This window comes from Pinus tabuliformis, chromosome J, assembly GCF_031772625.1.
Source record: "Pinus tabuliformis cultivar Carrire ecotype Pingquan chromosome J, CPIR1, whole genome shotgun sequence".
Classification (NCBI taxonomy): Eukaryota; Viridiplantae; Streptophyta; class Pinopsida; order Pinales; family Pinaceae; genus Pinus; species Pinus tabuliformis.
In genome coordinates this window covers 148,483,649-148,772,006 of record NC_142295.1, presented here as the reverse complement: position 1 = coordinate 148,772,006, position 288,358 = coordinate 148,483,649, and the positions used below count along the sequence as shown (strand labels likewise).

General features: G+C 36.6%; 1 long non-coding RNA gene and 1 pseudogene across 1 annotated transcript; both read right to left on the bottom strand.

Moving 5' to 3' along the window:
* Positions 1-218,576: 218,576 nt before the first annotated feature.
* LOC149226071 (putative clathrin assembly protein At2g25430 pseudogene) lies at positions 218,577-219,044 on the bottom strand (annotated as a pseudogene).
* A 66-nt stretch (positions 219,045-219,110) lies between these two features.
* On the bottom strand, positions 219,111-220,264 carry LOC149226070 (uncharacterized). The gene is made up of 2 exons (XR_016247001.1): positions 219,750-220,264; positions 219,111-219,297 (listed from the first exon to the last, which is right to left on the bottom strand). It is a non-coding gene; the product is annotated as an uncharacterized LOC149226070 (long non-coding RNA).
* Between the last annotated feature and the right edge of the window lie 68,094 nt (positions 220,265-288,358).

Sequence of the window (288,358 nt, the reverse complement as noted above, 5' to 3'; positions counted from 1 at the left end):
ACAATTATTTTAGTAATTTTTGTAACATGAATAAAATGGTTTGACTATATTATTTTCCATTGTGTTGCAGCCAAAATAACTGAAAAGAAACTAGTTATTTTTGAACTAAAGGACATTTTTTTATCATAGCATCGATGATGAAGCAACAAACAACGAGCATATTGAGAAATGGGAGCTGATGCTGATTACAAAATAGAGAAAAAATCATTTTTTGAAATGTGTTTCAAAAATGAATCTCTTGACATTGCAATTTGGACGACAGCTTTGAAACAAAGCACAACAAGATTTCTAAAAAAATTGGTTTCAGAGACATTACAAGAAACTTGTGTTTAAGTGGATTGCTTCAGACTGTAAGCCACAAAAGGGACATAAGGTCATTGATAATCCAATGAAAGTTATACACATTATATCATTGAAAAAAGTGTGGGAAATGCATACCCAATATGATGCAACCAATACTATTATAGTTGTTTGTTTAATTGAGAGAGTGAAAGAGAATCCAAAAGAAAATGTGATTCTTGCCCCTCCATTCATTGGAGCAAATCAAGGGGATAATTGGTTGATCAATGAGCTATGGAGAATATTGCATAAACTCAAAAGGCTATGGATGTGCGAGTTATTTTGAAGGATGTTCAATTACATTTAGAAGTACCTTAAGATTACAGATGTTTATATCATGCTATTATATGTATGACATCATGAATTATTACTTTTATTTAACAACACTAATAAAAGAATTGTTGATTTGGTTTGTCATTACTGAAAATAAAATATTTTGATTTTCTTTATTTTTGGTGAGATGAATGGTCATTTAATGTTTTCATATCAAAATTTCCCATGCTATATATATATATTTTACAATAGATTACATTATATGTAAAATTAATAGATAACTGGTCTATTTGTTTTAATTAGATCATTACAATTATTTGCTTTAAATGTGGTTTAAGTTATCGTTATACCTCTTAGAAATTAGTAATGTGAAGGATGACCCATTGCATTCTTATAACCCTTTTTATTCCATATAAGTTGAAAAATTATATTAAGGTGTATGTAGCACCAACAATAAACATACAATTTGTACTAAAAGAAGCAACAAAAAAAACTAAGGTAGAAACTCTATAAATTAACATATAATTAATTAGGTTTGAAATTTAAAAATTGTATTATATTGTATGTGAAAATTAATATATAATTAGTTTGTTTACTTGCACTAGACCATTGTAATTATTTTTTTCAGTTGCAATTAAATAAATTGTTACAGATCTTAAAATCAATGATTTAAATGGTGGGTCAATGCATCTTATAAGACTTTTATTCCATACAAAATAAATAAAGGTATTAGGCTCTATGTATAAAGTAAACATATTATTTGTTTGTTCATTTTAATGTGGCAATTGTATTTGTATTTTGTGATACTTTGAACTCATTGTAAAATTACGTTTGCATACAAATGGAAATAGTTCATAATAAATATTAACATCATTTTAAAATGATAGGTTTTTATGTCCTTAAACAATGAAGTGTTGAAGTGGAGATATATTAATATCATACATGTGGTTGCAGTTGCGAATTACTACAAGTCAAAAGATGTTGTTGATATTTGAAGTGGAAGAGTATTCTTCCAATCATACACAAAAGATGAACAAAATTTTCATATTCAAAGAGAACCAAATTGGTAGATTGGTGATAAGTCCTATTTTTTAAGGCCTTTTCAGTAAGAAGCATTAAAATATTGCTTAAGAAATTATGATGTCGCAATATGGACATTAAATGTCATTGACAAGTACATTTGAAAAGTACTTGAAAAATCAAATATTGATATAGAGGACTTTAAATTTGCATGGGACGGGTCTCATTGTCATTTGCAAACAAAATTGGAAGTAGGGAAAGCAAGATAATTTTACGAGAACATGTTGATTGATGTGTGGTCCCAATATGGAGATAATTATGAAGAATCAAATGTATTGCTAATAGATACAATAAACATACTTCTCATTTCATTAGACATCGATCAAACCACATCTTGATAAAATCATATACAGGAAAAGAGCAAGATACGTGGCTTATGCAAGTTTTATTCCCCTTTCTTAAGACACTTCATCGTATCAAACAAAAACATGAGTACATTTGAATGTTCAATAGAACATGTACTTCATTGTAGTTCATGGAGATAAGTTCTTTTATAAATTTGTTGAAAAGTACATTCTATTTTTTCAATACATTTTGGACATAGTTTTTGTTGAATCAATTTGTATGATTTAATATTTTTTGAAATATATGGGAATTGCCAATTATATTAATATGTATATTTCTTATTATTTATAAATGTTTTTGCAATGATTTTGTTGTATCGATTTTTTTTCTAAGATATGTGTGCGCGCGCACGTGTTCTTAAATGAATTGTTTGCCATTCAAATTATTTTACATGAACCATCGAGGCGTGTTATTTTTAATGAATTATATTTATTTATATGTATCAATAATCATATATAAATGTGAAATATAAGTTTTGAAATAGAACTCTTGCAAACAAAGGTGCTATTCTTACTAAAGAAATTATAATAATTTACTTGATAAATGTTATGTGCATTATTCACTATTCACAATGCATTATTCACTATTAAAGCTAATGATAAATGTGTCATAGGTAAATGATTTGATCTTTTTGAAGCATAAGATATGTGATTTCTCAATTTATAGTTTTCATAAATTTATATGCTAAAATCAATTAATGGTTGTAACTGCAATCATATCATATTGAAAATCAACAAGGCACAAAGTTAGTTATTCATTGTTTACATATAAAATGCACTAATATGAATGCATAGATGAGGTATGTAATTTTTTAGATAAAAATATATTGTAAATAATTTTGCATTTCTTAAAAAAACATATATATGATGATAATGATTGATAAGTGGATTATCAAGGTTTGGTTACATACTATCATGGATGAATTATGTCATTGAACTTTTTGAATCGTAAGGCATCTAATTTCATTATTTAAAGTTGTTTTTTTGTAAATTTATATTTTAAATAAACTGAAATCATATCACTTGAGCTATAATTATATTATTGACTTGTACTTAGTTATGTCCATTAATATGAGTGTATAATAGTGATTTATAAGAGCCATATACTATGATGCATTTTTTCAAAAAATAAGTCTTTTAATTTCTTGATAATAAGTATTAAGTGGACTATTTAGGATAACAGGTGATGGCTCATAAGTGAATACTACTCGTTAAATTGTAGGGCATTCAATTTTTAACCCATATTTTTTTTCCATATATTCTTGAATCAACTATTTGTATATGTAATCATCTCATCTCATTTAATTTAATAAGGAATCCATTTATTGACTTTTATTTGTCTATTACATAATCTATTAAGAGTGTATTAATCTCATATTGTATTGTTTTGAAACAAAACTACATGAAAAACAAAATTCTTTTCTTAATAAAACATGGAATAATTAATTAACAATGTGTTAAGTGGACCATCTAGACTCATTAAAGAGATGGGTAAAAAATGGTTGTATTTAAACTTTTTGCACCACAAGACATTGATTTTCCAATCCATATTAGCATTTTGTCATTTTCAATTCCTAAATAGTTTATTTGTGGTTTAAATAATTTCATAGAATTCAATATGACTTGAAGAATTCTATTTGGTTATATGCATTGATAGAAGTTCATAAATGTGATGCAATTTTTAAATGTAACCCTTAATGTAAGTAAATATATATATTTTACAAAACACATTATAATTAATTGATAATGAGTTTTAAGTGGTCTATATAAATCCATTTATCGACTTTTATTTTCATATCATGAAGTTTAATCTAAGTGTGTAAATGTGGCACTTTAAAAAAAAAAAAAAAACTCCATGTAATATGAAATGTTTTTCCTAACAACACATGGAATAATTAATTGGTAATGAATGTTAAGTAGATTGCTAAAGTTATTTCAAGGTATGGGTCATAAATAAGTGTACTTAAACTTTATGTAACATATGACATTAGATTTTCCCACCTTTATTAACATTTGGTAAATTTCAATTCTTAAATAAATTATTTGTAATTGAAATAATCTCATAGAAACCAACAAGAAAAGTATGTCTTAAATTATGTTTAGAATGTATGTATGTATAAATGGAATTTGTTTTTGAAATAAAGATCTCAAAGTAAGTAAAAAAATATTTTTTAGAAAATTAATAATTTAAAATCAATTATTTATGAGTTCTAACTAGTTTATTCTATTTTGAATTGACAACTTTTTCTAACTATGCATTATTAAATCAATTGTTCATATATGTAATCATGTCATATAATTCAATAAGTCAAGAAAGCATTAATTGATTTTTATTTAACTATCATGTGGTTTAATATGAATGTATAAATGTGAAATTGTTATTTCTAGAATAAAAAACCATGTAAAGAAAATGAATTTTCTAATAAAACATGGATTAATAAATTCACCACGAGCATTAAGTAGATTGTTTAAGCTCATTCAAGAGATGGGCCATAAATGGATGCCTTTAAACTTTTTACACCATATGACATGCTTTTCCCATCAATATTAACATTTTGTAAATTTGAATTCTTAAATAAATTATTTGTACTTAAAATAATCTCATAGAATCCAACAAGACTCAAAAGTTATTTATTGAATTTCATTTAGTTATATGTATTCATATAAGTTTATAAATGTAATTTATTTTTGAAATAAAGCTATTAATGCAAGTAAAGATTTATCTTATATAAAACTATTTAAGATTAATTGATAATCAGCTTTAAGTGGTTTATTCAGGCTACATGAAAAATCAAGTGTCATAGGTGAATGCCTTTTAATACATATTTAATCTTCAAAATCAATATCTTAATGATAATTTATTTGTATTTACATTAAGTATTTAATAATTAAAGAACACAGGGACTTATATAAATTTCAACTAAAATACATGAGTTATGTTTCACATTTATTTCTTCCCCATTAAAAATGCTTATCATTTTCTCTTCTTAGTGAAAGTAATGGTCAATCATGATTTTCCGTACAATTGGTTGACACTAAATTTACATCGAGACTGTTATTGGTTTTGACAATGTTTACAAAGAGAGATAAATATCCACACTACCATCAACTGTGCTAATATTTGAAAACCCTTGCCTCCACTACTTACAAGAATTCACCACTAAAGTTTCTTGTTTACTTCAATTTGTGACTCTATCCATCATAATGGAATGACTTGAATACCCATTTAAGAAATATCATTAAATGTACTTGGATTTGAGTGGAGATAGATCAATGGTACCTAACCTTCTTGAAATACCTAGATCAACAATGTATAACTTTTATAGTGGATGCCTGCATGCTATGAAGATGAATGATGACCCCCTCATTAGTGCTTCATAAAGGCACAAAGGGACCGTAGGAAATTGAGCACAAGAACATTTTACTAAGGTTTTAGTAGACTAGTCTAAATGCAAGGGACACCTATCCTTGTCATTTACAATAACATCCTCACATCACCGTCATTCCATCAACAAATCCCTCGTAGGTTGGGGGAAAGGGGGTTAGAGTTGCCAAACATAAAATTTAAACATCGAGGAATCTAGCATGTTATCCATAACTATAATATCTTTATTTTATGTTTGACATACTAATATGATTTATCTTAAATCAATTTCTTCTAAGAGTTTGATTTCACACTCTATTGTGTATTGATACTATTGTACATAACAACCCCATGTTTGACCTATTCATGATCTCTAATTGGTTTGAAATTACTTGCAAATTATTTTAATGTTGAATCAAGTTAATATGGCGATTTACAAAAGAATGAATGTTGTTGAAGGCCTTGTAATAAAATACTTGCAAACAAAGGTGCTATTCTTACTAAAGAAATTATAATAATTTACTTGATAAATGTTATGTGCAATATTCACTATTCACAATGCATAATTCACTAGTAAGGCTAATGAGAAATGTGTCATAGGTAAATGATTTGATATTTTTGAAGCATAAGATATGTGATTTCTCAATTGATAGTTTTCATAAATTTATATGCTTGAATCAATTAATGGTTGTAACTGCAATCATATCATATTGAAAATCAACAAGGTACAAAGTGAGTTATTCATTGTTTACATATAAAATGCACTAATATGAGCGCATAAATGTGATATGTAATTTTTGAGATAAAAATGTATTCTAAATAATTTTGCATTTCTTGAAAAAACATATATATGATGATAATAATTGATAAGTGGATTATCAAGGTTTGATTAGACACAATCATGGATGAATTATGTCATTGAACTTTTTGAATTGTAAGGCATCTAATTTCATTATTTAAAGTCATTTTTTTGTAAATTCGTATTTTAAATAAACTGAAATCATCACTTGAGCTAGAATTATATTATTGAATTGTACTTAGTTGTGTCCATTAATATGAGTATATAAATGTGATTTATAATATCCATATATTATGATGCATTTTTTTTTCGAAAAATAAGTCTTTTAATTTCTTGATAATAAGTATTAAGTTGACTATTTAGGCTAGTGGGTGATGGCTCATAAGTGAATACTACTCGTTAAGTTGTAGGGTATTCAATTTTTAACGCATAGTTTTTTTTTCATATATTCTTAGATCAACTATTTGTATATGCAATCATCTCATCTCATTTAATTTAATAAGGAATCCATTTATTGACTTTTATTTGTCTATCACGTAATTTATTAAGACTGTATTAATCTCATATTGTATTGTTTTGAAACAAAACTCTATGCAAAACAAAATTCTCTTCTTAATAAAACATGGAATAATTAATTAACAAATTATGTGTTAAGTGGACCATCTAGATTCATTAAAGAGATGGGTAAAAAATGGTTGTATTTAAACTTTTTGCACCATAGGACATTGATTTTCCAATCCATATTAGCGTTTTGTCATTTTCAATTCTTAAATAGTTTATTTGTGGTTTAAATAATTTCATTATTAGAATCCAATATGACTTGAAGACAAAATCACTGCTGATACTGGACATGAATGGGAAGTTATTTATTGAATTTCATTTAGTTATTTGTATTCATATAAGTTTATAAATGTAATTTATTTTTGATTTCACACTCCTATTGTGTACTGATATTATTGCACATAACAACCCCATGTTTGACCCATTCACGATTTCTAATTGGTTTGAGATTACTAAAATTATTTTAATGTTGAATCAAGTTAATATGGCAATTTACAAAAGAATGAATGTTGTTGAAGGCCTTGTAATAAAAAACTTCCAAATTTAATGAAATATGTGTTCTAAATTTTATGGAGAGATGAAGAAATCATAGGATGCATAGGCATGGTTGCTTAGTATGAAGAATTTCTTAAAGTTACATGATTACTCATAGAATATGAAAGCTAAAATAGCTACATTCTGTCTCAAAGGTAATGTAGATATTTGGTGGGAAAATGTGAAGAATGCTAGAGGTATTCATGAGGAGGACATGAATTGGAATGAGTTCGAGACACTGTTCAAGAAGAAGTACCTATCAGGGATATACTTTTATGACAAGGAAAAATAATTCTATGAGCTAAAGATGGGATCGATGATAGATGAAGAGTACACTAGCAGATTCTTGGAGCTACTAAGGTATGTGCCTCACCTCAAGAAGGACTAGAAGGCCAAGATTAAGAGATCCATTAGTGGATCACAGATTGCATTCAAAGAAGAGATTACCTTTGATGAGCCTAGATCATTGGAGGAGGCCATATGAAATCTAAAGCATTCTTATGAGGAATTGAAGCGTAGATATGAGACTAAGTTGGACTAGAAAGGTAATGCGAAGAACAAAGGACAATGGGACAAGAAACAAGGAAGACCTTAGGATACAAGTAATAAAGAGAATGCACCATCATCTAAGAATTTAATGCATTTGACAGAGGACATGGACTCCGATCTGAGGAGAATAATAAGGATGAAGTTTTTAAGCCTTTGTAGTGTTGGACTTGTCGTGAAGATCATTGCAGGAGAGATTGTCCACAACATCAAGGTGGTAGACTGCAGATGTAACAACCCTGGTGAAAATTCCATGTAATAAAAGTTAAAAATAGTAACCACATTTGATGGGACACTTATTCCAAGCTGAATGTTGGGCAAGACATCCTAAGGGGTGTTCATCAGGTTTTCTATGGCTAAGGAAATTGGCAAAGGCAATGGCTAAGGATTTGGAAAAGAAAAATGGCATTTTTGGCACATTTATTTATGAAAATAATGGAAATTAGGAGAAAAGTAAGGTGAAACATCACAGGTTGCATATGATAAGGAAAATGAAGGAAAATAATGGAAAATGAAGAAAATAGAAGCCTCATTCATAAAAAGTCTTCTGAGAATCAGTGGGTAACCATTTGTCAGTTTAGTTTTCGAGCTCTCTCATTATTCTTTCTCTCTCTCTCTCTCTCTCTCTCTCTCTCTCTCTCTCTCACTCTTGGACACTTAGATTTTTCTTGGATTAGTTTGGCATTGGAGCAAGAAAGGAAAAGAAGGCAAGAAGAAGAAAAGATCAAGTAGGGAAAGGCAGGATCAAGCACTAAGAACAAGATTCTTTGCAAGTATCAATTTGCATGTGTATTTTCCTTGCTATATTTGGCATGCATGGTGTTGCATGTGGTTGTTTTATATCATGGCATGGGTTTTTTCTAGGCGTGGAAATGTTTTTAGCCTATCCTTGCCATTTCCTGATTACCCTACCTGGGTTTTCTTTTTGAAATAGATTCTATTGTGGAAATTTTGGTTTCCCCCTCTACGACTATCGCTTTCTAGCATATTATTTATATAGAATCACAATGTTAAATATAATCCATTATCTTGAATTCAGAGGTCAACTTCCTCTTAAGCTAAAACAAGGCTCTTTGACTACTCTCTCAGTTACAGGAAAAAGTATTTCAACTGTAGTTGCTCTCTCTGACACATGAGTCCCTTTTCTTCTGTTACAAATAAATCATATAGGATCAACCTCGATCCATCAATCCAAATCTTATTTAGGATACTTCTTCATGGCCCTAAAATCCTTGAGGTGATTCCATGTACACTTCTTTCTCAAATTATTGATGGAGAAAAATGGCCTCCACATCCATTTGATATAATTCTATAGAAAAACAAAAATAATTCTAATAAAAGTGTACCTAGCAACTAGATCAATTGAATTTTCATGATCCTCTCCCTCTCTTTGGGATAAAATTCTCAAATATTGCTCTGTTGATGCCCCGAAAATCATTGTATCAACATTGGGGGATAACCAACCGGTCCGGACCTTAATACAACTCCTTCTCCATTTGGAATGGTGGCTCTGACTGGGTATAATGGGACCAGTTTCCCAATAATGGATAAAAGGGGTGGATGAACGATTGATTATCTAATCTAAAGATAGGTGAATAACATAATCTATCAGCAAAAATAAAAGAACTACTACTAATCCCGGGAACTATTATTCTTTGAAATGTAGTGCTTAATGATCTTTGTTTATTGACAGGCATATAGATGACTCTATATAATAAACATAGACATTTATTCATTCAATGATTACCTTGTTTAAATAGTTAAACAAAGTGATTAACACAATATTGCTACACTTATCATTTATATTATCGATACATATATGATCAAAAGAAAAGCATACTGTAAACATCCAATAGTGGAAGGAATAAAGAATGTTGTTAAAAACACATGCATATATCCGATAATAGCAAAAGCGATCAAATGACAATTCATATAAAAAGAATGAACTCAGACACAGATAATAGTACCATATGAGCTGATAATCACTCCCAATATCAATCGCTATTTGAAATTCTTCTTCCGACTCTGAAATACTTTCAAACAAAGACAGTAGTGCACATCCGCATAAAATATTCTTTGTCAAAATCAGAATGAATGGCCCAGTTTTATAAAAGAATATGCCTAAAGTACAATAGTGCAACTTCAGGTTTTAAGTCATATACAAAACTTACGACCCTTTCTAAATACATGAAAGGGTCTATAAATACTTGATTAAGCTAACTACCTATGAAACGAAAATCCCACTTAATTGGTATAACTTGATTCTGAATATCTCCTTCACGTAAATCTGGTAGTCGGCGGCATGAATCATCACTTAGGCTGTTTGCCTTTAAACCTGAGCTGGCATATCGCAAGCATTGGTTCCACTTCTGGTGGTCTGTCGAGACGAGAATTGAGTTGGGCAGCATAGGTGGCATCTTCTATATCGGGAATGATATACCCAATTGCATCTGTGAGGCATTTAAGGGCATCTCTCTGGCTGTATGGTTTGACTAAGAAGAACCAATAGGTGTCCCATGCCAAACTGTTAATTCCTGCGATTAATCTCCCATTTTTCTCTAGTTCCGGATAACATGACTGCTCCAATGTTTTGGCCGCTGTCAATTTACCTCGGGTACATTGAGAAATCATGTTAGACAAGTAGAGAGTATCATTAACCAATTCAACCAAATTACTTGTGGTTAATTTGCATCTTGAAATTGCTCTCTCTGCTTTCATTAACTGGGATTGCCATTCCGTAAATAATATCTCCTTATGTGATTCTAGGATTTTTGGAAAATTAGCTGCCTGTCCCTCATCGGTGTCTTGCCACTCAAGAAAATTAGTTAGTGTTTCGTCGGCTTGATCCAAGTCTGTTCTAGATTTTTCTGATTTTTCACCTATTGATGTCGTCAAATCGCATAAAGGTTCCGACTGGGCGATTTGTTGACATAAAAGCTTTATCTGTGTTATCAATGCCTTGTTTATCTGTCATGCCTCTGCTCTGAATTCAGCTAGCTGTGGAAGATTCTTTGTTTTCTCTAGCTGGGCTGATAGTTGAGCAATTTGCTCATCTTTCGACTTCAGCATTTGTTCATTCACTGCTTTTAGTTGTGCCAATGCCTTAGACAACTCTTTCTGCTTTTGAACTGCACTGTAATCAATCCTCTGTTTCTCTTCCTGCAATTGTTTAGTCAGTTGATTATTTATTTGTTGTTGTGTAAACAATTGTCGTTCTGCTTGCTCTGCCTTCTGCTGTGCCTCCGATAGTTGTGCTTGTAGTGAAAATATCTCCTGGTCTTTTCCTTTTAATAAATTACTCACCTCTGATGCCTTGTCTATTGTAGCTGCCGAATAGGCTCCAGCATATTGGGATAGTTTTGTTAGGTCATCAGAGGGATCAAATTCCTCTTTCCAAACCACGTTGCCCGTCACTGTTTGTTCAGGGAATAGGGAAGGTTGATCAGTCCTTCTCCTTTTCCGCTGTCGTTTTACCACAACCTTGTGTCTTGGGCTGTAAAAGACATCTAAGGGAGGAATTTCTTCTACTTGCAAAATAATCTGATCGGAGGGATCCTTAGGGATTATCTCTACTTCTTTAGAACTGGGTAGGCCGCTGGTTCCACTTGGAACGTGTTTTGAAGTTGTCTCCTGTGTGTCAGCCACTTTTGATGTTTCGGCTTCCTTCGAGAACTCGAGATTGCTGATGATTGAGTCGAATTGCTGCCATTCCTGGAGCAATTTTAGGTCAATCTGGGAATCTACATTCACCTCTGTGCTGCTCTGTTCCTGCTCTTTTGTCTGGGCTTCCTCTTGTTTTTTCATATGCACTTCCTCCTGTTCTTTTGATGTAACAGGAGGTTCCTTAGTGAGTCGCTGCTCAGGCTCGCTTGATTCTATCATTGGGGTTGTTGCTAACAGATCTAGAGGCAGAGTTTGCAACCTCTGTTCTCTAAGTCTGTTGAATTCAACTAACCCGTCATCTTTATATTCCATTCTGGCCAGCGATTTAACTTGGGACATTGACTCAGCTGAGGAGAACAGGTCATCGAACTTATCTTCTTTATGATCAAACTTTGTCAATTTTGCCTGTTCAAGTGCATTATAGGCGACTTTGTTTGGATCAAATCGCCTATTAGGAAGAGTTGCTAGACTTAATGCCTTCATTTTTTCAACTTCTTTCTCTACATGTTTAAAGTCATGCAAAGCGTAGACACCGCATCTTAGAGGAAAAGAGGGCCAAACCTTCTTCTTTTTGTTCTTTAGAGTTTGTGTAACTCCTTCGGACATAATCTGATAGGCTATCTCCCTAGCCAACAGTTTATCAGGTACGTACAAAGGGAGCACATGAGGTTTGGCTTGGCTGCCGAAAATTCTTATATAAGTAAATTTTTCCTCTCTAAACCATCTTCCTATGGATGTCAAATCAACCCCTGCTTGGTACGAAATCTTAGGAGCAGGTTTATCAAAACTAGAGTAGTGAATGGGTAACATAAAACCATTGTAGACTTGATATAAATGGTGCTTATAGTAAGTTTTCCACAACTTCTGATGGTATATATGAATGGGCATGGGGTCTTGTGGAGTCCACCTTGATCCAAGCACAGGAAATTCAGAATTAAAACACAGGGTGTCCAAGATATAAGCACTATAGTAGAATGGGGGAATAAACCTTTCAGTGATGTGGGTTTTGCTTCTAAAATCAAGAACTGCGGTTGCTAGCTTATCTGACAGTACAGTTGCCCAATCCATTATTTCACTATTACATGCTGCCTCAATCAAAGGAACCATTTCTATAGTGAAATTTGCAGAATCATGTAACCCTCACAATCTACACATCATTATCCCAGCATAACAATAAGGAGAACACAGAGAATCAACAGAGTACTTACCCGAAGACTCATGCTTGTGTTTTGCTGGATTTTGCCTCCAATCCCGAATGGGTTCGTATTCAATTTCGCTCTCTTCTCTGAATTTCTCCAGGAATGCCTTGTTGTACTTCTTCTCCGGTACAGGAAAATGATACATTTGCCTCAAATCATTAGGTTGAAATGAACCGAAGATTCTTGCATCCATGGTGCAAAAGGTTCTGTCTGTAATTGGGATTTCTTTAATTGCCCACCTCACTACATCCGTATATGGGAGAATTTGTTCCCGGGCTGCTATCCGATGAAGGAAAGAGTCGGCTAAATCCTTTAGAGTAGCATCAAATTTTCGAGTCATATCTGTTGTGGCTTGTACTGCTGTCACCTCGGGTTCTTCGGCCTCAATCAAATTATAGGTACTTTGCCAAGTAGTTTTGTCGAGTCCTAGACATGTAGTGTCGGATATCAATCCTTTTCTTTTAGTTCCTGGATCAGTGATGAGTTGTCCTGTGGCTGGCGAAGCGGAGGCTATTGTAGTTTTCTTAGACTTCTTCCCATTCTGCTTGAATCTACTGCGTCGGAAGAGCTCTGCACAGGAGTGAAAATGAACGTAATACAGAGAATTGGTAGCACAAACCAAATATGAGCGAGATATATTAATCAATGCATGGTGAAGGATTAACTTAAAGTGGCTGTGGATACAATCTGTGAAAAGATTTTTTAGACTTACTATTCCATTAAATGGTCGTTAAAACCTGTCAATCCTTTAAATGCCCATCATATAGTTTATTGGCCGAATGATTCGTTTAAGTGTTTCTTGGATGTTTTGGCGGTTGAGTGAAAGTGAATCGCTATTGGGAAGATAAGGCCTTTAATACGAATTAACCGTAATATCCCTGCTTTATCAAATTTTTGAACTTCGTGCTTTTAGCTTTATCGCAATCGGCCGTCGGGGAAAACTTAAACCATTATATTGGTTTCTTTAGGAATCCCCGATTGCCGATAGCGATATCGCCAATTCGCATCGGGAGTATTAACTAAGAACTTTGAAAAGCATGCATGGTACATCTCCGATCGCCGATAGCGATATCGCATCGCATCGGAGCGAAAGGGACTTTTGTTATAATAACTCGTTATTGCCGATATCCAATAGCCTTTTGCGTGTTGTCGCGTCGGAGAAAACCAATGGGTCTTTAAGTTATGCCTCCTTTGTCATTGCGACATGCGATCGCTTTATCGCAATGATAAAAGATTACTCATTTATATATTATAAGACCAATTAATTGGTTTATCAAAAAGGTTTTGTAATGTTTTTATTTTGTTTTTCGGATCTTTTTGAATAATACTAAGTTGATACCAATTAAAATAAAAAGGGGCCCATTTCATATTATAGTTTTGAGAATAAATTTGATATGAAATGGGGGGTTGTTGTAGAGCACAACAATTGGCGATTCGCTGGAAGAAACAGTTATCTCTGAAAAGTACGGAAATACTTAAACTTTTTCAAAATAGGAATCTCATCAAAGGGGAAAATTCTAATATAACTAGGTATATATGCATTCCAAATAAAATGAAACTATCTTTGCTAATTTCCTCTCTTGTTTAAAATTAGATACATTCTAAGTTTTAAATTGGCCTCTATTGGTTGATAATGATAAAACAGAAAACCTTTCCAAATCAGCTTTTAGAATTGACTCCTTTGTCATAGGTAGAGCCTCTGCTGCCAGCAAACGTTCATAGTTTCGACAGGGATACCTTTTAACCATATTATTGTCCATTATCCCATCCATTTCAGAGTATGATTAACAGAATGAATTCAAAACATGCTTTCATATTTTGCATTTCTTTTCTACTTTTTTGTTCTTTTGTAAGATAAAAAGCCATTGTCCTGGTTTGGTGACCAGCTGAGTGACAATGCCATTCACTGGTAGTAATTTAACCGAACAAGTTGGCTCGTGATGAGACCCCTTGTCTTATAATCCTAAGCCATTACCCTGTTTTGGTATGCAGTATTGGAAATGTCCGTTAAACTATTTCCCTATGATCATGGTAAGCAGGCTTGTAATAAGACCTCTTATCTTTTATATCAAATATTTTAGAATTACACTCTGAGTAATCATAAGCTTTGGTGAGTGGGATGGACAATTTCCTCCTTAAGAGTAAATGGATGACAAGGTAAGAGTTAAAGATGCTGAAGTTGGATTAGTTCCTGTTTTGATATTGATAACCTTTTTGTGACCAATTTGAAAACATAAAATGATTTACAATAGTTCTAAACTTTGAGAAGGGTTCACAAAAATTGAAGTGTGGTTTCAGAATGCAATTATTCCTAGTTTCCTAGAAATTATCCCTTTTGTTTAAGACTTCTTTTATTTTAAAAACAAATATCAACACTACTTCTTTTGAACAAATTTTAAATACAGCAAAGGTCAATGGAAGATACCTTACAACTTTATTTTCTAATGGTCCTACAAACTACAAAATTCCACTAAACTAAAAAGGAGAAGGGGTTACCTCCTCAATTGAAGAATTTTTTTAAGATAAGGCCATTAACAGGGAGAGAATCTCTCAAACCTAATAAATCTTATAATATGAAGGTTGAATGGCCTATCTTCTCACAGATCTTAAATGGCCCAAGCCACATCTTCTGGAACTTCGTGTGTTTTCCCTTATCTTCATGGGCTTTGTCCCATTTTAGAACTAAATCACCGACTTGAAATTGTTTTGAACCAGATGAGGCTGAATCAAAGGATGACTTGATAATTTGCTGATGTTTTGCATGAATAACCTTGGCTTTTTCTCTTTCCTCTTCTAATTTTAGAATTTGGTCATGTCTAAGTTGAATAGAAGAAGAAGGGCTTTCCTCAATAAATTGAACTAGGCTAGAGAAGGAAGGACAAGATTTGTTGGTAGCACCGCTTCTTTTCCATACATGAGATTGAACGAAGAAGAACCTATGGAAGCCTTCTGCGTTATCCTATCAGCCCATAGTGAAAATATTAAGGATTTGTGACATTTTTTATGATTCTGTTCGATAGTCCGCTTAATAATTTTAATCATATTTTTATTTGTGGATTCTGCTAAACCATTACCCTGGGGATAGTAATTAGCAGAATATTTCAATTTAAATCCTCTTTTAATAGCGAAATCAAACATAGCATTGCCTGAGAAGTAAGATGCATTATCAAAAACAAGAGCATTTGGGACACCAAACCTGGTAATGACGAATTGATCTATGAATTCTATAATTACCTCAGAATTTGTTGTCTTTAAAGGAATTGCTTCAACCCACTTAGTAAAATAATCAGTGGCGGTAAGGATATACTTATGCTGTTTGGAAGAATGTGGAGTAATTTCTCCAATGATTTCCAATCCCCATTGCTCAAATGGTTGTTCAATATTGACTGGTTGCAAAGGGAAAGCTGGCTTTCTTTGTCTTCCACTAGAAGTTTGACAATTTCGGCATTTCCTTACATATTCATGAGCATCTCTAAATAGAGTGGGCCAATAATATCTAGCATGAATGATTTTGTGGGCTGTTGTGTCAGCTCCAAAATGTCCTCCTACTGGTCCATCATGTAATTCCTGCAAAACCTTTTGTGCTTCAGGCTTTTCTAGGCATCTTAATAAGATTGAATCATAATTTTGCCTAAAAAGCACATCATCAATAACTATGAAATTTTTTGCTTTTAATCTAATGGCCTTTTTGTTTTTGTAAGACAGGTTAGGAGGTGCATATCCATTTTTCAAATAAAAGATTAAGTCAGCATATTGTGATTTAGAATCAGTAATACTTATCTAGTTGATCGCTTCAGTTTGATATGTATCACCTGATTCTTGAATGTTGGATGCTCCTACCAATAACCTGCAAAAACCTTGGCCTCTAACAATCTTTGCTGGTTTAATTTCCAAGTCATATTCTTGAAGTGTTGTAACCCAATTTGCCCTTTTTTCACCTAATTCCATTTGGATTAATAGTTGTCTTACTACAGGGAAAGGAACTATAACTTTTGTATGGGATTTTAAAAGGAAGGGTCTGTAATGTTTGACAACTTTATATACAGCAAAGGCTTGTTTTTCTACTTTGGAGTAATTCAATTCAGCACCTTGAAGATTTGAACTATAGAATGAAATGGGTGCTTCCAAGTTGTGATTATTAATCTGTGTGAGTACTGCAGCGTAAGACAAATCGGATGCGATAGTATACAACGTGAAATGATTAGAAAAATTAGGAGTATTTAAAGCGGGGGCATTGATTATTGATTATTTGATTAAATCAAACGCTTCCTTTTCTGCTGATCCCCATCTAAAGACTGAATTTTTCATAATCATAGTTTGAAGTGGCAAAATGATTTGAGAAAAGTCTGGAATGAATCTTTTGACAAAATTGATTTGGCTTAGAAATGACTGCATGGATTTTTTATTATGAGGGAAAGGGATTTCAGAGATTTCTTTAATCCTATCTGGATCAATATAAATGCCATCTTTAGAAACAATAAATCCTAAGAGCTTTCCTTGGTCAACAACGAAGAAGGATTTTTTGGGATTAAGTGAAATACCGTACCTTTTGCAGCGTTGAAAGATTTGATTTAAATCATGCAAATGATTGGATTTCTTTTTGGAAAATACAGCAATATCGTCTAAGTAGACAACTACTGTTTTGCTAATCAATCCTTTGAAAGCTATATCCATCGCTCTTTGGAACGTGGCTCCTGCATTAATAAGTTCGAAAGGCATTTTCTGATAAGCATAAGTTCCCCATTTTGTTTTGAATGTGGTTTTGAGTCGGTCATCAGGATGGACCAAAACTTGGTTATATCCTGAAAAACCATCTAAAAAGGACATTAACTCAGAGCCTACCACTGATTGGAGTATCTGCTCCATAGTAGGTAATGGGAAATTATCTTTTAGGCTTGCCTTATTCAGATTTCTGAAATCTATAAAAATCCTGATGTCACCATTTTTCTTTCTGACATGCACCATATTGGAGACCCAGTTTGAGTGCCGAACGGGAAAAATAATCTTAGCTTTCAAGAGTTTATTGAGTTCTGATTTTATTTGACTCTCTAAGTTTGGATGTATTTTCCTCAACTTCTGTTGAATTGGTTTTTGTTCGGGAAGCATTGGAATGGTATGCTGGATGATAGATGTATCGTATGTCTTTAAATCGTCATATTTCCAAGCGAAAACATGTTTATTTTTCCATAACAGTCTAATAAATGCTTCCTTTTCTTCCACGGAAAGTCCTAATCCTAAATTAATGTTTTGAGGATTTTGCTCAGTGCCAAGTTTTATCAATTCAAACCTTAAGGTGGAACTTTGGAGCTTTGTATTGGTCACAGGTTTAAACCTATCTTTAATATCATAAAGATCCTCAAGCTTCACCACAAGCTTTGGTATTGAGTTTTCCTCGTGTTTTCCTCTCATTTGAAGGTCATGCTCATTTTCCTCAATGATTTGATCATCATAGGACTTTTCGGAAGTTAAAAATTGTAAAATGTCTTCATCGTGATTGAATACTCTCCAATTAGTGACATTGTCAGGAATTGATGGCCTAAAAAGTAATTCTACTGAAAATCTATCTGGGCTATAATCTTCGGAAGGTAGGAGCATGGAAGCAACATTGGCTAGGAAGTCGGATGCTGAATTTTGAGACCTGGGGATGGAAGAAATATTGAATTCCGAAAAGTGGGAGGTGAGTTCCTGCACCAGCGACTGATAATGTTTGAGATGGCTAGAAAGACAATGAATTGTATTCCTTACCTGTTTAATAATAATTTCGGAATCTCCAAACACTTTCAAATATTGAACCTTGAGGCCAATCGCTTTATATAGTCCTTGGACTAAGGCTTCATACTTAGTTGTATTATTCGTGCATTCAAACTCCAACCTACAGGACAGCATTGTTTTTTCTCCTTGAGGGCTAACCAAAATACATCCTACTCCCGAGCCCTCGCTAGACTTAGACCCATTGAAATATAGTGACCAAAATAAAGAAGTATTAAAATTTTATTTACAGTTTCCTCAGTATCATTAAAACATCTTGACCTATCTATTTGTGAATAATTTTTGATCTGAGATGTAGAATTTTTTACTGAGAAAGGAGATGGTTGGGCAGTGAAGTTGCCAAAGAATGACTCAGATGAATAATTCCCCAAAATGTTGTTATTAAATGCTATTGGTTGGTTTTCTTGTTCAAATTCTGTAACTGTATGGGTCATGTGTTTCTCCCGATCGATTTTTATTTGATTTGGCTTTCCCTTGTAGGGAAGCCACATATGGGACCAATGGGTAGAAATATACCCATGGAGATTTTCAGACCAATCCCTACTCAAGATCAAACCATAAAATTCAGGTATATCGGCGATTAAGATATCAATTCTTTGAACTACTCTAGGATCAGCTGATAGCCTGATAGTTACTGAGTTGATTTCTCCTAAAACCTGGACTTTAGTCCTGTCTAACTGCACAATATGAATAGCAGACTTTTGGGGTTCAATGTTCAATTTGGAACAAACTGAAGCTGGCATTATATTAGAGTATGCCCCTGAGTCAATCAAACAGTTGTGCAGGTTTCTATTGTAGATCTCATAGGTTAGAAGGAAAGGTGGAGTATGAGAATTTGATCTATCTCCAATCAGAACTGCATCAGTAGCTTCGACCATACCAGAAGGTGGTTGACCTGCATCATTTGCAGCTTTAGCACTGGGAAGGGGTGAAGTAGGAACAACATTCAATTCTTTGAGAAGCAATTTTTGCTGATGTTTCAATTTACTAATTTCAAACATGGTAATGTTTGCCTTAGTTTTTTTCATGTCATCAATAATATTGTAATCCATTGAATCGGATACTACCAATGTCTTAGATGTTGATAGAATATTTGAGGTTGAAGGTTGGTTTTGTGGAACTGTTACAGGTGGCTTCTTTGGGGGTACCTTTTCCTTTGTTGTAGTAGCACCTGCACTCCTTTTCTTTGAAGTTTTCTGAACAGGTTCGGAGGTACTTTTACTCCTAGTAGTGATAGGAAACGCTTCTTCTTCATTTTCTGTATCAGAGTTAGGCAATATAAAATCCCACATTCCATGACATTCAACAACTTCCTCTTCTTCATCAGTTGGTGAGACTGTTTCTTCTTCTCCTTCTTCAGGATCTAAATCTGCATTAGATATAACATTTGGTGGTTTTGATTCAGTTTTCTTGTAATTCTTAAAGGGCCTTTTGGTTGAGGTTTCATCTACTTGTTTTTTGATTTCAACCATTTCATTTGACATAGTCTTGAGGACCTTTTGTAGACCCCCCATGTCATATGGATCTTTAGGGGTTTTCTTCTTTGAATCATCTTTAAAAGAAACTTTTTTGGTTTTTCTATCTTCAAGAGCAGCTTTCTTCTCTAGAGCATTAATACGTTTCTCCACAGCAAGTGCTTCTTTCATGTTTTTAGCTAAAGTTGGTTTTCCAGCCCTGTCTACAAAAATAGCTATATTGGCAGGTAGGGCAGTTATATACCACTCGCTTCTGATTTGCTCACTTGGCTTGGAGGCCGTTGGGATTTTATCAAGAGTTTATTGAATCGCGCATTAAATTCTTTAATCGGTTCCCTATGCTCTATCCTAAGATTGGAGAGATCATTTATTAGTGTAGCTAAAGACCTATCATCACCATACTTAGTAAGAAACTGTTCTTGGCAAGTGGTCCAACTGGTAATGGAACCAGAAGGCAAGGAAAAATACCAGGATCCTGCTGATCCTTACAAAGTATAAGGGAAAAGCCTAACGACAACATCTTGCTCTGTTACTCCCTTCAAATTAACTGCTAACATGAAGTTATTAATATGTTCCTCAGCTTGTGTTCCATCATCTGGATTAAACTTAGGTAGCCATTTCTCAGGAGCATCAGGTAATGCATGCAATGGTGCAGGCATGTTGACTGCACCAGGCCTGGTCCATGGATCTGCCATTATAACCGCAGCAGTGGATGATACTACTGTTGAAATTCCAGATCTCTGGGAAGGAGTTGATATTGAGGATTGCGCAAGTTGGGATGTTGAAGTTGCTAATCCCTGATGAACAACAATGTGTGATGAGGGAGTGGATGGTTGACTTTGCACTGGGGAAGATGAGATGGAGGATGTGGATGAAAGTGCTTCACTGTCAGATCCTTCAGTGTTTTTCTTCGCCTTTTTCCTTTTGGGTAAAGGGAACTCAATAGGTTCAATACCAAGATTTCCACTCTGAAGTCTGGTGAGAGGGTGAGGTAAATTGAATTTCAAAGTCACACTGCTTTGAGATATCTCGGATTTCTGTGGTGATATCGAGAAGCTATGAAGTTTATGGATGAGAGACTGAACTTCAGGAGATTCAAGACTTAATTTTTCTGGAGTATTGTGGGTTTGAGCAGTGGTAGTTGATTCCTCTTCTTCTTGTTTGGATACTGGAGAACCAGCATGCAATTGGGAAGTACGAGGTGATGTGGAGGGAGAATTACTCTTAGAATGGTCTGTAGATTTGGGTTTGCTTGCCATTCACAGTTGAGGCCCTCCTTCTAGCGCCAAAAATGTTGATGCCCTGAAAATCGTTGTATCAACATTGGGGGATAACCACCCAGTCCGGACCTTAATACAACTCCTTCTCCGTTTGGAATGGTGGCTCCGACTGGGTATAATGGGACCAGTTTCCCAATAATGGATAAAAGGGGTGGATGAATGATTGATTATCTAATCTAACGATAGGTGAATAACTTAATCTATCAGCAAAAATAAAAGAACTACTACTAATCCCGGGAACTATTATTCTTTGAAATGTAGCGCTTGATGATCTTTGTTTATTGACAAGAATATAGATGACTCTATCTAATACACATAGACATTTATTCATTCAATGATTACTTTGTTTAAATAGTTAAACAAAGTGATTAACACAATATTGCTACACTTATCATTTATATTATCGATACATATATGATCAAAAGAAAAGCATACTGTAAACATCCAATAGTGGAAGGAATAAAGAATGTTGTTAAAAACACATGCATAAATCCGATAATAGCAAAAGCGATCAAATGACAATTCATATAAAAAGAATGAACTCAGACATAGATAATAGTACCATATGAGCTGATAATCACTCCCAATGTCAATCACTATTTGAAATTATTCTTTGGACTCAGAAATACTTTCAAACAAAGACAGTAGTGCACATCCGCATAAAAGCTTCTTTGTCAAAATCAGAATGATTGGCCCAGTTTTATAAAAGAATATGCCTGAAGTACAGTAGTGCAACTTTAGGTTTTAAGTCATATACAAAACTTACGACCCTTTCTAAATACATGAAAGGGTCTATAAATACTTGATTAAGCTAACTACCTATGAAACGAAAAATCCTACTTAATTGGTATAACTTGATTCTGAATATCTCCTTCACGACAATCTGGCAGTCAGTGGCATGAATCATCACTTAGGCTATTTGCCTTTAAACTTGAGCTGGCATATCGCAAGCATTGGTTCCACTTCTGGTGGTCTGTTGAGACGAGAGTTGAGTTGGGTAGCATAGGTGGCATCCTGTATATCGGGAATGATATACCCGATTACATCTGTGAGGCATTTGAGGGTGGATCTCTAGCTGTATGGTTTGACTAAGAAGAACCAATAGGTGTCCCATGTCAAACTGTTAATTCCTACGATTAATCTCCCATTTTTCTCTAGTTCTGGATAACATGACTGCTCCAATGTTTTGGCCACTGTCAATTTACCTGGGGTACATTGAGAAATCATGTTAGACAAGTAGAGAGTATCATTAACCAATTCAACCAAATTACTTGTGGTTAATTTTCATCTTGAAATTGCTCTCTCTGCTTTCATTAACTAAGACTGCCATTCCGTAAATAATATCTCCTTATGTGATTCTAGGATTTTTTGCAAATTAGCCGCCTGTCCCTCATCGGTGTCTTGCCTCTCAAGAAAATTAGTTAGTGTTTCATCGGCTTGATCCAAGTCTGTTCTAGCTTTTTCCGATTTTTCACCTATTGATGTCGTCAAATCGCATAAAGGTTCCGCCTGGGCGATTTGTTGACATAAAAGATTTATCTGTGTTATCAATGCCTTGTTTATCTGTAATGCCTCTGCTCTGAATTCAGCTAGCTGTGGAAGATTCTTTGTTTTCTCTAGCTGGGCTGATAGTTGAGCAATTTGCTCATCTTTCGACTTCAGCATTTGTTCATTCACTGCTTTTAGTTGTGCCAATGCCCCAGACAGCTCTTTCTGCTGTTGAACTGCACTGTAATCAATCCTCTGTTTCTCTTCCTGCAATTGTTTAGTCAGTTGATTATTTATTTGTTGTTGTGTAAACAATTGTTGTTCTACTTGCTTTGCCTTCTGATGTGCCACCGATAGTTGTGCTTGTAGTGAAAAGATCTCCTGGTCTTTTCCTTTTAATAAATTACTCACCTCTGATGCCTTGTCTATTGTAGCTGCCGAATAGGCTCCAACATATTGGGATAGTTTTGTTAGGTCATCAGAGGGATCAAATTCCTCTTTCCAAACCACGTTGCCCGTCACTGTTTGTTCAAGGAATAGGGAAGGTTGATCAATCCTTCTCCTTTTCCGCTGTCGTTTTACCATAGCCTTGTGTCTTGGGCTGTAAAAGACATCTAAGGGAGATATTTCTTCTACTTGCAAAATAATCTGATCGGAGGAATCCTTAGGGATTATCTCTACTTATTTAGAACTAGGTAGGCCGCTAGTTCCACTTGGAACCTGTTTTGAAGTTGTCTCCTGTGTGTCAGCCGCTTTTGATGTTTCGGCTTCCTTCAAGAACTCAAGATTGTTGATGATTGAGTCGAATTGTTGCCATTCCTGGAGAAATTTCAGGTCAATCTGGGCATCTACATTCACCTCTGTGCTGCTCTGTTCCTGCTCTTTTTTCTGGGCTTCCTCTTTTTTTTTTCATATGCACTTCCTCCTGTTCTTTTGATGTAACAAGAGGTTCCTTAGTGAGTCACTGCTTAGGCTCGCTTGATTCTTTCGTTGGGGTTGTTGCTAACAGATCTAGAGGCAGAGTTTGCAACCTCTGTTCTCTAAGTCTGTTGAATTCAACTAACCCGTCATCTTTATATTCCATTCTGGCCAGCGATTTAACTTGGGACATTGACTCGGCTGAGGAGAACAGGTCATCGAACTTATCTTCTTTATGATCAAACTTTGTCAATTTTGCCTGTTCAAGTGCATTATAGGCGACTTTGTTTGGATCAAATTCCCTATTAGGAAGAGTTGCTAGACTTAATGCCTTCATTTTTTCAGTTTCTTTCTCTGCACATTTAAGGTCATGCAAAGCGTAAACACTGCATCTTAGAGGAAAAGAGGACCAAACCTGCTTCTTTTTGTTCTTTAGAGTTTTTGTAACTCCTTCGGACATAATCTGATAGGCTATCTCCCTAGCCAACAGTTTATCAGGTACGTACAAAGGGAGGACATGAGGTTTGGCTTGGCTGCCGAAAATTCTTATATAAGTAAATTTTTCCTCTCCGAACCATCTTCCTATGGATGTCAAATCAACCCCTGGTTGGTAGGAAATCTTAGGAGAAGGTTTATCAAAAATAGAGTAGTGAATGGGTAACATAAAACCATTGCAGACTTGATATAAATGGTGCTTATAGTAAGTTTTCCACTACTTCTGATGGTATATATGAATGGGCATGGGGTCTTGTGGAGTCCACCTTGATCCAAGAACAGGAAATTCAGAATTAAAACACAGGGTGTCCAAGATATAAGCACTATAGTAGAATGGGGGAATAAACCTTTCAGTGATGCGGGTTTTGCTTCTAAAATCAAGAACTGCGGTTGCTAGCTTATCTGACAGTATAGTTGCCCAATCCATTATTTCACTATTACATGCCACCTCCATCAAAGGAACCATTTCTATAGTGAAATTTGTGGAATCATGTAACCCCCACAATCTACACATCATTATCCCAGCATAACAATAAGGAGAACACAGAGAATCAACATAGTACTTACCCGAAGACTCATGCTTGTGTTTTGCTAGATTTTGCCTCCAATCCCGAATGGGTTCGGATTCAATTCCGTTCTCTTCTCTGAATTTTTCCAGGAATGCCTTGTTGTACTTCTTCTCCGATACAGGCAAATGATACATTTGCCTCAAATCATTAGGTTGAAATGAACCGAAGATTCTCCCATCCATGGTGCAAAAGGTTCTATCTGTAATTGGGATTTCTTCAATTACCCACCTCACTACATCTGTATATGGGAGAATTTGTTCCCGGGCTGCTATCTGATGAAGGAAAGAGTCGGCTAAATCCTTTAGAGTAGCATCAGATTTTTGAGTCATATCTGCTGTGGCTTGTACTGCTGTCACCTCGGGTTCTTCGGCCTTAATCAAATTATAGGTACTTTGCCAAGTATTTTTTCCGAGTCCTAGACATGTAGTGTCGGATATCAATCCTTTTCTTTTAGTTCCTGGATCAGTGATGAGTTGTCCTGTGGCTGGCGAAGCGGAGGCTATTGCAGTTTTCTTAGACTTCTTCCCCATTCTACTTGAATCTACTGCTTCAGAAGAGCTCTGCACAGGAGTGAAAATGAACGTAATACAGAGAATTGGTAGTGCAAACGAAATATGAGCGAGATATATTAATCAATGCACGATGAAGGATTAACTTAAAGTGGCCGCGGATACAATCTGTGAAAAGATTTTTTAGACTTACTATTCCATTAAATGGTCGTTAAAACCTGTCAATCCTTTAAATGCCCATCATATCGTTTATTGGCCGAATGATTCATTTAAGCGTGTCTTGGATGTTTTGGCGGTTGAGCGCAAGTGAATCGCTGTTGGGAAGATAAGGCCTTTAATACGAATTAACCGTAATATCCCTGCTTTATCGAATTTTTTAAATTCACGCTTTTAGCTTTATCGCAATCGGCCGTCGGGGAAAACTTAAATCGTTATATTGGTTTCTTTAGGAATCCCCGATTTCCGATAGCGATATTGCCAATTCGCATCGGGAGTATTAACTGAGAACTTTGAGAAGCATGCATGGTACATCTCCAATCGCCGATAGCGATATCGCATCGCATCGGAGCGAAAGGGACTTTTGTTATGATAACTCGTTATTGCCGATATCCAATAGCCTTTTGCGTGTTGTCGCATCGGAGAAAACCAATGGGTCTTTAAGTTATGCCTCCTTTGTCATTGCGACATGCGATCTTGCGATCGCTTTATCGCAATGATAAAAGATTACTCATTTATATATTATAAGACCAATTAATTGGTTTATCAAAAAGGTTTTGTAATGTTTTTATTTTGTTTTTCGAATCTTTTTGAATAATACTAGGTTGATACCAATTAAAATAAAAAGGGGCCCATTTTATATTATAGTTTTGAGAATAAATTTGATATGAAATGGGAGGTTGTTGTAGAGCACAACATGCTCCTAAGTTTCCATTTTTTGCACACTAGGTCTTGATGATCTATTTAAAAGTCACCATTGACTTCTATTTGGCACAATCAAGATATACTTCAAACTTGTTGATCTATGTGATCCCTCCAAGCTTGGGTCTCATCTAGTATAATATCTCTAAACAAAAATCACCAATTACTAGAGAGTCCTCTTGATACAAGATTGAATTCGTTCTTCCATTACTTGCATTTGCTACCAGATCCTTGGCATCCTTTACTATGTACCTACAATTCTCACTAGGATGTCATGGAGGAACAATTATAACCATGCAAATGATACAAAGACAACATACTAACTTAGTAAAATAATAATAATAATAATTAAGGAAGAGAGATTTAAGTTACTTGTCTTTTGAGGAAAATGTTAGCTCCCTCTTAATCTTAGCCTTCTCTACAAAATTTATCAACCTCATCCCCATCGTGAATATGATTTCATTCCTTCTTTGTTAGGGTTTATTCTTTTAGTGGAAACATTATCTTGGTCCATCTCTAGGTTTTTATCCACAAACCCTAGGGTTCTCATATCCAACACTTCCAATCTTCTAGGATTTACAAACCCTCATTTTTTATTATACACCTTTTGCAAGTCCAACAAACTTTGCAATACCCATATCCAAATGTCCAAAAACCATAGAGTTCCAATTCCTTAGCAAAAAATCAAGGATATTTCATCTTCATATTAGATAAAAAAGTGTGTCAAGATCAGGGATCTTCCTTTTGTAGCTTAGATTAACATATAGGGAAAGGTGTGAAAATGAATTGAATTGAATCTGCTTGGGTGCCATGAATCAGCCATTATTTGTGGTCAAGGTTAGTGCAAAGGAAAAGGAACACAACCTGACGAAATTGAATGCAATCTAAAACAAGTGGTGCTACAAAGTAGTAAGTACTTTCTTTTACATGAGAATGACATAGGGAAACAAAGTGTAACATTTGTATAAACCCATAGCATTGAACCTTGAATATGACTCACATGTCTCTCCTACTTCACTAGCTTCGCACATACTAAGTCACCTATGTGATCCAAGTGGCTCTAGAGAGGCTAAAAAATCAAAGTCTTTGGATTTCATCGAAACTAGGACCAGCAAGAAGAGCTCCTCATCTTGATCCTAACAATGTAAACAACACTTAACTAACTTTGTATGTGAAATTTGTTACCATTCAAAGTTTAAGTCAAAGGGAGCAATAGTTTTGTTGTCAGCAAAATTTGCAGCACAACTAAATCTGGCAGTTCGGCTAAATCTAGTAGAACCATTAAATTTGGTAGTAGCTAATCGAGCAACACTTAGGCACTTATCAGTTTTCAGAACTGGTCAATTTTTTGCTTGTTTAATTTTACCAGTGACCCCTAAAATCCAGTTGATGTTTTTTATTCGTTGTTTTTAAAATAAACAAATATATATATATATATATATATATATATATATATATATATATATATATATATATATATATATATATATATATAGATATATATATATATATTTATTATATGGCCTAGCCCCCACTGTTACATTGGCCACATTATATTAAAAGGGTGTGTGGGTATTGAACCCATGTCGTTCGTTGGCTTCCCCGCCCAACAACGGCTAATGTTTTTTACTAGTTGTTTTTAAAATAAATAAATATATATATATATCTATATATATATATATATATATATATATATATATATATATATATATATATATATATTGCCTGGCCCCCACTATTACATTGGCCACATTATATTAAAAGGGTGTGTGGGTATCGAACCCATGTCATTCATTGGCTTCCCCGCCCAACAATGGCTCTAAAAGATATTACCACCAAAATGGTTAATAACAGATCCCCAACGGAGTTCGTTGACTAGCACATAAAACAAATGATTATGTTATTTGTGGAGGTTGCGTGGTTGGAAATTGAGCTTGCCCCACTAAATTTGTATGTCCAACCAATCTGCCTAACGATGACCTTGTAACTTCACCCATAGATTTTTTATTTAAACTGGAAGCTTTCCATTCGGCGAAGGGGAGGTCAAACAGAGCCATGAGGAAACAAGAGAAGAACCTAGCACGATTTGGGTATGTAGACTGAGGTTGATGATGTAGCGGAAGCCTGAGAAGGAACATAGTTCTAGGAGGTGGAATTATGGGTAGAGGAATCTTAGAGGAATCTTTTATATTCATTCCCTAGGGCCAGATTCTGATGGTTTCATAAATATGCCAAGTTTATACTCACCTAAAACAAAATTTCACCAAGCATTTGATGGTGTAGATGGTTTTCTGATCTTAGCAGTCAAAATTCCTTAGCCAGGACGTTGAGCAGTGGAAACTTGACGCAAGAATCTACAAGGAATCTTTAGATTCCCTAGAGGCCCAAATTTGACAGTTTCAGAACAGGGTCAATTTTGATACTCAAATTTCACAATTTTTTGTAAGGATCGCGATCACGTGGCCCGTTTTGGAATCTGAGTAGCCGATTTTCAGGCCATCGCTAGATTGGGAGGTATATTGATCCATTTGTGCCACTTTATGTGAGAGGTCCATTTTATTCCATCTTGTGTGAGAATACCATTTTATGCCACTGATGAGTGAGAGTCCATTTATGACACTTTTGTGAGAGATTATTCCTTTGTCATGTTGAAGGAGAATGTATCTTTGGAAATATATGCCACTCGAGATAAGAGTTTCATCTTTGTGTTTGCAAATATTTTTCCATGTACTGATCTTTCATTTGTAGAGACTAATGAATCAACATCCTCTCTTGACCCAGGGCCCAGAGACGTAGTCCACACTAGACAAACTCCATTATCAAATTTTGTTGTGCGCATTGTCTTATGATCTCCTTTCTATTTCCTCTTCTTTACGTGTTTTGTACATGTAGTTTTTTATACTCTTTTCCATGCAATTCTAAATACATCATAAAAGAAAATATTTTGGTTAATTCTGGTAAGTGAGAGAACCTGGATCAAGTTTGGTATCGGAGAAGTCTTCTTACATATGTGAGTTGTGAGTGTGAATAATAAATGGAGATTAGACATGCAACAAGAAGGAAAATGGAGAATAACAAGTATATCTACAAGGTCTTCTACATGATGGAAAACCTTATAGATATATTGTTTGTAGATTATGATGAGAAAGTGGCAAAAGAGAAACATGAGAAAGAGAGAGTAGCAGATGATGCTCCATCTCCATCTTCTGGTGAATATTCTTCTTCTTCATCTTCTTATGATCATTAAAATAGAGCCTTCAAGTTGAGAACATTGAACTGAAGAGACTTGTAACATCCCTAGTGAAAAGTTCATGTAATAAAAAGTTAATAAAGGAAAATAAGACCACGATTAAGGGATGCTTATTCCAAGATGAATGTAGGGCAAAGATATCCTAGTGGGCATAATTGGATGAGTGTTTTGGCTAAGGAAATTGGAAAATTCTAAGGAAAAGGAATTAAAAGGACAAAAGGAATTTTTAGCAACTTTATTTATGAAAATAAAGGAAATTAGGAGAAAAGTAAGATGAAAGGTCACAGGTTTCATGTGAGGAGGAAAATGAAGAAAATAGAGGCCTAATTAACAAAAAGACTCATGAGGATCAGTCTGTAACCTTTTTTTAGTTCAAGTTTGGAGCTCTCTCATTATTATATCTCTCTCTCTCTCTCTCTCTCACTCACTCTTGGTCACTTAGAGTTTTTGTGGAGCACTCTAGATTTGGAGAAAGGAAGGAAAATCAAGCAAAGGGAAAGAAATGAAAGAAAGAATCAAGGAAAGGAAAGCACGATAAAGAAACTTCAATAGGAATACTTGCAAGTAACCTTTTTCATGTGTGATTTCCTAGCAGTTTTTGAAATTCATAGCTTTGCATGTTGGTGTATGGTTCTCTTATTGTCGGTGGCATGGTTTTGCTGGGTTATGGCAGTGGTTATCAGCCTAGCCCTACCTTTCTTGGATGCCATGGTATGTTGGTATGCTTATCTCGGTTTGGAGCTTTGGAATGGCGGATGGCTTTCAGAATCTAGGGCGGAGTGGGTCTCAAGTTTCATTCCCAAAGGCCTAGGAATCCCTTTACCGGTTTTGGCGAGATACATGGTAAACCCTGAGGGATAAGTCTCAGTTTAGGGCCTAGCGATCTAGGTTTGGATTGCGGTAAAGCCTAAGAAACTGGTCTTAGTTTAGGGCCTAGTGATTTGGGATTGGATTGCGGTAAAGCTTGAGAGACAAGGAGGCAAAAAATTCCTCAAGGATAGTGATGGATTCCATATGGAATTCCAAGTTTGGTTTGGCTATGATCGGAGCACCGATTTTGGTGTGATCACGGTTTGATGAAGGTGGAGGTGTTTTAACCTATGGATTCCCTTGGTTGGTTTTGGATTGGCTGTTCTATGAGATTGCACATTCATTCTTGGAATATGACACGGGGGTGACTGTGTTATAGACATATTTGGGCACTACAACCCCAATCACATATGTCCCTAAACCAAGGGCTTCTAAACACATAAAAGTGTTGTTTCATACCCTAAAGGAACAAGGTCAGCTTATTACATCATCTCCCAGAAGTTCTCCATGAAAAACTACTCAGAACTGGTCAAAACAGGACCATACAGACTGCTCCATGCATAGGGTGTGATGCATCTCACCTATTACACACGGGGGTTGTGACGCATACTGGAAATCCCTTCTATAGGGTGCGATGAGAAATAATAGACAAGTGGCAGAAGCAGTGTGCTAGGTGGAAAACTAGAGAATCTTCTAGAAACTGCTCATATGACACTTGCCTCTCTGAATTCACCCAGGGATGAGTAAGAGATCTAAAATCTCCAAGTGGAACCAAGAAATATTAGTGAAATGACACTAATCAAAATCCCAGAAGCTGACTCACTCTCCTATAAACATCTATATATGGATCCCTCATCCAAGAGATCCCGGAGGCTGGAATTTTGTAATTTGCAAGGAAGTGCTATTGGTTTCTCTTTGAAGACATTGTTGGGTGATCTTGCTTTGTATGAGGTGAAGAGGGCTTTCATGCTGGGAGGATGATGCTGGATCAAACAACCTGGTTGTAATCCTCTCTTCTACTACTTCTATCAATAAATCTATTTGAGTTTTCATCCATATGCTTGTATATCTTTGATTCTTGTTTGTGTATGCATTTATATGGTTAATGTATATCTGATCCTACATTATTTATGGTTATAGATCTCTATGCTTTGATGGTATTATGCTGCTTTGACTCTACAGGTGTTCTTTGAAGCAGGACAAGTAAGGAAGGAGTGGTGAATCTCTGTCAAAGGAAGGAGGAAACAAGCAAGGAGCCAAGTGAAATACTGAGGTTGGTACTCTCTGCTTCTCTCTCATCTATCTCTCATAAAGGAAAACACAAGTAACTTTAATCTGTTTGTTTAAGATATCTACTCGTCTTAGTGGGACTAGCAGCTCTGAATAAACACTAGTTTTCCCGATAATAAAATGGTGACTCTGCTGGGGAGTGAATAGTTTGATTGCTTATCTCTATTTGTTTGCTTCATAAACTACAGATGGAGCCTGAAGTTAAGCTAGCTAGCCTTCGAACTACATTTGCTATGCAAGTGCAAAGTAGATCAATGCTGCTTCAGTCAATATTTGGGCTTGTTTATGAACTGAACAACTGAATTGCAAACATCCTAACTTCCCTGGTGGTAGCTCAAATAACCTCATTAGATCAGCCCCTATACTTTGTGTTTACTGACAATCATTAGCTCAACCTAAATTCCTGAACTTAGCTACAAACTGTGAGCAAAAACCAAGCTCAGTCTCATCCCTGGACCATGGCACTATCTCTTCTTGATAGACTGGATGCATCACACCTCCTGTGTGTTGTAGGTGAGATGCATCCCTGTTTCCCGATGTTATAGGTGCGATGATCAGATGAGACTGTTTCTGCCTCCAGATTTTGGTTTTTTCTTCATTGTCTTCAGCTTTATTCAGTAGTTTTTCATTTGTGATCAGTATATCTCTGTTGAAACCATCTTCCTTTGCATTATTTAGCCTCCATCAGAAGGAATTGTGAATGTTTTTAATGTATTTTTTCATCATTTATAGTACTCCTCTGCAAATAGTAGCTTAATTGAACTATCGTCTTTTGATTTGAAAGTGTTGCAAGTGTCGTTTTCAGTCAAGAAAAAGAGTATTACAAAAAATTTCTCTTTTAGATAGTCAATTACAATTTTGCCATTGTATTTTATTTGAATCATTAGTATTTCAAGTGTCGAAAGTAGTTTGAATTCAAAATCACAAAGTGTCATCTTGGCTTTACTTTCTTTTTTTGAAAAGAAAATTGTTAGTACTGTCGCTTCGAAAGAGAATAGTTGAGATCTATACTTTGTTTTCTTTTTGTCATTCTCACATTAAGGAAAACTGAAAAACAATACATGCATGTTCATTTGCATTAAGACTGCATGCTGAAATTGATTTAGGAAAAGTGCATCTAGTGTGTGCTCTTTGCTCTATGTTGAAGGAATTTCATTTCTCTTTCCTTAGTAACTAGGATTTTCATTACAAAAAGAAAGTAAACAACTGTTTATCATCTTAGATTTCATGTTTAGGAATTGTATATCTACATCGCGTGGTGAACCTTAAAGGAAAACTTCTTAAGAAAGATCAACTGTAAAATAAACTTCAATGAACATAAAAACGCTTTGGAACCTAACACACAACATCTAGAAGTATAGGCTAGATATGTATTCCGGCGTTGTAAAGCCTGGTAACTATCACTTTCACCATAGGTTGGGTGATTCCTCCTCTTTGAGACGACAAGTGCTAGTATGGACTTGTGCTCCCACGTACCGTCGAGTATATATTGGGAGACCACAATAGGTTACATCCTTTATCCTTAGGAAGCCGTGCCTACCGCCCTAACGATCGCAATGCACTGAACACAACATTCAGGAAGATTGACTACCATACCATAAAAAGTATTCTGCAGTTTTGCGATTGGTTTGATAATCCCTCTGTCTAGATTTCCAGAGTAGTCACTTTCATTCCTTTTCAGAATCCTTAAAAGAAAAGGTCCATCTGAGCACTTGTCACTTCAAGCTCATTAAAAATCGAAGGCGACTCCAGTCATCTTTAGCTTTTTCTTGACTCTTAAAAATTGAAAAAGCAAGTTGTGTCAAAGCATCATAAAATTCATTTAATTCAGAATTACATTTTCCTCTTTTTATTTTGAGTTGATCAAGTAATCTGTAATCGTGGAAGAAAGTCAATCAAAACCCCGTCATTCGTGGAGACTAACAAGTTAATCGTCTTTGACTCCAAAAATGAAACCATTCCGGACCAAGCGATCTCGTTTAATTGGATCAAAGTCTCCTGGTTTGTTTGAACCTTGTGTTTCAACATCCTTAGAAACTCAAATCACTCCAACTATTTCTGGTATCCCTGCCTCTACAGAAGAAGTTCCACAGTTACAAGAGGGCACTAGAACTGATCCTACTGTAATGGTAAACACATCTATTCCTGAACCAACTCCATCTAGGACTAATTCGAAAGGTTTTAACCCTCCAACATCTATCGCTGCAAAGTGTGTACCTTCTTCGGCACCAGAAACATTTTACGGACCTAATGGTCTGCCTCTTCCACCTGGACTGATTACAATAGAAGAGATTGTGGAGGATATTCCAACCAGTACCCCATTACATTTTGGAATTGGGATCACCTATATCCTTCTAATTCAGAAGATAGTCAAAATTCATCGCAAGTTCCTGTAGAATCGCTAGGAAGTATTTTGGATAGACTCAATATGTCTGAACAACGATCGACATCTAGGACTGTGTCATCGAATACAGTAGTAGCAGAACTTCCTGCCACTACTACGACAATGTTCGCTGGTGTACCGTCTGTCCCAACTAGCTCTCAACTATTAAATGGAGTCCACCCAGGGGTTGTTTTGACAATATGGTCTGTTCCCATTTGTTCGTCCGGAATAATATCTGGAATTTCTTATGTTGAGTCTCAACAAATTGATCCTCCACAACAGTATCAATTTGGGCAGTCCAATCTACGAGGACCAATTTTTCCTTTGAACACTAGATTGCCGCCATATGGGGGGCAGTATGCATTTTCATTGTTCCCTCCTGGAGAACAACCATATGAGAGTTCACAACAAAATTCGGGTCAAGCTGGAATTGCATCCAGTGGGTGGGTGCCAATACTGCCTCAAAAACCAAGAGTTGTATATTCAATGCAACCAAATCTACCCGTGTTAAATATTCCCACTACACCAGCTATTGTAATGGTGTCGAACGTACAAGTGCTGCCTTTTTTATGTCAACCTCAAGTCTCTCAGGTCATAATACAACAGCCTCTTGTCTCAACGACTCAACCACAATCACCAATTAGTGGCTCCTTAACTGAAGCGACTCAGGCTCAAACAAGTACTATCACCCCTCATCTTGGTCAAACATCTAGTATTGGACAATAGCAAATGGCTTCACAACCATGGCTGGTGCAATATCAACAACCGAAATTCCAGCAAGCTTACCAAGGACCTGAGCAACAAAGCTTTGTGGGTCATGGGCAACCGTATATTCAAAATGGTCACCATCAATCATATCATAATGGTTATGCCCATCAACCTTATCAAATTTATCAGCATCAAATACATTATGCTGGTATGCAAAGACCCACTGCTCAGGCGATTCCATCTTATCCTGGGTACGCTTCGCCAAACCTAAATCAACAGTTGCCTTACGTCGCAATGTTGGAATTACCAGATCTGAATCGGCTAACAAATGATCCAATTGCTTACATCCCTTGGTGGTTGGCGATTCCTCATAAACTTCTGTCAGATATTCCTAAATTCAATGGAAATCCGGGAGAAGATACGTCAAATCATGTGATGACCTTTCATCTGTGGTGTTCGTCCAACACTCTCAATGATGATTCGATTAGACTTCACCTCTTTCAGTGAATGTTAACTAGTCCGACAGCAAAATGGTACATTGAATTGCTTAGAGCTTCATTCGATAACTTCAGCAGCCTTGCCACAACCTTTTTAACCCATTTTCAGTTACCCATAAGGTACGAAACAGGAACGGAGCTTCTTACCAATTTTAAGCAAACAATAGCCACTCATATATCAGATCATATTCATGAGTGGTGACGTCATCGCCAAATGGCAAAAACATATGTTCCTGATCAGCTGCTAGCTGAATGGTTTATTAAGTCATTGTTACCTTCTATTACAGAAGATGTGGCTAAAGGGGGGGTTGTCACTGAAGTCATTGCTCATGCACAATATCTAGACTTGATTTATACTAGGTCTGGCACGCTCTACGACAAAATCCCTGATGCTCCTAGACCAGAGTTTTCCGTTCCTCCTCCTCCTAAATCAAACAAATACTATAATGTCGGCAATGGTGTGATAGGCACAAACAGTGTGAAAACCGTGAAGGCTGCATCTAAGAAGGCCCATACGGTTTTCGGTCAAAATTCAAATGACAAACTTCTTGCCTCAGAAGTTAATGCTGTGTTGACTAACAAAGGAAAAGAACCAAAGCAACCAGGGGGCAAGAAGAAAGGGAAAAACAAAAAGAAGAAACAGGACGATTCATCTCCTGAAAAATCTTCTACAAACCTGTCTGGGCAAAAAAAACCTAATCAGCCATGTCTCATATGCGATGAGGACCATTGGACGAGAGATTGTCCATATAAAGCTGAATTTAAGACAATCTTTAAGAGTTCAAGAACTTCAGTGGTATTGACTGACCCATTTCCAAACTCAGAAACCAATCTGGTTGCTAGTGACAATGCTTCCCCTTCCCAAGTGCTTATGTTTTCCATTTCGAAACAGAAAAATTATGCTTTAATATCGACAATGAATAAGGATTACGGGAATCCACGGCTGTCAAACAACAAGGCTGCAGATCAACCTAGTAGTTCGACAACAACTTCAACCGAAGTTGTGCCACCCATCGTTCATGAGCTAACAATAAATCCGCCAAAGGGAATAGTACACAAATCGACATTTAATCCTCGTGCCTGAGCAGCACAGAATGATAATGTAGTAGAGGATCTGGCCTAATCACTGTCCGCTATGTCGACACTTGAAGTACTGCAAAATTGCCCCTCCCAAAAGCAGGCTCTATTATCAGCAATAGGTGGGATTGACCCAATGGATTCCAATCTTGTGGCCTTTAATCAAAAAGGATTTGAACCTTAGTTACCAACTCAACTCGCTTTCCTCATTCAAGTGAAAGCCCTCAACAAAACTGTTCATCGAACAATTATTGATGAGGGGGCATCTACCTGCATTATGTCAATGAGTTGCTGGAAAACTTTAGGATCACCACCCTTTTCAAGATCATAAACAACATTAAAAGTATTCGATGGATGAACATACACCTCGTACGGGATTTTAAGTAACTTACAAGTTGAACTAGGGGGAAAAACAGTAGAAATTGACATCAAAGTTATCAATGGAAACCTATATTACAATATCTTATTAGGAAGGTCCTGGATTTATGCCATGGCTGCTATTGTATCAACTTACTTTAGGAAGATTTCGCTTCCTTTCCAAGGAGGAATTACAATTGTTGATTAGCAAACCTTTCTCCCCAACAGTTCACAAGTTATAGGAAGCATTCCAATGATCCATGGAAGCTCTCATTTGCTCCAAAATGTCAGAGTAGGCCTACTGAAATACCCTACCTTGATGGGTATGTTTTCCCTACCGCGTTCGAATAATCTGGCGGAAGTGGCAACAGTAGGAACCTGCAATATGATATCTTCCATTCAGAAGATTTCCAAACATTTTGTCAGCATGGATCATTAATAGGTTTTGCCTCCAAGCCCAATAGAGATTTTCTAGCAATCAATTTTCTCAGCCTGGGCAGCAAACCCAAATCAATGCTCATCGAGTGTTTGGGTGGATAGGACAAAGGAATATGACACCACTTCAGATCCTTGATCACATGTACATTCTACAAACGAAGGAATTATTCATTTGATGACGATAGAAGAGGCACCATGGGAAGATTACCACCATCATTCCCATCTTCTGGATTACAACGAAGATTATTCCAACGACCTTGATCATCCTTCAGTTTTTTATTTTCTATCAAATACTATAAACACGATGGATTCCGAGCGAAATCTATCCAATATTGAAGAAATTATTGCCATAAATATCTCCATCAAACCTAATGTTGTAGAGAATATTCATGTCGGTAAATCTTGTTCTTCTTCAGAACTGGAAATATATTGTGCTCTTTTTCACAAATTCAGAGATGTCTTTGCATGGTCATACGAATAAATTCTAGGCATTGACTCGAGTATAGTTGAACACGAAATCAATATGTATCTAGATGTTAAACCGGTATGACAACGGCTTCGGTAGGTGCACCCGAAGAATGCCACCGCCATCAAGGCAGAAGTTGAAAAACTTTTACATGTTGGTTTCATTTACCCGGTTCCTCTAACTGATTGGGTATCGAATATTGTTCCTATGATGAAAAAGCAAGGAACGATTAGAGTGTGTGTTGATTACAGGGATGTAAATCAAGCTTGTCCAAAGGATAACTACCCTACACCCTTCATCGACTAGATAATTGATGAATGCGTCGGATGCGAAATATTTTCATTTATGGATGGATTTTCTGGCTATAATCAAATAAATATCCGCCCACAGGACCAGTCGAAGACTGCATTTATATGTCTGTGGGGCACATTCACCTACCGCAAATTACCTTTCGGTTTAAAGAACGAAGGGGCAACTTTTCAAAGGGCTATGAATTATGCCTTCCATGACATCAAAAACATCGTTCAACCATATCTCGATGATCTTCCGTCTCATTCGCGAAAGCAGACTTATCATCCGCGGCATTTGAGAGCTATATTTCTACGTTGCCGACACTACAAGATACGACTCAATCCACACAAGTGTGTGTTTTGTGTCGGTTCTGGTCATTTACTTGGCTTCATAGTTTCTAAGGATGGAATTCGACTCGACCCATGTAAGGTTCAGGAAATCATCAATATGCCTCCACCTCCAAATTTGCTTCAGATTCAGAAACTCCAAGGGAAAGTGAACTTTTTGAGGAGGTTCATTCCAAATTACGTTGAACTTGCTAAAGGTTATACGCGTCTTTTGAAAAAAGAAGTACCCTTCAACTGGGATCAGGTTGCGCAAGCTTCCTTTGATGCTCTAAAAGAATCCCTAATAAAAGCATCATTAATGTACACTCCTAATTATCAAAAAGACTTTAACCTGTATCTAGCTGCAGCAGATACAACCATCGCAATGGTTTTAGTTCAAGAAGAAAATGGAATCGAACATCCTATCTATTATTTAAGCCGAAACTTAAATGATACAGAAAGAATACTCCTATGTTGAAAAGCTGGCTCTCGCAGCAGTTCAAACAGTACAGAGATTTCGACATTATATCCTCTTTCGCAAAACTATCATTTTATCAGATTCCAACCCAATGACTTAAATTCTATTGTGTCAGTTACTGGGGGCAAATATTCAAAATGGATAGCTATTTTGCAAGAGTTTGATCTGGAATTCGCAAAATCCAAATCAAAGAAATCGTTAGTTTTTGCAGAGTTATTATGTGATTTCCCATCATCGTCCAACGATTCAACATCCAAAGCAACAATCGTGGATGAATATTTGTTTCTGATATCATCAAGCGATCCGTGGTATGGAGATATAATCATCTATCTCCGAACCCAAACATATAGGCCTAATACCTCTCGCTATTAACAACGACGTACTCAATACCAAGCAAAAGACTACATGATCGTCGGTGATACGCTTTACCGTCATGGTATCGATACAGTTCTGCGAAGGTGCCTCACCCATGAGGAGGCCGAAAAAGTCCTGAATGATTGTCATTCAAGTGTGTGTGGGGGGCATCAATCTGGTTATGCCATGGCACAAAAGATCTTACGAGCAGGCTACTTTTGGCCAACAATGTTCAAAGATTGCATAACCGCAGTCAGAAGTTGCCATGCTTGTCAAATCTTCGACCACAAAACCAGAATACCACCCGCACCTTTGCAACCAGTAGTTGTTGTTGGGCCATTCGCCAAATGGGGCATAGATTTCATGACATGTAACCCCACCTCGGCTGAGGGGCATGGGTATATCATAGTTGCAGTTGACTATTTTACGAAATGGGCTGAGGCGATGCCTACATTAAACAACAGCGACGAAACAACTGCTCTTTTATTTTTCAATCATGTAGTCTCTAGGTTCGGTGTTCCACAGGCTATAGTCACAGATCATGGATCACATTTTCGCAATCACATGATGGTTGAATTGGCTGCCAAACTAGGATTGTCCCACAATAGTTCTACTCCGTATTATCCGCAAGCTAACGGACAAGTTGAGGCCATCAACAAAGTCCTAAAGCACATGCTACAAAGGATGATCAGAGTCCACAAACAGAGTTGGAACCTGATCCTATACTTAGCCTTGTGAGCATACAGAACCTCGATAAGAAATGTGACCGGTTTTACACCCTTTCAGCTGGTGTATGGCCTGGAAGCTGTTCTACCCATTCAATGTGAGATTTCATCTCTCAAGCTCGCAATCGACCTTCTCCCCAGAACTTCAGAGGAAGAGGCTTGTTTCTTGGAACTAATCCAATTGGATGAAACCCATCGTGATGTTGCCTTGGCTAATGAAGCCCATAAGAAACGAGTTAAGGCACAGTTTGACAAAAATTTCAAACCCCGTGTGTTCTCAGAAGGTGACCTGGTCTTGCTTTACGATCAAGAATCTGATAAATTGGGAGCAGGTAAGTTCCAATATTTGTGGATAGGTCCTTACATTGTTAAACGAGTGTTAGCAAAAGTAGCCTAAGATCTGTAGATTACGATGGAATTCCACTGGCGCAACCCTGAAACAGGTTGTACCTTAAGCGTTACTATGCTTGAGTAAGTGTAGTGACCTCTTCATATGCTTTTGTTACATTTTTGTTTTCGTCAAGAGTGATCATTTGGTTAGGTAATTCGTCTTTTGCATTTGTTACAGATGTCGAACCTATTGGAATTGTTCGTTGGATATGCCGACAGAGCTAGTCGTAGTATGTGGAACCTATCTTCTGCGGCCTGGGCCATTTTTTATCCAAGCGGTGAGTTAGTGAGTTTCAGAGGAGTATGTATTGGTCGATCAACGAACAACATCGCTGAGTATAGTGCATTGATAGAACTTCTCTCTAATGCCATTGCACGTGGCATACGCTGAATTTTTGTCAGGCTAAACTCACAACTTGTCATCTTACAGCTTACTGGCATATATTCTGTTCGGAATCCAGCTATCTATCGTATGTTCCTAAGGGTTAGGATTTTGGAAAGGCAGTTTGATTCTATTCAATATCAACACATTTCCAAAAACTTAAACACATTAACTAATTCATTAGCAAATTATGTGTTAGATAGACATTTGCAGCATTTATAAAAGAAAGCATTTCAGTCAACATTTGCATCAGGATCATATAACTTAACCAAAATAAAGCTCCAAAAATAAAAAATATATATAACTGTCGCAGTTGACAATTTTATGAAATGAACCGAGGCGATGCCTACATTAAACAACAACGGCGAAATGGTTGCTCTTTTCTTTTTCAATCATGTAGTCTCTAGGTTCGGTGTTCCACAGGCTATAGTCATAGATTATGGATCGCATTTTTGCAATCATATGATGGTTGAATTGGCTGCCAAACTAGGATTGTCCCACGACAGTTCTACTCTGTATTATCCGCAAGCTAACAGACAAGTTGAGGCCATCAACAAATTCCTAAAGTGCATGCTGAAAAGGATGATCGGAGTCCACAAACGGAGTTGGAACCTAATCCTGTACTCAGCCTTGTGGGCATACAGAACCTCAGTAAGAAATGTGACCGGGTTTACACCCTTTCAGCTGGTGTATGGTCTGGAAGTCGTTCTACCCATTCAATGTGAGATTTCATCTCTCAACCTCGCAATTGACCTTCTCCCCGGAACTTCGGAGGAAGAGGCTCGTTTCTTGGAACTAATCCAATTGGACGAAACTCGTTCTAACGCCACCTTAGCTAACGAAGCCCATAAGAAACGAGTTAAGGCACAGTTTGACAAAAATGTCAAACCCCGTGTCTTCTCAGAAGGTGATCTAGTCTTGCTTTACGATCAAGAATCCAATAAATTGGGAGCAGGTAAGTTCCAATCTTTGTGGATGGGTCCTTACATTGTTAAACAACTGTTAGCAAAAGAAGCCTACGATCTAGTAGATTATGAAGGAATTCCACTGGCACAACCCCGAAACGGGTTGTACCTTAAGTGTTACTATGCTTGACTAAGTGTAGTGACCTCTTCATATGCTTTTGTTACATTTTTGTTTTCTTCAAGAGTGATAATTTTGGTTAGGTAATCCGTCTTTTGCATTTGTTGCAGATTTTGAACCTATTGGAACCATTCGTTGGATATTCCTACGGAGCTAGTCGTAGTATGCGGAACCTATCTTCTGCGGCCTAGGCCATGATCCAAGCGGTGAGTTAGTGAGTTTCAGAGGAGTATGTATTGGTCGATCAACGAAAAACATCGCTGAGTATAGCGCGTTGATATAAATTCTCTCTGATTCCATCGCATGTGGCATACGCCGACCTTTTGTCAGGCTAGACTCACAACTTGTCATCCTACAGCTTACTGGCATATATTATGTTCGGAATCTAGATATCTATCATATGTTCCTAAGGGTTAGGATTTAGAAAGGCAGTTTGATTCTATTCAATATCAACACATTTCCAAAAACTTAAACACATTAATTGATTCATTAGCAAATTATATGTTAGATAGACATTTGCAGCATTTATAAAAGAAAGCATTTCAATCAACATTTGCATCAGGATCATATAACTTAACCAAAATAAAGCTCCGAAAATCAAAAATATATATAACTGTTTATAGTTTGTCAAAATGTTCTGTGTCCAAGACAAAATCGGTCACACAACCCAAAAACTCAAAAAATGCAGAAAAGCACCCTATACTAATGGTGTTAGTGATAAAAAGTCACCACCTGTGCGATCATACGTAAGAGCCTAGTCCATCGACTCGGCACGCCAATAGTATGGCGCTGTAAACTCAGAGGTAACTCATCAGTCCTCACATCCTGGATACCAAGGGTGAGACCCTGGATATGATCCTGCAATACTGCAAGGGTCTCATCTACGTCTAGATCATGGAGCCCTCCCTACAGCCTCTCCTATTGGAACAACAGCTGCTACCCTCGGGCGCACTGCTGGTCACATGGGTCCAATATCTGCATGAATATATGAGTTTTATTAGTCTTGATAGCACTAAAATACATAAGAACATTATAAAAACAATCAACAGGGATATGGTCAGAACATTTACCTATAACACCCCACTGCTCGCCGGTCGGTAGCACCAAATTTGGGTCCCCCCAGAAATCCATCCCAGCATATGGATACTCAGCAAATACCATCTCCTAACAGTCTAACCACTCAAAGAAGGCATCAGAGAATGAAATCTGTGACTGACCAACATGTTTGGCCATAAGATCAACCCATCTCTACATCCGTGGTTCCATTGGTACTGATGGTCCAAGTGAAATGTACTATGGCTGCATCAGTGGGATCTTCTCCAAGGCGAAGGCAGTGAGAATAGAACCATAACCAAAGTTCTTAGATCTTACATTCTTCACCTTGGTGAGCTGTTCTTTTATAACTGCAAGTACTACATCACACCAGTTGAATACCTTCCGTTCAAGGCATTCCAAAGCATACTACATATAGGACCTGTTGGCCAAGTGAAGAGCCGCACTACCAGCCAATCTAGTAAAGGTGAATAACATAGTTCTCAAGTACCGGTCAATGACATCATGAATACTGATCTTTCTTTCCTGCTCGGCTGAGATCCATCTCTACAGAATCGTCTAATATAATCCCTCACAGATTCACCTCCACTGGCGGATCCTAATAGTGAGAGAGGGGCACCACACCTCGATAAACCAAACAAGAAATAGATATCCTCAATTGTCAAAGGGATGGATTTACCTCAAATATGGAATACTTGGTTGCTAGGATCCCATGCATCGAGAAAATATTGCAACAAATTGATTTCTTGCCTCATGCTGGATATGCGAAAGAATTTGAGCAAACCATAGTTCTGTAATGCAGTCACCGTACCTGGATCATGTAAAGCAACCATGTCCTCTTCTTCATGCTCATGTTCACGCCATGTAATGACCATCTTGATCCAATGAATCTATGAAAAACAAACAAGAGAAGATTTAGGATCCCGATTCAAGCAAAAACATGCAAAACTTTCCATGAAAAACAATGCATAAACTTGTCCTTTTGCACCCATCGCACCCTAGCTATGTACTGGGTGAGATGCATCCTGACTGGCCAATTGGAAGCTCAGTATGCATCTCACCTTTCGATACACATTGGGTGCGATGGGGAGAGAACGAATTATTCAAACCCAGAGGCCCAGAAAAATAGGAAAGCATGCTCAAAATCAGAAAAGGAAAGAATGCAATTGAAGAGCTCAAGGTTAGCTCCTACCTGGTCCAGACGGCGCTGAAAATAGTCCATAGAATCTCCTAGAATCAGCTGGTGAAAAATCAAGGGGAAAAACACCTCTAGAGCTCCAAGAATCCCAAATTTGAATGAAATGGTAAAAATGAGAGGTAAAAACTAGTTTTATGTTACTATTTACGTAGTTCGAGTAAAATATGGTTGTTTAACTCATTTTTCAATCATGTATTCATATTTCTAATCAATTTGATGGAGTAATTGAACAGGCAGCATGACCGTCAAAAGAACATAGTGTTAATGGTGAAATCAATGTCTCTAACTATTATCATGAGCAATTTTATGCAAAATTCAAGCTCTTTAAAATATAAACCTTGCCATGAGCAGTTTTACGCGAAGTTCAAGCTCATCAAAAAATAAACTTAGCAATGAACAAATGTTTCCATAGAGTTCAAGCTCATTAAAAAATGAACCCCACCTTCGGTAAATAACCATTCGCATGACTATCAGCTTTTGAACCTTGGTTGTGTTCTTACCATCACCTCCACTCTTTTTTAGCCGATCATATGCCTCCATTTGATTGTTTACCCTTTTGAGGAAAAACTACGACGAGTGATTTTATTAGCCACCTTCTTTCCACTACCGTGATTGGAAAGTTCCAAGCCTTTCCTGGAAAAATTTGTTATCCAAAAACATCACTCGTTCCTCAAAAAACAAGTCTCCTTTAAGCTCTTTTCATTTGACTTGTAAAATATGAAAAGATTGTCGAGCAATTGGCCTCTCCAGCTCATTAAAACGACCCAAAGTGTTATCCCTCCTCTAGATTTTAATCTTTTTGGACCTGACGGATTATTACATAAAACAATTGAGCGCTTGTCTTGTTCGGCTCGTTAAAACTATCGAAAAGTCATAGCTTTCGTATTATTTTACACTTTTTCGGACTTAAGGGATTACATTACAAAAAAGGACCACTGGAGCTTCCTTTACGTCCCTTTTTAGACTCTCCAAAATTGAAAATGACTGAGTTATCTTTGTCGTTAAACTCGTTAAAACAATAGCGACAAACTTGTCCATGCAGACAAAATCGAGTTTCACTATCGCTAGGCTCGTTAAAACATAGCAACAAGTTTGCCCGAAGGGAAAATTATAGAACAAGCATATGGTATCCTCCTCAAGCTTGACAAAAATAAAGAGGTACTGGTCAGAAATGACTAGGGAGAAAGGGAAGAAAACTTGAATAGCTTCATTGGTAGTAGGTCGCTCTTGAACATGACACTTTCACTCTGTCACCATGATTGAGTAGGGTTGGGTTATTCCGTTCACCAGTCATATCACCATTGGTCCACCGTACCATCCACCTTGGGGTTAATGCTACCAATCCATTTCAGTGTTGCCAGTATGTTCAAGAGAAGTCGCTCAGAGAATTCACCAACCTAGCCAACGTCTCATCCGTTGTAATACCTTCACTCTCCATTTTTCATGACTGCCACCCTGAACCTTGTATCATCAGATCATTTTCACCTCCGCAAAATCATTTGCTCTATTCTGTGTCATAGATGTGGGATTCATTAAATCCCTCCTACGACGGGTCACTTCTTGTCGACATCAGCTCATTATCCAAGAAGTTGACTTAGGGACAACCCTTTCAGTACTTTGAAGCTTGCATGCCTCAATGGCAAGTTTCTCACTTTTGGCGACAGGTTTACATCAATGGCCTTCAACCGAAATATTTTACGTGGTGTTCGACATCAGCTCATGTATTCACACCACATGAATTGAACTACAGTACCTTGAGGGTCATCATCATTATCAGTGATTCCTCTCTTGCCTATTAACAGCTTACATCATTGGCTGGTAATCAGGCAATGTCTTTCCGTGTTTGACATCAGAACATCTTTTCACATGGATTGACTTGTACTCCGGGCAAAGATTGAACGAGTTTGAAGAACCCGGATCTAGTTTCATCCATCCAGGCCGCAATATATTCAAGAAAATAAAGACATCAAATGTACATCACAACTACACAGATAATCATCCAAACTAAAGGATGATGGCTCTACCAGAATCATCAATCTGCCACATAGACGATTGTCTGTCTTATGTAAATTAATATGAATTTATAAAGTTGAGCATGGGAATGCCCCCCTCAGCTAGATCATGAAAATATTGTGAAGATAATGTATTGTATTGTATCTTATTACAGGTCACCTTCCAGTTCGAAAAACCTTGAATCCTCATTATAAAGCATTTCACCCAACATCAAAAGGATTTATGACCTCATGCTTTAGGGGGCAACTGTTATAGACATATTTTGACACTGCAACCCCGATCACATATGTCCCTAAACCAAGGGCTTATAAACCCCTAAAAGTGTTGTTTCGTACCCTAAAGGAACAAGGTCAGGTGATTACATCATCTCCCAGAAGTTCTCCATGAAAAACTACTCAGAACTAGTCAAAACAGGACCATACATACTGCTCCATGCATAGGGTGCGATGCATCTCACCTATTACACATGGGGGGTGTGATGCATACTGTAAAGCCCTTCTGTAGGGTCCGATGAGCGAGAGCAGACAAATGGTAGAAGCAGTGTGCTAGGTGGAAACCTAGAGAATCTTCTAGAAACTGCTCATGTGACAGCTGCCTCTTTGAATTCGCCCAGGGATGACTAAGAGATCTGAAATATCCAAGTGGAACCAAGAAATATCAGTGAAATGACACTAATCAAAATCCCAGAAGTTGACTCACTCTCCTGTAAACATCTATATATGGATCCCTCATCCAAGAGATCCAGGAGGCTGGAATTTTGTAATTTACAAGGAAGTGTTGTTGGTTTCTCTTTGAAGACATTGTTCGGTGATCTTGCTTTGTATGAGGTGAAGAGTGTTGAGATTGCAACAATATGATGGATCTTATTGAAAAGAGTCTCCTTCACTAAGTGGGCCCGTAGGCAAATTATGGCGCAAGTTCTATTTTTGATCACAGTGTGGGTGATCACAGTGTGGGTGATCACAGTGTGAGTGATCACAGTGTGGGTGACCAAAGTGTGGGTGACCACGGTGTGGGTGATCAAAGTCTATTTTTAGACTGGCTGTCAAAAATAGAAAAGTCAAATATTATTGTCTCATAATAATATTTGGACTATAAACTTGATCTTATTCTCTTGGAGCACTTTAGTTTGAGCTACAGATGTGGCCCATGCAGCTGTCAGAAGGAAGTACGCTTTTCTTATGAGTCAGTTGAGTTGTTTCATGAATGACTTCAGTTAGAACTCAATCAGTTGATTTTGGTGGAGTTGATTGTGGAGTTGATGGAGTTGTGTTCAGTTTGACTTGGTTAAACTAGTTGTAGTTAGTCTAACTGCAAATAGACTAATGATGAGTTGTTAAACTAATTATTAACTCATAATACAGCTATAGAATACATCAGTTAACTCAGTTTCATGTCAGTGCATGTTCATTTCAGCAGGGACAGGTGTTAGAGAATCAGATTGCTATCAGTTGTGACTATAGTTGTGCATCAGATCTTGCACAATCAAAGGATTGAATATGCCAATGAGTTTTCTCATGTATTTGCCCAGTTTGTAGCTTCTGATCACGTCTTACACATTGTGAGTGATTCTTTGGAGGTGAAATACGAGTTTGGTAGACCATTCTCATTCATTCTTGAGTAGGTATTGAGCAGTGGAGGCAGGCAAGCAGTGGAATAGACTTGGAGATCAGATCTTAGCTGTATTGTGTGTAATAGGTGGAGCTGGTACTAGATTGCTTGTGATAAGCATTGTACTTTGTAATGTTACATGGTCTCAATCATTAATATACAGATAGTGTGGGGTTTTTAGCGAGATGATTTCCCCGGGTTACATACTGTGTTAATGTGTGAATGATCTTGATGTTTTATTGTTATTGATGATGCTATATTGGTGATCAACATAGAGGAGGTTATGTATTGTGTATGCATTCCGCAATAGTACATGATCAGGATAATCTCCGTTGAATATGTGTTAAATTATTCAAAATTTCTACATGGTATCAGAGCGAGCTAGATAATTGTAGAAAAAATTTCTACATGGTATCAGAGCAGCTTGATTTGTAGAACAGATTTTTACAGGATATCAAGTGAGGATTGATCATCAGATCTACTATTTAGGAAGTGTTTACATTCTATTTCTTCAGGCAGAGTCTGTAATCGGGCCAGGTAGCCTCTGGATTCATCCTTCCTTTGGAAGGTGAGATATCTGGTGAATTCCCATACAGTCAATCTCTGTACGAGAAATATTGTGTTCTCACGAATTTTAGATCGGAGGCAATTGAGTTGGAGCTGGTGGAAATGGAATTTGCAGCAGTGTTTTTGAAATGTCTTTCAACGGATTGCAAATGTTATTCCAAAGCAAGAGCGACCTGGCGCTCAAGGATAAACTTAGTAACAATAAAGGTGAGAATGGATCTTCATCAAAGGTATCTGATGAAGAGAATTGCGCTTTGGCTGCCAAAGAAAAGAAGGGGAAGAACAAGAAAGCTTCTCATTCCGGTGCGAAAGGCAAGAAGCAGGACATGTCCAAGGTGAAGTGTTTTCACTATCACCAGCACGGACACTATGCCACTAATTTTCCGCAGAAGAAGAAGAACAAGCAGGTTGCTGGATCTTCAGCAGGAGAGGCTTTAGCCTCACAGTTTGAGCTTGATTTTTCATTGATCACATGCTTGGTTTCAAGTGTGATGGGATCAGTGTGGTTCTTGGATAGTGGTGCGTCTTTTCACATGACGGGAGATAGAGATTTGTTCTCTGATCTGGAGGACAAAGATCTTGGAGTGCACATTGAGATGGGCAATGATGGTAGATACAGTGCGACCGGTATCGATACCATTTCCTTTGAGAGGGAGTCTGGTAAACCCTTCATATTGAAGGAAGTCATGCATGTTCCAGGATTGACGAAGAATCTCATCTCAGTGGCGATGTTAGAAGATAAGGGGTATGATGTTGTTTTCAGCGAGGGAAAGGCTTTCCTGCACAGCAAGACAACTGGTGAGACCCAGAAGATAGGGGTTCGAGTGAGGAACCTTTATCAGTTGCATGTAGATGGATGCGCAACAATGGCAGGCAAGGCAGAAGGATTGGTGAGCTGGGATGATGGCGAGTTGTGGCACAGGAGATTGGGTCACCTTCACCATGGAGCCTTGAAGATACTGCAGCAGATCACTACAGGGCTTCCTAAAGGCACACTTGCGCAGTCAGATTAGTGCAAGGGGTGTACTTTGGGGAAGTTTGTGAAAGCCACCTTTCACAAGAAGGATAGTCGCGCCACGACGATCCTTGAGAGAATTCACACAGATGTGTGTGGACCTTTCTCAGTTGCTTCGACAGCAAAACACAGGTATTATGTGATTTTTGTTCATGATTTCTCTCGTAAGTGCTGGATCTTCTTCATGCAGAAGAAGAGCGAGACATATTCAAAGTTCTGCGAATTCAAAGCACTGGTCGAGAAGGAGTTAGGGAAGAAGGTGGAGGCTCTTAGGAGCGATAATTGTGGTGAATACATCTCGGACGAGTTCAAGGATTTCTGCAAGGCAGAAGGGATTCATAGAGAGCTCATATCTCCCCATAACCCACAGCAGAACGAGGTAGCTGAGCGGAAGAACAGAACGATTGTGGGTGTTGCATGGGCAATGTTGCATGATCAGGGCCTACCTCTTAACTTGTGGGTGGAAGCATGCAATACAGTAGTTTATGTGCAGAACCGTTGTCCTCATAGGATACTTGGCATGAGTACACTTGAGGAGACTTATTCTGGTAAGAAGCCTGATCTTTCTCATTTGAGGATTTTTGGTGCTAACGTTTACATGCATGTGACGAAGGATGCCAGGAAGAAGTTGGAGACGACCGCATAGGTTGGGATATTTGTGGGGTACACTGATACGCCCCACAACTATCGTGTGTATTTGCCAGACAGTGGTAAAACTGTTGTGCGATGGGATATAAAATTTCAGGAGGAGAAAGCCATGAAGTGTTCGCTTGAGAGGGAGCTACACTTGCATGTAGATGAGGAGCTATTAGTTCCTAAGGATGAGCTTCAGGACGTGGATCAGCCACAGGACGAGGTTCATGGAGTGGAAGATACCACTCACGCAGAGCCAACCATCAGAGGGAAAAAGCGCTTGACAGAAGCTGAGCGACTGGCTCAAGATGCAGAGAAAGTTGTAGGACCACCTACAGCCCAACGCAGGCATATACAGTCACTTGATCGGTACACTGGATACATGGCTCTGATGAGGAAGTGTGTTGTGACTGAGCCATCCTCTTTCGAGGAAGCTGTGGAGGATCCCGCATGGGTAGACGCCATGGTGGAAGAGTATGATTCTATTGTCAGAAACAGTGCATGGGATGTTTTTCCTAGACCAGAAGGGAAATCAGTGGTGGGTTCAAGATGGATCTACAAGGTCAAGCAGGAAGCTGACGGGAGTGTGGAGAAGTACAAGGCAAGATTTGTTGCCCAAGGCCTTTCACAAATAGAGGGGATCGATTATGAGGAGACCTTTGCACCTGTCGCAAGGTAACGATTCTTGCTCTCTCAGCGCAGATGGGATGGCACATTCATCAGATGGATGTGAAGACTGTGTTCCTCAATGGAGTCATTGAGGAGGAAGTGTACATTGAACAACCCGAAGGCTTTGAGGTCTTCAGCAACGATTCACATGTGTGTAGGCTCGAGAGAGCGTTGTATGGGTTGAAGCAAGCACCACGTGCTTGGTACACACGGATAGACAGCTATTTCACAGGACTTGGATTCTCCAAGAGCGAGGCGGATCCTAACCTATACTAGATTGTGGTGGAGGGTAAGTTGCTTATCATTGTACTGTATGTTGATGATTTGATTCTAACGGGTGATGAGTTGTTGATACTGTCATGCAAGAAGGATCTTGCTACAGAGTTTGAGTTGAAGGACTTGGGCCTCCTTCACTATTTCCTAGGATTGGAAATATGGCAGCACAGTGGTGGACTGTTTGTTTCTCAGGGCAAGTATGCTCGGGAGATACTGGAGAAGTTCAACATGCATGGTTGTAAGCCTGTTGATACTCCTCTTCCTGGAGGCTGGAGGAAGGAGGATGCCACTTCGGGAGAAGAAGTGGATGCCACTGTTTATCGACAGTTGGTGGGGTCGCTAATGTATTTGGTCAATACACTATCTTATATATGCTATGCAGTTAACCATCTTTCACAAGCTATGGTTAAGCCTACCAAGCTCTTCTGGAAGGCGGGCAAGCATGTATTGCGCTACTTGAGAGGCACATCGGGATATGGTTTGTGGTACAGAAAGGAGGATGAGGTGAAGCTATGTGGCTTCACGGATGCAGATTGGGCAGGGAGCCCAACGGACAGAAAGAGCACATCAGGAGGGGTCTTTAGTATTGGATCGACAGCAGTTTCTTGGTACAACAGGAAGCAGAGATCCGTGGCACTCAGCTCAGCGGAGGCCGAGTATATGGCAGCAAGTTTGGCTGCATGCGAGGCTATATGGATGAGGAAGATCCTGGTTCGTTCGTTCGGTTCTCATTTGGATCCTACTGTGATTTACTGTGATAACCAGAGTTGCATTAAACTCTCGGCTAATCATGTATTTCATTATAGATCTAAGCATATTGACATCAGGTACCATCATATCAGAGATTGTGTGCAGCGGAGGATCATGTTGCTTTCATACATTCCAACGGAGGATCAGGATGTTGATATTCTCACAAAGGCACTCACCAAGAGAAAATTCGAGTAACATCGAGGCAGGATAGGGGTTGCTGATAATCCATATCTTGTAGAGAGGGAGTGTTGAGATTGCAACAAGATGATGGAGCTTAGTGAAAAGAGTCGCCTTCACTAAGTGGGTCCGCAGGCAAATTATGGCGCAAGTTCTATTTTTGATCACAGTGTGGGTGATCACAGTGTGAGTGATCACAGTGTGAGTGATCACAGTGTGGGTGATCACAGTGTGGGTGATCACAATGTGGGTGACCAAAGTGTGGGTGACCACAGTGTGGGTGATCAAAGTCTATTTTTAGACTGGCTGTCAAAAATAGAAAAGTCAAATATTATTGTCTCATAATAATATTTGGACTATAAACTTGATCTTATTCTCTTGGAGCACTTCAGTTTGAGCTACAGATGTGGCCCATGCAGCTATCAGAAGGAAGAACGCTTTTCTTATGAGTCAGTTGAGTTGTTGCATGCATGACTTTAGTTAGAACTCAATCAGTTGAGTTTGGTGGAGTTGATTGTGGAGTTGATGGAGTTCTGTTCAGTTTGACTTGGTTAAACTAGTTGTAGTTAGTCTAACTGCAAATAGACTAATGATGAGTTGTTAAACTAATTATTAACTCATAATACAACTATAGAATACATCAGTTAACTCAGTTGCATGTCAGTGCATGTTCAATTCAGCAGGGACAGGTGTTAGAGAATCAGATTGCTATCAGTTGTGACTATAGTTGTGCATCAGATCTTGCACAATCAAAGGATCGAGTATGCGAATGAGTTTGCTCATGTATTTTCCCAGTTTGTAGCTTCTGTTCACGTCTTACACATTGTGAGTGATTCTTTGGAGGTGAAATACGAGTTTGGTAGACCATTCTCATTCATTCTTGAGCAGGTATTGAGCAATGGAGGCAGGCAAGCAGTGGAATAGATTTGGAGATCAGATCTTAGCTGTGTTGTGTGTAACAGGTGGAGCTGGTACTGGATTGCTTGTGATAAGCATTGTACTTTGTAATGTTACATGGTCTCAATCATTAATATACAGATAGTGTGGGGTTTTTAGTGAGATGATTTCCCCGGGTTACATACTGTGTTAATGTGTGAATGCTCTTGATGTTTTATTGTTATTGATGCTGCTATATTGGTGATCAACGTAGAGGAGCTTATGTATTGTGTATGCATTCCGCAATAGTACATGATCAGGATAATCTATGTTGAATATGTGTTAAATTATTCAAAATTTCAGTGAAATGACACTAAGCAAAATCCTAGAAGTTGACTCACTCTCCTGTAAATATCTATATATGGATCCCTCATCCAAGAGATCCAAGAGGCTGGAATTTTGTAATTTACAAGGAAGTGTTGTTGGTTTCTCTTTGAAGACATTGTTGGGTGATCTTGCTTTGTATGAGGTGAAGAGGGCTTTCATGCTGGGAGGATGATGTTGGATCAGGCAGCCTGGTTGTAATCCTCTCTTCTACTACTTCTATCAATAAAGCTATTTGAGTTTTCCTCCATATGCTTGTATATCTCTGAATCTTGTTTGTGTGTGCATTTATATGGTTAATGTAAATCTAATCCTACATTATTTATGGTTATAGATCTCTATGCTTTGATGTTATTATGCTTCTTTGACTCTACAGGTGTTCTTTGAAGTGGGATAAGTAAGGAAGGAGTGGTGAATCTCTGTCAAAGGAGGGAGGAAACAAGCAAGGAGCCAAGCGAAAGACTGAGGTTGGTACTCTCTACTTCTCTCTCATCTATCTCTCATAAAGGAAAACACAAGTAAATTTAATCTGTTTGTTTCTAAGATAGCTACCCGTCTTAGTGGGACTAGCAGCTCTGAATAAACACTAGTTTCCCGATAACAGATTGGCTGAAAGAGAGATTTGGTTCAGCCATGTCTATGGTCGGGTGCTAAGTGGAAGTCCCGAACCTAGTAAAATTTGCCTATGATTAATAAAAGCTAAGTTATCTTACTTTTCCACTGGCTTATATGTGGATTTAATGATTATCATATTTCTGATATTTATATGGTTTTATTCTAGTTATAAGCATGGTTATATGGCTCGTTCATGTCATGGTTATTTCATGTATTTACTTTTAATTGTCAAATGGTTGGATGCAAGACCTAATTGATGTTATAAAAGTTCAATAAAGAAGGTGGTGATCCTTCTATTTATGCTTCATAAGTTCTTTTAGTCATTTATGCTCTGTCTTGTATCCTAAACATGTAGGTTGCATTGATGCCAAGTGTTTGATAGAATGTCAGTCTTGGGTGGGAATGCTCAGGCCTAGTCCTGAGGTTGAATTTTGATTTTTTTATCCTGTCATCATGTCTTTGATGCATTTTGAAGGTTATGACAAGTTCTGGGCAAAGGCCTAAATTCTGGGCTAGAAAAGTGGTTCAAATCCAGAGGACGCTGACACAGGTTTTCTAAAAAGAGTCTAGGAATGTTGCACATAGGCCTATGAGAGCAAATTTCACTTCTAGACACTTTCTTGCCTATACCATGAGAGAAACCAGGGGTTAGAAGGCTTAAAACATTAGTAGGACTTAGGGACAAAATGTCTGAGTGGCTGACATGTCTCCTAAGTGTGTTGTTGTTGATGTGGATGGGTTTGTTTAAGGTGTTCCATCATTTACATTTCCTTAAGGTCACCAAGGAGGTTGAATCCCTTATAGTAACCTCTCTCATCGAATGTTTACCCGGTTGGTCAGTTTCTTGGGTCGAAAAGGGAGGAGGAAGTGTTACAGATTGGTATCAAAGCATGGTTGTTCTCTCCTTGGGTGAAGGTGCTTGGTCATGTGTGCATGTCAGTTGCATGTGTCTCTTACACTTGCATTCCATGTGGTTGTTGCATTGCATCATGTTGATCATAGTTGTAGTAAGGTTGCAATGAAGAACTTGATGTTGATTTTGTGGTATGTATCGTGAGAAGTATTTGACTGGTTACATGATTATATGTAGCTTGATTACATGCTTGTATTTTAGGTTTCATTCTTGGTTGTTTGATTGCATGTATCAGTCTTGTAGGTTTGTTAAAAGAATTGATCGATTATACTTGACTACATGTGTCCATATGTGTGTGTAGTTGATTAGGAATTTCTTATGCATGTTGATAGTTGCATGTAGAAATGTGTACATTGGAGTAATGGTTGTTGTCATGCATGAAGTCATAGCATGCATTGTTGACATGGCCTTGCATTAATGATGGGACCCTAACTAGAATGATGTTTATGTGTTGATACGCTTATTCGATATATGTCTATATGTTGTTGTGATTATGTTATACATGTCTCACGCTGATTTGATGATCTTGCAGACGAGGCATCCTCCCCGAATTATGCTAAGGTGCATTGGTTTATTGTGATTTGGTTTAGCTGACATAGTATGTCTTGTAGGAAATAAATCAAATGGCTAGCAAGGTGGTAGACTACATAGAATATCCCTATGCATCAGATGGGCAGTGTGGTGTGGGGCACTCTTCTTACTTGGCAGACACATTAAGAAGCCTAAAGGAAGAAATAAGGAGTTGCAAAGAAGACAATGACAAAAACATGTAGGCAGAAGAGAAACAAGCAGAGGTGAATGCAATACTACTTCAGAGTTTGTCATATTTGCAACGACAGGGACCACTTCATATCAGCCATGGATATGAGGACAAAAGTAATGGGGCATATGGCAGTAGCTCTCCTAGTAGACATAGGTCGGATAGATCTAACATGATCAAAGATGGAAGGTTGTTGGACACTTCAGATAGGAGAGGTGATCGACACAGGTAATATTCCAGTTCTGGTTCTGACAGGGATCATGATCATCATCGTTATCATCCTTACAGGAAGAGTGATAGGGGATACGTGTTCAATGAGTTTAAGAAATAAAAGACACCTACCTTTGATGGAGAGATGAAGAAATCATAAGATGCAGAGGCATGGTTTCTTGGTATGAATAAATTCCTCCAATTACATGATTATTCAAAGAACATGAAAGAAAAGTTAACCACTTTTAGTCTCAAAGGTAACACAAATATTTGGTGGGAAGACGTGAAGAATGTAAAAGGTATACATGAGGATTTGATTTGGCATGCATTTGAAAGGCTCTTCAAGAAGAAGTACTTGTCTGAGAGGTACTACGATGACATAGCTAAGGATTTTTATGAGTTGTGGATAGGTTCTATGATAGATGATGTGTATACTAGTAGGTTTTTGGAGTTGTTGAGATATGTGCCTTACCTGAAGGAGGAGAAGGCCAAGGTTCAAAGATTCAATAGTGTATTTCTAGTTTCATATAGGGACCGGATTGAGTTCGATGAGCCTAGATCATTGGAGGAGGCCATCTGAAAGTTGAAACATTGTTTTGAGCAGTCGAAGCACAAAGTTGAGCCTAAGAGTGACTTGAAAAGAAATAATAAAGCTAAAGAAAAATGGCCACCAAAGAGAGAAAGACCTCAAGATGCAAGTGATAAATAAAATGTAGTTCCTTACAAGAGATTCAATATAGTTGGGAAAGGATGTGGAGAGTAGAAAGCTAGAGGCGGTGGTGGGCAACCATGGTAGTATTGGATATGTGGAGAGCAACAAGCTAGAGGCGGTGGTAGGGAACCATTATAGTGTTGGATATGTGGAGAGAAGCAAGCTAGAGTGGTTGTAGACCCAAGATCTATAGTGCGAAGGAGGTGCATATGGTGATGTTGGTCATAGCATTCCTCAGATTTATGCAGTTGTGGACAACAGGCAGGTGGATCATTGGGAATCGATCATTGAGATGGATGGTAAGCTTTGTGATCAAGTTGTTTCTATTTTGATTGATCCTAGATCTAAATATAGCTATATTAATCTTGACTTGGTCGATAAGTGTGGTTTGAGAAAAGAAGTGCATGTAGAATCTTAGTTGGTACAGTTGGATACATGTACAAAGAAAAGAATTCATCATTAGTTGAGAAGTTATGCATTTGAGCTAAATGGTATTCTTACAGCAACACATTTGAATGTATTCCCATTGGGATTGTATAGTATGCTTTTTGGTATGGATTGGCTATACCTTCAAAGAACTAAAGTGGATTGCTTCGACAAGGCCATTGAGTGTGTGGATGATAGTGGGGAAAAAATGATTTTGCAGAGAAAGAAGAAGCCTACATCAGTGAGGATGGTTACTGTTATGCAGGTTAAGTGTGCTTAAGGTTGTGTGATGTTTGCAGTAACAATTTCTAGTGACAAGGGTAAGGAGGTTGAGGATGCAGATGTGTTAAGCAAGTACCCATTTTTGTAGCAATTTCAGGATGTATTTCCTGAGGACACTACAGAGTTTCCACCTCACAGGGAGGTAGGCTTTTCTATTGAGTTGGTGCCAGGGGAAACTCCAACAGCAAAGGAACCATACATGATGAGCACCCCTGAGTTGGTTGAGTTAAAGTTGCATCTGAAGGAAATGTTGGACAAGGGGTAAATTAGCTCAAGTGTATCACCTTGAGGCGCACCAGTGTCATTCATAAAGAAGAAATATGGCACTCTTAGATTGTGCATTGACTATAGGCAGCTGAACAAAGTAACAATCAAGAATATGCACCCTTTGTTGAGGATCGATGATTTGTTTGATCAATTGAAGGGAGCAACAATGTTCTCTAAGATCAAATTGAGATCGAGATACCATCAGGTAAGCATAAAGGAAGAGGATATCTTCAAGACTTTGTTCAAGACTAGGTATGGGCATTATGAGTTTGTTGTTGTTCCATTTAGTTTGACTAATGCTCCAACTGCATTCATGTGTTTGATGAATAGTGTGTTGCGTCCTTATCTAGACAAGCTTGTTATTGTATTCATTGATGACAAATTAGTATATTCTGAGAATGAGGAAGAGCATGTTGAGCATTTAGTAACAATGTTGAGATTGCTAGGAGAGAATGAGTTGTATGCTAAACTTAGCAAGTACATCTTCTTTCAAACTGAGGTGCATTACTTGGGGCATGTTGTCTCCAAGGACAACATAACAGTAGATCCAGAAAATATAAGGGCTATCATGGAGTGGGAAACTCCTAGAATGTGGATGAGATGATATCATTCATGGGATTGGTAGGTTACTGCAGGAGGTTCATTAGGAACTTCTCACGCATTACATATCCTATCACATCATTGCAGAGGAAAAGTAAGAAGTTCGAATGGACAGAAGAATGTGAGGTTAGCTTTGAGCATCTTAAGTAGTTGTTGACACATGCACCATTACTAAAGATTGTAGCTCCAGACAAGGAGTTTGTAGTGTGTACAAATTCTTTCAAGAGAGGAATTGGAGGAGTTCTCATGCAAGAAGGATAGGTAGTGTGCTATGAGTCATGAAAACTGAATGGGCACGAGCAAAACTATCCAACACATGATTTGTAGCTAGCAACGACTATACATGCATTGAATATTTGGAGGCACTATATTCTTGGAAGGAGGTTTACATTGTTGAGCGATCACAATGGGTTGAGATATTTGTTTGATCAACCAAATAAAAATGTCAGGAAAGCTAGGTGGTTGGCAACCCTTAGTGGGTTTGACTTCGAGATCAGATACATCAAATGGAAGGAGAACCAGGTTGCAGATGCTCTTAGCAGGAAGGTAGAGGTAAATAATATAGTAGTTATGAGCTCTTACGGGACAAAGTTATAGGATAGGATCTTGTAGGTAGGACAACGGGATGAAAAATACATGGAGATTATGCACAGGTTATAGCAGAGCATAGGTATAGGTGAACAAGGTGCAGATTATTGTCTCATGACATATGGTTTGGTGAGGTTTAGAGAGAGGATCTATGTGCCGAATTGCAGTGAGCTCAAGAAGCTTATCTTGAGGGAGTTTCACGTCAAGCCATATTCGGGTCATTCAGGATATCAGAAGACATTGACAACAATAAATAAGTTCTACTATTGGTCAAATATGAAGAAGGAAGTGGCAAATATCGTGGGTAGATGTTTAGATTGTTAGTAGGTAAAGGCAGAATGTAACCATCTAGGTGGGTTACTGCAGCCAATAGCAATTTCGAAATGGAAATGGGAGGTCATTTCCATGGATTTCATTATAGGTCTTTTGAGGACAGTGAGGCAACATGATTCTATTATGGTCGTGGTCGACAGGTTGAGCAAGGTAGCTCACGTCATTCCCGTAAAGACTACATATTTAGCCAGTGAGGTAGCATAGGTGTTCATTAGAGAGATAGCGTGATTGCATGGTGTTCCAAAGAAGATTGTGTCGGACAGGGATGCCAAGTTCACTTCCAATTTTTGGAAGGAGATGTTTGTAGGTTTGGGTACAGAGTTGGCCTTCCATACAACCTATCATATATAGACATATGGAATCATAGAGAGGTTCAATAGGATCTTAAAGGATATATTGAGGATGTACATGATGCACCAGTAGAGGAAATGGGAGGAGTATGTTCCATTGGTTGATTTAGCATACAACAATGGTTATCAGAGTCACTGAGGATGAGTCCTTTCAAGGCATTGCATGGGCGGAGTTTTAACACTCCCATCACCTAGAGTGATCCAGTGAATAGGGTACTTATTGGACTGGATACGTTGGAAGACATGGAGCATGAAATGGAGGTATAAAGAATAATCTAAAGGCAACACAGGATAGACAAAATAGTTATGCGGATCATTACAGGGTAGTCAAGGAGTTTTAGGTTAGGGAGCATGTGCATTTATGCATTAAGCCTGAGAAAATATCTTTGAGGATTGGCTCATGTGCCAAGATGGAACCATGATATTACGAGCCTTTTGAGATCCTTGAGAGGATTGGACTAGTGGCATATCGACTTGCGCTTCCTCCAATAGTGAAAGTCCATGATGCTTTCCATATTTCATTGCTTAAGAAGTATATAAAGGATGTCGATCATGTTATTGATTGGTCTGTATTATAGGTGGAGCAAGAATGAGAGTTCCAGCCAGAGCCTCAGTGCATATTACAGCAGAAACATCTCATGCTCTGGAACATAGCCATATAGCAAGTTAAAGTGTAGTGGAAGCACTTTGGATTTGGAAGCACTTTGGACTTGAAGAATCTACATGGAAGATGGAGGATCAAATGTGAGCCCTATATCCTTCATTGTTTGTCGGTTGAGGCAAAGAAATTTTGGTTTGATGCTGGTATAAGTTTCCCATATGTTTTGTTGATGTTTTGGTATATGTATGTATATAGGGATGTAAATACAACCATGAGCTAAGTTATAAAGATCCAATAAGTGATATGGGTGTCATGTTATTATGGTTGTTATATTGTCATGTTGTCATGATGTTTTGCTTTTGAGTAGGTCTTTCATTGTAAATATTGCAACGAGCTAAGTTATAAAGCTCCATGGACAATATGTTTTCTTTTCAGCAGTTTTGTTGAAGTCATCGTGTGGTTTAACACCAAGGATGGTGTTCCCCAAGGGGGAGGGTTCTGTAACAACCTTCATGAAAAATTCATGTAATAAAAAGTTAATAAAGGAAAAATAAGACCACAGTTATGGGACACTTATTTCAAGTTGAATGTTGGGCAAAGATATTCTAGTGGGCATCATTCGATGTGTGTTTTGGCTAAGAAAATTGGCAAAGACAAAGGGAAAGACATCCAAAGGAAAAAAGGAATTTTCGACACATTTATTTATGAAAATAAAGGAAATTAGGAGAAAAGTAAGATGAAAGGTCATAGGTTGCATATGAGGAGAAAAACAATGGAAAATGAAAAAAATAGTGGCCTTATTAATAAAAATGTTTATGAGGATTAGTTGGTAACCTTTTGTCAGCTCAAGTTTTAAGCTCTCTCATTATTCTCTCTCTCTCACACACTCTTGGTCACTTAGAGTTTTCTAGGAGCACTCTAGATTTGGAGCAAGGAAGGAAAAGAAAGCAAAGGGAAGGAAGGAAAGCAAGGAAGGAAAATTAAGCAAAGGGAAGGAAGGAAAGCACACATTGTTATTCCATTAATGTGTTCTTTCTAATTTAGTATATGAGGGAGATTTACTAATTCCTTCAATGTTTCATATGGAGTTTACAAGTAACATTTAAAACAAAATTATTTAATGTAAATAGAAATAGAATATGTAAAGTAAATGAAAATAATAATAATAAAAAATTATGGCTAAAATATTTTATTAGTGTGTTGTTGAAGATGAATGAGATTTGTAATTCCTTCCATTGCTAAGTATTTTTTAATGAATTTAAATGTAACATTTGAAAAAAATTATTAATAACTAAAAAAAATCATGTAAATATCACTTTACTTATGAAGAGATTGTATATATTGTATAAAGAAAATGAAAGAAAAATTGTAGTTAAAACATTTTATTAGTTTGTTGCTCAAGATGAAGCCTATGTGTAATTCCTTTCATGATTAGCATGGAGTTGACACATGGCATCTCTACAGCGCAGGTTAACATGGCTCTATGCTAGTAATATTTGTTATTACACATTATTTATATCAATATTAAAGAGAAATAAAGTATTTCAAAGTATAAAAAAAAAAGAAAGTAAACTCAAGAGGTTAACATGGATCTATGTAGTAACAAAATATTAAAAAAAAGGAAAAGAAAAGAAAGTTAAATTTTCACTTTAATAGACTACTAAAAATTCATGTTAACACACACACACACACATATATATATATATATGAGAAAACATATTTGAATATTATTCATAATAAAATATTTTAGTAGTGAAAGAGAAAAAATAATTGAAAGTACAAATATTAATGATTTTGAGATGTATGTAATTCATATATATGTTTTATTTAAAAAATATTAATAATAATAAAAAACTTCAATATGAATTAGAAGTAACATATTTCAATGTGTATGTTAAATAAAATATTTTAATTTAAATAAAATATTTAAATATGAATTATGTATATATTATATACAATTTAAAAAAATAACTACATATGTTATATAAAACAATTGAAAAAATTTAAAAAAAAAAAAATAGTTAAAATATTTCTAGTGTTAAGACTACATTTTAGTCAGTTTTTAATTTTTTTGGTTAATTTTAACTAGTCGAATAAATATTTGTTGATAATTTACACATTCAATATATTCACAAAAAATTTTAAAACGATATATCATTTTATATATTCAAAAATATAATTTAAACAATAAAAATATTATATATATATATATGTAAATAGATATATATATATATATATATATAATATTTTATTTATTTATTTTATATTAAAAAAAACAAAAACCAAAAAAAACAAAACCTTAAACTTCAAACGATTTGATTCCTCTCCATAATTTACTAAATCCCTAATTAAAATAAATTCATACACATTTATACTAAAAAAAAAATATCCTTAAATAAAATATCACAAGCTTTTTGAAAGTTAAATGCAAATTATATTTACTGTAAGTGGAAAAGGAATGCGATTGTAAAATAGTGCAAAGGAAAGTTAAAAGCCATCATATAAATGTCAAAGATATAAAAGGGTTTCTTCTTTACATAATCAATTTGTTTTAAAGCATTTTAAACAGAGAAATTCAAAAAAGCTTCGAAGAATCTTCTGAAAAATGACTGGACCATCGTTAATTTTCCAGATGGAAAATTCAAAGAAACTTCAGTGAAGATGATAAGAAATAATACCATAATTTTCTTGAATGACTATTACGAATTTCCTATGGTTCTTGGACTTCTGGCAAAACGTGAACAACAGAAATAATACCATAACTTCCTTGGATGACTATTACCAATTTTCTATGCTTCTTGGACTTGTGGCAAAAGGTGAAATGTTGTTGAGGAAATGAAAAAATAGATGGTACCAAGAAACTTCAATGAAGAACTAGACGAGGAAATGACAGAATAGAAAATGCAGAGAAGTTTCAGTGAACATAATGAGGAAACGATGTGATAATTTTTTTCGAGGAACGATCGAAGGATGTATTGACAATTTTAATTTGGCGAAGATGGCATTATGTTATCAGGTTATTTGGTGCAAGCCTTGGAAGTGATGATTGACACTATGTGATTTATTTCACCAGTTTCAATTCCATTTCTTCACCCCTGTGAGCATCACCTGATGCAATGAGTGCAAAGTGAACTATTCAAATCATGAGAAATTAGTCACTTACAACTACCTCTCATGGAAATGGTCATACGTGAATGACTTACTTAACGCAGTTGAATACCAAAAATGATATATAATATAATGCACTGCATAAACCCCCTATACTCAAATTCAAAAAGAGTGAAGGGATCTCTACTTGAATGGTTCATGAGGCACAATACTTGATAAGGTTTTGCAAATGGGGTAGCAAGCTAAGTGGGCTTGATTGTAGGGAAAACTCCATAGTTAAGCGCGCTTAAGCCAGAGGCGATCTGGGATGGGTGACCTCCCGAAAAGTCCTAGTTACCGGGTGCAAGCCCCGGAAGTGATGATTGACACTATGTGATTATTTCACCAATTTCAATCCCACTTCTTCACCCTTGTGAGCATCACCCAATGCAATGAGTGCTAAGTGAACTATTAAAATCATGCGAAATTAGTCACTTACAACTACCTCTCATGGAAATGGTCATACGTGAATGACTTACTTAGTGAATCCCAAAAATGATATCTAATATAATGCACTGCGTAAACACCCTATACTTAAAATGGCATTATGTTCTCCTCTCTTTATGTAACAACCTTGCACCTCACTATGGTGGTTGTGAAAGTCTCTGAGGATGGCCAAGATTACTCGTCTTATCTTGTCTAAGAGTATTAATGTGTGCGCTCTGCCTGAATCCTTTATATGCGCCATATTTGGAGTCGTGGTAGTTCTAGCGATGGTAGCCATGACTGTTCTTTCATGCGCTGGCCATGGCCATGGTGATGGTGATGAGAAGAAGAGGAAGCGCTATGGGAAGGCACGTTAGTGGAGGAGTTGCGCAACAGAAGAAATGGAGTGGAAATGGCCGCACAGATGCCTGGTTTGTGGCGAGAGGTGCTGGAGACGAGGTAACTATGGCAGCCATCGCTGTAGTAGTGGCCAATGCCCCTTCTGGTGGCTGCAACCGCAGTGGGATGAGGAGGTGGGTGTGGGGTGGATCACTTTAGTGTATGAGATCCTCTTGTTTGTGGGATAAGGTACCTATATGAGATCCCCTTGTTTGTGTGATAAGGTACCTATTTCTGGGGTAGTGAGGCATACATACTCTACCCTCTCTCATTTTGAACTTGTGACCTCTTAAGAGGAAATACATGCTCTTAACCCCTCTATGGTTTTGAACCTATGATCTCTTAGGAGGAAACACATACTCTTAATACTCTTAGCCATTAAGCCCACTCAAGCTGGTATATATATATATATAGAAAAATAAGGATGAATTAATTTAAAAAGAAAATCTATAATGTGTTTATATGTTTTTATATTAAATTTATATTAATTAAAAATAGAGGTGTATAAATTTGAGGAGAATGATGATAAACAAATAACAGTTATTAATTAAATGATTTTATTGAAAAATTATTATTTAGAAAAGTTATTTTAAAATATATTTAGTAGCCCTGTCTTTATAGCATTTTTGTCCTCATGAAAGTTCCTTTATTGTGGATTAGTTTGTGAACTTTTTTTTATTTTAACTAAAGTTTCCGAAAAAACACTGCTTATTTACATTTTTTCATCAATTAAAAAATACATTTCTAATTTTCCATTTGCTGAGCAAGGATTGATGTGATTTAATTTCAGTATTTGTCAGACATTGGAAAATAATTTTAAAATAGAACAAAGGAAAAATGGTTTTTGTAGAGACTCTAATACTCATTATCATGGTTGTTGTGATTGATTTGCAATGGACACTGTAGTCTATGTTAATGCTCCGACAACAAAGATCGAGGTGTAGGTTTCACTGCACAAAAATAATAGCTAGCAGGGCACTTAGTCCCTAATGTAAGTAACAAGGGAGGGAGGGGGAGGAAATGAGGGGAAGGGGCTTCCGTAGTCATGGTTCTAACATACATGAAAGGCTTCGCATGTAGTTAGTTGTCTAAATCAATAGTGGAAAATCTATATTGGTTGTGAAATAAAGGAAAATTAATTGTGCAGAACGACTCGATGGGTACCTTGATAGCCACCACTATGTTGATGTGGGCTCACTCTATTTCATATCAAATCCCTATGTCAACACAACATTTTTATAGTAAAAATTGTCTACACATACCCAAGAAGATAGTGTACTATCATATTTCCCAGTGAGAAAATGAATCTCATCATAAAAAATTCTACGTAATATTTTTATTTTATAAATATTTGATTAAAAGTCATTATTTTCTCCTTCTAAAAGTACCACACCTTAACTCTTTCCTTATTTTGTTTTGTGATCATATTAATTTAATGATGTGTATCATCACACTTTTGATAGGTTATATATTAATTTTGCATACTTTGTTCTTGTTTTTTCTTTTCCTATATAATAGGATGAATTTAAAGAAGATCAACATAACTATGACTAGCATATAATTCATTAGCTTATCAACATAACTATGACTAGTATATAATTCATTGGCTTTGAATAACTTTTGGGCTGTAGTTCAAAATGTTGGACTTAATGCATCAAAGCTTTGGAATTCCGGCTTCATGAAAGATTTTATGTGTATGAAATTGTTAACCTATCAATTTGTTTTTATTATCTCATTGAACCCACAACACATACGAATAGAGGGCAACAACTTTAATGGTTTGCCATCCAAACTAAAATATTAATACTATTTGTAAATGATTATTACATCCAATATTGCATTAATGGTTATATGAACAACTATATGAAACATCGATGAACTTCCAGAGGATTCCACTTATGGGCTAGAATAACTAGCCACTAGCCATGTATACACGTTTTTTGTAACACTAATACTAAGGGTTATTGATTTCCGCAAAATCGACGGTTTGAAGTGAGTAAGGATTTCAAAAAAGGTTTAATGACCTGCGGAATTCGGTAACACACTTTACATTTTATTTCTCAAAACCTCTCGGTAATAGTGCTCACCACTCTCGTAGAAAAATGGTAACACATAAAGCTCCCATCTGGTTTCGAATGAGATTGTTCCAAATTCACCTCCAACGTATAAAGAGTTCACATACATTATTGTTTTTTTTTTCCCCTAGGAAAAGTCGTAATTTTATTCATAAATTGATAAAATTACATTTTGTAGATGCCGATGGCATATGCATATGGCTGTTCCTGTAATAACAGGCAGCATAACAAAAGAAAATAACACTGAATAGCAGATGAATAATCCTGTAAGGACAGGTTCAACAGAGTAACAAAAAAGTAAAAAAATAAAAAAATGTTGCCAGCAAGCCTATTCTTTTCTTCCTTTCTTCTTCTCTACCCGGCGCCATCCTCCCGAATCGACTGTGGGTGTAGTTGTAGCCAGCTGGTTTCCCATGGTGTTCATTTGTTGTTCTTTGTCTGATTCTGAGCCCTCCGAGCTATGGGTTCTCTTTATGCCACTAACTTCCATTTGCAGCTCTTGATGTAGATCTGTAATGATCAGCCCCGTATGAGTAGAGAGGTTTTTTGCTTCCTGTGATTGATTCTGTCCCATTTGAGGTTCTGGTTCCATGTGGTTTGCTGGTGGGTCCTCCTTGTTGTCCTCTTCTTCCAATGGCTCTGTGTGTTGCCAGCCTTTGGGTTTTTTTTGTTGTTTCTTAGTATTCTTAGAGTCCTTTCGAGCTGATGGACACCCATTTTGGAGATGCCCTGTCTGCAAACAGTTCCTGCATCGGAATGCTGTGTTTTCATAGTCGAGCTGTTGTTTCCATTGGGTATTGTTGAAGTTTAGCGTGATGTGGTCTGGTAGCCCCTGACTCAGATCCACTTCTACGCATATTCTGGCGAATGTGAAGATACCCCTGACTGCTCTGTCTTCATCCATTTTTAGGAATTTCCCTAGAGAATTCCCAATGGCGATTAGCACTTTATGATGCCAGAAATGCAATGGGAGCCCGTGAAGCCTCACCCAAACAGGCATGGTTGAAACTTTCATTGTATTTGCATCAAATCCCGGGAACCAGGGGGTAGTAAAGAGGCCAGCATTGCCCCAGAACCATGGCCCCTGTTTGATAATACTGTCTCGTTCGTGTTCTGTATCAAAACTGACTATAAAAAACCCCTTAGGGCAGAGGTAAATTTCGCAGTTAGGTGACCATGTTGTGTAGATCCATTGATGCAGGGCATCTGATTTTGGCCAAAATCCATTGAATCTGCATATGACTGCAGTATTTGATAAATCAGTATATAGGTTAATTACCTCTGGTATAGATACCTGAAGAGTTGGTGTTTCTGGTTTTTGCTCGACGATGTAGGGTCCTGGCAGTTCTGAAGCTGGTGCTGCTTTGTTTCCCCTTTTTTCTTCCTTTCCTTTTACTGCGTCCCGAAAGGAACCTGTGTTTTTAAAGCTGGTTCCAGAGCTTCCGCCACGCAGTCGGAGGGTTAGATTAATGGTTGAATCATTGGCTATGCCATAATGTTGCAAGGTTTTGTTGTCTTGCAGATCGAACCTTGAATAAATGAGATTTTGTAAGCGTTCTGGTATTCCATGGCGGCCCTGTATTTCCTTTTTTAAATCCTGTATGCTTGTTGCCTTCCTGAGCCGCATGCAGTAGTGCTTTCCTTCAAGCGATTTGACAAAGATCTGAATCAGATCTGCATTTGTATGGGCTAGCTCGGTGCTGTGGAGCCTTTGTTGAGCCAGATCTATACCCCTGCGCAGTGGATCGCTCCTGTGTTCTTTATCTTGGAGCATGTTCGAAACATGGTGGATTTGCCAATCTGATCGGGGACAAGTTGTCCTGGGAACGCCCCAGATCTGGTTACCCTTACACTGTTTGGCTCCATCACATACGGCCGTCTCCATTGATACAGATCGCCATGAGTATTGATAGAGGGAACCCAGATCCGTCCTGGGTAATGCATCCTGTACCAATAATCGGATATAAAATTCCATTCTCTGTTTGTAATGTTCCAGATCTTGGGTCTGTTTACTGGTGGGAGATCCGGCCCAAGCCCGAATGGAGAGGCTGTGCCCTGCGCATCTGTTTGGTGCAAGAAACCCAGAGCAATGATAATACGTCCCCAGATCCGTTACGTAATAGGCAGCCAGTGCCGAGAAAGGGCAGTTAAACTCCTGTTTTTGTTCGCATTGTTCCAGATCCTGTTGTTGTTTTCTGTTGGCAGTTCCGGGTCCAATCCAAAGGGCGAGATCCTGCTCGGCACGTCCCTCGGCCAGGCTTCCCTTCGGATCGGCGTATTGCTGGTCTTTTTGGCCTGCGGCGGCAATCTGATCTTCGAAAACCCTTGTCTCCTGAGAAATCGCCATCGCTCTGAATCCTCTTTCTCCACATACATTATTGTTATCTCAATGCTGACCTTTTTTCCTTGTTCGTATACTAATTATTTGATTGTTTCTGAATCTAAGTTGCAGGGTACTTATGATGGATCACTGTAATCCTGTGTAAAGGGTACTTAAGATGGATCACTGTAACCCTGTGTAAATAGAATCGGCTACAACCATAGTAGACATTACTTAGCCTTTTTGGTAAGTGTCTTAACTCGCATTATTATTTTCTTTTTTTTTCTCAATTTTGGAAGTTGTATGATGGTTTTATTCTCCATTACTTTTTCTTTGCCATATAAGAATTTTTAATTAAATCTTAGTTCATCCACTCTATTAACTAATCTTTTGGGATTGTTATTGTATATTGTATAATATGAATTAGTTTTACATCATGTTTTTACGTTAATAAGTTACCGAGACACCACTATCTCGTACCTAAATTTCACATGTATAAATAAATAATTTGTTATTTCATTGTGGAGTTTATTTGGGTTTGTACAGTGATATTGGAGCCTTGCATGAATTGTTCCTAAACTCCATGTATTTGAAGCCTATGGCATAAAAGAGACGCGGAGCATGAAGACTGTGAAGATAAAGTTTAGTGGAAGGTTAATCCATTGGATAAATGCAGTGGGATGCCCAAACTATTGACTCTCTGTAAGTTTCATATCTTTCAGTCATAATAAAAGACTATTGGAGAGTCTCTATAAGTTTCATATCTTCCAGTTATAATGAAAGATGATTGGAGAAATTGAGACAAGATTTTAATAACAGTAAAATTTATGAAGGATACTTAAAATGAAGTATATATATTTTGGTGGCTTGAATTTTTTAAGAGGCTATGGGTAAATAAAATTTATTTTTGGAGGCTAATAAGATTTGAACCTAGCTCTTTGTTAGGCTATTTTTGAAACTTACCACTAAACCATAAAGCCCACATTGTTAAAACAAGAGGAGAAATGAATTTATATCTTTTTGAAAGTATTGCATATATTTTGAATTTGAAAGGATTTGAAGAATATTTGGCTACATAACAATTATGACTCCAATAGTTTCCATAGTTCAAGTTGTTCTTAATGGAAAGGAAAATTATCAAAAGTGGTTTAGAAAGCTTAAAAGTGCCCTTGTTTTTAATGATTTTTGGGAAGTTTTTCAAGACAAGAAGGATAGTGATGGAAAAGAAATTGCACGAGAGCCGCTTGATAATGAGAACCAACAAGTAATTTGGGAGACAAAAGACAACAACACATATGCATTAATAACTGCATCGATGATGGAAGAGGTAAGAATATATATCGTTTCTTGTGGTACTACATTCGAAGCACTAAAGAAGTTGAAAGAATTATATGATTCACACTCAGAACTCGAAATTATTTAGTTATTGTTAAAGTTGTTTAATTTGGAGATGAAGGATAATGATCCTTTGAAGAGTGCCTCTCAAATAAAAGCCATTTTTCATGATATAGAAGCTACTCGAATTAAATTATATTTACAACTTACAGGTACTATAAAAATCCTTCACGCTGTCTATTCAAACTATTTGGAATCTCTCCAAGCTAGTGGGCAGCGAAAAGGCATTACATTTGATAAATTAGTAAGAAAAGTAGATGAGAGAGAAAAATCCTTTGGGAAGAAAGAGGGTCCACCTAACTCTAATGTAGAAACTTTGTGCCTTGCACAAAAGGATCAGAAGTCTCATGCTGAAACTTCTAGAGGTGATAAAAGTAGTAGAGGTCGTGGTAGGAGAAATTATAGAGGCAGGGGGGGAAAATAATCAGGGACACAAACAAAAAAATGATAGACAACAAAGAAATTTTAATGATAGATTAGTTATCAAATGTTTTAGATATGGTAAAATTGGTCATACTTCTACTAACTATAAAATCCCTTGGGAGAAATTCAGTGAAAGGAGAAAACAATTAAATGAAAAGAAAGATCAACCACCACCAGATAAGGGAAAATAATTAGACTCTACACATTACATTGTTGCTCACTGTAATTTTAATATGAATGATGTTTTCAACACTGCATTTTCTTCATGGTGAGACAGTTAGATTTTGGATTCACAAGCCACTTGTCATATATAGGCGAGATTTTTTTGAAACGTTCAGTGATGATATTGATGGTGTTATTTACTTTGCTGACAAGTCTCAAATTAAACCATCTAGAATTGGGTCTATTCGTTTGAAGATACCAAATTTTGCATATTATATTCTACAAGACGTACTTTATATTCCATAGTTTCAACGAAATTTGATGTTTCTTATCCATATTCGATAGTAGGGGAATTCTATTCATATATTTGATGGCATCATCAAGATAAGAAGAGCATTTGATCATGCAGTTGTTATGACCACTGTGGAAGAAGGTACACTTTTAAAATTAAATCGTACTTCATATACTAATTCTTGTGAAAATTTTGTTATTTTCGCATAGCGAAGTAATATCCTATCTCCATCTTGTTGTGGCATGCTCGATTTTGTCACATCAATTATGACAACATCAAAATTATGAAAAAGCAAGGTATTAAAGGTCTTCCAACAGTTCCAAGAAATATTATACCTTGTGATGCTTGTATTATAGGAAAGCATTGTAAATAGCCTTTTCATAGTTCTTCTTTCAGATCTTCATGAAAATTAGGTCTCATACATTTAGATTTATGTGGACCTATCCCTGTTGCAACTACAAATGGAAATAAACATGTGCTGACATTTATTAATGATTACTCATGTTGGGTGTGGAGCCTGATTATCTTCTTTATTTAGAGGTATCGTTGCATTGGAGCCTAGTTCATAATGTGGCGGCAACACCGCCCATAAATGTGCGTCGTAAGGGGGGTTCAGGGGGTGGGGGGGGCAATGACGATTATTTGGAGCCCCCCTTGGCAGGGGATCGGGGGCAGCGCCCCCGAAGCTAAAAATAGATGTAAAAGTGCCTTGTAAAATTTTGTAATTTCGTAGTCAATCTGGGTCATTCATTAGGCGGAGATCTAATGGTAGAAGTTATGTTTAATTTAGGGTTTTTTACCCTAGAAGGCAACCCATCACTATATATGAGAGAATTGTATTGCGTCTATGTAGATATATATTCTGAGTGAGAAAGAGAGAGGAGATTGTGTGATAGCAAAGAAGGAATTACAGTGGATCTGTTGTAGGTTGTATCTCTTCAGTTTGTTGGATAATATAAAAGGAAGAATTGGTTGTTTCTCCATGGACATAGCCCAAATTGGGTGAACCACATATATCTATGTCTCTTTTGTTTTATGCATTTTCTATGTTTATATTTCTACAATATATTTTATGTGCTCCATTGCTTTCTAATATATATTTTGTAACAACTGGTATTAGAGCTGAAGATCTATTTGGCTGGTAAAATCACAGGATAGAAGGGTTCCTAGTTCGAGTGGGAGCAATGGCGGAAGATGGTAGATTTAGCATCGAAAAAATTAATGGCCAAAACTATTAATTGTGGAAGATGTAGATGGAATATTATATGTATCAGAAAGATCTGTACCTACCATTGAGTCGAAAGACAAAGAAGCCGACGATTATGATAAACATGGAATGGGATATTCTCGACAAAAAGGCACTTGGAACAATACAGTTGTGCCTAGCAGCATCGGTCGCCTTTAATATTTCAAAGGAAACAACAACAGAGGGTTTAATGTCGGCATTGGCCAAACTATGTGAAAAGCCCTCGGCCTGAAATAAGGTATTTCTTATGAAGCATTTATTTAACATGAAAATGTCAAAAGGTGAATCTATTGTTGATAATTTAAATGAATTGAATACGGTTACCAGTTAGTTAAGTTTTGTAGGGGTAACTTTTGATGATAAAGTTAGGGCTTTGTTAATTCTATGCTAATTGCCAGAAAGTTTGAATGATTTAGTTATGTCCATTAGTAACTTTGTCTTTGGATCTAGTACTTTAAAGTTTGATGATGTTGGCGGTGCAATCCTTAGCGAGGAAATGCGACGGAAAAGCTTTGGTGAGACATTAAGTAATGCTTTGACTACAGAGACTAGGGGAAGAAAATGGAAAGAGGAAAGAGCCCAGGATATCGCAGTAAGTCAAAGAAAGGAAAATCCAAGTGCAGGGCAGGGATAGTGTGTTGGGAATGCGTGAAGAAAGGACACCTGAAGAAAGACTTCAAGTCTCGAAAGGGAAAAGAAGGAGACGCATAACAATAAAACAATCATGAAGCAAATGTAACATGTGATGTGTTGCAAGATGATTTAATTCTTTCATTAGAAAATATTATTGATGCCTAGGTGGTAGATTCAGGGGCCTCATTCCATGACACACCTGATAGGAAACATTTTCATGATTATGTTCAAGGAGATTTTGGATAGGTTCGATTGGGTGATGATAAACCTTGTAAAATCATTGGAATGGGTACAGTTTTCATAAAAAAAACTGAATGGAGATAAATGGATTTTGAAGGAGGTAAGGCATGTTCCAGATCTAAAGAAAAATATGATTTTAACAAAGTAGTTGGGAGGTGAAGGTTGTGTAACAAATTTTATAGATAAACCCTGGAAGGTCACTAAAGGAGCCCTTGTAATAGCAAAAGGAGAAAAGGTTGGTACATTGTATTTATGCAATGGTATTTCTAATTCTTTTAATGATTTAACCTCTACAGGAGTAGATACGGCATTATGGCATAATAGGCTTGGGCACATGAGTGAGAAGGGGATGCAGAGTCTTCACTCAAGAAATTTTTTGCCAGATTTGAAGCATGTTGATTTAAAGTTCTGTGAGAATTGTGTTTATGGAAAACAAAAGAAAGTCAGATTCCTCAGAGTTGGGAAAGAAAAGAAGAGCGAAAAATTAGAGCTTGTGCATACAAATGTATGGGGATCTACTCAGGTATCATATATCGGTGGCTCTCATTATTATGTTACTTTTATTTATGATGCAACCAGAAAAACCTGGATTTATTGTATTCAAAATAAATATGATGTATTTGATACTTTCAAGAAATGGAAAGCTTTGGTTGAAAATGAGATAGAAAAAATGTTGAAGTGTCTCAGATAAGACAATGGAGGTGAATATTGCAGCAAAGAGTTTGATAGGTATTGTTCAGAGAATGGAATTTGCAAAGAGAAAATAATTCCAGGAACACCACAAGAAAATGGTGTGTCAGAAAGGATGAACAGGATGTAATCATGGAGCATGCAAGGTACATGAGATTTCATATAGGATTGCCTTTAAAATTTTGGGCAGATGTTGTAGATAATGTTGTTTATCTAATAAATAGAGGGCCTTCAAGTTCCTTGGATGGTGGTATTCCAGAGGAGGCATGGATAGGTAAAAAGGTAAACTACTCATTTTTAAAGACTTTTGGTTGTGAAGCCTTTGTCCACATTAATAAATAAATTAGAACAAAGCTTGAGGAAAAATCAAATAAATGTACATTATTTGGATATGGTGTTAATGATTTTGGTTATCGCTTTTATGATTATGAAAAACACAAAATCATTAGAAGCAGAGATATCATATTCAATGAAAATGTTTTGTATAAGGATCAGATGCAGGAAAAAAAAATAGAGAATACATAGTGCTTAATGATATCACATAAAAAGTGAAGGTGCCTGAAAATCATAATGATCAACATCCAGAACAACAACAACAAGCACCTCAAACACTTGAAAGTGGTGTTAGAAGATCTACCAGGATAAGTAGACCCCCTGAACGATACTCTCCCTCATTATATTATGTATTGTTAATTGATTCTAGTGAACCAGATTGTTATAAAGAAGTAATGCAGGTAGAAACTAGGAAGAAGTGGGAGCAAGCCATGAAAGAAGAGATGGACTCTTTAGCACATTACTAGGCTTGGAACTTAGTCAGGTTGCCTGCAGGTAAAACAAAATTGCAAAATTAATGGATTTACAGGTTGAAGGAAGAAGATGGAGGTAGAAAAAGGTATAAATATAGACTTGCAGTGAAGGGGTTTGCACAAAAAAAGGGTATAGACTTTGATGAGATATTTTCTCCTATTGTTAAAATGACTTCAATCAAAACTATTTTAAGTTTAGTAGCAACTGAAGATTTGCATCTTGAGCAATTAGATGTAAATACAACCTTTCTCCATGGGGATTTGGAGGAAGAGATATATATGCAACAGCCACAAGGATATGAGGTAAAAGGGAAGGAGAAACTAGCATGCAAGTTGAAGAAGAGCTTGTATGGCTTAAAATAGGCTTCAAGGTAGTGGTATCTAAAATTTGACAGATTTATGTTTGAACAAGGTTATACTAGATGTCACATTGATCATTGTGTTTATCTCAAAAGGAAAAATGATGGCAGCTATATCATATTGTTATTGTATGTAGATGACATGCTTGTTGTTGGTTCTAACATGTAGGAAATAAATGTGCTCAAAATAAAATTAGCAAACTAATTTTCAAAGAAGGATTTGGGTGCTACAAAACTAATCCTTGGTATGAGAATAACTACAGATAGGAAGAATCGAAAATTAACAGTGTCTCAGCATGACTACATAGAAAAGGTGTTGAAAAAATTTAATATGCAAAATGAAAAACTAGTTAGTATACATTTGGCTAGCCATTTCAAACTAAGTAAGGAGGTGTGTCCCAAGACTTAGGAAGAAATGGCTTATATGTCTAAAGTTCCATATGCATCAGCGGTTGGAAGCATAATGTATGTAATGGTCTACACAAGGCCTGATATTCCACATGCAATGGGAGTTGTAAGCAGGTACATGAAAAATCTAGGAAAATAACATTGGATGGGAGTGAATTGGATTCTCAGGTATTTGAGAGGTACCAAAAATCAAGGATTATGGTTTGGTGGTTCAAACATTACTATACAGGGATATGTTGATGCAGATATGACAGGTGATAGACATAACAGGAGGAGCACAATAGGGTATGTGTTTACTGTAGGTGGAACAACTGTCAGTTGGGTTTCAAATTGCAAAGTGTTGTTTCATTCTCAATAACAGAAGCAAAGTATGTTGCTACTACAAAGGCTAGTAAAGAAATGATTTGGTTACAAAGGTTTATGGATGAATTGGGTAAGAAGCAGGAGTTGGGAAAGTTATACAGTGATAGCCGGAGTGCCATACACCTTGCAAAGAACTCTACATTTCATTCCAAGACTATACATATACAACTCAAGTACCATTTCATACAGTCAGTGTTGGAAGATGGACAGTTGAAGCTGTAAAAGATACAGACTAGCTAGAATCATGCGGGTATGTTAACAAAAGTTGTAACCAGGGAGAAACTGAGACTTTTCTCAATTTCAATTGGTCTTCAAGTATGATGAAGAAGATGATAAACAACCAGGTCCAAAGTGGAGTCAATTTCCAGCAAATAAAACAACAATGGAGTTGCTATAATCAGTCTCCAAGTGGGAGATTGTTGGGTGTGGAGCCTGGTTATCTTCTTTATTCAGAGACATCATCACATTGGACCCCAGTTCGTAATGTGGCAGCAACGCCGCCCATAAATGTGCGCCTCCACGGGGATCCAATGGGGGGGAGGCGATTATTTGGAGCCCCCCCCCTTAGTAGGGATCGGGAGCAGCACCCCCGCAACTAAAAATAGATGTAAAATTGCCTTGTAAATGTTGTAATTTCATAGTCAATCTAGGTCGTTCATTAGGTGGAGATCTAATGGTAGAAGTTATGTTTAATTTAGGTTTTTTTACCCTAGAAAGCAACCCCTTGCTATATATGAGGGAATTGTTTGTGTCTATGTAGATCTGTATTCTAAGTGAGAAAGAGAGAGGAGATTGAGTGAGAGCGAAGAGGGAATTACAGTGGATCTACTGTAGGTTGTATTTCTTCAGTTTGATGGATAATATAAAAGGAAGGATTGGTTGTTTCTCCATGGATGTAGCCCAAATTAGGTGAACCACGTATATTTTTGTCTCTTTTGTTTTATGTGTTTTATGTTTTTATATTTCTGCAATATATTTTATGTGTTACATTGCTCTGTAATATATATTTTGTAACAACTCAGGAATGTGTTGGGTGTATTTTTTGAAGAATAAGTCACAAGTGTTTGATGTTTTTAAAAAATTTCATTTGATGATTAAAAATTAAACTCAACAGAATAGACGAATTCTCAGAACTGATAATGATGGCGAGTAAACTTCTCATGTTTTTGAACAATATTTGAAGGACAATGGAATCAAACATCAGACTACCATACCTTATAATCCACAACAGAATGGCATCGCAGAACGTATGAATAGAACTTTGCTTAATATGGTTAGATCTATGATGTTCTTTAAGAATGTTAAGTTGATGTTTTGGGGAGAAGTAGTGCTTTATGCAGCTTATATTCACAATCATTGTCCTTCTTCTATCATCAATAATAAATCTCCTTATGAAATGTGGTATAATCATCTTCCTGATGTTCAACATTTTAGAGTCTTTGGTTCTCTATGTTATGCATTAATTCCTAAACATCAGCGCAACAAGTTGGGTGCTAGGAGTCGCAAGTGTATTTTCTTCAAATATTTTGCTACTTCCAAATCTTATAGATTGTATGATGAGGAGAAAAAGAATTTCATTCTTTCCAGAGATGTTATTTTCCTTGAATCAGATAAAAGTAATTCCATTGTTTATAAGAAACTGGATCATTTGGAGAAATTTTCATCTAAGAAGTTTTATTTTGAATCTTATAATGTTGTTCCACACACTGAAGGAGGCGTTTCCCATTCTGGATCAGTCTGTGGTTCTTCTATCTTTGATTCATGATAATGTTATTACTGAAGAGATTTGGATGATAGTAATGTTTCTGCAAGACCAGAAATTACTCTTGAAGAGCCTGTTCTTGAGCCTATTTTTCAAGATGAGCAACCATCACAACCACTTTAGCAACCTTTATGAAGATCTACATGTGCTCGAAAATTTCCAAGCATGTATGATGATTTTGAAACATGAATGTCTTCTAAAGGTGATTTAGGTAATGTTTCTCATGACTGTGAATTCAATCATTATACAATTAGCGAACCTAATTCTCTTGAAGGAGCTGCTAATTGTGATGAATGGAAGGATGCAATGCAAATGGAATATGATGCACTTATTAAGAATGGAACTTGGAGATTATTGGATCCCCCTGCAGGTGTCAAACCCATTGGTTGCAAATGGGTGTGTAAGATCAAATACAAAGTAGATGGTTCGCTTGATAAATACAAGGCAAGACTTGTAGCACGGCTACGCTCAGAAGGAAGGCATTGCCTACACAGAGAAATTTTCTCCTACAACAAAATGGGGCACAATTAGAACTCAGCTTTCTCTTGTAGCTCAAAATCGCTGGAAGATACACCATATGGATGTTAAAACAACTTTTTTGAATGGCGATTTAAGGAGTATGTCTATATATTTTAGCTTGAATGTTTTTCTATTAAAGGCAAAGAGAAAAAGGTATGCAAGTTGGTTAAGGCTTTGTATGGACTAAAACAAGTATCTCGTGCATAGTATGAAAAGTTAACTAAACACCTTCTCAAGTTGAATTATAAGTTATTTGATCTGGATGATGCAACCCTTTTTGTTAAGAAAATTGGAAAGTTAGTTGTATATTTGGTTGTGTATGTAGATGATTTGACGATCACAGGAAACAATGATGACTATATAGCATCCGTTAAAAGAGAACTATTTAAAGTTTTTTACATGAAAGATTTGGGTTTTTTACATTATTATTTAGGGAGTGAAGTTGATCAGAAACCCAAATATATTTTCATTTCTCAGAAAAAGTATATTGCACAGTTATTTGATAGATTTGGGATGCAAGATTGTAATCCTCTCACTACTCCTATGGAGCATAATTTGAAGCTTACTTACACTTAAGGAAGCATGTTTGAAGATCCAACAAAGTATAGGCAACTTGTTGGAAGTTTGAATTTTCTAACTACTACTCGACCTGACATAGCTTTTATTGTAGGGATACTTTCCAGGTTCATGCATAAGCCATGTGAAGGTCATTGGAATGTAGCAAAGCAAGTGCTCAAGTATTTGAAAGGCACTCGAACATATGGCATAAAATATTCCAAAGTTGTAGATTTCCATCTCACTGGCTATTCAGATTTTGATTTTGATGGAGATAAGGAGAATGGAGTCTCTACTTCTGGTTATTTGATGAGTCTTGGATCAACAGCCATCAGTTGGAGATCATGTAAGCAATTTGTTCCTACTGATTCTACAATTGAAGTCGAATATGTCACAACAGCTCAAGCTACAAAAGAAATCATTTGGCTTTGCAAAATACTTGAAGACTTGCAGGAGAAACAAAAGGCTTCAACTCCATTACTCGTCGACGACTCTTCTACAATTTAGTTGGCCAAGAATCCCAAGTTTTATGATCGAAGCAAGCATATTAACACCAAATATCACTTGATTCGACATTATGTAGAGGCCAAAGTTATTCATCTGACACATTGTCCTACTTCAGAGCAGATTGCAGACATATTTACAAAGCCACTAGGACATGAAAAGTTTGAAAAGTTCAGAATGTTACTCATCATGTCAGAAGTCCCTTCAGATTGAGGGGGGAATGTTAACTAATCCTTCGGGATTGTTATTGTATATTGTATAGTATGAATTAGTTTCACATTCCATTTTTGCAGTTAATAAGTTACCAAGACACACCTGTCTCGTACCTAGATTTCACATGTACAAATAAGTAATTTTATCATTAATATGATGTTCTTTAATTGTTCTCTTTCATTGTGTTCTTTCATTATGGAGTTTCTTTGGGGTTGTGCACACCCTTTTCTTATGGGTATTTATTGTAATTATGAATTATTATGAAATTTTTTATGGCCAAGGGTTTCGTTGTCGAGGCCAAGGGCTTTGTTGTCGAGAACCCTTCAAGGTTACAGGAAGGAATTCTTCCTCTCTATTAAACACTAGAATTTACCATAAAATTTCTTGATGGTTATATTGTCTAATTGAATGTTGTCTTTGGGATTTTTGGAAATTGTTGTAACACTCATGTGTTCATTGCAGAAATTGCAGAAATTACTCTGTTATTTATTTAGTATCTTAAGAATTTTAGTTCAAGAGTCCTTTATAATTGTGATCATTTGTCCTCAAAACTCTCAAATGTTTTCTTACTCTATTTTATTTATTAACCGTATAAACTCCACCTTATTCTATATTCTCTTGTCGCCTTGCTAGACAGATTATGGATAAACTAGAAGGGCTTTGAGGTAATTTATCTTTACTCTACATTTAGGGCACAACATTAACTCATTATTGAGCCGAGAGTCTCATTGAGACCAGAGGCTCATTCTCCATCTCAGTATGAGGGAGATGTGTAAGTATGTTCTAGCCCAGTACCAGGGAGATGTGTAAGTATGTTCGGACCAGTATGAAGGAGAAGGGTAAGTATAAAGGAGATGTGTAAGTATGACCATACTCAACGTCAAATTGACATGTGTCCCTTTCAAAAAAAATATTTAAATAAAAAAATCTACCACAAATAAAAAAATCATATATGAAAATACATGTGTTGCTCTCTTTTCCTCTCAACCATAAATCAAATATTATTCATAAATCAAATATTTAGATGTTCATGTGAAATATCATAATCGTATATCAACTTTATAGAGCAATAAATTAAGTAAAATTAAGTATGAAAAAAAACTTATATTTTCACTTTTCAACATCAAAAAGTTGTATAAAAAATATCCTAGTTCATGGCTTAAATAAAATCTTAAAAAAAAGACTTCAATACATCTTTAAAAAAAATATTTCAGTACATCACTTGATTAATTTTTAAAAATAGATATGTTGACTAATTTATTTCAATTTCAAATTTACATACACACACACACACACATATATGAAGAGGAAGTAAATAAAAAAATATTTTAGTGTTGATGATAATAAAATATTTCAATGTGAGAAAAGTAATTAAAATTTTAAAAAGTCAACTAGAAGGAGATATGTAATTCATTTCATTCTTAGTATCAAATTGATATGCAGCATTCAAAATATATATGATATATTATATATGATTAAAGAAAAATATATATACACTATATAAAGTAATTGATAAAAAATTATCATTAAAACGTTTTAACTAATCTCACTATTTTACATTAAGACTCTTTTTTTATAATATAATTTTGGTAAATTTTGTTTGAAATAGAGAAAAAAATGTGTTCTAACTGAATTTAAGTTGTGTAGTGTACACAATCCAAGTTTCCAAATAAATTTCGAAGACATTGAATCCATTTTATAAATTCAAATATACAATTTAAACAATGGAAATATGTGTGTGTGTGTGTGTGTGTGTGTGTTGTTAGCTTCTAGATGGATCAAATGTGTCATTTGCAAACTTTTTATTCAATTTTTCCACTCTAAAAGAGGTTTTCACCTCAAGGGATTTGATCCTTCTGGACTCTTGCTAGATTTATGATTAAGATTGATCCATAATGGTATATTATATATGATTAAATGAAACTATGTATATACTATATAAAGTAATTGAAAAACAAATTATCATTAAAAAAATTTAAGTAATCTCACTCTTTTACATTACGGCTCCTTTTTTTATAGTTTTTTGGTCAATTTTGTTTGAAATAGAGAAAAATGTGTACAAATCCAAGTTTAAGTTGTGTATTGTACATAATCCAAATTTTGAAATAAATTTTGTAGACATTTAATCCATTTTATAAATTCAAAAATGCAATTTAAACAATATATATATATATATATATATATATATATATATAGATATATATATATATATATATATATATATATATATATATATATATATACATATATATATAGATAGATAGATAGATAGATAGATAGATATATATATATATATAGATATATATATATATATATATATATATATATATATATATATATATATATATATATATATATATATATAGTTAGTTAGTTAGTTAGTTAGTTAGCTAGCTTCTAAATGGATCATATGCAAATTTTTTATTAAACTTTTTCATTGTAAAAAAAATTTGCACCTCAAGGAATTTGATCTTTCTTCACTCTTGCTAGATCTGTAATTAAATAAATAGGTATAAATACCCTCTTATTCCATATAATTTAATTATTAAATAATTTAATTAGATTTTAGAAATATTCCATCATCACATTTACACTATTCATATTTTTTCATGACATTAGATTTATCCATATTAATTATTAAATAATTTAATTAGCTATTAATTATTAAATAATTTAATTAGGTTTTAGAGAAATTCCATTGTCACATTTACACTATTCATATTTCTTCATAACTTTATATTTACATCTCTAACTCCTTCAATGATTAACTTCTTTTCCAACTTGTCCCTCCAAATTGGAAACAATCCTCCCACCTTCCTCTCATATATATATATATAGCTAAACCTTTGGGGAAGAAAATATCTATTTCCTCCAATTTAGTCTTGTAGTATCTCATGGAAGTATTGGCCTATGAGACTATGCAATACAAGACCATTTATATTGGTCTTTTGATTGAACTTTTTAGAAAAATTATATAAATACATAGTTTTCTTTATACAACTTTTATATATATATATATTAGAAAAATATAAGTTCTTGTTATTATATTATTTTGGAGAGATTTTTTTTGAGTTTTACAGTATATTGATGTGATGCTTGCGGTTGTGATATTCCTTTATTAACTATTATATCTAGTTATGCTCATAATACTCCTTTGTTTTGACCATATTGGTCTTCTTTAAATTAATAGCAATAGTAAATATATTGTCTAACTGTTACTCTTTGTCCTCCTTGGGTGAATAACTGAACGAGTCTATAAAAAAAAAAAAAAAATATGGGTGTTAACATCAATGTGCCTGGTTGGTGTATTGGTTCTAGTTGGTATATTGGTTGGCCATTTTTCATTTAGTAATTAGTTTGGTTTTGGTCATTCTTTGGTTTGGATGGTGTATTATTGACGTCATTTTGTTACATTACAACATATCTACCATATTATGCTAGAGAACATACAATAAAAATAAATATTAAGAACCAAAGATAAATAAAGTGTCTTAAAATCTATATTATATTTATTATAATACCTAAAATAAAATCTTTCTAATTTTATATTATTTTATTAAAATATTTATTAAAAACACATAATTGATATTAATTAATTTAACACATTAAAATGTTTTACATAATGATGATTGTGCCTAGAGGCGCTCTCTAGTCAGTATGGCAGAGATGTTCTAATGTAATGTTTAACATTTTGACTAAGCCAAATTACATAAAAACAAAAATATTAATGTAATGTAATGTAAACATTTTACCTCCATCAAAAAAAGTAACGAAATAAAAAATACCCTCTAAAAATAAAATTAAAATAAAACTGGTCCATGTTATTGAGAACCTATGATACCAACCCATGGTATTCATATGAAATGTAGCCTATTAAAAGGTGGAAATTAAACCAGCCTAGATCCATCTTAACTCTAGATCTACCAAGCCCCGAGAGGGATCAAATTTCTTCATATGCAAACATCTTTTAGAGCAATAAGATATTTGATCCCTCTCAGTGGTTGGTAGATCCGGATTTAAGATGGATCTAGGATGGTATACATTGTTTTAAGCCGATTGAGGAAAATGTGAAACCTTTATTAAAATGTTTTCTAAAAACATATAAATTAATATTTAATTAATTTATTAAATAAAGAAGTTTTATAAAAATGTTATGCATTGTTTTAAGATAACAGAGTTAAAGGAAAATAATTATGAAAACCAATTTAATTATATATATTCTATAGAAATAATAAAATTATTAATATCTAGTCTACAATAGATAAGATGGTGACAAAATTCTTATGTTCTAAATTTCATGAAAAAAATCCAATCATGTTAATGTTTGGCGTAATCTAAGTTGGGCCATTGTAGTCTCATGTATCATAGGCTAACTAGAAATAAAAAAAATATTGTTGAAAAATGTAGCAAGGAATTATGAATTTGATTTTGCCTTTGATTAAATTAAGAAAATTTGAATTTCCACATTAGCAGACAACTTGGATGCAGTTAACATGTGTGACAGAGCTTGTGTCACCCAATTTACTCAGTAAATTTGAGTTGGAGAAGTTAGAGTTTAGTTAAGCATGTGTGATTGCTAATTTGTAGCAATCAAAATGAGTTATCTCAAGTTGTTTTCAGTTAAACTAGTTCCAACTGTTGGAGGAGCTAGTGGAAGGTCAATTGTGTAGTGGGAATTCAGTCAAAATTAATGATCATCCATTCAACTGATCAATCAGCCCCAAAATAGGTAGTTCATGCAAAGAATTCAGGTTACCCAGTTGAGGTGGAGATTCCAATGAAGTGTAACATCAGTTGTAGACTAGTCTTAAGTGTACAGGTGTTGCGTGTAGTCAAATGATAAACGTTGGGAATTGTGCAATCGATTTTGGAGAAATTCCAAAATAATAGGGGCATAATTTCTCAAGAATTACGTAAGGAAATAAGGGTTTAAGTGGATGAAAAAATTGACTAAGTCTGGGCTAGAGCTTCTCAGTGAGCAAAGAGATAGGTTATTTACCTGTAGGTTGTGCTCAGTTGAGCAAAGCAATTGTAATACATCTCTATTCATCATATTAATGCAAGCATGAGTTGGAGTTTTTAGCAAATTGCTTTCCCCAGGAAAAATATTGTGTGCATGTTTTTTATTTCTTATTGCATGTCTGAAATTTTTGTTCTAAATTGTGAATTAACTTCAACAGAGTAGTAGAGTAGGTTTGTGAGTTATGATTTTGATTGAAACTTCATGAGCAGTTGCAAATATACACCATAATTTCTACATGGTCTTAGAGCAAGATTCACAGTAGAACAAGAATTTTGAAGTTGTTTATCAAGAGGATCAAATTTATAGTTCATTGTAGCAGGATCTCTTCAGAGTTGAGAAGATGACATTCAACGAGTTGAGGCTAGAGCATACCCTGGAAGGCGCCTCCAATTTCATCGCATGGAAGGATTGAATGGAGGCAGTATTGGATGAAAATGACTTACTAGAATACATCAAGATAGATGTTGGAAAACCACAAGCATCTAATGCCTAGAACCTAGCTCAGTGGAAGAAAGATGTCGCCAAGGCAATAAGAATAATCTTAGAGGGAGTATGACATCACATTGTCTCAAATCTACATGGAAAAGAAACTTCATTCACAATGTGGAAAGCATTGACAGAATTGTTCGATAATAGTAGTGACCACAGGAAACTTGCACTCAAGGATAAACTTCAAACTATCAAGATGCAAAAGAATGACACTATTCTGCAGTATCTGAGCAGGTTCAAACAATGTCATGATGAACTTGGTGGGGTTGGTGTTAATGTTCCAAAATATGACTTGGTAAGCCTATCCATTCTCGTCCTTCCCAAGAGCTGGCATAGCTATCAAGATTCGGTGAACGAGAGGGATAAACTACTAAATTGGGAATGCTTATGGTTTGATTTGGTACAAAAGGAAATAAGGCATACTACTAGAGATGGGAATTCATCCAAGGGAAAGGATGAAGAAAAAATTTCATTGGTTGGAAAGGGAAGAAATTTCAATCCAAACCAGAGTTAAGCCAAGGGGGGAAAGAAGAAATATTTGTCCAAAATTAAATTCTTCCATTGTTACGAATTCGGGCACTATGCCATGAAGTGTACAAACAAAAAGGCAAGCAAGAAGACCACAGGAGGAGAAATAGGTGAAGCCTTGGCTTTATAGTTCAAGCTTGAATTTACCCTTATCACATGCATGACCAGTACAGCGGTGGGAGCGTGTGGTACTTGGACTCAAGTGCATTGTTCCACATGATAGGGTGTAGAGAGTTTCTTAGCAACCTAGAGGATAAATATCTCCAAATGCACATCGAGCTAGGTGAAGATGGAAGGTACAACACGATCGATATTGGTACAGTCACCTTTCAGAGGGAGTCAGGTTCCCTGCTCAAGCTCAAGGATGTCATGTTTGTTCAAGGCCTAAAGAAAAATTTCATCTCTGTTGCAGTTTTGGAAGACCATGGTTAGGATGTAATCTTCAGCAAAGGAAAGGGCATTCCTAAGACACATAGCCGCGAGAAAAGTGAAGCAGGCCTAGGTTCATGCGAAGAACCTATATAAGCTAGATGTGGAAGACTATGTTGCATTAAGCATAAAGGCGGTGATATGAACTTAAATAGGAATACAACAAATTATAGATATAACCAGACATATAGAGATGCAACAAAAATAACACTTCATTTCATTAGTATCAAATACAAAAATATTCTTACAAACAAAATGGAAATAAACTAGCTTAAGCAATGGTAGCTTATCTCTGAGAAAATATGTAGAGGCTACATGCCTATGAACTGTGTTATAATGAGGCTCAAGGGCCTATTTATTATTGAACAATAAGGGAAAACCCTAAAAAACCAAAAGCCTAACCCTAGGAGATGGAATGCCAAGAGTTTGTGGGCCCCGTTGGGGTTAGTTGGGCAGGCAACTTCTCGGGGTCGTAATTTGGTCATATCTCTGTTTGGTGTGTACGATACCTTGTTGGAAATATCTCTCTGAGTACTACACGATTTGCCATAGGCCCCTACCTATGTCTATGGGCCTACTGTAGACCTTAAAAAAATCATTAGGGGGTCAAAATTGCGTCAAGAGTTCAGGACCTAAAAAACTACTAAAAATAGTATAAACAAGGAAACGAATGAAACTGAATGGAGGTATTGGTGGAATAGGTGGGTGGCCTGGATCAGTCCTCCCTCCTTAGGAATAAATGAATCCCATTGGTTGCAGAGCCTCCATGAGGTAAAGAAATTTTTGTTGAACTTGCTCCCTGATGAACCACTTTCCCTGGTGAAGTAGTTGGCCTTCTTTGACAACTCAATATAGCTGGATCCTCTTTTGGTGAGTGTTCTTGATCTGCATGTCCATGATCTAATCATTTGTGGCTTGTTCCATGTAGTATGGGTTTAGCTCTGTTGATGTGAGTTGTTCTGCAATGTTGGATGTGTCTAGCAATGGTGGAAAGTATGGTCAAAGGTGGTATACATTGAACACTGGGTGCAGACCAAGGAATAGTGGAATGTTGATCTCAAAGGCATTTTCCCCTACAAACTTGGTGATGGTGCATGGCCCATATCAAAGCGAGCAAAGCTTGCGGTTGGGTCTAGTGAGACGTTCCTTATACAAATGTAGCCAAACTTTGTCGCCCACCTAGAACTTGTGTGACACCAGGTGTTGATAATGGTGCTGCTTGTACTTAGCATTGGCTATGTCCAATATGTCATGGACCTGCTGGCGGATGTGTTGAATTCACTCAATGAATTTGTTAGCCATGTCGACTTCGGACTAGACGTGAGTTGAATCTACTTGAGTAGTTACAAATGGTATGGCCATATAAAATGGATATGATGGCTGAAATCCTAACCCTATTTGAAAGGGGATGTGACCTGTCGAGCTATGGAGAGCTCTATTAGAGTTGTGCTAGACATAAGCGAGGCTTTCATCCCATGTGAATGGATGCTTCGAGTTGTGCATGTGAGAATGTGTATGGTCATTTTGTTAACAACTTCTGTTTGGCCATCATTTACTGCTTGGCCTGACACTCACTTGTGTTATGAGTGGAGCTCTTATGGACCTCACACCATTTTCCTGTGTCCTTCTTTTTCTTAAACTGTAGTTATTTTTCTTGTGGCTCCGACAGGTTTTCCTTCGTCACCTCACCTTGGATTTTTCCTTTTCTCTACAGTTTGGGGGCACCTTTCCCTTACTTCGGATTCGCAGATCCAAAGTATCACTTCTTTTGTTTAAACTTCTGCTCAATCTTGATAGTGTATCAGTATGTTGTGTCGAGTGAGGAGATGTCCAGCAACTCCATCTCATCATGGATGTACTTGTGTAGACAACCAGAGTACTTGAGTACCAAATGTCATTCAGAATCCCCGATACACAACTTCATGCGAAGGGTATGAAAAAAATTGGTAAACTCCGACACGTCTTGGTCCCTTCCCTGACGCAGTGTGGTCCACTTTATGTGTTTATCCTCATAGCTCCAAATAGGGTAGTACTTCTCCTTGATGGCATCCCGAAAGAATTCCAAGTGGGTGCGGCTGAAAATAGTGAGGGTGTACTTTCATCCTTCTTCTCACAGTAGGTTCCCCACCAGTCCTTGATGTGGGGGGCAACTTTGAGAAGTTCAAAAGTAACCTTTTCTTCGCTGGAAAAATCATAAACATAAAAATATCCTTCTAGCAGATTTAATTATTTATCTACGGTGTCCACATCTATTTGACCTTCAAATATGGGGATGTCAAAGTTAACTTGTACCTTAAAGGGTGTGTCGCTTCCAGAGTGGTTGCTGGAAGTAGATGCATTGCCTTTGGGTAGTCACTAAAGTATCATGGAAAAGTTGTCCATCATCACATTCCTCTGTCGCTCGAGGGCTTCTTCGAGCAAGATTTTTAAAGGATCTCCTTCCCCCTCATCTTTCATCTCCTTCGCCATGGGAGGATGTCGATATTTGCGAGGTTGGTCTTGCAAAGGTTCAACCAGTTTGATCCCTAACTCCTTATGTCCTGACCTCGTTGGGGGCATGCAAAGAAAAACAGAGAAAGAGTAGATCACTTTGATACCACTGATCCGAACTTAAACAGCAATGCAACAAATTACAGATATAACCATACGTATAGAGATGCAATAGAAATAACACTTCATTTAATAATATCAAATATTGAAATATGCTTACAAACCAAATGTAAATAAACTAACTCGGGCAATGGTAGCTTATCTCTGAGAAGAGATGTGGTGGCTACATGCCTCTGAACTATGTTACAATGAAGCTCAAGGGCTTATTTATTATTGAAAAACAAGGGAAAACCATCAACAACCAAAACCCTCACCCCAAGAGATTGAATGCCAAAAGTTTGTGGGCCCCATTGGGGTTAGTTAGGTATCCAACGTCTTGAGGTCGTAATTTGGTCATATTATCTTCATTTCGTGTGTACGACACCTTATTGGAAATATCTCTTTGAGTACTAGAGGATTTGTGTCAAACCCTTACCTATAGCTATGGGGTTGTTGTAGACCTCAAAAAAACACTATTTAGGGGGTCAAAAATGCTTTGGAAGTTGAGGATCCAAAAAATAGCTAAAAATAGTGAATGTTGCAATAAACAAGGAAACAGATGAAACTGACTGGAGTTTTAGGTGGAATAGGTGGGTAGCCACCAATATCCACTTGGATCGGGTGGAGAAGGTACAAAGCCACGATGTCAGTGAACTTTGGCACAAAATATTTATCCATTCGCATCATGGCGGCTTGAAGATTATGTTGAAAATTACCATAGGTCTCCCCAAAGGACAACTTGAGAAGAAGAATGTATGAAAAGGATGTATTTTGGAGAAGTATAAAAAATTCACATTCCATGATCGGGACAAAAAAGCAAATGAATTCCTAGAAAGGATCCACTCTGATGTCTTTGGACATTTCTCGACAGCCTCCATTGCTAGACATAAATATTTTGTCATTTTTATTGATGGCTTCTCATAGAAGTGTTGGATCTTCTTCATGTGGAAGAAAGATCAGACATTATCCAAGTTCATAGAATTCAAGGCACTGGTTGAGAAAGAAATTGACATTAAGGTAAAGGCTCTCAAGAGAGATAATGGAGGTGAGGATGTGTCAAATGAATTTAAAAAAAAATTGTGCGAAAAAAGGCATTCGATGAGAGTTTCCAGCACCACACAACCCACAACAGAATGGGGTGCCTGACAAAAAGAATCATAGAATTTTGGGAGTAGTGAGGGTGATGTTGCATGACCAAGACCTACCTCTACATTTGTGGGTTGAGGCATGCAACATAATATTCTATTTTCATAACCAAAGTCCTTATTAGATTCTTGGCATGATTACATTGGAGGAGGCTTTCTCGACAAGGAATTTGGATGTGTCACAATTCAGGATTTTTGGATCCTTTGTTTACTGCCATGTCTCCAAAGAATCAAGGAATTATCTTCAACCGAAATCAAAGTTGAGGATATTTGTGGGTTCATAAAAACTCCCGAAAACTACTGTGTATACTTCCCATCCCTCTGAATGACATTTGTGCGAAGGGATGTAAAGTTAGATGAGGAGAAAGCAATGTGGTTCTCTATTGAGAGTGAGCTTCAGGTCCCACCAGAAGAGGAGCTTTTAGCTCCAAAGGAGGAGCCTCAGGAAGTTGTGGAGTAGCCACAAATTGAGGAGCAAATAGTGGAGACAACCACTCAAGCAGAACCATCTAGAGAAGGCAGAAAAAGAACCAGGGAAGTTGAGAGACTTGTGCAAGATGTGAGGGAGAATGTGGGTGCTCCTTCAAATCAATGCAAGCAGAGAAGGTCACTTTATCGGTACACTATCTACATGGATCTAATCACTAAGCTTGTAGAGACTAAGTCATCCTATTTCAAGAAAGAAGTAGAGAAACCTATATGGGTTGATGCAATGGTGGAGGAATACGAATCCATTGTAAAAACGGTGTTTGGGAAGTGGCCACATGATCGATAGATAAATAAATTTTGGGTTCGAGATGGATCTTCAATGTTACGCAGGAAGCAGATAGAAGCATAAAAAAATATAAGTCCATATTTGTAGCCAACGGGTACTCTCAAGTTAAGGGAATTGACGATGAGGAGACCTTTGCTCTTGTGTCAAGGTACTCATCCATTAGATCAATTCTTGCACTGGCTACGTAAATGGGGTGGAAGATCCACCAAATGGATGTAAAAACAATATTTCTCAATGGGGTTATTGAGGAGCAGGTGTAGATCAATAACCAGAACGTTTTGTGACATTTGATCGAGAGTCTCATGTGATCAGACTCAAGTGAGCATTGTACGGTCTCAAACAAGCATCACATGCTTGGTACACCAGGATTGATATCTATTTCATTAGTTTAGGCTTCATCAAAAGTGAAGCAGATGCAAACCTCTATCATATCTTGGTAGAAGGTAAATTTCTTATTATTTTCTTATATGTTGATGATTTGATTTTAACTTGTGATGAGTAGTTGATCAAATATTGCAGGGAGAACCTTGCAAGGGAATTTGAAATGAAGGACATGGGTATTGGGCACTACTTCCTCAGGTTGGAAGTATGGAAAAGTGATGGGGAACTATTTGTCTATCAAGAAAAGTATGCAAATGAGATACTACATAGGTTCCAAATGGAGTGTTGCAAACCCATGGAGACACCTCTAGCGACCAACTAGTTGAAAGAGTAAGCCACTTCAGGTGAGAACATGGATGTTACCATTTATTGGCAGCTAGTAGGTTCACTAATGTATCTTGTGAATAAACAACCAAGTATAGGATATGCAGTCATAGCTTATCCAAGCTATGATTAGGCCAACAAAATTATTTTGGAAGGTAGCTAAGCATGTTATATGGTACCTCAGAGGAACTACCCAATTTGGACTATGGTACAGACACACAGAGGAAGTGAAGCTGTGTTACTTCACAGATGTAGATTAGGCAACTAGTGCATCAGGTCAAAAGAGTACATTAGGTGGAATTTTCAGTATTGGGTCCACAATGGTTTCTTGGTATAGGAGGAAGACAAAGATCTGTCGAGCTCATCTCGGCAGAAGTAGAATACATGGTTGCAAGTCAAGCAACATGTGAGGCAATCTGGATGAGAAAGATACTTGTGGGACTGTTTGGTTAGAAGATGGATCCAACTGTGTCTACATTTATAGCTGCATCAACCTCTCTCATGTTTTTCATGATCAATCCAAGCTTATAGATATCTATTATCACCATTTAAGGGATTTTTTTGCAGAGGCGGATAATGTTGCTACACTACATTCCGATAGAGGAACAATATTTTGACATTTTGACAAAGGCCTTGTCAACAGGGAAGTTCGAGTTCCATAGGTGCAAGATAGAGGTGGTTGATAATCCCTTTCTTACTGAGAGGGAGAGTTGAAAAATGAAACAATAAATTTTGAATTTGATTTTGCCTTGATTAAATTAAGAAAATTCAAATTTCCACATCAGCAGACAACTTGGATGCAGTTAACTTGTGTGACATGGCTTGTGTCACCCAGTTTAGTCAGTAAATCGAGTTGGGGGAGTTAGAGTTTAATTAAGCATGTGTGATTACTAATTTGTATTATTAAAAGTCACTTATCTCAATTTGTTTTCAGTTAAACTAGTTCCAACGACTAGGGGGACTAATGGAAGGTCAGTTGTGTAATGGGACTTCAGTCAAACTCAGTGATCATTCAGTTAACTGATCAATCATCCCAAAATAAATAGTGCATACAGAGAATTCAAGTTACCCAATTGAGATGGAGATTCCAAGGCAATGTACCATCATTTGTAGACTAGTCTTGAGTGTAAATGTGTTGCGTGTAGTCAGATGATTAACCTAGGAATCGCACAATCCATTTTGGAGAAATTCCTAAATAATAGGGGCCTAATCTCTCAAGAATTGCACAAGGTAATAAAAAAATATTTAGAAGCATTAAGATGTAGAAGAAATGCATTATTCCGTAGTATATGATCAGGTTCACACAATGTCATGATGGACTTGGCAAGGTTGGTGTTAATGTTCTAGAAGATGACTTGGTAAACCTAGCCCTTCTAGGCCTTCCCAAGAGCTAGAATAGCTACCAAGATTCGGCGAAAGTAAGAGAGAAACTAACAAATTCGGAACTCTTATGGTCTGATTTGGTATAGGAGGAAATAAGGTGAAATACTAGAGATGGGACTTTATCCAAGGGCAAGGATGAAGAAAAATTTGCATTAATTGGAAAGGGAAAGAAGGTAAAAGGGAAGAAATCTCTATCCAAACCAAAGTCTAGCCAAGCTGTCAAGAAGAAATATTTGTCCAAAATTAAATGATTCCATTGTCATGAATTTGGGCACTATGCCATGAAGTGTCCACAGAAAAATGCAAGCAAGAATACCTCAAGAGGACTAGGAGGTCAAGCCTTAGCTTCACATTTCTAGTTTGACTTTACTCTTATCACATGCAAGGCTAGCACAGTGATGGGGAGCATATGGTACTTGGACTGAGGTGCATCATTCTAGATGATAGGGTGTAGAGAGTTTTTTAGCGACTTGGAGGAGAAAGATATCCTTATGCACATTGAGTTGGAGGGCGACAGAAGGGACAATGTGAACAGGATTGGTACAATCACCTTTCCGAGGGAGTCAGCCTCCCCTCTCAAGCACAAGGATGCCATGTTAGTTTCAAGCCTAAAGAAAAATTGTCTCTATTGCAATTTTGGTAGACTGTGGTTATGATGTGATCTTCAACAAAGGAAAGAAATTCCTAAGAGACATAGCCATGAGACGGGTGAAGTAGATTAGGGTTTGTGTGAAGAAGTTGTATAAGCTAGATGTAGAATATTGTGTTGCATTAAGCACAAAGGTGGAGAAGGTGCAGAATCACAATCTCGGTGAGCTTTGGCATAGAAGACTTGGCTATTTGCATCATGGTTCCTTGAATATTACAAAATAAATAACCACAGACCTCCCCAAAGGAGAACTTGAGCAGCATAATGTATGAAAACGATGTACTTTGGGGAAGTACATAAAATCCACAATCCATGATCAGGACAACAAAGCACATGTAGTCCTAGAAAGGATCCACTCTTATGTCTGTGGACCTTTCTCCACAGCCTCCACTGCCAGACACAAAAAAATTGTCATTTTTATTGATGATTTCTCACAGAAGTGCTATATCTTCTTCGTGCGGAAGAAAGATGAGAAATTGTCCAACTTTGAATAATTCAAGGCATTGATTGATAAAGAAACTGGAAAGACGATGAAGGCCCTCATGAGTGATAATGGAGGTGAATTTGTGTCGAATGAATTTAAATTTTTTTGTGCAAAAGAAGGCATTCGACGAGAATTGATAGCACCCCGCAACCCAAAAAAGAATGCGGTGGCTGAGAGAAATAACCATAGCACTGTGGGAGTAGCGAAGGCAATGTTCCATGACCGAGGCCTAACTCTACATTTGTGGGCTAAGGAATGCAACATAAAAATATATTTGTAGAACTAGAGTCATCATTGGATTCTTGGCACAATTACACCAGAGGAGGATTTCTCGGGGAGGAAGCCAAATGTGTTTCACTTCAAGATTTTTGGAGCCTCTATTTATTACCATGTATCCAAAGAATCAAGGAATAATCTTGAACCAACAACAAAGTCGGGGCATTTGTGGATTACACAGAAACTCCCCACAACTACCATGTGTACTTACCATCCCTCAAAATCATAGTTGTGTGAAGGGATGTAAATTTTGATGAGGAGAAAACAATGTGGTGCTCTCTTGAGAGGGAGCTTCAGATCCCACTAGAAGAGGATATTTTAGCTCCAAAGGAGGAGCCTCAGGAAGTTGTGGATCAGCGAAAAATTGAGAAGCAGATAGTGGAGACAACCACTCAAGTAGAACCATCTAGAGAAGGTAGAAAAAGAACCAGGGAAGCTGAGATGCTTGTTCAGGATGCAAGGGAGAATGTGGTTGCTCCTTCAAATTAGCGCAGGAAGAGAAGGTCACCCAATTAATACATTGGCTACATGGATCTAATCACTGTGCTTGTAGAGATTGAGCCATCCTCTTTCAAGAAAGCAGTAGAGAAACCTATATGGGTTGATGCAATGGTGGAGGAATATGAATCCATTGTAAAGAACAATGTTTGGGAAGTGGTCCCAAGACTGATAGATAAATCAGTTGTGGGTTCGTGATGGATCTTCAAGGTTAGGAAGGCAAGATACAGAAGCATAGAGAAGTATAAGGCCATATTTGTGGCCAAGTGGTACTCTCAAGTTGAGGGAATTGACTATGAGGAGACCTTTGCTCTTGTAGCAAGGTACTCATCCATTAGATCAATTCTTGCACTGGTTGTGCAGATGGGGTGGAAGATCCACCAGATGGATGTAAAAATAACATTTCTCCATGGGGTTATTGAGGAGGAGGTGTACATCGAGCAACTAGAATTTTTTGATACATTTCATCGAGAGTCTCACATGTGGAGACTCAAGTGAGCATTGTACGGTCTCAAACAAGCACCCTATGCTTGGTACACCAATATCAATAGATAACTCACTAGTTTGGGCTTCACCAAAATTGAAGTGGATGCAAACATATATCATATCGTGGTAGATGGTAAATTGCTTATTATTGTCTTATTTGTTGATGATTTGATTTTACCTGGTGATGAGAAGTTGATTAGACCTTGCGAGGGAATTTGAAATGAAGGACACAGGTCTCATGCACTACTTCCTCAGGTTGGAAGTAATGCAAGGTGATGGGGAACTATTTTTCTTTGAAGGCAATTATGCAAATAAGATACTACAAAAGTTCCACATAGATATTTGCAAACCCATGGATATATCTCTAGTGACAAAATCGAGGTAGTAGGATGCCACTTTAGGTGAGGAAGTGGATACTACCATTTATCATCAACTAGTGGGTTCACTAATGTATATTTTGAACACACAACTAGATATGCATTACACAATCAACCAAATGAGCCAAGCTATGGTTAGGCCAAACAAATTATTTTGGAAGGAAGCTAAGCATGTTTTATGGTATCTCAAAGGCACTACCCAGTTTGGACTATGGTATAGATGAATAGAGGGAGTGAAGGTGTGTGGCTTCATAGATGCATATTGGGCGAAGAGTCCATCAGGCTGAAAGAGTACATTAGAAGGAATTTTCAGTTTTGTTTCTACAGTGGTCTATTAGTACAATAGGAAGCAAAGATCTGTGGCGCTCAGCTCAGCAGAAGCAGAATACATGGTTGCAAGTCAAGAAACATGTGAGGCGAACTGGACAAGAAATATACTTGTGGGTTTGTTTGGTCAGATGATGGGTCCAACTGTGATCTACTGTGATAATTCGAGTTACATCAAGCTCTCTTAGAATTCTATTTTTCATGATTAATCCAAACATATAGATATCTGATATCACCGCTTACTGTACTATGTGCAGTAGCAGATAATGTTGTTACACTACTTTCCGACAGAGGAGCAAGAAGCTAACATTTTTTACAAATGCCTTGTCAAGAGGGAAGTTCGAGTTCCACAAGTGCAGGATAGGGATGGTTGATAATACCTTTCTTGTTGAGAGGGAGTGTTGAAAAATGTAGTAAGAAATTCTCAATTTGATTTGTCCTTGATTAAATTGAGAAAATTTGAATTTCCACATCAATAGACAACTTGGATGCAATTAACTTGTGTGACATGGCTTGTCACCTAGTTTACTTAGTAAATTAGAGTTGGATGAGTTTGAGTTCAGTTAAGAATGTGTGATTGCTAGTTTGTAGTAACCAAAGCTAGTTATCTCAATTTGTTTTCAGTTAAACTAGCTCCAACTGTTGGAGGAACTAGTGGAATGTTAGTTTTGCAGTGGGACTTCATTCAAACCTAGAGATCATTTAGTTAAATGACCAATCAACCCAAAATAGGTAGTGGATGTAGAGACTTCAAGTTACCTAGTTGAGGTAGAGATTCCAAGGTAGTGAAACATCAGTTATAGACTAGTCTTGAGTGTACAGGTGTTGCATGCAGTTATATGATCAACCTTGGGAATTGTGTAATTAATTTTGGAGAAATTCCTAAATAACATGGGCCTAATTTCTCAAGAATTTTGCAAGGAAATAGGGCCCCAAGTAGATGCATAAATTGACTAATTTTGGGTTAGAGCTTCTCAATGAGTAGAGAGATAGGTTATTCACTTGTAGGTTGTGTTCAATTGAGAAAAGCAATTGTAATACATCTCTATTTATCATATTAGTGCAAGCAAGCATTGGGGTTTTTAGCAGATTACTTTCCACAGGAAAAATATTGTGTGCATGTGTGTTATTTCTCATTGAATGTCTGAAATTTTTATTCTAAATTGTGAATTAACTTTCGTGGAGGAGTAGAGTAGGTGTGTGTCTTGTGATTTTGAATAAAAAATCATGAGTAGTTGCAAATATACACCATAATTTCTACAAATATTTCCTTGAGAGAAGCTCTCTAGCTCAGTCAGTCTAGTCCCATATATCATAAATGAACTAGCAAAAGAAAATTATTGCACTGAGAGGAGCTCTCTAGCCTAGTATGGAAGAGATGATGTAATGGCATGTCCTTTGCTATGTAAACATTTCTACTTGGTCAAATTACACAAAATAGAAAATTAAATTAAATTAAATTAAAAAATAATAATTAATAATTAAAATTAACTTGAGTTAAAATAGTCAATTTATCATCGACATTTTTTGGGCAGCAGGTTTGACAACCCATGGTTTTGCCAGCAATATATATATATATATATATATATATATATATATATATATATATATATATATATATATATATATATATATATATATATATATATATATATTGAGAGAGAGAGAGAGAGAGATAACCTAGATCTATCTTAACTCTGGATCTACCGAGCACTAATAGGGATTAAAAAAAGAAACTTGCACCTCAAGAGATTTAATCCCCCTCTGTGCTTTTTAGATCCATGGTTATGATGGATTTAGGATGGTTTGTAAAAATCGATTTAATTATATATAATTTATAGAAATAATAAAATTATTAGAACATGTTTCCTACACAAAGAGTATTAGTATGATAATAGTAAATTTATATAAAATATAAAATTATATAATGCTTTTATTTTCATTTTTTGTAATATAAACTATTTAAAGTTTACTTATTATAGTGTCTACTAGCACATACTAGCATGTGATGGGAACTAAGACTCTTATCTCATCATCGATTTCACATTGTGAGGATTATTACCGTTAATAATTAGAAAAAGAATTACCACATAAGTTAAAAATATATACATTTAAGAAAAGACATGTAATAATATTCTTAATCATGGAATACAAACTTTCTTATATAGATTATCCTAGGCTAGTACCATGACTTATTATTAACATGTGCCAAAAAAATTATTTCACATTCAAAATGTTTTATATGTGTTTTATTTTAATTGAATTTTGTAACACTCGTTTAATTAAATAGAAAAGGAAAAAAGGTATAAAATGAATCTCAACCCTTTTATTCCTGACTACTACTAAAAGTATCCCATGAAATAGACATGCCTATCTGTTGATTTTTCATAGGTCTTCTAGCTGATAAATACTTCTAATGAAATTTACTTCAAGTCCTTTTTTACTACATTCTCATTAAGTATTTATGTTGAAGATCTTCAAAACTACAACAAGAATGATAGTAGGATCATAAGGAGATAGATAAACAAGAAATAAAAACAATTCACCGTGGGAAAAACCACATGAGGGAAAAAGCCAACAACCTTTTCATTAGAGAAATTATTTAGATCAATAAGAGACAAACCAAGATCTTCTAGTCAAACACAAGTTCAAACTAACTAGAAAAGCCAACTTGGTCGAATGATATGGATTGGATCATTATATTGTTTGTCATACATCTCGATGCTTTCATAGTGGAAAAAGAGGAGGAATCAACTTATAGACTGTTTTTACCGACGGGACCTAGTTTGGAAAAACAAGCCTGTGAAACCTTTTGGGAGCGTTTTAAGGCATCAAACAACATTTTTCAGGGGTAAAAAATTTCCACGTTAGCATAAAACCTTCACATGATTTCCTACACATTGAGATGTTTCGAACGGCCCAAGAATCACGTTAATTGGACTTTGTATGCCAAAGTTATGCCACTAAGAAGTTGACCTTCATGTTTTCACCACCATAATTCAAGAGGATGCCACATTAGCCCACATTATTCATTGAAAAGGGTCTAGCCACATTATTATGATGTATAAATACTCTAGAAGAGTCTATATTGTAGCTCTGGTTAAGAGTTGAAGTAGTCAAACACAACCACTAGTAGGTTATTGACTTGTGTTATAACTAGGTCACTAGGAGGAAAATGGATTCCATTCTTTTGAGTGCATTTGTTCCATAGTTGAGCAAAAATAGCTAATATGGATAGGAGATAGAGCACACAAAGAGGATTTGTTCACTGTAGCAACCCACGAGCCACTTGGGACATACTTCTTTGTACTCGCGGCCATATTTCCATTCAAAGAAAGAGAGTGGAGAAACCTCACCTTCCAACTGGGTTTTTCTCCTGAAAGTGTTTCCCAGAGAACATCTTGTGTTAAAAGCGTGTGTTACATTTTATTTATTCATTCTTTATTTTCTTCATAATGCATGCATTATTAACAGTAAATATACAAATTCGGAAATCTAATAAAATTGTAATAGTGTAGAATTCCATATTTTAAATATAATTTTATCAGATATGTTGTCACAAAATGTCTAGTGGAATATCCATGGCAGTTTATGGATTGTCAAACTTGGTCCAACTACCTCCTAGTCAAGTCAAACAGTTGTGCAAGATCATTGTCCCAATCTAGTCTTCTAGGGTAGAAATTTGACCTTCTTCTACACACAAGAATCTCAGTCATGCTACTATGACATATCTTAGAAATTCATTCCTTTTGTTCCACGCGTATGAGGAAAACAATAGAGAGAATACTACATGTGTGAATTCAAATGAGAGAGATATTATCATACTTCTTCATCCTCCTATCCTCCTCCTTCTTTTCTTGAATGAACAGAGATAGCTTCTTTTGTGTGATCTAAATTTTGCTAAGGAGAGGAGGTCGATTTCCTTATATATACATTTTTGGTTGGTTGAACGGGTGCCACTTTGACTAGAGTTGATTTGACTAGGGGGAGGGTTGACTTGGCTTGTTTGGAGCCAAAAATTCAAATATCAAAAATTAAAATTTTTTCTTTTGAAAGAGGACATGAAGAACATGCCTTATATTTTATCTTTTGACAAGGACATGAAGAACATTCCTTATATTTATCATTACATATGCATCAAGGGCTAAAATATTAATTATGAAGACCAACCATAGCTACAAAATCCAACACTCCCTCTTATCTAGGGGGTATTCATAATGACTATGTATATGTTCTTATGTTGACAAATTTATATAAGAAAAGGTTATAATAATTCATCGTTGGCATCTACATCATCCAATTACCATAATCCTGGTCAACAACTTTCACACATGGTAAATGACCAGCATCAAAAAGTTACCATAATTCCAGATGGTACCTCTGATGTATAATGTATCCTCGCCGTAATCATGGTCAGTACTTCTGACACATGGTACATCATTAGCATCAATTAGTCACCATAATTTTGTTCTATCTGACACGTGGTATACTAACTAGCCTTGGTTCACCATCATTCTGGTAAATATATTTGAAACATTGTGAATCTCCAAAAGCCACACTCTACCTGAGTAATTCCATTCCTGATGCTAAATTAGCTCACTCAACCTATCTAGAGAGTTTTGAGCTTGATGCTAAAAGTAAACCACTCAACTAACTGATCCTAGGCCTTTAGGACCATTCTTCCTAATTTCGATCAACATACTTGACACGGGAAGAATGAATGTCCTATGCTAGACCATTCTCCATAATTATAATAATACTTGAAATATGGAGAATGTATGTCCTTGATGCTATCTCATCAACACTCTAGACCATTTTCCCTAATCCTGGTCAACCTGACCCGGGGAGAATGATTCTCCTTAATGCTACAATTTCATCACTCCCTCTTATTGAGAGAGACATGCTCAATCAATCCAAGCTTGTCCTTGAAGTATACATACTTCATCCTGGAACAAACACTTTCTTAGTAGTCTACTTAACTAAGGAAGAGCACATAAGCCACAATCTATCCCTCTATATCATGTCTCAGTACTATCTCTCACTTTGCATCGACTTGTCATCATGGTCATCACCTGCACTTGATCAAGACAATCTTGCATGTATCCTTTGAGGCCATATTACTCCTCAACTTTCCAACCAAGCTACAATATCCTTGGCCTTAGCAGTACTGAATATGATAGATTTCTACTTCTTGCTAATCCAAGAAATCATAACACAGCCCAAACTGAATATATATTTTGATAACCCTTTATGTCTTCCACACTCTCTTCCTAATCTGAATTTGTGTATCCCTACAGTTATACTTCACTATTTGAGACATATTTCAAACCATAATTGAATATGCCATGATGAACTTTACCATGTTGGTATTACAACAAATGTTGAGTCACATGCCTTGGCTCAACCATAAACCGATAAACTTCCTTCATTGGGTTCATCATCATGGCTACCTCCTGATTACCCTACTTGGGTTTTCTTTCTGAAATAGCTTCTATTGTGGCAATCCTAGTTTCTCCCTCTACCACTGTCGCTTTCTACTATATTAGCTATCTAGCATAACAATGTTAATTATAGTACATTATCTTGAATTTGGAGTTCAACTTCCTATGAAGCTAAAACAAGGATCTTTGACTACTCCCTCTGTTACAAAGTAAATTATTTCAACCATAGCTACTCCCTCTAACACATGAATACCTTTTCTTCTGTTACAAAAAAATCATACAGGGTCAAGATCGATCCATCAATCCAAATCTGAATTAGGATACTTCTTCATGGCCCTCAAAGCCTTGAGGTGATTCCATGTACACTTCTTCCTCAAATTATTGATACATAAAAATGGCCTCTACATCCATCTCATATAATTCCATAACAAAACAAAACTACTTCTAATAAAAGTGTACCTAGCAACTGGATCAAATGTATTTTCATGATCCTCTCTCTGTTTTCAGGATAACCTTCTCAAATCTTGCTCCTATTTTGCCATATGTTTCACACTAGATCTTGTAGATCTATTTGAAAGTCATCATTCTCTTCTATTAGGCACAATCAAGATATACTTCAAACTTGTTGATATAATTGATCCCTCCAAACTCAGGTCTCATCTAGTACAATATCTCTCAACAAAAATCACCAATTATTGGAGATTCCTCTTGATACAATATTGGCTTTGTTCTTCCATTACTTCCATTTTCTCCCAGATCCTTGGCATCCTTTATTATGTACCTGCAATTCTCACTAAGAGGTCATGGAAGAACAATTATAACCAAGCAAAGGATACAAGGACAAGAAACTAAATAATAGTAAAATAATAACAATAATAATTAATGAAGAGAGCTTTAAGTTACTTATCTTTTGAGGAAAATGCTAGTTCCCTCTTAATCTTATCCTTATTTACAAAATTTATCAACCTCATCCCCATCATGAATATGATTTCATTCCTTATTTTTTAGGGTTTATTCTTTTAGCGGAAACATTAATATAGGTCCATCTCTATGGTTTTATCCACAAACGCTAGGGTTCTCATATCCAACACTTCACTATTCTAGGATTTACAAACCATATTTTTTTACTATACACCTTTTGCAAGTCTAACCGAATTTTCAATAACCATATCCAAATTTCCAAAAACCATAGAGTTCCAATTCCTTAGGAAAAAATCAAGGATATTTGATCTTCATATTAGACTAAGAAAGTTTGTCAAGATTAGGGATCTTCCTTTTATAGCTTAGATCAACATCGAGGGAAAGGTGTGAAAATGCATTGAATTGAATCCACTTGGGTGCCATGAATAAGCTATTATTTGTGGTCAAGTTTAGTGCAAAGGAAAAGGAACACAAGCTGATCAAATTGAATGCAACCTAAAACAAGGGGTGCTACAAAGTAGTAAGTACCTTCTTTTACGTGAAAGTGACATAGGGAAACAAAGTGTAACACTTATATAAACCCATAGCATTGAACCTTAAACATGACGCACATGTCTTTCCCACTTCACGAGCTTCACACCTACTGAGTCACATATGTGATCCAAGTGGCTATGAAGAGGCTCAAAAATCAAAGTCTTTGGATTTCTATGAAACTAAGGCCAACACAAAGAGTTCCTCGGCTTGATTCCAATAGTGTAGACAAGACTCAAATTTGACTCTATATGTGCAAGTTATTAGTGGTCAAAGTTGAATTCAAAGGGAGCAGTACTTTCGTTGCCAACGAAATTTGGAGCATAGCTAAATATGGCAGTCTAGCTAAATCTAGTGGAACCATAAAATTTGGTAGAAACTAATCAAGTAACACTTTGGCACCTATCAACAACCAAAACTAGTCAATTTTTCACCTGTTTAATTTTTCCATTGACCCCTAAACTCTAGCTGACATTGTTGACTAGTTATTTTTAATATATATACCCCGCCACCCCATATATATAATATATATATTATATATGGCCCATCCCCCACCATTACAGTGGCCACATTATAGTAAAAGCATTGGCGAGTATCAAACCCGTGCTGGTCACTAGCTAACCCGCCCAATGACAACCCTCAAAAGTAACACCAACAAAATGGTTAACAATGGAACCCCAATGGAGCCCGCTGATTGGCACATAAAATAAAATAACCACATTATTTATGGATGCCACGGGATTGGAACCTGGGCCTGCCTTACCAAATTTTTATTTTGAAGCAATCCACTTAACAACCACCTTGTTAACTCTTCCCACAAAATTTTTATTTAAACTAAAAGTTTTCCATTCAACAAAGGGGAGGACGTAAGGTACCAAGAGAAGAACCTACCGCCATGTGGGCATGTAGATAGAGGTCGATGATGTAGTGGAACCATAAGCAGGCATGCAGTTCCAGAAGGTGGAACCATGAGTAGAGGAATCTTGAAGGAATATTTTAGATTCCCTATGGCCATATTTTGATGATGTCATAAATATGCCAAGCTTATACTCATCTAAACCGAAATTTTGCTAAGAATATGATGGCGTAGATGTTTTATGATCTGATCATCCAATGTTTTTGAGACAAGACATTGATCAGTGGAAACTTGAAGGTGGAACCATGATGTAAGAATCTGTAAGGAATATTTTAGAATCCCTCGAGGCCCAAAGTTGATAGTTTTAGGATAGGGTCAACTTTATACCCAAATTTCACAATTTTTTGCAAGGATCATGATGGCATGGCCCATTTGAGCATATGAGCAGTTGATATTTAGGCCATCACCATATTGGGAGGTGTATTGATCCATTTTGTGCTAGTTTATGTGAGAGGTTCATTTTATGCCATCTTGTGTGAGAGGACCATTTTATGCCACTGATGTGTGGGAGTCCATTTATAATAATTTTGTGAGAGATTATTCCTTTTTCATGTTGAAGGAGAATGTCTTGTGAGTGAGATTTATTTGTAGGAGACATCTCCTTGGAGAGACATGCCACTCGAGATAAGAGTTTCATCCTTGTGTTGACAGATATCTTTCCATGTACTCATGTTTCATTTGCAGAGACTAATGAAATGACCTCCCCTCTCTTGACCCAGGGTCCGAAGACTTAGTCCACACTAGACAAAATTCATTATCAAATTATGTTGTGCACATTGTCTTATGATCTCCTTTACGTTTCCTCTTCTTTAAGTTTTTTGCAAATGTGCTTTTTCATACTTTTTACCATGCAATTCTAAATACATCATAAAAGAAAATGTTTTCGTTAATTTGAGTAACTGAGAGAACTTGGATCAAGTTTATATTGAGAGAAATATTCTTTGTGATGTTAATTGTGAGTGTGAATGATAACCAAAGATTGAACGTGAAACAAGAAGGAAATGGAGAAGAACAAATATCTCTATGAGGTCTTCTATAGAATAGAAAACCCTGTAGATATATTGTTTGTAGATTATGATGAGAAAGTGGAAAAAGAGGATCATGAGAAAGAGAGAGTAGTAGATGGTGCTCCATCTCCATATTCAGGTGAATATTTTTTGTCTTCATCTTCTTATCATTATTCAAATGATGATATCAACCAGAGCCTTCAAGTAGAGAATGCTAAACATAGGAGACTCCTATAAAAAGTAGAAGAGGAGATGCATGGATTGTAACTTCAATTATGAGACACATATGAGGCCTTGGAAACATTGAAGTGAAATTAAGTCTTAACAAATCCACCATCGCCCGCTTCATAATCAACAACTGAGGTAAAACAATGTTGGTAATTCTTCAGTCTCATTTTCATATGATGATGATGATTTGGGTGGTTTTGAAAAGCACACTACAAACAAAGAATCCAAGTCATTTTCAAAACCATCGAGGAAGGAGGATGTCGAGAGCACATCACAATCTTCCAGTGATAATGAGAATTACAAAGGAAGAGCTAAGGAAAGTAATTCTTGCTATTCTTGCACCAGAGAAAACTAAGAATAAAAAGTCTGGGTATTCTAATGTTCCTTTTGATTACAAGAAAATTGATAATGATGAGAAAAATTTGTGGCATATAAAACCATGTGCATTTTTCAGCTTGTATAATCATGTTGTTTCCAAGTGTTAGAAAACAATGGCAACAAGGAAGAGGGCAAGACATGAAGACTCTTCTCAACATCATGGTAGGAAGAAGTTTAGGAAAGTATGGACGAAGAATATTTTTTGTAGCCATTGCAACAAGGGTGGACATTAGACAGCCACATGTTGAAAGCTCCATATAGAGCAGTGACCAAAGAAGGACCAAAAATAACCGGTGAAGCAACCAATTAGTGAATTTGTTCAAGAGAGTTATCTACAGGAAGAAGACCCATTCACCTAGTTGGGTGAGAGATGGCGGCATCAATAAAAAGTTGAGCCTAGCCACATTTTTAAAGCACATGTTGTGAAATGTTTGTAAAAGTAGTGAATTGTTTTCCATCACTTATGAATGCAACATGGTGATATTTTTGGCCTTTTAATAGGTATCTTGGGTATTGGTTTATGTTACAATTCTGATGTAAACTTGACCATGAGTGCATTATAAGCTTTTGGCAAGTATAGGGTTTTCTTGGGTCATGATTGGTCTCATGATTGAACATGTATTAGCAGTTATGGGTTTACATATTATACAGATATCAATTTCATCATTCTGAGTTATGAAGTACAAAGGTGAAGGAAAGGGATGGTGGCCCTTCAGGGAATCTATTATGCAGATTGAGATTGTAGTCATGTTTATGCTTTTGGAGGACCAAAATATCCTAAGTGGGGAGGAATGATCCAGATGGCTCTGAAGATGCTCAAAAGTCAAAGTCTTTGGATTTCATTGAAACTTAGGCCAGAACAAAGAGCTTGTCATCATGATTCCAACAACATAGATGACAATCAAATTTGACTTCATATGTACAAGTTTGTAGCAGTCAAAGGGAGTAGTACTTTTGTCACCATCTAAATTTGGAGCACAACTAAATTTGGCAAATCAACTAAATTTGGAGGAATATCTAAATTTGGAAGAATCTAACCAAGTGACACTTTGGCACTTATTGGCAGCCAAAACTACTCAATTTGTTGCCTATTTAATTTTTCCAGTGGCCCCTAAAATTCGATCGACACTTTTTGACGAGTTGTTTTGAAAAAATAAATTTAATAATATATATATATATATATATATAGCCCTACCCCCTAACACCTTGTGAGTGATATTTGTTTGTAGGAGAACGTCTCTTTGAAGAAACATGCCACTCGAGATAAGAGTTTCATCCATGTGTTAATAGATATTTTTCCATGTACTCATCATTCATTTTTAGAGACTAATGAAGTGGCCTCCCCACTCTTGACCCAAGGCTCAGAGACATAGTTCACACTACATGAACTTTGTTATCAAATTTTGTTGTGTGCATTGTCTTATGATCTCCTTTATGTTTCCTCTTCTTTAAGTGTTTTTCACATGTGGTTTTTCATACTCTTTTCCATGCAATTCTGAATACATCATAGAAGAAAATATCTTGGTTAATTCTAGTAACTGAGAGAACCTAGATCACTATTCTCCATAATTAATCTTCATAGATGATCATGTATTTACCCCTGTAATGTTTCCTTCCCAATTTTTCTTATCAATGACACTTACATGCATTGATGTGCCACATTAAGCATTAGAATATATGTCCTCAATTTTGTATGCTATGAATCTTCCAAGTGGGTCACTCAAATGTCCTCATTATGAAGCAAGCCTAATGCTCCAAGTATTTTTCTTCAAGGAATATAAAGCATGATATAACTCCTCCAAGTGGATCACTTGCAATGTCTAGAAGCTACCTTCTAAAGGAGAATAGTAAGATAAGCTAATAGTGAAGGTTTAAAGAAGATAGAGTTAGGTCATTGATTCCCATACTAATTATGGTGATAAATACTCGTAATTTGGTTCTGGAATAGCCTTGAATGCATTGCCAATTATCTCATCCATTAATTTTTGAATTACATACTATGAATGTCCATAGGTTTTCTTTTTTGATGCATACCTCTATTCAAATTGTATAGATGAAGTAACATAGATGAAATCCTTTATAGAGCTTGTAGAGATTTTATCCTCCCATAATAAAATACATACTTCTAACCAAATCTCCAAAATATTGTTAAAAAATTTATCCAATACATTATCCCTATTAATGGATATGGTGTTATGTATCTAGATCAAAATAACTCAGAAACAAAAGAGGATATAGATCAATTATTACATAATAAGCCACTTCGAGGGGGAAACCTCCCTTTACATCACATAAATGAAAAATTCTTGGATGATTCAAATGACAAGACCTCCTTGGTATAAAATGGAGTTTAAAGGGTTGAAATATAATTAGGGCCTACATAACAATAATAATGTAAGATCTCAACAATAACAATAATGGGATTCTATGGGACACATAAATAATAATATGGGGGCGACACTGGTATTATAGGGACCTAACATACCCCTCTCCTTCAAAGCAGTGTTGTCCTCAACACTTGATTAGTTTTGGATGCTTCTATATGAAATACTCATCCTCTTATGTGGAATCTTTAGTAGGTAGGTTCTTCTACTTAATGAGATATTCAAGCTGATCGATTTTGTAGTTGTCAGATTATTGGTATGTTATTGTTTTAGGCTCCAATATGGATTTTCCATGCCCGTCAAGTTCTAGAAATATATTCTAAATTGGGAGCTTGTTACCTATAACCTTCTTTAAGCATGAAACATGAAAAACTAGGTGTAATTTCGAACATGCAGGTCGCTCCAATTTGTATGCCATAGTACCAATCATTTGAAACACCTTATAAGGGACATATCACTTGGGTTATAATTTAATATCCTTTTTAGATTGCTTGACAGACATTTTTTTGTATGGTTGTAGTCTTTGTAGGTTTTAACCCCATACAGAAATTACGTACATATGAATTCTAAAACATACAAAATAAATAATGCAAGAGCAGAACACATAGAACACATATACACAGAGATTTTCCCCTGGATTCCAAAATTGGGATTACCAGCTTGATTTTCATTATGTTCCTTTCAATGTTATAATACATATTTATAAATTCCAAAGCATCCAATACCATGGACTGAAAACCATCGTGTCCAATACCATGGACCGAAAACCATCGCATCCAAAAAACATGTGCAAAATCATGCACAAAACCATAGGTGGGTCCACCCAACCTAACATAGGGTCCAAAACCAAAATTTTCTAGGGCACTGCCCCAGACCCCATAAAGTGGGGTTACGAGTGCCCCTCAAACCCCCTATTAACTACGTGGAAAGAATATAACACAACCCAACATTCTCCCACTTGTTGTTTTCTTTCCACAGGGGGACACAAGAGAGCTTACTCATTTTTCCAGCCCGGAAATGCCCATTGTCTCTCTACACCAAGAGAGCTTCTCAGAGCTCACAAATTTTGTCAATGCATCTACAGTATTCTTCAAAGTGTCCACATTTACCAGAAACACCATTTTGTCTTCTATCATATCCCTCAAAAATTGATACTGAACATCAATGTGCTTTGTCTTTGAATGATATGCGAGGTTCTTTGCCAAGAAAATTGCACTTTGGTTGTCACAGTATATCCTTATAGCTTCCTATACCAACCCCATACTTGAACACAATCTCTGCAACCAAACTGCTTCCTTGCTTGCATGAGTGGCTGCCATTTATTCTGCCTTTGTAGTTGATAGTGCCACTACAGATTGTTTCTTGCTCATCCAACTGACTGCACCTCCAAATAGGTTAAACACATACCCACTTGTAGATCTTCTCTGATCCAGATCTCCAGCCCAGTCTGCAGCAACAAAGCCATGAATATCCAACATTCTATCCAATCCTAGTCTTCCTTAGTAGCACAAACCATAATCACTAGTGCCACACAAATACCTGAAAACCCGCTTCACCGATGTCCAGTGCTCCTTCCCTAGTTTTGACATAAACCTGCTCAATACTCCCACTGCATGTGCAATGTTTGGTCTAGTATAGACCATTACATACATTAGGCTACCGACTGCACTTGCATATGGAACAAGGGACATGTCCTCTTCCTCTTCTTGTGTCTTGGGACACTGTTCAGCAGATAACCTCACACCAATAGGAATAGGAACCTTCACCAGTTTACTATCCTGCATATTAAACCTCTGCAATATTGTCTCGACATACTTCCTCCGATTTAGCCAGAGGTTCCTCTTTACTCGATCCCTTTTAATTTCCATGCCCAAAATATAGTTTGCAGCACCAAGATCTTTCATGTCGAATTTGGAGGACAATTGGGTCTTCAAATCCTGGATAACTTCTTTGTCATTTCCAACCATCAACATATCATCCACATACAAGACCAGATAAATAACACGGTCACCAATTAATTTAAAATACACAAAATCATCTGCTTTGCTTCTAGTGAAGCCAAGTCCCCATATAAATTTATCAAATTTCTGATACCACATCCTTGGTGATTGTTTTAACCTATATAGAGACTTCTTTAACTTACATACCAGTTCTTTCTTACCCTTCACCGCAAAGCCTTCAGGTTGCTTCATGTAGATCTCCTCTTCTAGGTCCCCATGAAGAAACGTTGTCTTCACATCCATCTGTTCTACCTCAAAATCAAAAGCAGTAGCAACAGATAAAAGTAATCTAATAGAAGTTACCTTGGCAGCAGGAGAAAAAATATCACCAAAATCAATTCCCGACACCTGGGAATAACCTTTTGCTACCAACCGAGCTTTGTATTTCTCCAATTTTCCTTCTACATTTGTCTTCTTTTTTAACACCCATTTGCTGCCAATGGGTTTCCTTCCAGCCGGAAAATCCACCAGATCCCAAGCCTCATTTTTGTGTAAAGATGCCATTTCATCAACCATGGCCTCTTTCTAGAGTTTTCCATCCTATGAATCCACTGCTTCCTTCATAGTTCTGGGATCATCATTAGTAACAGACAAAGCAAATTTTGAACAGAAAGTAGATGGACTATACCTTTATGGTTGCCTTCTTTCTCGAACTAATATTCTCACAACCAGAGTTTGTGGCTCTTCATCTTTTGATTCCTCCTTTGTTGTAGAGTCTGATTCTTCCTCCTTTAGCTCACTCTATCTTCTCATGTTCCTCTGGTTGGACTTCATGTTTAATAACATCTTTCACTTCTCTGAACACCACATCTCGGTTGTACATAACCTTCCTTGTTACTAGGTTCCAAAGCTTATAACCCTTTAAACCATCCTTATACCCAATAAAGATGCACTTTTCAGATTTACTATCCAATTTTGTTATTTTCTCCTTTGGAACATGTACATATGCATCACATCTAAATACCCTCAGATGTGAAAGAGAGGGTTTCTTACCAGTCCATACCCCTTGTGGAGTCTTATCCTCCAACGCTAATGAAGGTGACCTGTTGACCAGGTAACATGCAGTATCCACCGCCTTTGCCCAAAATTCCTATCCTAACCCGGCACCACTGCGCATGCTTCTTGCCCTTTCCATCAACGTCTTGTTCATTCTTTCTACAACTCCATTTTGCTTAGGTGTATATGGAGTAGTCTTCTGTTGTGCTATGCCACACTTCTTGTAGAATTCTTCAAATTCCTTACTGCAAAACTCTCCACCGTTATCTGTCCTCAGTACCTTTATCTTCTTCTCTGTCTGGTTTTCCACTAGAGCCTTAAATTGTTTAAACTTATCAAAGACTCCATATTTCTTCTTAAGGAAATATATCCATGTATTCCTTGAGAAGTCATCTATAAATGATACATAGTACATAGACTTACCCAGTGATGGAACCTTCACAGGTCCAAACACATCACTATGCACAAGCTCCAATATATGTTTCGCCCTTTTACCACCAGAGGGGAAACTCGCCCGATTCTGCTTCTTGTATATACAATTTTCACAGAAATCAAAATCCAGAGAGCTATTACTCATACCTTCTACCATACCTTTACCATGAAGTATTTGAAGGCCCTTCTCTCCAATATGTCCAACCCTTTGATGCCACAACATGGTCTTTTCTCCAGAGACCACTAGATTTTCTGCTCCACTTTCAGGAACCACGGAACTGTTGCACCCATCAACAATAGTGTTACCTTGCAGCTTGTACATAGTTCCAATCCGAACTCCCCGCATCAATACCAACGCTCCCCAAACCATCTTGCAGGTATCCTTCTCGAACACTGTTTTTACACCTGCATCATCCAGCTTACTAATAGAAATCAGATTTCTGGCTAATGCAGGAATATGCAGAATATCTGGAAGTGTTCTAACCCTTCCACCTTGTAGCTTCAACTTTACTTTTCCACGACCAATGGTTCTAGCCTTCCTGTCATCCCCCAAGAAGACATCACCACCATCATATTTCTTATACTCATAGAACCACTCTCTATGGGGATTGAAGTGAAAGGATGCACCTGAGTCAATCAACCATGTCTCATGATCTACATGTGTACTTGAAGAATCCAAGTACACATCCCCACCTTCATCTGAGCTAGTTTTCACCTCTACAGAAGGAGCCTCATCAGATCCCTTTCCTTTTTGAGGAGCTTTAGATTTACAGTCCCTTTTGAAGTGGCCTTCCTTCCCACATTTCTAGCACACCACCTTTATAGGTTTTCCTGGAGATTTAGATCTCCCTCTAGATTTAGATCTCCCACTCGATGACTTATTTTTGTTTCTGTTCTGGGATTGTCCTTGTACAGACAAGGCATCACCATTTTGGCTCTCCATATTTTTCCGTCTCATCTCCTCCGTCAGCAAGGCTAAGACTATTTCATCAAACTGCAAGGCAGTTGCATTGCTACCTATTGCAATAACTATACCATCCTACAAATCTGGTAGAGAACACAACAAACTGATGCACTTATCTTCATCTGAAATTTTAATATCAACAGATGCTAACTGACTTACCACAGTATTAAATGCGTTCAGATTCTCTATCACTGAGTCTCCATCTTTCATCCTCAGGTTATATAGCTTTTTCCATAGGAACAGTTTATTCACCAAAGACTTAGATTGGTACAAAGTCCCTAACTTGTCCCACAAAACCTTTGCTGCAGCTTCCCCTGATACATTCAGCAATACTGAATTTGAGACACACAATCGTATTGTGCTCTTTGCCTTCCGATCTAACTTCTTCCATTCTTCATCGGACACTCCCGTTGGTTTAGTACCCAGATCTACCGCGATCCACTGATCTTTATCCACCAACAAATCCTCCATCTTGAGTTTCCACAACTCAAAACTCTGACCATTAAATTTCTCGATCTCTATCTTTCCACGACTCTCCATCTTCTTTCACCACCAGAATCAATCTCGCAGATCTCCCACTGAACAGGGTCTACCATAGGCCCGAGCGAAACCCCTCAGCAACAAAGGCATCCCCTTGAAGCCAAAGCTACTCTAATACCAAATGTAGGTTTTAACCTCGTACATAAATTACCTGCATACGAATTCTAAAACATAGAAAATAAATAATGCGAGAGTAGAACACATAAAACACATATACACAGAGATTTCCCCTGGATCCCAAAATCGGGACTACCAGCTTGATTTTTCATTATGTTCCTTTCAATTTTATAATACATATTTATACATGCTGAAGCATCCAATACCATGGACTGAAAACCATCGTGTCCAATACCGTGGACCAAAAACCATTGCGTCCAAAAAACATGTGCAAAGATCATGCACAAAACCATAGGTGGGTCCGCCCAACCTAACATAGGGTCCAAAACCAGTGGGGTTACGGGTGCCCCTCAAACCCCCTTGTTAACTACGTGGAAAGAATATAACTCAACCCAACAGTCTTAGAAATACACAATCACCCACATCAAAACTTCTTTCAATGTGATGTTGATTTGCCTATTATTTCATTCGTTTTTGCACTAGAGTCAAATTATCCTTTAAGAGTTGGAGAAATTGTTGTTGATGCTCGATGTGATCTTCCACTGCTTGAACCTTATAATGGTCTCTTAAAAATGATGTGATGAATGGTGGATGATATCCATAAAGCAACATAAATGGGGTCATTTTTGATGTGGTATGGAAGGAAGTGTTATACCATAATTCTGCCAAAGGTAACCACTTGATTCATTGTGTTTTTTTATCAAATACAAAGCAAATAAAATATCTTTCCAAACATTTTTTCACTATGAAGTATATGCATGAAGATGCGTTATACTTTTGGGCCAAATGTGGTGATGAAATTTCACAATTTTATTCTTTTATCGAATTGAAACCCTCAAAATTAACATAAGCTTTATGAATTTTTATTTGGAGTAAAAAGAAAAATTGTAGAGAATTATGTTGTTATCCTGATTATATTTATTGCAAAAAAATTTAGTGTCATATAAGCTATCAATTTTCCATTAAATTAAATGTTTTTCCTTGTAAATTTTCACACATCTTAACAGGTATGTGTGTGTTCACAAGTAATAATTTAGTCTAAAATGTATAGTTTTTAAAAAATATATATATGAGCATGATATAAATAGACAGAACTGAGTTATTCATATTGAAACTTTATATTTTTATGGAAAATTATATTTTTTTATTATTTTTCGAAGTTTGAAAATTAACATTTTAATTGCATTTTTCAGACACGTGTTCACATACGATTTTTTCTACTATTGAAATAAATTCAAAAACCAAGAGTACACTTTTGAATAGGACTTGTAAATGAATATGGTGGTATTTTTTGAAATTTTTTGGTTTGTATATTTTTTGGTATTGATATTTTATTCAAACCCTTTGAAACTATCCAAAAAAATTTCAAGCATAATGTTTAAAAGAAATTAGATGAAAATAATCACATGAATTTGAAAATGTCATAATCATATGCCATTGGATAGATCATTCCTTCATGAATCCAATGTGATCAACTCCGCCACCTAAGGACAAATATTGCCTTAAGTTCATCGTGCTATAAGATGGTGGTGCAAAGAAATCTACAGGAGGGGAGATAAAACTCTATTTTTTAGGCCCTCAATAGCTCTATCAAGCGCTTAAAGTAAATTTTAAATATCTCAGTCGAGGGTTTAACAAACCGTAAATCGATCTTTTTACATAGTTAAACAAGGGCTCAATCGAGCTATAGCTCGACCAATTCCTTCCAACCATAAACTCTCTCTTATGTTTTGGGTGGGGATTTATAAAATAGCTCAATCGAGCTCCTATGTAACGACAGGTTACATAGGAGCTTGATTGAGGGTTTATTTTAGATCTCTATCAAGCAATATTTAAGCACTCAAATAGCTATATTGAGATCTAAAATATTTCTCAATCAATATTCCCTTTTACCCCTCCCAACCCATGTGCTTTCCAAAGGTGTAACCGAGCTTCATTCATTCACCCTATCTTAGTTTTCCAATCGAATTGAGGGTGATAAGATGAGCTATGAGCTAATTAAGTACCAAGACAAGAAAATAATTATGTCCAAAACATTTCATTGAAAATTGGATCCTTGTCACTTACAATAATATTTGAGTTTCAATGTATCTTTTGAATTTTTTCCACAAATGCAGTAGTTATTGTACTACATTCAAAAGTTTGCATACTTGGTAATTCTATCAGCTACCACCATGATGACACTATTTCTTTTGGACTTGGGTAAACTCGTCATAAAATAAATTGAGACCTCCCGCCAATGTTGACTGCAAATAGATAGTATTTGTAAAATACCTGGGGTCTTAATTGTCTCAACTTTATTTCATCAAAAAACAAAACATTTCGCCACAAACTTTTAAATATCAAATTTAAGGCCATCCCAAAATTATCCCTTCTTGACCCTATGGTAAGTTTTTAAAAATCCTGAGTGCATTCCTATAGGATAGATGTGCAATTTCAAAAGAAAAGTTTGTTTGAGTTGGGAGTTCTTACATATATGTAAGTGATCTTTATAGCATAGTGAATCATTTTTTCAGATAAATGTATAAGATGCACTATGATATTCCTGTAAATTTTTCATGTGTCAACACCTCTTTGTCATTATTCCATTCATCCCTTGCTTCAGTTATTCTATGAAGTTGGATAATAAATGACACATAGCAATGCTTCCACATCCTCATCCCTTTTTGAGAGAGCATCTACAACAACATTTTGCTTCCCTTTTTTGTAGATGATTTCAAAGTCATAACCCAACATATTTGCGACCCATTTTTTTCACACTTTTGAAGATAATATTTGTTCCAAGAAATATTTAAGGCTATCATGATTTTTTTTTACCTTGAAGTGTCTCACCATTATGTAAGGGAACCATTTCTTCAGAACGTGTAGTATTGCCAACATTTCCTTCTCATAAATATGTTTGTGTAAATACTTTCCCTTTATTAGACAACTTTCAAAGGCAATAGGTCTTCCTTCTTGCATTAAAATATAACCAATGCTTTTTTCTGAGTCATCACATTCCATAATAATGGCTTTTGTGAAGTTTAGTGTAGCTAAGACTGGAGCTCAGCACATTGCTTCTTTAAGATGTTAAAAGGCCTTAGTTTCTTTTGGAGTCTCAAAAGCTACAATTTTCTTCAGTAGTGGTGTTGCTATTTTCCTCGAATATTCTTGACAAACTTGAAATAATACCCAGTCAACATGAGAAATCCTCGAATATGACTTAAGTTTGTGGGGATTTTCCATTCCTTTATGGATTTAATTTTGTTAAGGTCTACCTTAAGACCCTCATGAGATACAATATGACCCAAATATTCCACTTCATGTACCCCCAAAGAAACATTTGGAGGGTTTTGCATACAATTGTTTCTCCTCTAATAGTTTGAGCACCCTATAAACATGTTGAACATTGTCTTTCCAAGAATCGCTACAGATTATTATATCATCTAAAAATACTAACAAAAGTTTTCTAAGGAAGGGTTTGAAAGTGGAATTCATCAAACCTTGAAATTTGGAAGGTGCATTAGTGAAGCCAAAATGCATGAAAAAAAATCATAATGACCTTCATGAGTTATGAATGTTGTTTTTGGAATGTATTCTATCTTCATTCTAATTTGATGATATCCTGAACAAAGATCCATCTTGGTGAAGTAAATTGCTCTATGTAGTTCATTCCAACAATTCATCAATAATAGGAATGGTAAATTTATCTTTAATAGTGACCTTATTGAGATCTCTATAATCTAGACACATGTGCCATGATCCATCCTTCTTGTGCACTAATACTATTGGAGAAGAGAAATAACTTTTGCTAGGTTGAATTATACCTACCTCTAGCATTTCTGCAATCATATGTTCAATTTCACTCTTATAGGCATAGGGATATCTGTAAGGTTTTATGTTTAGAGGAACACTTCCTAGAATCAAGTGAATAGAATGATCATGATGATGAACTAGTGGGAGACCTTTGCGAGTCTCAAATACCTTGGAATGATTGTCAAGGACTCTTTGGACATGTGAAGAAATGGATGACTTAGATGTTTGAACATCTAGTGAGAATAATTGTGAAATTACCCTTTGTTTTCTATTCTTCAAAAGTTGTGTCATTCCATTATAGCTTATTATCTTCTTAGGTTTCCCTATGATACCCCTTAATTCAATTTCCTTTACTTCCCAGAAAAATTTCAAGAAAAGTTCTTGAAAACTAAAATATATTGTCCCCAAAGATCATAACCATTTGACTCTTGATACAGCATCAGCACCACCCGTTGGAATGGAAAACATTAGAATATTTAATACATATTCCCCCAGGATTATATTGATATTATGGCACTTCCTTGATCAATTTATAGTTCCTCCATTTGCAACCATCACTTGACACTTTGGTGCTAGATATAGAAAGTAATTCAAATCCTTGGCTATCTTATAATGAATAAAATTATGGGTAGTCCCTGAATCAATCAACACTATTACCTTTTTCTCATTGATATATCCTTTTATCTTGAGAGTTTGAGGAGTGATAATTCTCGCCAATGCATTACAAGATATGGTTGGATTCACTTCTTATTTCTCAACCCCTAGGGTTGGTTCTCAGTGTATATATATCTTCTTCTACTGATGTTTCTTGTTCTTTTTCTTCCTCCTCTTCACAATCTATGTAAAATAATTTCTTCCCAGCACACTTATGACCTTTAGTGTATTTTCTTTCAAAATTGTAACAAATCTCTTTTACTCTTTTTTCCTCCAGTTGTTGTGGTATCAACCTTATAGGTTGTGAGAGGCTAGAAGCAACAACACTTCCATCTTTATAGTTGTGAATGGTAGAATTCCTTATTGCCATAGTTTTTCTTTCAAATTTTCTTGCCACCCTACATGTATTCTCCAATTACTTAAGTTCCCAAAGGTGAACCTCATGTTTGATGTTATCATTTAAAGTTCCTATGAAGACATCAGTAAAATGTTCCTCTAGAATATCATTTATCTTGATATTCAATCTTTGGAAGTCTTCAATGTGCTCCCCTGAACCATTTTGTTTCAAAATTATCAATTAGCTAACGAAGATATTTCTCTTTGTATCCTCATAATGTGCTATTAGTTCCTCCATAAAAATTCCCCAAGTGACAAATGATTTACAAGAACAAATCCATCGATACCATAAAAACTAGTTGGATTCTAAATATAAATATGCAATGTGTACCTTTTGTGTGTGTTGCACATCTTGTATATCAAAGAACTTCTCTATCTATAGTATCGATGTTATTGAATCCTTTCCATCAAAGTTCCTCATATAGATATTTGGAATATGGTTGGTCTTCAACCCAAAGTTAGAGTCTCTAAAATCATGATTCACATTTGTTTTGTTCTCATCATGAGTTTCATGGAATTCCTTTTCACCACTAGGAAGGATTTCTTGTAGCAACTTTGTCAAACCTTCCATATTTTCTTTTAAGCCATCCTTGAAACCTTCCATCTCCCTTTTTATTTTTTCTCCTAGACATTACATGTCCCCTTTCATGTCTACTTTTAATCCATTCATCATCTCTTCTGGAATATCTTTGGTTTCACTTTGTGAAAGCAAAATTTGTTGCACATGGTCCCATAATTTTGAAATATCATGTTGTATTTCTCCTTCTTCATGTGTCATAGTAAATATTTCTGAGGGTTTAATGGGTGTAGAATTTTTTTCTTTAGGAGGAATTTTAGAACTAATTAATGATATATATGCTTCCTTATTCCCTTTTAATCAGTTCAAATTGATTTTTCAAACAAATGTTATGCAAGTTTAAAAATACACACCTTCCAAGAGCTTGACTTTGAGCTTAGCGATCTGGTTGACCTTTAAAATGTTGGATATCTATGATTTTGGCCTCCCAATCTTTGAAATTGTGTCCTGGGGTAAAACTTTGTGTCTTCTTTCCAATACCAAAATTCATATTGAGATTGGATTGTTCGAGATATAGTTATGCCAAATCTCCCAATATGGCTTGATTATGGACTAGTTCAATAGAGAAAAAATTTACGGAATGCCACGTGCCCATATTTTAACTGTTAGCCCTAAAAGTCCTACCTGAAATACTACAATCCATACACTTTTCGTTTCTTTTTATGAATTTAAAACCAATGCTTGAAGGTAGAGTTATGATGATTTTCCCTGGAACACTTGTTTGAGACTGAATCATAGAGTATATAGAAACCATAACTTCCTTGGACCATATCTTCGAAAATATAGCAAACCAAGGTATAACATTGTAACAATATGTTCATAAATATTTTTCTTCCACGTTGTACAAATTTCACGGTTTGAAGCTTCCCGAGAAAAAGGTTATAGTGAAAATTTCATGATGACTCGTTTGAAGCAGAAAAACCCTAAGATCAAGAGCCTTAATACCAAATGTTATGTTTTTGAATCAAAATAACTAAAAAACAAAAGAGCATATAGATCAATGACTATATGATAATCCAATTCAAGGGGGGAACCTCCCTTGACATCACATAAATGAAAAATTCTTGGATGATTCAAATGAAAAGACCTTCTTGGTATAAATAGGAGTCTAAAGGGTCAAAATATAATTAGGACCTACATAACAATAATAATGTAAGGGCTCAACAATAACAATAGTGGGATTCTATGTGGCACAACAATAATAATATGGGAGATACACTAGTATTATAGGGACCTAACATATGGAGAGATATTATATGGATGCAATGTTTTCCTTATTCTCAATGCCATTATGTTGTAGTCACTCTAATAACCCCCTCCCAAAATCTCCACCCTTTTTAAAATTTTGGGACTCTTGCACATATTTTGGACCTTTCCCTCACCTTCCAATCTCATTCGTCATCCTGACCAAAAACCAAGTCGCCAGGTCACAAAGTCACGCAAGTCTTCAAAAAAAATTCCGCAACCCAGTGACCTATGGCAGCGTGCACATCTGACTCTTTTTATATATATCGCCTACTCTCCCAACTCATTTATCCTTTCACTGAGAGAGCTTGAGCGACGGAGAAGGCTAGGTGACTAGGTAGGGCACGCTACTTCCTCCAGGTATGTGACCCTTCACCTCCCTGCAATTATTTTCTTCATGCCATTTTTCCTCCCTGTCACTTTCACCCTATGTCTTCCAAAATGAGGAGGATTTTATTTGGTTTTGATGACCCCTTTGAACTCATTTATCCCCTAAAACCATCTAGCATGTCTTTCTTCCAATTAGCTTCCCCTTTGCCTCAATAATCTAGCAAATCTTTGGCTTATTCTCCCTTGTTTCTTAGTGATCTAGGCTTTAGGATCTAGAGAGGGCCCAAAATCCGCAACCCAAGCCTCATTTCTCCGTTGGACCGACTAAAGGACATGCCATGCTCCCAAAACCCGTGATAGGTCTAAAGTCGAGATTTGCAACCCCACGACTTTTGCAACCTATCTATCCCTCTGACTTATATGACCCAACAACTCCCATGACACTACGAGTCACCTAATTCTGCGACCTAGTTAACTCAAGTTGCCAAGTCATTGATTTGACTCCCCTGTTTCTTCCGACTTATCCAGTGTGACCTAGCGACATCCCTTTAAGATGTGCTTGACTTTCCCCATTTTTCTAAATTTAAAATCATGTTTTTTATTTATTATACATTATTCATGTTGTCTCTCTCATCGTGGGATTTCTTGTTTGACATGCTAGGCGATGATGATCTCGAGTGCATTTTGATTTCTTCTTTCTCTGGAGAGATTGCACCTCTAGTATTCAAGCCTTTTGTAACGGTGCCAAAAGAAATATCGAGGAAATTGAACAAGGCTCACCACCTCCTGTTTATAGGGACATTGCATGCAATATCAACATGGCTACCAAACTCTCCTGGTTTGACATATATGCATAAGTTTCTATGAAGGACATCCCCGAAGATAAGGAAGACTTAAAGGTATACCTAAACATCAAGAGTTCTAGGCTCCACAAAGTGGCCTCACATGAACCTATCTTCTCATGTGCAGAGACCATCTATTGGATTATACATAACACTGAACCAGGTCGGTGGGAGGTAAGGAACCATAGAGTTTAGGCCTTTGCAACTATCTTGTCTGCAGGCATTATTATGTATTACAGGTTGCTATACAAAGAAGAGACCATTAATACCAAGGGGCTATCAGACTTCCTGGTACCAAAAAATACATTTTAAGGTCATGGTGGCAAGACCCTTCTAAGTTCTGGGTGAAAAACGATCAAGTGTACAAGACAGAAGGCCTTAAGAAAGTTTACGAATTATTGCCTGCAATAATAAATCGCTTGTATGGGAGGCCTAACATTGATACCTTTCTTGGTACATAGGTCCCTATCATGTACATTGTCGCCACTAGAGGCACAATCTTCAACTGGGCAAGCATCCTTGCTTCCGCATTGAAGACCAACATACATGCAACAAAGTATCCTGAGGTAGATCAACCATCAGAATTCTATATGGCATCGTACCTATTAGATGTAGTATGTGCAAGGTGTCATTTTGACAATTGGAGTTATAACTAGACAACAGGTGCGGTGGGACCCATGCATAAACATTATAAGATCTTTTCAGGCCTAAGATTTAAAAGTGAGTTTGATTCCACTTCTAAATCTTTCATTGCCCCTTTATAACAGTTTCTCTTCAAAGAAGACACTCCTTGCGTGTCAAATAGATTTAGGGAAATGATTACTAAAGTAGCGGATTGGTTTCCCATCTAGGAGGGCACATTCATCAGGGTCTTCAGCTCATACAAACCTCCTCACCCACTTCCCAAGTTTGCCACAGGCAAATTACTATTGTAAGAAGTATGATACCAGATGACTACAATATTCTCAGAGATACTTAAAAAGGGAAAGAAAAATCCTTGGCCCTCCTTCCCTCTCTTTGGGGCATATACTGTTGAAAGCTTTGAGGAAGTTGAAGCAAAGTGTAATAACCTTGGTGAAAATTTCATTTAATTAAAGTTAATAAAGGAGAAATAAGACCACGGGCACGGGACACTTATTCCAAGCTAAATGTTGGGAAAGACATCATAGTGTGGGTGTTCATTTCAGTTATTATGGAAAAGGCAAAGGAAAATGAAAAGGCAGAGGGAAAAAAGCATTTTTGGCACATTTATTTATGAAGAGAAAGGAAATTCGGAGAACAGTAAGGTGAAATGTAACAGGTTTTCATGTGCAGAGGAAATTGAAGGAAAATAATGGAAAATGAAGAAAACGGAGGCCTCATTGATAAAAAGTCTTATGAGGATCAGTTGGTAAGCTCTTGGCTCAAGCTTTTGCTCAAGTTTTGGAGCAAGGAAGGGAAAAGAAAGCAAGAGAAGGACAAGGAAAGGAAAGGAAGGAAAGAAAGGATCAAGCAAGGAAAAGCAGGATCAAGCAGCTTCAATAGGAATACTTGTAGGTAACATATTTCATGTGTGATTTCCTAGTTTGTTTTGAAAGGCATGGATTTTCATGTTGGTGTATGGTCCTGTTGTTGTCGCTGGAATTGTTTTTTCAGGTATGAAAGTGGTCTTCAGCTTAGCCTTGCCTTTTTCGTATGCCATGGTGTGTTGGAATGTTTATCTCAGTTTTAAGCTTTGGATTTTCTAGATGGATTTCGGAATCCGAGGAGAAGGTGACCTCAAGGTTCATTCCCAAATGCCTAGGAATCCCTTGACCATCTTTGGCGGGATACATGGTAAAGCCTAAGGGAGGAGTCTTGGTTTAGGGCCTCGTGATCTGGGTTTGGACAGTGGTAAATCCTAAGAGGTTGGTCTAGGTTTAGGGCCTAGTGATTCAAGACTGGATTGTGGTAAATCCTAAGAGACAAGGAGATGGAAAATTCCTCAAGAATAGTGATGGATTCCAGATGGCATTCCAAGTTCGGTTCGGTTTTATGATCGGAGCACTAGTTTTGGTGTGATCATGATTTTGTGAGTGTGGAGGTGGTTTAACCTCTGGATTCCCTTGGTTGTTTTTGGATTTATTTATCCATGAGATCCCACGTTCATGCTTAGAATATGGCACAAGGGTGACTAGTTGAAAGAAATATTTGGTTCAACAATTTCTATGGTCGTGTGATACGTGGAAGTCCTGAACCTAATCAGATTTGCTTATGATTAATGAAATATAACTTCTCTTGCTTGTGTTCTTGTTTATATGTCGATTTAATGACTATTATATCTTTATTATTTCCACGGTTTTATGCTGGTTATAATCATGGTTAATTGACTGGTTCATGTCATGGTTACTTCATGTATTTACTTGTAATTGATCAAATGATGGATGCAAGACCTAATTGTTGTCATAATAGTTCAAGGGAGAAGGTGGTGATCCTTCTTGTCATGTTTCATAAGATTTTTTATTCATTCATGCTCTGTCTTGTATCCTAAACATGTAGGTTGAATTGATGCCAGTTGTTTGACAGAATGTTAGTCCCGATTGGGGATGGTCATGCCTAGTCCTGAGGTTTATTTTTGGTTTATTAGTCATGTCATCATGTATTTGATGGATTCTAAAAGTTACAACAAGTTTTGGGCAATGACCAGAATTTCGGGCTAGAAATGTGCCTTAAATTTTGTGAACACTGGCACAGGTTTGCTGGGAAAAGTCCTTAGATGCTAGCTTGTAGGCCCGTGAGAGTGTCTAGAGGTCCCTGAATGATATCATTCCCATAGAATGAGAGCGTCTAGAGGTTAAGAGGTATAAAATATCAGTGGGACCTAGGGGCAGGATGCCTGAGTGACTGAGATGTCTCCCGGGGGTGTTGTTGCTTATGTGGAAGGTATGGTTGATGTGTTCCATTGATTTCATTTCCTTAAGGTCACCAAGCAAGTTGAATCCCTTCATAATGGCCTCTCTCATCACATGTTTACCTTGGTTGGTTGGTTACTTGGGTATATGTGAGAGGATGGTGTTATAGAGTGGTATCAAAGCATGGTTCACCCTCGAACTAAATGGGCGATGTGTTGCTCATCCATTCATGGCGGTTGCGTACATGTTTCTTATGCTTGTAGTCCATGTGCTTGTTGCATTTTCATGGTGTTGATCATGGTTGTAGTGATGTCGTCATGTGGAAGTTGATGGTTTTTTTGTTGGATGTGATTGTCATGAGTGCATGTTGGTTATGCATTTGTTATGAATGTTAATGTCTATATTTTGTCACGCATGCGTTGGCATGGTGAAGGTTGTCATGCATGAGGTCATTGTATACAATTAGGTCATCATGATGCTATTGGTATGTTATGATGCTAATATGTTTATTGAGATATAGCAGGAGATGCATATCATTAAACTGAAGTTGTAGCAACGGACCTCAAGGCAAGAGCATGTCGTCATACAGGTTTGTATGTTGGAAATGCAGGTATGTAGGTTAAGGATTGTGATATGCATTATGGTTATTTGTATGCCTTTCATTCTATTGATGTTATGGTTACATATATGATAGATGCTAGCTGATTAGTGTAGTCATATGCACATGTGTCGAATATTCATGAATGTTAGTGACATGTGGTTGTATGCATTGATAGTGTTGTTTTATGTTAAATAACTTGATGATTAGGTTATATGTTGTTGATGAACATGAAATATAACTTTTTGTTGTTATATGCTAGTAAACTTGATGATTAGTGTTATTACATTAAGACCTTGATGTTATATGTATCGTACTACTTTGGATTGGTCTATTCAAATGGTTAGGGTTATGACATTCAAGTATGAGTTAATATGATGTGATATTATGTCATACTAATATAAACTGACTGTGCAGATGTGATGTGTGAACGATAATTGTTTATGATTATATGATGTGAACATGTTAGCTAGTGACTAATATGGATGTCATGACCTTATTTATGTTGTCTTTTATATGTCATAAAACTATATCATGCTAATCTGGATTGATTGTGTAGACAAGATAGCCTCCCATGAGATACATTAAGGTATGGGTTTTCTTATGTCATATATTTGGTGTTTGAATGTTTGGTGTCTATTATGTCATCTAGTTGATTTATTTAACATGGTATGTTTGCAAGTTGGTTGAATGTTTGCTGAATTGCATAATATGAGTATGTGTTCAAATGATCTTGTTTTAAGATGATTGTACTAACATATATGTGTTGATACAATTGATATGCACTTGAGTGTAGTAGGTGAGAGTTGTAGCATTATGTCTAACGACTATGAGTTGACTATGGATTATGACATGATTGTCACTCTTGGTACAATTTTATTTCAAATTTGTTGGAAATAATACTAAGGGGGGGGGGGTGAATCAGTATTAGAAAATCAGTTACTTTTCATTTCCATATTCAAATTCATATACACTACTTCAGTTAAGGTAACCTGCGTGAATATGCAATTGTGTTTAAGGAAACTAGCGTATATCCTGTAAACTTATGATTTAGTTAATCCATTATATGTTGACCTTTAATCAGTGCATCAGAACTTCATTAACCATATAAAAAATAAACAGGTGCAGTAAAACAGAAGTCACACATAAGAAGCACACATGAACACCGTGATATAAGGTGGAAACCCAATGTGGGACAAAAACCACCTGCTGCTGTTTTCTTTAAGATAAGAAAAACCTGTTTACAATGTTGTACTAGCGCAGACTCATACCAGTACGTAGGAACCCACCTGTAGAAGGCTACAACCTTCTCTCGTTCTCCAGCTACTACTGGAAGGGAGCTACAACCCCCTGGCTCTTGTACTAGCAAATATATATACTAGTACGCAGGTGCCGGCCTACAGAAGGCTACGACCTTCTCTTTTCTTTCAGGGACCACGTTTCATAAATTTTCAGACTGGATCCATTAATACAAAACAATCACCACTGTAATACAACCATCAACTATATCTGCATCATCAATCTCTAAATCACCCAACACTGAATCACTGAAACCCTGTTATCAAAACATAGTCACCAGAACACATAGCAGAACCCAGAACCCTGCAACGACCACTAGAACCAACAGCAACCTGAAATATCAAATCTCATAATGTATACGCTATTTGGCTGTGTCAAACCAGTGTGTATACGTCTTTCACAAAAGGGAACCCATGTACAGATCTGAAAATAATTACTTATATCTTCACTATAATTTTCAACTTCAGATATACCCAAAACATAAGATATAAAGGATAAGACATGCATCAGTATTTAGATCTGAAATATTCATGATCATACCATATAATGATAATGCATTTTAGTCTTCATGATCCCGGTCCATCAACCTTCATTCACCACATTGGTGCATCCTTCACAAAGCATCACATACCCATAACCTGCATACTCGATCTCACACTTTATCAGATATTCATCACTTGCCTACTTGCCCTTAGGCCTAATGATCTTCTTCTCCTTATATATTTTTAGGCCTCTCTCAATACCATGGTCAAAAACCATGTAGGACCAATACCTTGGACCCAATACCTGGGGTCAATACCTCAAACCAAATACCATGGACCAATACCAAAATACCATGGACCAAATACCATGGACCAAAATTTAGTTTTCCAACATGTACGCGCCTTTCCTTCTGTGAAAGTGCATGTGTATGATATACATGCCTTTGTATATAGTTAACCTACGTGTATACGTGGCTTGGTATATAGTGAACATGCGTATACCTTACTTTCTTCATTCTTGTTGTTTACCTGCTATACTGTGATCTTCCATCTAAGAGAGTTGCCATCAATGACAACACTTGTGTCATACCTGTATCATCATGCCAACAATATCCCCCTTTGGACTTGATGGCAACAACCACATCAAGTCACTCTCCCCCTTTGACATCAAGGGCGAAGGGCGAACCAAGAGATTCTCTCCCTTGATATACATTCTGCTGTCCATACTCCCCCTGAGTACATGCTGAAATCTCTGATTGAGCTCCCCCTTTGTTCATGCTAAGATGTATCAATCCATCCATGCTCCCCCTGAGCACATGCTGAGTCATGATAGTCATCAGCAACTATCGTACACCATATATGATCTGCACCATAAGCATCTATCACCAGCATCCAGACCTGTAACCTGCAATACCACTCTCTTGGCCAACCAATAATAAGTAGCAAGATGTATCATTTAGCCACATAAGCATCATCACCAAGGACTTCTAACCATAATGCCAACAATGCATTATTCAAAGCATATGCTCCCCCTGAACCTGTGCCAGCCAACATATACCATGACCGAACCATATCAGACTTCTTTTCCTGAGTCTGTTCTGCTGCTTTTCCTTCATAGCTCCATATACGCAACTCTAAAACCTTTAACTCGCGTATATACGTGACTTCTCTTCATAATATCTGTTGGCATTTTGGCACAGGTGTGGCGCTTCGGTACAGGTGTTGTCCTTGATGGCAACTCTCTTTGATGACAGATCTTAGTCCAGACTACAAGAATGAAGAGAAATTCCATATACGCAGGTTCATTAAGCCCAAGTTGCGTATACACGCTGGTACTCTATATACTAAGTCACGGATACGCAGTCTCGCTATATACGAAGTCGCGTATACACGCAGTTTCATGAACAGAAAAGGGCGTACATGTCGAGAAGCTTTCTTTTGGTCCGTGGTAGTTAGTCCTCGGTACTTGAGCCTATGTTTTTTACCAAGGTATCTCGACAGGCGTGTTGATCCCTAGTTTTGAAGTTGTTGGTATTGGATTACTATGGTTTTGGCCCGTGGTATTGAGCAAGGCCTAAGACTATAAAAGGAGAAGAAGATCATTAGGCAAGTGTATTGAAAAAGTCTTGAATATCTGAAAAAGAAAGAGATCTAGTATGCAGGTTCTGGGTTGCTTGATCTAAGCTAAGGAGAGATCACACCGGGTGATGGAAGACTAGATCTAAGGATAGATCGGGATCAAATGGTTTGAAATGAACTATCGGTATATGGTTGATTATGCGTATTTTTAGATCTGCATACTGACGCAATGTTCTGGGTATGACTGATGTCTGGTACAGCTGCAAGTTATGAGAAATTATTTTTAGATCTGTATGCAGGTTGTATTTGGTAAAAGCACGTGTATACGCGGGTTGGTCTCATTGAAGTAGCGTATATCTTTTGAAGTTTAATTTTTGGGGTTGCAGTTGGGTCTGACTGTTATTGCAGAGTTCTGTAGTCTGCTCTGTGTTCTGGTGACTGGGTTTCAGTGGTTCAGTGATTCAAAGATTGATGATGCTAGTATTGGTTGTTTTGTGCTTCAATGATCTGTTATGAAAATTGATGAATTGTGGTCTTCAGATTGTAATGTTGTGCTTCAGGAATATCCAGTCTGAAAATGTATGAAAAGTGGTACCTGAAGGAAAGAAGATTGTAGGCCAGCACCTACGTACTAGTATCTTGGCTAGTACAAGAGCAAAGGGGGTTGGAGCTCCCTTCCAGGAGAGTCTGAAAACAAGAGAAGGTTGTAGCCTTCTGCAGGTTGTAGCCTGCGTACTGGTATAAGGCTGCACCAGTACAAAAGATTGTAAACTGAAGTTTCTTATTAAAGAAAGATAGAGACGACTTGCAGCAGGTGGTTTTCACCCACATTGGGTTTCCACCTTATATCATGGTGTTCATGTGTGTGGCTTTTCTGTGATGATCTGTTCTGTTATACTGCACCTGTTTACTATTAATATGGTTAATAATGTTCTGATGCATTTACTGAAGATAAACTAACTGAATCTTAAGATTTCTGGTTATACGCTGGTTGCTTTAGACACAGTAGCGTGTACACGCTGGTTCACTTAACTGAAGTAGCGTATATGTTTCTGAGTATGAAATTGAAAAAGTTTTTCTGATAATACTGATTCATCCCCCCCCCCCCCCTCTCAGTATTATTTCCAACAATATCTACATATGCAAATTGGAACACTGAAGGTTTACACTTTCATATTCCCCTGGGTCTATTATGTCTGCTAACTGAGATATGCCACATCTTTCTTGCACTAAATCTGTCTCCTAGGATTGATATGATGTGTGCTCCTTTTGCTTTGGTGTCTGAATTTTGCTCTGGCATTCCTTTACTTTATGTCCAAAAGTGTTACATGCATAACATCTTACATGTTTCATATTCCTTTTATTGCAATCAATAGCTATGTGACCAAACATATTACAAGCAAAACAATATCCCTTAAATTACTTGGAACACGACGATCTTTTTGTGTGATGGTCTTGAACCATTCTACTTCTGCATCTAGCTACAACATGTCCAAGATTATGACATTCACAACATTCAACATTATTCAGCGGAGGAAATAACCGTCTATCACTTCCACAGTTAAGAGCAAAAGATTTTATTTGAAGAATTTCATTCCTTGGTCATTGTTGGGGTTGACCTCTTATCTCCTTGTTGAGCATTTCAGGTTTTGCATTAGAGTTCCTTGCCTCACCCTGTGAGCTAGATTCACCTTCAATAGTTTCATAAAAACCAAGACCAGTTTTGATAGCAGGGGATCTTTGACTACTAAGAATATCATCCAAAATCTTAGTACTGTCTTGAAATCATAACAGTTTATCCTTTTCTTCTAATTTACCTTTTAAGATATTTACCTCAACCTGATGTTGTTCTTCCTTTTCCAGATATTGCTTCTTTATGTTTTCTTCAGCTTTTCTTCCTTCTTCCACTTGTTGCCTTAATTTGAGCACTTCATGTTCTTGTTCTTCAAGAGCTTCTTCATTCTGCTTCTTTGATTCTTCAAGATCTTCTTTTAGAGAGAGGATCTTAGATTCAAGTCTCTGGATTGTTATGCTCTGATCTTTTACTACATCCTGCAGTTGCTCCCTTACTCTGGTTACTGTCTCTAGTTGAACTTTTAATCTGGTAACTTCTTCTTTTTCTACATCATTGTTTTCATATGCCATGAGAAGTTTACTTTCTTGATTATCTTCATCACTATTGGATAAGTCATCACTATTATCATGAGTATAATAACTTCTATTACCTTCCTCAGACATCTTTCCTTTGCTATGAGGGCATTCAACAGCATAATGACCAACTCGACCACAAGAAAAACATTTGAAAGGTAGCTTACCTCTGAACCTTCCAGATCCCCATTGAAGATTCTTAACAAAATTTACCTCATATTCTTCTTCTGAATTGTATCCTAATTCATTGAGTGTTTTTTTTTCCCTTTGTTGATACTTTAAATGCGGCTTCTCTCATATATGATGGTCCTCCTTTTCTCATTTCAAAAATAGTTAAGATTTCGTGAAGCTACGTCATAGTGATATTCTACAGATCTTGCTTTTCTTCTATGGCAGACACTTTGGGTTCAAATTTAGAAGACAAGGATCTCAAAACTTTCTTAACTAAGACAACTTCCTTAATTTCTTCACCCAGATTCTTCATACAATTGACAATCTCATCTATATGTAGGAATTAATTCGCTATGCTTTCATCAATATGCATCTTAAGAGTTTCATACTGAATTCTGAGAGTTTGAAGCTTAGCACGTTTTACCTGAGCATCTCATTCATAGCTTAGAATGATTTTGTCCCATATTTCTTTGGCTGATTTGAGTTGCATGACCTTGACAAACTCTGATTTTGACAAACTTGCCAATAAGATAGTAACAACTTTGGCATTGATTTCATATTTCTTTCTACCTGCCATATCTATAGGAATTACTGATGGAAATGTATATCCTCCTTCCATGATTTCCCAAATATCCATTCCAAGTGATTGTAAATAGGTTGTGGTTCTTATCTTCCAGTAAACAAAATTGCTCCCATCGAAGATTGGTGGTTTGATGGATCCCTCTCTTTCTTGATTACTCATGATGATGGATCTTCCTTCAAGCGATCAAGCTTCTTATGAAGGACCTGCTCTGATACCAATTGTTGGAAATAATACTGGGGGGTGTGAATTAGTATTAGCAAATCAGTAACTTTTCATTTCCATTTTCAAATTCATATACGCTACTTCAGTTAAGGGAACTCGCGTGTATATGCAACTGTGTTTAAGGAAACTAGCGTATATCCAGTAAACTTATGATTCAGTTAATCCATTATATGTTGACCTTTAATCAGTGCATCAGAACTTCATTAACCATATAAACAGTAAACAAGTGCAGTAAAACAAAACATATCATCACACATAAGAAGCACACATGAGCACCATGATATAAGGTGGAAACCCAATGTGGGACAAAAACCACATGCTGCCATTTTCTTTAAGATAAGAAAAAACTGTTTACAATCTTGTACTGGCGCAGACTCATACCAGTACATAGGCACCCACCTGCAGAAGGCTACAACCTTCTCTCATTCTCCAACTACTACTAGAAGGGAGCTACAACCCCCTGGCTCTTGTACTAGCCGATATGTTTACTAGGACGTAGTCGTCGGCCTACAGAAGGCTACGACCTTCTCTTTTCTTTCAGGGACCACGTTTCATAAATTTTCAGACTGGATCCATTAATACAAAAAAATCACCACTGTAATACAACCATCAACTATTTCTGCATCATCAATCTATAAATCACCTAACACTGAATCACTGAAACCCTGTTATCAAAACACAGTCACCAGAACACATAGTAGAACCTAGAACCCTGCAACAACCACTAGAACCAACAGCAACCTCAAATATCAAATCTCATAATGTATAAGCTATTTGGCTGTGTCGAACCAACGTGTACATGCTCTTTCACCAAAGGGAACCCGCATACAAATCTGAAAATAATTACTTATATCTTCATTGCAATTTTCAACTTCAGATATACCCAGAACATAAGATATAAAGGATAAGACATGCGTCAATATTCAAATCTGAACTATTCATGATCATACCATATAATGATAATGCATTTTAGTCTTCATGATCCCAGTCCATCAACCTTCATTCACCACATTGGTGCATCCTTCACAAAGCATCACATACCCATAACATGCATACTCGATCTCACACTTTATCAAACATTCACCACTTGCCTACTTGCCCTTAGGCCTAATGATCTTCTTCTCCTTATATAGTTTTAGGCCTCTCTCAATACCATGGTTGAAAACAACGTAGGACCAATACCTTGGACCCAATACCTGGGGTCAATACCTCAGGCCAAATACCATGGACCAATACCAAAATACCATGGACCAAATGCCATGGACCAATACCAAAATACCATGGACCAAATACCACGGACCAAAACTTAGTTTTCCAACATGTACGCACCTTTCCTTCTGTGAAAGTACGTGTGTACGATATACGCGCCTTTGTATATAGTTAACCTGTGTGTATATGCAGCTTGGTATATAGTGAACATGTGTATACCTTACTTTCTTCATTCTTCTTGTTTACCTGCTATACTATGATCTTCCATCTGAGAGAGTTGCCATCAAGGACAACACTTATGTTATACCTATATCATAATGCCAACAAAATTCATAGATATGATTGCCTTGATATTTGGAACATGTGGTTGACATGTGTAAATAGTTGGAAGAAACATGCTTGGCATTAGCGTGACAAGGTAATAGTTGATGTGTTTATATAACTAGTAGTTGGGTGATGTGACAGTACATAGTAAGCCTCGATGGCAACAAGGTAATAAGGGTGAAATAAAGGAATTGGAAAATAATTCCTTTGGCTATGTTTGGAAACCCTAATTCCAAACAAATGAGTGCTTTGCATATAGGAAATATTCTTAACCTTGATTTTGTCTAAAATTATATGAATATGTGCTATAGTTATGAATATGTATTTGATAGGTACATCAACTAGTTGCTAGTTATAGGTGGATCTGTCAAGGGAATTGGAGTCCCTTGAGAGATGGCATGGACATGTTCAATCACAAGGCAATGTGATTGGCACAACAAGACAAGGTAATTGGTGTATTGTTATGTTTATTTAAGCACTAATAGTTATGTGTTTATGGAACTATGATGCAAAGGGATTGCATGGAAAAGGAGATTGTCATGAAATATTGAAGAAGGCTCTGGTTGAGATTTCCCTTGGAAGCACTAGGAACCATGGGGATTGAGTCATGGTGTCTATGGTTAGTCTTTTTCTTTTGGTATTTTGTGATTTTCTTACACTTGATTTGCAGTTTTGTTATGTCTATTGCATGATCATGCCACTTTGTCTGTGGTGTCATATTGTTATTAGTTTTCATGGTTTTCTTCTTGTTTGTTTCTTGTGCTTTCCTTTTAAGTTTTGAGTCTTGGGAATTGGTTGGGAAAGAGGAAAGTTAGTGGAGCTCAGGGAGAGTCGAATGAAGTCCAATAGGTGATGTAAGACTTAGATAAAGACGATGCATGTATAAGGGCACTTGAAGGCAAGAGTATGACAATTGGCTAAGTTGGTTGGGTCCATTAGTGTAAATGGATGGTGGTAGGACAAACATGAGAAAGTTAATAGGAAAGGTGAAGTAAATGGATCTAAGGTGTCAGATGCCTTGGGTATGTTGGGAACGATTTTTCTCAATGGTGTGCATGGTGTGCACAGATAAAGGGAGTTCTCTTAACCTTGACTTGATGCTATCTAGTAATTATGTTATGATCATGATTATGTTGATGTTTATATATGTATGTATGTATGTATGTCTGTATTTCGTAGTATGTTAGGATCACGATTGTTTAATGCTAATATTTATATGTATATGTATGTATGTATGTATGTTGATGTCTAGCATGGTCATTAGGAATCATTCTTGTGAAGGAATGATTTCCTACACAAGTGAATGACATGAAGAGGTTACTGGTTCATGAGGAATCAAGTGGGAAGAGTAATCCTGACAATTCTATGAGGTCACTATCATGTGGATATGAATTGATATTATGTTATAATAGTATGTTTATGTTATGAACAAGCTAGGCTGAGGGATACATCAGCAAAATGAATGCAGTGTGGTTTGCAGCATGCTAGGACAAGCATGGATAAGACACTGGAAGCAAGGTTGATTGGTAGGGACAGTGTGGTATTCGATGTGTGGTACTACTGTGGTGGATATATTGAATATGTTGTACATGTTGCATTTTTTAAGTTGTGTGCATGCGGTGTTGTGTATATATAATGTGTATACATGTTGTTATGCAATGTTATGTACATGGTGGTATAGATAGTGTTGAGTGAATATTGCATATGTAGTGTTGGGCATAGATGGTGCTATGTATATGTTGGATATGCGGCATTGTGTGCATATGGTGTTGTTTGCATGTTGGATATACAATGTTGTGTATGGGTAAAAGCATGTTAATGTGTATCACTTTTTCCCTTTTTGTGGCAAAGAAGTTTTATAAAAATAAATGGAGTTGGAATGTTTACTCTTAAATTCACAAAATCATCAAAAACTAGGTGGTGGTATGTTATAGACATTTTTGTGCCTTACAGCTTTGAGCATGAAATGTCCATAATCCAAGGGATCCAAAGTCCCTAAAAGTGTTGTTCCTACCCCTAAAGGAACAAGGTCAACCAATGACAGCTTCTCCCATAAGTTCTCCACCAAAAACTACTCAGAATCAGTCAAATCAAGATCAATTCAAGTGCTCCACTAGCTGCCTGCGTTGCAAAGCACCCCAGTACACTATCTAGGTGCATTGCAACGCACCTAAATACACTACCAGGGTGCGCTGAGCGGGAAATGCCAAATGGCAATGTCATTCCGCGAGGTGTACAGACAATGGAAGCTTCCAGAATCTTCCTCAATGACACTTGCCTCACTGAGTTCGACCAAGGATGAGTAAGAGGCTCTCAGCCTCCAAGTGGAAGCAAGAACTGACAGAGAGAAGCCACAAGTCAAAACATAAGCTGACTCATCCTCTCTGCTTACATCTATATATGGATCCCTCATCCCAGAGATCCAGAGGCTGGAATTTTGTACTTTGCAGAGAATTGCTGTTGATTTTGAGATTGAGATTAGTGCATTGGGTGATTTATGCTTTGTTGGAGGTGAGGAAGGGATTCCTTTGCTGGGAGGTAGATGCTGGATCGGGACTCACTTGGTTGTATCTCCTCTTGGACTTTCTTATCATATCAATAAAACTATTTGAGTTTCTCCTACATGTTGTGTATCAATGATGTTTGTTATATATGCATGTTTAGCTTAAATCTGATCCTAAGCTATTTGTGAATGTAAATCTATGTCTTTGTGTAGTTTTCCTCTTCTGTGATCTTGCAGGAACTTGGTGAAGCTGAGAAAGTAAGGGAGCAGGAAGCGGGAAGAAAACAAAGAGGAGAGCGATTGGATCAACAAACTAGCGCAAGACACAGGTTAGTTACATCCTTCCTCTTCGTTTACATTTCATAAAGAAGAATACGAAAATAGTTTTCCTTGTTTGTTGCTAAGGCACTGTCACACCTTAGAGTGGGATAGGGGCGTTCTGAATAGATACTTTTCCCAACAACAAAATGGCGACTCCACTGGGGATCGTGTCTAGTTAGTTTGTTTGTGTTTCTCTTATTGTTTGTTTCATAAACACAAAAGTAGCAATCGAACTGCACTTGCCATTATCAAGTGCAAAGTAGCTGCTACTTCAATCCTTTCACTAGGATTTGTTTATGATTTGAACAACTGATCCACAAATGCTCTAATGACCCTTTGTGATAGCTCTTAGTCCTCCTTTAAATCATCCCTCTGATTGTACCTTACTGATAGCTTTTATCCGGCCAAAAACCATAGATTAAACTGCAAACCGTGACCCAGAACCCAGAGAAAATTCTCGTTTCTGCTTCAGCGCAGGCTCTGTGAAGAGACTCTGCATTTCAACGCAGGTCCCGAGAGGGCTACCTGCGCTGCAATTCAGTTTCTCTGTGCAACAGGTGCGCTGATCAGCCTTTGCCCTGTGCAGCTGAGGTTCTTTGCTTCATTTTGTTTAGTTTTGTCTCTGATTTTTGCAGCCTGTTATCAGTGTGTGTACCTATCTGAAAACCCCTTTTCTTTGCCTTAATTCCGCCTCAGTTGTATAAAAGAAACTGTATTTGTTTTTGTGTATTTGTTACGTCATTTACAGTTTCCCATTGCAAAAGTAAACTAGTCATATTGTCGCCCTTAGATCTAGACCTGTCGTAAGTGTCGTTTTGATCTTAGGAGTAAGTTTGTTTGCTGTTGACAGTTGATTACGCTTTTACTTTTGTCTTTGGTTTGAATTTGTGAATTTCTAGTGCCGAAACAAATGTTTACTTCAAAATCATAAAGTGTCGTAATCGTCTCTACTTTGTTGATTTCGAAAAGAAGCTTGTTTGTGTTTTTCACTTGAAATCGAATTCAAATTTGTACAACAACTTTCTTTTTAGGCATCAATATTAAGAAAGTGAAAAACAAATACATGCATATGTGCATTTGCATTTTGACAGTTTGTATGGCTTGATTTAGGAAAAGTGCATTTACAGTGTGCTCTATGCTCTTTGAGAAAAGATTGTGTCTTTCTTTTCCCCTTGTAGCTAGGATTTTCATTGTTGAAAAGAGATAAAAGCTTGCTTATCATCTTTAGACTGCATTTAGGAATTACATCTACATCTCGTGGTGATCCAAAAAGGCAAACTTCTAATAAAGATCAACCTAAAATAAATTGAATGAACTTAACAACGCATTGGAACTTAACGCACAACATAGAGGTCTAGGCTAGAGACATGTTCCGGCGTCGTAAAGCCTGGTAACTGTTGTCCTCATTGTTGGTTGGGTGATTCCTCCACTGTGAGACGATAAGTGCCAGTACGGATTGTGCTCCCACGTACCGTCGAGTATATATTGGGAGACCCCTATAGGCATAAAACCTTTATCCATAGGAAACCGTGTCGGTCGCCCTACTGATCACAATGCACTGAACACAGCATTCGGGAAGACTAACCGCCCGTACCCTAAAAAGTATTCTGTGGTTTTGCGATTGGTTTTGCACACCCTCTACCTAGATCTCCAGAGCAGTCCCTTTCGTTCCTTTTTCAGACTCCTTAACGGAAAAGGTCCATCTGAGCACTTGTCACTTCAAGCTCATTAAAAATCGAAGGAGACTAGAGTCATCTTTTGTTTTTTCTCGACTCTTTAAAATTGAAAAAACAAGTTGTGTCCAAGCGTCATTAAAATTTATTTTAAACCGAATATTCATACCCTTTTTCCTGCATTGATCTTTAGGTTGAGAAAATGGAGCCTACCAACCAAGGAATTCCCCTTGGTGGAAATCCTAGTCCCTTCTCCTCTTGGGGAGATGTTGGTGCGCCCCATATGGCCACATTGTCGCTTCCAGGACTGACAATTGGCTTGCCAGTCTGGCTCTTCTCAACCAATGTCGTTCAGAACACCACTATTCCTGAACAGTCGAATCAACAATTAGACGAGTCCAGAGTTTCCCACCAACCTTCTACTTCCTCTAATTCTTCCTCTCTTCCTTCCTCTTCGCTTGACGGGACTGGTAAAGCTAAAAACCAAGTTCCTAAGGAGAAGAAGGAAAAGAAGAAGAAAGAGAAAAAGAAGAAGGAGCCAAAGGCAAATAAGGGAAAACAAGTGTCGTCTAATGAAAATCCACACACAGCACCAACCAGGCCTAAATCGCCATGTGTCATTTGTAGAGGAGACCACTTTCACAGAGATTGTCCTTGCATCCCTCGGATACTAAGGGACTGGTCTCCTCGTTTGCACAATATGGTGTCGTCAACCTCTGATAGCCATGTTGAAAGCACACCGTCAACTAGCGAAAGTGAAGTCCCAGGACAAAAAGGGAGGGCTAGACCTCCCTGTAGACTGTGCGAAGGCGACCATGCCCTCCACCGTTGTCCCTTCTTAGACGAGGCTAAAAGAGTCTTGGATGATCGTCCGGTTTCACCGTTACGACTCCCTCCTGGATATAAAAAACTCTTGCCGAGTCCTTCGTTAGTTGAGAACCCAGCTGGCCCGCTCAAGTGGTCGGCTGAAGCGTCTATCATTGAGGATAAACCAACTGAATCCATACCAGACGAAAGTCAAAAGGTCAAGGCGGCAGTCGACCCGGTTTTGCCTTCAGAGGTTTTATCTTCGAATGATATAGTCACTGAGGAGGATAAGGATGACATCGTCCAAATTCTCTTCATCAACACAGATTCCGACGAACACGAGGGCAATCCACCCATTCCTTTATCGCAGGAAGGAAGTTCGTCAGAGCCATACCTGGCCGTCTACTCGGTCCCACCACCAAGCAACCTAGTTGTATCCTTCGACTGGAACCAACTAGGCAGACCCCGTTTGCCAGCAAGCATACCATTCTGAATTATCGTTCAAATATACAGAATGGTCATGGTTGGCACCATCATTGATGAGGGGGCATCTGTGAGTATCCTTTCCTCTATTTCTTGGAAAGCGCTTGGTTCGCCATCGCTTTTGCCTGAGATGAGAAATCTGACAGGCTTCGATAAAGGAACCGGTCGACCTTTAGGGATCCTCCCCAATGTGCCCATAACATTGAAAGGGAAGACTGTTCAAATGAACGTGATGGTCGTTCAAGGACCCTTGGATTATAACCTACTCCTTGGACGAGACTATATTTATTGCATGGGAGCCATCGTCTCCTCACTCTTTAGAGTAATGTGTTTTCCGCACAAAGGAAGAGTGGTCAAGCTCGTGGACCAGCTTTCATTTCCTGGATCACGCATCGCAAATAGTCATATACCATCCCTAAATGGTCTCTTCATGAAAGAAATGTCTCAACCCACGGTCCGTCCTCCCGATGAACGCGAGTAATTCGGAGGGATATGACTGGAACCCAGGGGGCATGCGTCCTGGTCTGCTTCGGCAGGAAAACTTTGGGTATAGGGTAGGTTTCCGTGGGAGAATATGACTAGTCTGTACCCCATCCGTGATTGGAATAGGGGTTGTTCTAGAATAAGATTCTTTTATCAAAGTTATGTGAGTTGACAGAACTGAGTCAATCACCTTTGTTTATTTCGGTAGACATCGCCGAAGAAGTGTTTTGTTTGCTGTGTGAATAGAACAATCTTTGGGCGACCTGTAAGAGGTAGGCCTCTCTCGCTAAAACAAATGTTTTATCGGACTAAAGTAGGGGTAACTTTGAAATTCTATTTTATACCTGGGGGCATGCAAACCTTTTGGAGTGCAAGCAAGGGGCGGCTATTTATTTTTTAAATTTTTAGGACCTCTAACCCTTTAAACTCGTAGGATTAGTCGTTTCCGAACTTGCATAAAGAAAGGATGCGGGGCAAAGCTTTGTAAGGTGCAAGCTCCATAAGAAATGGCATCTTCAATGAGACATTCTTATCATATGACTAGATTAATCGAGCAGTTTTAGCACATAGTTCATGCTCGTTAAAAAATAAACATAAGATCGAGCAGTTTTAGCACATAGTTCATGCTCGTTAAAAAATAAACATAAGACCGAGCAAGTGTTTCAACCCGCGTTTAAGCTCGTTAAAAAATAAACTATCCTCTGGTAAATAACCACCGTGAATGTAACATTATCAGCCATTAAAGCCTTGGTCGTGTTTGCACCGTCACCTCCACTTTTCCATTGGCCGATCATTCACCTCCATTTGATTGTTTACCCATTTTTTAGGAACAGCTGCGAAGAGTGATTCCACTAGCCATCCTTGTGACACTGTCGTGCTTGGAAAATTCCAACCTTTACCTGGAATCAGCTGCTACCCTTTTTATCACTCGTTCCTCAAAAGACGAGTCTTCTTTAAGCTCTTTTCATCTGACTCGTAAAAAATGAAAAGATTGCCTAGTTTTGGCCTTCCAGCTCGTTAAAGCAACCGGAAGTGCTATCCCTCCTATAGATTTTAATCTTTTTGGACCTGAGGGATTATTGCACAAAAAGATCGAGCGCTTGTTTTGTTCGGCTCGTTAAAACTATCGAAAATTCATCCCTTCTGTATTGTTTTATACTTTTTCGGACTTAAGGGATTAGATGACGAAAAAGGAACTTTGGAGTTACCTTTACGTACCTTTTCAGACTCTCTAAAAATGAAAAGGACCGAGTTATCTTTGTCGTTAGACTCGTTAAAAAGATTAATAGCGACAAACTTGTCTTTAGGCGAGAACGAGTTTCACTATCGCTAGGCTCGTTAAAACATAGCGATGGGTTTGCCCGAAGGGCAAATTATAGAACAAGCATATGTTATCCTCCTCAAGCTTGACAAAAATAAAGAGGTACTTGTCAGCAATGACTGGGGAAAAATTGGGAAGAAACTCAAAGAAACTTTATTGGTAGCAAGTCACTCTTGAACATGACACTTCCACTCCGTGCCTGAGTCGGGTTGGGTTGTTTCATTCACCGGTCACATCACCATGGTCTCACCATACCATCCACCTTTGGGGTAAATGCTACCAATCCATCATATAAGTGTCGCTGATATGTTCAAGAGAAGTCATCTAGAGAAGTCACCCGTGTCCCATCCACTACCATACATTATACTTCATTCTTTCATGACCGCCACCCTGAACCATATATCATCAGATCGTTTTCACCTCCATCAAAATCATTTGCTCCATTCCGTGTCATTGATGTGGGATTCATTAAGGCCCTCCTTTGACGGATCGCTTCTTGTCGACATCAGCTCATTATCCGAGAAGTTGATCTAGGAACACCCCTTCAGTACTTTGAAGCTTGCATGCCTCAATGGCAAGTTTCTCACTTCCGGCGACAGGTATACATCAATGACCTTCGACCGAAAGATTTTGCGTGGTGTTCGAAGCCAAGTCCTTTATTCACACCACGTGAATTGTACTGCAATACCTTGAGGGTCATTATCATTATCGGTGATTCCTCTCGCGCTTGTTAACAGTTTACATCATTGACTGGTAATCAAGCGATGTCTTTCCATGTTCGACTTCAAAACATTTCTCACATGGATCAACTTGTACTTAGAGTGAAGATCGGACGAGATTGAAGACCCCGGATCTAGTTTCATCCATCCGGGCTGCGATATATATTCAGGAAAAATAAAGACATTGACATGTACAGCATTGCAACACAGATAATCATCCTACCAAAAGGATGATGACTTCATCAGAATCATCAGTCTACCATCAGACGATTGTCTGTCCTATGTACATAAAAATGAATTTATAAAGCTGAGCATGGGAATGCCTGCCTCAGCTAGATCATGAAAACAGTATGAAAATAATGTATTGTATTGTATCTTATTACAGGTCTCCTCCCAGCATTGAAAGAACTTCGGATCCTCCTAATAAAGCATTTCACCCGATAAACGGCCTCATACTTTAGGGGGCAACTGTTATAGACATTTTTGTGCCTTACAGCTTTGAGCATGAAATGTCCATAATCCAAGGGATCCAAAGTCCCTAAAAGTGTTGTTCCTGCCCCTAAAGGAACAAGGTCAACCAATGACAGCTTCTCCCAGAAGTTCTCCACCAAAAACTACTCAGAATCAGTCAAATCAGGATCAATTCAAGTGCTCCACTAGCTGCCTGCGTTGCAAAGCACCCCAGTACACTATCTAGGTGCATTGCAACGCACCTAAATACACTACCAGGGTGCGCTGAGCGGGAAATGCCAAATGGCAATGTCATTCCGCGATGTGTACAAACAATGGAAGCTTCCAGAATCTTCCTCAATGACACTTGCCTCACTGAGTTCGACCAAGGATGAGTAAGAGGCTCTCAGCCTCCAAGTGGAAGCAAGAACTGACAGAGAGAAGCCACAAGTCAAAACATAAGCTGACTCATCCTCTCTGCTTACATCTATATATGGATCCCTCATCCCAGAGATCCAGAGGCTGGAATTTTGTACTTTGCAGAGAATTGTTGTTGGTTTTGAGATTGAGATTAGTGCATTGAGTGATTTATGCTTTGTTGGAGGTGAGGAAGGGATTCCTTTGCTGGGAGGTAGATGCTGGATCGGGACTCACTTGGTTGTATCTCCTCTTGGACTTTCTTATCATATCAATAAAACTATTTGAGTTTCTCCTACATATTGTGTATCAATGATGTTTGTTATATATGCATGTTTAGCTTAAATCTGATCCTAAGCTATTTGTGAATGTAAATCTATGTCTTTGTGTAGTTTTCCTCTTCTGTGATCTTGCAGGAACTTGGTGAAGCTGAGAAAGTAAGGGAGCGGGAAGCGGGAAGCAAACAAAGAGGAGAGCGATTGGATCAACAAACTAGCGCAAGACACAGGTTAGTTACATCCTTCCTCTTTGTTTACATTTCATGAAGAAGAATACAAAAATAGTTTTCCTTGTTTGTTGCTAAGGCACTGTCACACCTTAGAGTGGGATAGGGGCATTCTGAATAGATACTTTTCCCAACAACATGGTAAAAGAAGACAAAACATGTCAATTTAAATTCAATTTCATGTCATATTTTTTCTAAAATTTAATATATAATTTTTATCTAATTTATTCATTTTCTTTAAAAGGTATCATTAATATTTTACATAAATTTTTAAGTAGTGACAAAACCGAGACCCCCCATTTCTCTATTGATTTATGTTTTTTAATTCCAATTTCTTTAAGAGATGTGTTGTAAACATTCTAAAGATTGCTAAACAAATTTAAAAATAAAAAGTAAGCATATTTTTTAATTATTATTAAAATACTAGTAAAAATGATCATATTTTCGTATATATAAAACCGCGACCCAAGAAACTACCCTTTCAAGTTTATAAAATCATTTTTTTTAATAGAAATTTGAAAAAAAACATATAACAAAATGTTAAAATTATTTTTTGAAATTTTTTAAAATATATTTTATATTTTTTATAATAAAATTTTTAAGTATGATTATAATAACGTATTTTATATTATTCAAAATATAATATATAAAATTATTTGTTTAGAAATTATACTTCTATATATATATATATATATAAAGAGTTTTAGCATTTCATTTAACTTTACATCAAGTTATTTATATTTTGTGAGTGATTAACCATAGCTTTTACCAATATTTACTATGAGTTGACTTATTTACAAATTTAGTATTTACTTTTTATAACATTATTTATATTTTCTAAACCCATTAAATAGGTTCACTATAGCTTTTACCAAAATTTATTGTGAGTTAGCTTTGTTACAAATTTAACATTTATTTTTTATAATTAACAAGTATGAAACTCAACTCATTTAATTGATATTTTTATATTATTTTTTTTTTATCTTTTTTTATTTGAGTACTTTTTTGCTTTTGCCATATAATGAGACACATTAACATGCTTTTACCCGTATAGATGATGTTAGGTACATGTTGGATAAGCAGTGCTATGTATATGTGGTGTTGTGTGCATCTTGTGCATATGGTGCTATGTACATATGGTGTTGTGTGCATGATTGTACAAGTGGTATTGTGTGCATGTAGTATTTTGTAAATGTTGTACAAGTGGTGTTGTGTGCAGGTGGTGTTGTGTACATGTCATGCATGTGGTGCTATGTACATGTAGTATTGAGTACACGTCGTGCATGTGGTACTGTGTACATGTGGTATTGTGTACACATTGTACAGGTGGTGTGGTGTACATGTGGCGTTGTGTACACATTGTACAAGTGGTGATGTGTACATGTGATGTTGTGCACATGTTTTGTAGGTGGTGCTTTATATAAAGTTACTATGTGCATGTTGTACATATGGTACTGGTGTACATGTGGTATTGTGTGTATTTCATACATGCTGTGTTGCGGTCATGTGGTACTATGTATGTGCATTGTGTAGTCGTGGTATCGTGACATGTGTGCTCATGATGTTGTACTTTGTGTAGTACATGTAACATGTTGTGATGTACGCTAGGTGTAGATAAATGTATTGTGTGGTGTTTTACATCGAGTATAGATGTATTGTGTTTTGATGTGCACCAGGTGTAAGTACATGTATTGTGTGGCATTGTTCATCGAGTATAGATGTATGTATTGTGTTGTACATCACGTGTAGGTGTATGTATTATGTTGCATTGTATATTGGGCGTAGGTGTATGCCTTGTATGTCAGGTGTAGGTGCATGTATTTCATGGTGTTGTATGACGTGTGTGGTTGTATGTGTGTAATGCACATTATGTGTATATGCACATGGTTGAGGAGAAGGCATTGGGTTTTTGTCACATGTCGAACCGATCCAGAGTGCATACAAAATAAATAAAAAGGTATAAGCTAAGGATTGATTAAAGGATAAGTATCAAAATTTTATTTTAGTTTTATTATGCATTTGTTCTGTGATTCTAGTTTATGATGATTACGTGTGATCTATGACTTTGGTTTATGATGGTTACATGTGATTTATGATTTTTTTCTATGATGGTTGTGTTTTGAGCTAACCTAATGTGATATGTTTATACATGATGATTTGGTCAAAGATGCCAGTTTGACTTGTTGTGATAAGAAGCGAACAGAATGGCAAGTGTACCTTATTGGAGGGCCACCAATGAGGTATGATTTGAAGTTATTTTTAAACCTAATGTAAATTATGTGCTTGGTATAGGAAAGCATGAAATGCCCAGTTGGGTGGTTGAAACTGACTACAAGAATTAGCAACAACAGCAAAAGAAATTAGAATAGGCAGCAGTATGTTGGTAAATCACTTTAGGACTAGGACCATTGTGGGACACTGGTACCCAATGGTGTCCATTTACTTCCATGAGCATGCTACGACCGGTATGATGGTTTTGAGGTAGGTATATGCCTTGGTTGTTGACCTTCTGATGCGAGGAAGCCTTACCAAGGGATGGACTTCTTGATATGGGGGTGCCAACAGAACTTGGAAGGTGTGTGACTGCACGGAAGGGGGTGTCTGAATTTCCTAAGGGACTGTGTAGTAGAGAAGGGAATATTAGGGATGGATTTGTTTTAGTCATGAGCATTTCCAGATGGAATCAAATGCACATTAGGAGTGTTCCTTGGAGCAATGAGTCGGTAATTGTCCAATGAGAGGACAAGTGGCACATGATTGTAGCACTGGACATTGATGCAGTTATGAATTTTGTAGTCGATTCTAGACTTCTTGGTAAGGAAGTGAATCCTGGTATTACCTTGAGGGTGTAGGTGTGAGCCTCTAGATTCCCTTATTTTGGATGCAGTAATCGTATCCTTTCATTTGTTGGTTTAGAAAATGTGCATATGTGTATATGTGGTTATTGTAAATATCTAGTGAGCTATGTTATAAAGCTCCAGTATGCGGTATGTTCTCATGTTGTCATGATGTTTTCCTTTTGAGAAGGTCTTTGATTGTAAATATTGCAGTGAGCTAAGTTATAAAGCTCCATGGGAAGTACGTTTGTTTTTCAGCACTTTTGTTGAGGTCTTGGTGTGGTTTAACACTGAGGATGGTGTTCGCCAAGGGGGAGGATTTTGTAACATCCCTGGTGAAAAAATCATGTAATAAAAGTTAATAAAGGAAAAATAAGACCTCGGGCAAGGGACACTTATTCCAAGTCAAATTTTGGGTAGGACATCCTAGTGTGGGTGTTCATTTCAATTATTATGGAAAAGGAAAAGGCAAATTCATTAAAAGGTGAAAAGGCATTTTTGCGGCAATTATTTATTAAAATAATGGAAATTAGGAGAAAAGTAAGGTGAAAGGTCACAAGTTGCATGTGAGGAGTAAATTGAAGGAAAATAATTTAAAATGAAGAAAATATAGACCTCATTGATAAAAAGGCTTCTCAGGATCAGTTGGAAAGCTCTTGGCTCAAGGTTTTGCTCAGGTTTTGGAGAAAGGAAGGGAAAATCAAGCAAGGGAAGGACAAGGAAAGGAAAGGAAGGAAAGCAAGGATCAAGTAAGGAAAATCACAATCATGCAGCTTTAGTAGGAACACTTTCAGGCAACATATTTCATATGTGATTTCATTGCTATTTTTGACATGCATGGCTTTGCATGTTGGTGTATGGTTCTCCTGTTGTCTGTGGCATGGTTTTTCCAGGTATGACAATAGTTTTTAGCATAGCCTTTCCTTTTAAGGATGCCATGGTGTGTTAGGATGTTTATCTCAATTTTGAGCTTTGGATTTAACGGATGGATTTTGGAATTCAAGGCGAATGTGGTCTCAAGGTTCATTCCCAAAGGCCTAGGAATCCCTTGACCAGTTTTGGTAGGATACACAGTAAAGCCTAAGGGAGGAGTCTCGGTTTAAGGCCTAGCAATCCTGGTTTGGATTGTGATAAAATCTCAGAGACAAGGAGACAAAAAATTCCTCAAGGATAGTGATGGATTTTGGATGGCATTCCAAGTTCGGTTCGGATTTGTGATCAGAGCACCGGTTTTGGTGTGATCACGGTTTGCTGAGGGTGGAGGTGGTTTAACCTATGGATTCCCTTGGCTATCTTTGGATTGGTTTATCCATGAGATCCCACATTCATGCTTGGAATATGGCACGGGGGTGACTGGCTAAAAGAAATATTTGGTTCAGGCATGTATATGGACAGGTGGTACATGGAAGTCTCGAACCTGGTTGGATTTTCCAATGATTAATGAAAGCTAGGTTCTCTTACTTTTGTACTTGTTTATATGTGGATTTAATGGTTTTTACGTCTCTATTATTTCCATGGTTTTATGTTGGTTATAAGAATGGTTAATTGATTGGTTCATGCCATGCTTACTTCATGTATTTACATGTAATTGGTCAAATGATGGATGCAAGACCTAATTGATGCCATAGTAGTTCAATGGAGAATATGGTGATCCTTCTTATCATGTTTCATAAGAGTTTTTAGTTAGTCATGCTTTGTCTTATATCCTAGACCTGTAGGTTGTATTGATACCAAGTGTTTGACAGAATGTTAGTCCCGGTTGGGGATGGTGATGCCTAGTCTCAAGGTTGATTTTTAGTTTATTAGTCTTGTCATCATGTCTTTGATGTATTTTTAAAGTTACAACAATTTCTGGGTAGTGGCCGGAATTCTAGGCTAGAAAAGTGCCTTAAATTCCACGGGTGCTAGCACAAGTCTGCTAGGAAAAGTCCCTGGACATTGGCTTGCAAGTGTCATGAAGTTAAGGTTAGGAATGGGTACAATGTAGCCAGAGAATTCAACGCAAGTGAGCAACAAAAAAAGGAGGACGAGTAGGTTGAACATTCCTAGGAGAACATAAGGCTACAATCCAGGTCTTCCTTGATAAAGAGAAAAGGGGAGTGAGAAAAGGTAGGTGAGAAAATAAAAAGGAATAGAAGTGAGGAACCAGAAGACCCTCTAAGCGAGCAAGAGGAAGAGGAAGATGGTGAAAATTTGGAAGAAAAAAGTGTGACCCTGGTCAGGAAAAATTAGGAATTGAAAAGGAAAAGAGAAGAAGACCTAAGGAAGTCACAGAAATTAGGTAATCAACAACCTGAGGACCTTCAGGAGCAACAATGTGAAGAATAAAGAAGGAAGAAGTAGCAAGAGGAAGAACGACTAAAAAAGGAGGAAGAGGAGCGACGAGTCCAAGAAGAAAAGGAAAAGGAGAGGTGAGAGCAAGAGGAGCTGGAAAGGACACGTAAGCAAGAGGAATAACTCAAGAGGAGGCGTAAGCAGCAAGAGCAAGAAAAGAAAATGATAGAAGAGGAACATAGGAGGAAGGTCGACGAGGAAAAAAGGAAACAAGAAGATGAGGAGTTGAAGAAAACACACGAATATATCAACAAGAAAAACAATCAAGATCTCCAACAACAACACCAACACCAAGAGTTTGTTACACAGGCTGAATGGCTTTGAATACGTCCATTAGTCCAAACAATGGTCCATCTATAAGTGGAAGATTTAGTAGCTATCATTGTTACCAATTTTTTCAGAGACACCTAGGTTGAATAATAACTTAAATTTATTCTCTTCTCTAGAAATGTCCTTATATATCATGGAATTGGACAATAAATTAATTTTTTTCTCCATAAATGGCCTTGATGTCATAGAATTGATGTAATGGAATTAGACAATAAATTAATTCTCTTTTCTAGGAATGGATTTGAATATGTCCATTAGTCCAAACAATGGTGCATCTATAAGTGGAAGATTTAGTAGCTATCATTGTTACCACTTTCTTTAGAGACGCCTAGGTTGAATACTTAAATTTATTCTCTTCTCTAGGAATGTCCTTAAATTTATTCTCTTCTCTAGGAATGTCCTTAGATATCATGGAATTGAACAATAAATTAATTTTTTTCTCCATAAATGACCATGATGTCATAGAATCGAATATCAATAAGCGTATCATTCCAAAGAACGATGGAATATTTAACAACTACCGTTGCTACCACTTTCTTTAACGACGACTAGGTTGAGGAGTTACTTAAAATGCTTCCATCGTTAATTTGGATATGGTTAAGAATCTAACTTCTTCCAATAAGAATGGATTAGAATGTAATAAAATATCCCAAAAAAAGACATTAGGCATGGAGTCAAAGATCAAGCTATGAAGTCAAAATATCAACTATGCACTCTTCAAAAATCTCAATGAAGTTCAAATTTGAGAAAAAAGAATAAGAAAAGAAAACAGCTTATAATACATTATAAGTTTTCTTTTTAAAATCTTCCTTCCAAACAATAAAATAAAATACTTGAAATTTCTTCGCTAACAAAAAAATTCAACAATTCACCATCCAAATTTACCAAATAAAAAGAATTAAAGTGTTTTTCATAAATATTATTGATCACATAAAATCCTCAACATAGGTAATTGAACTTTCCAAATTTATGAGGGTCCTCATGTATTTTGCCCCTAACAAAACCATGTCTTCTACCTAAAAATCCATTGTCTGAATTATTCATTATAAATAATAAAAATGATTTATTCGCATTTTATACCTTATCTTACCAGACATATTTTATGTATAAAAGGAGCAACATGGTATATATCCCATACTACTCAAAAAATAAAAAATATATTGGACAGATTTAAAAATACATTAAGCAGTGAAGAAGTTGCAGTTAAAGTTTGATGGCTGTGGAAGTCGTTAGAACAGGTGCGGTGTCTGTAGTGTCCTCCATAGAAGCCTTGTTGTTATTAAGATTCGTAAAACATAATGTATGTTTTTTTTGTTTTTTTAAAAGATAAGCAGTTAGTAGTTGTTGTTAAGCTATAAACACAAGATGTCGGTGTTTAATTTGTTTCATTATTTCTAAAGTAGATATATATTTTTTCTAAAGCTAGATATAGATATTAATATTTTTAAAAGAAATTTAAGAGATATGTAAATATTTTTTTAAATAATTATTCTAAATTTAGATATAGATATTAATATTTTTAAAAGAAATTTAAGAGATATGTAAATATTTGTTTAAATAATTATTCTAAATTTAGATATAGATATTAATATTTTTAAAAGAAATTTAAGAGATATGTAAATATTTGTTTAAATAATTATTCTAAATTTAGAATTTAAATAAGGAAATTTTCTATATAAAACAATTTATTATAGTTATTAAGTTTGAATTCAAATACAAATTTGGATTGGAATATGGAAACAATTTGATTCAAACAATTGAAATGAAGGGAAAATTTATCAATATATTTTAAAAGAATTCATTTATATATTTCAAAATTTATGTCTTTTTCTAAGCTCGGAGAAAATAAATGGCAATGTATATAGTTTTTATAATATTTTCATGTTTAATGAAGGAAAGCTCTATTACTCTATTAAATTATTTTTTATGTGTCCAACCAATATTAAATTAGCAATGATATTCTCAACCCTCTTGTGATCCCTCTATATTGCATAACAAATTAAATTTTACAGATAATTCCATGTAACCCGACAAAATAGCAAATTTTCCAATTTATTTCATAGATTCAATTAAATTTGGTAACTATTTTTTACCTAGAACTGAAACCCATACTAAGCTTGTAAAAATTAATAATTACTTCTCCACCAAAAGTTAAACACTCAAACAAACTTTATAAATTATATATATATTTTTATTGGACATTCAAAAATCAACAAATTTTCAAAATTTTCATAAGGATTTGGCTGAGTTAGGTGACTCTACTTCTTAACCTAACCTCAAAACACTCAGACCCTGCTCAGCCTTATAAAAAATAAAGATTTAAAAATATCTAAATAAACTTAATAATTTTTTAATGTGTTTTTATTGGTAAATTTAAAAGCTTACAAGCTGAGTTTGGGGACATGCTTACCTTAATCTCAAAACCCTCAAACTCTTCCTGAGACCTATAAAAGTTAGAGATTTAAAAATACTTGAAAAAAAAAAACTTTTATTTATTTATTTATTTTTATTGGCAAATTTCAAATCTTACAAATTAAATAAATAGCCTTCTTAATTAAATTTAAATTAAGTTTGTGAGACAAATATTATAATTTTCTTTAATCAAATTTAATTTTTACATATAACATATTAAACTCATAATAAATATTTCCTATAATGAACTCCCCTCAAATATTAAGCATATATATTTTTTATATCTCTCAAATATTAAACCTATATTTTATATATAAAATATAAAAATATTTCTTAAAAAACAAAACTTGCTTCATTTGACAAAAGTGAAAAACAAAATGTCTTTTATTATAAATAAAAAAGAGTTTACATAAAACATGAGAAAATCTCTTAAGGAACTTAAAATGACTCAAAACCCGAAAAAAGAAAGATCAGAGATAAATCCATCTAATCAACAACTTACCAGAACAAAGCCAACCAGCAAAGAAACATTCATCGAGGCCTGAAAATATCCTAAGTCACAAAAAGAACCATCTTGCAAGCATTCAAAATGAAACAACCCAGGCATGCAAGAAGCCCCTTGCTTGGATAGGGCATCTGCCTCCGAGTTCTGCTCTAGATAAACATGCTGAAAGGTAAGGTCAGTGAAAGAGGGTAGAAGAGACTTGATGTTTTCCATCTAGTAAAATAAGGCATGCACCCCAAGAGAGATTCACCCTTGAACCCACTATATCAAGTCGCCAACAACCAAAATCTAACCAATGGCCATCCAAGCAGCACATTGGAGAGTCCCCCACAAAGAAACTACCTCTGCCTTGCAACTTGAACCAGGGCAGGACAGCCATGCCAATAGAAACGAAAGGCTTGAGAAGGACTACGTTTGATGTATATGCCACATCCACACTGTTCACCAGACAAAACCCTCCCAAAAATATCCTAAATGACTTTAAATATGTCCATTAGTTCAAACAATGGTCTATGTATAAGTGGAAGATTTAGTAGCTATCATTGCTATAAGTGGAAGATTTAGAGCTTTCCTTGTTACCACTTTCTTCAAAGACACTTAGTCTGAATAGTTACTTAAATTTATTCTCTTCTCTAGGAATGTCTTTAGATATCATGGAATTGGACAATAAATTAATTCTCTTTTCTAGGAATCGATTTGAATATGTCCATTAATCCAAACAATGGTGCATCTATAAGTGGAAGATTTAGTAGCTATCATTGTTACATTTTCTTTAGAGACACCTAGGTTGAATAGTTACTTAAATTTATTCTCTTTTCTAGGAATGTCCTTAGATATCATGGAATTAGACAATAAATTATTTTTTTCTCCATAAATAACCTTTATGTCATAGAATTGAAGATTAATATGTGTATCATTCCAAAGAAAGATGGAATATTTAACAACTACCATTACTACCCAACTAGATTTAACACTTACTTAAAATGCTTCCATCATTAAATTAGATATGATTAAAATTCTAACATTTTCTTATATTAAAATGTAATAAAATATCCTTGAAATGTCTTTCACTGATGAGAAAAATCAACAACTCCCCCAATCGAAATTTACCCAATGAAAAGAATTAAAGTGTTTTCCATAAATAATATCAATCACATAAGATCTTAACCATAAGTAACTGAACTTTCCAGATTTATCAGGGTCCTCAAGTATTTTGCCCCATAACAAAACCATGTCTTCTAACTAAAAATTCATTGTCTTAATTATTCGTTATAAATAATAAAAATGATTAATTCGTATTGTACTATTTAGACATTTCTGATTGTATAAATGGAGCCAAGTATGGCTAAAATTTGCAACATGGTATTTAAAATTTAATTGGCTACCCTAACGTACGATATAAAAATACATTAAAAAGTAAAGAAGTTGTAGTTAAAGTTCGATGGCCCTGGAAGTTGTTAGAACAGGTGCGGTTTCTCTAGTGTCGTCCATAGAGGCCAAGCCTGGTTATTATTAAGATTCGTAAAACATAATGGTTTTTCTTTCTTTTTTTAAAGATAAGCCGTTAGTAGTTGTTAAGCTTGTTCTCGTTTTAATTATATTTATATATTTATTTATATATATATATATATATATATATTAATATTTTCAAAAAAAAAAGGAAATAGGTAAATATTTGTTTAAATAATTATTATAAATTTGGAATTTAGATAACGAAGTTTCTATTTTAAACAACTTCTTATTATAGGTATTAAGTTTCAATTCAAATATAAATTTAGATTGGAATATGGAAACAATTTGATTCAAAAAAATTTAAATGAAGGGAAATTTTATTATTATATTTTAAAAGAATTCATCTATATATTTCAAAATTTACTTAGAGAAGTGTTTTTCTTGCTTTGGCTTGCTTACTAACTGTGTCTTTCTCTAAGCTTTAAGGAAAATAAATGGCAATGTATATAGTTTTTTGTAATATTTTCATGTTTACTCAGGGAAAACTCTATTACTCTATTAAATTGTCTTTGATGTGTCCAACACATATTAAATCTCTATTAAATTATCTTTGCTATGTCCAACCCATATTAAATCAGCACTGATATTGTCAACCCTTGTGATTCCTATATATTGCTAAACAAAATAAAATTTACAGATAATTCCAAGTAACCCAACAAAAATAGAAAATTTTCGAATTTATTTTATATATTCCATTAAATTTGGTAACTATTTTTACCTAGAAATGAAACCGTACTAAGATTTGTAAAAATTAAAAATTACTTCTCCACCAAAAGTTAAACACTCAAACAAACTTTATAAATTTTCTATATATTTATTGAGTATTCAAAAATCAACAAATTTTCAATTTTTTCGTAGAGATTTGGTTGAGTCTGGTAACCTTGATTCTTACCCTAACCTCAAAACACTCAAATCCCTACTAAGCCTTATAGAAATTAAAGATTTAAAAATACCTAAATAAACTTAATAATTTTTTTATGTGTTTTTATTGGCAAATTTAAAATCTTGCAAGCGGAGTTTGGGAACATGCTTACCCTAATCTCAAAACACTCAAACCCTTGCTAAGCCTTATGAGATTTAAAAATACTTGAAAAAAAAACGTTTTCTTTAATGTATTTTTATTGGCAATTTTCAAATCTTTCAAATGAAATTAATAGCCTTTTTAAGTAAATTTAATTTAAGTTTGTGAGACAAATGTTATTATTTTCTTTAATCAAATTTAATTTTTACATATAACATATTAAACTCATAATAAATATTTCCTATAATGAACGCTCCCTGAAATATTAAAGATGTATATTTTTTATATCTCTCAAATATTAAACCTATATTTTATATATAAAATATCAAGATATTTCTTAAAAAAACAAAACTTGCTTCATTTGACAAAAGGCAAACAATACATTATAAAAACTCAAAATCTCATCTTACTACAATATATAACCTCCTTTAAATCCTGCCCATATTAAATCCTCATTAATCTTAACAGCAGTTTGAACAAATCATTTTTTTACAAGTAATTTGGTGGAATCCAAAGAATTTTCTTTTATGGATTTGGTTGAATTTGGTAACTATTTTTACCATCATCTCAAAAAATTGAAACCCTTTATTTATTAACAGGAAAAAACAAAATGTCTTTTATTATAAATAAAGAGGAGTTTACATAAAACATGAGCAAAGCTCCTAAAGAGCTTAAAATGATTCAAAACCCAAAAAAAGGGATCGAAGATATACCCATATAATCAGCAGCTTACCATAATAAAGCCAACAAGCAAAGCAAAAATCATCTGATAGCAAAAAGAAATAGAAGTACCACGATAAGGAAAAAAACATAGCATAAGAAAATCCTAAAAGATCTAGGACTGAAAAGATCCTAAGCCGCAAAAAGAACCACTCTTGCAGGAATCAATATGAAACAACCCAGGCATGCAAGAAGCCCCATGCTTGGATAGGGCATCTGCCTCGGCGTTCACTCCCCCATGCTTGGATAGGGCATCTGCCTCGGAGTTCTACTCCTGAGAACTCTGATAAAAAGGAAAGGTCAATGAAACCGATAAAAAGGGAAGGTCAGTGAAGGAGGGTAGCAGAGACTTGATGTTTTCCATCTTATAAAATAACGCAAACACCTCAAGAGAGATCCACCTCTGAACCTACTCTATCAAGTTGCGAACAACCAAAATCTAATCAATGGCCATCCAAGCAGCACATTCGAGAGCCCCCCCACCACAAAGCAACTAGCTCTTCCCTAAACTTGAGCTCGAGGACCACCATGCCAGTAGAAACCAAAGGCTTGAGAAGGACTAGATTTGATGTATATACCACATCCACATTGTCCACCACACAAAACCCTCTCTAAATATCCGATTGGAAACAAATCCCCTAGGTCCTTATAGTAAACCTAGATAGAAGAGGGATCCACCACTATCTTGATCTTAAGAAAATTCAATGCTCCCTCCTAACCGTATAAGAATACATAAAGAAAAATAGATGAGAACAAGCCTCTCTTCATCAAGTTTTCCCTAGTGAGAATGTGGTTATAGAGGGTCAGTGAAATAAAGTAATTTAGATTTAATGGGAATCCCATTTCCACATAATACATACAGGTCAAGATGATTATTTGTTGAGATGTAAGAGTAAATTTCTTTGGCAGAGATTATGCCACCAGAAATGCGCCCTGCCACACAAGGTTGTACAGAAAATTCCCAACATCACACATAAAAATTAAAAAATTAAAAACATTATTAAATTTTATAAAATTAAAAATCATTTTTTTACATATAATTAAAAACTAAAACAAATTTTATAAATTTTATATATTGTTTTACATAAAATTTTCAAAAATCAACAAATTTTTAGATTCCACTAAGTAAGGTAACCAAGGTAACCATGCTTCTTACCGTATTCTCAAAACACTAATACCCTTAGCCTTATAAAAAATAAACATTAAAAAATACACAAATAAATTTTATAATAAAGTTCAAAATTCAACAGAATTCCTTTTTTTTTTTAAAGCATTCCACTGAGTTTGGTAACCATGCTTCTTGTCCAAGATTACATGGCAAAATTTGTAAGAACCCAAAACCCTTTTTTTTGGAAAAAAAAAAAATAATAATAGGTCTGAACAGTGGACTTTTGCAATATTCCTATGGTGAAGGACAATTGTTGGGATTGTGAAAAGCAGCAGCAAAATTCGATAAAGTAACCGACTTATAAGCCTCCATTCCCTATATATGTCTTCTTTCCCAATTCAGCTCCTTTCTCCAAAAGAGTATATTTTTATCTGGAAAGGGCGGAGAGGTTCCTTCCGTACAACATGGGTGCTCCAACACGTTGTGGATTACAACAACCATATCCCTCCATGCTTGGGAATTGGGTTGTTACTTTTTGTTTACAGTAAAGAACACGTAAAGTAGTAATATAAAAAGAAAAGGAAAAAAATATAAGGATAAAGGAATTAAATTTTATGATTATTTTGCAGAATAAATTATTTTTATTAATTATGAGTTGAATTCGAGTTGAATTTAATTAGATTAATAATTTGGATGTGTTTGATTTTAGATTTTTGTGATCTATATTAATTTGGATAAAAAATTTAGAATTAATCACATAATCTGAAAGAATTTATTAAAATTTGGATGTGATTAATAATTTATATGGTAAATAATATTTAAATTATAAATTTATTAATTTTAATTAGAATTAATAATTTGGATGAGATTAATTGTTTATATGGTAAATAATATATAAATAACAAATTTATCAAATAAAAATTATTATTACAAACTACATACAAAATAATGAATAATGACTAGATTAATTTTTTTTGATTGATGTGAATTAAAGGGTTTTTTATGATATAATTTTGAATAAAAAATGAAATTTATAAATTGTTTTATTTGAAAGGTTTAGTATTCACGAAATCAGAAATTAAAATAAGATTGATATTGAAATACACAATTTTGTTAATCATATAGGAAAACATTTTATGAAAAAAATTATGTATAAAAAGATTATGTTAAGAATATTAAGTATTTGGATTTAATGGTTAATGATAAAAATAATTTTACCAATAGATTATGTCTACTCATTGTGTTCTTAAAAGTCTGTTTTTTAAGCATCATTTTCCAAGGCATTGGTATTTTCCAATGCAAAAAAATCAATATGGGTTAAAAACCTAAGTAGCCATCCCTATATGCCTGGTTATCTTTGCTATTCTTACTAAATATGGGTGGTGAAACATCTTAATACATAAACTTATTCTCCATCTTATTCAATGGGTTCGTAGGACATCTATCATGAGTGTTAGACTTAGATTTCTAAGTCACTAACAATATGTTCCCATGACATTTCTAGGCATTTGATATGTCCTTGTTATTGTTTGAAATGATTAAACATTTTTGCTACACCACTCAAAAATACTAAAGTTATTCAAAGTAAATAAGAAAAATAGAAATGCTAAAGTTGTTGAATGCCAAAAAAAAATGCAATCATGTTGGTACATGAGGTATATACATTAAGCAATGCTCTTTAACTAAGTATCAATTTAAGTTGATGCATATACTTATGTTATATTAAGATGCTACAATTGAAAGAAGTTACATAGAAGATGCTTCTATTTATTTATTTTTAAAGTGAATACCATTGAATACTAAATATCAAATAAGGTATTAAGATGAAATTAAAAAGATATATGTTTACTATGTAACATTTAAATATAAAATTATTTAATATTATATAAAGTTTCATTGTTTTATTAGTTTTAAACTTTACTTGATTTTTCAAAAATATAATTTTATTTTTTTTACTATTTTTATTTTCAATATATTTTGTAATTTTTTAATTTTTTTATTATGTATATGAGGATTTTCCAATTTCAATATATTTTGTAAATCTATACATGTTTTGAAATTGTTCATGTTAATTTTTGTTTTGAAAAATAAAAATCTCTTTAAATGAAAAAAACTACATAAAAGTATTTCCCTCTATAAAAAAAATTAATTAAGATAAAGTTTACTAAAACCCCTTTAAAGTTTTTAACAATTTCTTATTAAATTTATAAGAGGAAAATAATTAATAACTATTAATTAGCATACTCCTTAAATATTCAATTTAAAATTTGATGACATATACTATCTATTAAGAATTTGATTTTTACTATTTAAAGCTCTCATTTAGAAAATGATTTCAATTTCTCTTAATGTATACTTTTATATAATTATTCTATTTTATTTTATCTTTTATATAATTACTCTATTTTATTTTATTTTAATGTATTAATGGTCACTGTATCTAATTTTATTTAGTGTATTAATAATTATTTAATTATATTTAATATATTAATAATATTGAATATTTATTTTAAGTAATCTCTTCTTATTATTAAAAAACTAAAATTAAAATTATTTAATGAATTTAATCTTTTTATTTTTTAATTATATAATCTAACATTTAAAATTTATATAAAATAATAAAAAACATCAAAGTTCGAATTGATAAAATAATAAAAAACATCAAAACCTGAACCTGTTTATTTTTAAGTTACGAGATATTCCACTCGTAAGAATCGAAACTTTTCAGATGGAATTCCAAGGAACGTGTTTACCACCTTTATGTGACTAGCGACCCGAGATGTCGGTGGTGCTTGAATTTTGAGGTATGGTGATTCTTAGAATCCACTTGTTTCATGTGCATTCCTCCTTTAACGTACATGAGATACAATGCAAGGGTTGAATACACAAAATATGTAGTGTCCCATAAGGGGAACACGATTCAAGAGAATTGAATGACCGGGTTAGGGGGTTGTAGCTGGCAAAATTTATTTATCAATATATAGGATATTTGTGGTTAGGTTGTATATGGCAAAATTTATTTATCAATATATAGGATATTTGTGGTTAGGTTGTATATGTCCATTGTTATTAGTAAATATTGCTGCCGTTTCAGCTGTTGTGATATATTTAATAGCTTTCCAATTGTAAATTTATGTGTGGATTTTTTTAAGTTGTTTTTTCATTTTGTTCATTTAGATTTAGATGAAAATAATATGGTATTTTTTTTAGATAAGATGGAAATATAATTAATCTATCATTGTTGTAACATCCCTCGTGTTAAGTTAATATTGGTAAATAGTAAAAGTAACTATGAACAAAGACTTTATTTGAAAAGTATATAACTCTGTTGCTAGTATTATGATAATTAAAATTGTGTTAGTAATATTTGATTTGAGCATATGATTAATCATGATTAATAACTGTGGAAGCAGTTAAAAATGAAACCCTAACTACCTTCAGGAGGTAGTTGAGTTCCCAGAGGAAAAAGGGGAAAGATTGCCAAGTCTGGTAAGGATCAGATGGCAGAGAAGAAAATCATGCTATGTCTGGTTATGATCAGATGGCATAGAAAAGAGGAAAAGATTTTTCCTGTATGCGCTATGTCTGGTTAGGACCAGATAGCGAGATCTAGCAAAAGCCAGAGGAACTGCAGTCAAGAGGGTCTGCAAGTGCTTGGGGGTGGAAGGTCGTGAAGAATCTTCCTACGGACGGGTGGATTGACAAGCATTCATACAGGTTTGCGATAAACAGGTATGATTTATTAAGTTATTTAACTGAGAAATGACTTTGATTATCGGTGGTGAGTAAATAACACCGAGAGAAGCACTCTGTTTATATTCTTAAAATATTCTCTTGTGCTCGGCATAGACAGTATTTTTAATTCCATTTAAGAATGTAAACATTGTATATATATTCAAAGCAGAAAACTGGTACTACAGTCAGTCAAACCAGTAGAGAACAGATAAGAACTAGTATTCCTACTTTGTAATTTCTGATGCGCATGATACATATTTATATGTATATAGAACAAGATTACGAATGAACAGTAACCGCATAGACATGTTATTCCTGGACTGAAGTAACAATGAACAGTGGAAAGCTTAACTATTAAACAGGCCAGAACGGCCGAATGTTCGACAAAACCCTGAAGCGATAACAGTAAGAATACAACTATCGGGAAATCTTGTTCAAGCATTTATAAATATAACGCACAGACACGAGATTCTTGTTCATATAATAAATAAAAGAACAACATATTACGCATGCCTATACAAAGATTCAAGTCTCAGGGTATTACTGCCGCAGGGCATAAGCTTACGCTTAGCCGGTAGGCACCCTGGCCGAAACAAAACCAAGAAACAAAACTAAGATTTGCCTCTGCATATAATAGATATAACTGACTAGAAATCGAGTGCGACTCGTATAATAAATAAATTCGGTTAAAGACTGTGGACATAGTAATGTATACCAAGAAGCAATGTTAATGCAGAGCTTAAACTATATCAAATGCCTGCAATACATAAACAAGCTTGTAGCCGAAAATAATCCAACGAATAACATTATAAAAGCCATAACTGTATTTCGACTAGAAGTTATGCCGTAAGCCGGCAATTGATAGATTATAAACTGTACATAGATACATTTAATCAGTGAACCGTGCTTAGACGGAGACCGCCAGAATCTGAGCCTTTAAACAAAAGATTAAGCACAATAATCAAACAGACTAGGGAAATGAACCATGCAGTTTCGCAGTAAGGAAACCCTGGTCGCATGGCGGAAGAGAGTATATGGAAACAAGGAACCTCGGCATCCCTGTTCAGTGGAACAGAGGTTTAGCCACTGACCCGTGAGGGAAAACGAAACCAGAACCTATGAAAGAGGAACCACTCATACCTGTGGTAGGGCGGCCGAGGGCGAGAGAGCCAGACTTTCTCCCCAACGCCGTCTGGTCGCCGAAGCTTTCCCTGAAACATTGAAACAGATAAGCTGAGAACCTTATCAAAATGTCTGAGAACGAAAGCAATAAAATTGAAACAACAGCGGAAATGCTTTTCGAGAGCTTACTTAACCTGAACAGAAAGGAGAGCTGCAGTATATCATCGTGCTTTGGCGGAGCATGAAACCCCGGTGCGGTTGAGAGCCATATAAGTCTTCGGCAGAACGCAGTCGAGCCGAGGACTTCGGCAGCGAACAGTCGCTCCAAAATGAAAACAATAACCTAGTCGAAAATAAAATGAGCCTTAAATATTCAGTGCAAGACCCTGCCTCGTGGCATAACCTCAGCCTTCGATCTGACTGAGTTTGCCACCACCGTCGGATCGGTGAGAAGGATCTGGATGGGTTTGAGCGCGAAATGGTAAAACCGAGGTGTCGGCCTCGTAACACATGGAGTCTGGAATCACGCCACCGCACATGGCAGGTCGAAGGTGAGCCATTGATCGTGCCAGGTGGATGGCCTACAGCGAGCAAGTGCTGTAAACAGCAGTACATCACTGCACCCGTATTTCAGAAAAGGCAACTTAATTCAATCTGTGTTAAAAGCCATAAAGTTCGCAATTAAGGAGGTGCCAGTCCATAGTACCCGGGTTGTACCGTGGCAGCGAATCCCATGACCGCCACATTCCAAAACCAATGTATGAAAATACCTTTTAATAAGCAGGTATGGAACTCGATTAGCTATGTTTACATGTAAACCGAGTATGATTATTATAGCAAGTCAAATGAAGTATTGGCTGTGATGATTAAGATATGCGTGCTGTACATCAAATATATGAATATGACATAAGCCCGAAAGTTTTATATGCATGCTATAATATTATTAAATAACCATATATGTCAATTGCTTGGAGAATCTCAGTACAAGTAGTTTATACGCATGTTTATAATATAAGTTGGTAAGTATGGATTTATATAAATACAAAAAAAAAAATTACCTCTGTAGATTAGAGCGTGACAATTGTTTATTGTATTGTATTTAATATATCATTGGTTTATTGTATGGTATTTAATATATCATTGGTTTATTATATGGTATTTAATATATCATTGGTTTATTATATGGTATTTAATAGTTGTTTTCTTTTAGTTTTCAATATTTTATTTATTGACATGAATTAAATTGAATATATTATTTATTGACCTGAATTAAGTAGCATTGAGATTGGATTAGTTGAAAGAGATGATAAATTTTTGTTAACTTATAAAATTTTGGTTTAATAGTGTCAATTTTCTTTATTTTAAAATTTCATTATCTAAATTAAATTAATTAATTGTATATAATAAAATTATTATTAAAGTAAATCATAATATGGAGAATTTATATGTTGTTATAATTAAAATATAGAGGGAAAATAAAATTAATAATTAATTTTTCCAAGTTCACATTGTGATAATTAAAATATAGATGGAAAATAAAATTAATAATTAATTTTTCCAAGTTCACAGGATGTTTGGTTGAAGAGATTTTGAGAACAAGGCATTAGGAAGTGATTGGTACATCATGGATGTTCTACAACAAATTTGATAAACTTGTATTTAAAAATCCAAAATCTACACTATCGAGTTTTATTTCTCTTTAGATTTATGGATCTATAGATTATTGTTAATTATGTACGCATGTGAATTAATTATGCAAAAAATAAAGAACAATGAAATAAAAATTCACAAACCAAGATTTGACACAAGATTGACTTCGTAAATCCTTTCAGCCTAAAATCTAGGTGAAAAGTGAGGCCACTCTACTTTCTTTCTCTTAATAGAAAATGGTTGTGAGTACAAAGAAGTATGGCGTACTTTCTTTCTCTTAATAGAAAATGGTTGTGAGTACAAAGAAGTATGGCTTGTGGCCCATACAAAGAAAATGTTTGGAAATTGGGTTGTTATTTTTTGTTCATTTGTTTATTGAAAGTGTCAATGGATGATGTAGGAGGTTTTGTGCAACTATTTCTTGTTAGATTAATCAAAATGGTTAATTGCTAATAAAAAAATTATAATGATAAAGGAATTAAGTATCATGATTATCTGTCAGGAAAATTTTTGATAAATCGTGAGTCAAATTCATTTAGAATTAATAGTTTGGATGGTATTAATAGTTTGCATGGTAAACAATATATAAATAGCAAAACTATCTAAAACTTTGTTTTTTTTTTTATTGATGTGAATTAAAGGACAAAACACAATTTTGAATAAAATTTATTAATTTTTCATTGACTTGTTTACTATTTTTGGAATCAGAAATTGAAATGAGATTGATATTGAAAAATAGAATTTTGTTTTTTTTTTTTATCGTTAAAACTACACTACTTCTATTATTTACATTAACAACAGTGAACAGTTACATTCAGGTTTACAAGTCGTCAGAGGCCTGGGTTGGCTCTCTTGCTCATATAGCTTCAGTAAGTCAATTACCCGCGCAGGGGCCTTTTTCCTGTGACTAAGCACCCACGCAGGGGTTATATCATTGTGACCTGTACTAAAACTGGAAGCCCATGCCATGGCAGAGGAGCTATGAAAACGAAACCAAACAAAAGTACCTTTCCCACGCAGGGGCAAAAAAGAGACCTGTAGGAAATTCATCAGAGTCCCACGCAGGGGACAGGACACGCACTGAACAGCATAATTGTCTAACCAAACAAAATACTTAACGCCATACATTAAGCATTGGTGGAAGGGTAAACGACATACGAAAAATCCTGAGCTTGAGCTAAGAACTGGAGCTGGGCTGAGCCTGCGACTATTCATCTGAGTCTTCCTCCGAGTCTTCTGGATAGATCCAGTATTCACCTTCTGGTGGAGGTCCCCAGTCATACTTGGCCTTGCCCTTTGCAGGTGCTGGTTGAGAGGCTGGTGGAACAGCTCCTGGCTCGGATTGTGCCCCAGCTTGTTCCTCAGCAGCTTTGGAACTCTCTGCATGCTGAATTGGGGCACTGGGTAGCTCCCTTCCCGTAGGATGAATTGGGGCATTGGGTTGCTCCCCCCCTTCTTCTTTCGCCTCTTCCACGAATAATACTGAAACATGAGCTTGAATGCTTGAGTTACCTTGGGCATTGCTAACAGAGAAAATCGCTGTGCCATACGTCGGTAGCGGAGCAACTCCTGGGTTCTGTGGCCTGGCATCCATGAATTGCTGCGCTTGGATGGGGTTGGCTTCCTCCACCCTGTGGCACAGACAGCGGCAGCAATTTGACGAAGGATTGACAGGGGGGCGTGAGGCCCCTCCTCTTCCGGTGCCGCGTCGACTGAAGGGCCTTTGTCTTGGCGGCATGGCTTCCAAACGATCAGCACTTCCTTTCGCTGCTCTTTCACCGTTCCAGTGAGCCTGAAGGTGGCTTCGTGTTCCCTCTCTGAGCCTTGAAACCCAGAGACCCACCTCCTCAATTCGAACAGACAAACATTCCCCATTCTCTCCAGTCTTATGCTGCGGTAGTTGGCATTGGTTCTGGTGCTCCATAACTCTCCTCTGCCACTGCGTCTAAGGCTCATCTGAAACCATAAATGGTCGTCCCTTCTCTCTATTGCTCTCACGCTCGCTGGCCATGGCGGCGTAGAGCATTTAAGGTGAAGATTACACTTGAGCCCGCCCATGTAAACCATGTGGCGTACTACCCTCACCTAACGTGGCACCCGCATCCGGGAAAAAATAGAATTTTGTTAATCATAAAGGAAAATATTTATCTATAAAAGAATTATGTTAAACAGGTTAGGTAATTGGATTTAATGATTATTGATAATAAAAAAAATTACCAGTATATTATGTCTACTCATCTTGTTTTTAAAAGTTTATTTTCTAAGCATCATTTTCCAAGACGTTGGTATTTTCCAATGGAAAAAATCATTATTTATTAGAAACCTACTTAGTCATCCCTATTTAGCTCGTTATCTTTGCTATTCTTTACTAAGTATTGGTGGTGAAACATCTTGTATTGAATAACATTAACACATAAATTTATTCTCCATCTTATTCAATGAAGTCTTAGGGCATCTACCATAAGTGCTAGATTTTAACAATATGTTTCCATGACATTTCTAAGCATTTGATATGTCCTTGTTATTGTTGTTTCTTCTCATGAGATTATTAAACAATTTTGGTACACCCCTCAAAAATACTTAACCTATCATATCAACAATACAATATTGGGTTATACTAAAATTATTCAAAGTAACTAAGAAAAATAGAAATGCTAAAGTTATTGAATACCAAAAAAAATCCAATCATATTCATACACAAGGTATATACACTAATCAATGCTCCTACCATTTCAACAATATAATATTGGGTTATACTAAAATTCTTCAAAGTAAATAAGAAAAATAGAAATTCTAAAGTTGTTGAATGCCAAACAAAATCCAATCATATTGGTAAAAGAGGCATATACATTAATCAATGCTCTTCAAGTAAGTATGAATTTAAGTTGATGCATACACTTCTGTTATGTATGAATTTAAGTTGATGCATACACTTATGTTATATTGTGCTCCAATTGAAAAAAGCTAGATAAAAGATGCTTTTATTTATTTATTTTTAAAATAAATATCATTAAATACTAAATATCAAATAAAGTATTGAGATGAAATTATATATATATATATATATATATATATATATATATATTAATATTATATTATTTCATTGTTTTTAAACTTTACTTAATTTTTCAAAAAAATATTTTTTTTTTATTTTCTCTATGTATATGAAGTTTTTTCAATTTCAATATATTTTGTAAATTTTCATGCATATGAAGCTTTTCCAAATTCAATATATTTTGTAAATTTGTACAAACCTTTAAAATTGTTCATGTGTTAGTTTTTATTTTTAAATAAAAATTTATTTAAAATGAGAAATATTTACATAAAAAATATTTGACTATATAAAAATTTAAAATTAAGATACGAGTTTATTGAATCCCATTTGATGAAGTATGTTATAAGTAAGAATTTTGGCTTTTACTATTTAATGCTTACTTTTAGAATACAAAAAATTGATAAAAAATTCAATTTCTCCTCATACATATTTTTTTATATAATTACTCTATTTTATTTATTTCAATGTATTAGTGATTACTCTTATTTTTATTTATTTCAATATATGAGTGATTACTCTATCTTATTTTATTTTAGTATATTAATAATTATTTAATATATTAATAATGATTTTATTTAAAAAAAACAAATTTTTTATAATTTTTTATTTTAAATAATATATTTTTATTATTAAAAAATTAAAATTAATTTATTATTATTATTAAATTTATATTTTATTATAAAGATGAATTTAACCTATTAATTTTTTAAAGATATAATCTAACCTTTAAAATTTATATAAAATAATAAAAAACATCAAAGTTAGAATTTATAAAATAATAAAAAACATCAAAACCTTATCTTATTTAATTTTAAGCTACCGGATACTCCAATTGTAAAGGATTGAATCTTTAATTCTGAGGAAGGTGGAGACCAGCTTCTTGTGACGAGCCACCTGAGATGTGAGTCGTGCTTGAATTTTGGGGGATGGAAGCCATTAGTTTCATGTGGTTTTTGTTTTACTAAATATAATGCAACGGGTTGATAGATTGATAGACAAAATATTTAGTATTTTATTATTATGAGAATTTTTCAGTTTAAAATGGGCTTTCTAAGGAAATTATAAAATAATAATTGAAAAATAAAATAAGATTAAATTACATCATCAAATTTTAGAGGGAAAAAAAGAAAAACTGCGTTTTCACCTTATCTCCTTATGGTTTACTCAAATATCATCAAATTTTAGAGGGAAAAAAGAAAAAACTATTTTTTCAACTTATCTCCCTATGGTTTAATCAAATATGGAAAAACATTAGAGAGATGAGTTGAAAAAACCAGTTGAAAAATAGTTTTATTATTTTATTATTTTTTAATCTTTTTACTTTTTTACTCCCAAAATGCTGAATCATCCCTTGACATCATCATATTGAATCTTATTGGTTCTTATAAAGTTTATTTTGGTTGTACATTTTTCTTAGGAAGCCTATTTTAGGCCGCAAAATTCCTCTAATGAAGGGGAACATGATTCAAGATACTTGAATCACTAGGTTGGTGGGTTGCAGTTGTTGTGGTAAATGTTATGTATGGATTTTTTTAAGATGAGAATAATGTGGTATTTTTGAGATAATATGGAAATACAATTAGTTTATCATTTGTTTATTAGATGATATAATTTATTGACCTGCATTAAATTGAATTGAGATTGGATTAGGCTAGAGAACATGATAAATTATTATCCAACTATAGAATTTGATTTTTCATAATGTCATTTTTTTAAATTTTAAATTTTATTATGTAAATTAAATTAATTAATTGTAAATAATAAATTTATTATCTAAGTAAATCATAATATGCAGAATTTATATGTTGTAATTATCAAAATATAGAGGGAATATAAAATTAATAACCAATTTTTCCAAGTTCATAGGTTGTGTAGTTGACGAGATTTTGACAACAAGGCGTGATGGTTTTAAGAAGTGATTTTCCCAGTTTTGCTCCTGATAAACATGCTGAAATGTAAGGTCAGTGAAAGAGGGTAGAAGAGACTTGACGTTTTCCATCTAGTAAAATAGGGCATGCACCTCAAGAGAGATTCACCCTTGAACCCACTGTATCAAGTCGCCAACCACCAAAATCTAATCAATGGCCATCCAAGCAGCACATTGGAGAGCCCCCCACAAAGAAATTACCTCTACCATGCAACATAAGCCAAGCTAGGACGTCCATGCCAGTAGAAACGAAAGGCTTGAGAAGGACTATGTATATGCCACATCCACACTATTCACCAAACAAAACTCTCCCAAAAATATCCTAAATGACTTTGAATATGTCCATTAGTCCAAACAATGGTCTATCTATAAATGGAAGATTTAGTAGCTATCACGGCTATAAGTGGAAGATTTAGAGCTTTCATTGTTACCACTTTCTTCAGAGACACCTAGGCTGAATAGCTACTTAAATTTATTCTCTTCTCTAGGAATGTCCTTAAATATCATGGAATTGGACAATAAATTAATTCTCTTTTCTATGAATGGATTTGAATATGTCCATTAATCCAAACAATGGTGCATCTATAAGTGGAAGATTTAGTAGCTATCATTGTTACCATTTTCTTTAGAGACACCTAGGTTGAATAGTTAATTAAATTTATTCTCTTCTCTAGGAATGTCCTTAGATATCATAGAATTGAACAATAAATTATTTTTTTCTCCATAAATGACCTTTATGTCATAGAATTAAAGATTAATATGTATCATTCCAAAGAAGGATGGAAAATTTAAACAACTACCATTGCTACCATAACTAGATTTAACACTTACTTAATATGCTTCCATTGTTAAATTAGATATGATTAAGAATTTAACGTTTTCCTATAAAAAAATATATATATATTTTTTTCTCAATTAAGACTAATTCTATTAAGCAAAAATATTGTACAAGAGGATACATTCCAGAGAGGCAGGAAACCGGCAACCGGAAATGATAAGACTATCAACCTCGGTTTCGGAGAAGGAATTAAGCAAGCAAGGAACTACAACAAGTCACTGGTAGCCTAAAGAAGCAGCGATTCCTACCCTGAAAGGGTAGAGGCATCAACACGATGCTTTTTCCCTTTCTTTTTTTTGACTTCAACCCAACCATTTTGGGGTGGATGAGCAATAACAACTTGAAGATTGGGGTCCTCCACAGGAGAGCCCTCCTTTTCTGAATCAGAGGAGGAGGACAAATGGACACGTTTCTGAGCAATGGCTGAGTTAGAGGAAGGAGCCAGACCATCTGTGGGAGGGGCCACGAAATGAGGCGGCTGATTCAATTCTTCATCACTATCTTCATCTTCAGAGCTGGAGGAATCAGAATTCACGACAGGAGGAGGAGAACAAGGAGCCCATCGTTTAGCCTTGGGCTTGGAGACGTTGGCCTTGTTCTTTTTTGCTGGGCAAGATGGGCATGTATTCTGCAAATGCCCAGATTGGTGGCAATGGCGGCACCGAAAAGCTGTATTCTCGTAATCCAGTGTCTGGGTCCAGACGAAGTCGTTAATCTTGAGATTGATTTGTTCTGGAAGTCCTTTGCTCAGATCTAATTCCACACATATTCTTGCATATGAGTAGAGACCTTTGGATTCCCGCCATAAATCACCATTAATGAAGCTGCCCAAGGTGTCTCCTATGGCTCTGAAGACACGAGTACTCCATAGGTGGGCAGGTAAGTTTGGAAGCCGGATCCATACAGGTGTCTTGGTAATGACTGCAGTAGCTGGATCAAAATCTGGGAACCAAGGAGTCAAGAATAGTCCTGCAGTTCCCATGAACCAAGGGCCTTCTGCTAAGGCCTTTTCATAATGCTTACTGTTGTCAAATAAAACAATGAAATAACCTTTCGAACAAAAAAAGATCTTACAATGATGTGTCCAGTTTGCATGGATCCATGCACAGAGATCCTGAGATCGCGGCCACAATCCGTTGAATCTGCAAATGATGGCTCTTTCTGCAAATTCTTGAAGATGGGAAGCCAGCTCTTCATGAATGAGTTCAACAGAGGGAACTTCTTCAATCTTGTCAACCAAGAAGGCCTTAGATTTAAGGGCTTCCGGGGGTTTGGGGATCTCAGAGTGAACAACGTCTTTGTATGAGAAAGGCCCGAGTAGAGGAAGACTGTCCCGCTGCACCTCCTCTCAAACGAAGGGTTACCACCACAGAGTTGTTCCTAGAAATGCTGTAAGTAGAGAGGGGAAGAGGGTCATCAAGTTGTTTACCTTGAAAGAGGAGTCGTTGAAAGCTTGAAGGGATCCCCATTCTACGCTCTAGATTTAGTTTGAGTTCCTGCACCAGATCTGCAGGGCTAACCCATTGCATGATGGTTCTGCCCGTAGGCTGAGAAATTTGGATCTGAAAGGAGTCAGGTAAGGGCTTTGAGCTTCCTATAGCAGATCTGCCATGGCCATTTCCCATCCGGGGGAGCAGACCTGCAAGATCTTGGCCAGGATGTGTACAGATCTCTGGATCTGGCCAGAGCGTGGACTGTTCTGCCTTCTGGGTGACCGGATTTGGCTGATCTTTATCAGATCTGAAGCAAAGACTGTGCTTCGGAGAGCGAGTGATTTCCCCAGATCTTAACAAAGACCAAGCTAACATTGAGATCTCCTGCTCTGGTTTGTGGCCAAAGCGCACGGATAACTGTCCGGTCGAGACCAGAATGTCGTGTGCAAATCTGCTATGAAGGCATAATGATCCTGCGTTGCTGCCCTGAATGCTGGATTGGAATGTTGCTTGAAGGATATCTGCAAGAACCTTCTCCGTTTCGATGTGTTTGCAGAGTTTATTACGAGCCAACACAGAGGCCTCCTGTCCTCCATGGCCGTCGTGAACACCGAAAGAAGTGTCGAAGGGAGAAACCCTAACCTGAGCGGCCGAAGGCGAAGAACGAAACACCTGCGTCGCAACTGCGTCCATCGTTTTTTTTAACACAATCCTATATGGTTTACATACTATAAAAAAATATATTAAAATGTAATAAAATATCCTAATATATTAGAATGTAATAAAATATTAATAGGCATTAGGCATGGAGTCAAAATGTAAACTATAAACTTCTTCAAAAGAAGAAAATCTCCATGAATTTCAATTCTGGGAAAAAACATAAATAATACCAAAAAAAAAAAAAGAAAGGACGACTACCATAGCACATTCTAAATTTTCTTTTTAAAATCTTCTTTCTAAGACAATAAAGTGCTTGAGATGTCTTCCACCGATAAGAAAAATCAACTACTCCCCCTTCGAGATTTACCAGATGAAAAGAATTAAAGTGTTCTCCACAAATAATATGGATCACATAAAATCTTAACCCTAAGTAATTGAACTTTCCAGATTTATCAGGGTCCTCATGTGTTTTGCCCCCTAACAAAACCATGTCTTCTACCGAAAAATTCATTGTCTTAATTATTCATTATAAAAATGATTAATTCGTATTCTACTATTTAGACATTTCCATTATATTATCATAAAATAGTTAAATACTATTAAAGAAATTTCTGATTGTATAATGTACTTCACGTATAAAAACGAACAATATTCAGCAGCGGTAGCTGCAACCGAGTTATACTTACCGGACATATTCTATGTATAAATGGAGCCAAGTATTGCTCAAATTTGCAAGATGGTATTTAAAAATTAATTAGCTACCATAACGTACGATATAAAAATACATTAAGAAGTAAAGAAGTTGCGGTTAAAGTTTGATGGCTCTGGAAGTCGTTAGAACAGGTGCGGTTTCTCTAGTGTCCTCCATAGAGGCCAAGCCTTGTTATTATTAAGATTAGTAAAACTATATATATAATTAAACAAGTTAAACACAAGACACTGCTGTTTAACTGCTTTCATTATTTTTTTAATTTTTTATATATTTAAAAGAAATTTAGGAAATATGTAAATATTTGTTTAAATAATTATTATAAATTTAGAATTTAGATAAGGAAGTTTTTATTTAAAACAACTTCTTATTATAAGTATTAAGTTTGAATTCAAATACAAAGTCAGATTGGAATATGAAAACAATTTGATTCAAAATTTTAAATGAAGGGAAAATTTATTAGTATATTTTAAAAGAATTCATCTATATATTTCAAAATTTAATTGAGAAGTGTTTTCTTGCTTTGGCTTGCTTACTGACTGTGTCCTTCTCTAAGCTTTGAGGAAAATAAATGGCAATGTATATAGTTTTTTTTGTAATATTTTCATGTTTAGTTAGGAAAAACTCTATTACTCTATTAAATTATCTTTGATGTGTCCAACCCATATTAAATCTCTATTAAATTATCTTTTGATGTGTCCAACCCATATTAAATCGGCACTGTTATTGTCAACTCTTGTGATTCTTCTATATTGCTGAACAAAATAAAACTTACAGATATTGTCAACCCTTGTGATTCCTCTATATTGCTGAACAAAATAAAATTTACAGATAATTCCAAGTAACCCAACAAAGATAACGAATTTTCGAATTTATTTTATATATTCCATTCAATTTGGTAACTATTTTTACCCAGAACTGAAACCCATACTAAGATTTGTAAAAATGAAAATTTACTTCTCCACCAAAAGTTGAACACTCAAACAAACTTTATAAATTTTCTATATATTTATTGAATATTCAAAAATCAACAAATTTTCAATTTTTTCTTAGAGATTTCAAAACACTCAAACCCCTACTAAGCCTTACAGAAATTAAAGATTTAAAAATACTTAAATAAACTTAATAATTTTTTATGTGATTTTATTGGCAAATTTAAAATCTTGCAAGCAGAGTTTGGGAACATGCTTACCCTAATCTCAAAACACTCAAACCCTTGCTAAGCCTTATGAGATTTAAAAATACTTGAAAAAAAAAATTAAATGTATTTTTATTGGCAATTTTCAAATCCTGCAAATGAAATTAATAGCCTTTTAAGTAAATTTAATTTAATTTTGTGAGACAAATGTTATCATTTTCTTTAATCAAATTTAATTTTTACATATAACATATTAAACTCATAATAAATATTTTATATAATGAACACTCCCTCAAATATTAAAGATGTATATTTTTTATATCTCTCAAATATTAAACCTATATTTTATATATAAAATATAAAGATATTTCTTAAAAAACAAAATTTGCTTCCTTTGACAAAAGTTAAACAATACATTATAAAAACTCAAAATCTCATCTTACTACAATATATATAACCTCCTTTAAATCCCACCCACATTAAATCCTCATTGATGTTGCCAACAGTTTGAACAAATCATTTTTTTACAAATAATTCGGTGGAATCCAAAGAATTTTCTTTTACAGATTTGGTTGAATTTGGTAACTATTTTTACCATGATCTCAAAAAATTGAAACCCTTTATTTATTAACAGGAAAAAACAAAATGTATTTTATTATAAATAAAGAGGAGTTTACATAAAACTTGAGCAAAGCTCCTAAAGAGCTTAAAATGACTCAAAACCCGAAAAAAGAGGGATCGAAGATATATCCATCTAATCAGCAGCTTATCAGAATAAAGCCAACAAGAAAAGCAAAAATCATCTGATAGCAAAAAGAAATAGAAGTACCACGATAAGGAAAAAACAGAACATAAGAAAATCCTAAAAGATCTAGGACTGAAAAGATCCTAAGCCACAAAAAGAACCACTCTTGCAACTAAAAGATCTAGGACTGAAAAGATCCTAAGCCACAAAAAAAACCACTCTTGCAACTAAAAGATCTAGGACTGAAAAGATCCTAAGCCACAAAAAGAACCACTCTTGCAAGGATCAATATGAAACAACCTAGGCATGCAAGAAGCCCCATGCTTGGATAGGGCATCTGCCTCGGAGTTCTACTCCTGAGAACTCTGATAAAAAGGAAAGGTCAATGTAATGGACAAAAAGGAAAGGCCAGTGAAGGAGAGTAACAGAGACTTGATGTTTTCCATCTTGTAAAATAAGGCAGACACCTCAAGAGAGATCCACCCCTGAACCTACTCTATCAAGTTTCCAACAACCAAAATCTAATCAATGGCCATCCAAGCAGCACATTGGAGAGTCCCCCACAAAGCAACTAGCTCTTCCCTACAACTTGAGCTCCAGGACTACCATGCCAGTAGAAACCAAAGGCTTGAGAAGGACTAGGTTTGATGTATATCCCGCATCCATATTGTCCACCACACAAAACCCTCTCGAAATATCTGATTGGAAACAAATCCCCTAGGTCCTTATAGTAAACTTAGATAGAAGACGGATCCACCACTATCTTGATCTTAAGAAAATTCAATGCTCCCTCCTAACCATATAAGAATACATAAAAAAAAATAGATGAGAACAAGCCTCTCTTCATCCAGTTTTCCCAAGTGAGAATGTGGTTATGGAGGGTAAGTGAAATAAAGTAATTTAGATTTAATGGGGAATCCCATTTCCACATAATACATAGAGGTCAGGATGATTATTTGTTGAGATGTAAGAGTAAATCTCTTTGGCAGAGATTATGCCACCAAAAATACGCCCTCCCACACAAGCTTGTACAGAAAAATCTCAACATCACACATAAAAATTAAAAAAATTAAAAACCTTGTTAAATTTTATAAAATTAAAAATCACTTTTTTACATATAATTAAAAACTAAAACAAACTTTATAAATTTTATATATTGTTTTACTTAAAATTTTCAAAAAACAACAAATTTTTAGATTCCACTGTAACTATGCTTCTTACCCTATTCTCAAAACACTAAAACCCTTCGCCTTACAAAAAAAATAAACATTAAGAAATACACAAATAAATTTTATAATAAATTTCAAAACTCAACAGAATTTTTTTAGCATTCCATTGAGTTTGATAACCATGATTCTTATCCTAATCTCAAAACACTCAAACCCTTACTCAGCATCACAAAAATCAAAAATTAAAAAATATCAAAATAAATTTTCAAATTATTTTTTTAAGATTCCACTAAATTTGGTAACCATGCTTCTTAATCTAATCTCAAAACACTCAGACCATTACTCAACCTTACTAAAATTAAAGATCAAAAATATATTTGACCACAGTTTGCTTTGCCTCATTTGACAGAGGCCGAACGGTACATTATAAAAGCTTCTATTCAATAATCCACAACAGAATAACAGGTTCATATTGAGTAGGAAACGTACTAAAAATTTCTGTATAGAAGAAATGGCTTTTGGAAAAGCTCTCAGACACCCGTAATCTTGACCAAACAAAACATAATCATTCAACCACAACTGCACTGTCCATCACCTTCCATGAGCCGTTGCAGTGCCCCCACCTGTTGGCACAGGAGGAGAAAGTGCTGATCCTGCTCCACCCATGAAAAACGGATCCCTGTACCCCTTCACAGTCTTCACAACGATTTCGCCTCTGAAAACTCCTCCGATCCTTCTGCTGGGAATTTCTGGTTTTTTCAATTTCTTATTGTGGCCGCCATCAAGCCAAGCGCAGGAAAGAACTGCCATGGACACCAATATCAAGCTCAAAATTATGCCAAATACAGCGTACAGAAGCGATAGCTGCGAGGCTGAATGTGCCCCTTCAAACTGGTTTTGACCCAAAAGCCTTACCATCATATTCGCGACTTGTGACCCGCGAGCCCAGCTGGAAGATATAGGTCTGAACTGTGGACTTTTGCAATATTCCGGTGGCGAAGGACAACTGTTGGGATTGTGAAAAGCAGCAGCAAAATTCGATAAAGTAACCGACTTATAAGCCTCCATTCCCTATATATCTCTTCCTTCCCGATTCAGCTTCTTTCTCCAAAAGAGTATATTTTCTCTGGAAAGGGCCGAGAGGTTCCTTCCGTACAACATGGGTGCTCCAACACTTTGTGGATTACAACAACCATACCCCTCCATGCTTGGGAATTGAGTTGTTACTTTTTGTTTACAGTAAAGAAGTAAAGAACACGTAAAGTGATAATAATATAAAAAGAAAAAGAAAAAAAAAAAATATAATGATAAAGGAATTAAGTCTGTAGGATTATGTTTTGCAATAAATTATTTTCATTAATTATGAGTTGAATTCAATTAAAATTAATAATTTGGATGTGTTTGATTTTAGAATTTAATTGGAAAGAATTTATCAAAATTTGGATGTGATTAATCTCAAAAAATTTATCAAAATTTAGATGTGATTAATAATTTATATGGTAAATAATATTTAAATTATAAATTTAATTAGAATTAATAATTTGGATGAGATTAATAGTTTATATGGTAAATAATATATAAATGAAACAAATTTATCAAATAAGGATTATTATTACAAACTACATACATAATAATGAAAAAAAATTATTGATGTGAATTAAAGGGTTTTTCATGATATAATTTTAAAATAAAAAATGAAATTTATAAATTGTTTCATTTGACTCATTTAGTATTCACGGAATTAGAAATTAAAATGAAATTGATATTAAAAAATACAATTTTATTAATCATAAAGAAAAACATTTTATGAGAAAAATTATGTATAAAAGCATTATGTTAAAAAGATTAAGTATTTAGATTTAATGTTTAATGATAATAAAAAGATTACCAATAGATTATGTCGACTCATCGTGTTCTTAAAACTCTGTTTTCTAAGCATCATTTTCCAAGGCATTGGTATTTTCCAATGCAAAAAAATCAGTATGGGTGCAAACAAATCAGTATGGGTTAAAAACCTACATAGACATCCCTATATGCGTGGTTATCTTTGCTATTCTTTACTAAATATTGGTGGTGAAACAGCTTAATACATAAATTTATTTTCCATCTTATTCAATGGAGTGTTAGACTTAGATTTCTAAGTCACTAACAATATGTTCCCATGATGTTTCTAGGCGTTTGATAAGTCATTGTTATTGTTGTTTCTTCTGATGAAATGATTAAACATTTTTGCTACACCACTCAAAAATACTAAAGTTATTCAAAGTAAATAAGAAAAATAGAAATGCTAAAGTTGTTGAATGCTAAAAAAAAATTCAATCATGTTGGTACATGAGGTATATACATTAATAAATTCTCTTTAACTAAGTATCAATTTAAGTTGATGCATATACTTATGTTATATTAAGATGCTCCAATGGAAAAAAGTTATATAGAAGATGCTTCTATTTATTTATCTTTAAAGTGAATACCATTAAATACTAAATATCAAATAGAGTGTTAAGATGAAATTAAAAAAATTATATTTACTATGTAACATTTAAATATAAAATTATTTAATATTATATAAAGTTTCATTGTTTTATTAGTTTTAAACTTTACTTGATTTTTCAAAATATATATATATATATATATATATATATATATATATATATATTTCAATATATTTTGTAATTTTTTAATTTTTTTATTATGTATATGAGGTTTTTCCAATTTCAATATATTTTGTAAATCTATACATGTCTTAAAATTGTTCGCCTTAATTTTTGTTTTGAAAAATAAAATCTCTTTAAATGAGAAAAAAAACTACACAAAAGTATTTTCCTCTATAAAAAATTTAAATTAAGATAAAGTTTACTAAAACCCCTTCAACTTTTTTAACAATTTCTTATTAAATTTATAAGAGGAAAACAATTAATAACTATTAATTAGCATACTCCTTAAATATTCAATTTAAAATTTGATAACATATACTATCTATTAAGAATTTGATTTTTACTATTTAAAGCTCTCATTTAGAATAAGAAAAAATGACAATGATTTCAATTTCTCTTAATATATATTTTTATATAATCATTCTAATGTATTTTATCTTTTATATAATTACTCTATTTTATTTTATTTTAATGTATTAATGGTTACTCTATCTTATTTTATTTAGTGTATTAATAATTATTTAATTATATTTAATATATTAATAATATTGAATATTTATTTTAAGTAATCTCTTATTATTAAAAAACTAAAATTATTTAATGAATTTAACCTTTTTATTTTATAATTATATAATCTAACCTTTAAAATTTATATAAAATAATAAAAAACATCAAAGTTCGAATTTATAAAATAATAAAAAACATCAAAACCTTAGCCTGTTTATTTTTAAGCTACGAGATATTCCAATCGTAAAGAATGGAAACTTTTCAGGTGGAATTCCAAGGAACGTGTTTACCACCTTCATGTGACTAGCAACCCGAGATGTCGATGGTGCTTGAATTTTGGGGTGTGGTGATTCTTAGAATCCATTCGTTTCATGTGCTTTCCTCCTTTAACGTACACGAGATACAATGCAAGGGCTGGATACACAAAATATGTAGTGTCCCATAAGGGGAACACAATTCAAGCGAATTGAACGACGGGGTTAGGGAGTTGTAGCTGGCAAAGTTTATTTATGAGTTGATAGTATATTTAAAGGATAGTTTAACGAGGTGGATGAGTTGTGTGGAAAGTTATGGAAATTCCGGTTATATTTAGAGAAAATCTAGCAATGATTTTTGTAAATTTAAATTATAATTGTTAAATTTCAAAATCTTAGGTGTCTTAGATGTTTTTGATGGTGTTGAATCCATTTCTACCATCAAAAACTCAAACTCTGCCTCTACAAGATTTTTTGAAATTTTTTTGCTCAGATTCCGGCCACTTTTAGCCGTCCAGACAATAGCCGTCCAGACAATTCCTCTGCCTCGTTAGAGGACTCCCATATTTAATGTGTTTGGGTTGTATATGTGTATTGTTATTGGTAAATATTGCTTGCAGTTCTAGTTGTTTTCGTAAATATTTAATAGCTATTCAACTCTAAGTTTATGTGGAACTTTTTTAAATTGTTTTTTCATGTTGTTCATTTAGATTGAGATGAGAATAATATGGTATTTTTTTTATAAGATGGAAATATAAATAGTCTATCATTTGTTTATTGTATAGTATTATATCATTGGTTTATTGTATGGTATTTAATATATTATTGGTTTATTATAGGGCATTTAATGATTGTTTTCTTTTATTTTTCAATATTTTATTTATTGACCTGAATTAAATTGAATATAATTTATTGACCTGAATTAAGTAGAATTGAGGTTGGATTAGTTGAAAGAAATGATAAATTTTTATCAACTTATAGAATTTTGGTTTTTAACAGTGTCAATTTTCTTTATTTTAAAATTGTATTATCTAAATTAAATTAAATTAATTAATTGTAAAAAAAAAAATTATGATTAGAGTAAATCATAATATGGAAAATTTATATGTTGTTATAATTAAGATATAGAGGGAAAATAAAATTAATAATTAATTTTTCCAAGTTCACATTGTGATAATTAAAATATAGATGGAAAATAAAATTAATAATTAATTTTTCCAAGTTCACATTGTGATAATTAAAATAGAAATGGAAAATATAATTAATAATTAATTTTTCCAAGTTCACATGTGATAATTAAAATATAGATGGAAAAGAAAATTAATAATTAATTTTTCCAAATTCACAAGATGTTTAGTTGAAGAGATTTTGAGAACAAGGCGTGACGGTTTTAGGAAGTGATTGGTACATCGGGGATGTTCTACGTGGATGTTCTACTGGACAGTTAGCCACAACAAATCTAATAAAATTGTACTTAAAAATCCAAAATCTACACTCGTGTTTTATTTCTCTTTAGATTTATGGATGTATAGATTATTGTTAATTACGTACATATGTGAATTAAAATTATGCAAAAACAAAGAACAATGAAATAAAAATTCACAAACCAAGATTTGACACAAGATTGACTTGGTAAATCCTTTCAACATAAAATCTAGGTGAAAGGCGAGGCCACTCTACTTTCTTTCTCTTAATAGAAAATGGTTGTGAGTACAAAGAAGTATGGCATACTTTCTTTCTCTTAATAGAAAATGGTTGTGAGTACAAAGAAGTATGGCATGTGGCCCATACAAAGAAAATATTTGGGAATTGGGTTGTTACTTTTTGTTCATTTGTTTATTGAAAGTGTCAATGGATGATGTAGGAGGTTTTATGCAACTATTTCTTGTTAGATTAATCAAAATGGTTAATTGCTAATAAAAAAAATTATAATAATAAAAGAATTAAGTATCATGGTGATAATTTTTGATAAATCATGAGTCAAATTCATTTAGAATTAATGGTTTGGATGGTATTAATAGTTTGCATGGTAAACAATATATAAATAGCAAAACTATCTAAAACTTTGCTTTCTTGTTTATTGATGTGAATTAAAGGACATAACACAATTTTGAATAAAATCTATAAATTTTTCATTGACTTGTTTACTATTCTTGGAATCAGAAATTGAAATGAGATTGATATTGAAAAATACAATTTTGTTAATCATAAAGGAAAATATATTATGAAAATATTTATGTATAAAAGGATTATGTTAAAAATGTTGGGTAATTGGATTTAATTGTTATTGATAATAAAAAAAAAATTACCAATATATTTTGTCTACTCATTTGGTTCTTACAAGTTTATTTTCTAAGCATCATTTTCCAAGACATTGGTATTTTCCAATGGAAAAAATCATTATTGATTAGAAACCTACTTAGTCATCCCTGTCTACCTGGTTATCTTTGCTATTCTTTACTAAGTATTGGTGGTCAAACATCTTGTATTGAATAACATTAACACATAAATTTATTCTCCATCTTATGCAATGGAGTCTTAGGGCATCTACCATAAGTGCTAGATTTTAATCATATGTTTCCATGACATTTCTAGGCATTTGATATGTCCTTGTTATTGTTGTTTCTTCTCATAAGATTATTAAACAATTTTGCTACACCCCTCAAAAATACTTAACTTACCATATCAACAATACAATATTGCGTTATACTAAAATTATTCAAAGTAACTAAGAAAAATAGAAATGCTACAATATTGGGTTACACTAAAATTATTCAAAGTAACTAAGAAAAATAGTAATGCTAAAGTTGTTAGAATGCCAAAAAATATCCAATCATGTTGATGCACGAGGTATATACACTAATCAATGCTCCTACCATTTCAACACTATAATATTGGATTATACTAAAATTATTCAAAGTAACTAAGAAAAATAGAAATGCTAAAGTTGTTGAATGCCAAACAAAATCCAGTCATGTTGGTGTAAGAGGTATATACATTAATCAATGCTCTTCAAGTAAGTATGAATTTAAGTTGATGCATACACTTATGTTATATTAAGATGCTCCAATTGAAAGAAACTAGATAAAATATGCTTTTATTTATTTATTTTTAAAGTAAATATCATTGAATACTAAATATCAAATAAAGTGTTGAGATGAAATTATATATATATATATATATATATATATATATATATATATATATATATATATGTGTGTGTGTGTTTACTATGTAACATTTAAATATAAAAATATTTAATATTATATTAAATTTCATTGTTTTATTAGTTTTAAACTTTACTTAATTTTTCAAAAAAATATATTTATTTATTTTCTCTAAGGTTATGAAGTTTTTTCAATTTCAATATATTTTGTAAATTTTTATGTATATGAAGTTTTTCAAATTCAATATATTTTGTAAATTTGTACAGTCCTTTGAAATTGTTCATGTATTAATTTTTATTTTTAAAATAAAAATTTATTTAAAATGAGAAATATCTACATAAAAAAATATTTGACTATATAAACCCATTTGATGAAGCATGTTACCTCTTAAGTAAGAATTTTGGCTTTTACTACTTAATTTTTCCATTTAGAATATCAAAAATGATAAAGAATTCAATTTCTCTTAATACATATTTTTTATATAATTACTCTATTTTATTTATTTCAATGTATTAGTGATTACTCTATTTTATTTATTTCAATGTATGAGTGATTACTCTATCTTATTTTATTTTATTTTAGCATATTAATAAGTATTTAATATATTAATTATTATTTTATTTATAAAAAATTTAGCTTATTAATAATTATTTAATATAATAATAATTATTTTATTTAAAAAGACAAGTTTTATATAATTTGAATATTTATTTTAAATAATATATTTTTATTATTAAAAAAATTAAAATTAATTTTTTTATTATTATTAAATTTATATTTCATTATAAAGATGAATTTAACCTATTAATTTTTTAATGATATAATCTAACCTTTAAAATATATATAAAATAATAAATTATCCTATTTATTTTTAAGCTACCGGATACTCCCATTGTAAAGAATTGAATCTTTAATTGTGAGGAAGGTAGAGACCACCTTCTTGTGACCAGCGACGTGAGATGTGAGTCGTGCTTGAATTTTGAGGTATGGTGATTGTTAGAAGCCATTAGTTTCACGTGGTTTTTTCTTAGTAAACACAAGATATAATGTAAGGTCTTGATAGACAAAATATTCAGTATCTTATAATTAGGAGAATTTTGAGGTTTAAAATGGGTCTCCTAAGGAAATATAAAATAATAGTTGAAATAATAAAATAAGATTAAATTACATCATCAAGTTGTAAAGGGAAAAAAGGAAAAACTACTTTTTCAACTTCTCTCTATGTTTACTCAAATATCATCAAATTTTAGAGGGAAAAAAAGAAAAAACTATTTTTTCAATTTATCTCCCTATGGTTTACTCAAATTTGGGAAAACATTAGGGAGATGAGTTGAAAACACCAGTGGAAAAAACAGTTTTATTATTTTATTATTTTTTAATTTTTTTACCTTTTTACTCCAAAAATGGTGAATCATCACTTGACATCATCATATTAAATCTTATTGGTTCTTATAAAGTTTATTTTTGTTGTGCATTTTTCTTAGGAGGCCTATTTTAGGTCTCAAAATTACTCTAATGAAGGGGAACATGATTCAAGATAATTGAATCACTAGGTTGGTGGGTTGCAGTTGTTGTGGTAAATGTTTAATAACTTTTTGTATAGATTTTTTTAAGATAAGAATAATGTGGTATTTTCAAGATAAGATAGAAATACAATTAGTTTATCATTTGTTTATTAGATGATATAATTTATTGACTTGCATTAAATTGAATTGAGATTGGATTAGGCGAGAGAACATGCTAAATTATTATCCAATTATAGAATTTGGTTTTTCATAATGTCATTTTTTTTAATTTTATTATGTAAATTAAATTAATTAATTGTAAATAATAAATTTATTATCTAAGTAAATCATAACATGTAGAATTTATATGTTGTAATAATCAAAATATAGAGGGAATATAAAATTAATAACGAATTTTTCCAAGTTCATAGGTTGTGTGGTTGACCAGATTTTGAGAACAAGGCGTGTTTTAAGAAGTGATTGGTGCATTGCCCCAGACAATTCACCATAATAAATCTGATAAAATTATACTAAAAAATCCAAAATCTACACTATCAAGGTTTTATTTCTCTTTAGATTTATGGATCTATAGATTATTGTTAATTACATACGCATGCAAATTAAAATTATTCAAAAAATAGAGAACAATGAAATAAAAATTCACAAACCATGATTTGACATAAGATATGACCTAGGAAATCCTTTCAGCAAAAAAACTAGCTGAAAGGTGAGGACACTCTGCTTTCTTTCTCTGAATAGAAAATGGTTATGAGTACAAATAATTATGGCTTGTGTCTCGTGGGCTACTATAGTGCACAAGTCCTATTTGTGTGCTCTATCTCCTATCCCTCTTGGCTATTTTTGTTGATTTATGGAATAAATGCACTAAAAAATAATGGATCCCCTTTTCCCCCTAGTGGCCCAGATATAACATAACCTGATAACCTACTAGTGGTCAGGTTTGACTACCTCAACTCTTAGTTAGATTTACAAAATATAAACACTTCTAGAGTGTTCTTCATCATAATCATGTGACTAACTTCTTTTCCACCAATAATGGGGGTTGATGTGGCATCCTCTCGAGTTATGGTGGTGAAAATGGGAAGGTCAACTTATGAGTGGCATAACTTTTGCATACAAACTTTGATTGAGGTGATTCATACACAGTTGGAAAGTTCTTTGTCTGTAGAATATGAAAAAAGGGTGTCGCACTAAAGCGACAAATTTTTACCACCATTAAACATCATTTAATGCCTCAAAATTCTCTTGTAAGGTTTCAAACCCTGATTTGTCAAACTGGGTCACATTAGTAAAATGGTCTTGTGAGTCGATTCCTCCTCTTTTTCCACTATAAAAGCATCAATTTTAGCTTTGTTGGTTTTACTTACTTGGATGTCATTGCATGATCTAGGTGGCTCCAAAAAGGCTCAAAAATCAAAATCTTCGGATTTCGTCAAAACCAGAACTAGAACATTTTCTTCATCTATTCATGCATTTTAGCCCTTTTAACATTATAAGCAAATCTTTCGAATAAATCTTCAAGATTTTCATCTTCTTTTGCATCCTTTTAAAGACTCCATCCTTAAGATTATGGGGCATACAATAGTCCTTATATTTATCTAAGAATGTAGTTTTCATTTCTTCCCATGTTCTTATAGAATTTACTCCAAAGCCCATGAACCATTTTAATGTTGCATCCTTAAGAGTTGCTGGAAAAAATTTCAACTTTTGAGTGTCAAGCACGTAATCATAATATCTACACAAGACTTCAAATTCAAAGAGAAATGTTTCAGGATCTTCACTTCTTAATCCAAGAAAATTTGGAAGGATGGAGGGTGAGATGTTTTTCATTGTAGTTGTTGTATCTTTATTGAAGATAGGAAATCCAAAAGGTTCTGGATCTCCTCTACCTCCTCCCTTATTTCCTCCTCTGCCTCCTCTAATCCTAGGTTGTTCACCATTGATATTGTGTACCTCTTTTTCCCCTTCTCCAGCCATTGTAGATTCTTCAGAACTAATATAGGGTTTCAAAATTGGGTTTTCTAATTCCTCTTCTAGTTCTTTTGGTTCTTCTATCAATAGTAAGTTAAAATAAGTTTCTTCCTCCTCTTCTTCACTAGGGATTTCTAGTTCTTGTCCTAGAAGTTGCTCTCCAGTTGAAGATAGGAAAATTACTCCTTCTGTTGGGGATGTATGGTCCTCTTCTTCTAGTATTGCTTCAGTTGATGAGGTTGGTCAATCTCTAGGTTGGATTTCGGATCTGAGTACCTCAAGAAGTTTATGTTTTCCTACCAATGATGGAATATGAGTTTGAGTGGGTGGTGTGGCACTACGAGGTCATGGTGGGGTGAATGATGATGTTGGAATTAAGCTTTTACCTATACCTACAAATCTACCTCAAGAATCTATTCCCTATGCATATCATTTTTTTTTAAGTAAAAAGAAAAGACTCCTATATACACTTCCCTGACAACGACGCCAAAATGTTTGACATTTTTATTAACCTTAAATTGTTTACATAAATTATCGATTAAGGCTAGTAAGTTGATGAAGTGTAAGTGTATTGTATGTGCTAGAAACCTTTTATTCTAAATTAAATTGAGTTATTGAAATGCACATCTTCTATGAGTAAATTAGTTATTCCTAGAAAATAAGATTAAACTTACAATGTGATCACACTCTCTTGCTTAAAACTACTTTTGCTTATAGAAATCTCACACTCTGCTTTGAAATAAAGAAAATCTCACACTCCTATAAATCAATCTCACTCTTGATGTAAATGAAAATTAATTCCACATTTTGCATAAACAAGAATTATATACACACACTCAATTGCAGAAGCAAAAACTACTATTAAATATCATCAAATATCTATATAAACATAAATTATACTTGTATGAAAACAAAATGAAACAAACTCCTGCTTAAAATACATTCCACTTGCTTGAATTATAGATCACACATGCTTGAAATTTAACATCCAATTATGCAAATAAATCCTTTGACTATAAGAAAGATAAAATTATGTCTAATTGATTAAAGTATAACACTATGTCATTTCTGCTAAACTCTATCCATGTGCATTCAGAATCTATCAACAAACAAAATAATTAGTAGAATGAACTTAATTCAAATATGGAAGAAATTAGAATGCAATTACTTAATCAAACACACAGAAAGCTATGAGAACATAAAGACAAATTCTATGTACCGAAAATGAAACAGAAATCCTTACTGCTCGAGGGGGCCCTCTACGAGAAGCAATAAATCACGCTATGGATCAAACACTTAACCACGCATGAGAAGATGAAATGATTCTTTTATAAACAGAGCATTAAAAACAAAGTTTAAAATCTCACTGTCGCGTTCTTTCTTAACAACCTTTTCATTTCTGCCGAGAGGCATATTTATAGAGCTCATAGAAATAAATTGTTCAGAGCTATATGCCTAATCCCTATCAACGGAAACTATAATTAACTTGAAAATATATCGTAACGTAATTCACTCACGATTTGCTATTATCAAAGAAAATCATCAATCATAAATCTCGTTCTCGCTCGCCTATTACCGACTACAAAGGTTGACTTAATCCTTGACCGCATCACCAAGACTTGCTTCCATCAATCTGGTTCACGAGAGTAGGAGGAAATCATTGAGTTCATCAATTGCCACCTACCCATATATTTCACTTCCTAGTTGGCACCTTGGAACCTGTCAAACCACAGACTTGGCTGCAGAATCGTATATTAGCTACAGAATCATTGCAATTTGGTAATTGAAGTAAACATTAAACTAAATAATACATAACATTATCAAATTATGAAATACAAGACAATTGTATACCTACCATGTCATAATTCATGTGATTTGATGCCCAATGTGTGATTATGAAGGTAAAAAAGAAATAGATAGAGTGAAAAAAGGTGTCAAAAAGAAGTAATTGTGAGGCTCAACACTCGTTTCCTAAGTTCATGTCCCCGGTACCATGATCCCCAAGATTACATATCTTGATATTATATCTCCCCGAGCTAGTACTACATCTTCATGGGATCACTTCTCTAGGTGCCATCTTCCTTGGGAACATACTGTGGGATCATTCTTCATTAGGTTCCTTGTTTCTCTGTATTCCTTAATTCAAGAATCACCACTTAATCTTTGGAATTATCGTTTAATTTTTTTTATGTAGAATCACGTGATTTCAAGGACTCCACTCTACTTATATATATTTCATTAGCTTGTTCCATTGGTCTAGTGACCAATGGAAGAGTTGAAACTCATGGTTTATAAAACAAACGAAGATTTTTCCAAACCACAAAATTTATTTGTATTATCGCACAAGGGACTAAGGTCTTGAAACCTTGAATTTTTAATGAATTTCTGTTACAAAGGGCAAAACTCTAGAACTTCGGTTTTTTGAGTATTTTCCAACAATAGGGATAGGGACCCCTGACTAAAAAGCACTAGTTCAGAGATAAGGAGGGGTAAGTTCCAAACAATGAATTCATACAATTTATATAAGCACAACAACAGAACTCATACCTTTTAATTAAACTTTCATGACCTCCTAAAAAATATTTAAACTCATGCAGATGACTATGATCATCAATTAATTGAGAACACAGAAATTCATATTTAAATTATAAACATAATTCTAAACAACATGGTCTAGAATAAATAAGCATAATCATACAAGTTTACATATCAATCATAAACATCATGTCAATCAAATCTGTCCAGACACTAATTAGAAATCATAGACATGTAATATATCATATCAGTCATAAACATAACATTGAACATATGCAATTGTAATCTACTTATCTATATGTTTTAAAATGGCTAGCAACTGAAAGAGGGACTTCCACTATCCACCCAAACATTGGCCAACTACAAAATAGCTTTCTTGTAGTTGACCACCCCTAAGACAGCTCCAATGTCTAAGGAATGCTTGCTATGAGAATTCACACCAAATGCTTGGTTAAACACTTAGAAGATGGAGTCCAATGTCTAGGTGGTTTATTACCTTCCTTATAGGAGTAAGCACCACAATGACTCATACTTTCTTGATTTCATTCACAAGGATTCACCCAACATCCAGATGGGTTATTGCATAGTCCAGGAGTTCGAATCCATTTCCCATGTGGTTTATCAACCATCTTTTCATAACAAGCACCACAAGGGTTTGCAATCCACTACCAAGATGGTTTATTAGCTACTCAAAAATGGTGCAGGGCTACACCCGCACCCATACCCACAGATTTCATAAGAGTACCTAACACAACTGTCCCAGGCAATAGACTCACAAAGGAGTCAAACTTCATATTTATATATGGTTAAGGCCCTTCACCACCAGTTCCTTTGAATCGGAACCCAATCACCCCGCCATTATCTCTATCTGAACTTTTTTTGTTCTTATAACCCTCATATGAGATTTAATGAAGCCTTTTCTTCATATCCCTCCATCGTTAGACACATATATATAATTAGTCCTCTCAACCTTTGGCTAATACATATTTAGCACATAAAACCATTCTATATGCGTAAATACCTTTACAAAGGAAACTTACGCAAATATACTCTTTTTTGCTTTACGTACGGCTTTGACGCAGATTTCGAGGCTAAACCTCATCGCAATCGCTATTGGCTATATTCCACAACCATACATATATATATAGATATGCCTTCCATTTCTCGATATGCGATTTCCCTACAAACCTAGGAAATACATTATCGGTGCTTTATTCTTCACTATCTTGTTTACAAAGGAAAACACCCCAAAACATATATATCGGACTTCAAATCCATTGAACCCGCATCTATAAATGTGTCTGGTCCACTACTTATCGGCCCTTTGTATTATTGTAAGTCTTCTCCATACGCCGATTACGATATCCCGATACCTCCAATTCGCTTTATCGCTATCGGTGATCAGCCCTTGCTTAATCCACTGTTGCCAGTCCTTTGCCGGCTCCGATATGCGATTTGTGATTAAATTTGGATCGTTGATCTGGATATTGATTCGAAGGTCCTCATTTCATCGGCAATCGCTCATCACTATAACTCAATGACTCGCTCTGAAGACTTAAAAAGGCTTTCCGCCGCTGCGATTTAATCTCAGTCGTTGATCTTAATGATCTAACAGCTACTGAGCGTCCATCCTTCACTTTTCCACTCGACTCTTTGTACTTATTTTTTCCGCGTTTTCTTCAGTTTCTTCTTTATAGTTCGGCTTCTTCAAAGGTTCTACTTTCCACTCTTCTACTACTCAACTCATTCTCGCTAGGGCTTAACTTCACTCCTTCTCTTCAGAGCTCCACTCTGATGCTCCAATTGGACTTGATGGCCCCTTTCGATTCTTCTGAATCGTGCTTCTCTTTCTCTGCTTGTTCTTCAAAACTCCACCTTCCACGGATCAGCTTCTCTGAGCTTAACTCTTAAGCGCATCCTTGCTACGCCATTCCTCCAGAGCTTCCTTTGTCTCTTCACTTGGATTCGAAATCCATTGTGATTCCTCTGAATCAATCTATCCCTCTGTGTCCTTCAGAATTCTGCCTGCAACCTGTTGCAGAACCTACGAATTCACAGTAAACTCATACATGGAATACTTTAATATTCTAACACAATCAGGAAATAACTCTGCCTATATTAATATAAAAATAAATGATTACATTCGAGACTCTTCAGTCTCACGCGCACACACAAACACACAAGCCTGATTTCCTATTAGTGGCCTCCTCCTATTGAATGCGCAGGTTCACTTATATATAAGAATGCATTGGATTGGATCATTGGAGGATCCAATCACCCCTCTAACAAAATCCCTAAAGCTCTCTGCATGCATACATATGTGGAAGATAAGTCTCCTTGAGACGTTATCCATTCCATCTTTTCCTCTGTTTTAAAACAGAAAAGTCTTCTTATCAACTTCCCATTTAATGCCTAAAAGCTCTCTCTTGTTCCTAGAATCATGGAATTGTTTAAGAGTTGGATTTGACTTCTACCACTCATGTTCTCATTTATTTATTTTTGATAGCATTTACATATTCTCCCATTATCTAATTAAATCACACTTAAAGGCCTAAATATTTCCTTAGCTTGATACTTAGGAAAACTCTTTCCTAAAATGCATGACCCCCTATGTCTATTATTTACAATGATTTTCTTTGGGCTGAATGCTCCTGCATCAGACTCCCAAAGTAGAAAATATTCATGATCTCCTGATCATGTGTCTTCTGGTCTTGGTCTTCCTGGATCCCACACTTTGTTCTGTAACTGTCTAGATGCTTTATTCCTTTGTTGTCATTGCACTTCTGCTGTCTTTTGCTCCATTTTCTTCTTCCTGTCAATCAGGTTCAACTTCTGATTGATCTTTCTTGCTACTGTTACCATTTTCCTCCATTTGAATTGCTTCATCATCTGCTGCCATATTTCTTCAATTTCTATGTCCAGCATATCTTTGGGCTAGTCCATCTTCTGCTTCTTACTTCTGTCTTCTTCTCTTTGTTTCAGGTTACTGTTGATATCTTCTATGCTGACTTTTATTTTACTTGCTTCATTCTTTGGTTTACTTGCTCTTGCTTTACTTGCTGCCATTTTTGCTACCTCCCTATCATCCTTACCCTCTTTCATGATTGAATCATGACTGTTCAGCATTTTCTCCAGCAATTTAACATCTTTGTTCCATGGATTGAATTCTTCCATGAAGTCTTCTTCTTTCATCTTTACTTGGCTGCTCACCTGTGCCAAATCTCCTCCAACAATTGCAACAAAACTTGCATTCACAAAACACTTGTTAAAATTAAAAACATGAGGCCTTGGTGCCTCTTCTTCTTTGGCAACATTTTAGTTTGTTGCTCTATTTCCTCTTCCTCTATTAGCATATCAGTATGCTGATTCAAATTCTCAGCAGAATTCATGAGACTGTCCATTAGTCTCTCTTCCACACCATATGTTCTAATGATGTCATCCTGCTCTTGTCCACTGTAGTGAACTCCTCCTCCTTTAACCTATTGTTGGTTATCTTTACTTTGAAATTGTTTGATTCCTACCACCTCTTTACCATCTTCAAACAATCTCTGCTCAATCTCTTTGATCACATACTCATACTCATTCATGTTGTTTAATGAACCTGCAAACAAATTATTGCATCTTCCTGTCTCCATGCCTACTTGAGACACATCTTCTTCTTCAGAAACTATAACTGTAGCTTATGTTCTACCGTCAAGTTCTCTCATCAGTTTCTCCAACAATTTAATCTCTTCTTCACACCTATCAAGCACTTCATCACAATGCTCTCTTCTTCTAGATTCATCCTTTACATGATGTGTGTTACATTATTAAAACACTATCTTCCTTTGATCCTTGTAATCTCAAGGTCTTTCTGTTGTAGCAAATCACTACTTCCCTCATTCAAGAGGTCTTCTCCATCATACTCTGTTCTCCTAGAGTACTCCTCCAGACTTTCAATATCTTCAAAAGACTGTCCATCCTCTTCAAAACACTCCTTTGTTAGTGTTCCTTTTCCCAAGATTAAATCCTTTGCATAGGGTTCCTCCTTCTTAACATCCTTCAATAGATGTCCTTCTTCCCTACCGTCTGTCTCAACAGTTTCCATGGCTAACATCATAAGTGAATTGATGATCCTAACATCATAGTGAATTGATGATCCTTTACTATGTTTTCAACTAACATGGTCTCTTCCTCAAGTTTTCCTTCAGTCCCTTGTTGTTTATCTCCTCTGAAGATATCTTCAAATGGATGTTTTTCTCCTGCAATATCTGCCATCATACACAAACTATCAGTTTTAAAAATATAAGACCCTATGGTCTCACTTGATTCTCACTTGATGGTTCATCCATCATATCTCCTTGTTGTTCTAAATCATTCATATGATTCAGAAATTCTTCGATGGTCTCTTCTTCAATCTCCTCAAGCCCTTCACTTAGTTGCTTGACATCTTCCACCAGTTGTATATGAGATCTATCTACCTCATCTTCTTCCAGAATAGAATTTTGATTATGCTGATATTTTTCCTTCTTCATGACAATATTAGCCAATTGTCCTTCACCTGCAAACATACACAAATTGTCAGATTTAAAACCATGTGACCCTTCGGCCTTACTTGAAGTTTCAGTCTTCAAGTCTTCATCTTCACTATCTCCCAGAAATTCTCCTTGTTCTAGTTCACAAATGGATTCTTCCATTTCTAACTCAACTTCCTTGAGTTTTCCCTTCAACCACTTCACTTTCTTTTGTTGCAGCCTTCTCTACATCTCATGCCATTCTACTGGCTTCTTCCTCGAGACCCAACCTAGTCTCTGGCTTTCCTCAAGCATTCTCCTTAATGCATTGAGTTGTTCTTTTAATTCAGAAACGTCTTTGTCAATTTCCTCTTGACTCATCTTCTTGCCATTATCCTTGGCATCCTTCTTCTCATATCTTCTGCTATGGCTTCTCTCTGAACCTCTGCTATGACTATCAGTAGTCATCTTCTTCTCTTCTTTCTTCATGAGCTCTTTTGCAACAAGCCTCTGCAATAGCTAGTCCTCATGCCTGCAATCTTACCTCACTAAGCTCTCCTCACTCAGTCTTTTGGTAAGCACAGGTCCTCTATCTGGAACCTCTTCTTGAGTAACACCTTTTCTCCTTCTAGGCTTTTGCAATCTCTCACTTTCTCTTGAGAACACTTTAGCTGTCCTCTCTATCCAATCTCTTGTTGGATTCTTCAGGTTCACTGCCACTTCTCCTTTAGAGTATTCTCCTTATCTTTAAGAACTCACCTATTCTTTTCACATCTTCTCTTGCTATCACCTGTGCATTAGTATAAAAAACACACATTCCTAATTTAAACTAGAACACATTACCTCACTTCCAAGATCTCAGCATGATCTTGTTTCAATATTCCAGTTGTCCTTTGAATGGATTGTCCTCTGTTTTGTCTCCAAGTCCTCTTTCCTTCAGAACTTGCGCTAAGTAGTATTGCTTTCTCTTTCCTTCAAGGAATACTCTATTCCTGCTTACTCCAAGCCTCTACAGGAACTGCTACAATCTCCCACTGTAGTCTTTATCATTCAGCACATTACCTTTTCTTGTGTACAAATTCCTTTTCGTAGAAATCTTCCCCGCTTTATTTCTACTCTGATAGTAATTCTGCTTTGACCTCAATTCTACTCTAATACCACTAATAGTGCAGAGCTACACCCACACCAATACCCATAGATTTCATAAGAGTCCCTAACACAAATGTCCCAGGAAATAGACTCACATAGGAGTCAAACTTCATATTTAGATATGGTTAAGGCCCTTCACACCAGTTCCTTTGAATCAGAACCTAATCACCCCACCATTATCTTGTATCGGAACTCTATCCACTCTTATAACCTTCATATGAGACTTAATGAAGCCTTTTCTTCATATCTCTCCATCGTTAGACATATATATATAATTAGTCCTCTCAACCTTTGGCTAATATATATTTAACACATAAAACCATTCTATGTGCGTAAATACCTTTACAAAGAAAACTTACACAAATATACTCTTTTCCGCTTTACGTACAGCTTCAGCGCAGATTTCGAAGCTAAACCTCATCGCAATCGCTATCGGCTATATTCCACGGCCATACATATATATATGCCTTCCATTTCCCGATATGCGATTTCCCTACAAACCCAGGAAATACACTATCGGCACTTTATTCTTTGCTATCTTGTTTACAAAGGAAAACACCACAAAACATATATATCGGACTTCAAATCCATTGAACCCGCGTCTATAAATGTGTTGGGTCCGCTACCCATCGGCCCTTTGTATTATCGCAAGTCTTCTCCATACGCCGATTCTGATATCCCGATACCTCTGATTCGCTTTATCACTATCGGCGATCAGCCCTTGCTTAATCCACTGTTGCCAGTCCTTTGCCGACGTCGATATGTGATTTGTGATTAGATCTGGACCATCGATTTGGATCTTGATCTGACAGTCCTCATTTCATTGGCAATCACTCATTGCTATAACTCAATGACTCACTCTGAAGACTTTAAAAGGCTTTCCGCCGCTACAATTTAATCTCAGCCGTTGATCTTAATGATCCAACGGCTGTTGAGCGTCCATCCTTCACTTTTCCACTCGACTCTCTGTACTTAGTTTTTCTGCATTTTCTTCAGTTTCTTCTTTGTAATTCAGCTTCTTCAAAGGTTCTACTTTCCACTCTTCTACTGCTCAACTCATTCTTGCTAGGGCTTAACTTCACTCCTTCTCTTCAGAGCTCCACTCTGATGCTCCAATTGGACTCGATGGCCCCTTTCGATTCTTCTGAATCGTGCTTCTCTTTCTCTGCTTGTTCTTCAGAACTCCGCCTTCCACGGATCAGCTTCTCTGAGCTTAACTCTTAAGTGCATCCTTGCTACGCCATTCCTCTAGAGCTTCCTCTATCTCTTCACTTGGATTCAAAATCCATTGTGATTCCTCTGAATCAATCCGTCCCTCTGCGTCCTTCAGAATTCTACCTGCAACCTGTTGCAAAACCTATGAATTCACAGTAAACTCATACATGGAATACTTTAATATTCTGACACAGTCAGGAAATAAATCTGCCTATATTAATATAAAAAGCAATGATTACATTCGAGACTCTTCGGTCTCACGCACACACACACACACACATAGGCCTGATTTCCTATTAGTGGCCTCCTCCTATTGAACGTGCAAGTTCACTTATTTATAAGAATGCATTGGATTGGATCATTGGAGGATCCGATCACCCCTATAACAAAAGCCCTAAAGCTCTCTGCATGCATACATATGTGGCAAATAAGTCTCCCTGAGACTTTATCCATTCCGTCTTTTCCTCTATTTTAAAACAGAAAAGTCTTCTTATCAGCTTCCCACTTAATGCCTAAAAGCTCTCTCTTGTTCCTAGAATCATGGAACTGTTTAAGAGTTGGATTTGACTTCTACCACTCATGTTCTCATTTATTTATTTTTGAGAGCATTTACATATTCTCCCATTATCTAATTAAATCACACCTAAAGGCCTAAATATTTCCTTAACTTGATACTTAGGAAAACTATTTCCTAAAATGCATGACCCCCTATGTCTACTATTTACAATGATTTTCCTTGAGCTGAATGTTCCTACATCAAAAAAGCACCACAATGACCCAATTAAGTGTCTTTTAGGTGGTTTGTTAGCTATACAATAAGCATCACAATGATTCAACCATCCATTGAGCCTCCCACTAACCACACAAGAATAGAAAACATAGTCCAGTGGCCTCACATAGTTCACAGGGATTACACCTGAATTCACAAAATTTTAACCCTTACACATGATCTACATAATCGCTGAAGGCAACTCTATCTTAAACTTCCAATACTCCATAATTCCCATACACTCCCATGATCAATAGTGAGTATACTCTATTTTTCTAGCAAGAGAGAGATCCAACCGATCAACCAACCATAACCAACTAGTGATCACCAAACAGAAAAATATATCCTATGTTATCTTCTACTATGTGTTTATATCATTCTCCTTAGCATCCCTTCATGCGTTTGAGAGGGAACAATCTTAGCTCCTCCATCCACTGGGAAAAATGGGCATCACCTTGTCCTCCACTCCCTCCAATCCAATCTCATAAATTATTGTCAACATGTAGCTCATATCATTTCGAATATCAAAACTACTCAAGCATTGAGGAAAACACTTTTTTGAAGGAGAGGGGCATGTTAGGTCCCTATAATACTAGTGATACCCCCATTACTATTGTCATTGTAGCCCTTATTGTTATTGTTGTGCCCCTATTATCCCCATATTGTTATTATCGTGCCCGAAAGAAGCCCACTATTGTTATTGTTGTGCCCTTATATTATTATTGTTATGTCGACTTTGATTATATTATGACCCGCTAGACTCCTATATATAGAAAGGAGATTTTTTCATTTGTATCATCCAAGAATTGTTCATTTGTGTAATGTAAAGGAGGTTTCCCCTTCGAAGAGGGTAATTTTGAAGGCGTTGATCTATCTTTTCTTCTATTTTGTGAGTTGGTTGCATAACATTTGGTAATGAAGCCAGCTCACAAAAAGATAGAAAAGATATATCAACGATTTAGAAATCAACCTCTTTGAGGGGGCAACCTCCTGTACATTACAAAAATGAACAATTATTGGATGATACAAATGAGAAAACCTCCTTTCTATATATAGGATTCTAACGAGTCACAATATAATCAAAGCCGACATAACAATAATAATATAAGTGCACAAAAATAAAAATAGTGGGCTTATATGGGGCACAATAATAACAATATGGGGACAATATGGGCACAACAATAACAATAAGGGCTACAATGACAATAGTAATGGGGGAATCACTAGTATTATAGGGACCTAACATGCTCCTCTCCTTCAAAAAGGTGTTGTCCTTGACACTTGAGTAGTTCTGGATGCTTATGTATAAAATTTTCATCCTCCGATGTGGAATCTTGATATATCCTTTTTATTTCTTGGAATATATGTCAGAAATGGGTTTTAGATGTATGAAAAACATGTCAACATGCTTCAAATTAGCATGCTTATTGTTGACATGACAAGGTAAAACATTAATGTTTATGCTTGATATAACTAACAGCTATGTGTGTGTGACAACACATAAGAAGATATAACGTGCAATAGGAAATTGAGGAATGAAAAGTAGAATAGTGCAATACAATATGGAACAATTCCTTCTTGATAAAGAAGAGGAAAGTAACCCTAATGGAATGGATACTCTCGAAAGCTTGAAATATGAGTTGAAAAACTAAAAAATCATAAATTGAAAGGCTCATAAAAAACAAGAATAATAGGAAAAACTAAACACAATATTGATACAAAACCTATCCTACATGCAAGGGTTGTTGCAACATGGACCAACATATGGAAATATGGAAGGGTGTCATGCTAACAACATCAAAGAGAAAGCTCATAAGGTCGGGAAGAAAAAAAGGTCATTGACATGTTGGGGTTGTGGAGGAGAACACCTTATTCGTACGTGTCCTAACAAACAACAAAAGAAGGATAGACCATGTAAACTCCAGACATTGAAGGAAGTAATTCAAAGAGGAAGAGAGATGAGGGAGCATCCCCATGAGCTCTATTAAAATACTCAAATTTTCTCTTGAACTATTTAGAAAGATTTTTGGAACCTTAAATTTATTGAAGACCTTGGGAATGAAATTGATTAAGATTTTGTGCATGTGCTAATGTGTCAAGTGCTCTTGTTGAAGTAAATGTAGAATGTTTGATGTGTTTTGAACTGATGTATTTTGTATTTCTTCATGTGTTGTTGGATACATGTTTTTGTTTTTGTTGATTTAAGCATGGCCATGCTACTTTGTGTTGTCTTCCATGTGTTGTTGTTGCTTTTCTTCATTTTTCATTCTTCTTTCTTTCTTTCTTTGGCCTTGGTTTGGTTTTTTTGTGTGTGGGAAAGGGAAGGAAAGAAACTCATGGAGAAGAGATGAATAAAACCCAACTAGAAGTTCAAGATCCTGATTAAATTGTGTGCATGCAATAAATTACGTTAGAGGGAGGATGAGGATGACAGATCAACCAAGGGGGCATGATTGGGTTCATATGAAAAAAATGGACAATGATACAAAAACTCTAAAAATGGCATAAGAAGGGTGTTCACTTAACTAAAATTGTTCTTGGCTGATATATATTTTATATTTTATGAATATATGAAATATGAGAAAATGAGATAAAGGTATAATGATGTCATTTCATTTGACAAGTCTTTTATTGAGAAGCATAATAGTGGGAGGATGATTAATTTAATTTTTAAATATGATGACTGCGTGAATGGTATTCAAATAACAATTAGTACTTGAAATATTTTGGGTAATACAATGAGGTTACCTAATGGATTCCATGCTATGTGGAGGATCCATTGGGAAAGTGTGCAAGAATGACCTCTTGTTGTTAACTACCATTATCATTGTGCTTATTCTTATGCTTATGACATTTGTTTTGTGGATGAATGAAAACAATAATGATTGGAAGTTGACTCTAAAATTAATAGCATATGAATATCATGGAATGCATGGAGGCATGAAACATGCTTATCAAAATGAATATGCATAGGTTTGGATGCATGAATGAAGACATAAATTTGATACATAATCCAAATGCCTTTATGAAATCTCATTGAAATTGTAGGTATGCTAAAAGCCAGATGGAATCCTTGAAAATACCTTGAAGCTAAGAATGTTTGAGATGGAATCCAAGTAATTAAAGCAAGAAAAACTAAAATCGATGCTTTTAGAGTGGAAAAAGAGGTGGAATCAACTCACAAGACCATTTTACTAACAGTACCCAATTTGACAAATCAGGGTTTGGAACCTTCTGGGAGCATTTTGAGCCATAAAATGACGTTTGGTGGAGGTAAAACTTTACCGCTTTAGCGCCACACCTTTTTTTCATGTTTTATAGACAAAGATCTTTCCAACTACATAAGAATCATCTTAATTAGAGTCTATATGCAAAATTTATGTCACTCAGAAGTGGACCTTCCTATTTTCACCACCACAATTCGAGAGGATGTCATGTTAGCCCTCATTATTCACGGAAAAGGGGCTAGTCACATGATTATGACAAAGAAAACTCTAGAATTTTTCATGTTTTTACTCTTAGTAAGAGTTGAGATAGTCAAACCTAACCACTAGTAGGCTATCGGGTTGTGTTATAACTGGGCCACTAGGAGGAAAAGGGGTTTCATTCCTTTTTAGTGCATTTGTTCCATAAATGAGTAAAAATAGCCTTGAGGGATAGGAGATAGAGCACACAGAGAGGATTACAGTAGCCCACATGCCACAAGCCATACTTCTTTGTACTCACAACCATTTTCTATTCAAAGAAAGAAAGGAAAGTGGTTTCACCTTTCAACTAGGTTTTTCCCTGAAAGGATTTCGTAGGTTATATCTTGTGTTAAATCGTAATTTGTGAATTATTATTTCGTTGTTATCTATTTTTTGCATAATTTTAATTTGCATGCATATGTAATTAACAATAATCTATATGACCTCTATCTATCCCCCCTCCCAAACCCTCAGCGGCACACATTCTTTCATCTCCCGGTTACCTGGACTACAACAGCTTCATCTGGCGGTTACCTGGTTTACTCCCCGTCCCGTTTTCTTGCCTCGAGTTCAATTTTTCCTCCAACCGTTTACTGTCAGTTACAATCGAGCTCAACAAAGTTGACTATGAGGAGGACCCTCATTCCCAGGAGGTTATATGGTCTCACCAATGCTCCGTGTCGGGCTCTGATACTTTCGCTGCCACCTTGCGCCCTCTATCAGCTGCACCTTCAGTTTAGACACACCCAAGTCATTCTGTGCATCATCCCCCACCCTCAATTCATATTGACAATGCCCTTGGACTAGACTACCCCCCTCTGTCCTTGGCTACCCTAAACCTTCTTGGAACCTGCCTATAGCCCTCACCCACTTTCAATGCTCCCTTACCCAGCTCCTCCACATCTCTGCCCCGCATTGCACCCCATCCACTTCTCGCATCCCTTCATCCGAACCTCCCTCCCTCAATAACCCTGCCCTATCCATCGCAACCCTAAACCCTGGAGGCACGAACCCTAATACCCCCATTTGCTCAGGCTGTTTTAGCTCCCCGATACCAAACCCTAAATCTACCCCATCCACCCCATAGACTGTAAATCAAGGTTTTCATGGCCTTCTCAAGGATTACCCGACTACTCACCACTCAGATGAGCCCAAGAAAGGCAAGTGCCTTAAAACAGTGGATAAAGACATCAACCTATCACTGGGCGAAGACATCTCAATGGGTGAAGTTGTAAAGACTGCAAAGAAGGTTCTGGTCAGTTGTGTGCATGTTATAAAATAATTTGTTAAACGTCTTCAGCTCCAAACCACTGGGCTCCTTGCTAAAAGAACTGCCCATCATTAGGGTTCTGGCTCGAGGGTGTTTTGCCCTGTGTTTTCATAGGGAGGAATACATAGACTAGATCTTATCCTGGTTTTGGCACATAGAGTTTGCTCCAGTCCTTCTCAAAAGATGTGATCCACTCTTTGATCCGGAGAGGGAACAACTAGGTGCTGGTCCAATCTGGGTCTGCTTGTCGGGCCTTCCGATGCAGTTCTGGACCCCTTTTGTCTTCAAGTGCATTGGATACACCCTGGGCACATAGCTGGAACATGACCAATCCTTCGAAAAGACAGGAATCATGACTATGGCATCTATCCTGGTGCATCTGGATACGAGGGAGGGGCTAGAGGAAAAGATAACCCTCCATTGGAGACATTTCTCACAGCGTCAAAACTTGGACTATGAAGGAGTACCCTTTCGTTGTATAATATGCCATAAGGTCGGCCATCTCTACAAGGAATGTCCTCTGCTCACTCCTACTACTTAGGCAGCCTCTAGGGGAACGAAGCATCACCAGTTGGAAGACCCGATTGTGGATGAGCAGCCCACAGGTCTGGATCACTCAAAGGGTGCGGATGGAGTCACTTCTCAGCAAACCAGTGCTCCACAGATACCACCTACATCCCCTCCACTGACTCGATCCTAGTCTGTTGCGAAGGTTGCTCCTACAACGAGTAATGCTTCTTTCCCCTCTCACTCTGCTTTGTTTTTTATTCATAATAATGCTTCTCTGGATCATTCTGCATCCTTCACAAGCATGATTACCCCCATCAACTGTTCGCTTGAGCCCCTCCCCCCCATTTTTTCTACCACCCTGCCGACTTTACATGATCAAAGCCACCTCCACCACCCCCCTCACTCCCCTTCTGCCTTGGGCTCACACTCTTATAACCTCCGCTCTCGTCAATTGACTAACCCTAATCTACTTGGACTGGGCATCACTCCCCCATCCATCGAGCTTAAACCCACCATGGGCAGACCTACAAAGATCTCCAAAGCCATCAAATCTACGAGGGCAGATGTGGCCCAGGGGCGCCATAACACCATTAAAAGGGCACTTACAGCATCTCACACCCTTGGCTCTATTCCCCGATGAAGTGGCTTTCTTATAACTGTAGGGGATTGGCCAACCCTCCCAAAAAACTGGCCCTAAAGTGACTCTTGCGATGTACACCCTGTGACATGATCCTTTTACAGGAAACCCTGGGGCCATCGGAACAGATTGTTAAGACCCTACAAGCCATCTTACCTGGCTGGCATTTCCAAGCTCTAGATGCAGCAGGAAGATTTTGGGGCCTAGCCATTGGGATAAATCCCCTTTCTATAAGGGTGATCTCTTCTTGGGGTGGCTAGAGTTTCCTGGGCATGGACTTTTTCTCAACTGAATTAGGCAAACAACTTCATATATTTAATATCTATACCCCAAATCATAATAGGCTAGCCTTCTAGCCATCCTTGATGGAAAACCCCTTGATCAGCAAATCCAAAATTATAGGGGGTGACTTGAACTTCTCCATTGGACATGTGGAATCCTGGGGGCAGCACTTGCAACTAGACCCTCTCTTTGATCAGCTGAGCTCCCTCCTAGATCAATATGGACTCATAGATGTTCCCATGAACAATAAGATGCCAACATGGCATAATAGACAGACCGGAGAAGCTACCCTTGGTCGAAGGCTTGATAGATAGCTTATTCAGGAAGACCTCCTCTAATCCCTCTCCATCTACAGGCAATGGGTGGGTTCGGGGGGCATTTCAGATCACTCCCCCATATACCTAGAAGTGGCTAGCTCATCCAAAATCCCTAGGGCACCATTCAAATTTAACTCCATCTGGTTAAAGGACCCCGACTACATCAAGATGGTTTCGGAGTTTTGGCAAGCTCAACCCCCACTCATGGACTAGAGGAAGGTTGTAGGGTTCTGTAGCAACCTGAAACAGCTAAAGATATTAACCATTGAGTGGGCTAAAAGGAAAAAGGCTAGAGATGATCACACCCTCGCTGACATCGAAGCTTAGTTGGCCACCCACACAGATGAAAGAGGGCATGGTTACATATCCATCAAAGCTAAGTTACTTCTAGTTGATCTGGAGGCACAAAGATCTAAAATCCTACTTGACCAAGAAGAAACATGGAGACTCAGAAGTAGGGCAATCTGGCTTCAAGCGAAGGATGGAAACACAAAGTTCTTTCATAAATATGCAAATGGAAGGAAAGCAAGCAATACCATCTGGCAGATGCCCTCGGAACAGGATCAGATTTCCACCTCTAACCCACAGCTCACCCATTTGGGTATCTCACACTTTAAGCAGCTTTTCAAAACCCCACAAGGAACATCCATTGCTGAAATCATTAGCATTACAGGCCACTTCCCTGGCTTTGTGGAACCTGAAGGGATGAAGGACCTTATAAAACCAATTTCCATGGGGGAATTAGAAAGCATGCTCAAGTGGTTCAAGAAGGACAAAATTCCGGGACCAGATGGTTGGTCAGTAGAATTCTTCATTACATTCTTTGACATCATTGGACCAGACCCTCTAGGGGTTGTGGAAGAAAGTCAGACCCTAGGCCGCATACACACTCCCATAAAATCTACCTTCATTTCCCTCATTCCCAAATCGGACTTCCCGATCTCCTTCAATGACTTTCGCCCTATATCCCTCTGCAAATGTCTCTACAAAATTATTACAAAGATTATATCAAATTGCATCAAGCCAATCCTATCTGAACATATCTCTCAGGAGTAATTTGCCTTCCTACAAAATAGACAAATCCATGAAGCCATTGGATCTGCCCAAGAGGCCCTCCACTCCATCAAGTTGAAGAATCTGAAAGGGGTGTTGCTCAAAATTGACCTCTCAAAGGCATTTGATAAGGTTAGTTGGTTATACTTAAGAATGATACTCACCCATCTGGGGTTCCCACTGGTTTTTATTAAATGGATTATGGGGTGTATCACTTTAGTTTCCTTTGCAATCCTAATAAACGGTTCTGCCTCCCATACCTTTCAAGCAGAGAGGGGAATCAGGCAGGGTTGTCCCTTATCCCCCTTACTTTTCCTTCTGGTTATGGAAGGCCTAAGTAGACTAATTGCGATGGAGAAGAGAGCTGGGAGAATCCGTGGCCTCAAGATCTTGAAACATTTCCTTATAACAAATCTACTTTTTGTTGATGATATTCTCATATTCCTTGATGGGGGAATACAGGACATCATCACCCTTACAGAGATATTGAAACTTTTCAGTGCATTTATAGGAATGGAAATAAATGGGGGGGAATCTACTATATCTTTCTCTGATTGCACACAACAAGAAACTCAGCAAGCTCTACAAAAATTCCCCTTCCAAAACTTGGCACTGAAGGACGGACTGAAGTAGTTGGGATTCAAAATTAATGTAGATAGTTATAAAATTGCAGATTGGACCTAGTTGATTGCAAAGGTGGAAAAAAGGTTAAACATTTGGAGTCATCGCTTACTTTCCAGAGCTGGAAGACTGGTGCTCATAAAAGCAGTGCTAGAAGCAATCCCAGTCTATTGGATGTCCTTGGCCTGGATCCCCCAGGAGATACTACATAGGATACAACGTGTATTTAGTCATTTCCTTTGGAAGGGACACAAGGAAGGAAAACCTTTTGCATGGGTCAATTGGAGCAGGATCACTACCCCTAAAAAATGGGGTGGTTGGGGTTTAAAGCATCTCCTCACTTTTGTACAAGCTCTGGCAGCAAAACTAGGCTAGCTTCTCTTAAAGCACAAGAGCCTTTGATCAGAAGTGGTCACTCACAAATACATTTGGCCAAGCATTGCCTTGGACTGGCTAAGACGACCCTCATGGAATAGGAAGGGCATATTAGTCATCTGGAGGGTTGTAATAAACACTCTTCCCATCATTAAAAGAGGCCTCATCTGGAGGATTGGAAATGGAGAGTCAATCCGGATAGGGCTCGATCCATGGATTAGCAGCGGAAATTCCTATCAGCTCCCACCAGACCTGATTACCCTGCTGAACCTCAATGGCGTCTACTTCATCTCACATCTTAGGGACCCTCTCAACACATCCATCTTCCAACAAGCTTGGCATACAGGGGAGGATTGGGACATCCCGAGACATTGGCAAAGACAGTGGAGAAAATATTTGTAGACACTGATATAATCCCATGTGCGCTTGAGAGACAAGGAGGATGAATTGGGCTGGGGATATTCAAAGAAAGGACACTACTCCCCTAAGGAAGGGTATGAAATCATACATGCTGGTCACAAGCCGGACAGTTTAAAGAGATGGTGGAGTCATCTTTGGAAGTTAAAAGCCCCTCCATGCGCCAAATTACTAACATGGAATATTATAATGGATAAAACCCCTACAGGAGCAAACCTCAGGAAACGGGCATTCCTAGGCCCGACTTGGTGTGTACTTTGTCAGGCAGAGGAGGAATCGAACCACCATTTATTCCTCTCTTGCCCCACAACCCAACAACTCTGGACTTTGGTCTGGCACAAACTAAGAATTCTGCATTCCTGGAGTGGTGACAATATCCCTACTGCCTGGGAAAGGTGGTGGGAAATAACATCTGAGCCGAGAGCTAGGAACCTACTGCTTATGGTATGCTGGCACATTTGGATGTGCCACAATAATATAATTTTTAGGGGCCGGAATATGTATCTCGTGTACGTTAAAGGAGGAAAGCACATGAAACGAATGGCTTCTAAGAATCACCACACCCCAAAATTCAACACGAAGGTGGTCAACACGTTCCTTGGAATTCCACCTGAAATGTTTCGATTCTTTACGATTGGAATATCTCGTAACTTAAAAATAAACAGGTTAAGGTTTTCATGTTTTTTATTATTTTATAAATGGATGTTTTTTATTATTTTATATAAGTTAAGGTTTTGATGTTTTTTATTATTTTATATAAATTTTAAAGGTTAGATTATACCATTAAAAGGTTAAATTCATTAAATAATCTTAGATTCATTAAATAATCTTGGTGGTGGTGGTGGTGGTGGTGGTGGTGGTGGTGACGACGACGACGACGACGACGACGACGACGATGACGGAGGACTGAGACCAAACATTGGTCTATCGGACCTAAAGAAACAAATTATTTATTTTGATTTAAGATTTTATTCCTATGCTCAAAAAGTTTGGAGAGAAGCCCCTCGAGCTCACTATAATTTTGACATTGTAAAAGGCTAGGAAGGTCAGTATTGTAACAAAGATTATGAAACTGAGATCTAATGTGGTTGTATGTGGGCACTCTAAGAGGAAGTGGTTTTCATCCTCGATGTTCCTATTCTCACATATATGGCAGATCCTTTCCATCCATGGCATTTTAGGAACTGCCCAACGACTTGTTTCCCTATGGAGCTCATGAGAATTTGTTCTAATCTTTGCTATATTAATTTTCTTCATTGAGCTAGTTAAAATAGAGAGATACTTTTGATCTTCTAGGGTGGGGTTGATGACCTTCTTATAATAACTTAATTTTCTTTTAGCCGCTAAATCTTTCTCACACCACATTTTTTCTTTGAACTTAGAAGTAACAATATCTTTAATGTTATTTATGTTTTGCAATGCATCATTCTCATTGATCTCCCAATAGTTTAACTAAGCCCTTGTGTCTTTATCCCACCCCCGATTGAGCCTTAGGTGGTTTTGGCTGGAATTTAAAGCTAGCTTAGGAAGTCTATGATCATCTATGTTATTGAGTTTGTGCTTGTACAGTAGAAACCTAATCATAGTTAGGCTCTCAATAGGGGAAATAACTGCTTCTATAAGGAGAATAGGATAGGGTGTATTACTTTTAATTTTCAGGTTATAAGTTATAAAAATATTTTGGATTTGCTCAATCTTTCTCCATGATTCTCTAGAGATGCTGCAACCCCAAACCTCACAGCCATATAAGATAACAGGAGTGACTAAAGTTTCAAAGAGGAACTTCTTTTTATCCCACATTACGAGGTTTGTTGTTTTACAATTATTTTCAAGACCAAAATAAGCTTTCCACCCCCCATTAATCCTTTTCTCAATTCTATGGTTCCAGTTGAGCTTGTGATAAATATCAATTCCTAGGTACTTGTAAGAATACACTTCCTCCAAGTTATTATTGTCATACATAAAATTAGCATAAGTGTCCTTCTTGGATTTGATAATCATAACTTTTGTTTTGTCAGTGTTAACAGTCCTACCCATGGTAGAGTAGAAATCCTTAAGAAGCCTGAGTTGCTTATCAAGATCAGATGGGCACCTTGCCAAAAGAACAATATCGTCAACATAAAGAAGAAGGATGACGACTATCCCAGCTAAGATCGTGCCATCACATCCTCCTTCCTCTAAATAGCCTTCAAGCTTATCGATGTAAATGCCAAATAGGGTAGGGGAGAGGGGCAACCTTGTTTAACTTCGATGTTACACTTAATATCTTTCGAACACCCCTCATTATTAATACACTAAAATAAAATAAGGTAAAGTAACCATTAATACATTAAAATAAAATAAAATAGAGTAATTATATAAAATTAAATAATAATATAAAAAATATGTATTAGGGAAATCGAAATCGTTGTCATTTTTTCTTATTCTAAGGTTTAATAAGCTAAAATTAAAATTCTTACTAAGTATGGGTCATCAAATTTTAAATTGAATATTTAAGGAGTATGCTAATTAATAGTTATTAAGTTTTTTTTTCCTCTTATAAATTTAATAAGAAATTATTAAAAAAATTAAAGAAGTTTCAGTAAATTTTATCTTAATTTAATTTTTTTTATATAATGAAATATTTGTATGTAGATTTTTTCATTTTAAATAAATTTTTATTTTTAAAAATAAAAATTAACACCAAAACAATTTCAAGACATGTATAAATTTACAAAATATATTGAAATTGAAAAAAAAAAAAAAAAAAGTTATTTTTTTGAAAAATCAAGAAAAATTTAAAATTAACAAAATAATGAAATTTTATATAATATTAAATAATTTTATATTTAAATGTTACGTAAACATAATTTTTTTTAATTTCATCTCAACACTTTATTTGATATTTAGTATTCAATAATATTTACATTAAAAATAAATAAATAGAAGCATATTTTATATAGCTTCCTTCAATTAAAGCATCTTAATATAACATAACTATATGCATCAACTTAAATTGATACTTACTTGAAGAGCATTGATTAATGTTTATACCTCATGTACCAACATGATTGAATTTTTTTTTGGCATTCAACAACTTTGGCATTTCTATTTTTCTTATTTACTTTGAATAACTTTAGTATAACCCAATATTGTATTGTTGAAATGTTAAGTTAAGTATTTTTGAATGGTGTAGCAAAAATGTTTAATCGAGAAGAAACAACAATAACAAAGACATATCAAATATGTAAAAATTTTATAGGAACATATTGTTAGTGACTTAGAAATCTAAAAACAAATGTCTTGGAAAATGATGCTTAGCAAATAGACTTTTAAGAAGAGAATGTGTTGACATAACTTATTCCTAGAATTTTTTATCATTAACTATTAAATTCAAATACTTGATCTTTCTATACACAATTTTTTTCATAAAATGTTTTCTTTTATGTTTCACAAAATTATATTTTTCAATATCAAATCTCATTTTAATTTTTTATTCGTGAATACTAAACCAGTCAAATGAAACAATTTAAAATTTTCATTTTTTATTCCAAAGTATATCAGGAAAAGCTCTTTAATTTATAAATTTTATTTTTTATTCAAAATCCTATTATAAAAAGTCCTTTAATTCACATCAAGGAAAACAAATTTTTAATCCATTTTATTATTCATTATTTTGTAATTTATAATGATAATTCTTATTTGATAAATTTATTATTTATATATTATTTACCATATATATTACTCATCTCATCTAAATTGTTAATTCTAATTAAATTTTACTCTTGATTTTCAATATGGAAGGACGTTATGTACAGTGCAATAAGATAGCTCTAAGGCTGTGGAATGGCTATGTCGTATGGAGGTTTGGTTTTTACAAGTTTAGAGGCTTCTCAGAGTTTTTCCAAACGCCATTTCTTCAAGTTAAAAAATGTACAGAAATATGAACCTGTTATTCTGTTGTGGATTATTGAATAGAAGCTTTTATAATGTACTGTTCGGCCTCTGTCAAATGAAGCAAAGCAGATTGTCGTCAAATATTTTTATATTTTATATAAAAATACAATGTTCCACCAAGGTTCCGGGATGAGGGGGCGAGGAAGCGAGGGGGCGCGGGAGCGGCCTATGCAAAAGTTCCCTACCATTTTTTAGGAAACGTGGGGAGCGTCAGGGTCTTAAGAATTTATAAATATAAAATATAATTTATTAATTGAGTCCACTATGACAATTTGGTTTGAATTGAAAAGCTGCAAAGCATGATCATTGATATGAATTCCTGGAGCAAGAAAGCAATGAATTTGAAAATTTACACAATCCTTCTTAGAAGAAAACTTAAACAAAGAGAGAACTGTCCTTCTTAGAAGAAAACTTAAACATAGAGAGAACTCATAACTATAGTGGATTATGTATAATGATTTTGAGAAACTGGACTTCTAAGTTCTTGACATATTAGTTAGGCAGGCCGTAGATTTTCAACTGATAATATTAAGTTATTAATATATGAATATCCTATTTGGCAATGCTTCCATAGGACTAGCCCATAGGTCTAATATACCTTCACAATTCTGTTTTAGATACTGCTAACCTAGAGAAAAAGTCTAAAAGAAATCATTTTTGGAACTTGGACTAAACGGAACCTGGATTCTTTTTCCACAGGTAAATACCACAGGCCTAATATAGTAATAGGTTGACTGTCTATTGTTTATTCAGTTCCCAGGTAACCACTGCGACAGCCATAACCTTATGCCATAGATTTTTCCATCGGCAATCTCATGCAAAAAATGATAGACACGTAAGTGGAAGTTACTTTCTTCTTTTCATGTTGTTAGACTGCTTAGTTTCCATTTTACAAATCTTGTTGGTTTCTTTCTTTGAGCGAATGTATATTTTGAACCCTTTAAGTTCTCATGGGATCAAAATTAGATGTCAGGGAAGAATTTTGAGAAATCATATAGGAAAGTAGTTGGGTGGCTGGTGGAATATTAACATTCTGTATTTTAATCAGGTCTTATTATATCAACAATATTATATTTCAGTCAGGTCTCATCAACACGACGCATGGTAGTCAAGGAGGCAGTCTTTTAAGTTTTTACAAGTCGGATTTTTCACCCATACTTGTGGTTAATTGGTTCCTGGAAACAAAATAGTCAGATCCACTATTCAGAACATGTGACAGTAGGCTCTTTTCCTAAACCTACTATCACCATGAACAGGGAGAGCCCATATTGAACCGATTCAAGGTCTTGGTTTTCCTAGCTTGCACTTTCAACAAATTGTATTAATTAACTGACCTTTTTTTAGGTAATTTACCTTTTGTGTACAATTCCTAATACAATCAATAATGATACAGGCACTGTTTATTAAAATCCGAACAGTGAAATCCAATGTTGTGAGTGGAGTGCTCAGCGAACTTGCAAAGGCTGTGAGTGTGTTGTTCATGGTTCAGGGTGCCGTTTTTATAACATGAAACAACAATTTTCCAAAACCCTAAACGTTAATTAACTCTTAATTAAAGATTAAGTTCAACGTTTAGTTAATTAAAATGGCTTTTAATGCATTAAAGTTGTGCCACGTCCCCCATCGTCCCCCCACGTCCCCTCTCGCCCCCCCTCATCCCCTCTCGTCCCCCCACGCCCCCCACGTCCCCCCACATCCCCCTTTTCGGAAACGCCCCCTCAGGGAAGGGAAACGTTTCCTTGGCACGTCCCCCTGAGTTTCCTCCATTTTGGGAGCGTGGGGAAACGTCCCCTATTCGTCCCCAAGTCCCCGGAGCGCGAGGGAGCGAGGAAACTAGACCCCTAGGGGGGGGCACGAGTCCCCGTGGAACACTGTAAAAATATATGTTTGAGAGTGTTTCTTACCTGAAATATTTAGAATAATAACCTTTTTTCCACAAACTTAAATTAATCTTAATTAACAATGCTATTCATTTACAAGATCTGAAATTTGCCAGTAAAATTACATTAGTTTTTTTTTAATCTTTAATTTCCTCCATTTTGGGAGCATGGGGAAACGTTCCCTACTCGTCCCCAAGTCCCCGGAGCGCGGGGGAGCGAAGAAACTAGACCCCTTGGGGGGGGGGGGGGGGGCGAGTCCCCGTGGAACACTGTAAAAATATATGTTTGAGAGTGTTTCTTACCTGAAATATTCAGAATAACAATGCTATTCATTTACAAGATCTGAAATTTGCCAGTAAAATTACATTAGTTTTTTTTTTAATCTTTAATTTTAGTAAGGCTGAGTAAGGGTTTGAGTGTTTTTAAGATTAAGGTAAAAAAAATGGTTATTAAATTTAGTGCAATCTTATTAATAAAATAAAAAATAAAAAATAAATATTTAAAATGTGTTGATTTTAGAAATTTATTTCTATATTTTTAATTTTTAATTTTTAATTTTTATAAGGCTAAATAAGAGTTTGAGCGTTTTGAGATTAGAATAAGAAGTATGGTTATCAAAGTCAGTCGAATCTTTAAAAAAATGGAAATTCTATTGATTTTTGAAATTTATTATAAAATTTATTTGTGTATTTTTTAATGTTCATTTTTTTATAAGGCTATAAGGGTTTTAGTGTTTTGAGGTTAGGGTGAGAAGCATGGTTACCAAACTCAGTGGAATCCTAAAATCTATTGATTTTTGAAAATTTTCAGTAAAAATATATACAAAATTTGTGGGAGGGAGTATTTGTGCTGACATAATCTCTGCCAAAGATATCTACTCTTACATCTCAATAAACAATCATCCTGACCTCTATGTAGAATGGACTGGGCTTATGTGGAAATGGGGTTCCCCATTAAATCTAAAGTGCTTTATTTGACTGACCCTCCATAATCACATTCTCACTTGGGAAAACTTGATGAAGAGAGGCTTTCTGGGTCTGGGGAGATGTCCACTTTGCCAACTGGCTTTTGAAGATTGTTCTCATATGTTTTGTATCTATCCTTTTGTCATTTCCATCTAGGGGAAGTATTCAATTTGGTTAAGATCAAGGTAGTGGTGGATTGGTCTTCTATCTTTTCATGCCTTGGCTTCTGGTCCTCTAGGTTGGGAGCTTTTAAAGTCATTCCATTGTATGTTTTTTGGGGTATATGATGCTCTAGGAATGCTTGTATTTTCGATAAAAAAAACATGCGGATGTGTTGGGAACAAGTCTCAAATTTGTTGCCTATTTCCTAGAGATAGGCCCATGGTGTCCAAAGCCCCACCAACGCTCAGTTTACTATAAGGACCTACGGGATTTGTTTCTTATCGGATATTTTGATAGGGTTTTGTCTGCTGGATAGTGTGGGTGTGGCATATACATCAAACCTAGTCCTTCTCAAGCCTTTTGTTTCTACTCGCATGGCAGTCCTCGCTCAAGTTGCAGGGCTGAGGTAGTTGCTTTGTGGGGGACTCTCCAATGTGTTTCCTGGCTGACCATTGATTAGATTTTGGTTGTGGGCAACTTGATCGAGTGGGTTTAGGGGTGGATCTCTCTTGAGGTGTCTACCTTATTTTACCGGATGGAAAACATCAAGTCTTCTTTCACTGACCTTTCCTTTCAGCATGTTTATCATGAGTAGAACTCAGAGGCAGATGCCCTATCCAAGCATGGGGCTTCTTGCATGTCTCGGTTGTTTCATTTTGATGCGTGCAAGATGGTTTTCTTTGTGGCTTAGGATCTTTTCAGTCCTAGATCTCCTAGACTTTTCTTATGCTCTGTTTTTTCCTCCCTGCCTTCTATTTCTTTTTTCTATTAGATGATTTTTGCTTTGCTTGTTGGCTTTATTCTGATAAGCTGCTGATTAGATGGATGTATCTCATATCCTTCTTCTTTTTTTCAGGTTTTGAGTCATTTTAAGCTCCTTAAGAGCTTTGTTTTATATAAATCTCTTTATTTATAATAAAAGACATTTTGTTTTTTCCTTTTAAAAAATAAAGGGTTTCAGCTTTTAAAATCATGTAAAAATAGTTACCAAATTCAACCAAATCTGCAAAAGAAAATCCTTTGGATTCCACCCAATTATTTGTAAAAAATTGAATTGTTCAAACGGTTAGCAACATCAATGAGGATTAATGTGGGTTGGATTTAAAGGAGGTTCTATATATAGTAGTAAAATGAGATTTTGAGCTTTTATAATGTATTGTTTGACTTTTGTCAAATGCGGCGAGTTTTGTTTTTTTAAGAAATATCTTTATATTTTATATATAAAATATAGTTTTAATATTTGAGAGATATAAAAAATATATATCTTTAATATTTGAGAGAGTGCTCATTATAGGAAATATTTATTATGAGTTTAATATGTTATATGTAAAAATTAAATTTGATTAAAGAAAATAATAACATTTGTCTTACAAACTTAAATTAAATTTAATCAAAAAGGCTATTCATTTCATTTGCAAGATTTGAAATTTGCCAAAAAAGAAAAATTTCATGTATTTTTAAATCTCTAAATTTTATAGGGCTTAGCAAGGGTTTGAGCGTTTTGAGATTAGGATAAGCATGTCTCCAAACTCAGCTTGCAAGATTTTAAGTTTGCCAATAGAAACACAGAAAAATTGATTAAGTTTATTTATGTATTTTTAAATCTTTAATTTTTATAAGGCTTAGCAAGGTTTGAGTGTTTTGAGGTTAGGATAAGAAGGGGGGTTACCTAAATCAGCCAAATCCCTAAGAAAAACTTAAAAATTTGTTGATTTTTGAAAATATTCAATAAAAATATATAGAAAATTTATAAAGTTTGTTTGAGTGTTTAACTTTTAGTGGAGAAGTAATTTTTAATTTTTACAAAGCTTAGTAAGGGTTTCAGTTCTGGGTAAAAATAGTTACCAAATTCAATGGAATCTGTAAAATAAATTCGAAATTTTGCTATTTTTGTTGGGTTACATAGAATTATCTGTAACATTTAATTTGTTCTCCAATATAGAGGGATCACAAGGGTTGACAATATCAGTACTGATTTAACATGGGTTGGACACATCAAAGATAAATTAATAGAGTAATAGAGTTTTAAACATGAAAATTTTACAAAAACCATATACATTGCCATTTATTTTCATCAAAACTTAGAGAGGCAGTGATCAAGCAAGACAAATCAACAAACACACTTCTCAAGTAAATTTTGAAATATATAAATGAATTCTCTTAAAATATATTGGTAAATTTTCCTTTCATTTAAATTTTTTGAATCAAATTGTTTCCATATTCCAATATAAATTTGTATTTGAATTCAAACTTAATAAGTATGATAAAAAAATTTGTTTTAAATAAAAAATCTCCTTATCTGAATTCCAAATTTATAGTAATTATTAAAACAAACATTTACATATCTCCTAAATTTCTTTTAAAATATTAATATCTACTTTAAAAAATGATGAAACAAATTAAACACCCACATCCTCTGTTTGTAACAACCTGCAAAGAGACACCAGAGAAACAAGGCATAACTACTACTAACGGCTTATGTTTAGAAAAAAACAAGGCTTCTATGGAGGACACTAGAGAAACGACTTCCAGAGCCATCAAACTTTATTTACTTCTTAATGTATTTTTATATCGTAGATTATGGTAGCCAATTAATTTTTAAATCTGTGCAATATATTTTTTACTTTTTTGAAGTATGGGATATATACCATGTTGCAAATTTGAGCAATACTTGGCTCCTTTTATACATAGAATATGTCTGGTAAGGTATAACTCGGCTCCACCCACACATTGCTGCTGAATATTGTTAGTTTTTATACGTGAAGTACATTGAGAATGTCTTTAACTATCACATTCTCATTAATAATCTTTAACTATTTTATGATGAATAATAAATTGGAAATGTCTACATACTAGCATTTGCATCAGATGTTGCAAAGGAAACGCCGTAAGGCATAAATTTAAATGGTCATTGAAAAGAAGATAAAGCATAGATTTATCCCATGAATTAACTGTGAGCTTCCCTTGGCACTAAAAGTTGTAGGGAGGACAAAGGCAGGGTGTATTGATCCACTACAGTGGAAATGGACCGCTCAGAGACTGCCAAATGACCATAGCCTCGATGCTTGTCTAAGCTTGAGTTACGATGCACTGGGTAAGGAGACTATTCATTTGCAATTATTCTTTCTATACATGGCTGCAACATTTGCAGAACACCAAATTATTCATGCCAACCATGTGATTCCATTGTGGGTGGGAGAAGGGTTGTTGGCAAGAAAAGATCGCCATCAACTTAGCTACAACCCATCCGCACTGGGAGGGGTTTATCTCAACCTTTTGGCAGATCGTTGTTTGATTGAACCCATCGTGAGAAACATTGATGGGTGCGTAGTCTTCTGTAGGATACACAACCTCTTGCGCGATTTGGGAATCCATGTTGCCGAGGCCGAAGAAACTTTATTTTGCCGTGTGGGTCAGGATTTGAGCATGTTTAATGAAAATGAACGTTTCGGATGTAGTTGGATTTTGTTGAGTAGTAACAAACTGAGTTCGCTCCCTGAGTCAATGAGAGTTCCAGAACTATGTTTATTTTTAGTAGATGGTAACAAATGTTTAACAAAAATTCCAAAAAGGGTTATTGGGAATATGGTCTCTCTTAAGGTTCTGGATTTGAGTGGGACGTCAGTGCAGTCATTACCAGAGAGTGTGGGGTGTTTGAAACAACTAAGATGCCTCTTTTTATCAGGTATGCCCATCAACTTTCTATCTGCATCTCTTACAAATCTTGGAAACCTAGAGATCCTTGATCTGAGTCGCTCTAGAATCACGGAATTATTGTTCGACCTTCATAATTTGAAATCTTTAAGGCATCTAGCCATGGATAAATGTGGTCATTTGCAGTATCTACCTTGCAGCATCTCAAGGCTCACCTCTTTGCAAGGTTTGACAATGTATGGATGCACCAATCTATGGGAAGGCACATTAGGGAATATGATTGAAATGAACACTGGCCAACTTAAAGCAACTCACCAAGCTCCATTTGACAAACAATGAGAGCGTTACCAGGGAAGGCACATTAGGGAATATGATTGAAATGAACACCCTCATGTTAGAGCTCGCAAAGGTGAGATCTCTGCCGAGTGACATGAATAATATGTCAAAGTTGAGAAAACTATATATGGAGTGTCGTGACTTGGTTAGAATGGAACTAGTCTTATATTATACAAGTGTAATATGTTGGAAGAACTTTCACATCTGCATAAGCTCAACAATCTGCGGCGATTAGAAATGATTGAATGCTCTAAATTAAAGAAGTTTCCTCAGCTCAATAATCTGCAACGATTAGAAATAATTGAATGCTCTAGATTAAAGAAGTTTCCTCAGGAATTCGGTGACAAGGAGGCATTTTCTTTATTGAAGATATTTTCAATTGTTGGGTTGCATGAATTATAAGAGTTGGCAATCGTAAAGGAAGGAGAAATGCCAGTACTTGACATATTCATCATAGTAAAATGCTCAGCATTGAAGTTATTTCCAAAGAGTTATTTCGATTTGAAAACACTTCAAATAAGAAAAATCTATGGTTGCAGTTCCCTGAAAATGGAAGATTTAAGAGAACTTAGGGAATCCAATAAAATGATAGAGGTGAAGACTATGTCTGTAGAAGACACTAGAGACTCAAGAAATAGGTACTCTCAATTAATGACGGAAATGAAAAGTTGGCTCCACAGAGAATTTTGGAGCAATAATGATGTGTTCCTTTTCTTAAGAAGTATTTATACACTTGAATGAGTTAACTGTGAGCATTCTATATATGGTGAGTTCTAGGAAGGGTAGTCCATTAAAATTGACCAATATAGACCAATCAATACTCAAAATACGTAATACTCATAAGAAAAACATATATTCCTCTATTATGTATATTTATTTACTATGTGGTTTTGAGTGCCGTTGTTGGAAAATATAATCATTAAATTAAAAGATATATTCATCCATTATGTATATTTATTTACTATGTGGTTTTTTGAAAGACTTTCATCTCATTTTGTTACAATTTCCTTGTAAACTTTAAAATCAACCTATCAATCCAGTACATGGTTGGTGTATATATTATTTGTTAGCATGTGAAAGATATATATGTCTTAGCATAACAATCAAATTTGTACTAGTTTACTTTTAAGATCTGAATTGTGATGGCTAAAAATGTTTAAAAAGCTTATATGTAGTGAACAGTGGTTTGAACAATATTAGCTACATTCAACAAAATTTACAAGCATAATTTCATGTCATTTTGTTACAATTGCCCTGTACACTTTAAAATCAACTCCTCTTCCAGGAGCAATGGAAAATCCAACATGTAAATATCACCATGTGAATCCTAATCTTGGGATTGGCAGGTCTAGCAGCAAAATTCTGCTCTGTGAGCAGAAGAGGAGTGCTTCCAAATTCGATGTCTAGTCACTCAATTTCAAAAACCTTTTGTGGGGCAAGTGACATAGAGATAATCCTTAAGGGAAACGTTTTTTTAGGTATACATCCAAGATTTTATTTGGATAAATTTTCATTCTAGGGCTGATGCATCTTCATTTCAAGATGGAGATGGGTTGACAACAATGTGCCTTTCAGGATGTGAAAGGTCTGTACGACCTGAATGCTGCACAAACTCTGCAGGTGACAAGAATGTGCCATGGCACACACAAACTATACTAACTTCATCTCTGCTATAGTTGTACAAGAATCCACTGATTGTTTTCCCATTTGGGCCTGGTCCACTAGTTGAAACACAGGGCATTTTGGGTAATGAGGATTGAGTTAGAGGCATTTTATCTTTAGAAATATTTGGATTACCTGTTTTGTCTATTGTAGCATTTGAAGTAGATACTTGTTGGGAGGACTTGGTCAAAGACGAGGCTTCTGTGAGTTGTCTTTCATGTGTGGTTGTTGTCGTTGAAGTTGCTAGTGCAGATTGAGCTGTAACAGAAGGTTCCTTTTCAAGAGCAGCATCAGTGGATTTAGGAGGCTCTAGTTGACTAGAAGCACTCAATTCTGATGAACCCACAGTTTGTTCCTGCATATTGCTCAGAGAAGAAACCCTATTCAAAGGTTTTGACGCAGAAGATGTGATTGACTCTTAGTATCATCGCTACTGGTCCCTGTGAAAATAAAAGGATATTTGGTCAGCCCAAATGTTGATTAAAATCAAACTAAATGTTTCTTCCAACTATATCAATCAAATTAGTAACCCAAAGTAATTCATAGAATATGAACAGTGACAATTTACTTGCCAGAAATGTATGTTACTTCAAAAGGGTGTCATTGTTTTAGTGGCTAAATGAAAACAATATAAAGTGTATCTCCTAGTTTTTGGAACGTGTCATATTCCACTGGACATCCAAATCAGAGTTCAATACCAGTAAACAAATCTTTGAATGGGGTTCTAGCACCATGTCAAATGGATCCAAAATGAAAAGAAGAGCAAATGTAGCATTTCTGAGAATTAAACAACCCTTCGTACTAGGAACAAGGCCATCAGATTCAAAGTAGGATAATCTAAGCACTTGCAGCAGCATTTTTTCTCTAGAGCAGTGCTTCCCTACATCTTAACTACGTTGTGCATGCAATAATATGCAAGTGTGTTCCATAAAGAAAAACATACTATAAATGAGACTCCTAAGCAATGCCATACAAGGTTTCATTCATCAAGTAGTCATATTCCACTGGACATCCAAATCAGGTTTAAATACCAGTAAACAAATCTTTAAATGGGGTTCTAGCACCATGCCAAATGGATGCAAAACGAAAAGAAGAGCAAGGATTGAGTTGGAGGCATTTTATCTTCAGAAATATTTGGATTACTTGTTTTGTCTGTTGTAGCATTTGAAGTAGATACTTGTCGGGAGTTCTTGGTGAAAGACGAGGCTTCTGTGAGTTGTCTTTCATGTGTGGTTGTTGTCGTTGAAGTTGCTAGTGCAGATTGAGCTGTAACAAAAGGTGCCTTTTTAAGAGTAGCATCAGTGGATTTAGGAGGCTCTAGTTGACTAGAAGCACTCAATTCTAACGAACCCACAGTTTGTTCCTGCATATTGCTCAGAGAAAAAACCCTATTCAAAGGTTTTGATGCAAAAGCTGTGATTGACTCTTAGTATCGTTGCTACTTGTCCCTGTGAAAATAAAAGGATATCTGGTCAGCCCAAATGCTGATTAAAATCAAACTAAATGTTACCTCCAACTATATCAATCAAATTAGAAACCCAAAGTAATTCATAGTCTATAGAATATGAACAGTGACAATTGACTTGCCAGAAATGTATGTTACTTCAAAAGGGTGCCACTGTTTTAGTGGCTAAATGCAAACAATATAAAGTGTATCTCCCAGTTTTTGGAACGTGTCATATTCCACTAGACAACCAAATCAGGGTTCAATACTAGTGAAAAAATATTTGAATGGGGTTTTAGCACCATGCCAAATGGATCCAAAATGAAAAGAAGAGCAAATGTAGCATTTCTGAGAATTAAACAACCCTTCGTACTAGGAACAAAGCCATGAGATTCAAAGCAGGATAATGTAAGCACTTGCAGCAACATTTTTTTTGTAGAGGTGCTTCCCTACATCTTAACTATGTCTCTGAGCCTATTGTGCACGCAATAATATGCAAGTGTGTTCCAGAAATAAAAACATACTATAAATGAGACTCCTAAGCAATGTCATACAAGGTTTCATTCATCAAGTAGTCATATTCCACTGGACATCCAAATCAGGGTTCAATACCAGTAAACAAATCTTTGAATGGGATTCTAGCACCATGCCAAATGGATCCAAAACAATGTCATACAAGGTTTCATTCATCAAGTAGTCATATTCCGCTGGAAATCCAAATCAGGGTTCAATACCAGTAAACAAATCTTTGAATGGGGTTCTAGCACCATGCCAAATGGATCCAAAATGAAAAGAAGAGCAAATGTAGCATACAGATCACAAACTTTTCCAGCTCCTGAACCCTCAGTTCAAACTTTAACAGCAAGTCCATCTGCAGTGCAAAGCTTATTTGTAGGAGTTCCACCTTGTGATTCAATACAAGAAGGTTGCCAACAATAAAGCGGTTGGATTTCTTAGCAGACCACCAGTCCAGGTTCTTAGCGTTTTCGGTGTTCAATATGCTACTTATGATTTCTTGAAAGTGCACTACCTAATTTATCCAGATTGAAGGCGTTGTTATAATTAAGGGTTGATTTCTACCAAATAAGCAGCTTGTCCTTCTATGTAGACCATGGTGGTAGTTATCCAGGCTGTACATGTTTCCAGAAATGAAGAATATACTTCATTTTTGTAGCATAGATGGTTGCATGTCTATCATACTCGATAAGTTCACATCATATAGCAACCATGGCACTCACTAGAGCAGCGTAGAAATGAGCAACAACACAAGTTCATTTTGACAAATCAATTGATCTGTCATACAAAGGCCGCAGAGATGGATAAAGAATGTGTCAACAAAAGATAAATGTGGCACAGATTTGTATCCTTTCCAAATTCTACTCTGACAAATCACCATGTCATGCTAAACAAATGTAAAGTTACTCCTCACAGTTGGAACAATGATAAAGCAAATATATAAATATATAATAAAAACTGCATACTATTACTTGAACAGTAGATATACATACAACAACTAGCAAACTGTAAAGGTTTTCCAAGGACAAAAACCATCCTCTATCAAAGGGATAGTATCTGGGAACACAACCAAGTGACAAAAAAATTCATTAGAACCACATGCTTTACTACAATCCTGAAATAAATTACTAGAATCCTGAACTAACATAACATAGATAGTTAGTCTAGAAAAAGACATAACATAGATAAAAATCAATTTTCAATACCACTGGAAGATGCCCCTGAAGCATGGGAAGATTGCATAGGACCTGTCATCGGCGGGGCTTGTGAGTCTGCAACCCAACTCGACGGTGTTCTAGAGACAGGTATTTGAAAAAGAGGAAATGGGTGAGTAGCCACAGGTTGGAAAACAATGCAGCTACTCCCTTTTGAGTTTTTGGTGTGTTCACATGGATGTCAATGTGTGCTTTTATGCGATTGAGGAGGATACTAGATCTTGATCATCACAACTCTAAAAATATGGTGAAGAAAAGTTGTCAATATGGTCAATGGAATTTTTAATATCAACGTTCTTTGTCACATGGTAACTGGTATTGTAGGCTTATTTCGCGCTCTGCTTTGGACATTCTTTTCTGTCTACTATATCTTTCCCTGGCTTGGGTTAGCCATTTCTCTTTGCTCTGATTTTTTTTATTTTTTTGAGGGTTTGCTCTGTTCTTCTTTGCCATTTCTCTTCCTTTATGCAAATTAATTCCATGCATCTCAAATTAAATTTGAATCTCATATAGGACCTTTTCCTTCATTATTCATCTTTTCCATTTCTTTCATGAGAAGAATATACTTCATTTTTGCAGCATAGATGGTTGCAAGTCTATCATACTCGGTAAGTTCACATCATATAGAAACCATGGCACTCACTACAGCAGTATAGAAATGAGCAACAACACAAGTTCATTTTGACAAATCAATTGATCTGTCATACAAAGGCCGCAGAGATGGAAAAAGAATGTGTCAACAAAAGATAATGTGGCACAGAGTTGTATCCTTTCCAAATTCTACTCTGAAAAATCACCACATCATGACAAACAAATGTTAAGTTACCGCCCGTAGTTGGAACAATGATAAAGCAAATATATAAATATATAATAAAAACTGCATACTATTACTTGAACAGTAGATATACATACAACAGCTAGCAAACTGTAAAGGTTTTCCAAGGACAAAAACTATCCTCTATCAAAGGGATAGTATCTGGGAACAGAACGAAGTGACAAAAAAATTCATTAGAACCACATGTTTTACTACAATCCTGAAATAAATTACTAGAATCCTGAACTAAAGAATACAATGTCACAATTTTTCTTGCATACTGTAACGCTCTCAGATAGTTAGTCTAGAAAACGACATAACATAGATAAGAATCAATTTTCAATACCTCTGGAAGATGCCCTTGAAGCATGGGAAGATTGCATAGGACCTGTCATCGGTGGGGCTTGTGAGTCTGCAACCCAACTCGGCGATGTTCCAGAGACAGGTATTTGAAAAAGAGGAAATGGGCGAGTAGCCACTGGTTGGAAAACAACGCAGCTACTCCCTTTTGAGTTTTTGGTGTGTTTACATGGATGTCAGAGTATGTGTGTTTTTATGCGATAGAGAAGGATACTAGATCTTGATCATCACCTGTTGCAAACAACTCTAAAAATATGGTGAAGCAAAGTTGTCCATATGGTCAATGGAATTTTTAATTCTTTAATATCAGCGTTCTCTGTCACATGGTAACTGGTATTGTAGACTTATTTTGCACTCTTCTTTGGACATTCTTTTTCTGTCAACTATATTTTTTCCTGGCTTGGGTTAGTCATTACTCTTTGCTCTGATTTTTTTATTTTTTTTGAGGGTTTGCTCTGTTCTTCTCTACCATTTCTCTTCCTTTATGCAAATTAATTCCATGCATCTCAAATTAAATTTGAATCTTATATAGGACCTTTTCCTTCATTATTCATCTTTGCCATTTCTTTCACGATTGAGATATGACTGAGTGAATGAGAAATTTGCAGTGCTGAAACAAGAAAAATGGGTCAACCATAGAGTGGGTAATCATCATCATTTGGAGTGGGTACCCCACAATTCTGCTATCAGGTGTGTATCTCAATCGCAAATCCCTTCCTCTTCTGCAATGCTATTTTGCTGGAAACGAAACAATCTTACAGATCACAGACTTTTCCAGCTCCTGAACCCTCAGTTCAAACTTTAACAGCAAGTCCATCTGCAGTGCAAAGCTTATTTGTAAGAGTTCCACCTTGTGATTTAATACAAGAAGTCTACCAACAATAAAGCAGTTGGATTTCTCGGCAGACCACCAGTCCAGGTTCTTGGCGTTTTAGGTGTTCAATATGCTACTTATGATTTCTTGAAAATGCACTACCTAATTTATCCAGATTGAAGGCGTTGCTATAATTAAGGGTTGATTTCTGCCAAATAAGCAGCTTGTCCTTCTATGTAGACCATGGTGGTAGTTATCTAGGCTGTACATGTTTTCAGAAATGAAGAATATACTTCATTTTTGCAGCATAGATGGTTGCAAGTCTATCATAATCGGTAAGTTCACATCATATAGCAACCATGGCACTCACTACAGCAGTGTAGAAATGTGCAACAACACGAGTTCATTTTGACAAATCAACTGATCTTTCATTGAGATACAGGGCATATGTGCGTACAAATGCGGAATAGTCCCAAGCATTTGAGTGTGAATCATCTCTAAAATCAGACAGATTGAGCAGGCGTGCACCACGCCTCATTCCCTGAAGAACTTCCCGCTCAAAACTTGGATCACTGTCCTGAAATAGCCTATGAATGAGCATCAGCGCCTTCATTGCCACTATCCAATTGTGTGTTTTGCTGATCCTCTTGGACAGACTGTGGACACAAGCACTAACATAACCCCTGGAATAAGAGGTGAGGTGCAAAATTTCATACACATATTTTTCATCTATAGGTACTTCATCATGACTTGTTGCCTTTACAATGGCAACATCCAGATCCGGCGCATTGTTGCTTGCAACCTTTGCTATACTAATACTCATCTGGTCCTTCACGGCACCGAGAGCTTTCCTTAGCTTACTTGGAGCCATTCGCAAATCTCAAAAGCACAATTAACCTTAACAAAGGTTTGATCTCAAAAAAGGCAATTCAAGCTCTGAAAAAACCAAATTTCTACCAACGGGACCTAATCTCCCTACTGCACTTTTCACGGTCTAAATTCCCCAAATAATGACAAAATGTATGGCTAACGGCAAACTTGCCGATTTCACCGCCCTGGAACACCACCAGCCAAATCTCTCCACGAGAAGCGATGCCGGGGACCTCAAAGACACGGATTAAACCCTGTTATAAAAGCAACCGACGTCAAAGGCCACAAATTACCGGCGAATATCCTCCAAAGCTGGGGTTTCAGCTCAATTAGGTATATCAATTGCAAAATTTCAAAAAAATCCAAACCTACGTAACCCAAATAACAGCTAAATCAGAGAAGATATCCAAAACATATGAGAAAGATGACAATATCCTCGCTTGAAATTAAAGCAAACAAAATCTCTGCAAGATTTTAAAAATGCAACAAAATCCATTATCAAAAAGCAGAACACGGATCTCCAATAAAAAAGATAAAATTTCACTAAATAATCCTATACATCGCACATCTATAAATACAAGAGTACAGCTTCCATCTCGAAAATGAAGATCGAATCGCCGGATCTAAGATTTGAGCAAAATTTTCCTCCAAAACATAAATCAAGCCACCTGACTTTCAAAAACTTTACAGAATCTCTCAAAAATACCTGGACAGCGGCCGATATAAATGGATCCTTTGACGCCAGTTCGAATCCTCCTCTCGCCAATCTCCAGCAAAGCTATAAACCATTGAGAAAATCCTCTTCTTCAAATATGAATCCACATTATATTGTCGTAGAGGAAGAACTTTGATTGAACATTTTAAAAGCCATGGACGGAGACGGCCGACCTACAGAGCACAAAATCCATCCATCTTACCAATGAAAAATGCTTGGATCCACTACCGCGACAAATTTGCTGGAATTTGATGGATTTTGGAATGCAAAATAAAATTTGATGATTTTTGGAATCCTCTTCTGCATTATTTCATAGTCTGAGATTGACGGTGAGCTCCTACTTGAAGATGCCCCTGAAGCATGGGCAGATTGCATAGGCCCTGTCATCGGCAGGGCTTGTGAGTTTGCAACCCAACTCGGCGGTGTTCCAGAGACAGGTATTTGAAAAAGAAGAAATGGGAAGTGCTTTCCTCGGTGTTGGAAGTCCTTGAATTGCAGAACAACCCCAGGACCTGCAAGCATGAAAAGAAATAGAGAATTACCAGATTAAAGAAAACAAGAAAACAAAAGAATGTTCAGATACCTAATGTGTAAATCGCTACAAGACGGCTAACCCATCAACAAAAATTAAGCTTACTTGCACCCTGTGAAACTGGATTCTGGATGGTATTCGGTACCAGTAGTTGGCAGTAGCAGTGGATAGGCAAGACGCATAGACCGGTTCACTGCAACGTCGTGGCCAAGAGGCAATAACTGCCACCCAGGAGGCAACCCTAGCTGAGTTAGGGTTTTGCAGAGCGTTTTCACAGAGCATGGCATCGAACACCCTAGATGAGTTAGGGTTTTGCAGAGCTTTTTCACAGAGCTTGGCATCGAACAACTGAGTTATTTCTGTTAATGAAAAGGCTTAGGGTTAGATGCACCCAGCGGAGCCACCGAACCGAGAACCGAGTTGTTACAGGTAATGAACAGTCTTAGGGTTAGATGCACCCAGTGGAGCCACTGAACCGATTTAATTGCATTGATAGCATCTAACGGTGGAAAAACATTTAATCGTCTAACAATGCATCTAATGGTCAAGATTATGACAGAAAGGCAATTGGGGAGGTTGATTTCAGAGGGGAACGCCTTACGGCGTAAATAGCACAATGCGAATTAATAATTTTTATTATTTGTAATGAATAATTAAGACAATGAATTTTTAGGTAGAAGACATGGTTTTGTTATGGGCGAAATACATGAGGACTGATAAATCTGGAAAGTTCAATCACTTAGGTTAGGATTTCATGTGATAGATATTATTTATAGAAAATATATTAAGTTTTTTCATTTGGTAACTAGATGGGGAGTTGTCGAATTTTCTTGTCAATGGAAAACATTTTAAGCACTTTATTGCTTTAGGAAGAAGACTTTAAAAGGAAAATTTATAATGTATTATAGTTGATCAAGTTTCAGTTTTTTATACCTTTCTTATTCTTTTTCCCAGATTTAAACTTCATTGAGATATTTGAAGAAGTCCACATTTGGCATTTTGACTCCATAGCCTCATCTTTGACTCCATGCTCAATGTCTTTTTTTAAGGATATGTTATTACATTCTAATCCATTCTTATTGGAAGAAGTTAGATTCTTAACCATATCCAATTTAACCATAGGAGCATTTTAAGTAACTCCTCAACCTAGTTGTCCTTAAAGAAAGTGGTAGCAATGGTAGTTGTTAAATATCCCACTGTTCTTTGGAATGATACACATATTAATCTTCAATTCTATGGCATCAAGGACATTTATGGAGAAAAATAATAATTCATTGTTCAATTCCATCATATCTAATGACATTAATAGAGAAAAGAATAAATTTAAGTAACTATTCAACCTAGGTGTCCCTAAAGAAAGTGGTAACAATGATACCTACTAAATCCTCCACTTATAGATGCACCATTGTTTGGACTAATGGACATATTCAAATCCATTCCCAGAAAAGAGAATTAATTTATTGTCCAATTCCATTACATCAATTCTATGACATCAAAGTCATTTATGGAGAAAAGAGATAATTTATCATAGAAAATTTTAGGGGCGAATGTTCGCCCTTTGGCGAAATTAAGGGGTTTTAAATTTTTAGTGGGCGAATATTTTGTATCATAGTACATTTTTACAAATCACCTCAAATAGCCCACCTTATTTTAAGGGAGAGGGTAAAAAAGGTAAATTTAGCCCTTGAAATTAGGAGTTACAACCTTCCATTCGCCCATTTTCAATGGTAAATAAATAAAACAATTTTTATATTTACTCCATAAGTCACCTTATATACATGGAAGGGTGTAAAAAAATAAAAATATAAGTAAAGTGGAGGTATGGTAAATAAATAAAACGTCTTTTTATACTTACTCAAAAGGTATGGTAAATAAATAAAAATATAAATAAACTAGTCGCATGGTAAATAAATAAAACCTCTTTTTATATTTAGTCCATAACCCTCGTTCTATTTATGAAGGCTCAAGAAAGAGGTTTTATTTAAGTGAATCCTATGGGCCAAATACCATATTTGTAAAAGAGGTATGGTAAATTAATAAAAATATAAATAAACGAGAGGTATGGTAAACAAATAAAACATTTTTTTATATTTACTCCATAAGTCACCTTATATTTACAAACACTCAAAAAATGCGTTATATTTAGGTGAAACCTATGGGCAAAATACTATGGGACAAATACCATGGACTAGATTGTTATTAATACCATGCAAAAAAACATTATTAACCCTAATATTAGTATTAATAAAAATAAAAATGGCACATGGTATTGACCCATGGTATTCACCTGAAATGTAGTCTATTTAAATGGGGGAATTAAACCAGCATAGATCCATCTTTACTCTGGATCTACTAACCCCCGAGAGGTATCAAATATCGTGATATGCAAACTAGCATAGAGTGAAAAAATATTTGATCCGATCAAGAGTAAAAATGGATGTTGTAATTTAATGTATGTTAAACATTTTAGCTTGGTTAAAATAAAAAATAAAATAAAAATCAACTATTAATTTTATTAATTTTTATAAATTACTAATAGTAATTTTTAAGCTCCAGGTTTATGATAACCCATGGTATTCATGTGAGCATAGACTATTTAAAGGGGAAATTCTATCATCTTAGATCCATCTTAATTCTGGGTCTACCAAGTGCTCAGAGGGATAAATAGATTTCATCCCCATCCCCCTAAGAGTGGTAGATGTGGAGTTAAGATGGATATAGGTTGGTTTTTATGATAATGAAGATATTAAATAGACTTAGGAAATTATATTGTAAAAACATCTTAAGGTGAATGGTTAAAGCATAGACATTGGACAAGTATATTTGTATATTTCTGTTTTAAATTGAAACAAATCCAGGGCTAAAAGGAATGGATTGATTGCACTAGTCATCCTTCTATAACTTTCCAACATATGGTGGAGTAAACAGATTGTAATTTGGGTAATTTTTCTAATTGCAAATAGGAACATACTTGTGTATTGGCAGGGTGGTTACGAGGTCCCTATAAGTGATGAATTTGAATTTTTCTTGGTTTTATATGTAGCATTAGGTTTTTTCTCATGCTTTCTGTGAATGGCATGGGTGAATTTTATCCTACACCCACTAGGTTATCGATATGTAATTTTGGTAATTTTTATTTCAAAAGATATTTTAAAGAAATGCAATGATTTCATTTGTGCATTCAATAAACACAATATTTTATAATTGAGTAAAATATTCGCCATGCCTGGTGAGAGATTCGCCAAAACATTATATATACATATCATATTATTGATAAAATCGCCTTCCATTTTTCCTATATACCATGGAGATTCGCCCATTTATTATACATGTAAATTTAGAGGGGGTTCTTAAAATTTTCCCTGTAATTATTGTCCAATTCCATGATATCTAAGGGCATTCCTAGAAAAGAGAATCAATTTAAGTAATTAAATTTAAGTAACTATTCAACCTAGGTGTCTCTAAAGAAAGTGGTAACAATGATAGATACTAAATATTCCACTTATAGATAGACCATTGTTTGGACTAATGGACATATTCAAAGCCATTCCTAGAAAATAGAATTAATTTATTGTCTAATTGTCTAATTCCATTACATCCAGAGATTTTTGGAAAAGATGATTTAAAAAATAGACTTAAAAGTAAATAATGACTTAAAAAAATACAATGTCTTCTTGGTACTTGTACTTACCTATGTGTATTCTATATCAAAGATCAAAATGCAATCATTAACCTAGAATTTCCAATATTTTAAGGGAAGGACAATTAACAACAATGGTGGTCCTTGGATGTGGGAAAATTATAGTTTATTATTGGCTTGAGGAAGCCTATCCAAATGATTTGCAGAGTATCTTGTTGCTCATGATTTGTACTAATAGAATTATTGTTCCCTTAATATGGTAGAGGAAGAATTGCACAATCCATAAAAATTGTACAACAATGTGTTGATATGCATATAAAAGTGAGAAAAACCATAGTATATTCATGTCAAGATGTAACCTTATAATTATGAAAATGAAAAATGGAGCACATAAGAACATAAATTCCATAAGAAATATTGGAGATCTCATCCATATTAGAATAATTAACAAAGGAAGATATGTAAGTCACTAAGGAAATTTAAACATGCTAATGAATGGAGCCATCCAATTAAAATTAAACATTCAGAGAGTCAATAGATAGTCAATACTTGTGGATGTTGACTTCAATAGCTATCTAAATATTCCAAACTATAAACAAGGAATCCACATTCCAAACAATGGTTTGTATAGAAATGGTCCCAAGGATTTATTGATCATAATGCATACCTGATTCCACTTCCATATCAATGGGTAACCCTTACCAAAGTCACGTTGGAGGTGATGGTCTACCTAAAATAATGCGAGACTAGAGTTCCTCTTATGAACGTGTTGACAGACTGGAATTTACTATTAGGGGATCTCCCCGGTGCAGAATCCCAATCAGACTCTACACCATTTGCTTTAGGAATCCCATCCGGTATGTAGCCCCGACTACCATCTCATTGGTTGAGATTTTCTTCGGACAAGAGGGAGTGTATCGATTAAACGGGAACTTATGGACTTCAACAAATTCAAGTAAATAATTGATGAACACCCAATAAAAAGGATACCATAAATAGAAACAACATAGCCTCAAAGCATGAATCCTAAGAAAATCATTGTTATAAAGACTTTAAATAAGACCACACATATATAAGAAATAATTTTAGCAATCAAGAATGAGTTCGTGATTGCTAACCATTGAAACCACAAGTGAGCGAACAGTACACAATGATACAATTCCAATATCAATAAAACAGTTTACCAACATAAGAATAAGGTAAGCATATCATATACCATCCATGTGTTATAAGGGAAATCCCACAGCACAAGAAGACACATGAGGAGACAGTATGTCAAAGCTCATAGGAACATTCAATTCATTAAGCTGATAATATTCACGGCACCAACATACAATATCTTCATCAAATACATCACTGGAAATAGACAAGTATTCCTTGCATTCACTAGAATATCATAAGTTCTCAAGACAGTATACACTAGAATGAATCCAAAGCTAAAGGTGTCGCACAATGTGTCATGACGATATATTTATAGAAAAGAGGATGAATTTTGGTCTACTCGAGACTCTTGACTTCCTCATGACCTTTCAAATTCCTACTTGATTCTACCCTATCTTACCTTTCTATTCACAGCAAAACAAATTGATCCTACTCTAACAACTTCGTAATAGATAATTCTTGGACATCTATATTCAACTACTCCACGAGGCAGGTACGCAAAAGATTGTACCAATAACTATTGCGACCACCTTCAGCTGCCCTTCATCATGTTTGTGGAGGCATTCAAGGGAATATGGAATTAGAGTGCTTCTCTTGACCTTGATTTGATTGGATAGAGTTACCAACTTTTTAGACATCCTCATTGGCTCCACCTGTGAAAATTCCTAGACTCGAAGGAACCCCTACTGCAGCAAATTTGACTCTACTTCAGCTACTTTATTTTTAAATTACATTCTTCAAGTTATTCTTCTGAATACTGAAGAAAATTACTTTTTAAGCCTACACTAATTAAATATTTGATCTCATGAAACAAAAAATAGAGCAAAGAACAAGATACATAGGACACACTTATTTTTAGACACAATAGTCCACGGAAAAACCCAATGCGGGAAAACTGGTGTAGTAGCTCTGAGGGTTTTATTATTATGCGGGAGAAATATCTGAATACAAATCTAGGATGCTCATCTAGCAATCCTTAACATAGAAAATACTAGCAGAAAATATGAGTGAGTTTTACTTCACTTCACCCAGCAGAATTCCAGCTGATCCAACACAAGACTGGCTAACCCCGGCTATTTCTACGTCACCTCTTCTACCCTCTGCATCAGCTTTCCCGGTATTTCCCAGTAGTTCCGGTTGTTCCCGACAGTTTCAACTTCTGCCCTCTGTGTCAGCTTTCCCAGTTGTTCCTGGAAGTTTCTTCTTCTGCCCTTTGCGTTAGCATTCCCAGCTTCTGTGCTGCCTCTTTGCAAGCTCTTTCTGCCTCTCTATCAGTATTCTCTGGAAATTCCTTCTCCCAGATTCTCACTACCCCACTGCTACAAGATCTCCCTAATCTATTTTCCTCCTGAGAACTTCTTGCCTCAGAAAATTGATTTCCTCAATCTCTTTGTGTGTGTTTCCAATTGAACCCCAAACCTCCATGTTATACTTTTCCTGTTGAGTCTTCAACGGCCAAGATTAAGTCTCTGATCAATGATTAAGAATGAAACATGACTTGATCCTCCTTCGAGACCATTCTCACCCATATTTTGATTAATACCCATTAATATTTTAATTTTCCTAAGTTTAGACTTATGAACCTCATTAAAAATATAAATTATTTTAATAAAATACAATTCAGATGGAATTTCACCAAACGATTTCTAGGTTCTTTAGAATTCATGTTCCTTAGCCTCTCCACCAATTTTTAAGGCTAGAGCACTTCGGATGCTACCAAAAACTAACACTCCCTCTTAGCGAGGAAAGTGCTCTAACAACAATGCCCAACTACATGTTGCTCTGCTTCTGAAGCATCTCCCTTTCCGCAGTGTTGCTACCACCAACACTGTGCTACTACTACTACTATACTCCTACCCATGACACTGTCACTGCTACTGTTGCATCCATACTGTAACTACCTCTCAAACAATGCATCCACTATGCTTCTAGCACTGCCACTGCTAACACTGCATTCGTACTGCAACGCAGTTACTGAGAGAAGAAACTGAAAAACATCCAAAATTAGTTGAACTTAACTGTGTTCAACATAATACAATGAATGTTGGAATCTGACTATTGTTGATTCTAACCCTCTTAATATTATGCGTTGTTGCTGACTCCTGCACTCTACCAACTGCACTGTTTCCAACCTTGCTCTGCACTAATTAGTCTCTGGTCCCAAGCTACTACATCTGTCCTCCAAACAATCCACTACATCATTTGACACTAAGTCCATCTCACTACTGCTGAATCTTGGGCTCCCATTACAAGGAATTGATCCAGGAGGTGGACTCCTTAAGGATCTTCCCCACATGTATTCCTCCTGACTATAGCTCAATATCGCCCCATCTCCCTCTTGGAGATATGTGGGCACTCATAGCATACTCATCCTTGCCTATCTTCGTAGTTGCAACTTTTGGATCATGTTTCTCGTCCTTATCCTTTGGCTTCAAAGGACACTGAGATGCAAAGTGACCCATCTCTCCACATCTGAAACATTTCATGTTCGAAATGTCCTTCTTCCGCTTATATTTCTGTTGTCCCTTCGATGCTAGAGTTTTGTTTTCCTCCTCCTCCTTCGTCTTTGTGTCACTCCCACTCCTGTCATTGAAGTTGGCCTTCACTAGGTCGCTCCTTAACTCCTCATGTTGAAGAGCCACCCACATCTCCTCCATTGAAGGTAGTTTTTCCCTGCCCAATATGTTTTGGACGAAAACTTTCCACTCATCTGAGACTGCATTCAGGGCTATCCTCACCATCGTGGTTGGCTAAGGACTAGACCCCACCATAGAAATATGTTTTGTAGTATCCTGAAGATGTTGAAGATAGAGGTTCACCCCTTCTCCTTTTTGCATCAAAGTCCGTTACAACTTCTGCTCCAAATACATCTTGCATTATTCGGAAGAGCCTTCATACAGAAAATACAAGGCTTCCCACATCTCTTGGGTTGTATCCTTTCCCTGCAAGTGTGAGACCACATGATCTCGAACTCCATCGAGAATGAGCCTCTTTTCCTTCCCCTGATCGGCCTTGTATTTCTTCTTTCGATCATGCTCAATAGGAACAACTACAACACTATTGACGTAGGTCTCGAGATCATGTTCCTCCAGAACAACTAAGTTTCTAGTTTTCGATATGACATATTTGGAAGCTCCTTCCAACATTTCCTGATCTCGGCGCCCATGTGATGCCATCTTACCCAACTGTCGAACTTGCTCCTCTACTCACTGCTTAGCACTGCTCAGCAAGTGAGAAATTCAAACTTTCCATAGGAAAGTTCTCTGAGGAGAAAATTCCCCTTCTACGTGTCTTCGTTCTTTTCGAGTAGATTTCTTCCCCAATAGAAACTGTGCCCTTCAAGCACTATGTTGAGGCTCTGCGTCACTCCCTCTGCCTCTACAAACTCACGAACTCGAAATCATACCTCTTTGTCGTCTCACTCAGAGAGAGACTTCCTCGGATGTGCTTCCTGGCAAGGACTGCGCAATCCCTTCAAGGGGATTCGAATTCCTTCCAAGTCCAACTTTTGACCTCACTGCTTAGCATTAGATATGCTCTTCCTATTTCAAAATCAATCCTTTGATACCATGTGAAAATTCCTAGACTTGAAGGAAACCCTACTGCAGCAAATCTCAATCTACTTCACCTACTTGATTTTTAAATCACATTCATCAAGCTATTCTTCTGAATACTGAAGCAAATTACTTCTAAAGCCTAAACTAATTAAAATATTTGATCTCATGATACAGAAAACAGAGCAAAGAACAAGATACATAGGATACACTTATTTTTGGATACAATAGTCCCCGGAACAACCCAATGCGGGAAAACCAGTGCAAAAGCTCTGAGGGTTTTATTATTATGCAGGATAAATATCTTAATACAAATCTAGGATGCTCATCTAGAAATCCTTTACAGAGAAAATACTGGCAGAAAATCTAAGTGAGTTTTACCTCACTTCACCAGACAGAATTCTAGTTGATCTGGCATAAGACTGGCTAACCCCGATTATTTCTGTGTCACCTCTTCTTCCCTCTGTGTCAGCTTTCCTACTAGTTCCAGTTGTTCTGGGAAGTTCTGGCTTCTGCCCTTTGTGTTAGCTTTCCTGATTGTTCCAACTGTTTTAGTTGTTCCTGTCAGTTCTGGCTTCTGCCCTCTATGTCAGCCCTCCCAGATTCTACACTTCCTATTTGCAAGTTCTCTCCGCCTCTCTATCAGTGTTCTCCGGAAAGTCCTTCTCCTAGATTCTCACTGCCCCTCTGTTGTAATATCTCCCCAATTGATTTTCCTCCTTAGAAATTTTCACCTCAGAAAATCGATTTCCTCAATCTCTTTATGTGTGTTTCCAAATGAACCCCAAGCCTCTATGTTATACCTTTCTTGCTGAGTCTTCAATGGCCGATATTAAGTCTCAAATCAATGGCTAAGATTAAAAAATGACTTGATCCGCCTTCTAAATCATTCTCACCCATATTTTGATTAATGCCCATTAATATTTTAATTTTCCTAAGTTTAGACTTAGGAACCCATTAAAAATATTAATTATTTTAATAAAATACAATTCGGGTGGAATTTCACCAAACAGTTTCTGGGTTCTTTATAAATCATGTGCCTTAGCCTCTCCACCAATTTTCAAGGCTATACCACTTTCGATGCTACCAAAAAATAACACTCCATCTTAGCGAGGAAAGTGCTCTAGCAACAATGCCCAACTGCATGCTACTCTGCTTCTGAAGCATCTCCCTTTCCATAGTGTTGCTTCCACCAACACTGTGTTATTGTTGCTACTGTACTGCTACCCATGAAACTACTACTGCATCTGTACTACAACTCCCTATCAAACACTACATCTGTTATGCTGCTAGCACTGCCACTGCTAACACTGCATTCGTACTGCAACTCAGTTGCTGAGAGAAGCAACTGAAAACATCCAAAACTAGTTGAAATTAACTGTGTTCAACATAATACAATGAATGTTGGAATCTGACTGTTGTTGATTCTAACCCTCTGAATCTTTTGCGTTGCTGCTGAATCCTACACTCTGCCAACTGCACTACTGCCAACCTTGCTTTGCACTGATTAGTCTCTGGTCCCAAGCTACTGGATCTATCCTCCAAACAAGTCACTGCATCATCTAACACTAAGTCCATCTCGCTACTACTGAATCTTGGGCTCTCATAGCAAGGAATTGATCCAAGAGGCGGACTCCTCAAGGATCTTGCCCACATGTAGTCCTCCTGACTACAGCTCAATATCATCCCATCTCCCTCTTAGAGATGTGTGGGCTACCATGGCATACTCATCCTTGTTTATCTTCATGGTTGCAACCTTTGGATCATGGTTCTTATCCTTATCTATTTTCTTCAAAGGAAACTGAGATGCAAAGTGACCCATCTCACCACATCTGAAACATTCAATTTTGAAATGTCCTTCTTCCGCTTTTGTTTCTGTTGTCCCTTTGATGATAGAGCTATGTTTTCCTCCTCTTCCTTCGTCTTTGTGCTACTCCCACTGCTACCATTGAGGTTTACGTTCACTAGGTCCCTCCTTAACTCCTCTTGTTGAAGAGCCACCCACATCTCCCCCCATGAAGGTATTTTTTCCCTACCCAATATGCTTTGGACGAAAAATTTCCATTCATTTGAGACTCCATTCAGGGCTATCCTCACCATTGCGGTTGGCTGAGGAGTGGACCCCACTGCAGCAAGTTGGTTTGTAGTGTCCTGAAGATTTTGAAGATAGGGGTTCACCCCTTCTCCTTTCTGCATCAAAGTTCGTTGTAACTTCTGCTCCAAATACATCTTTCGTGGAAGAGACTTTATATAGAGAAGACAAGGCTTCCCACATCTCTCAGGCTGTATCCTTGACCTGCAAGTGTGAGACCACATGATCTCGAACTCCATCGAGAATGAGCCTTTTTTCCTTCCCGTGCTCACCCTTGTATTTCTTCTTTTGATTATATTCAACATGAACATCTACAACACTATTGACGTAGGTCTCGAGATCATGTTCCTCCATAACAGCTAAAATTCTAGTCTTTTATATGACATAGTTGGAAGCTCCTTCCAACCTGTCCTAATCTTCGATCACATGCAATGCCATCTTACCCAACTATCGAACTAGCTCCTCTAGTCACTGCTTCGCACTGCTCAACAAGTGAGAAATTCAAACTTTCTAGCGGAAAGTTCTCTGAGGAGAAAATTCCCCTTCTACATGTCTTTGTTCTTTTCCAGCAGATTTCTGCCTGGGTAGAAAATGCACCCTTTAAGCATTGCTCTAAGGCTTTACGTCACTCACTCTACCTCTGCAACCTCACGAACTGGAAATTGTACCTCTTTGTCGTCTCATTCAGAGAGAGATTTCCTCGGATGTGCTTCCTGACAAGGACTGCACAGTCCCTTCAAGGGGATTTGAATTGCTTCCAAGTGCAGCTTTAGGCCTCACTACTCAACACTAGATCTACTCTTCTTGTTTCAAAATCAATCCTCTGATACCATGTGAAAATTCCTAGACTTGAAGGAAACCCTACTGCAAAAAATTTCAATCTACTTCACCTACTTGATTTTTAAATTACATTCATCAAGTTATTCTTCTAAATATTGAAGCAAATTACTTTTGTAGCCTACACTAATTAAATATTTAATCTCATGAAACAGAAAGTAGAGAAAAGAACAAGATACATATGACACACTTATTTTTGGATATAATACTCCTCGGAAAAACCCAATGTGGAAAAACCGGTGCAGCGGCTCTGAGCGTTTTATTATTATGCAAGAGAAATATCTGAATACAAATCTAGGATGCTCATATAGCAATCCTTTACAGATAAAAGACTGGTAGAAAATATGAGTGAGTTTTACCTCACTTCACCCAGCAAAATTCCAGCTCATATGGCACAAGACTGGCTAACCACAGTTATTTCTGCGTCACCTCATATGCTTTCTGCATTAGCTTTCCTGGTTGTTCTGGAAATTCCTGACAATTGTGACTATTCCAGGGAACTGCTTCTGCCCTCTAAGTCATCTTTCTCGAATGTTCCGGCAGTTCCCAGCAGTTCCGGTCGTTCCCTACAGTTTTGGCTTTTGCCCTCTGTGTCAGCTTTCCCAGTTGTTTCGGCAGTTCTGGATTCTATGTGACAGACAACTTTTTTGTGTCTTCTCTCCTAGCTTCTGCATTGCCCCTCGACAAGATCTCTCCACCTCTTTGTCAGTATTCTCCATAAATTCCTTCTCCCAGATCCTCACTGCCCCTATGCTGCAAGATCTCCCCAATCGATTTTCCTCCTAAGAACTGCTCACCTCAAAAAATCAATTTCCCCAATCTCTCTCTTTGTGTTTCGAAATGAACCCCAAGCCTCCATCTTATACTTTTCCTGTTGATTCTTCAACGGTCGAGATTAAATCTCTAAACAACGGCTAATATTAAGACATGACTTGATCCACCTTCTAGATCATTCTCACCCATATTTTGATTAATACCCATTAATAATTTAATTTTCCTAAGTTTAGACTTAGGAACCCCATTAAAAATATTGATTAGTTTAATAAAATACAATCTAGATGGAATTTCACCAAACGGTTTATGGGTTCTTTAGAAATCATGTGTCTTAGCCTCTCCACCAATTTTCAAGGCTAGAGCACTTCCGATGCTACCAAAAAATAACACCACCACATACTATGTAATGTTTTCCTTTGTGACCTGTAAGTCTCCTTTGTTGGAAGCCTACCTGAGAGGGTCAAGGAATGATTGAATCTCTTGTAGGATTTCCTCTTTCTTCCTTACTTCTCCAATTTCTCCAATGGAAGGAACCCCATGAACTTCAATCACAGACTCCAACCCACTCAACAAATGTCTGTAGGAGGCAAGAACGCTGTCAACATCCCTAGCCAACTTATCTCGTGATTGGATCCTAATGTGTATCTGGACTTTGTCATTCTGGGTGGTTATCCAATCCTTATTTAGGATAACTGTAGGTGCTTCTCGATACTTATTAGTCCACTCATGAATGTTTTTAAGAGTTGTGATAGCTTGTTTTAGCATGTTGGACTTTTCCTTTGTGTCAATTTGTATGGCTAGGATAGGGGACACGATGTGATGTAGCTTTGACATCTCCTCATAGACCACTTCCATGGCTTCTTTCAGGGTCTCAAATTCCTCCTTGATTGATGCATGTAGTTCTTTTGTGCTTGAGTGAGCAAGGCACAGGCCTTTATTTTCTTCCTCGAGCCTTTTCCTGTCTTCTTCTGCCTTGGCAGCTCTCTGCTCAGATGCATAGAGCTTGCTCATTCTCCCTACATTTAACTTGGTCGCGGCTACAAAGGCAGTTTTGGCCGAAGCAATCATCTCAAGATTTACTGTAGTGTCTAGGAAAATATATTTCTATGTGGTCATGGACAAGGGTTCTACAAGGTTCCTCGCATAATACTTTCTTCTTTCCTGCATAATCTTACGATTTACTTGGTCAAAAGTAAGTCTTGTGAGATCCAATACCTCCTCCTTTGCTTCATCAGGAATGCCCAATTCCTTAAGGGGTAAGTGCCCTCCGGTAATGGGCGTGGACAGAGGAGCATCTAACGGGGGGAGTTCAGCTTGCACATCAAACTCTTGGTGTTGTTGTTATTGTTGGAGATATTGATTGTTTTTGTCGTTGATATATTCCTATATTTTCTTCAACTCCTCATCTTCTTATTTCCTTTTTTCGTCATCATCCTTTCTCCTATGTTCCGCTTCTATCATTTTGTTTTCCTTCTCTTCCTACTTGCGCCTCCTCTTGAATTCTTCCTCTTGCTTACGTGTCCTTTCCAACTCCTTGTTCTTTCGCCTCTCCTTTTCCATTTCTTCTTGGACCCATTGCTCCTCTTCCTCCTTTTTCAATCTTTCTTCCTCTTGCTGCTTCTTCCTTCTTTCTTCTTCACACTGCTGCTCCTAAAGGTCCTTAGGTTGTTTATTACCTGATTCCTGTGAATTCCTTAGCTCCTCTTCCATTTTCCTTTTCAATTCCTTCTTTTTCTTGACTAAGGTCACATTTTTTTCTTCCAGAGTTTCACCATATTCATCTTCCTCTTTCTCACTTAGAGGGTCTTCTAGTTCATCACTTCTATGCCTTTTAAGTTTCCCACCTACCTTTTTTCGCTCCCCTTTTCTCTTTAGTAAGGTAGACCTGGATTGTAGGATTATGTTCTCCTAGGAATGCTCAGCCTGCTCGTCCTCCTTTTCTTGTTGCTCACTTGGGCTGAATTCTCTGGCTGCATTGTACCAATTCCTAACCTTATCTTCATGACACTGCTTGGTATGTGGGTATGACCAGTTAAAATTAGCTTTCTTACAATGTGTTGCTACCATCCTTTTGGGGTCATATGTATGGTGACTTAGGGTCACAAAATGAAATCCCTTCATTTCTTCGGCCTCTGTGTAACACCCTCCTCAGACATCTACCCAAGTAACCAACTAACCAAGGTAAAAATGCAATGAGAGAGGCCACTATGAAGGGATTCAACCTCCTTGGTGACCTTAAGGAAATGGAATCGACGGAACACATCAACCATACCTTCCACATCAGCAACAACACCCCCATGAGACATCTCAGATACTCAGGCATCTTGCCCCTGGGTCTCACATATCTTTTAGACCTTTGAAGGCTCTCATGCTATGGGCATGCCAGTTTGCAGGGACCTCTAGATGCTCTCACAGGCCTGCAAGCCAACGTCCAGGGACTTTTCCTAGCATACCTGTGCCAACATCCACGGAATTTAAGGCACTTTTCTAGCCTAGGATTTCAGCCACTGCCTAGAATTTGTTGTAACTTTTAGAATCCATCAAAGACATGATGACAAGACTAATAAACCAAAATTCAACCTCAAGACTAGGCCTAACCATCCCTAACCAGGACTAACATTTTGTCAAACACTCGGCATCAATGCAACCTACAGGTTTAGGATACAAGACAAAGCATGAATGACTAAAAACTCTTATGAAACATGACAAGAAGGATCACCATCTTCTCCCTTGAACTGTTATGACATCAATTAGGTCTTGCATCCATAATTTTATCAATTACAAGTAAATACATAAAGTAAACATGACATGAACCAATCAATTAACCATGCTTATAGCCAGCATAAAACCATGGAAATAAAAGAGATATAACAACCATTAAATCCACATATAAACAATACAAAAGAAAGAGAACTTAGCTTTCATTAATCATTGGCAAATCCAACCAGGTTCGAGACTTCCATGTACCACCCGACCGTAGACATGGTTGAACCAAATATTTCTTTCAGCCAGTCACCCCTGTGCCATATTCCAAGCATGAATGCGGGATCTCATGGATAAACCAATCCAAAAACAACCAAGGGAATCCAAAGGTTAAAGCACCTCCACCCTCACCAAACCATGATCACAAAAAAACCAATGATCCGATCACAAAACTGAACCAAACTTGGAATCTCATCCAGAATCCATCACTATCCTTGAGGAATTTTCCATCTCCTTGTCTCTCAGTCTTTACCGCAATCTAATCCCAGATCACTAGGCCCTAAACCGAAACTAGTGTCTTAGGCTTTACTGCAATCCAAACCCATATCACTAGGACCTAAACTGAGACTTCTCCCTCGGGCTTTACCCTGTATCCTGCAAAAATTTCTCAAGGGATTCCTAGGCCTTTGGGAATGAACCTTGAGACCACCTCCGCCCCAGATTCAGAAATCCATCCAACAAATCCAAAGCTCAAAACTGAGATAAACATCCTAACACACCATGGCATCTGGAAAAGGAAAGGCTAGGCTAAAAAGCATTGTCATACTTGGCAAAACCATGCCACAGACAACAAGAGAACCATACACCAACATGCAAAGCCATGCATGTCAAAACCAGCTAGGAAATCACACATGAAATATGTTACCTATAGGTATTCCTGCTGAAGCTCCTTGATTGTGCTTTTCCTAGCTTTATCCTTTCTTTCCTTCCTTTCCTTTCCTTGTCCTTCCCTTGCTTGATTTTCCCTTCCTTTCTCCAAAACCTAAGCAAAAGCTTGAGCGAAGAGCTTGCCAACTGATCCTCAAAAGCCTTTTTATCAATGAGGCCTCTATTTTCTTCATTTTCCATTATTTTCCTTCAATTTCCTCCTCACCTGCAACCTGTGACCTTTCACCTTACTTTTCTCCTACTTTCCTTTATTTTCATAAATAAATGTGCCAAAAATGCCTTTTCACCTTTTAATGCATTTTCCTTTGCCTTTTCCTTTGCCATAATAACCCAAATGAACACCCACACTAGGATGTCTTGCCAAACATTCAACTTGGAATCAGTGTCCCTTGCCCGTGGTCTTATTTTTCCTTTATTAACTTTTATTACATGAAATTTTCACCGGGGATGTTACAGAACCCTCCCCCTTGGGGAACACCGTCCTCGGTGTTAAACCACACCAAGACCTCTGAAAAACTGCTGAAAAACAAGCATGCTGCCCATGGAGCTTTATAACTTAGCTTGTTGTAGTATTTACAATGAAATACCCGCTCAAAAGAAAAACATCATGACAAGATGACAATATAACGCATACTGGAGCTTTACAACATAGCTCATTACAGTATTTATAATAACCACATATACACATATGCACATTTTCTAAACCAGAAAATAAAAGGATATGATGCCTGCATCCACAACAAGGGAATCCAAAGGCTCACACCTCCACCCTCAAGGTAATACCAAGATTCACCTCCTTCCTAGGAAGTCCAGAATCCACTACAAAAGTCAAAATTGCATCAATGTCCAACACTGCAATCCTGCACCACTTATCCTCTTAGTGGACAGTTACCGACTCATTGTTCCAAGGCACACTCCCAATGTGCATCTGATTCCATTTGGCAGTGTTAATGACAAAAACAAATCCATCCCCGACCTTCCCTTCTCCGCTACACATTCCCTCGGGCAATTCGTTCACCCCATTCTATGCATCACACACCTTCCAAGTTCCGTTGGAACCCCCATCTCGGGCAATCCATCCCTTGGCAAGGCTTGCTCACATTGGAAGGTAAACAACCAAGGATTATACCTACCTCAAAACCATCATATCGGTCATAGCATGCTCATGGAAATCAATGGACACTATTGGGTACTAGTGTCCCACAATGGTCCTACTCTTGAAGTGCTTTACCAACATACTGCTGCCTGTTCTAATTTATTTTTCTGTTGTTGCTAATTCTTGTAGTTAGTTTCAACCACCCAACCGGGCATTTCATGCTTTCCTGTACCAAGCACATAGTTTCCATTAGATTCAAAATAAATTGAAATAACTTCAAATCATACTCATTGGTGGCCCTTCAATAAGGTACACTTGTTGTTCTATTCACTTCTTATCACAACAAGTCAAATTGGCATCTTTGACCAAATCATCATGTATAAACATATCACATTAGGTTAGCTCAAAACACAACCATCATAGATCAAAATCATAAATCACATGTAACCATCATAAACCAAAATCATAGATCACATGTAATCATCATAAACTAGAATCCTAGAGCACATGTATAATAAAACTAAAATAAAATCATGATATTTATCCTTTAATCAATCCTTAGCTTCTACCTTTGTCTTTAGTTTGTACGCACTCTGAATCGGTTGTGACACCCGAAAAACAATGAATGCCTTCTCCTCAACCATGTGCATATACACATAATTTGCATCACACACATACAACCACACATGACATACAACACTATGAAATACATGCACCTACTCCTGACATACAACACATGCACCTACGCTCAATGTACAACACAACATAATATATACACCTACGCTCAATATACAGCACAACATAATACATACACCTACATGGGATGTACAACACAATAAATACATCTATACCCAATGAACAATGCCACACAATACATGTACTTACGCCTAGTGTACATCACAACACAATACATCTATACCTGATGTACAACACCACACAATACATGTACTACACCTGGGATACATCAAAACACAATACATGTACTACACAAAGTACAACACCACGAGCACACATGTCATGATACCACGACTACACAATGTGCATACATAGTACCGCATGCTTGCAACACATCATGTATGACATGCACAAAATACCACATGTACACCAGTACCATATGTACAACATGCACACAACACCTCTATACAAAGCACCACCAACACAACGTGTGCACAAAATCACATGTACACATCACTACATGCACAACGTGTACACAACGCCACATGTACACCGCACCATCTGTACAATGTGTACACAATACCACATGTACACAGTACCACATGAATGACATGTACTTGACACCACATGTACACAGTGCTATATCCACGACATGTACACAAGACCACCTACACACAGTGCCACTTATACAACATGTTAACAACACCACATGCACACAACACCACTTGTACAATCATGCAAACAACACCATATGTAAATAGCACCATATGTACAACATGCATGAAACACCACATGTACATAGCATTGCATATACAACATGTACATAGCATCATCTATACACAACACTGCATATCCAACATGTGCACAACACCATATGCACACAACGTCACATATCCAACATGTGCATAGCACCAACTATGTCCAACAATGCATATGAAATATTCACACCATGCTATCTGTACCACCCTATACATAACATTGTATAACAACATGTATACACACTATATATACATAACGCTGTATGCACACAACATCACAAATGCAACATGCACAACATATACAACATATGCACCATAGTAGTACGACACATCCAAAACTAGACTGTCCCTACCAAGAAACCTTGCTTCCAGTGTCTTAATCATGCTTGTCCCTGCATGGTGCAAACCACACTACATTCATTTTGTTGATGTATCCCTTGACCTAGCTTGTCCATAACATAAACATACTATTATAACATAATATCAATTCATATCCACATGATACTGACCTCGTAGATTTTTCAGGACTACTCTTCCCAATTGATTCCTCATGAACAATGGAACCTCTTCATGTCATTCACTTGTGTAGGCAATCATTCCTTCACAAGAATGATTGCTAATGACCCTGTTAGACATCAACATACATACATACATATATATACATATAAATATTAGCATTAAACAATCATGATCCTATCAGACAACGGCATACATAAATATGTATATAAACATCAGCATAGTCATGATCATAACATAATTACTATATAGTATAAGGTCAAGGTTAAGAGAACTCCCTTTATCTGTGCACACCATGCACATCATTGAGAACAATCATTCGCAACATAGCCAAGGCATCTGACAGCTCAGATCCATTTACTTCACCTTTCTTGTTAACTTTCTCATGTTTATCTTACCACCATCCATTTACACTAATGGACCCAACCAACTTAGCCAATTGTCATACTCTTGCCTTCAACTTCCCTATACATGCATCAATTTCATCTGAGTCTTACATCACCTATTGGACTTCATTCGGCTCTCCCCGAACTCCACTAACTTTCCTCTTTCCCAACCAATTCCCAAAACTCAAAACTTAAAAGGAAACCATAAGAAACAAACAAGAAGAAAACCATGAAAACCAATAATAATACGACATCACAAACAAAGTGGAATGATCATGCACCAAACATAAAAAAACTACAAATCAAGCGCAAGAAAATCACAAAAGACCAAAAGCACAAGACCAACCATAGACACCATGACTCAATCCCCATGGTTCTCAGTGCTTCCAAGGGAAAGCTCAACCTGATTCTTCTTTGAGATTTCATGGCAATCTCCTTTTCCATGCAATCCCTTGCATCATATTTCCATAAACACATAACTATTAATGCTTAAATAAACATAACAATAGACCAGTTACCTTTTCTTGTTGTGCCAAGCACATTTCCTTGTGACTGAACACATCCATGCCATCTCTCAAGGGACTCCAATTCCCTTGATAGATCCACCTATAACTAGCAACTAGTTGATGTACCTGTCAAATACATGTTCATAACTATAGCACATATCCGCATAATGTCAGACAAAATCAAGGTTAAGAAGATTTCCTATATGAAAAGCACTCATTCATTTGGAATTAGGGTTTCCAAACATAGCCAAAGGAATTATTTTCCAATTCCTTTCTTTTACCTTTTTTACCTTGTTGCAATCGAGGCTTACTATGTACTGTCACATCACCCAATTGTTAATTATATAAACACATCAACTATTACCTTGTCACGCTAATACCAAGCATGTTTCTTGCAACTGTTTACACATGTCAACCACATGTTCCAAATACTGAGACAATCATATCTATCAATTTGAAATAAACATTTACTAAGACTAACAATCATGTTATAATCCATAGTCAACTCATAGTCATTAGACATAATTCTACAACTATCACCTACTACACTCAAGTACATATCAATTGCCTCAACACATATGTGTTAGTACAATCATCTTAAAACAAGATCATTTGAACACATACTCATATTATGAAATTCATCAAACATTCAACCAACTTCTAAACATACCATGTTAAATAAATCAACTAGATGACATAATAGACACGAAACATTCAAACATCAAATATATGACATAAGAAAACTCATACCTTAATGTATCTCAGGGGAGGCTATATTGTCTGCACAGTCAATCTAGATTAGCATGATATAGCTTTACAACATATCAACTAAAACATAAATAAGGTCATGACTTCCATAATAGTCACTAGCTAACATGTTCACATCATAAACTCATAAACAATTATCATTCATATATCACATCTGCACAATTAGTCTAGATTAGTATGACATAATATCACATCATACTAACTCATACCTGAATTTCATAACCCTAACCATTTGCATAGACCAATCCAACTTAGTATGATACATATAACATCAAGGTATTAATGTAATAACACTAATCATCAAGTTTACTAGCATATAACAAAAACAAGTTATATATCATGTTCACCAACAACATATAACCTAATCATCAAGTTATCTAACATAAAACAACACTAGCAATGCATACAACCACAAGTCACTAACATTCATGACTATCCGGCACATGTGCATATGACTACACTAATCAGCTAACATTTATCATGTATGTAACCATAACATCAATAGAATGAAAGGAATACACATAACCTTAATGCACATCACAATCCTTAACCTACATTCCCACATTCCCAACATACAAACCTATATGAGGACATGCTCTTGCCTCGAGGTCCATTGTTGCAACTTCACTTTAATGATATGCATATCCTGCTCTATCTCAACCAACACATTAGCATCATAACATACCAATAACATCATATGACCTAATTGCATACAATGACCTCATGCACGAAAACCTTCACCATGACAATGCATGCCTAATAACATATAGACACTAGCATTCATAAAAAATGCATAACCAACATGCACTCATGGAAATCACATCCAACAACAACAGACATCACTACAACCATTGTCAACACCATGAAAATGAAACAAGCACATGGACTACAAGCATAAGCAACACACATGCAAATGACATGAATGCATGACCAACACATCACCCATCTAGCCTGAGGGGTGAACCATGCTCTGATACCACAATGTAACACCATCCTCCCACATATACCCAAGTAATCGGCCAACCAAGGTAAACATGCGATGAGAGAGGCCACTATGAAGGGATTAAACGTCCTTGGTGACCTTAAGGAAATGGAATTGCCGGAACACATCAACCATACCTTCCACATCAACAACAACACCCCCAAGAGACATCTCAGTCACCCAAGCATCCTTCCCCTTGGTCCCACTGATCTTTTAGACATCTTTAACTCTAGACGCTCTCATGTTGTGGGCATGCTAGAGTCCAGGGACCTCTGGATGCTCTCACAGGCCTGCAAGCTAGCATCCAAGGACTTTTCCCAGCAAACATGTGCCAGCATCCGCAGAATTTAAGGAACTTTTCTAGCCCAGAATTCCGGCCACTGCCCAAAACATGTTGTAACTTTCAGAATCTATCAAAGACATCATGACAAGACTAATAAACCAAAAATCAACCTTAGGACTAGGCATGACCATCCCCAACCGGGACTAACATTATGTCAAAAACTTGGCATCATTTCAACCTACATGTCTAGGATACAAGACAAAGCATGAGTGACTAAAAACTCTTAGGAAACATGACAAGAATGATCACCACCTTCTCCCTTGAACTGTTATGACATCAATTATGTCTTACATCCATCATTTGATCAATTACAAGTAAATACATGAAGTAACCATGACATGAACCAATCAGTTAACCATGCGTATAACCAACATAAAATCACAGAAATAACAGATATATAATAGCCATTAAATCCACATATAAACAAGTAAAAAAGCAAGAAAAATTAGCTTTCATTAATCATAGGAAAATTTGACCAGGTTTGGGACTTCCATGTACCACCCGACCGTAGACATGGCTGAACCAAATATTTCTTTTAGCGGGTCACCCTTATGCCATATTTTAAGAATGAATGTGAGATCTCATGGATAGACCAATCCAAAAACAACCGAGGGAATCCAAAGGTTAAACCACCTCCACCCTCACCAAACCGCGATCACACCAAAACCGATGTTGTGATCATAAAACAGAACCGAACTTTGAATGCCATCTGGAATCCATCACTATCCTTGAGGAATTTTCTGTCTCCTTAACTATCAGGCTTTACCGCAATCCAATCTAGGATCACTAGGCCCTAAACCGAGACCAGTCTATCAAGATTTACCACAATCCAAACCTAGATCACTAGGCCCTAAACTAAGACTCCTCCCTTATGCTTTACCATGTATCTTACCAAAATTGGTCAAGGTATTCCTAGGCCTTTGGGAATGAACCTTGAGACCAACTCCGGCCTGGATTCCAAAATCCATACGACAAATCCAAAGCTCAAAACCAAGATAAACATCCCAACACACCATGGCATCCGGAAAAGGAAAGGCTAGACTGAAAACCACAGTCATACCCTACAAAACCATGCCACCGACAACAACAGAACCATAGACCAACATGCAAATCCATGCATGTAAAAACCATCTAAGAAATCACACATGCAATATGTTACCTGCAAATAGTCCTACTGAAGTTGCTTGATCCTGCGTTTCCTTGCTTGAACCTTGCTTTCCTTCCTTTCCTTTCCTTGTCCTTCCCTTGCTTTCTTTTCCCTCCCTTTCTCCAAAACTTGAGCAAAAGCTTAAGCCAAGATCTTGCCAACTGATCCTCAAAATCCTTTTTATCAATGAGGCCTCTATTTTCTTCATTTTCCATTATTTTCCTTCAATTTTCTCCTCACGTGAAAACCTGTGACCTTTCACCTTACTTTTCTCCTAATTTCCTTTATTTTCCTAAATAAATGTGCCAAAAATTCCTTTTTTCATTTTAATGAATTTGTCTTTGGTTTTTCCTTTTCCATAATAACCGAAATGAACACCCACACTAGGATGTCCTACCCAATATTCAGCTTGGAATAAGTGTCCCTTTCCCGTGGTCTTATTTTCTCTTTATTAACTTTTATTACATGAAATTTTCACTAGTGTTGTTACACTCTGCTTCAACTTCCTTAAAGATTTCAATAGTATATGCCCCAATAGTGAGAGGGAAGGTGGGCCAAGGCTTTTTTTTCCCTTATTAAGTGTCTTTGAGAATCATGTAGTCATCTGGTAACATACTTCTTGTAGTAGTAATTTGTCTGTAGCAAACCTGGGAAGTGCGTGAGGAGGTTTGTATGAGCTGAAGACCCTGGTGAATGTGCACTCCTAAATGGGAAACCAATCCACTACTCTAGTAATTGTTTCCATAGATCTCTTGGACATGAAAAGAGGGTCTTCTCCAAAGAGAAACTGGTATAAAGTGGCAATGAAAGATTTAGAAGTGGACTCAAACTCACTTTTAAAGCCCGGGTCCCAAAAGATCTTATAATGTTGATACACAGGTTCTACCACACCTATTGTCCAGTTATAACTCCAATTGTCAAAATGACACCTTGCACATACTACATCTAACAGGTATGATGTCATATAGAATTTTGATGGTTGATCTATCTCAAGATACTTTGTTGCATGTATGTTGGTCTTCAATGCAGAAGCAAGTATGATTCCCAGTTAAAGATTGTGAGTCTAGTGGAAACAACGTACATGATAGGGACCCATGTCCCAAGAAAGGTATCAATATCAGGCCTCCCATACAACTGATTCATTATTGCAGCCAAGAGTTGGTAAAATTTCTTAAGGCCTTATGTCCAATACACGATCATTTTTCACACAAGACTTAGAAGGGTCTTGCCACCATGACCTTAAAATTTATTTTTTGTACCCGGAATTCTAATAGTCACTTGGTATTAAAGGTATCTTCTTTGTCTAGCAACCTATAATACGTAGTAATGTATGCAGACAAGATAGCTGCAAAGGCTTGACTTCTATGGTTCCTTAACACCCATTGATCTAGGTCAATGTTCTGTATAATCCAATAGATGGTCTCTGCACATGGGAAGATAGGCAGATGAGAGGCCACTTTGTGGAGCCTAGAACTCTTGATGTTTAGGTATACCTTAAAGTCTTCCTGGTCCTCAAGGATTTCCTATTTAGAAAATTATGCATATATGTCAAACCAGGAGAGTTTGGTAGCCATGTTAATGTTGCATGTAGTGTCCCTATAGATAGGATATGGTGAGCCTTGGTGGCTTTCCTCAATATTTCTTTTGATACCCTTGCCTGGCATGTCAAACAAGAAATCCCACGATGAGGGATATAACATGAATAATATAGAACAAATCAAAAAGCATGATTAGAACTTCAGAAAACTAGGGAAATTCAAGTCCAGCTTAAAGGGATGTTGCTGGGTCACACGGGATAAGAGTCAGAAGAAAAAAGGGAGCCAAATCATCGACTTGGTGACTTGAGTTAACTAGGTCACAAAGTTAGGTGAGTCATAGGGTCGCGAGAGTCATTGGATTGCATATGTCGCATGGATAGATATTTCACAGAAATTGTGGGGTCGCAAGTTGCGACTTTAGACCTATCAAAGGTTTTGGGAGCACGACCTATCCTTCGGTCGGTCCAATGGATAAATGAGGCTTGGGTTGCAGGTTTTGGGCCCTCTCTAGATCCTAAAGCCTTGTTCACTGAGAAATAGGGGAGAATAAACCAGAGATTGGCTAGATTACTGAGGCAAAGGGGAAGCTAGGTGGATGAAATACACGCTAGAAGGTTTTAGGGGTTAAATGAGTTCAAAGAGGTGATCAAAACCAAATAAAACCATCCTCATTTGGGAAGGCGCAGGGTCAAACTTACAGGGAGGACAAATGGCATGAAGAAAATAATTGTAGGGAGGGGAAGGGTCACCTACTTGGAGGAAGTCGCATGCCATGCCTAGTCACCTATCCTTCTCCATCACTCAAGTGCTCTCAGTGAAAGGATAAATGAGTTGGGAGAGTGGGCGATATATATAAAAAGGGGTGCACATGTAGGCCGCTATAGGTCACTGGGTCGTGGGGTCGCAGAAATTGTTTTGAAGACTCGTGCGATTTTGTGACCTGGCGACCTATCAGGTCAAAGGTTGTGAGGTCACAGGTCACATGTGCTTGAGAATGGGACTAACTTGTGACCTGATGACCTCAGAGCGATAGGTCTCCAAGTTGTAGACTAGTGAAGGTCGCAATATTTCATGCTAGCTAGTCAATTGAGGCGCGAACTAGCGACTCTTATTGGTTTCTTGGGGAAGGATGTCACAGGTCGCTATCTTTAATGTAATGAGATTTGATTTTGTGTGACTTGCAACTTAAGGGGGAAATAGACCTTAAGCCTTACAGGGTTGGTTTTTTGGGGGATTCAAAGGGACTTGGTTTTCGGTCAGGACGATGGAATGAGACTGGAAGGTGGGTGAAAGCTACAAACTAGGTGCAGGGGTCTAAAATTTTTAAAAAGGGTGGAAATTTTGGGAGGGGGTTTTTGGAGCAGCTACAACATAATGGCATTGAGAATAAGGAAAACATTGCAACCATATAATATCTCTCCATATGTTAGGTCCCTATAATACTAGTGTAGCTAGCATATTATTTTTATTGTGCCCCATAAAATCCCACTATTGTTATTGTTGAGCCCTTACATTATTATTGTTATGTAGCTCCTAATTATGTTTTGACCCTTTAGACTCCTATTTATACCAAGGAGGTCTTGTCATTTGAATCATCCAAGAATTATTCATTTATGTGATGTCAAGGGAGGTTTCCCCCTCGAAGTGGATTATTATATAGTCATTGATCTATATTCTCTTTTGTGTCTAAGTTATTTTGATTCAAAAACATAACATTTGGTATTAAAGCTCTTGATCTTAGGGTTTTTCTGCTTCAAACGAGTCATCATGGAATTTTCACTATAACCTTTTTCGCATGAAGCTTCAAACTGTGAAATTGATACAACATGGAGGAAAAATACTTATGAACATATTGTTAGAGTTTTATACCTTGGTTCTCTATATTTTCAAAGATATGGTCCAAGGAAGTTAGGGTTTCTATATGCTCTAGACTTCAGTCTCAAAAAGGTGTTCCAGGGAAAATCATCATAACTATCCCTTCAAGCATTGGATTTAAATTCCATAAAAAGAAACCAAAAGTGTTTGGATTGCAGTTTTTCAGGTAGGACTTTTAGGGCTAAAGGTTAAAACAGGGGCACGTGACATCCTGTAAAATATTTCTCTATTGAACCAGACCATAATCAAGCCATATTGGGAGATTTAGCATAACTTTATCTTGAACAATCCAATCTCGATATGACTTGTGGTACTAGAAAGAAGACACAAATTCACACCTCAGGACACAGTTTCAAATATTGGGAGGCCGAAATCATAGAGATCCAAAAGTTTTAAGGTCATCCAGATCACCAAGCTCAAAGTCAAGCTCTTGAAAGGTGTGTATTTTTAAACTTGCATAACATTTGTTTGAAAAATTAGTTTGAAGTGATAAGGGAATAGGGAAGCATATATATCATTAATTAGTTCTAAAATTCCTCCCAAACAAAAAAAAAAACTACACCCATTAAACCCTCAGAAAGCTCTACTATGACACATGAAGAAGGAGAAATACAAGATGATATATCAAAATTATGGGACCATGTGCAACAAATTTTTCTTTCACAAAGAGAAACCAAAGATAAACTAGAAGAGATGATGAATGGATTAAAAGTAGACATGAAAGGGGACATGTAAGGTCTAGGAGAAAAAATAAAAAGGGACATGGAAAGTTTGAAGGATGGCTTAAAAGAAAAAATGGAAGGCTTGAAGGAAGCTTTGACAAAGTTGCTACAAGAAATGCCTCCTAGTGGTGACAAGGTATTCCATGAAACTCATGATGAGAACAAAAGAAATGTGAATCGTGATTTTAGAGACTCTAACTTTGGGTTGAAGACCAACTATATTCCAAATATCGATATGAAGAACTTTGATGGAAAGGATCCAGTAACATCGATGCTATAGATGGAGCAGTTCCTTGATCTACACGATGTGCAACACAAACAAAAGGTACACATTACATCTTTATATTTAGAACCCAACCAATTTTTATGGTATCGATCGCTTTTTTGTTGTAAATAATTCGTGATTTGGGGAATTTTTACGGAGGAACTAATAGCACATTATGAGGATACAAAGAGAAATGTCTTCTTTAGCTAATTGATAAATTTGAAACAAAATGGTTCAGTTGGGGAGCACATTGAGGACTTCTAAAGATTTAATAGCAAGATAAATGATATTCTGGAGGAACATTTGACTGATGTCTTCATAGGAAACTTCAAATGATAACATCCAACATGAGGTTCACCTTTGGGAACCTAAGTCATTGGAAAATGCATTTAGGCTGGAAAAAAAGTTGAAAGAAAAACTATGGCAACAAGGAATACTACCACTCACAACTATAAAGATGGAAGTGTTGTCACTCCTAGCCTCTCACAACCTACAAGGTTGACACCACAACAACTAGAGGAAAAAGAGCAAAATGGATTTGTTACAGTTGTGATAGAAAATACACTAAAGGTCATAAGTGTGCTGGGAAGAAATTATTTTACATAGATTTCGAAGAGGAGGAAGAAGCGAAACAAGAAACATCAACAAAAGAAGATATATATACACCAGGAACTAACCCTAGGGGTTGAAAAATAATAAATGAATACAACCTTATCTTGTAATACATTGGCGAGAATTATCACTCCTCAAACTCTCAAGATAGAAGGATATATCAAGAAGAAAAAGGTAATAGTGTTGATTGATTCAGGTACTACCCATAATTTTATTCATTGTAAGATAGCCAAGGGTTTGAATTACTTTCTATATCTAACACCAAAGTGTCAAGTTGTGGTTGCAAATGGAGGAGCTATAAATTTCTCTGGGAAGTGCCATAATATCAATATAATCATGGGGGAATATATATTATATATTCCAATGTTTTCCATTCCAACGGGTGGTGTTGATGCTGTATTAAGAGTCAAATGGTTACAATCTTTAGGGACAATAGCTTTTAGTTTTCAAGAACTTTTCTTGAAATTTTTCTGGGAAGGAAAGGAAATAGAATTAAGGGGTATCACATGGAAACCTGAGAAGATAGCAAGCTCTAATGGAATGACAAAGCTTTTGAAGAAGGAAAAATGAAGGGTAATTTCACAATTATTCTCACTAGATGTTCAAACATATAAGTCATCCATTTCTCCAGATCTCTAAAGAGTCCTTGACAATCATTCCAAGGTATTTGAGACTAGCAAAGGTCTCCCACCTATTCATGATCATGATCATGATATTCACTTGATTCTAGGAAGTGTTCCTCTAAACATCAAACCTTACAGATATCCCTATGGCCATAAGAGTGAAATTGAACATATGGTTGCAGAAATTCTATAGGTGGGTATAATTCAACCTAGCAAAAGTTATTTCTTTTCTCCAGTAGTATTGGTGCATAAGAAAGACGGATCATGGTGTATGTGTCTAGATTATAGAGAGCTCAATAAGGTCACTATTAAAGGTAAATTTCCAATTCCTATTATTAATGAATTGTTGGAATGAACTATGTTAGCGCTTGAAATTTCACCTCAGGCTGATAAAGGTAAACCTCAAGGCAACATCAAACCATTTAGCCTCGTAGCTAGCCCTACGGGGCAGGAGAAGGCTCTCTCCGGTCTATCTCATGAAATCTTCAATAGATGAGATGACCAATAAGGTAACACTGATATTAGGCTAGTAAACTGATCAAAGAGTTTGATTTGGGGTTTTTTGGGTTTTTGGTGGCAAATTGAGGAGAGGGCAATTTTGGGTGCGGGGATTGGACACAGTTTCTGCAGGGGGTTCCTTGGGGCGAGGTAGGAGACAGCGTTGATGCCTTTAACTGAGGTGGGTGGTCAGGAATGAAAGATGAAGAGCTAAAGAGAGCAAAAAATAACTTTGAATTCTCTTTAGACAGAAGAAAACATTGAAATTAAACAAACTTAAAAGCAGAGCATGGGAAGCATGAATTCTTACTTTAACACTTCATTTGTTTAATGTGAAGAAGTAAAAGAAAGGAAATGAATCACATAACAAGCTTACAAGTACATTGAGAAACACACCATAAACACATGAATCCACAAGAATCCCAAAGAGGACTGCAAAACCCTGGTCTTCCTTAGCCAAAAATTGCAGAGATACAGTGAAATAATACAATGATAGTTTCTCCCTCAAGAGTCCAACCATGAAAATGAGAAAGAAAGTACATAATATAGATGATCTAACCTCTTTCCCTGCCTCCATGGGTCGAGCTCACTATCCTAGGAGCTGTTTCAACCACTTCTAAACTAAGCACTACAAACTAGGCAGTCAAAACAACTTGCCTCTATAAGCTAGGAAACCAATTCATTCATTTAATATTTACCCTTTTCATGAATGAATCTTCTAGAAGTGTTACATAAGAGTAAAAGTGTCTAAAAAGTACAATAATTACATCAAAGAGAATCACATTTCATCCCAAAAAGTCAAACTGAGTCAAATCTGCGTTTTCTGGGCTGTACAGTGCATTTTTTGAAAAACTGCCTGACGGGTCGCGCGCCCCTGCCTGACGGGTCGTGCGCCTTTGGAGCCATCTTTGGGGCACTTGCAGGTGGAAAAATTGAGCAAAAGTAGGCTTGTTGGAAAGGTCTGTGAGTCTACTTTCCAACCCAACTGGAATTTTTGAATTTGGAGTTCATGTGCCCTGTCAAAAATCAAATCTCCCAAGACTACTTTCTGCAATTCAAAAATGTGGCAGAAAGTCATTTTTTGCTAGTTTTTTGACTTTCTGGAGGCCCAAAACTTCACCAAATCTCAAGTCCATCCATGAGCATATGTAACTTTGCATGAAAAATCTGGAAATGTTGAGTTTTGGTCAAAAGGAGTTGCCATGATGAAGGGTCGCGCGGGGGGTGAGACCTGTTAATGGGAAAAACCTGCAAATTGCCAAAAAATGCCAAAATTCACCCAAAATTCTCAAAATTTCTTGGGATTTGTGCTGTGGCTAGGCTATTTAGTGCCTTGATCCTTGAGTGAAGCCTCAGCCAAGATACGGAGGGGATTTGGCCTCTTTCTCCGTTTTAGTGCCTCGGTCAACTGCCATTGAAACATCTTCATCTTTGCCTTGCACACATGCATTCTTGCCCAGTAATGGTTCTTCATGTTCCTTAGCAATTTATTTTCTTGGTTGGCCTTAGCCAATAGCCTCTCCAAGTGTGCATTTACCCGGATGAGCATGGACTCTCGGTCAGTGGGCAATGGGTCACCGGGTCTTCTTCGGTTCAAGATTCGGTCACTATGAATCCTCCATAGCTCATCAAGTGCTTTCTCCTCCTCCAACTGTTTGTTTCGCTGCTCCAGGTATGTAATGGCCCATTGTACACCCTCTAATCTCCTCTGTAAGGAATCATTTTCAGTTTTGAGATGTTGAATGACCTCCTTTGCCTCTTAGCTCGGAGAAATGGCCTCAAGATCAACAAGCTCGATATCTGGAACTCTTGATGGCCCCTCATCAATCTTGGGCTGCTTGCCCCTCTGTGCTGCCTGTGCTGCTGAAGAGAGCGAGGCCCCTTCCACCTGATGTGGAGATAACACTCGCTGAGCTGATGATGAAGGCGAGATCCCTTCCCCCTGTTGTGTAGATAGTACTCGCCTAGCTGCTGCAAATAAGGCCCTCGGGCCTTTCTGATAGGTAACCAAAGGTGAGGAGCTGACATGTCTAGTGACAGGGATGTCATGTTGCTGTGATGGTCCTCCCTCCTCATGAACAACCTCAGGATGTGGCGAGGGTGGTGCTGTGAAAAACTCACGAGAGATGAACTCCTCCCATGAGATGCCCTGCTGAGCCAACTGATGTAATACCACTAGCTGAATCAAACCATAATGGTAAAGGCTCCTGTACTGCTGTGTCGGGCTCTTCCTCTGCAACATGGGCACCATCCTCTGAATGTTCTGATAGAAGAAAATAGGGATGTTCATCATCCTCACTCGGGTGAAGTGCATCAAGAGGCGAATATGATATGAATATACCTGTGAAAATCTGCCCTCACAGGTAAAATAGTGCATGATGAGCCTCATCATGGGAGCATACTCGCTCCTGAGAAACCTGAATGGAAACACACCTGCCAAATGTCTCATGAATGGTGGCCGGAAAAAAGGCTCAAAGTGAACATTATCCAGCACCTTGCGCTTATTCCACACCTCCCCAACATTAGGTATCCCTGTGGCATGTGAGATCACCTCGGGTGTCAATGTAAAGTCCACCCCTGCAAGGTTGACATGTCCATCATGCAAGTGTAAAACAAAAAGGCGAGCCAACTCTCTGTGGTGTTGAATCCGAGAGATCCTCTCACAGAACTCATAACAAGACATATACTGAAAACATGTGACTGCCATAGGACAAGCCTGTAACTCTGCTAAAGAGGTGGGCTCTTCTCGCTTATGATGTCCACCCTTTCCACCCTTATGAGGCCTCCTCTGTACCTCAATCTCTGAAGCTAATGACTGATCATCACTTTGCTCATAGGTTTCGGTTTCTGACATTGTTTAAGGAGCAAAGTGGACAAAATTTACTGTTGTTTTTGCTTGTAAAAAGCTGATTTATATGCTGTTTCAAGGGGACAAGGAACATGAGGGAAATGTTAGGGGAGGGACATTTTTACAAGGAAAATGGGAAAACAATGTATACAGCAGGGAATTTAGGGAAATACACTGTAAACATCATTGCATATACATCATCAAATTCATATGTTTACATGGGCATAAGGAGAGGTAGGATTAGGATGTGATTTTTTATTTTTAAAGGGAAAGGGGTAGGGTTTATTTTCTTTACAAATTTAAAAGGGAAATTGACATGGAGATATAGGGAAAATGAAATGGGAATGAAAAGAATAATTACAAGGGAAAAACAATGAAACAACAATAAACCCTAGCATCTTTTTACACATTTACATACAGCCATATGGAGTGTTTTTTCTTGCATAATTTGATCATTAAAAACACACTCATGATGTCTTTCAACTTAACCAGCAACCATTTCCAAGCTTAGAGAACCTACCTCAAACGATTTGATGGTTTAGAGGATGCTTGAGCAAACTTGAAATGAATTGGGAGGGAGGTTGCTTGACGGGTCGCGCACCTCGCCCAACGGGTCGCGCGGGCCTGACGGGTCGCGCCCGTTATGAAAATGCACTGCAGGAACCCCTCTGACGGGTCGCGCGCACCTGACGGGTCGCGCGCCTGGCCTGACGGGTCGCGCGCCTGTCCTGCTCCTAAATTCGACCAGTCTTCACTCAAATCGCTTGGATGTTCGCCCAATCTCTCTTGCAAGTGTCTTGGATGCACAATGAGAGTAAAAGGAGGGAGATTGGGTCTTTATAAGTTTCATTTGAAAAAATTTGATGCTCAAACCCACTTTCTAATGTTTCTCTTTGACACTTTATAAAACTGACTTTTTGGTTTCCTTTATCCTGAAATTGACTCATTTAGTGCTTTTGCTTGATTCTTTTTGCAGGTAGATCATCTGAGGGATCTTGGCAAGGGGACCAGGGTTGCATACTGTCCACTGAAGTCTTTTGAAATTTCATCACTTTTTACAAACATTTGAAAAATGACCTTGGCTTTAAAAACAAAGTTTTTAAATCCAAGGTGAAAATTAACTGTACAAGATAAAAACTTCGAAGAAATATCTTTACAATCATCCCTCTGGCTTGCTGAGCACTTATTGACCTTCAAAAACATGACCTTGTAGACATTTTTGACCAAAACCCTAGACCTAGGAAATTGACCTCAAGACAAGACAAGACAAGCTTTGAAAGAGCTTAATGACTGAAATGACCTGATCCAGCAATGCCAAGAGGGGTAAAATATACCAGCTCCTCCATCAGGGTTATGGCATGCCTAATGGGATGCAAAAATTGACACTGATGAGACACCTACATATGCAAATGCAAAGAGTTTTGATCGCTGATGGAGGGCTCAAGACCGACTCTAACATTGGCTCCAATGGGGATGGTAGCTCCTTGGAGGTACCAAGAACCTTAGACCTCTGGGAGAGCAGACCAGTGCTTTATTAACATTGGGCAATGGAGTCAACTTTTACACATGTGACCAAATTTGAACAACTTTATTTGACTTGGACAATTGACTGAAATCCTAGACTAACTTTGACACTAACTAACTCACTTTATGCAGAAAATAAACTGACTGAAACAACTTCAGAAACTCACACCAACTAATCACCATTTTCAGAATTATAGCCTTCACCGCGGGCCCCAAACTGAAGATGGGAGATCAGTTCACACTTGCTGCAGAATGAAAGTAAAATGGTAATTACAATGAGAGTGATTAGAGCAGAAAATGCTCAAGCATGATACCTTTTGAGCAGCCGGCCATTCACCGACCCACCAAGACATTCATCACCGTTCATTTCTTTGAGAAGAAAAGCATTTGGACCACGGTATGCTGCAATTTTGTAGGGACCTTTCCACAAGTTGTCGAATTTTCCATGTTTCCCTTTGTCTTCATTTCGGGCATCCCATCTCAACACAACATCATCGATCTGAAAATCCTCTGATTTGGCCTTTTTGTCATAGATTTTCTTTATGCACTCCTGCAACTTAAGGGAATTTTGATGAACCTCCTCTCATGTCTGCTGTAAATGAATCATTTGACTGATCCGTCGTTGCATAGGGTCCTCCTCGCCACCAGCTTCTTGAAACAACTTGGCTACTGGAACAATAAGTGAAGTAGGAAACACTGCATCAACTCCATAAACCAGCTCAAAAGGTGACATACCAATTGACTTCTTTTGACTTACCCGATCAGCCCATAATGCATTTACTAACTTTTTGTGCCAGCTCTTCTTATTTATTTCCAGCAATTTCTTTATGATGTTCACTAGAGATTTGTTCGAAGATTCAGCCAGCCCATTACCTTGCGGATGGTAGGCGGTCGAATGCCCCAAGCTGATGTTATATTTATAACAAAAATCAACCATTTTCTTCGATTTGAATTCTGGTGCATTATCTGTAATCAAGTTATGTGGACATCTGAAACGTGACAATATATTACTTTCAAGAAAAGAAATAATTACCGAATCTGTGGCCTGCCGGGTGGGAATGGCTTCAATCCACTTCGTGAAGTAATCTATGGCGGTTAAGATCCATCGATGCTGCCCGGAAGATGCTGGGTGGATTTCGCCAATAAAATCCAAGCCCCATTGCTGAAATGGTGCGCTGATTTCAATGGGCTTGAGAGGCAACGGCTGTAACTTTTGCTTTCCTTGAAAAATTTGACATTCATGACAGCTTTTTACCACTTTATACACATCAGAAAATAAAGAAGGCCAATAGAAACCAGCTCTCAAGATCTTATTAGCCGTGGTCTTCCAAAACAAATGACCCCCACAGTCACCTTTATGAAAATCTTCTACTGTTGTCTTAGCTTCTTCTTCGACCAAACAGTTCAGCAATATGCCACCGGGATCTTTCCAATAAAGTGTTGATTTGATAATGCAAAATTTGGCAGCCTTTAGCTTCAATGTTCTAGCTTTGTTTCTAGGCATCCCAGGGGGTGAAGACAAATTTTGAAGCACATAAACTATATCATCATACCAAGGAGAAGACACAAAGATATCGGATACCTGTAGAACTGAATTTTCTTCATCTTCATCGGACAAGGCAACAATCAAATTAATATCAAGGACGTGAAGATTTGTTTCAGCCATCAACTTAGCAAGACCTTGACCTTTATTCAACTTGGTAGGCTTAATTTCCACATCATATTCTAATAGTGCAGCGATCCACTTACCCCTTCTTCCTTCCGGTTCTGTTTGTACTAAAACATCCTTAACAGCTGCATTGGGAACATATGCTAAAATATGAGAATTCAATATGTATACCCGGAAATCTTTCAAGGCTTTGATCAGTGCCAATTCTTGCTTCTCAATAATATTATAATTCAGCGCTCTGTCCCTTATGATACAGCTGACAAAAGTGATGAGCCTTTCAACCCCATCTCTCTTTTGCATCAATACGGCTGCCAATGTATGCTCAGAAGCAAATGAAAATAAAATAAAATCCTGTGTATAATATGGGCTGATCAAAGTTGGGGCTGAAGATAAGATTACCTTGATCAAATTAAAAGACTTTACCGCCTCTTCGGTCCATTTGAGCTCGCTGTCCTTCTTGAGCATATTGGTTATCTCTCTAAGATGTTCGGCAAGATTGGGGATGAAGCGACGCAGAAAATTCAATTTACCATTGAAGGACTGAATTTCTTTCTTGCTACGGGGCTGCTCTAATTGCTGAATTGCTTCCACCCGTGCAGGATCGATATGAATGCCATCTTTAGAAATGATATGGCCCAACAGCTTGCCTTCGCTCATAGCAAAAAGACTCTTCTTCGGATTCAATGAGATACCATACTTTCTGCACTTTTGAAACACCTTAGTCAAATGAAACAAATGCTCTTCATCTGATTTAGAAAACACGGTCAGATCATCAAGATAAACAACTAAAAAGACATCCTTCTCATTTGCAAAGGCCATGTCCATTGCCCGCTGAAATGTGGCACCCGCGTTCTTCAATCCAAACGGCATCTTGGCATAATGAAATGTACCCCATGGAGTAGTAAATGTTGTCTTGTCACGGTCATCTTCATGTACCAAAATCTGATTATACCCGGAATAACCATCAAGCAATGACATCCTTGATGCCCCCACTACCCGCTGCAATATATGGTCCATTTTGGGCAGCGGATAATTGTCCTTTAATGACACCTTATTCAGATTTCTGAAGTCTATACACAATCGAATCTCGCCGGTCTTCTTTCTCACAGGCACCAAGTTGGAAATCCAATCAGAAAACCGGATTGGCACTATGATTCCAGACTTATACAACCTGTTGACTTCCTTCTCAATCAATGGCAGCAATTTAGGATTAATTCTTCTCAACTTTTGTCGGAAAGGCTTTTGATTTGGCTTTATGGGAATGGTATGCTGAATGATACTTGTGTCATAAGTTTTCAAATCTGAATAGTCCCATGCAAAAACATTAGAAAAAGAAGACAATAATCTGATATACTCTTTCTTTACCTTTGGCGGCAATGCTTTCGAGAGCTTCACCATCTTTGGATTTTCGGCTGTCCCAAGATTCACATCTTCAACTCCTTCGTCCGTTGGTCTCAAAGTTGGCTTGCGGGCCACATCATCTTGATCGAACAATTCTTCCAAAGGAATTAATCCTTTAGGAATGTAATTGTCCTTGAGCTGCAACACATCCATATGATTTACTCCTTCAGCTTCTGTGTCTATTGAAATGTCTTCGAATTTACCCTCAATTTGCAGAAAATATTTGATTTCTTCGTCATCTTGAAAAACTTGCCAACACCTTTGATTATCTGGAACTGTAGGACGATGCTTCACATATATTTCAAACCTATTGCTGGAATTCATGGGTATTTTCAAATTACTTGCTACCTTTGCCAATGCATCCGCAACACCATTTTGAATCCGGGGCACACAAGTCAAAGTATGTTCTGAAAACCGCTTTAAGATATCTAGGACAGCATTCCGATATGCTCGCATACGAGGATGTTTGGCCTGAAATCCACCTTTTACTTGCTTGATAACCAACTCGGAGTTGCCATATACCGCTATCTTCTTTGCCTTCAACTTCCGAAGGATTTTCAGACCAGCAATAAGAGCTTCGTATTCTGCCTCATTATTTGAACAATCAAATGCCAATTTATAAGAACATACCCGTACCTTGCTTGGAACTTGGTTTTGGACTGAAAATGGGCTTCGAATCCACACACCTATACCAGCACCATCGCTGCCCACTGCGCCATCAAAATCCATGGTCCAAAGACCATCCTCATCATCTTCTAAATGCTGAAAATCTGATGTTGATGCATGATCTGTTTGCTGCCCATTTGTTTCAGCAATTTGCCTTATGACAGCAGACCTTTCTTCACTTTCCTTTGTCAAAACTTCTCTAAAATTTTCTGAAATGCCTGGTATATCTTCTACTTGCACTAACTGACTATCTACCTCATTGAAATTACCCGCAAACAAAACAAAAGATTCTAAATCTGTTTGTACATAATTTACAGGATGATTGAAGGGCTTTTCCTTACCAGTGATCATGTATTTCATCTTTTGTTCCCGATATAACTTCCTCATTTGACCGAAAACTGGAATTGTGGCATATGAAAAATCAAGCTGAAGTGTACCTTTGAGCTTGGCTCCCCATGATCTCGACAGCAACATGCCAAACCGCGGAGGAATATCCGCCACCACCACATCCATCAAAACATTCTTCGCGGGAATTTGATCTAGACTCACCACCAAGTCTTTGATCAAACCAATACATCTTACCCGGCTGGAATCAAACGAATACAAATCATGATACTTCCTTGTGATGTCAAGTCCCAGCTTCTCCATGATCGTTTTCGGCATCAAATTATGCGAGGCTCCCGAGTCAAACATGGCATTGTGCAACACAAACTCATGCAATCGCAAACTGATATAAAATGGAGGAACATCACTTTCAGGAGACTCACCATTTAAAGCTGGTCCAAAAATCAACTCCGGTTGATCATCTTGTACATTCACCGTGTCTAGCATTGGATCAAAATTCAACATCTTGGAGAGCTGGCCTCGGTATGTGCTATTCTTCATAATTTCTGTCAAAGGAATGGGCACTTTCAACTTTGCGATCTCATTCTCCAAACTGAAAACTGAAACCTTCTCACCTTCTTTAGCCGGATTATCTCTTTTTTCAGCTTTATATTTTGGCGCATTTGATGGTTGATCCATCTTAGCTGCTGGTGATGATTGACTTGTTGAAGGACCGACTATATCTTTTCCTTTTGCGTGTGAGGAAGCTGAATCATTCTTTGCTGATGTATCTTTCATTTTCTGTATGGGATTTATGGGAATAGCTCAGTTTCTCAATTGCCTTTGCTGGCCTTGCTGGGCTGATAATGCATGCAAATACCCTCTTTGATACTCTTCGGATTCTTCTTCAAGTATTGCATCGTTTGACAAAATATAATTCTCATCTTGGGGAATGACGGAATTACTCACCAACTCATCTTCTTCTGTAATATAAGTGGGCATGTTATCAGGAGTGAAGAAGTGATTTTCCTCTCCAACATTATCACCTTCATCATCAGATTCTTGACTAACAAAATTCTGTTGAAAAGGAGGTTTCATTTGCTGCTGAACTGCTGCCTCTTGTGCCTTTGTTTCACGCTGCTTGATCCTATATTGTTGCTGCTGTTGACCTCTGAAATTTGGATTACGAATCTGAGGCTCCGGCTTGTCAATAGTAACCTTTTCAAGTGCCCTCTTTATCTGTTCAACATCACAAAGTAGCTGATTTGAAGTGGATGCTTTCTTTTTGATTGTGACTCGCTTTTCTGCCTTCATCCTTGCTCTTTTGTCATTCAAATTCGCTTCAACACTAACAGCAATTTTCTGCATATCCTCCAAGGTAGGTGGATCTCTGTCTCTCAATGAGTAGGCCATCTCCGGATCAAAACCATCCGGGAACTTAAGAAGTGCTGATTTTCTTGACGGTCTCAAATCATCGGGAATAGCATTGTAAACTGTATTGAATCTGATTATGTAATCTTGAACTGACTCACCCGGATTACGCTTGAGATTGTTGTATTCGGCATTAATTTGAAGCGGATCCTTTCTGATTTCCCATCGATCTAAAAACTGATTCTGAAGTGCTTCCAAAGTGGCGATGCTGTTAGCTGTCAACCCTCTGAACCATTTTCTAACTTCTCCTGCAAATGTTTGCACGAACAACCGCATGGTAACATCTTCTTCATCTAACTCATATAGATCAAAGAAAGTGGTCATTTTGTCGATATGTTGCTGAGCAGTAATACTTTGTGGAGTACCATCAAACATGGGAATTTTGCTTTGATAATCAACTGGCATATCATGAAGATTTGTAGGCAAAGCAAGTGGGGCAAACCGAGCAGCCATTGCTCTAGGAGGGGGAGTAGGATGAGTATGAAGAGGAGGAGCTGTGATAGCAGGGACTATAATAAGAGGAGGTTGTGGAGTCGGGGGAGTCGGAGGGGTAGGAGAAGTAGGAGGAGTATGGGGTGTAGAAGGAGAACCGACTGTGGATTCAGGATAGGTGATTATAGGCAAAACTGAAACATAAGGAGGATAAGATTCTTCGTGAGTCGTGATAGTGGATCCAATATGATCAGAGGTATTCTCAACAAAATCAGCAAGGGTAGTAGCTTGAATATGTGTCTGGAGATGTCTCAAGATTAAATTTTTGACCAATTTGTTATGTTTCTCAAATTCAATAGCAGCTACAAAATCAGGGTCAAGGACTAGAGAGTCGAGCGCACTTTCAGACTTGGCTTTAAACATAGACAACTCAAAGCTTTCGTCAAAATCTAAATCTTCAAGATAATCAAAAATAGCTGGGCATGAATGAGATCTGAAAATGGGTCTAGGATCTGTAGCCAGCTTGTTTTCTCAAAAAGACTAGGAAAGAAAAACCATTCAGCCTGTGAAAACTCTCAACCTATCATCCACGGCTCAGAGTTAACAATTATACTGGGATAAAGTGTCAATGAAGCGCTACGTTCACAAGCTCACGGAGATTGACTGAAGCAGCGTTTATCTACTAACGCTGATGTAAAACAAGAGCGTTTTCAAAGGCTACCTGGCGTAACTTCAGGCTCCGTCTAAGACTTATGAAATAACACGTCAATGAGCAAACGATTAATTTGTTCTCCCCAGTATGGTCGCCAATATGTTAGCGCTTGAAATTTCACCTCAGGCTGAGAAAGGTAAACCTCAAGGCAACATCAAACCATTTAGCCTCGTAGCTAGCCCTATGGGGTAGGAGAAGGCTCTCTCCGGTCTATCTCGTGAAATCTTCAATAGATGAGATGACCAATAAGGTAACACTGATATTAGGCTAGTAAACTGATCAAAGAGTTTGATTTGGGGTTTTTTGGGTTTTTGGTGGCAAATTGAGGAGAGGGCAATTTTGGGTGCGGGGATTGGACACAGTTTCTACAGGGGGTTCCTTGGGGCGAGGTAGGAGACAGCGTTGATGCCTTTAACTGAGGTGGGTGGCCAGGAATGAAAGATGAAGAGCTAAAGAGAGCAAACAATAACTTTGAATTCTCTTTAGACAGAAGAAAACATTGAAATTAAACAAACTTAAAAGCAGAGCATGGGAAGCATGAATTCTTACTTTAACACTTCATTTGTTTAATGTGCAGAAGTAAAAGAAAGGAAATGAATCAAATAACAAGCTTACAAGTACATTGAGAAACACACCATCAACACATGAATCCACAAGAATCCCAAAGAGGACTGCAAAACCCTGGTCTTCCTTGGCCAAAAATTGCAGAGATACAGTGAAATAATACAATGATAGTTTCTCCCTCAAGAGTCCAACCATGAAAATGAGAAAGAAAGTACATAATATAGATGATATAACCTCTTTCCTGCCTCCATGGGTCGAGCTCACTATCCTAGGAGCTGTTTCAACCACTTCTAAACTAAGCACTACAAACTAGGCAGTCAAAACAACTTGCCTCTATAAGCTAGGAAACCAATTCATTCATTTAATATTTACCCTTTTCATGAATGAATCTTCTAGAAGTGTTACATAAGAGTAAAAGTGTCTAAAAAGTACAATAATTACATCAAAGAGAATCACATTTCATCCCAAAAAGTCAAACTGAGTCAAATCTGCGTTTTCTGGGCTGTACAGTGCATTTTTTGAAAAACTGCCTGACGGGTCGCGCGCCCCTGCCTGACGGGTCGCGCGCCTTTGGAGCCATATTTGGGGAACTTGTAGGTGGCAAAATTGAGCAAACGTAGGCTTGTTGGAAAGGTCTGTGAGTCTACTTTCCAACCCAACTAGAATTTTTGAATTTGGAGTTCATTTGCCCTGTCAAAAATCAAATCTCCCAAGACTGCTTTCTGCTATTCAAAAATGTGGCAGAAAGTCATTTTTTGCTAGTTTTTTGACTTTCTGGAGGCCCAAAACTTCACCAAATCTCAAGTCCATCCATGAGAATATGTAACTTTGCATGAAAAATCTGGAAATGCTAAGTTTTGGTCAAAAGGAGTTGCCATGATGAAGGGTCGCGCGGGGGGTGAGACCCGTTAATGGGAAAAACCTGCAAATTGCCAAAAAATGCCAAAATTCACCCAAAATTCTCAAAATTTCTTGGGATTTGTGCTGTGGCTAGGCTATTTAGTGCCTTGATCCTTGAGTGAAACCTCAGCCAAGATATAGAGGGGATTTGGCCTCTTTCTCCGTTTTAGTGCCTCGGTCAACCGCCTTTGAAACATCTTCATCTTTGCCTTGCACACATGCATTCTTGCCCAGTAATGGTTCTTCATGTTCCTTAGCAATTTCTTTTCTTGGTTGGCCTTAGCCAACAGCCTCTCCAAGTGTGCATTTACCCGGATGAGCATGGACTCTCGGTCAGCGGGCAATGGGTCACCGGGTCTTCTTCGGTTCAAGATTCGGTCACTACGAATCCTCCATAGCTCATCAAGTGCTTTCTCCTCCTCCAACTGTTTGTTGCGCTGCTCCAGGTATGTAATGCCCCATTGTGCACCCTCTAATCTCCTCTGTAAGGCATCATTTTCAGTTTTGAGATGCTGAATGACCTCCTTTACCTCTTAGCTCGGAGAAATGGCCTCAAGATCAACAAGCTCAATATCTGGAACTCCTGATGGCCCCTCATCAATCTTGGGCTGCTTGCCCCTCTGTGCTGCCTGTGCTACTGAAGAGAGCGAGGCCCCTTCCACCTGATGTGGAGATAACACTCGCTGAGCTGATGATGAAGGCGAGACCCCTTCCACCTGCTGTGGAGATAGTACTCGCCTAGCTGCTGCATATAAGGCCCTCAGGCCTTTCTGATAGGTAACCAGAGGTGAGGAGCTGACATGTCTAGTGACAGGGATGTCATGCTGCTGTGATGGTCCTCCCTCCTCATGAACAACCTCAGGATGTGGTGAGGGTGGTGCTATGAAAAACTCACGAGAGATGAACTCCTCCCATGAGATGCCCTGCTGAGCCAACTGATGTAATACCACTAGCTGAATCAAACCATAATGGTAAAGGCTCCTGTACTGCTGTGCCGGGCTCTTCCTCTGCAACATGGGCACCATCCTCTGAATGTTCTGATAGAAGAAAACAGGGATGTTCATCATCCTCACTCGGGTGAAGTGCATCAAGAGGCGAATATGATATGAATATACCTATGAAAATCTACCCTCACAGGTAAAATAGTGCATGATGAGCCTCATCATGGGAGCATACTCGCTCCTGAGAAACCTGAATGGAAACACACCTGCCAAATGTCTCATGAATGGTGGCCGGACAAAAGGCTCAAAGTGAACATTATCCAGCACCTTGCGCTTATTCCACACCTCCCCAACATTAGGTATCCCTGTGGCATGTGAGATCACCTCGGGTGTCAATGTAAAGTCCACCCCTGCAAGGTTGACATGTCCATCATGCAAGTGTAAAACAAAAAGGCGAGCCAACTCTCTGTGGTGCTGAATCCGAGAGATCCTCTCACAAAACTCATAGCAAGACATATACTGAAAACATGTGACTGCCATAGGACAAGCCTGTAACTCTGCTAAAGAGGTGAGCTCTTCTCGCTTATGATGTCCACCCTTTCCACCCTTATGAGGCCTCCTCTGTACCTCAATCTCTGAAGCTGATGACTGGTCATCACTTTGCTCATAGGTTTCGGTTTCTGACATTGTTTAAGGAGCAAAGTGGACAAAATGTACTGTTGTTTCTGCCTGTAAAAAGCTGATTTATATGTTGTTTCAAGGGGACAAGGAACATGAGGGAAATGTTAGGGGAGGGACATTTTTACAAGGAAAATGGGAAAACAATGTATACAGCAGGGAATTTAGGGAAATACACTGTAAACATCATTGCATATACATCATCAAATTCATATGTTTACATGGGCATAAGGAGAGGTAGGATTAGGATGTGATTTTTTATTTTTAAAAGGGAAAGGGGTAGGGTTTATTTTCTTTACAAATTTAAAAGGGAAATTGACATGGAGATATAGGGAAAATGAAATGGGAATGAAAAGAATAATTACAAGGGGAAAAACAATGAAACAGCAATAAACCCTAGCATCTTTTTACACATTTACATACAGCCATATGGAGTGTTTTTTCTTGCATAATTTGATCATTAAAAACACACTCATGATGTCTTTCAACTTAACCAGCAACCATTTCCAAGCTTAGAGAACCTACCTCAAGCGATTTGATGGTTTAGAGGATGCTTGAGCAAACTTGAAATGAATTGGGAAGGAGGTTGCTTGACGGGTCGCGCACCTCGCCCAACGGGTCGTGCGGGCCTGACGGGTCACGCCCGTTATGAAAATGCACTGCAGGAACCCCTCTGACGGGTCGCGCGCACCTGACGGGTCGCGCACCTGGCCTGACGGGTCGCGCGCCTGTCTTGCTCCTAAATTCGACCAGTTTTCACTCAAATCACTTGGATGTTCGCCCAATCTCTCTTGCAAGTGTTTTGGATGCACAATGAGAGTAAAAGGAGGGAGATTGGGTCTTTATAAGTTTCATTTGAAAAAATTTGATGCTCAAACCCACTTTCTAATGTTTCTCTTTGACACTTTATAAAACTGACTTTTTGGTTTCCTTTATCCTGAAATTGACTCATTTAGTGCTTTTGCTTGATTCTTTTTGCAGGTAGATGATCTGAGGGATCTTGGCAAGGGGACCAGGGTTGCATACTGTCCACTGAAGTCTTTTGAAATTTCATCACTTTTTACAAACATTTGAAAAATGACCTTGGCTTTAAAAACAGAGTTTTAAAATCCAAGGTGAAAATTAACTGTACAAGATAAAAACTTCGAAGAAATATCTTTACAATCATCCCTCTGGCTTGCTGAGCACTTATTGACCTTCAAAAACATGACCTTGTAGACATTTTTGACCAAAACCCTAGACCTAGGAAATTGACCTCAAGACAAGACAAGACAAGCTTTGAAAGAGCTTAATGACTGAAATGACCTGATCTAGCAATGCCAAGAGAGGTAAAATATACCAGCTCCTCCATCAGGGTTATGGCATGCCTAATGGGATGCAAAAATTGACACTGATGAGACACCTACATATGCAAATGCAAAGAGTTTTGATCGCTGATGGAGGGCTCAAGACCGACTCTAACAAACTATATGGAGCAATTTACTTCACCAAGATGGATCTTGGTTCAGGATATCATCAAATTAGAATGAAGGCATAAGACAGTCCAAAAACAACATTCATAACTCATGAAGGTCATTATGAATTTTTGGTCATGCCTTTTGGCCTCACTAATGCACCTTCCAAATTTCAAGGTTTGATGAATTCCACTTTCAAACCCTTCCTTAGAAAACTTTTGTTAGTATTTTTTGATGATATAATAATCTATAGTGATTCTTGGAAAGATAATGTTCAACATGTTTATAGGGTGCTCAAACTATTAGAGGAGAAACAATTGTATCCAAAAGCCTCCAAATGTTTAATTGGGGGTACATGAAGTGGAATATTTGGGTCATATTGTATCTCATGAGGGTGTTAAGATAGACCCTAAAAAAATTAAATCCATAAAGGAATGGAAAAGCCCCACAAACTTAAGGCATATTCGATGGTTTCTCGGGTTGACTGTGTATTATTTCAATTTTGTCAAGAATTATAGGAAAATAACAGCACCACTACTAAAGAAAAATGTAGTTTTTGGGACTCCAAAAGACACTAATGCCTTTAAACATCTTAAATAGGAAATGCTTTGAGCTCCAGTCTTAGCTACACTAGACTTTATAAAAACCTTTATTGTGGAATATGATGACTCAGGAAATAACATTGGTGCTATTTTAATGCAAGAAGGAAGACCCATTGCCTTTGAAATTTGTATAATAAAGGGAAAATATTTACACAAACCTATTTATGAGAAGGAAATGTTGGAAATACTACATGTTCTAAAGAAATGGCACCCTTACATAATGGTGAGACACTTCAAGGTAAAAACAAATCATGATAGTCTTAAAGCCTTCTTGGAACAAATAGTATCTTCAGAAGAGTGACAAAAATGGGTCACAAATATGTTGGGTTATGACTTTCAAATAATCTACAAAAAAAGGGAAGCATAGTGTTGTTGCAGATGCACTCTCAAAAAGGGATGAGGATGTGGAAGCATTGCTCTATGTCATTTATATTATCAAAATTCATTGGATAACTGAAGCAAGGGATGAATGGAAGAATGACAAACGGGTGTGGACACGTGAAAAAGTTACAGGAAGATCTCAATGCATCTTATACATTTATCTGAAAAAATGATTCATTGTGCTATAAATATCACTTATATATATGTAAGAATTCCCAACTCAAACAAACTGTTCTCTTGAAATTGCACACCTATCCTATAGGAGGGCACTCAGGATTTTTAAAAACTTATTACAGGGTCAAGAAGGGATATTTTTGGGATGGCCTTAAATATGATATTTAAAGTTTTGTGGCAGAATGTTTGGTTTTTCAATGAAATAAAGTTGAGAGAATTAAGACCCTAGGTATTTTACAAATATTAGCCATTCAAAGTCAACATTGGGAGGAGGTCTCAATCGATTTTATCAAAATTTTACCCAAGTCCAAAGTTAAGAGTGTCATCATGGTGGTAGTTGATAGAATTACCAAGTATGAAAACTTTTGTGCACTCTCCCATCCTTTCAAACATAGTACAATAACTACTGCATTTGTGGAAAAAATTCAAAAGATACATCGAAACTCAAATACTATTGTAAGTGACAAAGATCCCATTTTCAATGGAAATTTTTGGACATAATTATTTTGTTGTCTTGGTACTTAATTAGCTCATAGCTTATCTTATCACCTTCAATCTGATTGGAAAACTAAGATAGGGTGAATGAATGAAGCTCAGTTACACTTTTGGAAAGCATACGGGTTGGGAAGGGGAAATGGGAATCTTGATTGAGCAATATTTTAGATCTCAATATAGCTATTTTAGGGCTTAAATATTTCTTAATCGAGCTCTAAAATAAACCCTCAATCAAGCTCCTATGTAACCCGTGGTTACATAGGAGCTCGATTGAGCTATTTTTTAAAATTCGCACCCAAAACATAAAAGAAAGTTTATGGTTGGAAGGGCTTGATCGAGCTATTGCTCGATTGAGCCCTTGTTTAACTATGTCAAAATATTGATTGATGGTTTGTTAAACCCTCGATCAAGATATTTCAAATTTTACTTTGAGTGCTCAATCGAGCTGTTGAGGGCCTAAAAAATAGAGTTTTAGCTCCCCTCATGTAGATTTCTCTGTAGTACCATCTTGTAGCATGGTGAAGTTAAGGAAATATTTGTCCGTAGGTGGCGGAGTTGATCACATTGGATTCATGAAGGAATGCTCTATCCAATGGCATATGATTTTGACATTTTCAAATTCATGTGATTATTTTCATCTAATTTCTTTTAAACATTATGCTTGAAATTTTTTTGGATAGTTTCAAAGGGTTTGAATAAAATATCTATAAAAAAAATATACAAAACAAAAAAAATCAAAAAATACCACCATCTTCATTTACAAGTCCTATTCAAAATTGTATTCTTGGTTTAATTCAAAGATTAATTTTCAAACTTTGAAAAATAATAAAAAATATAATTTTGCATAAAAAATAAAGTTTCAATATTAATAACTCGTTTCTCTCTATGTATATCATGCTCATATATATATTTTTTAAAAACTATTTAGACTAAGTTATTGCATGTGAACACACACAAACCTATTAAGATGTGTGAAAATTTACAAGGAAAAACATTTAATTTAATGGAAAATTGATAGCTTATATGACACTAATTTTTTTCGCAATAAATATAATTAGGACAACATAATTCTCTACAATTTTTCCTTTTACTCCAAATAAAAATTCATAAATCTTATATGAATTTTGAGGGCTTCAATTCGATAAAAGAATAAAATTTTGAAATTTCATCACCACATTTGGCCCATAAGTGTAACCCATCTTCATGCATATACCTAATAGTGAACAAATGTTTGGAAAGATATTTTATTTGCTTTGTATCTGATAAAAAAACACAATGAATCAAGTGGTTACCTCTTGCAAAATTATGGTATAACACTTCCTTCCATACCACATCAAAAATGACCCCGTTTATGTTTCTTTATGGATATCATCCACCATCCATCACATCATTTTTAAGAGTTAATGAGAATATTCAAGTAGTGGAATATCACGTCTAGCATCAACAACAAGTTCTCCAACCCTTAAAGGATAATTTGACCCTAGTGCAAAATCGAATGAAATAATAGGAAAATAAACATCACATTGAAAGAAGTTTCGATGTGGGTGATTGGGCATTTTTAAGACTACAACCATACAAAAAAATGTCCCTCAAGAAATATAAGAAGGATATTAAAATATAACCCAAGTGATATGGCCCTTAAAAGTAATGGCAGAAGACAGAAGTGTCCTCAGACACATCATTTTATTAATCAGAAAAAATAATTACATAATTGATTTGCAAGAGCTTACACCAGAACTACCAAACACTCTTGCAATGAGCTATTTATAAGCTCCATGTCCTAACTACCTGTAATTATGGATCACTTATTAAATAACAAGTGTCCATTTACATTAAATGCTATTCAAACCAACTAGCTAACTAATCTCCTAAAATAGAGCCTAAGATACGACACATTTGGAGAGTCATATCTAGTTACAACAATATGCTAATTCTAATTGTCTCCATTAATTAATCATTCTAGAATAATTATTAATTTAATTTCTTAAATTAAATAATTATTTTATTTCAATTTTATAACCTATGATAAAGTATTTTTGGATCATCTAACATTCCCCCCTATGATCCAAAGATACATTACAACAGACGCCAAAAACTGGATGCTGGAAAAAAAACTCAAATCTGAAGAGAACATGAATCAGCTGCATGCTTGATTCATCTCTGAAGGACGCTTGACAACTCCATCATGTGCCAAGCCGCAAAAGGATCCAACTGTCCTTTGCTTGAAAACAGCATCCGGTGTCCACTGACACAATTTGATGATGATTGCCCACTGGCTGATGAAGATGCCCACTAGCTGCTTCACTGATGTTGTCGAGACTTTCAGTCTGACAACCACTTGTCAATTTCTTTGACATTTCCCCCCTTTGTCAGCTGAAAGGAGAGACAATCTTCTCCAAAATATATTTGAACTCCCCCCCTTCAGGTGTAGGAGAGTTTCACTGTCGTACTCCCTCATTCAACTGCATGAGAGTACCATCATCGATTCACTGCTGACTGCACTATGAGTGAATGTAGTCGGTTGTAGAACTGAGACAACCGTTTGACTGTGGATGACCATTCCCGAGGATCAATCCATTCATAATGTATCTTTGATCTGCCTGTTTTTTGTTGATTGCGACATTTTTCTGAGGAATGATTGTTCTTGCCACAATGGCAACACGGATGGAGATCAAAACACTGATCTTCCATATGACCGGCTCTTTGACAATGAGAGCATTTCTGTTGAACATGAACTTCAGGTTGCATGCAATTTCGTATGTCTACAACTTTCTCAGAACCTGCTGAGGTGAGTGGTTCAAGAAATCCTGCACTCACAAACTTAATGGGCTTGGAATAATCTGGGATTTGTAAGTTGTTGTCATCAGGGACATATCCTAAGCCACGTCTATTCTTGTTATTTTGAATTTCTTCCCAGGGCTTGATGATGTGTTTGGAAGAAATTTGCTCATGAACAACTTCGACACTTGAAGTTGTTGGGATGAATGACTTGGAATCAACATTTTTATCTTCATCTGTATGGTTGAATGACTGGGAAGATGCACTCTTTTGTTGCAGCTCATCTCTTTGTAGTTGCGACTCAAGCTGAAGAAACTCAATGGTTTCATGCGTTTGCTGTAGATGCCGTGAAATATCAGCAAGAGTTTCTCTGCTGACGTGCACCATGTCTTCATCACTGGAGATGATCAAACTGTGAAGAATGTTTAACAACTGAATATGCTGTGCCATCTTGCTCACTTGAAATCAGGTTCTCTTGTTGGAGATGTCGTGCACTTGAGTTTGTTTCACTTTACTTAAATGACAGGCTCGCTTGCTATGGGACTTGACTGGCACGCTCGCTTGATGACGATTGTGAACTTGTTTCTTATTTGCTTTAAAATTCGTACATTCAATAGAGTCTGCTTAAAGAAAGGGTGTCGAACACTGTCGAAAATGCACCCAAAAAAGCTTACAATGATTGTAATGACTCACATCAAACAAGGAATTCACTTGTCTTAATTTGACTAAGTTGAAGAGAATGGACGTGCTTGACTTATGAACAAATCAAAACGTGGGTGTCGGTTTCAACCGAGAATGCACCCGTACAATTCAATGTAATTGGAATTTGATTCACAAGTTCTTAAATTTGTTTGCAAGAATGTTGATGTAGACTTTGCTTTGAAATGCTTTAACTTGATTAAGTGAAGTTGCTTGTTGATGTTGACAATCTTTAATTATTTGTTGCAAATGCACGTGTTGAGCTTAATTAACCTTCCTTGAAGCTACTTCGTTACATGTGTTGTGCTTGCTGGCATTGCATTTTATGTGTGCATGAAATGAAATCATTTATGTGTCAAAACTAGACACAAATCATAAGCAAAAAACATGAAGCATGCACCATCATCAACACACTCTTCGTGTACCTAAGATCCCCTTATTCAATTTCGGGCGGATCTAGGACACAATCACCACAAAAAATTGATATCTTTGTTAATCACTGAGTACATCTGAAGTAATGATAATGCCAAGCTGACAACCCTTTGAAACAACTCGCCTTCAACATCTGAATGGATTGTGACACGATCCCTCTCAAAGTAAAACAATTTCACTCTAAAATATTACAAAACAAATTTCACCTTATCGATCCATGAAATCACTTCCAGCCTCTCCAAATTCAACTTATCGCTCCAAAAAAAAACATACTACCTCTTCACTAAAAAATGCATCTTCTCATATTACTTTTAACTCCCTAGCAATAGCTCTCACACTGTTCTACAAAGCTGGCAACGTTTGTTGCAACAATGCCCTCCTTATTTTAAAATGTAACTTGATGGCAAGGTCCGCAGAAACTGTAAACACGCACATGGAATAAGAACAAGATCCCATTTGCCCATTCCAGACACGCGCATTAAAACATTATGTGATACCAACAAGCTTCAAGAGGCCGTGGAGACCTTCGAGCATCTCCTTTCTGCAAAATCTGGAAATTGCTATGATGTTCAACGCAAAATAGAATTCAACAAAATTAAATAGTTTATCGTGCTTGTAGAGCCATTTGACCGTGCTTCATCCTCACAATTTATTTAATGCAGCGATGAGATTTCTGGTTTCCAATGCTATATTTAAAATCACTTATGTTCATCTCATGGAAAAATCAAGCGCTTTTACTTGTCACTGGTTCATCCAAGGCAAAAAATGATGGCATTCAACTCTTTTACCAAAAGGAAAAATCACGTTGTTCCTGTGATAACTGGAGCTAGTACCTTCGTTAATTTCAAAAGAGCCTCTTTTCTTCACACGATCTCAAGGTAGGATCAATGGAAATTCCAGGCTATGGCTTGGTACGAAATTTGATGCTCATGAATTTTGATGCCTCACAAACCAGTTTCTTCCACTCCAGCACTGAAACCTCCTCAACATTTGCTTACAAGAAATTTCTACAACTATGAACAAAAAGGTCCTGCAACTTCTCAATATACAATTATCATTATAAAAATTAAACCAATGACATCGAAATTTTGACAATATCCCCAGATCTAACCATCTCTGAATCAATAGCGATTAACCCTGCCTTTTTCCAACCAAATGCAAATTTCGATTTAAGGATTTCAAGCCACTTAAAATTTCAGAATCAAACCAAAAAAAAAATTATACTTATTCTCCCCCATCTAGAACACAAAATTGTAGAAAACAGATCAAACATATGCGTACACCAGCAACTATCAGTCAACTGCAACAACAGACATCGTGGGATTTGATTTTGCAAGCAATGTAGCTTATCCTCAGCTCAGCCATGGACCGGAAGGTCCCATGAGACACTGACTTCCACAGTAATGATCAATGCACTCGATCATCAGATTTGCTCCAGTCATAAGACGCATCACAACAGTCAATTTTCCAGATTAGGGTCGCCTTACAAAGCTCCCATGGCTCCTCCTTTTCTTGCTGGTTTCTGCAAGGAAATTCACGGTCTTTTTGTGCACAGATCAGATTGCAAAGACGAGTCTTGGGCATCCCAACACAGGTCTGTTTCAGCGTCTAAAATTCAACAAACTCTCGGCCCTCACACTGATGATACTTGGCCTCCTCCTGAATTGCTCTTGCAAAATCAGCTCTTCGACGCTGCTCTCTGATCTCGGACATTGAATATCAGTTCCCACGCTCAGGTACAGAACAATATCATGGCCGCTTCAATCAAGCCATCAATTCCTCGCCAGGTTCTCCTTCCTTGCACTCAGAATTTTTAACACTCAAGCTTTGTCACAGGGTCCCAACAATCAGAAGCTCCTATACCACATAATGGCAGAAGACAGAAGTGTCCTCAGACACATCATTTTATTAATCAGAAAAAATAATTACATAATTGATTTGCAAGAGCTTACACGAGAACTACCAAACACTCTTGCAATGAGCTATTTATAAGCTCCATGTCCTAACTACCTGTAATTATGGATCACTTATTAAATAACAAGTGTCCATTTACATTAAATGCTATTCAAACCAACTAGCTAACTAATCTCCTAAAATAGAGCCTAAGATACGACACATTTGGAGAGTCATATCTAGTTACAACAATATGCTAATTCTAATTGTCTCCATTAATTTATCATTCTAGAATAATTATTAATTTAATTTCTTAAATTAAATAATTATTTTATTTCAATTTTATAACCTATGATAAAGTATTTTTGGATCATCTAACAAAAAGGTGTTGCAAATGATCGGTACTATGGCATACAAATTGGAGCTACCTGGGTCTTCTCAATTACACCTAGTTTTCCATGCTTCATGCTTAAAGAAGATTATAGGTGACAAACTCCCAATTCATAGTATATTTTTAGAACTTGAAGGGGATGGAAAAATCATATTGGAGCCTAAAGAAATAACATGACAATAATCTAACAGCTACAAAATCGATCAACTTCAATATCTCATTAAGTAGAAGAACTTACTTGTTGAAGATTCCACATAAGATTATGAGTATTTCATAAATAAGCATCCAAAACTACTCAAGTGTTGAGAACAACACCTTTTTGAAGGAGAGGGGCATGTTAGGTCCATATAATACTAGTGTATCCCCCATATTATTATTTATGTGTCCCATAGAATCCCACTATTGTTATTGTTGATCCCTTACATTATTATTGTTATGTAGGCCCTAATTATATTTCAACCCTTTAAACTTTGTTTTATGCCAAAGAGGTCTTGTCATTTGAATCATCCAAGGATTTTTCATTTATGTGATGTAAAGGGAGGTTTCCCCCTCGAAGTGGCTTATTATGTAGTCTTTGATCTATATCCTCTTTTGTTTTTGAGTTATTTTGATTTGTATACATAACACCATATCCATTAATAGGGATAATGTATTGGATATATTTTTGAACAATATTTTGGAGATTTGGTTAGAAGTATGTATTTTAGTATTAGAGGGTAAAAGCTCTACAATATCTATAAAGGATTTCATCTATGTTACTTCATCTATAAAATTTGAATAGAGGTATGCATCGAAGAAGAAAACCTATGGAGATACATAGTATGTAATTCAAAAATTAATGGATGAGATAATTGGATATGAATTCGAGGCTATTCTAGAACCAAATTATGAGTATTTATCACCATAATTTGTATGGAATATATGACCTTACTCTATCTTCTTTAACCCTTCACTATTATCATAGCTTATTGTTCTATTTTAGAAGGTAACTTCTAGATATTGCAAGTGATCCACTTGGAGGAGTTGTAGCATGCTCTATATTCCTTGAAGACAAATACTTGGATCATTAGGCTTGATTCATAATGAGGACATTTAAGTGACCCACTTGGAGGGTTCTTAGGATACAAAATGGATGGCATGTATTCTCAAGCTAAACGTGGCACATAAATGCATGTAATTGTAATTGATAAGAAAAATGGGAAGGAAACATTAAAAAGGTAAATACATGATCATCTATGAAGATTAATGATGGAGCATAGTGATCCAAGTTCTCTTAGTTACCAGAATTAACCAAGATCTTTTCTTCTATGATGTACTTAGAATTGCATGGAAAAGAGTGTGAAAAACCACATGTGAAAAACAATTAAATAAGAGGAAACATAAAGGAGATCATAAGACAATGCACACAACAAAATTTGATAACATAGTTCATCTAGTGTGAACTACGTCTCTAAGTCTTGGGTCAGGAGTGGGGAGGTTGCTTCATTAGTATCTGCAAATGAATGATGAGTACATGGAAAAATATATTGAAACACAGGGATGAAACTCTTATCTCAAGTGGCATGTTTCTCCAAAGAGACATTCTCCTTCAAAAAAACCTCACTCACGAGGCATTCTCCTTCAGCATGACAAAGGAATAATCTCTCACAAAAGTGGCATAGAATGTTCCTCTCACACAAGATGGCATAAAATGGTCCTCTCACACAAGATGGCATAAAATGAAACTCTCACATAAAGTGGCACAAAATGGATCAATATACCTCCCAATCTGGTGATGGCTTGAAAATCAGGTGCTCAGATGCTTAAACAGGTTACGACATCACAATCCTTGTGAAAAATAATGAAAATTGAGTATAAATTTGACCCCGTTCTAAAACTGTCAAATCTGGGCCTCTAGGTAATCTAAAATATTCCTTGTAAATTCCTATGCCATGGTTTCACCTTCAAGGTTCCATTGATCAACATTTTTCCTCAGGAAAATAGGCTACTCATATTTAAAAAACCATCAGTACCATTAGGTTGTTAGAAAATTTTCGGTTCAGATGAATATAAACTTGGCATATTTTTGACATACTCAAAATATGGCCTCGGGGAATCTAAAAGATTCCTCCAAGATTCTTCTACTTATGGTTCCACCTCATGGAACTGCATGCTTGCTCAGATTTCTATTACATCATCAACCTCAGTCTGCATGCCCACCTGGTGCTAGGTTCCGCTCTTGGTTCCTCACGACTTTGCTCGGCCTCCCCTTTGTCGAATGGAAAACTTCCATTTAAATAAAAACTTTGTGGGCGTAGTTAACAAGGTGGTCATTAGGCAAATTGGTTGGGCGTACAAACTTGGTGGGGTAGGCTTGAGTTCCAACCCTACGGCCTCTCCAAAAAATGTGGTAGTTTTGATTTATGTTCTAGACAACAAGCTTCGTTGGGGTTTCTTTATTAACCATTTTAGCGGTGTTACTTTTGAGGGCTACTGTTGGGTGGGCCTATGGGCGGTTGATGCATGTTCGAGACCTGCCAACCCTTTTAATATATTGTGGCCACTGTAATATGGGGTGGCACGGTTTGACCACCCGCCATCCCACATCTATATATATATATATATATATATATATATATATATATATTAAAAACAACCAGTCAAAAAGCGTCGACCAAATTTTAGTGGTCACTGAAAAAATTAAATAGGCAACAAATTCACTAGTTTTGGCTCCCAATAAGTGCCAAAGTGTCACTCGGTTAGCTTCCGCCATATTTAGCGATTCTGCCAAATTTACCCAAACGAACAGATTTAGTTGTGGTCCAAATTTAGCTGGTGACAAAAGTACTGCTCCCTTTGACTTGAATCAAGATGACAAGCTCTTCATTTTGGCCCAAGTTTCGATGAAATCCAAATACTTTTATTTTTGAGCATCTTCAGAGCCATCTGGATCATTCCTCCCCACTGAGGAGATTTTTGACCTCCAAAAGCATAAACATGACTATAATCTCAATATGCATAATAGATGCCCTAAAGGGCCACCTTCCCTTTCCTTCACCTTTGTACTTTAGAACTCGAAATGATGAAATTGACACTTGTATAATATGCAAACCCATAACTACTAATACATGTTCAATTACAGGACCAATCGTGACCCAAGAAAACCCTATACTTGCCAAGAGTTTATAACACACTCATGGTCAAGTTTATATCATAATTGTAACAGAAACCAATACCCAAGATATCGATTAAAAGGCCAAAAATATCACCATTGTGCATTCATAAGTGATGGAAAACACTTCACTACTTTTACAAAAATTTCACAACATGTGATTTACAAATGTGGCTAGGCTCAAAAAATGTTTTGATGCCACCATCTCTCACACAACCAAGAGAATGGGTCTTCTTCCTGTAGCTAACTCTCTTGAATAACTTCACTATTTGGTTCCTTCACGTGTTATTTATGGTCCTTCTTTGGTCATTGCTCTAGATGGAGCATCCAACATGTGGCTCTCTAATGTCCACCCTTGTTGCAATGGCTACAAAAAATATTCTTCCTCCATACTTTCCTGAACTTCTTCCTATCCTAACTTTGAGAAGATTCTTCATATCTTGCCCTCTTACTCATTGCCATTATTTTCTAACACTTGGAAACAACATGGTTATACAAGCCACAAAATGCACATGGTTTTATATGCCATAAATTTTTCTCATCATTATCAATTTTCTTGTAATCAAAAGGAACATTAGAATACCCAGACTTTTTATACCTTTCTTAGTTGTCTCTGGTGCAAGAATAGCAAAAATCACTTTCCTTAGCTCTTCCTTTATAATTCTCATTATCACAGGAAGATTGTGATGTGCTCTCAACATCCTCCTTCCTCAATGGTTTTGACAATGACTTGGATTCTTTGTTTGTAGTGTGCTTTTCAAAAGCACCCAAATCATCATCATCATGTGAAAATGAGACTGAACAATCACCAGGATTGTTTACGTTAGTTATTGATTTTTAAGCAGGTGATGATGGCTTCACTAAGCCTTTGTTTCACTTCAACTTTCCAAGGCCTCTTATGTGGCTCGTAATTGAAGTTGTAGTCCATGCTTCCTCTCTTCTACTTTTTCTAGGAGTCTCCTTAGTTTAACGTTCTCTACTTGAAGTTCGTGGTTGATATCCTCATTTAAATGATGATAATATGATCAAGAAGAAGAATATTCACCCGAGGATGGAGATGGAGCACCATATGCTACTCTCTCTTTCTCTTGATCATCTTTTTCCACTTTCTCATCATAATCTACAAACAATATATCTACAAGGTTTTCCATCCTGTAGAAGACCTTGTAGAGATCTTTGTTCTTCTCCATTTTCCTTCTTGTGGCGCATTCAATCTCTGGTTATCATTCACACCCACAATTAAAATCAGCAAGAAGACTATTGTGAATAAAAACTTTATCCAAGTTCTCTCAGTTACCATAATTAACCAAAATATTTTCTTCTATGATGTATTTAGAATTGCATGGTAAAGAATATGAAAACCCACATCTGTAAAACACTTAAAGAAGAGGAAACATAAAGGGGATCGAAAGATAGTACACACAACAGAATTTGATAACGGAGTTCGTCTAGTGTGGACTAAGTCTTCGGGCCCTGGATCAAGAGTGTGGAATCTGCTTCATTAGTCTCTCCAAATGAAACATGAGTACATGGAAAAATATCTATCAACACAAGGATGAAACTCTTATCTCGAGTGCCATGTCTCTCCAATGAGACGTTCTCCTACAAAGAACTCGCACTCACAAGATGTTCTCCTTCATCATGACAAAGGAATAATCTCTCACAAAAATATTATAAATGGACTCCCACACGTCAGTGGCATAAAATGGCCCTCTCACACAAGATGGCATAAAATGGACCTCTCACATAAACTAGCACAAAATGTATCAATACACCTCCAAATATGGAAATGGCCTAAAAATCGGCTGCTCAAATGCTAAAATGGGCCATGCCATAATGGTCCTTGCAAAAAATTGTGAAATTTGAGTATAAAGTTGACCCTATTATGAAATTGTCAAATCTAGGCCTCCAAGGAATCTAAACTATTCCTTGCAGATTCTTGTACATGGTTCCACCTTCAAGTTTCCACTACTCAATGTCTTTTCTCAAAAGATTTTGATGCTCAGATTAAAAAATGCCCGCACCCTCAGATTCTTGGCAAAATTTTGGTTTAGATGATTATAAACTTGGCATATCTCTGACATCGTCAAAATATGGCCCCGGGGAATCTAAAAGATTCCTTCAAGATTCCTTTACTCATGGTTCCACCTTCTAGAACTGTGTGCCGTCTCAAGGTTCCACTATGTCATCAACCTCTATCTATGTGCCCACCTAGTGCTGGATTCTTCTCTTGGTTCCTCACAGCTTCACTTGGCCTCCCCTTCATCGAATGGAAAAAAAAACTAGTTTAAATAAAAACTTTGTGGGCAGAGTTAACAAGGTGGTCGTTAAGAGGATTGGTTCAACATACAAATTTGGTGGGGCAGGCCTGGGTTCCAACCCCATGGCCTCCATATATAACGTGGTTATTTTATTTAATGTTCCATTTGGTAGGCTCCTTTGGGGTTCCATTGTTAATCATTTTTTTGGTGTTACTTTTTAGGGTTGTCGTTGGGCGAGGCGGCCAGCGGCCATCACGGGTTTGATACCCGCCAACGCTTTTATTATAATTTGGCCACTGTAATAGTGGGGGTCAGGCCATATATAATATATATTATATCTATGGGGTGGGGTAACAATCTAGGTTGATCCTATATGATTTTTTTGTGCCAAAAGAAAAGGGACTCGTGTTAGAGGGAGTAGCTATGGTTGAAAGAATTTATTTTGTAACAGAGGGAGTAGTCAGAGAGCCTTGTTTTAGCTTCAGAGGAAGTTTAACTCTAAGTTCAAGATAATGGACTATAATTAACATTTTCAAGCTAGATAGCTAATACAGTAGAAAGCGATAGTGGTATAGGGAGCAACCAACATTGCCATAATAGAATCTATTTCACAAAAACACCTAAGTAGGGTAATCAGGAAGTAGCCATGATGATGGACCCAATGAAGGAAGTTGATCTATTTATGGTTGAGCCAAGGCATGTGGCTCAAAATGTGTTGTAGTACCAACAGGTAAAGTTGGTCATGACATATTCAATTATGGTTTGAAATATGTCTCAAACAGTGAAGTATAACTGTAGGGATACACAAATTCAGATTAGGAAGAGAGTGTAGAAGACATAAAGGGTTTATCAAAATATATATTCAGTTTGGTCTCTGTTATGATTTCTAGGATTAACAAGAAGTAGAAAACTATCATACTCAGTACTGCTAAGGCCAAGCATATTGTAGCTTGGTTGGAAAGTTGAGAAGTAATATGGCCTCAAAGGATACTTGCAAGATTGTCTTGATTAAGTGCAGGTGATGACCATAATGACAAGTCAATGTAAAGTGAGAGATAGTACTGAGACATGATATATAAGGATGCAATGTGGCTTGAGTGCTCTTCCTTAGTTAAGCAGATTACTGACAAACCCTTTGTTCTAGGATGAAGTATGTATACTTCAAGGACAAGCTTGGATTGATTGTTGGCTTGATGGGAACTGACCCAGGTAAACATTAGTCAGACAAGCAAATCCCTACACTACTGGCCCTTTCCGCATCATCCTGTGAAGCGCAGACTGAAGTCTCACCCGAAGTAGTATGAGGGGATGCAGGAACCAAGTTTCCGCACCCTGAGATGGTTGTGATGTCGGTTTTACACTTTAACTCTGTCTTCATGCAGATCGATAAGCCTTTAGGGCTTATTAATGTACTTCTTTATTAGTCTTTCAGAGCCTCCGCGAAGGTCTGTGATCATTCTTCACGTAACCCTAGCAAGCAGTCTCGACACTTACGCACCTCTGTAATACTTTGTTGTATAGTTTCCTGAATTATCTTAAGTGTTCACCAATTCTATAATGCAATTAATATTATCTCCGTGTAAACATATATCTCTACTTGCATTCATATAATAGAGGAAAACATATAGATTTGCACATTAAATTAGAAATAAAACATAACCCCAGTGCTTAACATACATAATCACATGAAATTGACAGAAGTAAAATACATAGTAATTTCAGAATACTTCTCTTTATTGATTATCCAGATTTCCAGTACAGACTCTAATTGCCCTACACACACAGCTACAAGGGTCCGCGCACTCAGCTGCGGACTTCTACCCTAGGCCTCTGTGCACTCAGCTACAGAGCCTCCTTCCTATACTAAGACTCTCGCTCTTAGCTCTTTATAGACTCATCAATGACTCTATCTATCCATCTATGAACTCTTCTCTCTTAGACTCCCTCTAAGACCTCCTTTTTATACAATCCCATGGTCTGCAGACCAAGGGTGGATCTCATTAAGCTGACACAACCTATCTAAAATAAGGGCAGAAACCCTTTTTGACTCTTGATATCTTCACGCTCTGCAATCACAAAATGTGGAGACTTTACATTTCCTTATACAAAATTCGGGATTTCTGCCCCAAAACTTGGGCTTTTAACCCCAAAATTGACCCAAGGGGACCCATTCCCAATAGGCCCCCAACAAAAACATGGTTACTCACCCTCGAGTCACTCTGTTTGCGTGGAGATCTTGTTGCGAAGACCTCCCAGCTCCACTTGGATGACTACAACTTCGGCAGTGCACTGTGTTGCCGCCTACTTCATCTTCTCAACCAGCTGCTCCATGTTGGCCCTATACTATCTGACTGTATCTTCTTCTGAGTCGCCTGCAGACCATGAAGTTTTCCTTCGATGGTGGCGTTGAGCGCATGGGCTTCATCAAGCCAAGGCCCTATTCTGGCCTTGAGGATGCTCTCTTTGCACCGCGCTGCATCCACCTGCTCCTTTAGTACCTTTGCCTCTTACAGTTTTGCTAGCCTCTGCGTAAGGGCGACGGTGTGTGTCATTGCTTTGACTTCATCATATCTCTGTTGCAGCTCCCGAGCCTCCGTTTCCAATCTTTGCAAGGTGGGATCCTCCTGCAAATTGGAAACCACTTCGAGCGCCTGCTTGAAGAGCACAATGCACTTCGTTACTGCATTATTCACTGCTACCATGACGTCTTTCACATCTGTCTCATGCTTCTCTTTGAATTCTGGCGAGGTTGAAGGCTGGGCCTTTAACTACAATTCTGCAATCTTGAGGTTCAGGTCAAACTGAACCTTCGCCAACTCTGTTCTGGCATCGCGCACTCTGGCAACAAGCTTCTGAATCTGCACATCTACTGGCTCATCATCGAGAATGTCCAACTATGGGACAAACCTGCATGCCTTAGCCACTACCTTGGTCGTGCGCTCATTTTTGTTTGTGATGGATTTCATGAGGTTACCAGCGGAATCTCTTTGTACAGTCATCTGAGCATTGTTGACTTTCTGTTCACTGATTACCTGTAACGCACGTTGTTCGCGGGCCCGAAGTTCCGTGATCACGCCATCCTGCAAATTGTGAAGCACCTCACTGGGAAGCGCGGCCAAATTGAGCCCAACTCCTTTGAGGGCACTGACAATGGGCCTATCAGCTTTAGTCTTTGTGGTTAGTGCTCCCTTCAGTAGCATTATTTCCTAGGAATCTAGTGTGCACACCATCCCTGCTACTTCCGATGTGCCGAGCACCAAACTAGTTAACATCGTGCTGCTTCGTCCCATGTTGGTCTAGACCTACGACACCTGGATCTATAGCTTGCACAAACCCGTCTAAATGGCACCCAAGGCTTGCTTCTATTGTAGCTCGAACTACTGCAGCAGTTCCGCGGTGGCATCCCTTATCGTATCACCGATATCATTTAAATCACCTTCTATTAAGGTGATTGGATCGAGAGAAGTCTTGTTGGCCTTAGAATTCTTTCATGGCCCTACCTTCTTTGGATATCTATTGCTCTTAATGCGGAACAAAATAGTCTCTGAGTTCGGTCCTTCCTAGTCCGACTGCTGGTCCTCCTCCTCTATCTCCGGGGAAGACGACTTTTGACTCCTGTTAGAGCCACACTCCTCTTCTTCCACCTACTCTCTCGTCTGCTTTGTGGTTGCATGCTCTGCCTTGGCCTTGTCCTCAGCCTCCTTTTTTCTCTTTGCAGCCAACTGTTCCATCTTCAGCTTGGCCTCTTCCCTTTTCTGCTACGCTACAGTCTTGCTAGACCCAGCTGTCAAGTCCGAGGCAGTGAGCCAATCTTCTGGCCAGTGGTCGAGGACCGTTGGAATTGCATCGTCTGTGGCTAGGTATGGCAGGTCATACCATTTCTACTCAGGATCCTTTCGCGCTCGTATCGATACCCAGTGGAAGTCAGCCTTGAACTCCACATACTCATGCAGCTTCTCAAAAATGGTTGGCGACAGTTGCGGTTTGCGGTTAATGGCCACATGGATACTCATCTCCATCAAGATCCAAAAGACCTTGTTGTCCTCGACCCTTTGAGGGTCCTTCATAGCCCATAGCGAAGCGAACTTCACTGCTTCTAGTAGGTCAGGCGCGATTGGAGGAAACTGGCTATCCTCTGGCAACTCCCACGCGACCAACACTATGAACAGCAGCAACCAAGCATAGTGGAATGTTTTTCTGTGATCATGCACCTCTTTGCAGTTTGCAAGGAACTCCCCACAGAGGTAACACGACCAATTAAACTATACACCCTCCACGCACTATGCCGCTAAGGCTACTACTGGTTGTTAATGGGAAAAGTGTCTACTCAGAACGCCCCTATCCCACTAAGGTGTGACAGTACCTTAGAAACAAACAGAGAAAACTATTTTCGTATTCTTCTTTATGAACTATAAACGAAGAGGAATAGGATGAACCAACCTGTGTCTTGCGCTAGTCCTTTGATTCAATCTCTCTCCTCTTTGACAGCTTCCAGCTACCTGCTCCCTTACTTGCCCAGCTTCACCAAGTTCCTGCAAGATCACAGAAGAAGAAAACTACACAAAGACATGGATTTATATTCATAAATAGCTTAGGATCAGATTTAATCTAAACATGCAAATATAACAAAACATCATTGATACACAATCATGTAGGAGAAACTCAAATAGTTTTATTGATATAACAAGAAGGTCCAGGAGGAGTTACAACCGATGATTCCTGATCCAGCATCAACCCCCCAGCAAAGGAATCTCCTCTTCACCTCCAACAAAGCATAAATCACCCAATACACTGATCTCTATCTCAAAACCAACAGCAATTCTCTGCAATGTACAAAATTCCAGCCTCCGGATCTCTGGGATGAGGGATCCATATATAGATGTATGCAAAGAGGATGAGTCAACTTATGATTTGACTAGTGGCTTCTCTCTGTCAGTTCTTGCTTCCACTTGGAGACTGAGAGCCTCTTACTCATCCTTGGTCGAACTCAGTGAGGCAAGTGTCATTAGGGAAGATTCTGAAAGCTTCCATTGTCTGTCCACCTCGCGAAATGACACTGCCATTTGTCATTTCCCACTCAGCGCACCCTGGTAGTGCATTTAGGTGCATTGCAACGCACCTAGCTAGTGTATTTGGGTGCTATGCAACGCAGCTAGCTAGTGGAGCAGCTGAAATGATCCTGATTTCACTGATTCTGAGCAGTTTCTGGTGGAGAACTTCTAGGAGAAGCTGTAATTGGTTGACCTTGTTCCTCTAGGGGTAGGAACAACAATTTTAGGGACTTAGGATCCCTTGGTTTATGGACATTTCATGCTTAGAGCTGTAAGGCACAAAAATGTCTATAACAGTTGCCCCCTAAAGTATGAGGCCGTTTATCGGGTGAAATGCTTTATTAGGAGGATCCGAAGTTCTTTCAATGCTGGGAGGAGACCTGTAATAAGATACAATACAATACATTATCTTCATACTGTTTTCATGATCTAGCTGAGGCGGGCATTCCCATGCTCAGCTTTATAAATTCATTTTTATGTACACAGGATAGACAATCGTCTGATGGTAGACTGATGATTCTGATGAAGTCATCATCCTTTTGGTAGGATGATTATCTGTGCTGCAATGTTGTACATGTCAATGTCTTTATTTTTCATGAATATATATCACAGCCCAAATGGATGAAACTAGATCCGGGGTCTTCAATCTCATCTGATCTTCACTCGGGGTACAAGTCGATCCATGTGAGAAATGTTTTGAAGTCGAACATGGAAAGACATCGCTTGATTACCAGTCGATGATGTAAATTGTTAACAAGCGCGAGATGAATCACCGATAATGATGATGACCCTCAAGGTACTGCAGTACAATTCATGTGGTGTGAATAAAGGACTTGGCGTCAAACACCACACAAAATCTTTCGGTCGAAGGTCATTGATGTATACCTGTCGCCGGAAGTGAGAAACTTGCCATTGAGGCATGCAAGCTTCAAATTACTGAATGGGGTGTTCCTAGATCAACTTCTTGGATAATGAGCTGATGTCGACAAGAAGCGATCCGTAAAAGGAGGGCCTTGATGAATCCCACATCAATGACACGGAACGGAGCAAATGATTTTGATAGAGGTGAAAACGATCTGATGATATATGGTTCAGGATGGTGGTCATGAAAGAATGAAGTATAATGTATGGTAGTGGATGGGACATGGATGACTTCTCTGGATGACTTCTCTTGAACATGTCGGCGACACTTATGTGATGGATTGCTAGCATTTACCCCAAATTTGGATGGTATGGCATGACCATGGTGATGTGACCGGTGAATGAAACAACCCAACCCGACTCAGGCACGGAGTGGAAGTGTCATGTTCAATAGCAACTTGCTACTAATAAATATTCTTTGAGTTTTCTCCCAATTTTTCCCCAATCATTGCTGACCAGTACCTCTTTATTTTTGTCAAGCTTGAGGAGGATAACATATGCTTGTTCTATAATTTGCCCTTTGGGAAAACCCATCGCTATGTTTTAACGAGCCTAGCGATAGTGAAACTCATTCTCGTCTAAAGACAAGTTTGTCGCTATTAATCTTTTTAACGAGTTTAACAACAAAGATAACTCGGTCCTTTTCATTTTTAGAGAGTCTGAAAAGGTACGTAAAGGTAACTCCGAAATTCCTTTTTCGTCATCTAATCCCTTAAGTCCGAAAAAGTATAAAACAATACAGAAGGGATGAATTTTCAATAGTTTTAACGAGCCGAACAAAACAAGCGCTCGATCTTTTTGTGCAATAATCCTTCAGGTCCAAAAAGATTAAAATCTAGAGGAGGGATAGCACTTCCGGTCGCTTTAACGAGCTGGAAGGCCAAAACTCGGCAATCTTTTCATATTTTACGAGTCAGTTGAAAAGAGCTTAAAGAAGACTCGTCTTTTGAGGAACGAGTGATAAAATGGGTAGCAGCTGATTCCAGGTAATGGTTGGAATTTTCCGATCACGGCAGTGTCACAAGGATGGCTAGTGAAATCACTCTTCGCAGTTGTTCCTCAAAATGGGTAAACAATCAAATGGAGGTGAATGATCGACCAATGGAAAAGTGGAGGTGACGGTGCAAACACGACCAAGGCTTTAATGGCTGAAATGCTTCATTCACAGTGGTTATTTACCGGGGAATAGTTCATTTTTTAACGAGCTTAAACGCGGGTGGAAACATTTGCTCATGCCTTATGTTTATTTTTTAACGAGCTTGAACTATGTGCTAAAACTGCTCGATTGGATGGTCTTGTTTTGATTTTTACCATAAATAGCTTCGTCTTTCCAAAGATAGTACTGTATTTTCAACTGCTTCATCAAACTAGTTAGAAATGAACAATATTTATTTGAAAATGAGATTAAAACGCTAATATTTTACTTTGAACTACGTAAAAGCAATCAAAAAGTGTTTTTTACCTCTCATTTTACCATTTCATTTGAACTTGGTTTGTTGGAGCTTTGGAGGTGCCTTTTCCCCCTCGTTTTTCATCAGCTGATTTCGGGAGATTCTGTGGACGATTCTCGGCGCCATCTGGACCAGGTAGGAGCTAAACCCGAGCTCTTTCATTTCATGGTTTCCTTTTTGCATTCTGTGTTTCATTCCCTACTTTTCTGAGCCCCTGGGGTTTGATGGGTCCGTTCTGCCATCAACGCACCCTTAGTACATCAAAACCTGCGCTGAATGTTGGCCTGTATGAAGGCAGTTTGACATTCAATGCAGCTGGAACACTGCTGTAGGTGCGTTGGGCGCAGAAAGGGAATTTGTTGCACAATTTTTGATGGAATTTTTGCCTGTTTCTCATCAAAATCAGGATCTAACTCCTCTCTTGTTTGTTTTTCAGAGATCTCGGAGCAAGATGACCCTTACATGGCGAGAACGAGAACATGAAGAAGAGGACATGATTGCCCTACATGATCCAGTTACAGTGAACGCGCTGCGGAATTGTGGCTTGCTGAAGTTCTTCCGCATTTCTAGCATGAGACAGCAGATCAACTTACTGCAGTGTTTGCTCGATGCTTGGGATCCTATCAATCAAGTTTTCCAGATTAGGGGAAAATCTATCCCCTTGACTATAGTAGACATCTACTTCTTGACTGGCTTGTCGAGGCGGGGTGCCCCCATCTCTTTGTCAAGTTCGGCCCGAGGAGGTGACTCTGTGAGAGATTATGTCCGCCAGTATTGCAGGGAAGGATCTCAGCCGAGTAAAGACAGCAAGATCATCATCCGTGATGTCACTGACAGGTCCCTTAGGTCTATCCTGTTTACTTTTGGTAGGATGGCCGGTAGTGCGTCTCTTCATGTAGCCAACAGATCCTATATGCAGCATGCCTTGGAATGCCTCCAACCGAAAGTATTCAACTGGTGCGATGTAGTACTTCTTGTGATGAAAGATCAGTTGACCAAGATAAAGAACGGGAGGTTGAAGAACTTTGGGTTCGATTCTACTTTGACCGCCTTTGCCTTGGAGAAGATACCACTGATGCAGCCGCAGTACATTGCACTCGACTTACCTTCTCCTACTGAACCACGTATGCAAAGATGGGTTGACCATATGTCTAGGCATGCTGGCCAGTCTCAGATTTCGTTTTCTGATACCTTCTTCAGGTGGTTTGATCGTCTGGAGATGGTTTATGCCGAGTATCCATATGTTGGCACGGACTTCCGGGGTGATCCAGATTTAGTACTGCTGGATGGCGAGCAGTGGGGTGCTATTGGTAAAATCTTTGACCATATCGTTGTTTACTATTTTTATTTATAATGTCCTTGTGCTTTATTCTATCAAGACTTTAATCAAACTCATGTGTACATGCAGATGTTGGTCCTGTTCATCCAGTAGTTCGCCTGAGAGTGCCAGCTGTTGCCCCAGCAGGAGAGGCGGCCGGGAGGGTTATTCTTCGTGACCTTGATTTGGCCGAGACTCTCACAGCTGTGCAGGAGCAGGTTGAGAGCCTTACTCTCGGTATTCCAGATGTGAGGATCGACGAGCTACCTTTGCAGTTACAGTGGCATACTACTGGTGTGCCTAGACGATGGACTCGTCTCTTACACATGATCGCACAGGCTGTGACTTGCTATCACGTGCATCATTAGACTAGGGTGCCCCCTAGCATTTTGAGTTTTTGGGTCATGTGACCAATTTTGTCTTGGTTACAGAACATTATATGTAAACCATAAACAGCTATATATATTTTGATTTTTGGGTTTTTATTTTGGTTGAGCTATATGATCCACATGTAAAACATTGATGATGTGTTTCTTTTTATAAATGTTGCAAATGTCTATCTAACACATAGTTTGCTAATGAGTCGGTTAATGTGTTTAAGTTTCTGGAAATATGTTGGTATTGAATAAGATCAAATTGTCTTTCCAAAATCTTAACCCTTAGGAACATGCGATAAATAGCTGGGTTTCGGACGGAATATATACCATTGAGTTGTAGTATTACGAGTTGTGAGTCTAGCCTGACAATTAGTCGGCGTATACCATGGGTGATGGCATCAAAGAGAAGTTCTATCAACGCGCTATACTCAGCGATGTTATTCGTTGATTGACCAATACATACACCTATGAAACTTACCAACTCGCCGCTTGGATCAAAAATGGCCCAGGCTGCGGAGGACAGGTTCCGCGAACTACGACTCGCTCCGTCGGCATATCCAACACATGTCTCCAAAAGGTTTGACATTTGCAATAAATGTAAAAAGGCGGATTACTCGACCAAAACAAACACTTTAGCGAAAACAAAATATAACAAAAGCATATTGGTTACTATTTAAGCATAGTAACGCTTGAGGTACAACCCATTACGAGGTTGCGCCAGTGGAACTCCGTCATAATCCATTAACTCGTAGGCTCCTTTTGCTAACACTCGTTTAACAATATAGGGGCCCATCCATAAAGAGTTAAATTTACCTGCTCCCAATTTATCGGATTCTTGGTCGTAAAGCAAGACCAAGTCACCTTCTGAGAAGACACGGGGTTTGACATTTTTGTCGAACTGCGCCTTGACTCGTTTCTTATGGGTTTCGTTGGCCAAAGTGGCATCACGACGGGTTTCATCCAATTGGATTAATTCCAAGAAACGAGCCTCTTCTTCTGAAGTTCCGGGGAGGAGATCAATTGCGAGTTTAAGAGACGAGATTTGGCACTGGACTCGTAAGACTGCTTCCAGGCCATATACCAGTTGGAAGGGTGTGAACCCGGTTGCATTCCTTACCGATGTTCAGTAA